Genomic DNA, 288358 nt, shown 5'->3' with positions numbered 1-288358 from the left:
ATACACATTTCTATATGCCTTCCCTAACCCTACTCTGTAAGAATAGAATTCCACCCCACAAGGAGCAAACATTATTTCCGTTCACCACCAGCTCCATTTTATGACTTCAAATCATGAGACAGCCCCTAAGTTACAGGTTCATGGGGACCTCCAATAGGGGCAGAAACTGCATCACTTACTTGAGTTCACTGGCATATTTGAGTTCAATGGCACATCTGTCCTTTAGGAAGTGGGTGAATCGCTCACAGAAATCAATGCCCTTCTGTGTATGAGAGGCTATGGTGTCATACTGATCCTGTAAAGTCAGGGGATATAAGTTATTATAGTTAACTAACTTCAGGTATGAATTATTTGTTTAATACTGTAGTACATATACTGTAATATACATGAACATTATGTCATTTTACTGTAAAACTCATTTTCATGGAGGAATTGATTTGGAATCATTAGAATTAATGGTGGCTCAATTTTTGCACAATTTTGCCCCACATCCACAAATTTTATGTAAGGGGGCATAAAAATGTAGAAAGATAAGAAAAGAACAGATTCAGAACCATATAACATGCACAGATTTAAGTACTTCAGTACACTACACTGAACTATTCTGATGCTGGTGTCTAGCTGAAACATGATCTCATTGACACAATTCCCACCAAAATGTCACCACACAAGACTTTAAAAGATGCATATAGGGAAGTAAGTAATCAATTTGTCGCCAGATGCACGACAGAGGGACCATTTCTTTCCCTTCCTCTCTTTAAATAGATCCTGCCCATCCTTTATAAAATTAAGATGCAAGCAAGAGGCTTATGTTAATTTTGTATGAACAAATTGAAGAGTCCAGGAACTTATTAGTACCAGACACATGAGGAGACTTAATTTAGTCAAGTACCCCAGCAATTACCGTACATATACATTATGGTGCACACCATCACAGTCCAACTATTACACTGTACAAGTATAAATGTTGTAACCAAATCTCTTGAAACCAAGTCTCATCATTCAAAATACAGTACTATAATATGTGATATAAGTGATTCCTGTCTACACTGAAAGCTATGTTTATTTTCATACAGTGTAGTATGGGTAAATACTATCTTTTATGTATGTAAAAGTAAATCCCCTTCTCATGAAACTGGCTAAATACAACTATGACCAGGAAATAACTAAATCAGAAGATAATTTCATTATATAGTGTCTTCCTTCCCTGTAGGATAAGTAAGGATAGATTTCATATTCTTGACAAATTTACAGTAATATAATACATGACCTATATGGGCAGTCTACACAAATTTAAACCAAATATTTCCGTACAACGCATTTGTAGAGTTGTGTTATACATTGAAATATATATATGTTTTTCAGTATACATGATATGAGACACTACAGGACTATATTTCCAACTTTTTGTCCCACCCCCATCTACATGTAATATGTAGATGCATATTTCTTTCTGCACTGTTAATCATGAATGAACTAAAAATGCCCTGGACTAATCAATGCACTATCAATTTTATCTTCAATCTGACAAAAGATTGAGATTGAATCAAATGGTGTGTTTGTTATTCAAGCCACCAGTCAAATGTTGTGATAGAAAAGTATCACAAACATATTAATTTTTAAATAAATTAATGCAAACTTTAGCATATCCTTATGCATAAAATTAAGATAAAGCTCATCAGGTACAGTTTCCCTGTATCTAGTTTCATACAACTAACAGAAAGACTTTAAACTTTGTTGGTTGATATAAATGGAGTTCCATGCATTACCAGAATAGATCTGTGACATGACTTTTTTTTTTATGAGTTGTGATTTTCTCTACAAGGAAAAGAACTGATAGAGTTCCTGTAACAGCTAGCAGATTCCCTTTCAGAAAAATGAGTGGGATTAAATTCTAATCAAGAGTACCAAGTCCTGTTTGGAAATATATCAAAATGGTCCTTATTCTAATAAACGTCTGACTTGCCAAGTCTTTCTAAAGAAATAAACTCCTTGGTTTCTTATCTATGCATCGGACACTCATTGTAACACCATGTACACAGATACACAAACATTGGTTTACCCAGAGCTTTCTCCTGGAGGACAGATAATGTAAACAATCAAATACTCCAGAGGTATTTGTAACAGTTACATGTGAAATATGGGGGCCCTTTGATAAGCCTGCATGGTTACAGCTGACCATTCTGAGCGCAGACAACCAGATGCTAGACATCTGATAGGGTTGATGAAGAGATGTGCACAGATGGCAGTCAGCAAGGGAGAAATTCACTTCCAGGTTACATACACACTAGTACAAATTCTAGATTCTAGATAATAGAAATAGACCCGATACTGAAAACTGACATAAACACAGTCACCTTTCTTGCCTATGATAACTAAATTTTCAGCAACATTATAATCTAAATCATCAAGGCATAAAACAACAAGACATATCAGACTATACTTTCATTATTGGTTTCTTGCTTTATAACCAAACTTGACTTTTGAAGAAAAAATTTTGTTTATTTTTGTTGCCAAATTTTGGCACAACTTTACTGAGAAGAAAAAGGCCTTCCTATGAACATCAAGAAAGGGACCAGAAATAGCTTTTTCATAAGGATGAGGCAACTGTCTGTTTTCTGAACACAAACAGAATAGTGTGTGACGTACATACAAAGGAGCTCTCTGGTTTCATTATCTCATTGTTCTATGTAAGTTTTGAGCTTTTAAGAGAGCTGTTGCATCTTTATAGATGATCTGGAGTTTCTGGACCCTCTTACCCTCTTTGTCAGTCTACAGCACTTGTCTACAAGCCAAAATTCTATCTACATTGGCAGTGGATTGAATTTGTAAATTGACGTTTATCTTCCCATGATAAAAAAAAAAAGCTCCATATTTTTTGTCTTCCTCACTCCTGATGCAAAAATAAATTTGCCAGTACATATTTTTGAAACAAGGATATACATGTAACCACAGAGTTTTCATTTTTTGACCACCTCTCTAAGTGTTTCTCACATGCAACCATCGTTCATTTCCGTATGTCGGTCTGTCAACTCTTTCACTAACTTAATTAGGTCTTCAAAGCCCTGTACGAGTGCAGAAAAATAGGTTTGACCTTGAAAAGCCTAAGGACATATCTTAATTGATACAACCACTACATAACGACCCTGCAATCCCGAGGTAATCATGTCACATGTTAACCCAAGCTTCTGGTACAACATGTGTTTTATGTGTACATAATATATAAATAAAATGACACCAGTGTCGTATAAACCATCATTTCTGCCAGTCACTGAAATCTACAACATAAATACATACAGAGTTGCCGTCTCTATAGTAACCTGGTTTATAAGATATGTAACAAAACACCATTTACTGGTGTACAGTTTGCTCAGCATAAATTATTCATAAAATCGTCTATTACACAGTTGGTTTCGTGCCCTTTGAAACAAGTAATTATGCCAACAAATATAAACATTTGGTTTCATTTACGCTGCGGGCCAAGAAGTTCTACTTGTTCTAACAGACTTCTCTTATCAAATGAAGAAAAATATTAGAGTTAATCAACCTGATCCTTATCATCCACTCGCCTCTCAAAAACACATGCATTCTGGAATTTTTACAACATTTTGATTTTAGAGTGATTCAGAAAACATGAAGAAAATTCTGTTCTTTTGGTTTGATTCTACAAGTATACTGTTCCAATAAAACAAGCATCATGTCTTGCATTCCACAAATTTCTAAGCACGTTTAAGAAGTACTTATGCCTTTCTGCAATATGAGACAGAAGTCAAGAATTAATCTAACAGAGCAAGAAAACCTTATTTTACAGCCATGAAACTCAAATCAACTTTTGGGACATATAATAGTGCTTGCATCAAGATTTTAAATGCTTTGATTTTATTCCCATAAGCTGATCATGTCTGTGAATAATTCATACATAAAATGCCGTCTGGGAAGGCATATATTTGCCCTCATAGTAATACATTCATGTGTAACACTAGTATCTCATTGTTTTGTTATCTGTACGTTGCTTCATCTACCATCACAAGTTTACACCTGTCCGGTCCGCCATTCCTCTGTGACAGAGCCAGCACCCCCAGACAGGAATGTCTGGTGTGGTGGGGACCAGGATCTCTCTGTGGCCAGGTGAAATGTTGACCCTTCGCTGTCAATGAGACTGTTTAGCTCTAACCAGCTTATCAGATGCAATGTTTACAATCCCTCGTAGCTCTGGCCCTGGTCGGTTCGGAATGTCAACACTTTACAGCTCTGTCTTCCCTCACAGGGACAAAAGTCAGAAACAATTACAAATCTCATATAACCAGTCAACTATAGTCATCAGAAACTTATACTGACTTCGATTCACTATTTCAAGTGATACATGCATAGCTATATTATTTTTTTTTCCAGACACTCTTACTATAAGAATATAACAATATTGCATGTCAACACACGATATGTTTAACACAACCCATAAATGGCTCACAATAGAGACACAATGTTTAGAAAAGTGATAGCTGTGACTTCAGATGACAAATGAGGGAAGAAGATTAAGTCATGCAATTTCTCTGTACACTTGGGATTGTATTTAAATGAGATTATCCACCTGTAAAGCCATCCCACACCTATACTGAGGTATCAATAAACCTGAGCATCAAAGTGTCATTATGATTATGGGCTGAACCTCTATACGACAAGGGTCACACTCCATTTCCTGCTTTGGGTGGAATGCAAATATAAACAGCCTTAGCCATAGTGAAACCCCTCTAGATGTCTCATTTATCTTCACTTTTCTTTTCCCTTTTTTTGTATTCATATCTTCAAGATAAATAGTGACTGAAAACAAAATCGATGAACACGCAACACTATCACACCTTGGTCAAACTGGCAAGCAGAAAGAAAATGGATGAAAAAAAGAGACAGGTTCTTTGTTGTTTAATACAGCCATTTCTCCAGTCATTAAAATCATGTCTGGGTCAATATAACCAATGAACATCCAAACACTGGGGGTTTAATTCTGCTTCAGTGATTCAGACTGGTGTATGTGATCATCATTTGAAGCTATTGTTGTGTAGGTCTGTTTATAGAGGGACATGATCAATACACAGAGTGTGGGATAACACTGACAAGCCTAGTAGTGGAGACTGGAACCATATGGGCTAGCTGTGGTTTATTAAAAAAATAATTCTCAATTTTCACATTCACACTGTGACATATGCCACTACCCACACGCATGTTTCATGCATGCTGGCATGCAACTTTTCAAAGAACCAGGAGGAGAAAACACAAAATCAAAAAACCCCTTGGATGAGATTCTACTGTTATACTGAAATGCCAAAATGATTAAATAATATATAAATATACAAGAAAACTGTAAATCTGGGGAAAATTTTCCATGATAAGATTGAAATAGATGTTCTCCAAATGAAAAGTCTGACATGGCAGCTGTATTGGTTCTGAGATTTGATAGGATTCACTCAGATGACTGAACATTGCAGACTGTGATTCTGCTGCTGCTGCAGGGAAAGAACAGACAGAAAGAGAGATGAGTCAGCTGATTAACCCAAGAAGTCAAAGGTTAAAGGTCACAGTCTGAAGATAGTGTAAACATGAATGGAGGCAAACAATGGACAAGTTTTGATGTGTGATTCATAACCGCAACACGAATAGGCATAACAAAAGTTGATGTGCACCTCAAGATGTTTTACAAGATTCTGCAGAATGGAAATATCATTCATGACAATGATTGTTTGCAATATGGCTTGTACACTGTACATGCTATAGAAGATTCCCCAAAACAAATCCCTTAATAAGGAAAAAAAAAATTTATCATCACAAAAAAAACCCTTCAAACTTAAACTAAAGGGTCTTCCAATTTAAATAATAGAAAATACATTTCCTGTGTGAAATGTACTTAATATCAAATGTATATTTCATGTTACTATTACAGAACATATATATATATATATATATATATAGATAAAAATTGAAAAGATGGAATATATACATGCATTATTTCCTGTCACATCATGTGGTATTGTGCATTCGTACAAATACAAATGTAACACAATATTCACACAGAGGTAAACAGAGGAAAAAATGCTTATACAGTCCCTGTGTACCATCATTCCCATTCTAAAATCATTATCTAAATTGAAATAAAACACAGAAGTCCAAGGTATATTAGTGTATTACTAATTTAGTGGAAAATTAGCGATCAGATGAACTATTGCGACAGTAAATGCTTTCCTTAAATGTTTGAAAGGTAACTTCCTGGTTTAATAAAATCCAATCTGTATCATTCATTAATTTGATTTATGTCTGATCCTCGTTTAGGATGTACACAGAGGAAAAATCAAACCTCTCATGTTTACCAAAAAATCACTCATTTTATGATTGGGTTATCACTTAACATTGATTTAATTTAAGTCAAAAATAAGGGGGAAATGCAAAATGAAGGACCTTTTTCAGGAAAAAAATTTCGTGTTTAACTGAAATTAATTTCATTTTAAAAATCTGATGACCAAGGTGTTTGATGTTGATGTTTTGAAATTATTTGCGTATTCATAACAAGCTAAAAATTCAATCAATTCAACAAAAGACTTTATCCAACCCCCCCCCCCCCCCCCCCAAACAAAAGGGGTTCTCTTCTATAATACTCTATGCATTTGAAAGAGTCAGTGAAATTTAAGAATATTTACATGGGAAACACTCTTTAAATAATCAGACACTATATACTTGTACTATATTGCTCCAAATCAATGGCAATAAGTGTTGTACATTTCTCTAAGTATATCACAGGGCAGTGGAGGAGTCTATCTTTATATTCCACCTCTGTCATCACAATTTTTTCATAAAATTGTGACAGACTGGCACAGCATTGATAAAATTGTCATATTCAGACCAAGTTTATCACATATTAGTCAAATCAGAACCTAACCTCATTTGGGACTGGAGTGATGCCAACTGAGTGCAAACGTAAACAATACACAATGAAACAGAGAGTCGCCAGCATTTACTCAACCAAAACCTAGAAACTACAAACTGACCCTTACTATGACAGTAATCAAGTACTGAAAATTTTCAGTCAATTTAAGTGTGTACTTTTTTGTAAACTGTACTCCTCTTGTCTTGATTTACAGATTACGACATGAAATTTGGGCTTGACTGACTGCATCTCTTCCTCATCACAAAAACTCCGTCATCAAAAAATTAAATTATGCAAAAGTAAAGCGCTCATCTACTTACCCACAACTCTATTCCCCAACTCATATCTGCATTTAATGTCCTATTATTTTGAAAACATGAATAATCTAAGTTATTGTAGATAATCTCATGAACCCAGCCTTTCTATTACAAATCCAATATGGCGTCTAAGTTATTAGGGCCTATAGCAGTTCCGCGGTAAATAAAATTGACCTGCTTTTTGAAAAGTAGGTCAGCCGATAGCTAAATAAAACGTTTGAAGAAATAATTTCGATCTGTAGACTCTAATTTATTAGTCCACAAAACTCCGTTTTTCTCTTAACTTTTACTTCGTCTTGTTTTAATATGATTGCAATCAAAGAAAGATAACTGTTGCTTGTGGAATATCAATGCACGATTATCTTTCCTAGCACCCCCCCCCCCCAAACAAAATAAAAAAAAATAAAAAATAAAAGTAAGAAATCATGCGACACCTCCATATTATGACGTACTTTTTTTGACTTAGGCCCTTATCTGTAAACCACGAGTTTGAAACCAATTGGGCGTTTGCAATTTTTACTTTTTATAATGAATATTATTTTATGTGTACAATTATAAAATTTCTGAACGGAGTGACATTTTATTTATAGTATTTAAAATCAAAATTGAAAGAATCTTGAAAGCAGTGAAACCAAACGAAGAATTAATACCACACAGAAATCATGTATAGAGTAGGTAAAAAATAGAGAAAAAAAGTTGAACTGATTCTTCAAAAAATTGTGTATTAAGCAGACTTTATTCAAAATGTATTTTGATTTTATCTATCCATACTTGATTATAAGATTAAAGTCGAACGAAAAAACCAACGTCAAAGCACGAAAATACGGAATAAAGATACTTTGATTTGGTTCATGCGTGGATAAAAAGGGGAGGGTTAAGGGGGGGGGCATCACCCTGGAAATCAAAATTTCGCACTAAATTTCTAGAAAATAGGCCTAGGACCCCTAACTACACCCCTGGAAAACAAAATCACCAATCGGACCCCTCTTGAATTAATTTTTCTGGATTCACGGCGGTAGTTTTATTTTTTAACATTTTGAGCCTGTCTTATTATAGAATGTACTTGGGCAAGGTTCCGTAACTTTTATCGCCATTTCCATACAATTCATGAATGACTAACAGATTATAAACATAAATGCAAAACTTATACATACAATAAAAAAAGTTTCTAATCATATTAGTAAAGATATACGTAAATGTTCTCAGCAAAGTTTAGCCTGTTATCAAAATCATTTCGAATTTAAAAAGGTGAACAAACAAGGGAAAAAAGTGCACATTTACTTTGTCATTAAATTAACACCACCCTCCCTCAAAACAAGACATGTATGTGATTGACGATATTGGTAAAGCTCATTTCTGGCGAGACTATATTTGGTACAAGAGTAAAAAATACTGATGGTCTCCGATATACACCAAACTGTATAAAGTGATGCACCGCTTTACGGGCGGTTAGTTTTATTGATTGTTAAAAAAAAAAAAAACACACCTGCAGTCATCGTTATAGAAATAAAACAAATATCTCAAATGGAAATCAATTCTTTTTGTAACATTAAATGCATGCAGTGATTATACAGCTAGGCAAAAAATAAATAAATCCGTTTGGTTTCATTATTAACTGAAAACTTTAAAACACTTTTCTTATTCTCTGTGCCTCCCCTCAGTTCGTGTTAATCGATTATTTTTATAAACCACGAATATGGAACAAACGCTGACATTTAAACTACTAGGCATGCAAACCCAACCGTATAATATGGAATGTGCGCAGAACTATTCACCCGGAACTTAAAATTCTCTGGGTCATCGGCAAGGTAAATCGAATTTCGTGGCCACTCTTCTCAAGAAATACGTAGGAACAGACGAACCTAAAGAGAATGGAGACGTCTTGAAATGTGAATGTACAAGTAATCATGCCTCACCCACCGGATTAGGCAAATGGACTCTAGATGGTGTATCTAGGTACGTGTTTTCAGTACTTTATGTATCGAAAGTATTTAAATATTTGTGTATTTTTATTTAAAAGTGAGAGGGAGTGGGGAGGGGGTTGGTTATCTGTTTCTTTGACAGATAAAAATGGGACGAAGATCGGGAGTATGTATTAAGAGAAATTAAGCAAACTATTTCTAATACCGTGTATTGCTAAATATACATCTAAATGTAATTGTGAGGTGCGAACGTGTTGCTAAATAAAAGAAGCACATTTAAATCTACAATGGGTGAACCACACTAACGTGTTTTTGAGTCATATTAGGCTTTTTATGTTCTAAATAGAAAAACGTTAAAATAATGTAAAATTCAGCATATATCCAGGACATGTGTGTTTGTGTGCTCCTAGAGTTGAGAGAGAGAGAGAGAGAGAGAAAGAGAGAGAGAGATACATTTAACAAACAGGGCACGCTTATTTATCATGCGTTTCGCATTAATTCTCAATTTAGAACAATGGCATCTTATTCAAAGACAATTCAGGAAGAGATACACAAGTTCTTTGGAAATTTAAAGTTCACATGTCCTGGGTAAATAGCGACAGAGGGTATTGATTACATGCGGGTTCAAAATTGGAGCTCGCGCAATGTAGGTTTAAATCGTGACACTCGAAATAATAGCTCTAAGTCTCAAAAAAGTGTCAATGTCATTCATATAAGAGTATATTGAAAATGCAATCATGATCCACATATTACTTTTACATAAGAAGGCCGTTTGTTTGGGTTGCAAAATTATGTAATAAAACTTGAGGCCATGATTTACGTTTTCAAAAGAAATCTACAAGAGAAGAAGTTTCGCTTTATTTGAATACTCAAAATCATGTCTTAGGTTAGTTCTAATAGGTCGAATACTTGGTCCAAAAACATGAAATCGTATCCTGTGTAATGATAAGTATAATTTGAAAGTTAGATTCAATGTTCAAAAGAATAAATTAAATACATATCACGTTACAACTCATCTCAAATATTTTTGGAGAAGACGAAAATGAAAAAAAGAAGAAGAAAACCCTTTTTGTTTAAGAAAGTTTCGTACGACAGCGTTTATTTTCTAAAGTTATTTAACATTGAATTTTTTGTGGAAAAAAAGATAGATCTAATTCCCCTTGAACCACGTGAAATAATGGTGTTTCCAACACAACTATGTAGATTATAAAATTTTTATTTCATTTTTTATCAATCACTCTGAAGTTATGACGCTAATAACATTTACAACGATGTCATGAACCTTTTTTTTTGGAATCAAGTTGCAATGATTATTTAAGAATAAAGTAGTTATTTAGATCATGCGAAAAGAAATTATCAAGGATGTGTATGTGTAATAAACATCAGGATTTTGCTATTCTCTCTGGAATCTGAATTTTTTTTTCTTTTTTGAAAATACATGTATAATAACATAAAAATTTAAACTATATACGTATAAGTTTTAAATGTAAATGACATTATCCTAATAGTTTTTATTGATTTATTCCGTTATCTATCGGTATTAAGAAATGTTCCACAAAATCGTAGAACAGAAAACCAGTTATATTTTGCAATATATTCATATCCAGAGAAAAAAAACAAACTTCCGTTTGCTTTTTTATTTGCCAATGCCAACCCAAATGATGAAGGCTCAAGTAGACAAGGAGAAAAGTAATCATTGCAATTTAATATATTTTACTTCATTGTCCACTAAAATTGCATTACAATGATTTCTATAGTCTCAGTATTTGATTTGACGGTCTATTCATATCCGAACACGATTCATCAAATTCTCGCTTGACTGGGCCAAGTTCTGGTGCATTATTTTTTTCTCATGCATGGTTGCTGAATTTCGCAAGACATTAAAATCAAAACTGTCTTGAAAAATTTGTATGTTAACTGGACAATAATTAAAACAAACAAATAAATTCAGACGTCCAGTGAAAAGAGAACGTTCTTTGAACTTCAAGGCAGAAAAAACCCTTATCGAGTCCAAACCCGGTCGTTGACATAACAAAACCGAGTGCATGGTGGAAAACTCGATTCACAATACACACGATAAAAATCAAATAATCGCACCTTCTCTGTCTTTTCCGACAAAACTTAGAAGTCCCCCCCCCCCCCCCTTGTCGGTAAAGGCCTAGTGTCGCCAGCCAAGACTCCTCTCTATTTGAAGAAAAGAGAAACCGGCGGATCGTAAACCTTTGGCTGGAGAATGAGAAAAGAAGCGGACCACAAAGACGTACATTCTTGGCTAGCAAACGTGGAAAACCAAGAGAAGTTGGGATTCGATAAAAAGTGGTGATATCTCAAAAAGGATGTTGATCTGGGTATATATAGACAAAAAAGAACACCCCCTCCCCCCCCCCCCCCCAAAAAAAAAAAAAAAAACCACAACCAAACTTATCTCCCCACCAAAAACAACAAAACACATCCCCCCAACCCCCCCCCCCCCCCCAAAAAAAAAAAAAAACAAAAAAAAAAAAAACCAAAAAAACACACACATACAAAATCAAAAACCAAACAAACAGAAAAACTTGCATAAGACTGATTGAAATCCACTATGGCGTGAAAGGCACTCTCATTGCCTCACCCAGTTTCCTATCACAGTTGTATATTTGATGCTGATCTCTTTTGTAGACGTGTTATGGCCAATGGATGCCCAAGTATAAGACGATACTTGGTTGTTGCTGTATGTTTTTTATTGGTGGCTGAATTAAAAATAGGTAAGATAAAGAGATTTCTTCTTTTCTATTACTTCTGCAAAATTGAATATATATATACTTTATCGCAACAGACACTATTATAATTATTTTCTTTAATAACATGAATATAAGAAAAGGAATTATTTGCTCCTCGTTTGCAGAAAAGGAAATTTGTTTTTAATTCTCATCAAAATCTTTCTTTCACTAAAATTTGCACAATTAAAAAATATTACATTGAAAATAAAAATAAATAATAGATTAATTAACAACCACTTTCTTAGGTTATCATTAATAAATGTTGTAGTTGGATAATATTGAATAAAGTACTTAAATAGTTATTTTGTCCTAAAAATTAGCTACAAAAAATATATTATTGATTGATTTTATTTTTTTTTCTAAAAAGCTTTTGGACAACACTGTTCAACCGCCGCTACAGTTACCCTGAATGCTGAGATTTATCCGAAATATTCCATCACCCCTAATTTCCCACATAAATATCCACGGTAAGCAATCTTTGTAATTCTTAATTTAAGTTACTGTAAAACAAATTTTATTTCTGACGTCTTCATTTCGCGTTTTGCCGGAGATAAACCAATTTTCGCGCGCGAGATGTAGATTATGTGGAAAATAATAAAAACACCAGAAATATTTGAGGACTGGTTCGCGGCGACAAATATTCGTATCCACAAGGCCCTCGCAAACCTGGCGAAAATTTTCACACGCAAATAAAAGTTGGTTTTTAGTAATGACAGAACCATTTTAACAAGAGAGTGGTCATTCGGTAGGATGTAATTTTCTTATTCTTGCATCGAAACAAGTGATAAATGACACTGGTTTCAAGTGAATAAACACAGATTGCGTAGTTTTAGCTCAAAAGCCAGACAAATCTTGTCGATTTCAAAGAGCCGTGGCTGAGTGGCCAGCAATGAAATGGAAAGGCTTACGTCACATTGCTGTTTGACACAACTAGACAAAGTCCAAGTCTATTTTGTAATTTATCTAAGACAAATGCGTTTTACAAAACAACCTTAACGATCTCCAATCCTAAGCAATGTTCGATAACTTTAATTTTTTTTATTCGTACGATAAATTTGCTTTTTATGTGCTATAGATATTTATTTTGTATGTCTGAACAAATTTTCGTGGATTGTAAATCTTTAAGGGGTTGGCTAGAGTGTTTTGTATCCTCGCTTCCATGTTAATGAATATAGCTTGTTATTCACAATCCGTTGTGTAGCTTCTTTCGTGTGTAAAAGGTACCAACGAAAACGACAAGAATGGAGTCTCAACGAATATTAATAATTTCAATCATTTACATAGTATGGATTACAATATAGTATAATTTATAAGTGATGTGTTTTTTTCTGATACAGAAATGCTTGCTGCCACTGGGAAATAATTGCACCTGTTGGATTCAAAATTAAGTTCGAAGTGGAGGAGTCTTTCATAGAGGCCCAGCCTTCTCCCAGGTGTAATGGGGACTACGCGGAAGTCTTTGACCATAGTAAGCTTTGCATAAACCTTACAGTACCATTGGAAAAAATACAAGTATTCGACATATAGCAGAGAAACCACGGGCAAGTCCAATCATGTATTTCCGACCAAGTTCCTCGCTTGTTTTGGATCATACAGTAGAGGAACTTCAGAAAAGCCCCCCCCCCCCCCCGCCCCAATAATTATTAATAAAAACATATATAGCAACTATAGCAAAATATTTGCTATGAATTGTTTATTCAAACAATAAAATGCTTTCTTTGGTGATATTCACGCGGGATTTGAAGATGGCGACATTGCAGAAAATATACAATACCCGCGTTTTCTGCAATGATCGCTTCCTGCATAACCTGAATGGATCCTCAAAGAAAGCATTTTATCGTTTATATTCTTATCTTTCTTTTACCAAATTAATTAATTTAATTGATTGTAAAAAGTAAGTAAAATTAACTAAATTACTGTTAATGTACATCAGTACGTTAGCTAAAAGAAACAGCCGAATCATCTCGGATGGAAATCTGATTCTGACATCATATCATGATTATTTCGTGCAGTCCGTGATTTTTCTGAGGTTGCTGTACAGGTTTCGACCAATCAATAAACGGGACGTGTAGATTTCAGTCCTGTCATTTTTCTATAGAATCATGAATTAACAATAGGTTTATGTAAGAAATAGAGGGAATCATACTTGGTTGATGTAAATATATATTGTCAGATAAACATAACAAAATTAATGGATAACTTTTCCTACCAAATCTCTTCTTCCGATTTCGTTTAATAATACTGACTCCACAGAAAATCTATACAAAATATCTAATTACAGGAAATTCAAGCTTGAAGAAGTTTTGTGGGTCCAATGAGCCGGTAGTTATCAGTCCCTCTAACGTTCTGCACGTGATCTTCGTGTCCGATAGTGTAGTGGAAACCAAGGGGATGAAATTCTCCTACGTCGCAGGTACGTGTGTACATCAGTTTGAAACACAAAAAAACCCCTTGTAATTAAAACCTTTAGAACAGGTTGGGACCAATCTCCCAAATTGGATATAATAGCCCGTTTGGGATAGAATAGCCCAAAAGGGATATACATTTAAAGTGCAAAAAATAAAAATTTTTGATTTTGATTTTTTTAATATAAATCCCCATTAGAATAGATGAAATACAACTTTGGGTAACCAACTTTTTTGTAGCTGTACTATTACAGAGATTGATCCCTCAGTATATCCAAAACTTCTTTAGGGATCAATCTTACAAACTATTGACATATAGAAAAACTTCTTAACCGAACGTTGTTGCATTTGATTTACATTAATGCGGATTTATATCAAAAACTTTAAAATAATTTTTTTAAAATATTTTTTGCACTTTAAATTTATATTCCATTAGGGCTATTATATCCCAAACGGGCGCTTATCCCATTTGGGAGATTGGTCTTAACCTAGCTGTAGAAGTATGACTGTTTTTGTTTGTATTTGAATGCAATTAACTCTTTTCACATGTTCATACTTACAGATACAAGTTTTGTCATGCGACCTTCGACGACAACAACAGACGCTCCAAAAAAGAAAGACAAAGAGACAAACAAAGTTGCCCTGTTCGCGGCCATGGGAGGGGCAGTGTTATGCTCTGTACTCTTTGTGACAGTTCTCTGTGTCTGCTTACACACTAAACGATGCGGCTGTCCATGTGGATCCAGAAACACTGCGCAGGTCGTAGAACCATTCGACAGCACCTCTCGCAGAGAGCACCGGAACGTCAGCCGGACAGGTTCGATCTTTACGTCTCACCTCAGCAGAAGTGTCGGTTCTTTACCCAACGACGAAGTACTATCCTTTCGCATTTTGTCCCCGCCTCCGTACAGCTCTGGACCCCCGCCCTCCATAGACAGTCCAAGCGACTCTTCACCCCCACCGCCATACTCTTTTAATGATCCGCACCCGGATGTTGTGGTTCAGTCGGATAGTTTACCGAGTTATCCAGGGGAAGTAAGTCGGTATTGACGCAACAATCAATTCGTCACTGTGTTCAAAGTGCTTTTTTTTTTTTTTTTTTTTTTATAAATCTCCGTCCACTTGATGCATATATTCTGTGCCAAATGAAATATAATGTGAACACATTGTGAACCTATTGTAATTCCGTGCAGGAATATCAGTGTATTGAAGACATTCTTCAACTATTTAATATATACTTGTTTCCTGTGGAATCATTTTAATTTGTAGAGGCTCAGGTTTGTTTTGGATTTCCTGGATACCCCTCAACCGGGACTAATAATTTTTTAAAAAACATCAACCGTAAAATTTTATTATACGTACGTACAAGCGAATCCACAAAGAAATTGACAGTCCACGAAAACTGGCTCCATGCACAAATTTTAATAATTCCACAGTAGTTTGTACAACGAGTGTTGACATTCTTAACTCTTTTCACTAAAATTAGATATACTTCTTTATATTACCTTTTTACATACACTGGTCATTATCTTTAAGTTTTGTTCATTGTATTATGATTTACACATCGCATATTTCTGATTTGATTTAATTATAATTGAATTGATCACACTTTAGATTATTTTTTTTTTAAATAAAATATTTAGCACCCAAAGAACCTATCGTTGTAATCGGATTGTCAATTAAGCAATTATGTTAAAATAATACAGATATTATAATATTATCATGCTCTTCATGTATATATTGTAATTTCAAAATCTTCAAAATGTTTTCTGCTAGAAATGAATAACCGTGTCAACATGTGGGATAACAGTTCATATCAGGATGAATCATTTGCTGGCGTTTTATTCTGAGCAAACACTAGTATTCTACAATTGTAGTTCAATAAAATGGAGTTGATTTTAGCACGTGTATTTATACGTATTATTGCCTTCAAACAGTGACTCTGCAGTGCAGACATCTTAAAGTTATTGCAGTTGCAATATATGACTTATAATTATTAATGCCATTAAATCTGTGTTTACGTTGTTTGTTTTTATCGTTTTGTTTGTCTAAAACAAGAGTTGAAGTACCCGGAGTGATAAAAAAAAATGGATAAGTTAATTGCAACAGCGTTCGATACAAGTTAAATTTTAATTAATTAAAATGCACCGTTGCTAATTAAAGTGTCAAATTGACATTATACCGGACATTCATTCATACTTCATTTCCTCCCTCAGGAGATATTGAAGTAATATACAAATTATAATTTTTTCTCCCACTTTCTCATAAAAAATACAAAAAGACGTATAAAATATTTATGGGCACACACCCTTCGTTGAACAACAAATGTTTCAGAAATGATATTTTAACGATCCATAAAATAAAAATTGTCGAAAGCTTTCGTAATGTCAGAAATAATATTACAGTAAAATTCCCTGAAAGAACTTCAATAATCAGGACATGGTTCATTCATTCTATCTTTATTTCCTCCCATAGGAGATTGCATGAAGAATAACATTTTAACACAAATTATAGATACAGCACATGAGCGACAAAGTTAATAGAAGTTTTAGTGAAAAAAGGAATAAGCTTATAATAAAATATGTACATTGCAATTGCTGGCGAGAACATATTTCTCCCGATTTACTGGAATGGTAAGTTTACTGAGTAAACTTCAAGTGTCTGTATTACCATGCAGTCGCATCCCTTAGGAAACGGAAATTAAGGATGTGCAGGCTGCGCTGGTTGTGATATGAGACGGTGACGGAGAGAAGTCTTGATCCTAGTAAGAATAGACAGAGGCCTTGTGGACAAAGGTCGCAAAGTTCGGCGCTAAGTGAAATGTCAAAGTCCTCAATCACTGTGTTCCTCCAAGCGTATCGGAGAGCAACGGTTCCTAGGCAGACGGTCGAGATGTGCTGAAACACATTGACGAAGCAACTGCCACACACAGTATACATACTCCCGGAGGTAAGGTTGGAAAACTCCATAGCTTGACAACGAATTCTAACAGCGTTCTATTTCGTGTATGTTGGATGAAAATTTCCATATGGTGTTAAATAAGATGAAGTTGGGGTCAGAGAGCATGCGATGACGCCTGGAGTCGATGTGGAGGTTGGTTACAGCTGCCTTGACAGTTTTATTCCAGATATCTTTGGGGGGGGGGGGGGGGGGGTAACCAACTTGCAGATAAATCAAGAGATGTTGAGATTGTATCTAGCCAAAATGTTGATAACGTAGTGAATGTATCCAAATTGTTTGCGCTCAGGTGAGTTGATGTAAGAAAAGAGTCGGTGAAGAAAAATCTTCTTAGTAAGAGTTTGGATGTCAAGATTGCATAGGCGGCCGAAGAATGGAAGTTTCCTTTTTTCAATTTCAGATGTTATTGGGAGAAGCCCATGGATTGGTTCGCATATATCGGATCTGGTACTCTTTGGTTTGGCTAACTCGCTCAGAATTTGCTCTTTTGTTGATAACATGCTAGCGCTGAACGACTATAATTTAATCATTGCAACCATTGGTCGTTTTTGCTTAATTTTTATTTGGAATACATTGCCCCCCCCCCCCAAAAAAAAATAATTAAAAACTATCTAAAGCATTACAAATAATAAAAACATAACTAGAGCAAAGCTCGTTGCAAAGCAACGAGTTGGTCTTCCGTTAATGTCGGAAGTAAAGCTGGAAGTTCCTGTAAGAAGCAGACCTCTTAAACCAATAACAAGAGTAACTAAAATAAAAAAGATGAAAAAATCGAGTTATTCCTGGTACGACCTAACAAAACCCGAATTATTTTAAGTACGATTTAACAAAAACCTTATTGATTTCAAGAACGACTTAACAAAAAAATCCGAATGTGTTTTAGTACGACTTAACAATTATTTTTGGTACGAGTTAATTTAACTATAAACATTACGCTATTTTTTAAACCAAGGACGCGGAAAGAAAATTTCCGGAAAAATCAACTTTTAAACTCCGATATCTCTGTAATGCATCGTCTGATTTTAAAACGGATTTCAGTTTTTAATTAAGCTTAATAAAAGCTGCTTTGTTGCATTATAATAAATATCAAATTATTGTTCAGAAAAGAGTTATCATAAAAAGACTTATTAGCCCTTGTACACCCTAATTTGTGGGGCCAGCCCCTTTTTCTTGATATCAAATAAAAGGTCTCGCTAATATAAACATATTTTGTTCTACAAGTGTTCATGAATTGTAAACCGTTCTCTAGATATCTGTACAAAGTGTTTTAGGGGCCGACCCTCTTACCCCTTACCGGGGCCACTAACAACAAAACTTTTGGTTTAATATTGTTCAGAACATTATTTTGAACAACTTTTGTTGTACATTGTTTTTTAAAATATTTCTCCTTTTTCAGATATAAATGATCATAGTTTTGAGTTCTGGCCCCTTGAAACCCCTAATTTCGTAATATATGACTTCGGTATGGTACTGTATAGATGAACAGCTGTACAATGAACATTTTTGCTTCTATAATTAATAACAAAATATTGTTCAGTAAAGAGTTATTGTTAAAAGACTTTAGAGCCCCTTTGGCCCCTAATTTGAGAGGCCCGCCCCTTTTTCTTGATATCAAATTTAAGGTTTTGCAAATTTAAACATATTTTGTTCAACAAGTGTTCATGAAATGTTAACCGTTCTTGAGATATCTGTACGAATGTGTTTTAGGGGCCGACCCTTTAACTCCTAAATGGGGTCATAAACAAAAGCATTTAAGGTAGCATATTGACAAGAACACCATTTTAAGCAACTTTTGTTCTACAATGCTTTTAAAAATATTTCTCCTTTTTCAGATATTAATGATCAAAATTTTGAACTTCTGGCCCCTTGAAACCCCTAATTACGTAACATATGACTTAAGTATGATACTGTATAGATAAACAGCTGTACAATGAACATTTTTGCTTATATAATTAATAACAAATTATTGTTCAGTAAAGAGTTATTGTAAGAAGACTTTAGAGCCCCTTTGGCCCCTAATTTGAGGGGTCAGCCCCTTTTTCTTGATATCAAAGGCAAGCTCGTTATAATTGAAACAACTTTTGCATTACATGTTTTAACAAATTATGTTCACATCGAAAGGTATTACAGAAAATGTGCAAAAATTTCGTGGATAAATTTTGTGCTAATTTTCAGATTCAGGCGAGCTTCGAGGCCTTGAGCAATTTTCATAATTGGAAGCATGTGGGTACATCTACAGACATTCATCTACAACCCCTGAAAATTTCAAGCTTCTATCTTATTTAGTTTCGGAGGAGATGCGTGGACAAAATGACCCTTAAAAATTTACAAAATCATCTATATCTGAAACCGGAAGTGACGTCATCATGCAAAAATTTAATAATATGTAGCGACGATGATGTTCTATCACTTCTAAAAATTTCGTGCAAATCAGTTGGGTAGTTTTTGAGAAATAACGCTCCAAAAAAGTCAGAAAAAGAAAAAAAAGAATAATAAGAACTAGAGCAAAGCTCGTTGCAAAGCAACGAGTGGGTCTTCCGTTAATGGCGGAAGTAAAGCTGGAAGTTCCTGTAAGAAGCAGAGCTCTTGAACCAATAACAAGAGTAACTAAAATAAAAAGATGAAAAATCGAATTATTCCTGGTACGACTAAACAAAATCCGAATGATTTTAAGTACGACTTAACAAAACCCTTCTTGATTTCAAGAGCGACTTAACAAAAAAAAATCCGAATGTGTTCAAGTACGACTTAACAATTATTTTTGGTACGAGTTAACTTTACTTTGAACATTACACTATTTTTTAAACCAAGGACGCGGAAACAAAATTTCCGGAAAAATCAATTTTTAAACCCCGATATCTCTTTAATGCATTGTCCGATTTTAAAATGGATTTCAGTGTTAGATTCAGCTTGATAAGCTCTATAAAACACATATTCATTTTTGATTTGATCAGAAAATTCATTTTTTCGAAAAATTTGTTTCACTTCCGGTTTCGAGCGGAAGTGACGGATTTTTATTTCCAGCCTTATTGCACATGTAAATTGCCAAATTCATAACCACAGAAAATTTCAGGACTCTATCTTAAAGCGTTTTTGAGAAATGTCGCGGACAAAATGACTTTTTTTAAAGTTTAAAAATGACGTAACGTCAAAACGGAAGTGACGTTGTTATGGAAACTTTAACATCTTTGAGGCATTATAATTGCACATAATCCCTTAAAGTTTCCTCTAAATAAGTTGAAAACTTTTTGAGTTATGAAGCCGAAAAGGAGTCAGAAAAAAAAGAAAAAGAAAAAAAATAATAATAACTAGAGCAAAGCTCGTTGCAAAGCAACGAGTGGGTTTTCCTTTAATGTCGAAAGTAAAGCTAGAAGTACCTCTAAGAAGCAGAGTTCTTAATCTAGTAACAAAAGTAACTTAAGTACAAACAGATAAAAAAAATCGAATGATTCTTGGTACGACTTAACAAAAACCCGAATGGTATTAAGTATAAATTAACAAAAAACTTAACCATTTCAAGAACGACTTAACAAAAAATCCGAATATGTTTAAGTACGACTAAACAAATTGATATAAACTACATTTAAGGTACAAGTTAACTTTACCTTGAACTAATATCTATTTTCTTAACCCAGAATGCAAAATTAAAAATTCTGTAAAAATCAATTTTTTAATGCTGATATCCCGCATTCAATCGTCCGAATAAGAAATGGATTTCAGTTTTAAATTGAGGTTGATAAGCTCTTTCAGCATTTATGATTAATGACAAAATATTGCTCCGGAAAAAGTTAAGCTTTTGAGCCTTCCTAGCCCCTAACTTGAGAGACCAGTCATATTTTTGATATCAAATAAAAGGTCTCGTAAATATAAACATATTTTGTTCAACAATTGTTCAAGAATTGTTGACCGTTCAAGTGATATCTGAAACACTGTGTTTTAGGGGCCGAACCCTTAAACTCCTTAACAGGGCCACCAACCAAAAAATTTTGTTTAAAACATTATTCTGAGCAACTTTTCCTCTTCATTGCTTTTCAAAGGGTTGACCTTTCATACTGTGTGCTTGTTGCATCATCAATTGTCAGAAACTTATTGATATATAGTTTTTCTTTATTATACCTCTGTGAATATTTTCTATGTAAAATTACATTGAACCAGACAACATTGAAATGGTGAACATTTCAAAGGGCCCGCTGATGTTATTTAAGAGAATTTTGTTTTGACCTTGACCTAAAATTGAAATTTTTCCAGCTGGCATAGAACTTCTAGATCAATTTCATTCCCCCTAACATACAGGCATTTTGTGCAATCTGACCAAGATTAAGCATATCTTGGAAATAATCTACAGTCTAAAACTAATTTTAAAAAGATCTGCTATGACCTTCACATTGACTTGGTTCAAGGTCATTGTACGCCATTAACCAATAAGCTCTGTTTAGGTAAAATATTAGCCAAATAGGGGCTTAAAGGAGAGTATATGTATGCTCTTAAAATATATGGATTTTTGTGTGATCTGATATGACCTTGACACTTGATCTACAAATATCATTCGAGGTCATTGCAAATCCTTTGATCAGAGGCATCATGTGGGTGAAGTATGAGCCTGATTGGAGCAAAGGGAGAGAAGATATACTCCGGACAAGGATTTTTTAAATATAATTCTGCTATGACCTTCACAGTTTACCTTGAAAATAGGTTCAAGGTCACTACACACCCTTTACTCAAAAGCTCTGCTTATGTGAAGTCTTAGCCAAATAGGGGTTAGTGGAAAGTATATAAGCTCTGAAAAAAGGATTTTTGCATGATCCGATATGATCTTCACCATTTACCTAGAAATTTCATTCAAGGTCACTGCACATCATTTAACCATAGAGACACTGTGAGGATTAGCCAGATTGGACCAAGGGGAGAGAAGACAGGATTTTATATATATAATTCTGCTATGACCTTAACCTTATACCTAAGAACATGGTTCAAGGTCACTGCACATCCTTTACACAAAGGAACCCTGTGGATGAGGTATGAGCCAGATTGGGCCAAGGGGAGAGAAGCTATGCTCCGGTCAAGCAATCTCGGATGGACAGACGGACATCAACTGATAACTAGAAGGCGCCCACATAAACATGCTTTTTTATCTAATTTGAAATATTATCCATGCTATATGCCCATGGTGAATAGTCATCAAAACCATTCATAAGCAGAATTCGATTTCCCTCCTTTTTAAACTAGGAACACCTCTGACCTAATCAGATCGCTGCATTAAATACAAAGTTTGATAATCATCAAGAAATTCTGTATCGCTGACAAATAAATTAAGTTTTCTTTGGTATAACAAAATACAAATTAACTGACTATTCGGACAATAGCAAGTTTATTGTCCCACTCCACAGCAACTATTTCCCTTGGCTTTGCCTCATGAAATAGTTGCTGTCTTGGGGGACAATAAACTTGCTATTGTCCTCATACCCAGTATTATAAATAGGTATATAATATCCCATCCGCCTACATTTCATGTTATATAACCTGTGTTTGTAACCTTCAATTTCACTGTGTAAAGTCAACACAACAGTCATAGCCGCAAGTTTCACAATTTATTTATTTACTGCTTCTCATGTACTTAAAATTAGGGGCCTTGATATTGCTTACCAATTCCAAAAAGAGGGCCTTAATATTGCTTACTAATTTCAACAAGAGACATCCCTCTAACTAATGATAATCATTAAAATTCATTTCATGAATCTACGCAACACTGATAAACCTTCAAGTACAGTCACTCTCAATTTTACAAAAATATTGACGGTACTTTATCCGAAACTGTTCCTTGTTAGGGCTGGGACGATACTGTACTGAGCCGATTCGGTACATATCACGATACATGAGATGCGATACGATACATATCACGATACATTGCAATTAAATGAAAACATGAATAAAAGTTTAAAATTTATTCAACCTGCCGATGTATTACCGCATGTCCAAAGTTATTTTGTTATATTCATAATGAGCGTTGCACAATTTACAAATTACTTTAGTCTCGTGTACACTAGTTTTTCATAAACAAGTACTCCAAAAGTTTTCCACACTCCATATTTAGCTTCCTAACAGTTTTGACAACTTTACAAGGTTTTCCGCCATCTTTCTACTTTCATATTAGGCGCGCGGACTAAAAATAGCCGATATATGAAGCTCGGATATTTTTGAAAAATAAAAAAAGTTCGGTAAGGTATCGTTGTATTAATGGTAAATGTATCGATCCAAATATCGTCAAAATAAATACCGCGATGCACCGGTGCATCGGTGGATCGTCCCATCCCTATTCCTTGTACCTTTAACTTAATACACTAACATTTTATGAAAAGATGGTTTGTCTTAGAATAAGAAAGCTAATGCAATTCTGAGAAAAAGAATACCACATATTGCCAATTCCATTGAGGTTTAATAAAAATATGGCCATTTAAGTGAACCCCCCATTTCCAATTTCCTTTAGTAAACACAGATTTATAGGGTTCTCCATAGTAAAACATCTTTACCTGACCTTTCAGAGGTCAATTGTTGTTCAACCACCTTTAAAAAGAAACCTTATTCAATACAACATACATCTACATGATATAATCATGATAAAAAGCTTCACATCACTTAGAAATGCCCTTACATGTATACCCCCCCCCCCCCCCATCTTTTGATTTTCACAAAAAGTAATGGTTTGAAATGTTTTACCTAATTTTATAAACTTGTGGCAATTTCCTTGAGTCATTTCTCACACATATTTGAAAACAATCATCAATGATTCTAAAATTTGATCTTTATTTGTTTATTGTATGATTTGTACCATTTTAATTAACAAATAGACAGCTGTCCTGCTTGTGATTTCTTGTTTACATGAAAAAAGTAAGTTAACAATCATATTTAGTGAATATCTAATCTATTCTGATTTCTAGTCTCCTTCTAACCATGCTAAAACAGTAAGTTACAACCTACAAGTTAGACATCTGCCTTAAATTAAAATTAAATTCAAACACACCCAGGTAGCTGGAGACGGATCGAGTTGATTTCCATGAAAAATGTTCAAATTTGACATGTTTTTTACTTTTTTTATGCATATATACCTTAGAGAGAAAGGTAGAAATAGGTTGTTTCTTGTTAATTTCAAAAGTAAAAAAGTAATTATCATAGCAGATGTTATTTCAAAGTCAAATGTACATTTACATATCCTACATGTAATCTTAATGCAGACAATTGGATGGGGGGGGGGGGGGGGAGGGGGGGGTTGATTTTTCAAATATGTAAACACATCTTAATATCTTTATGAAATAAAAAATAAAGGAAACATAATTGCATACTTTTATTGAAAAACAAATATGAATTTCTTTAAACAGCCTTAATTTTGTTTTTCATAATTTCTTATCAAACACAAACCACAACATTGCATGATGCTTTCTTAAAGTTCCATTATTGTTCTTGGATTATCCGATTTAATTTGAATTACCAGTAAATAGTCTGTAGAACACAAGGAATATGCATGTGGGTAGAGGTGACAGGTTAACCTCAAGAGCTGACCCACTATAATCAATAGGTTCCAGTAAAAGCCATGTGGTGCCATGTGGTAACAAGAGTCCGTTTTGAGCTGAAATAAAAAAAAAAAATTAGTTGTGTTTACATACATGTACTAATAATAGCTGTGTTTACATTAACATATGCATAGTATTTCTGGAAAAAATACACTGACCATGCAGTGTAATGAGTATGACATATCCCAATACATGACATAACATTTAGGCAATATTAAAAATTTTTCTTAGGTATAGACACTTATCAAGTTGAGAGAGAGATTGAGAGAGAGAGAGAGTTTATTACTTGTAGTGCAACAGTCAATATCTCAATTCGTAAATTACAAAGGAATATTACCCATCCGAACAGCGTCAAAGTACATGTATTAGCTTCTGGTATACCATATGTTTTATCAATTCTACTGGTTTGTTTTTTTTGCAAATAAATTTAGCAAGGGTTTTGTTTCTTTTCTTATAAATTACATGTTTTAAAATATACTATGTGTACTAAGCATAAAACATGTATGAGTAAACTTTATAAAGAATTTTTAATAGATTATATTTCACAGAATGTGGTACATTACATGTAGGTCAATCTTTATAAAACTAGCATATATTTCGTGCGCCATAAATTGCAAGTTTTTTGTAAATATCATTTAGCTTGCATGATAGGTATACATGGTCTAACCCAAATTTTCTTCATAAAGCTACAGCTGTATGTACCACATATAAGTTTTGTCACAAGTATGTAAATTGTAAAAAAAATACCCGAATTCCAACAGTTGAAAGTAACTCGATGAATTTTTCATTCTCTGATAAGTTCATTGTGTTTTGTCTGTGCATATATTATTAGTCTGCTGCAACAGCAGACAATCAGTGGTAACCTAAATCCACTAATAAGAAAGTTTGTGGTTTAGGAGCGGGTAAATTGTTTATGCATAATGTAGCTGACACTGACTTGAATGCGACGCTGTCAAGAAAACCACACCAAATAATATCAAGAAACATAAATATTCACTTAAAGTTGTAAAGTTAACGTTTTTAACACTTATTGCATCTTGCAAAACATGTGATGACTCTTAAGATCATCTGTTATACATGTAAATCTGATATATATGTACAAGATGGGAGAAATAATGATGGAACAGACTGGGATTCGAACCTGGGCCCCCTGAATCTCTAGTCAGGTGCTCTAGCTACCAACTGAGCTCTCTGGCACTGGTATTCAAACCAGTCTGACTGTCACATATATAAAGAATTATTTAAACAATGGTGTTGAATAAAATATAACACTTGCAACCTTCAGTTTTTGTCTGTAATTAATCAATATTGGCGTGCGATCAGTTCTTGCCGAGTACCATTTCTCACCAGTGCATTGTTACGTCATTTTATCAACACATAAAATTATATATGAAAATATGATGTAACAATGCACCAGCAAGAAATGGTCCTCGGCGAGAACTGCTCGCTCGCCAGTACTGCCAGTAGTCAGATTAAAAAAGAGAATATAAAAATTACATTTAAAACATTAACAAGGACAATTTAAGTACACATCATAATTGCTATAAACAAGAAAAATTATGTGAACAGGTACGCATAGTTCTAACTTGTAACCTACATGTACAAGTACATGTACCGGGTACCCGTTGGTCTGCTAAACCTCTCTTAATGATACAATGATCGGCATCATAAAAATATTAAAGTCATGTTTTAACTCTGAAGTATACAATTTATTTACTTGATGTCATGTCTACAGGGTATTCATGTCTACATTTAAAGTCTTCCGCACAAGAATATATCATGTGTTTCTAATTAGACCCTGCTTTGAATTTTGAGTTGAAAATTCACAAACTGTTGTTTTTTTAAATAGATAAATTTGGTCATCCTTTCCAGTCTCCCATGAACCTCGAGCGAGAAATATTTGTAACTTCATACGTGATGCACATAACATAAGAAAATCTATGTACTAACTATATTTGTATACTGTATGTATGACTTTCGCCACATGTGGATTTTGTCAATAAATTGAATTGTAATTCAAACCAAATTCTGGTAAAAAGTAAAGGAAAAAAAAAGTAAAAGGTAAACATTTGGGATTCAACTCTGTTAAAAGGATTTATATTGTCTGAACTAACAAAATAACATACATCAGTGACAGTGTGAACGTACTTACATGTACACATCTATAGACTAAATGTTAACTAGTTTACATGCTGACATTTTAACCAAGTGTGCTAAAGACAAGAAAGTTCAAACTTTAAAATGAGTAAAAAGACTTACCTTCTTCAGTAACATCCACATAAATCACACTTTTAAATGTCCATCTTTTTTCTGTTATTACTCGTAACTCTTATCAGCTTATAAACAGCTGATCAATGTAAACGTAAACATCTGCCGACAGTAGGCCTACTGTGACTGTCAGAATTTCCTCGTAAACGATTCAAACGGTTCAAACAAGTATGAAGAATATATCCCTCCTTAATATACAAATACGAAGTAGTGTTCCCGGTACATGTTTATGTGCTTCACTGTGGATTGAAAGTGCACGTGAACGTACAACATGTACGGCGAAAAAATACACAACTTCTCTTCTGCGTTTCGGCATCCATGGCTCTGTCTTTCCCATAATGCCGTTCGTCGCTGTTTATATTTGGGGTTACAGGCAGGGGCGCCAACAGAGATTTGTTCTGCGCGGACACATAGCACGTTTAAATAAGTAGTTGTGTATGTTCATTGCATTTATAAATGATTTAGATAAACAGAATAAAACCGTGAAATTTAATCAGAACAATAACAAATGCTACGCCCGGAAGCGGCATTGTTCGCTTGTGTGTCTATGTAGACAATTAACTCGTTCATGTACGATTCTCGCATATATTTGTTTTATGAAATTACAAATAAATATAGCACAGAGCTTGTTTAATTTCATACCAAATGACAAAATTTAATTTATTAAAAGTAATCTAGTTATTTTTTTTTCATAAAATGATAATGTTTTTAGCTATCAGAAAAAAACGTTTATGGACTGCTGACCCCTAATTATAAGGGCCAGCCCTTTTTTCTTAATTTTAAATGAAAGCTCTTGTTATTCTAAACAACTTTTGTTCTATGTGTTTTTACAAAATATTTTTAGTTTAAAAGTTATAATACAAAAAGCAACAAAATTTCAGCCCCGAAAAAATCTTAAACTTTGGCGACAAATAGCTCAAAAACTAACAAAGAAATTACCAAAATTTTCATGCCAGCAAAACTATAAAATTTTACCGACAATTTCGCCAAATTTCATGCATCTATCATCTGTAGTTCCCGAGATCAACTCCGGACAAAAGACCCCCCAATTTTCAATTAAAGGGCAATAACTCATAACCGGAAGTGAATTTTAAAAATTTGAAAAAAAACGTCCCTAGACCTTTACATTGTCTACATACCCTGAAAGTTTCATAACAATCAGACAACAAATGTACGAGAAATGGCCTACACAAAATTTGCGGATAAAAAAAAAAAATAATAATAAGAAACAGTAGAATAACAGAAGGGTTTTCCGTTGAAAAACGGAAAACCCTAAAAAGAAACCGAAGAATAACAAGAGGGTCTTCCGTTGGAAACGGAAGACCCTAATAAAGAAAAAGAAACCGTAGAATAACAAGAGGGTCTTCCGTTGGAAACGGAAGACCCTAAAAATAGAATTTGACCAAAATCGTGACCATGCCCCTTTAAAATCAATTATTTAGAGAACCGTTTTTTTTTCTAAACAAAATATGAAAATGTCAAAGAACTTCTAACAAAATACCAGTACTAGTAATTAGAGATGTGCGTGGTTTTATTAGAGAGCTTACTACATTCAATCATATCTTTATCTGAAATAATGTGCAATAGCGGGCGTTTTAAAATTTATAAATGTTATTTATCATTCAATTAATATTTATAAATATGTAACATTTACAGAGGCTATACAACTTACAACTCTTGTTGCTGAAAAGACTCCAAAACAGTTCCACTGTCACTCCTATTATACGACACAAAACTACCCAAAGTAAGAATTCATTGTTGTATAATGCTGTCGCCTTTCCTTCGGTGATGTAAAAAATGTATTTGTAAAACACTAAAGGAAGCTAGTTTGACCTTTGGCCTTTATCATTAAAATTGGTATTTACTAATCTCAATCAATGACGCTTCACTTCAATCTATGAACTTTTCAAAGTACCAAATGACCAATTCTTTCAGAATGGAAAGATATAATATATAAGCAAATTTTTTTCTTCTTTATGTAAAAGCCCCCCTCACGGATTTATCGTGCCAGTACCTCATTTTCTAACAGAAAATAACCTCCCCCCACCCCCCCCCCAAAAAAAAACCCTAATTACGTGTACACAAAATTTTAAACATGCTAATCATGATATTTTTTTAATGGAGAACTTGCATGTACAATTGTACTTGAAAATACCAGAAATTAAAGGTCGACTACAAAAAGATCGACAGCAAATTGTAGTGGAATCCGTAAATCGTACTTTAAAGAACATACAGAAATCGAATATGTTGCGTGAGCCTTGGTTGACAATTACTTTAATAAGAGGAACACACAACAGTTGAATTTTTACATAGATCCTACACCAAGTATTTTCTTCATTATTTCTAAAGAAAACTGCATGATTATCCATTGAACCTTTTTATAATTGTCTCTCAACGTTTTGAACTTAAAAGGAGTGTTCAGTTCATATACTCAATTAAGTGACAAAAGTACCACTTGCTTTTTTAATGCTTTAAAATACGGAAAATGTAAGAATGAACATCATAATACAAAATATTTGGCTAACTTACACAGACTTTGCTCTTTTGTTGATAACATGCTGAACGACGATAATTTAAGCATTGCCACCATTGGTCGTTTTTGCTTAATTTTTATTTGGAATACATTGCCCCCCCCCCCCCAATTTTTTTTTAAAACACATCTTACATGAATTAATGACTTGCATATTCTGATAAAGGATTAATAAACAAACAAATTAATAATTCGATCCAAATTTTGATGGGCTGTGTCGTGTTTTCTGTGTTTCAGTAAAAGTAACATGATATTTTGTAATTATCGAAATTGCCCTCTTACCTATACTGAGCATTGCTGCTATCATAATGGAATTATAAAATGCAACAAAAGTTTTAAAATTGATGAAAACTTCATTCTGTGTCCTATATATAATATTTATTGCCTCAGTGCGACCGTGAATTTGGGTAATCATCTAATAAAGAAATGACTAAATACCCAATTCCATTAACATTTTCATAATGAAGCAAGGTTAATTTTGCGACACCCAGAAATGTCACACTTGCTTTGGTTTGTTTCCATGGAACCAGGGTTGATTGACACGGCATATAAGTATCGTCTTCTAGGCATATTGGTCATTTTCAATATAAAGCCATTTAAGAGATGAATATTTCATCACTGTTTGGGCTGCATTTATCAGCCATTTACCAAGGATGAGATGCGATAGCGTCAAGAATGGTGCATTATCGTAATCAGATATTATTTCTTCTCCTTATTTTGAATTTCATTTATGGTGAGTCTTTTCATCTTTTTAAAATCATTTATTTAGAGAACAGGTTTTTTTTAAAACAAAATATGAATCTGTCAAAGAACTTCTAACAAAATACTAGTACTAGTAATTGGAGTTGTGCATGGTTTTAATAAAGAGCTTATATTATTACATTAAATCATATCTTTATCTGAAATGTACAAAAGCGGTCGTTTTAAAATTCATAATTTAAATGTTATTTATTATGAAATTAATATCTATAAATAACATTAACCTTTACAGAGGCTATACAACTTACAACTCTCATTGCTGAAAAGACTCCAAAACAGTTCCACTCTCACTTCAATTATACGACACAAAACTACCCAAAGTAAGAATTCATTGTTTTATAATGATGTTGTCTTTCTTTTGGTGATGTAAAAAATATAATTGTAAAACACTAAAGGAATCTAGTTTAACCTTTGGCCTTTATCATTAACATTGGTATTTACTAACCTCAACTATTGACGCTTCACTTCAAGCTATTCACTTTTTCAAATAACTTGTCCATTTTTTTACAGAATGCAAAGATAAATGAGAAATTAGTTCTACTAAGAAATCAAAATAACAATACATATGCATTGATAATTTGATGAAAGAGTACACTGGTTAAAAAAAATATCATTGGGCGACCTGCTTCGTACTAAGGTCAAAATGATGATTGTTACGTACGACTAACCCGATTATTTGTTCAATGAATTATTGTTATCTTTTAAAAAAATCTAAAGATACAAAATACTTACAAGTTCCTGTTGTTTTAAATGTTGTAGTAACTACACAGGAGAATGGCTGATCAGAACCAATGGGGACAACCACACCATACAAGCCAATTTGGCGGAATGTGACATCGAGTCTGTCACCAGAAAGAGCAAAACCATGTGTAGTTGGGATTGGGATATTTTGGCATTCTACAATGGTACTTTTCATCTTTTAAAAAAAAAAAGAATAATGAGCTGTTATCAAATCCAGTAAAATTTATCAGGTTTTTAGTATTTTAAAAGAAGTATGAAAAAAGAGAATGACGATACATGTTAAAGTTTGTGGGAAATTAATTGGTGTGCATTTATTTGTGCACTGCACTTTATCTTAGTAGCTAGTAAAGTTGTTTTTTTCTGTGACAGTGTTTGACATTGTTGCTTCGGGAAAATCGTGGCCAATCTTGTAGAATAACAGTCATTTGGAGTGTCTATCGAATTTAATTTGTCACAAAATGTTTTTCACTTTCCTGTTATGCTAAGTAATGAAATTATGCTTTTCATGATCTATTTTGCAAAACACTGAACCCAATGTTTTCTTAAGTGAACACCACAGGTAATGCCACAGAATACATATACATTAAGTCTACGTGCTGCAATGGTACGCTTGGACACATCCATAGCTCCGGATCTGAACTGTACGTGAAATTCACAACGGATAGCAGTACATCAAAGAAAGGATTTACAATCTCTTACCAGGATTTCGAACCCGCGGAAAACCACACAGAAAGTTCTAAATCAAGCCAGTCAACTGCAGGTATCAGACTGTTCATTAGAATAATCAATTGCTCCAAATCACTATACTTTCCTGTTTTTTTCTCTGTATATCTCTGATTCATTCTTTGTTGGGCGTGTTTAAAGGTTCTGTATCTCTTTTAGCTTGACAACAAACGTTCTCTGTGTGATTCTTTTAGCTTATATTGCATGGTTTCGAACAAATTGTTATCTGATGTAATAAATGTTGGTAACTCTCTAAAGCGTTTGGGCCGTATTCTAGGAAGTTTGTTTGGCCAAGATTGTACGCTCCTAGTTTCATACACCGGGGGCAAAGTTTACGTTTCCTTTATATCTAACGTTGAACACATTTTTCAGATAGGTTTGCTTATGGCTTTTTCTCTTGCTAAGTCTTAACATTGCATAAGTACATATACATGTATATTATTTTTATGTGTAAATACAGGTTAAACATCATTTTGTTTTTGTTGTTGAATTGTTTTTATGACACTATGCATTTAAGAGAGAGAGAGAGAGAGAGAGAGAGAGAGAGAGAGAGAGAGAGAGAGAGAGAGAGAGATGCCTCTTCGGTTGATTGTATGTTGTTCTGTCTCGTCAGTTGATTAAATGTTGTATTTTACAGAGTCGGGTTCGTCTACTGCAGCCACTGTTGGTGCCGTGATTGGAGTGTTGCTAGGAGCAGTCGCTGTGTTACTGACCATTTTTGTCATCAGGGCTGTGTTTCTTAAAAAGAAAAATCTCTCTAGGATCAATTCCAAAGACTAATGACTTTGTACAACCTGGTCATGTACTGAATTTTTATGTCCCGATTTTCCCCCCAGTTTCTTTTTATGAATAAAATTTAAAACATAATCATTCACTCTTTCTGAATATGTTTTTGCTTACTATGTTATTGTACATGTATATAAAAGCGCCTAATGATTAATTTTTAAACTGAATATTATCTAGCAAAGCTATAGCTGTGCAGCCATTCTTGGCGTCGTTGTGCCATTTTCGGCTGTCATCAAGTGGACCAAAAAAAATCAACATCCGATTAAGTACTGTCCACCATGTAGTCTCGTTCAACCAAACGGTTGGCTGTCTTCGTAGATTTACGGAGACAGCCGACCGTCTGGATGAACGAAACTGAAACTATCCGCCATGCTCTCGTAACTTCTCGGGCCTTTCCGGCATGCTCGGAAAAACACCTCGAATGTATTACCTAAGCGTCCATGACAACCCCCCTTTTTATGAAACTTGATATAAATACAACACATTTTACGATCTGTTGAAATGTGAGCTATACTTCATTAAAGTAAACGATATACCCTAAAATATAACACAGAAGCGACAAATAAGACTGTCTAGCCGATACTTAATTATTTTAATGGGAAGCGACTCCATTTTTTATAAAATTCTAACATCCGGTAATGTTAATACATTCGGGGTGTTTTTCCGAGCCTGTCGGAAAGGCCCGCGAAGTTGCGATTGTCCGCCATGTTGCATCGTATTCTAACGGTATTCGGGTTCTGTCGCGTGATTCTGTATCCTGGTCGTAATTTTATATGTTGTTAGTTTAGAAGCGGTAAACGGTTTGCATTGGTTGTGAATATATTGATCACACATGTATATCAAACTACATGTATTTAAATGGTTTTGTTCCGACTCATACATGTAGCTGTAATGTAACACCGATTACAAATATGAATTTTTGACTAGCTTCATTATTAAGATTGTCGCGACAATTAAAATCAAGAACTGAAACATAAGCTGATAGGTTATCATATCATGGCCTGTCAAACGTTGCAAGGTTCGATCTTTTCCCTTTGCATTGTATAGATTTTATTGTATTCAATAACTTTCATTTGAATTCTGTAATATTCCATTTGCATTGCATAATTTTAAAACGTTTTCTATAAATTTTCATTTGCATTATATGAATTTTATTTGTATTGTGTAATTTTTCATTTTGTTATATGAATTATATTTCTATAGAATATTTCATTTACATGTATTGTAAACTTATTCATTGATTTGATTTGATTTGAACATATTTTATTGAATAGATATAACATACATATACAAATGGTTAGGACACAGGTTCTAACAACTTCTGTGGTCTTCATCATTAAAATAGAAAAATTGTTTAAAACTTACAACGGTTATAACGGTTATAACATGATAAAAATCTGTAATAATAAAATAGCAAAATATGTGATATCTGCGATTATATGAGACATGCACATAAAGTATATTAAACGAATCTACCAGTTTCGTTGATATGAATAATTGCGTGTTATATCAATGAATAATGACTTATCGACCCATGATAAAAGATGAGCATTAATTAACTGAATGAAAATAGTCTAGTTGTCGCAGATTAAGAAAAAATTATATTTTTAGCGATAGTATAATTTTTGCATTTGAAGAAAAAATGTTGCGCATATTCGGATGATCCCCATCGACAATTACCGCTTTCTACAATATTTATTTTGTGTAAATCATAATTGAGTATGCAATGGTGCATGTCTTAGCTTGGTATAAAATAAAAAAAATTGTCAATACAAACTTAAATGAAAATTATACAATACTAATGGAATTGAAAAAGGAATAGCGCCTTTTCCATTATTTCGCCTACACCGGTACCTATAGCTGTCGCAATATGATTTTCGAAACCTTGATACACTATACTGATTTTATAAATAGTGTCTGTAACAACCGATTTGTCATAAATTCGGGAAATTCTGTGTATAACAGTAGTTGATATTCTGAACCGTGATATGTTCAAGCAAAGTGCAATGGATCTAAGTGTAAATAGAGTACATGTATGTAGTGTTAATGAACAGAACTGTTTTAACTTTATATTGGGTGTACTCATACTCAGGCTGAATTAAACAAGATAATTTGAAAAAAACAACCCAGAAGATTAGACACGTTTAACATAATCTCTCTATTCTGTTCATGTTGCAATTTAAGTGAAAAAAATTACTATTTAGTGGATTCGATCCAGCGACCACAAAATCAGAAAGACCTCCCCGCTACCACTTGGTCACGCATCTAACCTTTAAGACGGCGCATTTTCAATATACATAGGCCTATATGACTATAAACCATGTAAATATTAGAAAAGACACTAATTGAAATATTGTCTAATTTTCAGTACGAAGACCGCGTTAAACCAAAACTAATTCAATGTAAACGTGTACTACAATACCTGGCTGTAGAACATAATTTTAATCGGATGTCTTTGGTTTAGAGTGGTTCAAATAGTCAAATATCCAATTTTTTATCGTATACTAACTAAGGTGAAGGTCAACAGGTGGGACAGGTTGTGTTTTTTTCTCCATGGGTGGAAATATCCGAATAAAACAATATAAGTGACTATATAGTGCCGTTAACCAGTACATGTAGTGTGTGAAAGATTGGAGCAGATGCCGCATTCAAGAGAGAAGAAGAAACGTAGACGGAATAAAAGCTGCCAAGACTTTATCGAAGGTAACATAAATAAAAAACAACGCGCTGACAAAATGGCGAACCGGTCAAGCGAGTCACCCAGGTTTGAATCCATACATGAACCGGGACAGGCTTTTGCATATGGACCGAGCCCACAAATGTTATATACATATCCAAGTCCGGGAAACAAATACCCGATATCACCAGTTGGTTACAATATGCCAAATTTAATGCAAATGCCGGGTATCCCTTTCCTGAATAGTTCCCCCGTTAACAGTGCTATAAATAGAACCGACCAAAGAAGTAGGCCAAACAGTAGTCTGGTACCCGCCCCCGCCACTGCGTTTTCACTTCGTTTTGGGGTCAGGTAAAGGCCGACGCCATTTTCAAAATGGCGACCTCCACGTCTGGAAAGAGGTAGGAATTTACCACCGAAGAAAAAATCGGGAATATCTTCTTATGACTATGAAAATTCATTCAACCAACCATTACCGAGTGTAAACAAGAATCAGTTGTATCGAAAAATGTAGTTTTTTGAATATGTCAGAGCCCTTTTATTTATTTATCCCAGTTTTTTGCAATGTTTACATACCCCCCGAATTAAATATTGATCTATAATTATTTAACCAAGGATGGCTTAACTTTCTAAATCAGTTGTTAAGTTTACCTAAGCTATACACTAAAAGAAATCACCGAAAAATCGACAAGGCCACGCTTGCATGACTGGAAATGCATGTGCTATAACTCGAATTTCCTCTATTTCAATCATTTAACATTATTTATAAGGTATAGCTTGGAATAAATGAACAAAAATGTTTTTGCATAGTTTGATAAGGACATACATGATGGTATGAATTATTTATCGATAGTTATTGATACAGAAAACCATCACAATGAAATCTTTTCTGACCAGCTACCCTTATTAATATTAAACATGTTAAAAACCACACCAGTCTTGAGTGGAATTGTAACTTTATCTGTAAGACTGAGAATTTCATCAATACATGGTCATAACTCTGTGCAAGATTGAGGCATATAATTTTGTACAGAAGCCACTGTCATTTCAGCTAGTTTCATTCCTAGATGAATTTCCTAGCTTTGACAATTGTCTCATACTATTGTAAGCTACAGTGACTAGTGTGGGTATGGCACAATAGACTCCTTGGTACATCTTAGATGATCAACCACCTTGAGAAGCACACAAATTTTGCCAATGCTAGTTCAGTACCATCCTTAACAACCTCCAGAGGTAAGTAAAATAATGTCCCAATTCTTCATTAGATCTAAAACAATAGTTCTGTGAATATTCTTGGTTTTCAAAAGGGAGCCCTTGGCTGTTGAATTGGGAAAAATCGTCAAACTTTTAATCAGTTGGGAATAACTAATGTCATTGTCTTTGTTGATAAGCTATGTTCTAATTCCATCTTTTGTGCATTGGATTACATATATTATTAATCTTTCCTTTTACTCTTTAAACTTTAGAATTCACTGCATAAATATTTACAATGGGAAAGGGCTGATATTCGAACCAAAATGAGCTGTAGAAAAAAATTATATAAGATACAGATGCATTATGAAACTCTTCAATTTCATTTTAAAATAACCTGGATAGCTTAATGGAAAAGCACTTGTTTGACACAAGGGATTTAGGTTCAAATCCTAATCTGGGTAAAATTTGAAGTTGATGAGTATTTGATAATACAGCGTATTGGAATATCAAATCAAGCAGTATATGTACAGTAGCAAGTCAAGTCAAATTTAAAACTTTGTTTGTTTGCCGTATATCCCTACCAACTAAGGCATATGTACCTGACTCAAGATATTTGTATTGATTAATATTTTTTTATACATTGAAATCCAGTTGTTTACAGCATGTTTTTGCTATTCAATTTTGTGCGACTTTGAAAAGAAGAAATGTTGTTTTACTACCAAATAACTTTAAACACTGGGGAGAGGACAATTAATAATTAATGACACAAGACAAGTGATGAACACATTATAAATTTAATTAGTGACACCTTTGAGCATGCAAGTCCAGTAGAAAAATTTACTTAGTATTTTAAACAACATGACAAAAAGCTGTGTCAATCTTTGCAATTTGAAATTTCGTATTATCCATGTAAAGTTGTTATTATATTTACACTGCATGAACTGACAATGGGATTCACAGATCTACTAATAAAATTTAACATGGTGAAACTATACATTTTACTTGTTCCATCTTAGTTTTTCCTTGAGGAGGCTCGATAATCAACAAATTAATCATCAGATAGATGTACCAAAAACTTTCAGATATGATTTGTGTATCTATAAAATTTTATTTCGTAAAGTAAAAATCCATAAATTTTACATTTTGGGGTGTGCTTCTACAATACTATAATAGAAGATTAGAATGATCACTGTATAAATTCTCAACAAAAATGCAGCAAAAATGGACAACACCACCATACCAATGAAATGCAGCCGCATTTGTCATACATTTCAAGAGACATGGAAATATTGCTCTAATGTCAGGAACTGTTAAAGGAAAAGGAAAACATAAAGGGTTACACCTGTAAAACAGAAGTAAATAAATGAAATTGCAGGAATTGGCATTGTAGTTGAGGATCAGCTGAAGGCCTCTCGGCAGATGTAATTTCACAAGATATCTAATATAGTGGGTTTTTTTTTAAAACAAATAAAAGGCACTGCAAAATATAAATAAATACAGAGAGAATCCATTGATTCCATGTGCCAGTATCTTGGCAAATACCAATACATATAGCTTGTATGCTTCAGCACTCCAGTTTATAAAATTGAATTATTTTATCATCTTGTAAAAAAAATAACCTGGTTAACATACCTTTTTTGTAGACATGCTTCACCATTATAACAACTCAGTTTTCTGGAGCCTGGCCACGCCGTCACGCAACTTTCCTCAAGTCAATAATCAGCCTTAATTCTGATTTTTTACCTCAAATTCATGCACAAAAACTAATACAGAGGAAATTCGAGTTATAGCACATGCATTTCCTGTCATGCAAGCGTGTCCTTGTCGATTTTTCGGTGATTTCTTTTAGTGTATAGCTTAGGTAAACTTAACAACTGATTTAGAAAGTTAAGCCATCCTTGGTTAAATAATTATAGATCAATATTTAATTCGGGGGGTATGTAAACATTGCAAAAAAACTGGGATAAATAAATAAAAGGGCTCTGACATATTCAAAAAACTACATTTTTCGATACAACTGATTCTTGTTATACTCGGTAATGGTTGGTTGAATGAATTTTCATAGTCATAAGAAGATATTCCCGATTTTTTCTTCGGTGGTAAATTCCTACCTCTTTCCAGACGTGGAGGTCGCCATTTTGAAAATGGCGTCGGCCTTTACCTGACCCCAAAACGAAGTGAAAACGCAGTGGCGGGGGCGGGTACCAGACTAGCCAAACAGTATAAATAGTCCTAGGGAAGAGGTCCTCGAGGGGATTCTTGAAAAATTAAACGAAGTAGACGAAAAATTAGAAAAATTAAATCTGGTTGATGAAAAATTAGAAACACTGCAAGAAATTAAAGCACAAATTGCAAGTTTTGAAACAAAATTGAATTTTTTGGACATAGAAGTGAAGTCAGTTAAAGGAACAGTCGCGGTCTTAGAATCAAGTGTTAATGGAAGAACGTGGAATGGATGAAAGTAGCGCAGATGTGTATTCAGAAATGAAAGAAATTGAAAAATCGAGCAAGGATCTCCACGAAGAAATGTTATATGTACAAAGTCAGCTAATGAAAAACAATTTAATTCTATTTGGAATTAATGAAGTCCCACTAGGAAGAACAGAGGATTGCATTGAAACGGTCAAGTCATTTTGTGCGGATAATTTAGAAGTCCAAAATGTTAAAATTGAAAACGCTTACAGAACAAGAAAGAGAGGAGTGGGGAAAAAGAGACCAATAATTGCTATATTTCAATCCCAAAAGGAAAAAGATACGGTGCAAAAAAGCAGTTTTAAGCTAAAGGGCACTTCATACGGAATAGCGCAACAGTACCCCAAGGAAATAGTCGACAGGAGAAAGAGACTTGTACCCGTAATGACTCGAGCTAAACAGGAGGATAAAACGGCGTTTATGAGGTATGACAAACTTATCATCGACGGAGAGGAATACAAACCTCCGGTAAACAAAAAACATACAAAGCAGAAGACAAATCATAGAGACACTGGTGATGACTAGGGGTACGCCGGGGACAGTATCAAAATTATGTAATGGAACATTCAAGGTCTGACACAACAAAAAATGGAAAATAAAGAATTTAGTGAATTTTTGGTATCAAATAATATTGACATACTATGTCTACAGGAAACCTGGACAAATAATGACAGCAAAATTGAAATGAACAATTACGTAATGTACCATAAACCCAGACCGTTTAAACATAAAAAGGCCAAACGGAATAGTGGTGGAATAGTTGTATTCATGAAAAGATGCACTCCATAAAGGCATTCAATTAGTGTTATCAGACTCTGACGGAATTATGTGGTTCAAGCTTGACAAGGAGTTCTTCTCATTCGAAGACGACCTATACTTATGCTGTGCGTACTTACCCCCTGAGAAATCCCAAGTCTACAACGTAATTTCAAACAATGAACACATTTTTGATAAATTAACTCAAAATATAACAACATTCCAAATACTAGGGAAAGTTATTATAATGGGTGACCTAAATGCCCGAACAGCTGTAGCACCGGACTACATTATGGACGATTTCATAGCACCAGAGAACGACAATAAACTTTATATATGTGATAAAGAATTAAAGCGTTATTCCGAGGATAAAGTTAAAAATTCATTCGGAACAATGCTGTTGGATATGTGCAAGTCACTGAAACTTAGAATCGTAAATGGACGACTCCACTCAGACGCGAAGACTGACAAATTCACATGTGAAACGGAGTTGGGAAGCAGCGTAATTGACTACATGTTAACAGGCGAGGAATACTTTCAAAACGTGTCGGACTTTTGTATTGGAAAACATACACCATTTTCAGACCATAACCCACTTATAAGTATCATTAAATCTGGATATAACATAAATCACAGAGAAGAAGGGAAATATGTAAGCACAGAAAAGTGGAAGTGGAACGAAGCGACCCGCAATGAATACATTCAGAACTTAAGAACAAACATTCACAGGTTCGAAAACATAGTAAATAACAGGAACCACACAACCCAAGAAGCTGTAAACGATGTAATACACCAATTCTCAGATACACTGCTAAATATTGCGGAACCTTTCTGCAAATCAGTAACAGGTATACGACAGGGAGGAACCGGATTCAGATGCAAACGATGCAAAGACGCACCGTGGTTTGATACAGAGTGCAAAACGGCGAAAAGGATGTGGACCAATGCTATCTACCGGTACAATAATGAAAGGTCAATAAACAACCGAATTGAAATGTTTACGGCCAAGAAGTGTTACAAATCATCTATTATCCGAAAGAAAATTGCAAGCTACAAACTAAACTAAAGAGGTAAATTAAAGCAACTAAAGACCAAGAATCCCAAAGAATTCTGGAAAATATTGAGTCCAAAGGAGAAGGCGCAGCAAGTGAAAATACCACCTGACGATTTCTTCAGCTATTTTCAGGATTTGTGTTCGCGAAATGAAAGGGATGAATATGTCACCACGCAGGAAACCCAAGAAACGGACCCGATCGCAATCGCCTTCCCAGAGCTAGACGAAACAATAACCAGCAAAGAGATCGTCGATGCGGTCAAATCTCTAAAAAATGAAAAATCGAGCGGCTATGACAACATTATCAACGAGATGCTCAGTGCAGATGTGTCAACCCTTGAACCAGTGTTAAATGTGTTATTTAATTCGATATTTGATAGTGGTTATTATCCTTCAAGTTGGAAATTGGGTATTATTGTGCCGATTTTCAAAAAAGGAGATAAAATGGATCCACAGAACTACCGGGGCATAACCCTACTAAGCTGCTTGGCGAAGCTTTTCTCTCGTATCCTAAATAATAGATTACAAAGATAGGCAGAAGAAAATAGTGTGATATCTGATGCGCAATATGGGTTTAAGAAAGGCTGTAGTACTATTGATGCATTATATGTTTTAAAAAGTATCGTTGACTTTAAAATTGCAAATGGCAGTAAGCTTTTTTGTACATTTGTAGATTTTAGGAGAGCGTTTGACACGGTTGATAGAAATGCATTGTATTATAAAATGTTTAAGTTAGGTATAGAAGGTAAAATGTTACGCATAATCAAATCTATGTATGATGATGTGAAAAGTTGTGTACGAGTTATAATGGTAATCTTACAGATTTTTTTTTAAAACAAAATAGGTGTGTTGCAGGGGGACATATTGTCACCTATGCTTTTTTCTCTATTCCTGGAAGACCTGGAAACACACTTGCACGAGAACTTGTCAGCGGGCATAGACATTGATCAAATAAACATTTTTCTGCTTCTATTTGCAGACGATTTAGCTATAATAAGCGAAACGCCAAATGGTCTACAAAAACACCTAAACACGCTTCATACATATTGTGAAAGATGGGGCCTCACAGTCAATATCGATAAAACCAAGGTGATGATTTTCCAAAAGGGTCGAACAAGAAAGGGATACAAATTTTGTTATAATAACAAAAATCTGGAAATTGTGGACAGTTTTGCATACCTTGGAACGATTCTATCCCCAAATGGCCTCTTCAATAAACATGTGAAAATAACTGCGGAAAAAACACTACAATTATATAATACGTTTATGTACAAAACTCAAAAATTGTCTCTTGATTGCAAGACAATGATGGAACTATTTGACGTGGCCTGTTCCTCGAAAATGAACTACGGAGCAGAAGTGTGGGGATATACAAATGCGAAAGACCTTGAACGTGTTCATTTAAAATTCTGTTAAAGACTGCTCGGGGTGAAAACTTCTACATGTACCCCTGCAGTATATTGTGAACTAGGAAGAAAACCATTGTTATTAACTAGAACATTACGCATAATTAAGTATTGGTTTAAAGTTTTACGCTCCCAAAATTGTCTTATGAAATCAATTTATGATTATGATCGGAAAAACATGTTATCAAGCTGGATTATTTTTGTCAAGAACACCCTATTGTCAAATGGTTTCGGTGATGTGTGGTATAAACCTAAGTCGGTAAATGAAAAAATGTTTTATGTATATTTTGAGCAAAGATTGTCAGATTGTTTTTACCAAAATTTAAGGGTAGAAATTGAAAATGCTCACCCTTTACGTCTATATAAATATCTAAACTTGCCTGTACACCAGGCAGAGTATCTAAATCACATATTATATGATAGACATAGGAAAGCCTTAAGTAGACTTAGATTATCTTCACATCGTCTACGAATCGAATCTGGTAGATATGATAAAAAATGTCCTATTAATGAAAGGAAATGTATATATTGTAAATCAAACGATGTCGAAGATGAATACCATTTTGTTTTGGTGTGTGACTTTTACACGGAGTTAAGGAAATTATATATTAAGAAATACTTCTATGTACGACCAAGTACGGCAAAATTTATTGATTTACTTAATTCTGATTCTATATTTATGTTAAAAAAACTGGGTAAATATGTGTACGAATCTTTTAATAAGAGGGACAACTTTACCATCAGACGTGAATAAGCGTAAATCAAGTTTATATATAACTACTGCTTTGTTGATCTGGTTGATAGTTTTTCATCCACTTTATACCTTTTATATATATTTATATAACCTGCCTTCCACCTGTACCCACAATTATTGTAAAGTACTGTTAAATTGTATGCTATGGCAATGTATGTAATGTATACGCCAAAAAACTACTACTACTACTAACTACTTACCTATATATATATCCCTAACAAAGCCTGAATATTTTAATGATGTCGTGTAAGATAACTAAGACTCTTAGAGCATTTACCTCTTTATAGAATACAAAAGAAAATTTATACAATACGAATGGAAGATTATAGCCTACAAGAAAAATGAAAAATTATGCAAAATCGCATGTCCACTGTGTTCTGTTTAGTTATTTTAGACCTAATGGCTGTCGCACTGGCCTTTGATGGCTTAAAACATCGGGATCGACATTTAAATTTCTAGAGAATATAAACATAAACAAAAGCCAAGGGGATCTGTCAGCTGACAAGGAGACAAGGTGATTTGATGCTTTTGGTTAATTTTATTACTTTTTAAAAAGATATGAAATTAAACTGTCTCGTGTTCCACACACATCTTTAGTAGGCCTAATATCTTGGAATGTATGCTTGCTCTAGTGATATGAACTACAAAATTAGGCGAAGCGTTGTTCCATAACATAGTGCACTAGGTTAGACTTTGACCTTTCAATCTATTCATTTTGGGAGCTGCGTAAATATATGTAGGCTTGTTCATTATATTAATAATAAAGAAATGAGGTGATAAAAATGATTATTTTGATGTTTCTGCAACATTCGTATGATAATATTAACTGAGAATTGAATTATTTATTATTTTACATGTTATAAAGAATGCACAAGGAGTTTAAGGATACACATTCATGTACTTGATATCAGTCTTGAAGTAAACAAATGAGTAAACGATAAATTAAATGATAATGTTTTAATTGAATATTAAAAGAACTATGATACTATAGCATAAAGTATCTAGAACATTATGAAAAATGTATATGTTTCATCATTTATTGTATAGTTTGTATGTAAAATCATTTTAACGTTTAAACTTTTTAAATTTAAACAGAACTAAAATGCATTCAGTTGATACTGCCCCAGTTGAAATTCCTAAGGACCGAAGAAGGTGGACCCAGATTGTTGATTCCATAAAGAAGGCCATATTTATACTGGGAACAACATGTGTTTTTATCATTGCAGCCAGCAACTCTATAACCTGGTAAGAAAATTAAAACATATCAAAGTTAGAATCTTCCACACCCCCTTCCCCCCAACCACTTTCCCTGACCCAGAAAATTCATGATTATTAAAATAAACATTGCAAAGTTACCAAATATTGGCTTGCATACCCTCCACTCCCCCAAAACTAAATTCTCCCTTGGACCCACCTTGGGAAAAAATTCTTGATTGTTCAGGCATCAGTGATGAGTCATATTGAGATGGTCTAGATTTATTTATTTTACTCTTATTATTTTCTTCACAGATGCATCTTATGATAGATGTGTGCTACATCATATGCATTCACAACAATGGAGTCTTTAATTGCTCATTATCTAAGAAAAAGCAAAAATGTTTGAAATCTGGGCAACAAGTATTTTTTGTTGAGAACAAGAAAAATGAATATAATATGAAGATTTAATTCACATTTAACTGTAATACCATAACTGCATTTTGGTTGTAAAAAAAAAAAAAGCAAAATGTACATCATGTAGTGTACTAAGCAAAAGTGTACATATCAATCATAGTTCTTTACAACATTCTCTATTCAGCAACATAAACATGTATTGCCTCAAGGGCTCATTCCAGAATATCATTTCCATACATAATAAACATCAAAACACATGCTAGCTAGTATCTAATCCAAAAACATTTTTGGGAGAGTAAAGAGAGATTGATCATTGTATATTTACAGTCTGAAATGTCTTACAATTATCTAAAAATCCTGGGCGGATTGCTTTATTTGGAATATGTATGTAAACGGTTATTTGGGGTTCATATCAAACTGGTTCTCCATTTAACACAGAAATTTTCGGGTTTTAGGCATTTACAAAGAATCTGGGGTGCCTCGGGGAATCTGTGGCAGAACACATGGAACCGAATTTATCTGGCTTTTGGAGAAAATGATCTTTTAATTGGTCTATTTGGTGAGTAAATGATTTGTTCTTTTCTGAATTATTAGAATTTGAAATAATTATGTATTGCTATGAATACATGTATAATAGATAAAAAATGCAAGAGTATTTCCAATAATATGTTGTTTTTTTTCTGGTCATAGGAACTTATGCTCTCTCCATGAGTGTGTTCTGGATTGCCAACTTCTTTCTTCTGATCATTGAAATTACTAAATGGCCACAGTTTTTGACCAAGTACAAAATACAAGAAGACCCTATCACAGAGGCAAGTGAAATAACTGAGGAATGAAAAAGTATAGATTCTTTAAATATATACAGTTAAACATTTGTAAGTAAAAACATGACAATAACATTTTGGATAAGAAATAAAATTAATTTGTATAAAGTATTTTGCATGATAAAATCATTTTTTTTAACATAAATGATATTAGATAAAAGATTTTAGTTAGATATTTAATGAGATTTTTTCCTTCATAAATGCTTTGCTTTAGATCATAAACATTGTTACATTTGTGCCCTATACTTACATATACTGTATATAAAGGATATACAAAGGAGATGGAATCATGAATTTGTCAAAAAAATATGAATACTGTCCTCAACAGAAACACAAACCCATGCTGAAGAAAACACTACAGGTGGTAGTATTTAACCAGACTGTGATTGGCATACCATTCATGGTCCTGACCTACTATCTCTTTGAATGGCGGGGCTGTGCATTTCATGGGGAGCTACCCACATTCCACTGGTTTCTATTGGAACTCACAGTATTCTCCCTTGTAGAGGAGCTGGGGTTTTATTACTCACACAGGTACTTTAATAGCATTATTATTCAATTATTTTCTTATGAAAATTATACTGAACTCACTATGTTGATGATAAAGATAATTTATTCAATATACAGTCAAACATCGTTATCTCTAACTAGATGGGACGGTTTTTAAACTTCGAGATATCCAAGTATTCGAAATATCCAGGGTAAAATAATTAAAAAATAAGTGTTGGTACTTACAAATCACTTCTACATATCAATTGTATGAGATATCCGTGTTCGAGATATCGAAGTTCAACTGTGTATAAAAAAAGCAATAAATTAAATAATTATTGGTATATGTAAGATTGAATTTTATTTCAAATTGAAAGAAAATTTCTCAAGAACAAACTTATTTGTTTTCAGGATGATGCACCACAGAAATTTGTACTCCTACATACATAAACGCCACCACGAATGGACTGCTCCTATAGGCATAATCTCCCTGTATGCCCACCCTATTGAGCACATCATCAGTAACCTGCTACCCCCTATCCTGGGCCCCTTGTTGATGAAGTCTCACCTGTGCTCTATCTGGGTGTGGTTCACCATTGCCCTGCTGTCTACCACCATCTCTCACTGTGGCTACCACTTCCCTCTTTTACCATCACCAGAGGCCCATGACTACCACCATAAGATGTAAGTTGTTGTGAAATTTGAATGCCAATATTTCAATTTGTTTTAACTAACTTTCATTCTCTCTGTTAAAGGTTTTGTAATATTTTACATGGCAGAAAGATAGTCAATTTACTGGTAAATGTCATGATAATGACATAACATTTTCTTTGGAACTGACCTAAGATTTATTCTAAAGGAAAATACCCATGATTAACCTTTAGAATAAGTCAATTTAAAGATCTTGCTCTTCAGTGACATACACCAAGAGCAAATGAAGAAGGAGGGGCACAAAAACAACCATGTTCAAATTAAACAGTTTTTAATTGACCTGGTAAGCTTGACGTACAAAAAGAATTTGTTTAAATAACTTTTTTAACAGGATAAATAATTCTTGACAGGTTTATTAACAACTTTGGCGTTCTTGGAATCCTGGATCGGCTACATGGAACAGATCTGAACTTCAGGGCCAGTAAAGCTTACCAGAGGCACGTTCTGCTACTTGGACTGACCCCTCTCTCCCAGCAAATCCCAGACTCCCCTTCCAAAAAGTCTGAATAAGTGAAGGTCTATGCTCTTTTACTGAAAAGACTTGTGCTTTTAAAAGAGCTTGCTTTTTAGCTCCCTAGAGCAAGTAAGCTTTTCTGATCAAAATATGTTTGCATCTTTCTCTGTTGGCATCTGTTTTAACATTTCCCATTTTTATCTTTCTCTCTAGAACCATCGAGACAATTTCAGTCCAACTGTTCACAAAATATGTTTAGGTGTGAAAGTGGATTCAAGATAATTCAAAGTTTTCAGTTAATTATAGTGTAACGACTGGGGCTTGTTTAGAAGATATGTTGCTTGCAAGTTTTTATGCATCTTTGCTAGCCAAGGATTTTTGGTCTACTCTGCTCCCCAACCCTTGGCTAGCGAAGATTATCTGTTTGAAGAAAATTAATGCAGATAGATATTTGATGAACATAAGTCTGCTCTATTGAACAAGGGTCTAGGGTCAAACATCGGCCACTGTTGTCTGAGTTGGGATTATTTTTCTGTAATTGATCCAAGCTACTGGTAGTAAATGAACAGTACTTGAGTTTGACATGCCGTAGTTACTTAAGTGAGTGATGTGATCCATTGATGTTTGGTTTGAAATATGTGTGTTTCTAATTGCTTATTTATGAATCAAGATTACCGGTATTCTTTTGTGATATGTTTTCTACTTAATCAGATATTTTTGCTAAAAAAATTGTACACAAATTGAACAGATGGAATCTCTCTATACATTTACATGTAAATACTACCACCAAAAAAAAAAAGGGAAAAGAAATGCAATTGCATGTTTGTTTGGTTTTTTTTTTTGATATAAGACACATTTTCAATTTGCATTTTTTGAAAATATTTTAAATTTTGCAATTGGTCTTGAACTTGGGTAGCATAAGTTTTCAAAGAATCTCAATGATCTGATCAAAATGAAACATTAAACAAGAGTTGATATCTTATAAACTATTGAAGTTTTTAATAAAATATGTAATATTTTTATATCACGTATGTTGTTTAATTTTGAATTAAGAAGTATTGATAATACTCTAGTCTGCAATGTCTGCATTTACGTATTTGTTTATTGTTATTTATTTGATATTTTCAGCTTGATTGTGATAAAAGACTAACATTGTTTACAAAATTTGTACTATGAATGTTTTATTGTGTAATATTTGTGTAAGTTATTATAAGAATCATAAATATGGTGTGTCTTGTGTTTAAAGCATTTTGTCTCTAATAAAAGGACCACAAACAAAAATAATAATTCATATATATACAATTTTTGGTTAATTTGATTTTGTAAAATTGCAATTTGATCAATTAGAGGTTGATTGGTTAGAAATATGTAGAATCTTATATGATGGTCACTTAGTAAAGGATGATCACTTTTAACAAAGCAAATAATACAAAATGTTCATACATCATAATGTAAAATGTATGGGTCATCTATCATACAGTGTACATATCTCTGATGCATCATTCAGCGTGTTTTTATTTAAAAACAGACAGGCAGATGGCATCCACATCCTACAAACGGAATACGCGAAATTGTGGATCGAGGGGATTACGATGCCTATTTTTGGTAATTTTACGACGTGAATTCCTTAATCCACGGGGAGGGGGGCCGGGCCTACCTGATCACTTCTAAATCAGCGGATGCGTATCACTCCTGTGGCCTTATATAGTCTTTCTCAATTTTTGCTTGGTTATTCCATAAACAATAGTCCTTTGAATCCTTGAAAGCAATGTACAAATAGTGTTCTTTGACGAACCATTTAAAAAACTATACAAGTTGTGTATTAAAATAAAGCAAACCCAAGACTCGTGTGGATCCAGGATTTTTATCCAGGGTGTCATACGGATGTTTTTGTTTGCTTGTGGGTGGAAGCGGATCTAAGCCTATTAAATTCTTGTCGAGTTTACTGTTTTAATTTTATAATGATTTTGAAGGCAGTATTCTACATGAATGCTGTACGGTAGTTCGGTTTATGGAATTAATTTCTAATTACCTTGGACCAATTTCAAATCAACCTTTAGAATAGCTATCATTGGGTGTATATAAAAAAGTTCGAATTTGTTCACCTAAAATATCATAATATTTTAATAGAAGAAGTGATTTTAAATACAAAATTGTGTTTGATAAAGCCGTGCACTTTTCTGTCATGTCGTAAATTTTGAATTAACCAAGTAAAGTACAAAATTTACAACATGACAAATTGTTGTCAATTTTTATTTGCTGCCACCCGGTAAATTCAAATTTTACCACATGACATTACCATGTCTTTGTCAGGAAACTAAACTCAATGCATTCTACTACAATGCCTCTAAAGTTTGTTTATTTGTGATATGATCTGCTGTCATGATGAATTGATGATCGTGTTGATCTGTCAAAAATAACAATACAATGGCTGACTCTAGCACTAATGTGTGAACCTCCTAAGAGACCTCATTGATATGTTAGCATTTCACTTTTAAAATAATTTCCACTCTTCAAAAATTGTTTTTTGGAAAGTTTTTACCTATCTGGGTATATATTTCTAATGCAAAAATAAAATAAAATACTGTGTCTATAACAAAACGGAAAATTTGGATAAGGGGGGGGGGGGGGGAGTTTGGGTTTGGAAAGAACCCCAATTCTCGCGGGAACATATTCCCCGTAAGTCATATGACGGAGAGGATTTTTCATTTGTTCAAGGAAGAAAGTGAGAGTATGTACTAGTATGAATTTTCCTTGTCGCGTAACCCCAGACTTAAGAGGAACAACTACCTACGTTGTTTGTCTGATCCGAAATCTGTAGGTAAGGTACTCGTTGTTGGGTATATCAGTCCGCGAAAGATTGGAAAATCTTTATGGTTATCTATAAAGGGTTATCAGGCGTCTGGGAACCCATAATTGCCATTCTGGAACCTGTATGATATATTACAAACTTGCGAGGTAATTAACTTAAGAACATATTTGTAACAAAGCTTTCATTTGATCGCAAAGCAATCAGCAATAATAATTGCAATCGTGAACTTCAAGGTTAGTACAAGATATTTCAAAGGTAGAAAATAGACAGGAGACTGCATAGTCATTGGATGAATGACATTTTGTCTGAGACCATTGCGTCTTTTTTTTTAACGAATTTTAAATCATCAGATCAAACTAAATACTACACATCTTTATGAATAAAAAGTAAGTCTTCATAATCAACTGCTTTCAGAGAGATAAAATTGCGTATTACAAAAAAAACCCACTTTACTCACGATGATCAGAAATGGGGGAAATGTAGTTCAGTTTATTGTAATTCAATCAACTAATGTCTCGGATCAGTCGATATGATCATACACGTACAATATACTTGTACTACTTGCACCCTAATCATAATACTTTTACAAGGATAGGAATATTGACAATACAGTAGACGACAGTTAATTAGTGTATTTTACATCTCTAAATACTGTGTTTTTAGTATGCCTGCTAAATGCGCAGAAAAATTGAAAATTTTCTGAAAGGCGGAAATGTGAAATTATTTTTGAAAATGCTTCATTGTTGTTTAGGTTTATTAATTACATTTATGCATTCGAATGGTGCTTATACTTGAATAAGCAAGGAGTCGTTAAGCATCACCTTTTATGAGCCCCCGTTCTCTATTAATAATGCAAAAAGTTGTCGCATTTGTCATAAGGTCCTTTTTTTTAGTTTTGTTTGTAGTTCCTAAAACTTATATAGCATTACTAGTATATACATGTAGGTAAAAAATCATTCTAGTGGCGTGGCTGATCTAGAGGGGGTTAGGGTGTGGGTTTGGGGGTTTGGACCCGTCCTAGAAATTTCAAACTTATTTAAATTAGGTCTCGGACCACCTCACTCTTATAAACACAATTACCTCTGACCCCCCCCCCCCCCCCATGGTACAGATTTTCTACTGCCATTCTAGCGTAATAGAATACCAATTCTTTCTTTTATACGAATAGCAGACATGACATCAAACATATAAATATATGTATTAGAAAAAGAATAAACAACATATTGTGAAAATATGCAAATCTTGATAACAAAGCATTGAAAGACCGACTTTTGATTTAAAAGATGAGTCATTTTAAATCATTGCATTGATAATATATATAAGGTTGATATGCAATCAACCTTACCTCTTATCTAGCCGGGAAATGTTATCTTTAGACTGCTTAAAATTTCGCTGCCTACATTCATTCATTACATTTTCATCATGGCCGTAGATCATTGCAAATCACCCAGCAGTCTGGATGAACTGTGGGCAAAGACATTAAGTTTAGTTTCCGGACAAAAACGTAGCATAAGAGTGAAATGCTTTATAAGGAGTACAAAAAAGAAAGAAAAAGAGATTTATGAAGAATCAATGGTGATGGATGGTGCCTCAATTCATTTCCCTAAATCAAGTTTACTGGCTGGAAATGAAATAAACGGTGTCTGGACATCCATTTTGCTGGATGGTCAAAAGAAACCCAGAATGCTTCCGTACGGCACACAGTGTTGTGAATTACCTGCCGATGAAATAATCGGTTATTTGAGAAATAAACCAGATTATTTAAAAGTAACATTTGACAGTGTAGAAAATGCTATCAAAGATCAAGTAATTAAAGAAAAAAGGAAAGCAAACGCAGACGAGATATCGGTGCAAAAGTACAAAGAAATCAATGGGAAAAGTGAACATTCTTTGTGTGAAGGTAAGCTACAGTCAACCCCCAAATATGAAGTTCTGGAAAAATCTTGCAGTGGAAAGAAGAATAGCAAAAAGGAAACCATAAAACCAACACCTTTTCGTACGTCGAAAGGAAAAGTTTGGAAACGGGAAGATTTTTTAAAAGACAAGCAGAAATCATCAAAAAATGAGATGCCAATTGAGAAGTATTTTTGTTGCTCTATAGAGTCAAGTAACAATATGAGGGATCCTTTTTTGTTCTTTGAAAATGCTTATTATTTCAATAAAGGAACGCAGTATATACGAATGATATTGATATCGGCTTGGGATCGCCATCTACAGTGGTGCAGGCAAAATTTGTATGAGGTTCCTCTGTCACGTAACTGTATTCTTCAATGGAAAAAAGGAATACTTACTACTACAATCAGGAATGTACGTCCAAAAATTGTTGTTGATGTTCTAGTTGTTGGGGATGTCGATCTGCGAAAGATTGAAAATGTTTCGTGGTTTACCACCAAAAAGGGCTATCGAGCATCCAGAGAACCCAGAATTGATGTTTTGGAACCCAAAGAGTATTTTGTAAAGCAAAGGTTGTAGACGACATGAATTGAGCATAAACCTATCTTTTTGCCAAGCGATACGTTCAACTTGTTGATTTTTACCAAACACGAAAGTTCAATGATATTTTGAAAACACGTGTCTTATTTGTTATGTTGAAAGAATTACTGGTATTCAGTGATTCGGCAAGAAAATGGGATATCTAATTGCTTCAGTTAAGACAACAGAATTTTAGTTGTAATACAGCAAAATGTAGATTTGAATTGAATCAGTAGTTCGCATTCAAAGTCTTATTTTGATTGCTGTACAGCATATGAGCATAAACAAGAAAAATACAATAAACGGACTTTTCGTGGAATATGCAAATAATTATGGTATATGACTTGTGACTCCTTGTGCATAAAAATAAACCTTTAAAAAGCACCTTTAGAAAATTAATATGATGTGAAAGTATGACGTTCTCTTCTTGATTAGCCTATCTTTGTTTAAACTTTGAAATAAATATTTGCATCGATATTGTTTTTATTTTTGTATCGGAATGCAATTTATAGCTATGCATGACCGAAAGCGAACATTAACCGTATGCAGGCAAATCGCCAATGTTACTTTGAATATCACAGCTGCGAAAACCGAACAACGTCAAAGTAGAAGTTTTTTTTTCATGTTAAAATCAATTCCTGATAGTATACTGAGCGCCGGGTTCTTTTGATGTGTAATTGCACTTATTATGTTCAAATACTAGTAAGACTTGCAAACAGAAAAGTTTGCAGAAAAGAAACCATTGTCATGACCTTTTTGAGTTAATGATTTGCAAAGTCGTCTTTGGTACCATTTGAGCGAAAGGCGTAATTAGTGTTTGATATCTTTGTTATTCTGCAGCACATGTATATCACAGCAAGTTCAAGTAAGACTTGAACGCTAATGTTGATAAAATATCTAGAAAAATCTTCCATGCAAATTTCTTTTTCCCAGAATGTTGAAATAAAATCCATTGATCTAATGCTTTCTTATATGATTTATTAGTACCTATCCCTAAAAAGGGGGCACAACCACAAAGGAAGTTAAGAGTTTTATAAGAAAACATAAAATGCTTATTGATGTAATCTGAGAGCTGTTACTTAGAATTGACAACAATGGGACGTCCGCATAGTGTCGAATAGTTTCATATATCAACGATGTCATTTTACAATTTTCCTAAGATATTTTCTTTTATAATATTTCTAAGGATACGTTGGAGGTAAAGATATGCTAGCAAGCCTTTTGTTAGTATATTGTTGTCAGAAAAAAGTTTAGTTAGGAACCATATCGTAAATACATTTTCTTTTATTTATTTATTTAGATTTGATGATAAGAATTCATCTATAATTGGTAACTGCGTACTGTTCTAATGGTTTTAGTTAGTATAATTTCTAAATGTCATACGTTGTTTTTTAAGCTTCCGAGTATATCCCAGATACCAAGGCATGTATTGATTTATTAAATGTAAGCGTTTGACTGTTTTAAACTTTACGTCCAGGATAGCTTTCTTTTTTTCAGATAAATAGAAAATGGTATTGAAAAATAATGCAGCTTGTTACACCATGCCCTTGGCAAGTATTTTTGAAGGAAAATATTTTATTGAAAGACATAACACCAACTTAAAGTAGCAAATGTAATAATTGACAAATCAGATATGTTATAGTAATAATAATTAGACCGGAAAGTTTTATTTTTAGACAGCTCAAAACATACATGACGTGTATTCTTTTAATATACAATCAAAATGGCTGCAGATCATCCCAGTTTGAAGTCACTGTGGTTAGATATTATGCGGTTAGTTTCTAAACAAAGACAAGACACACTTGTAAATAATTTTATGAGGAATACAAAAAAGAGTGAAAAACAAGAATATGAAGAAAACATGTTGATGGAAGGTGCTGTGATTCATTTCCCCAGGAATTGCTTACTGGCTGGACAGGAGATAAACGGTGTTTGGCTGTCACTTTCTCTTGATGGCCAAGAGAGACCCAAACGGCTGCCTTACGGCACACAATGTTGTGAAATACCCGTCGATGAAATCTTCAATTTCTTAAAACATAAACCAAATAATGTGGAATTAAATGGATCTACCAATAATTTAGAGGAAGGTGAAGCAAAGAGAGAAACGTTTGAAAAAAACAAAAGGGAAAAAAAGCCATTTATTTGAAGATGAGGGGAAAACTTTGTATATACGCGACCCAGAGTCAAACTCTAGCAATGAAAATCCGAAAGGATGCAGCAAAAGAAAGAAGAACCAAAAAAGAAACAAAATAAAAACAGAGTATTTGTTTTCAGCAAACCGCAAAACATGGAAAAGAGAAGATTTTTTGAAAGACCCTGATTCACACGAGAAGAAATCATTTGAAATAAAAACAGAAAAGTCAGTGGAGAAAAGTGAAAATATGAAAGATCCTTTATTGTTTTTTGAAACTGCTTATTTTTTTCAACAATGTACTCAGTATATTCGAATGGTGCTGATATCGGCATGGGATCACCACGTTCAGTGGTGCAAGGAAAATCTGTATGAAGTTCCTTTGTCGCTAAACCCCATTTTTCAGTGGAAAAACGAAAAACTCACTTCAGTAAGTGATGTTCATCCTAACCTTATCGTTGAGGTTCTAGTAGTTGGTGATATCGATTTGCGAATGATAAAAAGATCTTGGTATACCGTTAGAAAGAGCAGCCGTGCACGTACGGAGCCTACTATAGGCGTTCTAGAACCCATTAAGTATTTTTTGAAAACCCGTTTGTAAACAGGTACGTTGTAATTGTATGCTATCAAGTTAGCAATCAAACCAAGGCAGTCAGCCAAATTCAGTAAATTTTCGGAAATGCATTTTCCAAGGAAGTAAAAAGAAAGTAGAGATATTGAATAGGTGGTGTTTTTTATCGTAGACGTAGCGACGACATTAAATGAATGCCAATATTTCATTTATCAGATAACCTTATGTTTACTATCTATAAATCATCAATTGATTACCAAAATAGATGCATGTTTATAAACACGTGCATATTGAATGTTTTGAAAACACTAAAGACCCGTGTAAGATGGAGAATTAATCAAACTTGAATACGCATTTGTTGGTTAGATTAATCCAGTATTGAGCAGACAAAAATATTCTAAGGTAGTTTAGTAAGTCCTAGTTATTTCATTTGAATAATTAGTATTCTTTGTATACATGTTAACAAAAAAAAAATTAAGAGTAAAATTTATGCACAGTCATGGTAGATTGAAAATATTTTCCGTTGTTCTTATGAAATTACGAATGTAAATTAAGAATACTTGTTTGTTCAAAATAAAAGAAAATTATATAAGTGCATTGTTTGATTTGAATTTTTAGGTCAGACCTATTGCTATCTGTTTTCGTCCGTCGTCGTGCGTGCGTGGTTCTTAAAAACTACAAAGCTGATTGTTACTATTTCTAGTGTGAGGCATCTCTATAGTAAGAGGAATCTATATTCTAAAATTCATGGCTCTACCACCCCGGGCGCCACAAGTGGGGCCAAATATGAAAAAAGGCCAAATTTTCAAAAATCTTCTTCTCTACTCTCACACGTGAGGAAAAAACTGGTTGCATAGTTATGATGTCCATGAAGTCCTCTACCAAAATTGTGAAATTCATGGCCCCTGGGTCAGGGGTTCTGGCTCTAGGGTGGGGCCAATATGGTATAAATATACAATATAGTAAAAATGTATTTAATCTTAGAAAATCTCTTCTTTACTATACCATATATATTTGTTAAAAACTAAATGCATGGACATGGCCATAAAGTAAAAATGTATTGAATCTTAGAAAATCTTCTTCTCTACTCCCATATATATATTTGTTAAACACTAAATGCATGATTATGATGTCCATGAGGCCTTCTACTAAAATTGTGAAATTCATGACCCCTGTGTCAGGGGTTCAGGCTCTAGGTTGGGACCAATATGGCCATATAGTAAACATGTATTAAATCTTAAAAAATCTTCTTCTCTACTCCCATACATATTTGTTTAAAACTAAATGCCTGGTTATAATGTCCATGAAGCCCTCTACCAAAATTGTGAAATTCATGACCCCTTTGTTATGGATTCGGCTCTAGGGTGGGTCCAATATGGCCATATAGTAAAAATGTTTTAAATATTTAAAAGTCCTCTTCTCTACTCCAACACAAGTGGACAAAAAACTGAATACATGGTTATGATGTACACTAACTCCTCTACCTAAATTGTGAAATTCATGGCCCCTGGAGCAGAGGTTTAGGACATGAGGGTGGGGGGGGGGGGATATAGTGTTAATGCATATAATGTTTAAAAGTTTTCTTCTCTATTCTCACACATCTGTATAAAAACTGACTTATAATTATGTTTACCAGGAAGTCCTCTACTGAAATTTTAATTTTCATGTCCTCTGGAGTATGGGTTTTGACTCTAGGGCAGGGCCAAAATGGATGTATAGGTGTTAATGCATATAATGGTAAAAAATTATCTCCTTTACTCCCACACACCTGAAAGGAAAAGTGAATTCGTGATTTTGTAGACCAGATCTTTTAAGTTTTTCGCCAAAATTATAGGTTTCACAGTTCTTTTTGAAAGATTTCAGGCAGGGTGGTCGTCATTACAAATTTAAAATTTTTCTACTCCAGAATGAAACCTAATTAATTAAATGCATATATGAGACTCCTCGACAAGTTGTATGGGTTATATGCTACTCAGGTGACCATTAAGGCCAATTGGCCTCTTGTTGATTTTAGTTTCAGGTCATTTTCAAAATGATACAACTTATGTCACTTGGTTACAGACAATCTGCTATCTGAGGTCTTTCATAATGAGATAAAGTGGTGAATATATTCATATTGTCGTCCAATATGCAACTTGCAAATTATAATTATGGATAAACAAAACGATTGTGCTCGTTTTTGGTATACAATGCTCTCTTTTTATTTCTTTTGAGTTTTAAAGAAGAATCAACAACATAATGTACTGTATGAATTCTGGCGATGACGAACAGTATTCCAAAATCCAAAGTCAAGAGGAAAAATATAAAACAGGAGCAGAGCAAACACGGACCTCCACAAAAATCAGAGGCAGGACAAGGCGCCCTGGAGGAGTGAGCATCCTCCGCTGACCGGTCACATCTGCCATGTGCTCTTTATGCAATCGGGAAAACGGAAAAATCCCTGGACAATGTACTCTGAAGATGTTTGCGTTTCTGATTGACAACATCTACATGTATGTAGCTTTTGAAAATCAGATCGTCCGACAATCTGTTAGAATTCCCATGGGTACCAATTGCACTCCATTGTTGGCAGACCTATTTATATTTTCATATGAAGCAGAATTTATTCAAAGACTTGTATGTGAAAAAGAAAATTCCTCGTTGTGGCCTTCAACTCAACATTTAGGTATATTAACGAAGTATTGATATTTTAGTAAGGAGTAAAGAAAGAGGTTTGGTAGAACATTCACCACCGCTATGTGCCTTTGTTTCTTAGGGTTTTTATTAAGTTAAGGTATGTAATATAAGTAAGGTTATTCAAATTCATTTTGAAAATATTTAAAACTGACGTATGATTTTGAAGAATTTCCTCCTTAGAAAACGAACTATGAGTATAGTTATAGTTATAGGTGTTAAAATATGCTAATATTACATTATTCTATTTATTAAAAAATCCCAATAAAACTGTAAAGAGAAAGAGAAATGATAGATGGATAGATGGGTGGATAGATGGATAGAGAGATATAGATGTCTCTTGGTGTGCAAGAATAAAATTAACTGTATCAAGAAGATTTTTGACCCACCGAGATTTTGATTTTAACAAACGTAAGTCTACACTTCATCTGAGAATGCTTCCACACAGGTCTTGGCTTTCTGGCCAAATAGGTTTTGAGAAGAAAATTTAGATAAAACTTGTTCGCTATTTGTTCCTACGTAAAATTCCCAGTGTGGCCCTCACTTTACCATGCATATGGGGACCATGATTTGAACAAAATTAAATCTACACTAGCTAGAATGCTTCTACACAAGCTTTGGCGAAATGGTTTAAAGAATGTTTCCTATAGATTTTTTAAATATATATATGCATATGAAAGAATTTGAACCCTCAATTGTGGTCCCTACCCTGCCCACAAAATATCTTGCTTGAATATTCTTGAATCTACACTACATAAGGATGTTCCATACAAGTTACAGCTTTTCTGCCAAATGATTTTGAGAAGATTATTTAAAAATGTCAACAAATTTTCAATTATTCTAAATGACTCCTCTCCCAATAAAAGAGAAAGTTTTCCTTCATTTCAACAAACTTGAATCAAATTCACCTTGGAATGCTTTGGGCAAAGTTTGATTAAAACTGACGCAGTGGGTCTAGGGAAGAATTCGATAATGTGATCAGTTTACAGACGGTGGGACAGACAGACAGACGGACAGACTGACGGAAAGACGAACAAATAGACGGACAGAAAGATGGACATCAGATATAAAGTGACCAGAAAAGCCCACTTATGCTTTCAGATCAGGTGAACAAACAGATGTGTTTTTTAAATAGAATTACTCCTGTGAATATAAAATAAATGCATTAATATTTTGTTAAAAAAAGACAAAAAAAATAAATAAATCCATCATCCAGTTTATTTACTACTTAGTGACAGGTCTCTTTTTGTGTCTATGAACACTTGAATCTTGCATTGATACATCTCCTGAGAATACATCGTACGCGCGTTCGCCCTGGTTGAAGTCCACAACACGTGCGACAGATCACTTCCCTCAGAAGCATGTAATATGGCACGTAGTTCCAAGGCTTTCCTTAATTTAAACAAATTCAAAAGTCATTAGATAAGGTTTAATATTTAGAAACAATTTTAATTTTAGTGTTCAATACATAAATACTTCAAGAGCAAGAGCAGCACGTTTCACATAATAGCTATATCACCCGACACATCCCATAAGGGAGTGATATTAAAATGCACAACCTCGAAAGTTAAAAAAAACCGATCATTGTCAATTTTTAGATTAATATTTTGATTTAAAAGGTCACCGAGACATATCATTCTAATTGTTTTAAGCGATCTAGTAGATAAAATGACCTACGTTTCATAAGATTACTTTCAAGGCAAAAAAATTACTCTAACGGTATTGTAGAAAATTGTAATCATAAAATGTTTATTCCCTTTTTTATTAATTGATTTATACTCATTTAAAAAGTTAGAGGGAAATTGTTAAAAAAAGTAAGTGTATATTCAAACAAGGACAAAACTATCTAACTCAATGGATAGTGATTAGTTATATTTGGTCAATAACTATATAAAGGGGGGGGGATTAGAAAGTACTCAGAAGATGTAAAGATGTACATTACTTAAGCACCACTTTCAATGTTTGGGACTTAAAATACGTTCGTATTAATAAAAAAAAAAATAATATGAAAAATATTTGTTTTACGATATATTTTCTCTAAATAAGATTTGTAATCATTTCAAACCGTGTGCTTAATACATTTATATAATTGTTTTCAAATTAAATCTGACCTTATACAAATTGTTGTAATCATTTTTTTCAAAATATTTTTTAAAGATCGATGTTACCATTTACTGCTAATAAAAAAAAATAAATGGAACAAAGACATTATAGTACATTGCATGCTAAGACTTAAATATTTTCACATGTAAATTGACTTTCATTGTGATGTACTTCATGTCAAAGAAAGTCATGTTTCAAGGTCACCGTTTTAACACTTAATTCAACTTTCTTTTTTTTAACATAAAGACTCACCACCTAAACAAGCCTTAGCGAACGGAAAGGTAAGACAAGGAGTTAAAAATAACGCATGATTAACATACTTTGTTTATAATTACAGTTGACAATCTTTTTTTTTTGAATTTGTGTTAGACAAGATGTAACTGGCAAACAAAAAAAGTTTTTCTCAAAATAGGTGGCATGAAGAAAAAAATGCTTATTAACTTCGGCTCATTACGGCAAGACATGCATGGGACTATCATAATACATTGAAAAACAGGACGGAAGGTTTTGAGTGTCACAACCTTATTTTGAAAAAAAGGAAAATGCATTGAAACGTTAACTTAAATAGGAATAAGATTTATATGTTGAAGTGGACCGTAAGTTAAATGTCAATCAAAAAAATATTAACGCTAACTGTTGGTTAAATTGATGAAAATGTTATTGGATTAAAACATACATGTAATACAATTTTGTGATTAAATAGGAATTTTTATCTCAATACTCTTTGTTTTCTTTAATGAATAATTATATAATGTATTGTTGATAGTATGTCTATTCTAGTTGATTCTACTGAATTTTTTCATCTTTTATTATGCTGAGATGACAACTGATACCGATGATTTGGCATTTTCTAAATTGCAACATGATAGTTTTGAATAATGTGCATGTCAAACAAGAAAAATATATATCCTAACATTACTCATACCATCTAAGACACTTAATCTTATCGTCTTGTCGGTCAACTCCAATGTTAAGATATATATTACATTGTATCTAGTGTTAATCAAAATTTGTTTTAGTGAAACATTAATTTTATGTCTTTTGAACATCGAAAAAAATGCAATTAGCTCATACAACGCGACTGATGTTCCTTTGATAATGTATCATGATTCACAACAAACGACACGAGTTTAAAAAAATCCTATATATTATGATAAAATTACTCACTGCTCATCAGTTCCCGGCATTCTTCCTCATCATGAGCAACGATTGACCCCAGAGCGACGAAAAATAAAATCCACTTGAGATATTCCATTTCTTTCGTAATCTTAAAATACTGTAACCAGCCTGGTAACAATTCCTAATGACACATGGCGACCTCTTTTCGCCAAAAGCTTGTCCGCTTGCTGGCTGTTTATAAGTATCGCCGTACCTTAATATACAGAATACACAGCCTGATATGTATACAAATTACATTTCTATAAACGCAAAAGTAATGTCCTAGTCGGAAGCATTTTCCGCTGTCATTAATTTTCATACTAAATTGCCCTCTGTTTTAAGCCTTCGGGAAACTACTAAGTATATTATTAAAAATGAAATGAACGGAAAGTCGAATTTAATGAACTAATTTTGTATAGAAAAATAGAAATCACTGACGTTTTGTGAGGCAATATGAACTGATTTTTTAATTATTATGCTTAGATTAAGTGCATGCATACTCCTGTGTATTTTTTTCTTGTTAAAAAGAAATGTACATAATCATCGTAGAGACGTACAGATTTAAATTAAATAAATGATTTGTCTAAATGTGTTGATTTTTGGAATTCGAAACAAAACTTTTTATTTTCGATTAATTAAATGATTATTAACATATTATTAAATACAAACATAGGCGTACATGCATCGATATCTGAAAATTATGTAAGTTCGAAAACAAATAAGAATATCTGCAGTTGTTCATTTTGGTTAGCTTTATTACTGTCAATTTGTACGTAGACACTGTGACATAGCAATAAAAATATCATGTTTTTAAAATATGTATCTTCTCATCCGGTTTATAAAGATATCAAAGAATAATTATTTAAATAATAACATTTAAAATAAGCACAAATGACGTTTCATATATCAATAAAGCATTTAGTTTAAGTTTTTAAATAATTGATCAGGAAGCAAAGTCTTAATAGAACGACCAATATATTTATGGCTATAATCCGGATGCCAACCATTTTGCTCATAATAGTTGTTGTAGAAAATGTAAATTGTTGTTAAAGTTAAGATTAATTAAGTAGTTATAAAACTTCATGGTGTTTTTCTTTTCCCCAAGTGACCTTAAATCATTTATTAAATGCGTTTTTTGGCATTAAGGTAAGAATATTCTTATCAAAAATGACATATTCATTGCTCTGAATTTTTAAATTTTATTTTAATCTTAATAAAACAACATAATGAAAAAAAAAATGAAATATTGAGTTAAAATTTGCGCATGAGAAATCTCTTGTACATGACTTTTCTCAATAGTCTGTCTATTCGGCCAATTTCTGTATCTTCCAGTGGTCGCTCACTTTTCATATAACTTTTCAATAGCTGTTTGTGTTTCTGTTGGGCTGCCATTAATTCACTGAAAAGTGAGAAAAAACCCCAAATTCTTGATATTTTGCACCCAATAATTATTCATGTTAATATTTCAAAACGAAGAAAAAACAAATTAATATGATATTACCTGAAGTCAATTTCACCATCTCCATCCACGTCCATCATATCTATGAGTCGATTTAAAGAACGTCGGTTCATGGGAATATTTACTTGCTGAAACGAAAAACAATCCAAATGTAAATGTACGATTCCAAATTTGTATGAACACTACCTATTGAACAGCAAGGTTGTCTTTAATGTAACAATAAACAGAAAATAAAGTGATCAATATAAAAGAAGATAGAATTTAAGGGAAATTAAAAATATTTCTTTCTAAAACAGTTGACAATTTATTATGTTAAAACGGAAATAAATTTTAAAGCAAATGCAATGGCTACAACAATTTTCTTTGTAGAATTCGTATTAACGCACTGCTAATCCTCTTGAGAACTCTTGTCTGTCCAGAGATCCGCTATTATCCGTATCCAGCTGTTTAAACATGTCCACCAACCGGAAGTTCTGCAGCCGCGCATACTCGAACAAGACTAGGAGCGGATCTTCGTTGAGGAGATCCTCCTCTTCCGGTTCCTGGTCGGCGCTGGCCAGAGATTGGCGATCCGTGGCCCACACCATGCCGTAGATCACTTTAAAGGGATTCCGAATTTCCTGTAGCTTTTTATACAACTTTTCAAATGTGTCCATTACAGGCGTGTCCTAGACAATGAAAAACTCTACATTATTCGAGTAAAAAATATATATTCTATATTTTTGAAGTCATTAAGAATTCACCTAAAATCATTGAATTGTAGATATTACATCTCCCTGGTGAAATGATTTGAACAAGTTTATGGTGAGGTTACGTAGTGTACCTACCCCCAAGTCAAGGAGTTCTAGTGCTATGGATGGCGTATTTTCAATACTTTCCAGAATTTTGAAAGCTCCCGGTGGATAAATTTGATTTTGCGCAATCTGTGATAATGTTGTACAAGAAAAAAAAAGAATTTTGAATCATTCTTCAGAGAACATCGAAAACTTGCAAAGAAAGACGAAAATATAACAAAAGCAGTGCACATTAAATATATCATATAATCACGAAGCTACTAGTATGATAGAAATAAATCCTGTTGAATTCAATTGATAATGCCTCAAAATTACAAAGGGGTATCAAATAATTTTAAATAGCAAAACACATATTTGTGCGTCCGTTCTTTCTACTTAGACATGTATACTATAAGATTTACTTACCCTAAGGACTTTTAAGTTAGAATTTTTCTTCAAGCCGTTCACCAGAATTTGGATGCATCCGTCCGAGAGCCTGTTACAACTTAGGTTAAGTTCTAGTAGCGTGGTGTTAATTTCTAGCGCTCTGGAAATCGTGAGGGCGCCTCGAATATGAAAACCATTCCAGGAAATATCAAGTTTTTCTAAATGTCGATTCACCTTTGATATCAAATTAGAAACATTATGATAGACTACCTCAACAACAACGACATCGTCAAATAATTTTGTGGTCAAGAGCCGATGCCAAATACATTGTTTATTTATAAATAAAAGGATCTTGATGTAACAAAAAACAGATGTGACTTACCTGTAATGCAGAACCTATTGCCATTGCACCACGCATGCGTAAATGATTCCAACTAAGATCAAGTACTCTTAGAAAATCGTTGTTTGCTGAGAAAGGAAGAAATGATAAAGATAATATTGGACAAATTCTTGTAGAGAATTGTTGTTAGTCTACCTATATATAATCATAACCAAAAGTAAGTGACTTTTTAACAGAATAACAATTTGAATATTATGTATTCCTAATGATATGGCTAACCAATTTATCAAACTAGCTCTAACACTTACCGAGACCATCGGCAAATATTTCTCCACCAAGCTCTTGAAATTTATTATGACTAAGATATAGTTCTCGTAATGCATGGTTCTCCTGAAACACAACAAAACAATTGTTCACTTTTGTCATGTGTCCTAAGTCTTTTAGGTATATGAATTCAGATGAGAGAAAGTTTTGAAATGAAAAAAGATGAATCTTACATCAAGCATATCTTTGAAGTATTTAGCGTCTTCCTCGTGAAATCCATTTCCTGAATATGAACAGAAATTTTAAAAGGAAAATAGGTTGTTCGATTGAATATATTACACTGCCATGGACTTTGGATTAAGGATAAAGGGTGTTACATTCGTTACCTTTTAGATCAAGGCGTCGGACATAGTTATTCTTACGTAGTGCATCACAGATCACCCGAGCACCCTCTGTCCCAATATTATTTTCAACTATTCTCTGTAAAAGAAATTACATTTCTCGAATTGGCTTATGTACCGAACAACTTCATTGATATTAATAAAAATGAAAGAAAAATATATATTAAACAAGATGGGTGAATAAGGCGTGTAAACTGCCCATATGAGGATAAATAAGATACTATCAAATTAAAATATGAACAAATCTCATAGTTTCTTTCTCAATTATTGAAAACAATGTATATTTACCATACCATCGATTTAAAACCTTCAAATATTTTAAATATATAGAATAGGTTGATATAAACTGTCGTATGCGTGTCAAAACCTCCAAATAGTGTCATTTTTAGAACTTCAATGCCTTTTCTTTTATAGAGTGGGTCTGGGCTCCATATTTTTGTCATAGTCTAAATGAGGTTTAAAAAAAATCAAACCAATTTCAATCAACAAAAACATGGAGAGATGGCCCACTATACCTTAAAAATGTCATTTTGTATCCCAACAATTGATCGTTTTAGAGAAATACTACAAGTCCGTAAATTTTTGGTTGAAGTTGCATTTAGTATTTAACAATGAAGTTTGTTGTGACTGAAATGGCTCAGTGGTTAGAGCACCAGACATTAGGTAACACTATAGAGCTTGATCTTGTTCCCCCATCTTCTTTAGCATCAACTTTATTTTGCACAGTTTATGTTAGAACAGACACTTGTAATGGAACAAGTGAGGGCCTCCTCAGAGACCACATCTTCGCTAGCCAAGGGTGACATCTCTATTCATCTTAGTCAGATTTAGTAGCTTTCGAAACAAAATTCCATGCCATCCAATCAAATCGGGCCTTACAAATAGCGAGAATAGGGAAGCATCGTGGATCGTCGCCCATCGCTTGCAAAGATGCAGACACCACTATTTACCAGTATTTCCTACCTAATGTATTTTAAGGTACATAAGATACAATGTATAACGTCAGGTGCATGTGGTGGTAACTTACGATTTCCGTCAGATATTCATTTCTAGTGATTGCATCAGCAATACATTTAGCACCATATCCGCCTAGTTCATTGCTTTCCAGAATAAGTGTTTCGACTATTGAATTTCGCTGGAAATAAAAAAAAAAACACATTCAAGACTCTAACATTTATCTTCCCTCCTCAGTCACTAAATAAAACTTGGTAATTTATTCAATTTTAACAAAATAAGTTAAAGCAGGAATTTGAAAACTTTAAAATCGAAGTAATTCACATTAATTCAGTTAAAGACAATGACCAATAAAGAAACTAATCCTTTTTCTTAGCGATTCAATACATTTTTTATTACTTGAAAAAGTTAAGACAAATACGCTATTCAGTACCACAAGTCCTATTGCACAAGCTTTGGATTCATTCTTTTTCAAAATGACGCCCACCACTGCCAGTCTGTCCGTCCCCAGCGCTTTATACAGGGCTTTGATGGGCGTTATGTGTAGATCCTTACAGGCCTCCATATACATTCTCTGACTGATCTCCTCGCCCAGTGATTCAGTGTCGGACAAATCGCTGTCATCTACATCACATAAAAAAAATTTATTTATCGTTAATGTATCTGCTAGTATTTACTGAAATATTCTGAAATACTGAGTATGAAAGTAGAAGGACCATTTGCTTTTTTTTTTTTTATCTTTCTTAAAATTAATATAGATATATAAAAAGATGGAAAGGTAAGGTCGTGCATCTCTGTTGCTACTTGGCGATTTAAATATAATATTCAAGAATAATTACTGTGCTGTATAGCGATAAGCTTAATTAACTATCAATGACTGTCAAATCACATAAACAGGTCATCAACATTTTAACAATTATGATTGTTAACGTAATTAGAAACTGCATGTTACTGTGTGAGGTAATAAACTATCAAATGATTAATTTAGAGCACTGCATGATAATAAAAAATGTTTGAAGCCTTTAAAAAGAAAATGGATTAAAATTTGTCAATTGTTAATTTGCAATGGGCGGACATTGAAATATAAAATAATCACCCATTTCCATTTACATAGATTATTCTACGTGTGTTTACCATCAAGGTCGTAGTCCTCAAAATCTTCAATTTTGATTTTTTGTTTTTCTTTTAGCATTAGTTCTTCTCCTCTTTTCCGCTCTTCTTCCTCCATCCGAATTTGTTCCATCTCCCTCTGGAGTTGCAGATCGATTTCAGATTTTCTCACTCTGTTGACCTTATTCGGGGCTGGTTTGGCGGGAACCGTGGACGTAGAAGATGCGTTGGAGGACACAGACGAATTAGTAGAGAGACGATACTTAGCTGCCATCCCGAGGGAGGTGGACTTCAGGGATCGGCGTGCCTCCCTTTTTGCTGGGGGTGTAACCATCTGTAGGAAGAGCAATCAATTCAATTACATTGTTAAATGTTATTGAGAAATTTCTATTTGGATTAATGATTAATCTTTTTTGTGATAATTATTGATTGGGTTTTGTGTAAGAATTTTAAATTAAGGACACATCTTCTTTGTGTGTAATTTCAATCAATATGCTAGACAAATGCCACCGGACTTAAATGAACTGTGTATCGAGTTTATCCTTTTAAACGATGAAAACAAAAGTGCTCGTCAACATGTGTACAAGTCTAGTAGAAATTTTGAGACTTTAATAAAAATTACATAAGACCAAGAAAAGATTGGTTGTAAACGAGCAAGATTATGATTTGAACTTTAAAGATTAGTCTCATGATCTCTATTACAAACACAGTTATTTTAAGCCACCACATTTGCAGTACTTAAAAGATGCATGCTGTATAGACTCAATCAGACAAGGCAAAATGTTCAGTTCATGTACTTAAATAAGTCGATTACTTTAGATACTAGTAGCTGATGCTAAACGAAATCAAGGATATGATGATCATATTAAAAAAATGACCCTTCCGTTGTTAATTTAATTAGTAACACTCTAATTAAAATAAAAACTAGTCTACAACGTAGAGTAATGATTGATGTTTTCAATGGTAGCTAATTTTTTGCGTCGTGGGTTGAAATTCCAAAGTCGGGATTTATTACCGGTCAATAAAAGCAAGAAGTCAAGTTTCATGTAATGTAAAGGTGTCAACACAGTGATGATTTATTTTCCCATTTCCCATTCGCAGTATATCCATAATTCCCGAATTGTGGGAGTTAAAGTAACCCGAAAGACCTATCCCCCCGCCCCCCCCCCCCCAAAAAAAAAAACCCAACACCTAACCAACAAACAAAAAACTACAACTGCATATTACACTTGAATTTTAACTATTTATTAGGATGTTTAATACAATTATTGCACTTTCTACACTGTACACTTTATAATATACTGGTATATTTTCTTTGAAAACATCAAAATAAATGTTAGCGAGACATTTTGTGTAAACTTTAATCGTCATTTTTTTTTTTAGCAATTTTAAAAGCAATGCTGATTTGACGGGTGTTAAGCCTGATATCAATTCTGTTTTAACAATGAAATGAGATGTTAGAGTTAAAGTAAAAGTTGTCAAAACTACTCGGCCAGTTCAAAAGTCCCACTTTCCATCTCCAAACTACAAATAAAACGTCATTGAGGCATACCCAAATTTGGTGTCGTTTATAAATTCTCCAATGGTATGAATATTTTCGGATTATTATCATTAAAGCAGTCTATAATACTAAAAGATACTGTTACAGCATTATATTAACATCTACCGAGTATTTTCTCCACTGTTTCTAAAAAGAAAACCCGATTGTGATTCATAGTTCTATTGTATCTAACAGGACTGAGATCTACAAGATCTAGTTCTAACCAGTTGATTGATCGACCGAAACATTCAGCAACCCAACAGAATACACGGACTGCACGAAATAATCATGATGACTCAAATTCAAGACGAAAAAAAAAGTTAACGAATCCAACCCACCCTCAACACACATATACAAGAAACTGACACAAATTGTCGAATTTACTTAATACTTTATAATCACTATATACCGTTTTTTCTATTTTAGTTAACTTGCAAGGTATATATTGCAATGAAATTTGATAATTCAACTCACCCTGAAGATTTTCTCCCCCATACTTGGACTCTCGCCTCGTTTTACATCCATTGCTGAGGCCTGATTTGACGTTAGAAAAATAAATCACGGAAAACAGGAAAATCACACATGTTTTTCTTTTCTTTTACAAATACCATTAACAAATGCTTTTTTTTTTTACATTGCCGTTAACCAATATAAAACTTAAGGTGTTTCGACAACAGAGTGCATGATATTTACGGATCCAACCCTTATCGGATTATCCCCAATTGAAATCGTGTTCAGATTATGAGATTAATAAGGCCTCATACGACATTTCGTGTACTGGTACGCACATAAGTAATGAGAATGGGTGTAAAAATCTGATAGTTTTAATCCAAAAAGAAAAAGCTGTTACCTCTGATCAATTTGCTTAGATTTACAAATGTGCGTGACGCCCAGAAGGCTAGGTTTGGTGTTATACAAGGGTAAATGTTAAAAAATGGATCTACTTAATAAAACAAAGAAGATGCTTCGTGTCTGAATATGGAAAGAATAGCATTAGTGCAAAAAGTAGAGAGCAAATTGGAATGTTTTATGGACAAGTAGATTGATTATAAAAAGTATCGTGTTTTTTTTATATCAACGAAAGTTAAATGTAACCGCAAACAACAAACCTATCGTAGAAAATATTGAATGGACACAAAATATCGCACAACTAAATGTCATTTAACTTATTAATACAATAAGCACAAAAATAGTTCATTGCAATACATATCTTACACTAAAGTAAAGGCCATACAATGCCTTTTAAATTTTTAGTTACAACTGACCAATACTTCTTCTCTAAGGCGATCTTTAAAAATAAATGTAAAGATTTAAAGTAATCACTGTATAATGGGAATTAACTTTTATTCTATGCCCTATTTATTGAATAAATGATCAATTGTTAATTATTTCAATTGCACTTTAGGTACTCTTTCCATACTGAAAAAGAATTCTGTTATATTTTTAGATGGTGTTTCGCTTGTATTTTAAGGATTGATATTTGTTGTGGTTTTCATAAAATGATTTTTGGGAGTTGATTTTAATCAACACTATGACAAACCGAAAGTGAAACAGTGTTTGTACCTCAGCACAAATCATTGCTGCTCTTGAAAATAATTGATAAATTGATAAATTCGATGTAATATATGCTAAAGCATTGTTTTTCAAGGAAATTTATAAATACATTGAAAATAGTCAGATTTTAAATGGTACGAACAATTTAAATATTTTTTGTAGTCGTATGTATTCCTACGCCAGAGTTCTATATAGTATCGTTCAACTCGACGCTCGGCTGTTTCCGTAAATTCTTGTCGGAGATTTTCGGTGTCAACCGAGCGTTTGGTTGAACGAGACTAGTGTTCAATATTACTGGGATCCATACAATTTTCGAGAAATATTTCTATTACTGAAACATAGTTTGATTGAATTAATTTTATCTTTAAATATTATTTAACATGATTCATATGGGGGTTTCTCGACATTCTTGTCGAAAAAGTCCAAAAATTCATATTATAGAAATGTGCGTAATTCAAATTAGAAACTACATGTACTTGTCATGCAAAATAACATATCATTGATTTTAAAATAAATGAACATCGACAAAATCAACTCCCGTCAGTTCTTCAGTACTTTGATTAGGATTAACGCTTGGTTGTACCTACTCAATTATTTCAGTAATCCAAAATACTATTTTTCTGTAACGGAAAGAGGAAATGTCCCCAATGTCTTGTAGCTACTTTAAGGGTTACACTTTGCTTGTATTGACGACGTTTTGAGCTTAAGTATGCACTTGATATATAAGGGGAAAATGTGTTCCAAAATCCTCTGATAAAATGCATAATTTTTTGTAAAATTGTTGTAAAAGCTTAAGTACTTACATGTAGTACATATATTGAGAATACTTTTTTATTTCATGATACGGTCATATAAGGTATCACAGTTTTGCGAATCATTATGATCTTGATAATGTTATGCTTGTTGGATAAAGACCCTGTTAAAGGAAGCTTAATGCACTTCTAAAGTACATTAAACAAATTTCAAATCCGTCTCAACGAAGATTTGCTTCCATTCACGTATTAAAATACATGTACTAGTATTTTATTACGATCAAAAGACTAGAACTCTAGTTATTCATTATTTAACAGTTAAAATGACATACTTTTTTATTGTTATAACTCATCATCCCTAGTCAAGGGTTTCTGATCCGCACTCTCCTATCTCTCTTATGGGGAAACAGAGTGGACCGAAAACGCTAGGCTAGCGAAGATAATTATAACTGGACTACTCCACTTCTAATACATCAAAATTTCTGGCTGGAGAACTGAACTACTGCAGTTTTCCAGCTAGAAACTTTGATGGGCACAAATGCATTATTGAATGACACTTTACCGGATAGAAATGCTCATGACGAGGTGGTGATTTTGCAATACTGCGGGAAGCATCATGTAAAAATACTTGTATGTCATTAATATCCATTTCCATGTCATTTTTCTTATTGATGAATTTCAAATAGTCACCGTTCAAAATATAAATGAAAAAACTAAATGGAAAATTATTACCTCGTACGAAGAATCGTTTCGTATAGAATATTTAAAATAAATCTTTCGATAAGACATTGTTGAAAATGATGAAACCTCTTAAAATTGGTCCATGTATGAAAGTGAATGAAAACACAAGATCTTTTTAAATGTTAATGTATTTTGAACACAATTTTTTCTTTATTTAGAATTTGTTTTACATGTCATCAATTTACTGTACCTCTTTCAGCAAAAACGATGATAGTTTGCCTTATCTTTTAAACCATACTAATTAAAATATGTAATTTTAAAAAGTCCTTCAATATTTACTTAGATAAGAAAACTATTAGTGACTAATATTCAATTAATAAGTAACTATTCTGTGAGTATTGTGAGGTGATTATTTTGGTCGGGACCTGATCAAATCCCAGAAAGTCCTGGAGGCCTAGGGCTTTATGATAGATTTGATAACGCCACACCATAAGTATCACCTCATAATATTCAAAGAAAGATTCCTATTTCTTGTAGTAATTGCACAACGAATATTAAATTGTTGAAATTTTACGTTATTTGCATTTCGTATAATTATGCAAACCCCGCATTGCACCCCAACAGTACGCCATTTGCGTTATTTTCATGTTATGTATTGAACTTTATGTTCCATTTGATTTGTAGTGTTATAAAAGACGAAGGCACTGGAAAATGTAAATATATGATCTGAATAATTATTCCCTATTTAGATTACGCGTCATGCTTGACGCATAAACTCTTGTATATCATATTCAGAAAATAGAATATTTGTTTGAAAGATACAAAAGAAACTCATAATCATTGACTACATATAAAGAAATATTTGTTTTATTCTTAAAAAAGTTCTTGTGTTCAATTTTGTTATGTTCGGTTCGATTTGGATTAACAAAACCAACTTATTACTTGTTCAAACAAACCTTCACAATAGACACTAAATATTATTTTAAATTCACATCCATTCATTTATGAATTTTTAGGGAAACATGTTCTAAAACGAATAATCCTCCAAAAAGCAATTCTTTGATCTACGATATTTTTACGTATAGAATGTTTATGAAATCATATTTGTTAACTGGTAAGATTAAGTCTTAACCAAAATGAGATGGATAAAGACACATCCATCAATACCCATTCCTTTTGATGAAACTATGTTGTATAAAAGTATTTTAGTCATGAATTTCATTCGAAGAATAAATATAACAGGTCAGTGTCTTTATTCTTGACTACTTGATCCAGATATCCAGATATCATGAAATTAGCTTTAACTACATACAATGTATGTACTACATAGTCGGCGAACTATCTAATTTCCAGAAATATACCCTAGTAAGCTTATAGATTTAAATGATACAAGAAAACAAACATTATGAATTTATTATGATTTCATAAGAAAAACGAACAATTCTTCTAGTATATTCAATTCTTCAAAAAGGAAAACAAAACGAAATTAACTTTCCGCAACTTTAAGTACAATAGTCCAGAACATAACAAAACAGATTGCGTATGCGTGTAAATTCTATAACATATATTCTAGTTTTCAGATGCTTGCAAAGTGGATAAAAAAGAGTAGTTCCAGTCTAGCAGCTCCTGGTGTATCACTCCAACCTCGCTGTTTATAAAGACCCGTTCTCCCTTGTCCATCAGCCGCTTTACCCGTAAATTGTGCTCTTTCTGAGCAATCATCAATTCCCTTCAAATATAAATAAGATTTAAAACATATTTCTCCTCTATTTTAAGGAAATTGAAAGAATTATCAGCCAAATACTTACGAAAAGTTGATTTCTCCATCCAAGTTGATGTCAATTCGTTTAATTATTGTGTCCAGGTCACGCATTCTAACAGGAATTTTGCTTACCTTACAAATTGAAAGCAAAAAATTCATGAACTTCTAGGTTTTTTCTTTGAGAAAAAGTGAAAGAAAATTGATTTGTTTACGTAGATTTGTATTCAGCATTGATCATAGAAATGTACTCAACCTTATGCAGATAATTACCTGTACACCCTCTTTAAATTCCTCCCACGTGACAGAATGACTACCATCCGTGTCGAAAGTGATAAAAAGATCCAAAACATCAACGGCTTTCATCCTTGTGAACTCGAACATAACAGTGACTGGGTCCCCTTTTATGTACATCGTTGAGTCTTCGTCTCCTGTGGCTGGTTTGAGACAAACCTTTCCATACGTGACGTGGATGTCGCGGGTCTTTTGACAGGTGATCAAGCTAGAGACGAAGTCCATGTCAACTGGTTGCAGCTTTTGATAAAGAAAGAAGTAATGAAATCCATTGTCTTTCAATTCGATAAAATGTAGCAGTAAAATTTTTTTTAATAAAAACCAACAAAAATTTGTTCAGTGAAGTTAATATTTCATTCAAGATCTTACATGTAGATCAATATATTTGATGTTTGGTATCGACTTTAGAGATTGCAGTATAAACATTGGTCCCTGGGCAGTGATAGGGTTGTTGCCTATCTGTTAAAAGAAAATTTAAACACATTTTTAGATTCAATTTATTAAAAGAATGAGATATTAATCCGTAATAAAAAAAAAAAAAAAATTGACAAACGCACCCTTAGAACTTCGAGGGTGGAGTTTCTTTTCATTCCTTCCACCAACTTGGAGAGGGCAGTTATACCAACCCTGTTGGAGCATAAATCTAAATCTACAAGTGTACTATTCTTCGACAATCCATGTGAAAGACCATGGCAACCAGCTACATCAAAACCGTTCCAGGATACATTCAGTATCCGTATTGATGCGTTTTTCTGCGAAAATAAAATTTAACATTTGTCTGCTAGGTTGACGTAGAGCTGCATGAATAATGGTCAACAAATAAACAATATTTATAAAAAAAATATCTGAGAAATATTCCACATGGTATTAAAATCGAATTAAAAAGACATACCTGGAGACCAAGACCAATTGCTTGTGCTCCTCTTCCTCTTATGTGATTCCAGCTCAAATTCAGATGTTTTATCGTCTCATTACAACCTGTCATGAATAAAAGGTTCACTCTTACAAAATGAACTCAATATTTAATAATTCTATCTTGTAATTTTCTCAAAATATGGCTTTTGCATACTCAGCAAACAAAATTTTATAGTCATTCGTACTGTCAAAATTCATAAGAATTACGAGAAATGGGTCAGACAGGTACGCTTTTCATTTTCAAAAATATTTTCTAAAAATTGAAGCATAAAACATATCATAAACAAATTTTAGTTGCTATGCGGTTTACTTTCTTAATAAGACCTATTGATTTTATTGTTGTGATTACGAACCAATCAAGTTAAAATACTTTTGAAATTTTCATCTTTGAGTTCATGTCTTATAAGAAAGTTTGGTCATTTGAAATTGAATGTATTACTTCTAAACCCCCTAAGAGTGTTCTTTTTGCTCTTTGGTAGCAAATTTGAATATCATATGCTACCAAATTAAGAAATGTGATAATCATGAGGCAAAAATGAGATATTACCTAAAGCGCTTCCTATGATCAAGCCGCCTTCTGCAGAGAAATTGTTGTGGCTTAGATTTAGTTCAGTCAAAATATTGTCTCCCTGTGTAAACAAGATGGTAACAAACCACGCTAAGCAATAGATTAACATAAAAAGCAAGAAGTTGATTAATATACTTAAACAAACATTTTATAGATAATACATACGTGCAATATATCCGATATATAGACGGCATCACTATCATCAAATTGGTTATCTAAAATTAAAAAAAATGATAAGATTTTCAAGGATTAAATTAATAGCCGGACTTGATTTATTCATAGAAAAGATAATACGCCAATAGTTTTTGTAAAATTATTACGTTATTGGGATATTCCTCTTCTCGTATGTTCATTCAGCGTAGTCTGAATATTGTATACGGCCTTTCATGACAAAGATTGTTCAGGTTTACGTTAAAGTTAATTTCTTATCTTAAAGATTACCTTACCAGCAGAACTGTAGCTCTTTTGGGAAATTTAGGTTGACGATTAAGTAACAAAGGCATAGTATTTAAGAGAAAAGAAAAATTAAATCGCTCTTTAGAGTCATATAAAATGGTCAGGAGAATTTGTTGTTGGCTTTTTAGATATTACCATGGGGATAATAATTGCAAGGTCGAATTTACGTTAACAGTTTGAACAATAGCTTGGCTTGGTCTAGTTAGAAATCGTGTTGCTTTCAACTTTTAGTCTTATACCACATAGTACATAAGATCTAGCACTGGGTATTTTTACTAATTATAAATGATGAACCAACACGGCCATATTATGCTACATCAATGAAACTGTCATTTCATCGACCATTATTTTGTTTATCGAAGGACTCTGTTGTGCATTCCAGGGACAACACAAATCCTTAGCGGAAACGGTTGCGCTTTTATGATATGTTATGTGATTTGGAACTAAATACATCAAATATAAACTAATGACATCTTTTTATGGAGAAAACAACTACAATTATTCTTGGTTTTAATGGAATGGTAGACATTTTGTGGTGACCGTAATTGATGCGGTTTCTAATCCAATGAAACAACATCCATTGATATAAAGAAACCATTTAAAGAAAACCATCCTTTAAAGATATTCAAGTTAATTTTTTTGTGTTTCTGTGGTATTTAACCAAATAAGTACATTCATTTTCTTTGTCTAAAGTATATGCTTGTTTTTCCCAAACAATTAACGTCATTGACACATCATTTTTCATGCAGTGTAGAATATGAATAACATGTACATGTACCATGTGGAGCAAAGCAATCGCTTGATGAACACGCCCATTTCAAGCCATGTGCCAATACCGTAACAATACATGTATATACTTGCTTTACCCCAAGTTATTTGTCAATTTCATTTGAACATCAGTATGGTAAATTTCGCTAATTCACAATTATCTCTGCATTCACTAAATGGCAGCGAGAGAGCGCGTCTGACTTCTTGATGGACGTTCTAAATGTGCGCATGTGGAACAAGAGTTCATGCATTTCAAAAGTACAAACTAAACTCAAATTTTGATGTAAACGTTAGACCTTATGCAAATAAACATTTAATTTGTGATGCTCAACAGAATACATAAACACAAAAGTAAAACAATTAGAACATTGTGTGTTTATTATGAACGTTTTGATTTGTCTCCATTTCATTCAAACGAGTAGTATTAGGACTAGTATTTACAAATAAAAGCAAATTTTCCACTGCAACCGCAGTCATGCCATGCTGTTGGTTTATGAAAGCATAAACAGTGTTCTTGATTATTTTGTGGTTGGCCTTTAGTCCAATTTGTAAAGGTCATGGGTAATCCCGACGACAGCCATTTCCATTCTCCATGTTCTGCAAGGTCAGACCCAGATGTCCAAATTTAAGGATCTTCCATTAGTTTTCTTATCCATTGTTCTTCATTTCCATCGCGTATATCTGTCAAAGATGACTGCTGTGTTCGGCAAAACATTTCGGCTTCAAAAAAGTTCATTTTAGTAGCTACGTACTTATAACAGCGGTTTTGATTGATCTTAAATCCTGTTTTGCATTTTGTTGTATGTTGAATATTGCTTAGTTTGTCAATTTTCATCACGATTGAATCCAATCTTGTTACAACGTGCGCATCGCAGGAAACTATTTTTCCATTCCTGCTAGTGTTAACCGTATTGTAGAAGCATCCACCATTAGAACAATGTGTCTCGAAAGTTGCACTTGATATTGCACTCGCTTCTCTTTGAATAGATTTGAAAAGCTTGAAATAATCTCTTTTTATGGAAGACATCATCACGGCAATGTCCTGTTTTTTAGCCTGTACCTTCCAGGTAGTAACGAGCAAGCAAACAAAACAGTAGAACTGCATATTACCCCTTCGGCGGTCGACAAGTAAACAAAAAAAACCCCTCTAAAGTCCTATATGGGTTGCGCATACAAGCTGTTCCAACGGCTATATTTTATGGTAATGTTGTATTTGCGTGATGAAATTCAATATGCGAATCACGTCATGTAAAAGATAAAGGAAATACGAAAAATAACATCGTTGAATTGCGTTTAAACGCTATTTAAGATTTTTAAGAGGAAATAGAACTCTTATTCAAGTATCTTATTCTATTGACAAGCTCAATGGGATTTGTCAACATGTACAGCATACATCAATCCTCTAATAAGTGCATTCTCTCTCTCTCTCTCTCTCTCTCTCTCTCTCTCTCTCTCTCTCTCTCTCTCTCTCTGCGTACACTGATAGAATTTAACAAACAAAAACATGGATACATTTTTACAACAAAGTCAATATTTCCTGTACAGCCGTGGTGTACTATAATATTAATTATCAAAATTTGGGGAGGTGGGAGTTGTTTTTTTAGTTTGAATCGCGTCGGTGTAAACAAAACCCTGCAATGGTACATTTTCCTCTTCAAATGCAGGGAATATCAGATGACAACGACATCGTGTTTATCACATTGTGTATCTATAAACCACATATCTTAAATGGACTGCACGCAATAGTACCATACTAGTGACCATTTGTATTTGTAAAAGTTTTTTTTTTTAAATTTGAATTACCTATGTTTATGAATATATGCATATAAAATCAAATAAAATATGAATATTTAGTCAAACAAAGAGATGTCACTGTGTATTTATGATTAAAATGTATTTATCAAAATCTGATTAGAAAAAAAATTATTAAACATAATTTTCACGTCCGCAGAAATGAAGCGTAAACGCGCAATTTTTTTTTCATTTCTAGCGACGACTTGGCCAGAAGTGAACGACTAGTTTTTATAAACAAACGCTACCAAAACGACTTCAAGAACGTATACAGCATGAAGTTTACTCTAGTTAATATAACTAACATACATTAAAAAAGACCAACTCTACTAGAATAACATACAAAAATTGTTCCCTAGTTTTGTTTGGGGCTGTTGTTGTTGTTACAGGTGGTGGTGGTGGTTAAAGCTGCTTGGTCGGATTTAATATCAAATTTTGAGTACGCTTTAAACGATGTTATGGCAAGTATGTGTATATAAAAGACATTACAGTAGTTTTCTCAGTCATTCAAGCCATACTTTGATGAGTAAATGATGTACAAAATTTGTTTACCATTGTGAAAGGGTACCGCGTTATTTCTCCTCATATGGAAAATCGCCCCCGGCGTCGAGGCGGGATTGATTGTATTACGACTTTGACATTGCTATAAGTAAATATATTTTGGTAAATCCAAGATAAACCTGTGTATTGTTTGTTCATTAAATTTTCTGAAAGTTGTTTTGTTTAAAATGCGGATCGAATAAACCCAATCATTTAATGGACGAAACCAAACAGTTTCTTTTTTAAACATCCCCATGGTGCTTTTTTTGTTCCCATAAAGATTTTTTTTACATTGAATATTTCTAACTTTGAAAGAAGACCAATTATGCTGGTGTAAATAGGCGAGTCTATAACTTTCGAAGACAATTGGTTTTTGTGAAAAATTATTTGATACTGTAATAGCCAAAAAAATGCAGCTTTAATGTATCTTACTGAATCATCATCCATTTACATAAATCAAAGTTTACATGATAATTGCATGTTTAGATTTATTTGCTCAACGTACCTGATAAATTAATGGACTTTATATGGTGGTTTGATTGCAGTAGTCGAACAATCCATTGTAATCCTTCCGTCCCAAGCTTATTGCTGCCGAGATTCTACGTAAGAGAGATAGTGAACATCTAGAGATTTCAAAATATAACAAAGTGGACTGGATGGTCATGACAACTGTTTGGCAATATTAATCGACTCTAGAAGAGGAGCTTTGTATACAGATATGTAAAAAAAATATGAATTTTAAAGCTAAACTACTAGTATTAGGAATATTCATTTACTAAGTAATAACTTATGGCGAAAAAAAAAATCATGTTTGAATTTAAAGTAGATTAAAGGGACTTGGACACGATTTTGGATCAAAAATGGTTTACTGGTGCATTTTAAATGATTGACCAAAATATTTAATCTTAAAGTCAAGTTATAAGCGAGATACAGAGGTAAAAATTGATTGTTATGTAAACAAAGCTCGAGTATTATAGTTGTTTACAAAAAATGTAATGTAGATAATTACCATTTTTTAGATAAAAATGACATGCAAAAAACAATTTAAACTAATTCAATATCTTCATAAATACTATTATCAACAAAAGAAAGATACATTTGATTGAAACTTACACCAATACAGCACATATGTAAGCAATGACAATATTCGAGCTTTGTTTACAAACCAAAGAATTATGAACTCTGTATCTTGCTTATAACTTGATATTTGACTTTCAAATTTTGATATAACATTATAAACTTCTATATTTATCAGTATAAACATTGAAAATGGAAAAATAAAATTTGAAAATTTTAAGTCAAATCGTGTCCAAGTCCATTTAAGGCCTATTTAATGATTTAAATTGGGAAATTAAATGCATTCGACGGCCTTTCTTTTCTTCTAATTGAGTGGAAGGAGATTTTTGAAGTAAAGAAAAAGAACCCGTCTTTGCGCAAAGTAGAAACTTTCGGTCCTTCACGTACAGCTGATATGCTAAAACTGTACTGATTCCAAGCAGGTTTTGCCCAGTGAAATGTAGACATAGTTTTGTATACATGTATACACATACATGTCATAGTATTTATCATTCATTCATCAATTTTAAGATGCATCTACACGACCGCTAGTGTCCCCATTTATCAAATAATTTAATTTAATTTTTTCTAACACACTAAGATTTTCTTTAAATGATATTGTTTTCATCAGTTTCATTACATTCCGATTTTATATCATTCGCCGCTTATTATTTGCTTGAAAAAAAAAAACAACAAATTTTAAAAGGGAAATAAAATTTTGGACGGAAAATCTTCTGGAAATTTCTTAATGTTACAATGTACATTTCCCAAGCGCGCGCCAATCATGGTAGACTTACAGGAAATAGGCCCATGCCTATTAGAGTAAGTTCCCCACACTTACTGGGAAATTTAGATATTGTGTCTCGTACTCCCCCCCCCTCCCCACCCCCACAGGCCAGGCACACCCTGCAATAAAAATATTCGGATCAGCGCAGGAAAGCGCATGAAAATAATAATTCTATCATTATATTGTTTAAATTATTTTAAGGCTAAAAATCTAAAGCAGAAATGTATAGGTATATAAAATCAGTTCATTTATGCTTATGTTCTTTTAAGAAGTGGTGATTAATTAACAGCCTACAAATTTACTGTTACGTTTATTAATGATGACGTTTACTCAGAATGAAAAAAAAATTCCACTGATGATAATGAAAAACCAACTATTGTGCTTTATAGACCTTACATGTTAGACAGTGTTATTCTTCACTTTCAAAAAAGTAGGTCAATGACCTACTTTTTGAGTTAATGGCAATTGAATATTTTTGGAAAATTTAAGAAAAATTCCTAAAAAATTTACACTGTGATTGAAATTTTCTTGATTTTGAAAATAACACAAATTGCTAAACTCTTTAACAAATGAAATATAATTTATGAATGGAAGTGGCATTAAAGCTATACACGCTATAGTTTGCGTCAATTTTGAATAAAGGGGAAACTGTATGTGTTTGATTACGAATAAAAGTTACCTTTATGCTGTTAATTATAATGCTCAATTCGATCACGTAACAAATATATCAAATATTAAACAATAAAAAATATTTATTTTCCTGCCAGGAAAGTAATGCCTCCTCGTGAATATCAATCTATCACGTGATATCGACAGCTAAATTTAGTCTATCATACCACAACTGGTGAAGAGTCAACATCTTCATAATTGTGATAGTTTCACAAAGGAAAGGGTATTTTCAGTAAAGCATACATTTCTCCGATATACGAGTACAAAAAAAAGAAAAAAATACAAGCCTGTGAGTAGATATGAATACTTCCTTTAAAAAAATGACGTACACCTGTGTTTTTCCCCTATGTGCTATTTATAGATCCTATAAGTGTTAATGCAGAAGTAAGGGTATCGTGAATGACAAACGTATTTTACTCATTATACATGTATGTATTTCAAACTAACAACTGTTAAGCATATTAAAAATCAAGTTGGATATTTAATTAGGCAAAAAATAACGACCACCTAGTTCTCCGCGGACATGCGTAATGAGGTCGGTTTCGCTCTTCCTTCATCAATATTCATGAAAAGGTATATTTTCCTAGCAGAAAAATAAACAATTAAAAATCTATATCTTTGTAACGAGATGGAATTCACCATTGTAATTTACAGATTAAGGATAACTTTTATAACTAGACAAACACATGCGTTTTCACTGTCATTCAAAATTGACGCAAATTATAGCGTGTATAGCTTTAAATCTATATAAAGTATTGAGTTTTCATTTACAATTTATAAATATTCAAGTCAGAATTCCTCTATCAGATTTCAAATCCTTACCCATTTTTCATTCAGTAAAACAAAAACTGAATGATGATAATGCTAAAATATTTATAGTATCAAACTAAGTATATCAATCCCCTCTGCTAGCATAAAATTTATATGAGGCCAATGATCAAAATTTTGAGTTATGGTGTCTTTTATCATTTTTAAGCATTTTTCAATATTTCTGTATTATGTGCCATACTATTATTTAAACGAAAAAGTGAGATAAAACCGTATGAAAATATGCAAAATTATGTTGACTTACAAATAAAATCTTAACTTTAAATATTAAAGTACAAGCAAAAAAAAATTTGTGGAAAACAAAATCTGAAAAATTTAGTCCGAATTTCCTCTGTTTTGCTAAAATTCAATATTATTTTGAGTCTAATTCCATAACTTAATAAAAATATCGAGTGTTATTGCAATAATAATTGATTTCATGAATGCTTTTTGTTCTTAGAACAAATTTTACTCATGACATTGAACTTTTAAACGATCGGGATTTGGGAACTCAAACCCTGAGAAAACAACGTCCTTAAGTAGGGATGTATAAAAGTTAAGATGATTTTTTAAAGGTATCGTAAGTTAAGACGCGTTCGAAAATCTATCGTAAGACTAATATAAATCCTAATACAAACCTGAGACAGATCATAGTCTTAAGATAGCTTCATGTGTGTAATAAAAGAATTGATGTTGCGTATACATAATTCATTATTCTAGTGGCTTACTATTTCTGTGATGTTTGTTCTCTTTTCCAGGACATCGAACATGTACTTGGCTCCTAATGGACGAATTTCACAACCCTCTAGGTCTAAAGACTGAAGTTTCGAATTACGCTGAAATACAGTTACATGATAATCACTACTCTTCCAAGTTAAGAGCACAAGCGAAAGTTTTATAAATACTCATAACATAAGGTCAAATTTAATAGAATCATATTTTTTCTATTCATATTGAATATAAAGATTAAAAATGAGAACATATAAAAATCCAAAGATACGCTTAAACAAAACAACCAAAACAAAAAATAAAATTAAAAAACATCAGATCAGCTGAAAAAGACTACGGCAGAATGGCTTATCATATTAAAGAAATCGTTGTTACCAGTAAAGCGATTGCACACGATTTGATGGCTTTCTGTGAGAGCAGTTGGAACCTCAGTGACATGGTTTTCTCCCCAAGCTGTCGAAGGAACACCGTTAAGGGGACGACCCCGCAGTGTTTACACGCTCTAATGTAGTCCTTTTGGCTTTCGTCTTTACTGTTCCTGTATCTTTGAAAAATTGGACTAAAACTGCAGGTCTCATAATCATCTGTAAATATATGTATAATGCACAAACAATTCTATATCAAAATCGAGACATTAATTATATTGTATGATTTTAAATAATCGTTTTTTTTTCTCAACATGCTTAAAAGCGTACCCTTTCTAAGTTTGTGTCAAGTTTTCGTAATTTCTAGAAGGATAACTTCAGGAAATATAACTCCAGGGTAAAGTATAAGAACCAATAGTATGTATACTCCGTCATGTTGTAAAATTTGAATTTATCAGGTGGCAGTAAATACAAAATTTACAACATGACAACATGTATTTATTGCCACCCGGGAAATTCAAAATTTACAACATGACATCTTCTTAAATATCGTCAACAAAATTATTTTAACAAGGACTTTTTTTTGTACAGTGAAGCTGAAAGTGCTTATTTCTTACGTTGCGTTTGGGAAAGGGGTATGTAGCAAAGTCTGGCAGAATATTTTGACAAAAAAGGACATAAAATTATCTAAGTAGCTTCACGAGGTTTTCATGAGTTTAATAAGCTTCTTGGTGACCATATATATATATATATATATATATATATATATATATATATATATATATATATATATATATATATATATATATATATATATATAATACAAATACAAATATTAGAATATGCATGAATACAGTTCTAACTCTGTTTCAACTCTCCTCTCTCCCATCCAAACTAAAAAAGTAATAAATATTCAAAAGATTAGGAAAAATCTTTTACCACATTTCTTATCTATGAACCCATATACATGTACCTTATTAAGTCAGAAATCGTTGGACATAGAAATGTCCTCTTAAAGCTATACATCAGTGCATTAATTCTCGGGGGTTTAAAAGATTAGCAGCATGCATTAGTCTTTTTAAGGTAAAAAAGCCCGGATTAATTAAGCATAATTAATTTTTCTTTTAAAATTCTTCTAAAATAATCGGATCAACGCATAACATTGGATGTGTTTATCAATCAGGGCTTTATCACAAACATCGGCCAAAAATCGGAATTTGATGGATTACTATTAAAGGTTTAAAACACTACAATACCTACATGTACAACATTAAACAAATTTAGCGTTAAATTTAAATAAACAAAAAAACCCCACCAAAAACAAAACAAAGCAAACATTGTTGCAACAAATTGATGTAAAATGTCTACAGCTGCAGTTTGGACTTAAAAGTAGAATTCAAATATGGTTAAAAAAAAGAAGTTTATGAAAAAAGTTTATTTTATCATCAGGCGGGTAGTTTTATTCAAAATGTTACTAATTATAAAGTGGTTTATATCCTACCTTCTGGCGTGCTCTCTCGGTCAAGCAGTTCTGTAATGAATGCTCTTTTTGAGGAATTCGACGTCATTAGGAACATTCAAAACAATAGGTGCTTCAATTAAAGGAATCTCCACAGTTTTCTAGATATACGGTCGTTTAACATATATGTTTTCAATTCAAATAACCAATGTCCTCGAGGTAACACAATAAATTGATGACAATTCAAATCATGGGTTTCACACAACATTTTCCACTACCGTAATGCCTAAAAATCCAACTTGCGCCACAATGCAGACGAAAATCTTCCAAAAAATCCTTCTAGTGGGGACTTAAGCATTGTTATTTTACCCCTTGTGACCAGGTGGGTGTTCGTCCGTAGATTTATCAATGTTGACATCTCAAAAAACTTGCAGATTAAGAAAGGATTAAAGTTCTAAAGTCTTTACTTATAATCCAGATTAACTTGTCTTGTGTCTTAGTGTATTAAACGCAACATTAAAAAAAATATAACCAAGTGTCTTATGCTTGATTTATAAAACTTTGGTTTCGTAATTTGATTTGACTCGAGTGATTAAAGCTTGGTGATCCAAGAACCACTTCTGATGCACTGCTTCAACGAAGTGGGCTCATTAAAGTAACAGGGGCTCTACTGTGCTCTCAGTCTCTCTTTTCCAGTACTAGTATATAAATCCCCGTTATATAATAACACGACTGAGACCAAAAGTGAACTTGTCTTAGTTGTATGACCCCGAGACCAGTTTCACAAATGACTTAGATCTTTCTTAAGGGTCCTCCACACCCCATGCATGACTTTATGCTTTTATACAACAGCACGTCACATTGCATAGGAAAATTGTTTATGTGGACATATTCTCGTTGGTCCAACTTTTCAGCGTGGTGGTATGGTATCCAACAAATAAGCAGCAGATCCCATGTTCGAAAATTTAATATACTGATTTACACGTACTCTAAGTTGACGTTCAAGGAACTTAGACACGAAATGAGCTCAAAATTTTATTTGTTTTCCCCTTGTAAACAAGCATACATTTATGACAAGCATTCATTTACATAACAATGAATTCTTACTTCGGTATCAGTCTTACAACTTGACTTCTAAAATTCAAATAGTGGTCAATCATTCAAAATGCGCAAATAAACCATTATATGCATAAAATTGAAGATAAATAAAAAAGAATTTGATCTAAAATCGTGCCCTTATTACTTATTATTTCAAAACACACACCTTAAGACAAAATACTTTCTCTTAATTTTAAAAAAAGTTTTCAGTGGAATAAAATGTATTAGTTTAAAGGAACTTTGACAAGGTCTTGGCTCACATTTTATTCATCTGAATCTGGTTTTAATGACAGGCATGCCAAATTTGTTTAAAGGACTGCGAACGATAGCATTGTCTAGCCGCCTAACTAAAAGTCATTTTTTGAAAGTTGTCTAATTAAAGTTAATTTTTTATAATAATGTAAACATTTATGTATATTTTCATTAAATATAAATGATTTGGTCAAACAAAGCGAGATAACTTTGTATTTTGGGTTAAAATAGCTGATTTCATAATAGAAAATAACGGAAAACGGAAATGTTTTTTAAAACATCTTTCCCCCCCGTGAAACAAAAATTCCTTTTGAGGGGTTTTAATTATTGTTATTTAGCATATTTTTACCAAAGGGTTTGTTGTTTCACGTGGGGGGGGGACATATGTCTACAGACCGAAATACATTCCAAAAAAAGAATTTTGCTTTGTAAATTTTCGAAAACTAATTAACAGATATGAATTAAAATGAAATTTTACTTTGATACATATCGTTAATATGTTTTTAGTAATTTTTTATGCACATATTGGCCGCTCATTAAAATTTTCCTCACTAATAGAGACCGATTTCAATGAAATTTTTTTAGACCCCGCGTTAGCAAAACTTTTGTTTAAAAATAAATAATTTTATTACAAATTTTGTTTTGATATAAATTGATTAGGATTTGATTATACTTTTTAGTAGAAAACTTACTTTTTGAATATCTGACAGAAACTCTGAAATATTTTGGTGTAAAATGTAGGCGGGAAACGGGCGTTAGCGTTCGCAGTTCTTTGGCATTTCCCATGCTTCATCAAAACTTGATTGTCATTAGTCGAGATAATTCAAACAAGATACAGAGTATAGAATTCTTTGTTTTGTAAACAAAACTTAAACCTTGACTTCCTACATTCAAATAATGATCAATCATTCAAATTGCCCATATTAATTATTCTATACATCAAAAACGGTAACATTATGAGCTAAAACTGTGTTCCTAAGATTGTCAGAAATCACACGTGAAAGCAGTTACATGTACTTGTACTTCGTCTAGATAATTCTTTTTATTTGATTAAATATTTTGGTCATGATGACAATGCCGTAAAACATTACATGTAATTCTGCACTCAAATACTAACATCACGTTACGGGGCGAATTAAATGTATATCTACGCAATTTTAGCAAATTTACATATTTCATTTCAATTACTTTTTTGCTAAAAACAATAAGAAACTTTTTTTTATTTTGAAAATAAGATATGATAAGATATAACCCCCCCCCCTCCTCCGTATTTTCTTCGTACATGTAATCACAAGAAAAGTGGTTTTAAAGATACGTGTTTTCTTTTTTGGTGTGATATTTGAGATGGGATACGTTTTGTATATGACTTTAAAGACATATTTAAGGAGAGAGTCAGTAGAACAGAGGATGGTTAAAGGTGTCCTGTCCTAAACACCACACCAGACGGAGAATGAAACCACTCAATTCTTTGTCCTTGAGTTTTTGAGTTCTGTCCAGAAGGGCTTATACCTGTAGTACCATGTATTAATACGTTAACAAAAAAAATGTATATTCTTTGAAACATTTCCAATATGATCGGCATTGAAATGAACAAAATGAACACATAATGTTGACTAAATCTTTATTCGTATTAACATGTAATAACAGGTATTAGCAATATTTCTCTTCACTTACGAATGCTACATTTGACATAAAATGGTGAGTAAAAACTGTTTATAAAGAAAACCAAATTTAATCTTTTTTATTTATTCTGTATCCAGAGCGGTCCTTCGTAGTAATACAGTATGCATCGTCCAGAACGTAGGAAGGGTCCTTGACAATGGCGTAGAGCTCCGTTTGAAAACCATAACGTACATACTTGTACGAAAAGTATCGCAAATCAATTTTTTGTGACGATGAATTGGTCATCATATACATCCAGGCGTCCCCGGGATTCAGATCATCTTCTATAATGGAGCACTGATAGAGACGGGAGGACTCGGAAGTGATGTCCTTGAAGAAGGTCTGGTCACGCAGATAGAAGATCGGGAAATTATTGGTGGTGCTATACCGCGGGGGAGTGTAGATCTGAACATTTCTGATGTAGTTCAAAGTTATGGGCTGGTAATAATAGGAATTACCTAAAGTGTAGGGTATAAAAAGTATATGTGACTGAAAAGATATAATGTATAGAACCAACGTACATGTATTTATAAAGACGACAGGAATCATCCTTAGTCTTGAAACTTCTTAAAAAGTTTAATACATGTAGAGTTATGTACCTTAACCTCTCTCATCGAAAGACAAATAGGACCACAAAATATCTCGTAATAACGAGAAAAGGATCTCGTAACTACGAGAAAAGGACCTCGTTTTAACGAGAAAAGATCTCGTTATTACGAGTTATTTACCTCGTTTTTACGTGAGGAGACGATGCCAATAGAAGAATTAATTCATTTATTTGTTAACTCATAACTATTAGAGGAAATAATTCATTTTTTGGTATTCCTCTACAAAATCGATGAACAGTTGATTGCACTGCCTTATCCCTGAGCTGGTATTATACATGTATGGTTCAACCTATGATTTTATCATGGCTTCTATATAGTCTCCAGCAAACACTAGGTCTTGAAGATGAACGACAAACGTTGGGCAAGATATCCAGACAGAACTGTCCCGAGTTACGATGAAAGTGTTAATCCCAATAACAAGCCGAGCTGATTTTCTACCAAAATAACTCCCTTCTTTAACAATACATGCAAGCGATATATATATATATATATATATATATATATATATATATATATATATATATATATATATATATATATATATATATATATATATATATAAGGAATCATTCTTTGGGTATTATGAGGTGATAATTTCGGTCGGGGCGTGATCAAATCCAATAAAGCCCGAAGGGCTTTATGATAGATTTGATCACGCCACGAGCGAAATTATCACCTCATAATATTCAAAGAAAGATTCCTTATTACTTATATTTATATAATTTTAAGCCATCGTCCGATTAAATATTTAAATATAAATAAGCAAACCCCGCTGGCGCCTCAATTTGGCGTCATTTGTATAATGAGTTATATAGTACAAAATCGAGATACAGGCAAAGACATTGGAAAATGTATATATATATATATATATATATATATATATATATATATATATATATATATATATATATATATATATATATATATATATATATATATATATATTATAATTTTGACTGTAATCTAAAGACAGTTTTAATAGAATTACCTTTGACATTTGCTGCGAAGTGGATTTGTCCATAAACGGACTTTTTATTCTTAACGGCGTAATAAGTCCATTCTGAGGTAGAATCCGATTTTATTGGAATTTTGCGTTTGAATGAAAAAGCTTTTTCAATCTTTCTTTCAAAAAATGGTACATCCATTACCTCCCTGAAAAATGAAGACAAAAGTTTTTAATATGAAAATCTGGTTTTTTTTTAAGAAGGAAAATCATCAATTTGCCAATTAGAAATGGCGTCAAACATATTTTATAAAAGTGAGCTTTGTTGATTTTAAAGATTATAATTATATTTAAAATAAGTTTTGAAAATGTTTTTTAATGTTGAGAAAATTGATTTGATGGCTTACTTTGGTTTGTGGTTGCGCATGTCCATTGTATTTAATTTGCAAGTATTTACATCTTCTAATAAATTGTTTTAATACTATTTATAAACTGGAGCCAACAAAATCAACACATATCGATAAAGATATTTGGATTTTTCAAAGAAAATTACAATACGATTATTTTTTCTTATAGGTGAACGTCATTTTGCATACATGACGTAATGATAAACTGAACTTTTCCAGTAGTAGATATTCGGTACATGTACACTAGAGTAAATGTAATCACACATGGTTAACATCAAAGAGTTTACAATTGTAGTTTACCCCACGTTAGAAAATAACGTTGTTTTTTTCATTGCCCGTATCAATAAATACATTTTATTTTGTACGTTTCGATCTCTTTTTTTATGAAAAGCGTGAAATAATGACGTAGGCGACAGAACCAGTCGAGGTTTGCCGAACATTATAATAGAAGTTTGACAATTTGGATGTCTAGTCCAAAAAAATCTGACATTTTCCTGGCTTTTTACATGATTTTGACATTTTACTTCCCAGGAAAACGTTCGAACCGGCGCCATTACGAAAACTGGAAATTCGCCGCCTCCAACTAGAGGCGGGATTTTCGGTTCAATTTTAATTCAATATATATTCAAACTCACCAATTTATCGATTAAAACTAAATTCTACTCAGTATTTTCATAATCTACTCTGATAAACAAATGTAGCAGACCCAATATATTAACTGCACGTAATCAAAACAACTCTCGACGGTTCGATAAAATGTGTTCAACAGTCAGTTTATAGGATATAAAAACCTATAAAAGTGATATTATTACTTATCAGATTTGTTACTGACTGTAACCGATCCCACAAATTTCTGCAGACAGTCAGTAACAAACCTAATAAATGTTTTGTTTTGTCGAGGACCTTAAGGTAGCTCGCGGGTTTACTGCTTGCGAGGAAACCTACCCTGAAAATTTGTCCGCGTGATCGATAGGTTTCAATGATTTATTTCTAAAATTTATTTGAGATTCGTCTGCGTAGTAATAATTTTATCGTGATTCAAACACAGTGTCGCTGATGAAATCAAGCAACGCCATTTCAATGAAATATATAGTAAAATGCACATCTTAGTCGAAAACCGCATTTCAAAACTATGCTTCAAACTTTTAAACGATCTAGACGAACTTAATTTTACTCAACACAATAACAGAAGAGATTATTATGAATCAATTCATAGAAAAAAATCAATATGTGTTCTCGGCCAATTTTTCGTAAAACAACTTTAAAGATTTAAAAGATTTCACAAAATCCTATATTCTTATCACGACGTTAGCCCGACGTTATCAATTTCTTTCGTCTGAGAACCAAATATGAAAATGCGCTGGTTGACAAGACTAGCTGATTTACACATATTAGAACATGCAAATCTAATTAACATTATTATGAATGTTTTCGAATGCATAAAGGAAATTAATGTAAGGTTGTGAAGGGAAGAAATATGGCTACTTATCTTTTCAATGAGTCAGTCATGCATTCAATGCAAAAATAATTACCATACACGTATTGACATATAAAAAAGTTTGTAATCGCATAATTACGATAACTAGCTAAAGCCAAAATGATTTTAATAGTTAGATCGGTATTTGAAAATACAGAATTCATAATTGTGAAACGAGCGAAGTTAATGCATACGGTTCAATTTATTTACAATGTACTTGTCTAAACAACAAATTAAAGAGTTCCAACGCACACTCATACCTTATAGAACTCAATGCGACAATGTATGTCATCTTTAAATTTTTAGCACTTGATAATTATAAATGTTTTCTATAAACTGCAATTTAGCTTTTTGAAATATTTCATTTTATGTTTCTAAAGATCATTTGTTATTTCTAAAAGAATTGTATGAGTTTGTTATGACGGTCAACTCTTTACGTCGAATCCTATTGTGACGTCAGCAAACCCGCGAGCTACGTTAAGTTTGATATATAAACAAACAAAAGATACATGTAACAATTGAATTCATCGCTTAACGTTAATTCTCTTATTTTTCTTCGTTCCTCGTAAATCGTCTGTGCAAACCTGGATACCATTGTGTGATCGTAATATTACGTCACGGGCAAAGGGAAGTCACTCTATTTTGGGGATTAAAAATCAAAGGTACGGCCGAACGTTTGTTTGAAAAATCAGTTAAAATAACGTTACGTCCACCATGTTGCCGTATAAATTTTGACGCTGACCGTTTAAAGAAAATTGTAAGGCAATTACGTTACGCGTTTCATCCAAGGACGCCGAGACATTCTAGTCCGAGGCAAAACAAAAGTGAATTGTAGTATCGTTGTTTAATTAATTAGTTGTGAATTAAACATTTGATTCGAATCGCAAATATTTAAAATCGAGCCGAGAATGCCGCCTCTACATGGAGTTAGAAGCGGCGAATTACCAGTTTTGTAATGGCGCCGGTTCTGACGTTTTGTTGGCAAGTAAAATATCAAAATCGTTTAAAGGAACCAAGAAAACGTCGGATATAACGGACTATTTGGAAGTCGTGCATCGATCCGTAAACGGTCGGTCACAACATTATCGTTAAATAGTAAACTTCAAAGTATTGTAGGGACCCTAGTTTACAGTGGAAACATTATTCTAAGTACATGTACATGTAGGCATTAGTAGCATTATACCCATTTACTGGCTATGGGACGATAGCAAGTTTATTGTCCCCAAGAGAGCAACTATTTTACGAGGCGAAGCCGATGGAAATATATAGTTGGTGTCGAGGGGGACAATGAACATTCTATCGTCCGAATAGTCGGTAAATATGTATTTTATTATTATATTAATACCGAAAAAAAATATGTATTAGCGATGCAGATTTTCATTATGGTATAAACCAGATTAGAGTTATCGGACACTGAATTGAACGTAGCGACTCTGATTACACCAGAGGAGTTCAGATTTTAACAACAGGTTCATGGCCCACATCGCTTATCTGAGGAACAATAGGTATGATAAAATCAGTTTAATGGAGGCATGATACAAACTATCTGGACAAAGTAGCACTATACATGCACATGTAGATCCTGTGTAAAGAAAAGTCCAATTTTTTTACCCTGGATAATCGTAAGTTTATAATCAAGTCCCTTTTTTCTAACATGATGATTTTATAGTCATATCTCCTGTTGAGCATTGCGATTCTAAAAGAGATCCTAAACAATTGTTGATATATTAAATGTAAACCTACACCAAACTCTGAACTCCTTGTGAGGCCCAAGAATCGTCCAGAGGACAAAGTCTAAACAATTTTAAAGAATCAGCAATGCTAGTATGTCAAACTGCTTGCATAAAAGTAAAACCATGTATTATGACATTTCAGATTTTGTAAATAAAATATTTTCCTTTAAAATATTTTCCTTTGTAAAACTGGATCCAAAATGTGGCCCCATCCTAGGCCTTCGCCTCAAGATTTTGACGTGAAAGAATTTATATCTACATTATCTGGGGTTGCAATCAGTAAAGTAACAGCTTTTAAAGGCTAGTGGTTTTTAGAAAAAGATTTTTTAAAGACTTTTTAATTTATATTCCTATGTAAATGTTTGCCCCCCCCCCTTTTTGTGACCCAATCCTATCCCCGGGGATCATAATTTGAACAAACTTGAATCGACACTACCTGTGGATGCTTCCACACAAGTTTCTTAAAAATTCGACCCCCATTGTGGTTCCACCCTACCCCCTGTGGATCATGATTTACACAACTTTGAATTTACTCTACCTGAGGATGCTTGAATACAAGATTCAGCTTTCCTGGCTAATTGGTTTCTTAGAGGAAGATTTTTAAAGATTTACTCTATACATTCCTATGTAAAAGTTCAACCCCCTTGTGGTCTCACTCTACCCCCGGGGGTCATGATTTTCACAACTTTGAATCTACACTACATTAAATGCTTTCACACAAGTTTCAGCTTTACTGGCTAAAGAAGTTTTTGAAAATTTCACCAAAATTTTCAATAATTCTCGATTATCTCTAATTGTAAAAAGACGTGGTCCTTAATTTTCACAACCTTTAATTCCCTTTGCCTAAGGATGCATTGTGCAAAGTTTTGTTGAAATTGGCCTAGTAGTTCTTGAAAAGTTGTTGAAAATGTGAAAAGTTTACTGACGGACAGACGGACGACAGACAAAATGTGATCAGAAAAGCTCACTTGAGCTTTCAGCTCAGGTGAGCTAAAAACAAGGGGAATTGAATGCCGCCCGCCGGTTAATAGTTTCGATGACTATAAACCATGGACAGATAGAACGGAATCTATTTCACGATTCAACAGAATAGCATGATTATTCTTTGTAATTTTACATAGAAAATATTCACACAAATTTGAAAACAAAGCGATTGAGAGCTGAGTTAGAGTAAACTTTGGCATTTTCAGAGGAAATTCTATCTCAGAGTCAGATTCAAGAGCATAATGATTATTCTCGGATATTATTGATGGAGGTAGGCGGTATATACTTTTAATCGAGACTTTTTATTAGAGTTAGAAATGAACTATGATTATTTTATTTACTTTTACAAATTGCGATTGTAATTTTTAAAAACGCTTTGTTACGATGTCGATTCATAAACATGATCTTACGAGAATCTTAAGCCATGATCATTTATCCCTCCAAAAATGTTAATGTATATATATATTGTAAAAAATTGAATGAATAAAACTTCGTATTATAATAACAATACAGATAACTTGTTTTCTTTATGTTTAACTTTCATTACGATAGTAGCGACTGTTTTAGTGTAAGTCGCACAGTTTGAGTACATAGAAAAAGTAGTGACTTAGATTATTCATGCGCTACTTTGACCTGTTGACCCAAGCTGGTGTTATTTAAGACATGAACTCAAAGTCTACCTAAGTTATACGAGTATACGAGTATAACCTGGGTTGAGGCAATTTACGCTTTTTAATTCGCGAAGCGGATTATAACAAAACGAAAAAAAAACCCCAAAACAAAAACAACGTATATTGCTGCAACCAAGGTTATACAAGAATAACTTTTGTAAATATTGAGTTCTTCCTTATAATTTAATTTTCTGTAATCAACTGTACAAATTGAGTCTGTTTTAATTTTTAAAATGATACTAAGCTGTTCAAAATTTATACGTAACGTCAAGCGGATAAATACATTTTTGACGTTGGTGCATTTTGACGTGTTTTGTGACGTGCAAACTAGGTAATTTTAAAGCTTTTATTATTTTTTTATTCAATGAAATTCCGCGATAAAACCGGAATAAAATTATACAGGAAAAATATATTAAGGGAAAACATTTGCTAATGTAAATATAGATCGCTTTGTGTCATTTAACTCTCCAATTTATCGAACAATTGCTTTTTTAGAATTTTTGACTGGTTGGATTAAAATCAAGACTGATTACCCATATCATTATTCACATATTGTTTCAAACCTACCATTGTAGACTTTTATCATTAATAGTCAATCCTTTCCCCTGGAGATCTGTATCAGTGGTATACACTAATCCATCTGTTAGAGGTATTGTAGAACGTTCCACATAAAGCAAGCGATCCCGTTCCGAAGAAACGCTGTACTTAAAGTTTCTCCGTGCACTGTCGCTTTTTCCAAAATCAACTGTTATCATACCATTCGGTGAGTATAGGTTGACTTTTATTGGTAATTTTTCTATGTCTTTTTTTTTAGAAATCTTTTTCAATGTCGATGTGGTCGAGGTATCTTCAGCAAACCAGTCAGAATCGTCCACTTAAGAAAAGAAATATCATTATAATTCACTTAGAACCTCGCATATTGTAGTATCATTATTCGAGGGCATCAATTTTTTTAGGATAAAAAAGTCAATATCACATTTTCAATGATACGTTAAAGAGGTTCGATCTCTCTTTTTGGCTAACTATTTTATGTCACATTTAATCTAAAAACTCTGCATCATATAATAATTCTATTTGTTTATTTATATTTAACAATGCCAAATTAGAGACTGGTTGTTAAACATAAGTTAGAAATTGATTTTTAGTTTTATATCATATCTAAACATATCTGCTATAATTGTTCAGTCAAGTCTATTTAAAAGAATTAGCCAAGTTTCCCATCTCTTATCGAAATCATCTAATCAGCAATTTCGGGTAGCTATATATCTTAGAGTTGATATATATATTTTAATATCTATAAGTAATTCATGAATTGTAAGTGCTTCATTAAGACATCTTTTTCTATAGATATAGGCTTCATAACCACGAAGATAGAATAAATGTCTGTAGAAATAGGGTCAGGGTGTATCCCGAATATAAAAATTAAGGGATCTCTTTGAATTGTAATTCTCTTTGTTTGACAGAATTCAAAGAATTGCTGAAAGAGTTCTTGAACATTATGACATTCCCATAGTACATGAAAATTTGTCTCATCGTGTAGTTTACAAAAGTAACATAATTTACTACATTCCTTTCTTATTTTAAATAGATATTTATTAGTTGTTAAAAGGTGGTGGTTAATTCTAAATTGCAGCCATTGTAATTTGGTATTTTTAGTGTTGACAAAAGGTAACTGGTATATGGTTTTCCACTGTAAATCTGACAACATAAAAAATAATCCCCATTTTGATTTAGTGAAGGATGTAACATTTTCCATGTTCAGAATATTATTCATCATCCTAGATCCTTTTCGAGGTGAGCAAAATAGTTCAATGTGGAAAGGTATAAAAAGCCTTGGTTATCATCTTTTTTTTGAGATTTCATGATAATGTAAACTAGTTAAAATAGATTTCTGTAGACCAAGATATGTAAGGAAGTTTGACTTGACATCAAACTAACACTGAAGGTTTTGTATACTTAAAAAGGACCCATTTTCATCCAGCAGATCATTGATATAAACAATATTCTTATTATACCATTCAATAAAGAAAATTGACCCCCCCCCCCATTGTAATGTTCTTATTATACCATATGGGTTGTGTAATAAATTCTTGCCATGTAAGTAATTTCATTCTATCTTGTATATTTTTTAAAGCAATAAATGTATCTTTCCAAAAGGAGTTTCTTTGTAAATTAGTTAATATACAGGATATGAATCTCTGACCCAGTCTTCAGAATTGTGTCCGAAGTAATTGATTTATTTGATAATATATTCCATATTGAATTTGGGCTATTTATCAATCTTTTGATCCATGATGACTTTAGTCTTTGGGTGTAATTATTTATTTCAATGATTTTAGACCACCATTTGAGGATTCTTGTGTAACTTGTTTTCTTTTTATTTTGTTCACCTTAAATTTCCAAAGAAAATTAAACAATATATCATTTAAGTCTTTAATAAATTTACTTGACGGTGTTGAAAGTGAAATAAACAAATGATTCATTTGTGATATGATAAAAGATTTGATCAAAGTAATCCTACCAATAGGAGTTGTATGTTTTTTGTGATGATTTCTTTAATTTTAACTAACTTTTATCATAATTGAGTTTTGGAATTTGTTAGATCTACGTCAAATTGGATGCCTAGTAATTTAAATTCCAAGGAAAGTTCATTTCATGACATAATTTTTTGTAGAGTATTTTTTGCTGCCTATCCAGACTAATTGTGTTATTGATAAATTAATCTTAAGCCCAGAGATTGTATTAAAATACTCAATTCATCAATAGTTGCTGGGGGATTTTTCTGAGCCATCTTAAATTAGTACAGTGTCATCGGCATATTGAGATATAAGATATTCAGTATCATCCATTACTATTCATTGTATGTTCTTATTTATTTACTTTTTATCTTATAGGCCAAAATTCTGCACACAGTAGGAATAAATAGGGGGAGATCGGGTCACCCTGGCGACATCCTCTGCTAGGTTTGAAAATGTTTGAAAATGTTTGAAAAGTATCCAGGTTGTGTGACCGATGATTCTATATTACATTGAAAAGTAGATATCGAAGATTGAATGGATACTCCAAAGTTTAAAAAATCTAAAGATTTGTGAATAAATTTCCAGGAAACAGTATCAAAGGCATTTTCAAAATCAATCATTAACAATACACCAGGAATGCCATTTTCCTCCGTATATTGCATAAGATTATCTAACAGTCTAGTATTTTCACTAATATATCTTCCTGGTATGAAACCTGTTTGATCCGGACTAATAAAAGTATCAAGCATATTTTTAATTCTGTGAGCAATACACCCAGAACCTATTTTATAAGCAACGTTTAGTAGTGTTATTGGTCTCCATTTTTAATTTTTTTTTAAATGTTTTCCTTTTTTTTTTGGATACAGGTAATAAATCCTTGTTTCTGTGTGACTGAGAGTTCCCGAACTTTGTACCCATAATTTAGAGATCGAACCACAAAATGTCTTATCTTGTTCAAAAGAACTTTATAGAATTTTGATGTAAATCCACCACTACCTGGACTCTTATTATTTGCCATATTTTTTACAACTGTTGTAGCTTTTTTTAAAGGAAGTTTCATCTTCTAAGGAGTCTCTTTGTTTATTATTAAAGGTATATTTTGCGTATTTGGAGTAAATTTTTGACATGAGTTTGAGTAAAAATAAACATCGTTCTTCTTATAATTAGACTTTTCACAAACTCTAGGCCCGTAAAACATGTTCTTTCTTTAGTTATTTGTCTCTAAATTTTGCTACACGTTTGATGAATATTAATGTGATACGCCATTTGTAACGCCACTGCGCATGAGTGCGGGAAAACCTAGCATTGAAAACACGATGGAAGAACAGTTTGTTTACAAATTAGAATCACGTTTTTCATGTCTTAAATTAGATAATTCTTAAATCAGATGATACCTGAAACATTATTATTCCGTTATTCATTAATGTTGAACGATATAAATTGCTAATTATGTGTAATAAAGATGAAATACGATTTTATCATCAACGACACGGTAAAATGAGTGAATACCCCCTCTCCCTGAGGGATGCATGTACTGAGAGTGTTTATTTATTCTTTATTTAAAAATTCCTCAAATTGTGGTTTATAACTTATAAAGTAAAGACATGGAACACATGGAGTACGTACGAACCTGACTAGCAAAACCCCTACAACTTCATGATAAACTTAAGTTAAATTCGACTTTATTTCCTATTCCATCATTCTACATGATCTCCACTGACAATCTTCCCTTTGTTCCTATCTTTGTCAGTCTGTCTCTTTTTTCGTTTTATGCCAAATCTGTGAAACTTCACGGTATATCTATCTTTCTTGTCGTCGCCAATGTTGTTGTGATAGACTGAGCGTGGTATCACGTGACCGATTTAAGGCAGGGTTTATTCAAGTGCTGGATTTACTATCGACTCCATAATAATTATAAACATTTTTTATTTATTTATCTTTTTAATCCGAATGAAAAAACTGCGTAATTTATTGTGAAGATATATCTTTATATAACTTATTTAAATAAATAAATCAATCAAATATTTCTTAGCATGAAAAAATACGCAACATATACCTTTAAGTGTTTTTATTTCAATGTTTGTTAAAATTTCATTTAGATTATAGTCAAAGTTTTCATCATTTTTATTATATAAATTCTCATAAAAACTTTCAATTTCATTCAGAGTTTCCCTTTTGTTTGTAATTTCTTTTAAATTCTCTTCCTCTATTGTTAGTTTCGGTATTTTTTTTTGTATAATGTCGATTTTTAAATTTTAAAAAATAATTTGTAGGTTTTTCTCATTCACCTGCTCATTTAGCTCTAGATCTCACCATACTGACTATAGGCATTTGATTTCTTCAAATTTCTAATTCCTTTTTTTCTCATTAATCAGACCTATATTTTGTTCACAGTTTTCTTCTAATATATTCATTTCTGTAACTATAATTTTTTTCTTTATCATTATTTCTTTTTTTTATATAAAGCTTGAATAAGATATGTTTTTGCCCCTAATTTCCATTAAAAGAGTTTCAAGGAAAAGCTGATCATCAATTGTAAATTGTATTTCAGAATCAGATATAGTGGAAAAACCATTTCCACTATATACGGGCAATGCATAATTTTCTTTGATTTGCATGATCATGGTAATGGAATCTGGATCATGTAACAAACAATTATTAAATTTCCATAGACCTTTTCTATGATTAAAGTTTCCAAGTTTGAGATCCTATCAATGCAATTTATGATTAGATATTGGACTTCAATGAACATTGAATTTAGTGGATCAACCTAACAACGAAATCAAAGAAAATCTTAATCAAACAATATCAGTGAAACTCCAGTGTTTGGTTGGCATTGATATCGTATGTTTTCGAGACCGATTTAAATGTACCACAATGTATCGTTAGTTTTATAATTATGAGAATTTTGACTCTGTTTGAGTAACGTTTTGTTTCTCTAACTTCTCGACGGTGGATAGATAAATTAATAAATATACATGTATTAGAGGAAAGGATGAATAATTCATTTATAACTTGAATCCATAATTATAGTTTGTTCGTTATCATCAAAAGGTATAGGAAAATGACTTACTTAGAATCGGAACTTCATTTACAAACCACAAGGACCTTATCTTGTCACTCCAAAGAGTTCTGATGTTTTTGAATTCAACCGAAAATTCCTCTCCGTTCTTTTTGATCGAAACTTCTTCCAAGATAATGTCGAAGTAACTTGCATTATATCCTCGCACAAATTGACCTGCCGACTTGGATATCTGAAATCAACAAAGTATTTTTGAGGTACTTCATTGAAAAAAAACCAGTCATGGAATTCGACAGTAAGTTTTCTGCCATTTCAGCAGAAGTTTTAGCTAGGTAATGAATTTGTATGTTTTATGACAATGCCATAGTTGCATGGAAATGACTCATCATTTTTACCTCATTTAGAGGATCTATTATATCTTTTTTCTAAGGCAATCAATTTATGGGAAAAAAAACTCTATGTAGTTTAAGGATTAAATAGCTTATTTTCATAATAATTATAAAAAAAATTTAAGGCAATTTTCTTTATTTCATTTTTGTATTCTGGTTTATCTAAATTAAACTTAAATTTGCAAACGCCACAACCCACCCTCTCCTTTTTACTTAAAAATCAGTTAAGTAACAAATAATCAAAAATACAGAAACAAAAGACAAACGAAAAAAAAACCCATCAAATACCAAATAAACAAAGAAACAAAACAAAAACCAGGCAAATAAAAGACTTCCATTTGTTCACATGAGGAAAAACTATCAATATCAGGATGAAAACTACATAAAAACGTCAACAAACTGAACGTTCAAAAACTATCGGTAGAGGAATCGAGAAGGAAATATTAAAAATAATTATAGATCAGATACATGTTGTTTTATCTTGCAAACTTTAATCGCAATAATATCAAAACACGTTATCATATGACCCGTTCAAATATATTAATTCAAAAAAGGGAAATTTTTTTTAAAGACAACTTTCCACGGGTTAATTTGAATTGAAATGAACATATCTTATTAACTATAAAGATATCAAAAAGATTGGACACAAGTTTTAAAACTTAAATAGTCCCCTCCTTGTTACATACATCATATTTTATATGTTACACAGCCAATTAATAAACATTTTGACAACTGTGGTACAAATTTAAAAGTTTATTTAATATACATGTCTACATGTACAGCTAGTGTATGCAGCACAGAAATTTAATTACTGATATTGTACACAGGAATAGCAAAAAACTAATAAATACTTAAGTTAAGTGCAGTAAACACAAACCTTATTTTCTTTAGAACTACATTATATGATATGATATTTACATTCCACATATTTTTTGCTTGTAAATTAAATTGAATGTTACGGCAGTTATTTAAGGAATGAATTCAATATTTATTTGTTTTATACGATATAAAATGGTTTGAGGCAGTTTACGCTTTATAAACCGCGAAGCTGTTTATAAAAAAGCGTAAACTGTTTCAAACCATTTTATATCGTATAAAACTAATAAATATTGAATTTATTGCTTATAATTTAATTTTTTTTCTCTTCATTGTAGATAAAATCGGTCATATGACCTTTAAAATGACGTAAAATTGTACAAAATTCAAACGTAACGTCAGGCGTATTGGTACGTTTTTGACGTAAGTTTTACTATGACGTAGGCAACATTCTTTATACGATATAATATAATATATAAGCCATTCAGAAAGCGCGTTACAACCAGAATTAAATTATAACACTGTAATACACACAGGGTACTCAAAGGTTAAAATGACGAGCTTAATTATCACGTCACAAACGTTGAACGCCGTAAAAAGCGACGTCACAAGAGAAAATCAAAACTCACGCTTATGGCTGTTGCAGTGGCCCTTCCATTAATATAAACTTACTTATCGGATAAGATAGAAATTTTTTGAAATTTTCAGACATAATAGAAGTTAAAAAATGTAAATATAAGCATTAAATCGTAATTTTTTATTAAAACTTCAGTATCATAACTGCAGCGGTGTGTGCATTCAAATTTTCATAACGCACTAACCCGCGTTACTCAATTTTTATGCAAACATCGCTGCAGTTATGAGACTTTATCTTTCAAAAAATCGTGATTCAATGCTATAATATTTACATTCCACATATTTTTTGCTTTTAAAGTGTGTTGAAAGCTACGGCTGTTATAACACTGTCATGCACACAGGGTACTCAAAGGTAAAAAAGACGAGTTTTATTATGACATCACAAACGTTGAACGCTGTAAACTGCAACGTCATAAGCGAAAATCAAAGTTCCCGCTTGTGGCTGTAACTGTAGCTCTTTCATGTAATGAACTTACCCTGAGGATAAGATTGGAATTTTAAAGTATAAATCACATTTGCAGACAAAGCATGAAGTTAAAATCAGAAAAAGAGTTATTTCCCCTTAGTATAGATAAAATGTATAAAAAATTGGAAATTTAGGATAAAATCAAGCTGCGAAAATTTCTTGAACTTAACAGTAATTGTAGAACTAGAATTACTCTTAAGTTCAAGAAAATTTCGCAGCTTAATTCTATCCTAAATTTCCTATTTTATATTTCAAAGTTTTACATTAAAGTATGACATCACAGAACACTGGATTTACTTAAAATCATGATTTTTTTACGCATACAGTCTCGTAACTGCAGCGATGTGTGCATACAAATTTTCATAAGGCACTAACGCCCGTTACTCAATTTGTATGCACACACCGCTGCAGTTATGAGACTAGTTACTTAAAAAAAATTCATGATTCAATGCTATACTACATACCAGCAGACTTGATACCAATACGATGAGAAGAGCAGTTCTTTCCATGTTCGCTTGATGAACGGAAGAGGAAGGCTGATATGGACAAATGTGGTTTCAAGCCTTTTAAGTAGTATTATCGGTAATTTTAGGCATGTAATTAAATGTCGAGCAATTTAGAGTTAAATGCCAGATGCTTAATAAGCAGACTTTTGTGAACTGAACTTTAAGGCCAATTTATTTATATAGATAATTGGACATGAGAGCATGGGGAAAACAAAAACTAGCTAGGGTGAACTACAAATTGAAAGTTTTTAACACAGAACGTGTCTCCATATCTAAAAACGAAAAATATGGATTACATAGTACCGGTAATTAATTCATTCTTTGATCGAATCTAGATGTTAAAGCTGTAACAAGAAATACTAATAAAACATTAAAGGGGCATGGTCACGATTTTGGTCATAAATTATTTTTCCGATTTTAATATTTACAATGCTTTAAGAAAGACGTTTTTAATAGGCGACCGAAATTTGATTGTCATTTGTTGAGTTATGAGCGAGTAACAGAGCTTGAAATTCTTTGGTATGTAAACAAAGCGTTGATTTACATTTTGAACAGTGAAGTAAAAATTTCAGTTTTAAACCTAAAAAGAATGTTTTAAACGTTAAGAACTTATTATCTATGCTTAAAATACATAAAAAGATAGGCAGATAAGCTGGAAAAAGATTTTTTACTGGTATATTGAACCTATGTAAACAAAAACAGGGCACGGGCCTTGTTTACATGACAAAGAATTGTGAGCTCTGTATCTTGCTTATAACTCTAGGAATGACTTTCAAATTTTATTTGATTATTAGAAATGTATTTCTAAAGTATTGTAAATAATAAAAACATAAAAATAGAATTTGACCAAAATCGTGACCATGCCCCTTCTAGAATCACATCTTAGATATCAATAGACGCGAATTATAGCAGACTTTTTAAACTTTTAAATATCTCATCATACGCTTCAAGTAAGTTTGTTCTTTGATAACGTATATGTATAAAAAGTAAAAAAAAGAAAAAAAGAAAATACAATTAACACACAAGGAAAACAGTCAGCTTATGTTCTTGCATTAAATATATTTTCTTTCGTTTGAACGTAGTGATTTAGATTGAAAATATTTTCTTTTGTGGTAATGATGAATATTCATGAGGTAGGTGATTCGAAGGTGATTACGGGTAGAGTATGTTCGAGTAGTATTCATTCTGACGATTCCGGACGGCACGAGAAAGTCGATTTTATTTAAGAATTAGATATTCAATCCAAAGATTTTGAACATGTTAGAATAGATGCTGCAAAGATGCATATATGATGCACAGTTTCTAGTGTTACTGACAATGTGCTTGTCATGTGTGTTATGGTATTTGAAATTGAAGGAATTTTTTTTTAATGAGCGACTGCTGTATCGGACGTCAATGCACAAAATAATAAATATTATAGAGAAATGGGATTTTAATGTTATGATTTATTCGAGATGGAAGTACATAAGAATATAGCGTAGTGCAGTGAAAAATGTTATTCGTAAAAATACGACGGAAGCTAAATATAGTCTTTTATGTTCTCTAGAACGTGTTTTAAACAATTTCACTGATGTTAGTGTTTTGCTTAAATGATTTAAATTTTTATTTGTCGATATTCTACAATGTGTATATATTTTATTAAAACAGATATGCCGAAATCAATAGTGATTTTCAACTGTTTCATTAGAGCTCTTCAGTGTTAGCACGTTATATAATTTTTTTCCTGCAATTACACTGTATGTCAAATATCATAACCCGCATGCATTTTTTTAATATTTACATCTACCAAGTATTATTCCCTCTATTTCTTACGGAAACTAATATTTAATTCATAGCTCTATAGAAACAACCAGACTGAAATCTACACGCCCCGTTTATCGATTGGTCGAAATCTACAGCGGCTGAAACTGACAAGAAAATGACAGGACAGATACCGACACGACCTGTTTATCGATTGGTCCAAAAATACATGTACAGCGACCTAGGAAAACTCACGGACTGCACGAAATAATAATGACGATGTCAGACTCAAAGTCTCACAGGAGACGATTTGGCTATTTCTTTTAGCTAACGTACTTACGTACACTAACAGTAGTTGAGTGAATTTTACTTACTTTTCATAATCAATTTATCAAATAGCTAAAAGAAAGATGCTATTATAAAGAATACAATGCTTTCTTTGATGATTCATGCGGGTTATGAAGGTAGCGATTATTGCAGAAAAAATGTACGTAACCCCTTAACGCGGGTTATGTATTTTTTCTGCAATGTCGCTACCTTCATATCCCGGATGAATCACCAAAGAAAGCATTTTATTGTTTAAATATTTCCATTTTTCACATTTTTCACTTTTATCAGATTAATGAATTGATCGTAAAAAGTAAGTAAAAGAAGCTAAATTAATGTTATTGAACATCAGTTCGTTAGATTAAAGAAATGAATTTGTGATCAACTGTCACTTCTTGAATAAACACGTAGGATCAGGAGGGGGAGGGGGAGCGGCAGCACGTTTTCACTCATCAAACATTTTTCTCAAGTTTACATATAGAAAATTAAAACAACATGGAGCTGCCCCCTCCCCCCTCCCCACACACACATTTTGGGAGCATCTAAAAGTTAAAGTTAAAAACAGGAAATTATCATTGAAATCGAAGTTATATATATTCGACCCCCTCTCCCAACAACACACACACACACACATTGATTGGGATTTTCACGATTTGCAAACCTCCCTTTTTGTTTGTCAAGACCTTTTAGAAAGCAAAAACGGTGCTACGTGCCTGCTGAATCTGTTTTGCCTTTTTCTATGATTTTGCTTGTTATTATATATAGTACATATGATTATTGAAATGTCATATTATTGATCATACACAAGGGTTTATTTTTACCTACGGGACCTTTTTGATTCATAGAATTGTTTAAACCCCACACAAGAATATAAAGAATCAAAATGTGCAGAAGTTCTAAAAAATTTCACCAGCGCTTGCACACGTATAGGGCAGGCCCAGAAGGCCAATTGCTGCCAACAATTTACCTGTATGTGTTTCCATACACTCAAGATTTATTCATCCAACTGGTATCAATTTCAGCAAAGGGTTTGTAACACTAACAGAAGGCGTTTATTATCCGTATCACTGACAAGTTGAAGAAGCCGCCTGTCTGTGAAAATGTCAGCAAACCATTGTGTAGGTCTCATTAATCATAAATTTAGTATGGATTGCAAATATGTCTTATTAATGTTAAATCTAACTAATTAGTAGCATATTATTTATAGATTTAAATTAAAAGTTCTTTCCAGCTTCATATTAAAAAATTACAAACCAGCAAGCACTTAAGAGATTGTATGAATGAGAAAAAAGGTCGTACTGAATTAAAAAAAAAATGTAGGCAAAGTGCAGAGGCAACTTTTACACCAAAATTGATAATTTCAGATATCAAATAGTATACAGTTACATATCAAATATGCCATCACTTTAGGAGGTGCTCGTACCCGGTATGACTAGGTCACATTTCAAATTAACAGCATTCTACCAATTTTTCTCGTAAAACCAAAATGTCCTATTAATTTTTAATGGGTTGCTTTTGAAACCGTGTTATCAAGAGTGTGTGAAATGCAAAATAGTTTACTACATCCAACTGGACTCAAAGAAACATTATGGTTTTCCATAAAATTTTGTTGTGCTTCTAGTGTACATATACATAGTTATATTTTTAATTTCTGTAAGTAAGTATGTTAACATTGCTTTTCACTAACAAAAAGAAAAGTATTGATGACGCAATTCAATACTAGTATATGAAATGTATTTGAATTTAACAGGTAGAGAAAATGAGCATTGCAAGTAAATGTAAAATGCTTTAAAAAGCTTGACGTTGTTAGCTATCTCGAGAAAAGAGAAACAGAGGAAACTGTCTTCTTTAAAGACTTGTATAAAGCTGATAAAAGAACACTTTCTACAGGGGAGAATAGTACATGTAAAAACATATATTTTTTAACAATTAATTAAAAAAAACCTGAGTTGAAACGGTTTACCAGGTTATTAAATATAGTGATTTTAAGGTCTTTATCTAGTTACATTTACCATTTTTTGATCTTTACATCGATGATATTTTTCAATAGATAAATATAATTGAAAATATAGAATAATATTTCGGATACTATTAATGAACATTTGTTATCTGATTAATTTGATTGGTTTACAGTATTAACGAAACTAAGCGCTCTGGGTGTTTTTCTGTTCTAAAAGGTTTATGAAAGAAAATCTATCAATTATTACTTGGTTTCAAAATAAAGATTCAAAACTGTTTTCTTCAATAACAAAATTAGATCTTTACAAAATGAGACTAGCTAAAAAAAAATTATAAAAAAGGGGGGATATACCTAGTTTTCTGCATATAGTTGAGATTCTGATAAAACAAAATAACTAGTAACGACATATTTTTTGGCTTTTTAAATACATTAAATGTCGGATGTTAAAGAGAAAAATTGCTAAATACGTTTGTTGTACATGCATATGTATGGGATTGGTATTTATCTATTTCTGTTTGTTGTATATGTATGGGATTGGTATTTATCTATCCATCTACGTTTGTTGTAGATGAATATGTATGGGATTAATACTCACTTCCTGAGTCTGTTTTGCCTTTTCCGCTATTTTGCTTTTTATAAAATTATATGTATGTGATTATTAAAATGCCATATACTATTGAACATATACAGGGGTTTATTATTCTAATTACGAAATCTTTCTGACCCATAGGATTGTTTTTTAAACCTACGCAACAATATTAAGAATCATAAATAGCAGAAGATTTCAATGATCTCTAACCAAGCGCATGAACACGAATGGAGAAGGCCCAGGGGCCAGTTTTACTAAAGGTCGTAACTCGAAACGTAGACCTAAACGTAGACGTAGACGTAACTTAGCCTGATTTTGCGTTTTACTAAAGGTCGTATCTTACGTTTTGGCATAGATTTACGTCAAAATCTACGGGTGACGTTCAGCAGACGTAGGAACGTACGTAGCGTAATAAAAATGGCGACATATTTATTTATGCAGCGTTCTCTGAGACAGCAGCGTGTTTTTCGAGATAGAACCCAACCACTGGACTTTTTTAATGACTCGGAGCTTATTTCAAGATATCGCTTTCCTCGAAGGGTAATTCTTGACATGATTGACGGGGTGGACGAGCAAATACGATCATATACTATAACAGGTCCCATGCCATCCCTACGCAGCTGCAGGTACTTTTTAGTAAACATTGAAAATGAAAGCATCTATTTGTTAAGTATAAGTGAGTCTTATTCTCACATGGATAAAATCATATATCAAATTTTTAAAAAAATGTAACAGATAAAAACCATTATTATATTATAATTACTCCATACCAATTCAATAAAACAAATACTCATAGAACATAGTATTTTACCGTTTTTCATCCGATTGAAATCAAATTCCGCAAAGTGTTTGTTACATGTATATCGAGAGAAGGTGCTTGCCTATGAAACTGTCAGCAAACCATTGTGTAGGTCTAAGTTTTTACGAATGTTGCATATGGATAGCAAATATCTTTTATTAATGTTAAATCTAACTATTTACTAGCAAATTTCTAGATTTAGATTTAGAATTATTTCTAACTTTAGATTTAAAAACTACATACCAGCAAACACTAAAGCGATTGCATGAATGAGTAAAAACTGGTCGTACAGAATAAAAAACATTACAAAAAAACCCAAAAATGTAGGCAAAGTGCAGAGGCAACTTCACACCAGAAGCTGATAATTTCAAATATCAAATAGGATACAGTTACATATCACAGTTACAATTGTCTTATAGTTAAGGGGGCTGCTTTTGCCCGGTATGACTAGGTCACATTTCAAATTAACAACATTTTATCAATTTTGCCCGAAAAACCAATATTGCCTATTAATTTGTAATGAGTTGCTTATAAATTGTGATATTAAAAGCGTGTAAAATGCAAAGAGATTACTACATCTAACAAAGAGACATGGCTGTCCACGCGCTCCTTGTTGTGATTACAATATATATGGTTATCTTTTTTATTTCTCTAGGTAAGTTGGTTACTTTGCTTTTTATAAAAAAAAAATAGAAAATGATTAATGATGCAATTCAACATATGCATCAGATGCATTTGAATTAACTTGACTAGTTAGAGAAAATGAGTATTGCAAGTATATGTAAAATGTTCGCAAATGTTGTTTGATCCCTCGAATAAGAGAAAGCCTCTTTTTAAAGTTTGGTATAAAGCTGATTAAAAACACCCTTTTTTACATTAAATTGAAAACAAAAACCAGGATTTGAATTGGTTTACTAGGACATTAGATATAGTGATATTAGGCGTCTTCTACTTCTACATTTCTGAAATTCTTTAATGGAAAAATCAAATTGAATATATAATTATACTTTTGATTCTTTTAATAAACATTTTAGGCTTAAAAATACACTAACAATCTCTGATTTGATTTGTTTGGTTTATAGTATTAACGAAACTAAGCAAGGGGTTATATATCTGGCTTATCTGCATATAATTGAAGATTGGAAAAATTACTGGTTAAGGTTGTTTTTGTTTTGTTTTTTGCTTGTTAAATACAACATTTGTCAAATTTTAAATTTAGGGGAGGAGTCTTGTCTAGATTTTGACCTGTCAAAATATCAAAAGTACATTTGAATTTTCATTAAAATAAGATGAGAGGATTAAAAGATCAATTTTTTCTTTCTTACTATTATACAATTGGGCGTAAAAAAATGTAATCAAATTTTAGAATCTAACAAGAACATTAGCTTTTGCAGAACACTGGAGTAGAAAAAATATCACGATTTTGTAATTCAAAATTACTGTACATTTATGAGCCTATTTGGCTCTTTTAAAACAGTAACATTTTATGCTGGATTTTTCAACTAATGTGAACTAATAATAAGATATTTTGGTTTCAGAATCTGTTTTTGAAATAATTTTTTCCTATCAAATTATATTTTATAAGTTTTTTAAGTGCTCGTTCTATAAATAGATTTGTGTAGAGAAAAGCCAATAAAACCGGATTTTCTCTCTTACTAAATGGTCAGTATATTCGCTTTTCTGTCAACTGATATCTTTATATACATGTTTCATAATATGTAAAGATCAGAAATATATCAATATTGGAAGCATAGAAAAATAATCAAATATCTTCAGAATTTAAGAAAATTTGAGGATATGCACGCTAAGCAATATCAATTTAAAATATATATTTGTTTCAATTAAGTTTTATAAACTGATAGACGTTGTGATATTTTATCATTTGAAGAATAGAAATTTCACATCTTAAACAGATAACTACAGATAACTACATGTACATCTATTTTATTATCCTGTATGTTGAGGAAAAAGATTGTGACCTTGACCTGACCTTCATGCGAAAACAAGATGGTCAAATTTGATTAAGATGAGACTATCATTTGGTAATATGGTCTGTTTGACTGCGAGAAAAAATTCATGAATTCCTCAAAATAACATGTAAGTCGGATATCGAGAAAACTCCTACTTTAAAGAGAAAAAAAAATCCCTTAACCAAAAAACAAAAAACAAAACGCCAAGTAGAGACCCACCTTAAGGTACTTCACTACACCGCGACTTATACTGTTTAAGACACTACGTCACAAGATAGCGATTTAGATGTTTTGTTAAACTGTTTGTATTAATCTATTCAGATGTATATCGTAATAGCTCAATGGTTAAAGTATCAGGCTTAAATTGTAAAGGATAAAAAAAAGGCATCGGGCTTGTGAACGGCAGGTCATGAGTTCGAATCCGCCTTGGGCTTTTGTTCATGTTTACTGAATGGAATTTTTTAAAATATCATTTTTTTTTTATCTAAATTGAACATTTTTTCGCCTATTTGACACATATACTTCTTATCCATCATGCTATCTATCATAATCAAGTAATTTTCTGTTGATTTGAGAAACTATTTCAAGGTGTAGTGAGGCACCTTAAGGAAGCATTTGATTTTCCCTTATTTCTTTATATTCATGGTATTCAATGAAACACCGGCAGGATGCGCATAACGGATAAAAAAAAATAACTACCTTTGTTTTTGATTTTTTGTTTACCTTACTAGACACTATGTGTATATTCATTATATTATACATGTGGTGCAATTTATAATTATACATGAATTTGAAATAGTGTTCATACGAAGGATACTTTAGGTCTAGCACTCGCATTGAAAGAAACAAATGGCTCTGAAACGCAGATGTCCATCTAAATACTCTACGTGTATTTAGCGCGTTTATGTGACCCTAAATTAGAATATTCAATCTTTTGCTACGTGCAATATCTTCATGATAACGATGAAATGTATTGGTTTTTTTTCTAAAACGTTTTCATTTGAATAAATTCTTTCGTCTTTTATTTTTCAGCCAAAACAAATACTAACTGCGACATGGCTTACGAATTACTATTCCAGGGCAGAGTTAATCTGGAAACTATTTACGTAATGAAAAACTTACTTTACTTTGAACCATGTAGATTTGCATTAATAAGTTCGAATAAATCAATGTAGTTTCGTTATAAATTGATAATTTCTTACCATCAATTTTGAGTTATAACCACAATGAGGTATTGATACTTTTCAATCTGATGTGTGTTTTTTTAAAGAGGGCTCGATGGCTGTGACCCTCTTTAGACTGTATTGATCTCCTTTAGAAGAAGAGTTCTGTATAAAAATATAGGAAAATATTCAACTTAGAGGGGCATGGTCACGATTTTGGTCAAAAATTATCTTCCCGATCTTAATGTTTATAATGCTTCACTAAGACATTTTTAATAGTTATTTCGAATTTGAATGCCATTCGATGAGTTATAAGCGAGTTACAGAGCTTGCATTATTTCTTTGCTATGTAAACACAGATTTTGTTTACATTTTGAATGTAGAAGTGAAAATTCCAGTTTTAGACCTAAAATGAATGTGTTAAACGTTAGGAACTGTTTATTTATCCTTAGAATGGATAAGTAGACAGACAAATCAACGTAAAAAAGATGTTTTACTGGTATAATGAACCTATGTAAACAAAAACAGGACACGAGCCTTGTTTACATGACAAGGAATTGTGAGCCCTGTATCTTGCTTATAACTCTACAACTGGCTCTCAAATTTCACTTCATAACTAGAAATGCATTCCTAAAGCATAATAAAATAATAAAAACAGAAACATAGAATCTGACCAAAATCGTGACCATGCCCCTTTAAGAAGTCAAAATTTGTGGAATTTCTAATGGTGTATAGGTAAAAAATTCATATCTTGAAATATTGTGTAGATCTGATGGTTAATTCGTTAACCACCGAGCCTTCTTAAAAAAATCTGTTTTTGAAATTTCTGTCTATGCTATAAACCGTGTTCAAATGACGAGGTAAGCAAATTTTTATTTCACAGGGAACTGTTGACATGGATGATATCAAAAGAGCCTTCCGCCGCTGTCCAGAATTCTGTTCCGATGACTATTAGTATCTGTTTTATACGTTTTTTTACTTCATTATTACATGATCAGCTGTATATTTCTCATTGTATAATTAATTTTATAATATCACGTTACGTATATTTTGCATAGAAAATAAAAAAAATTTGATGCAAAATTCTTTCTGCTGCCTTCATCAATCATGCAAGATGGAAATTGTGCCACGTGTAAATGCCCCCCCCCCCCCCTCGACCAAATTAAACTAGTTTTTTCAAAACTGATTAAGTACCTTTTCAATACAGGTGTTAGATTGGAATTGACACCTTTTGCTTTCAATGGTAAAATTACATATAAATGTATTCAATCATTGTTTCTTTATAAATATTTAGTATCATACATTTACCTCACAAATATATACATGTAACAATTCAAGCACAATTGTCATATAGGATTTTTTTTGATAAATGTACTAAATTTAAAATGTACATTATGACGACAGGTACTCAAAAACAAAGGGGCATGTTCTATGTATGTTTTTACATACTTAGATATATTGACATATATCAAGGGACAAACAGAGACAAAAATGCAACATGAAAAATTCGACAATTGATGAGTAAACGCTACAATTTACTTGATGTAATGTTGAAGAGTTGCTAGAAAAACCCTTAATTTTTTTTTTATATATTATAGAGAATCTATTTTATCAGAAGTGGCATGAAGCGCATCTTTAAGGCCATATTTACATGTACCTTGATAAAAATTATAAAACAATGTGTAGACAAATACTTGGGTTCACGAGACTGCGTTTTACTAAAATTTGGTAATTCCACAGTAAAAATATCATATAACGAAAATATCATACATTGAAAAGATAATAATACTAGTATCTCATACATCGATAGGGGTTCAGACGAGTGGTTCAACCTGTCTGGTATTGTTTTCTACATTATTGCTTGCGTGGTGGGAACAAACGGTATCGCAATGGAAGTCATCCTCATAACAGGTCAGGGATTTCGCTAATCATGTTCCTTGGGGTATAGACCCGCCTTTGAAACATGATTCATGATTGCACTTTTCGATGCGACTTTGAATTCGACTTTTATGAATGAAACGCCATTGTCTGGTCAAATGAATTATTCACATAGCTAATTGAATAAAGAATATATCACTTATTCTTTTTATGTTATAACTTTTTTTAGTATACCTCTGTGGATATTTTTTTATGTAAAATTAGAACGAATAAACATAATATTCTTTCTAACCGTGAAATTAATAGTTTCCGTATCATCTGCCCATGGTGAATAGTCGTCGAAACTATTCACTAGCGGCATTCGATTTCCCCCGTTTTTAAACTCGGACACCTCTAGTGTAACCCGAGTCGCTACGTTAAAATCAGCGTCCAATAACTTAATTTAATTTGTTCGCCTCGTGAAATAGTTGCTGTGTCGGGAAAAATAAAACTTTCTATCGTCTTCATAGCCAATAAATATAGGTAAATGATAATATCTATAAAGCCTTAATATTGTCATTGAAATTCTCTCTCTCTCTCTCTCTCTCTCTCTCTCTCTCTCTCTCTCTCTCTCTCTCTCTCTCTCTCTCTCTCTCTCTCTCTCTCTCTCTCTCTCTCTCTCTCAATAAAGACATACTTTACTTTTAATTTTTTTTTTTCAATAGTTCGGGTCATTTTTACTGAGTCAAGTAAAATGACTAACAAAGTGCTACATAATATTAGGTTAAAAAAAGCAAATCAAGCCCCGTCATCAAAATTTATAATTCTGTCATGTTGTAAATTTTGAATTTACCGGGTGGCAGTAAATAAAAAATTTACAACATGATAATTTACTGCCACCCGGTAAATTCAAAATTTACAACATGACAAATCCCTTATCTCAGTCCTCAGCTCAAATTCTTGATGTATTACATCTAACTTGAGGAAAGTTGGTGACAGTGGAGCCAGATTCCGTCCAACATACGTTATTTTCTTGAAATGTATAGAAAATAAAGCTACTAAATTGTACACGCACATGCACATATACTAAATAATTATATTAATTCATATAAACAATAAATTCCAGTGCCTGTGACTTGTGTGTTGATTTTCTTTGCAGTTCTATTGAGTTTCAGAAATTTTAATTTCCTTTCTGCTCTCCATCATTCCTTAATATGTTCTCAAACAATTTAAAAAGTATTAAAGTGATCACTAATCATATAGCTCTTTAGTGCTTTGTGAATTGGATGATTTTTTCGGATACCGACAAAAATAATTAAAACAAAGAATTCAAAATTTAGATTTTCAGCCCACTTGAAATTAAAAGAAAATCGACTTTTGAAAAATCTCAACCGTGTTCCCTATTTCCTTTCTTTGATAAACCATCGGGTTCGATGTGCGGAATTCATTACAACATGGCGCCCTCCATGAAGTCGAGAAGCTACTCAGCCTACTGCAAAGAGTTTCAATTTAGAATTATTCTTTGAAATTAGAACAGCAAGACATGGCATCAGAGATCAAAGTAACACCCTTAGGTAAAGAATAGCGTGAAAAGATAGAAAAAGAGAGGAAAGAATTCTTTTTTTGTTAATGTGTTGTGATTTTTTTTATAGAAACATGAAAATGTACTGAAAGCTGAATCATTCATTTTTTTTTTAGGGGCAGGACAGGGTAAGTACAGTTTGTTCAGACATTAGTTTGTATAACATTCTGTTATTATTGATATGATTCTGGTTACGACCGTTTGGGCGAGGGCAACATGATTCGATGTGATAAAAAGTTAAAAAAAACATTTTGTTTGTCCATTGGTTTTTTTTTTTTTTTTTAGAAAATACTATTTAATAACAGGATAACTTTAACGCGCCAGTATCTAAGTGCATTAAATTACCACAATGTTTTTATTAATGAGTAGAACTTTGTTAATAACATGTAATCATAGTTGCATCTCAAGTACGATTTAACGGTTTTGTTTACTTCAATGCAGATAGAGTTCTTATCCCTAATAAGACAGTGATTAGGTTGTCCGAGTTTACATTTCATATCAAGTTTATTGACATCTGGTTTTCTATTTGAAAACTTTCATGAGAATTAACAATGAGTAGCAGAATGTTTTATTTACTTTTTTAGTACATGAAGGTCTTGAAATTCATTTTTACCTGTTCTCGTAGGAACATGAAACTGGTAGCCATTTTTAATACACGCTAAATAATGGATACAATTCTGATAAGAAAGAAATTCAGTACATTAAAGGGAGCAATAGTTCAAATTTTCTCTTTGCCTAGGCTTTATTGTTAGAGCTCGCAGTGCTTGCCAGGCGGTGCTTCACGCTAGTGACCTGCACTCACTATTATCTCTCTTTAATTTTTCTTTCAATTTTTAATTCTCTTTACAAACAATACTGTACTACATGTATTGATTTAAACACCCTCATGATTAAATTCAGATGTTGGGAGAAGTTGTATTTTACTTACAATTGGAGGAAAAAACATCATGTTAGATTGTGGAATGCACATGGGCTACAATGATGAAGTAAGTAGAATTGATGAATATTTTTGTATTAAATGCATATCTGTTCCATCAATATTCATTATTTGATGTCATTATGCATACTGATATTTGCCACTATAGTTATTGGCTAAATCCAAAAAGTCATTTAATAAGATTATAAAGATAAAAGTGGACCTCTTTTGACTGTACTAATTATTATTCATTTTGAGAACCTGTATGCTTTGATTGAACAAAATTTTTATTCCATTATAATTCATTTACGATATACTGATGTGTCTAAATTATAGCGAAGATTTCCAGATTTTACTTACATCACTGATGAGGAAGGAGATAGATTGACAGATCATTTGGACTGTGTTATCATCAGGTAAGACGTTGTATTTCTTCTACACATGAAAACAAATGTCAAATAGTCATGGTATTGTATTTTTCAAAAGAACAACCTTAATAAACATTTTAAAGCATTATGAGCTGTATTTTTTAGAATTTTATTTTGCTGTAAAATTTGCCCTTGTTGTTAGTGGACGAATTTAGGACTGGCTGAATTCCAATGTTTCAAATCATCTCTCTTTAAATACAACTGTGTCTTGGCGAATTCAAGATGGGTGAATCTGTTTGCAAGTGTAGAATAGCGAAAATTACATTGGGCGAAAATAGCCATGTATACAGAACCCTCATCAGTTCTTTAAAACTATGTTTTGAACTCATCAAAAGGCTATAATTGTTTATGAAGATAAATTGTACATTCATGCAATTTTCTAGGTCATAACATTGAGCAAATATGTATCCTGTAAAGGCTGTCAAAGTTCATATGAACATTCATTTGACAATTTATAATTTCACTTTTTCCCTATTCATGCAGTCATGACTTCAAAATAACAACCCCATTTCTGCCCCCCTCTATGCTTTAGGTGAGCTAATAAGTGACAATACATGTATGTGTATGGTAAAAAGAACCAGCAGGTTCAGAATATTACAAAAATTAATACTCAAATTTTGTGAATTTTCATATCAAACTGTGATAATTATTTCAGTCATTTTCATCTTGATCACTGTGGAGCACTGCCGTACATGTCGGAAATGGTGGGTTATGATGGTCCCATCTACATGACTCACCCAACTAAAGCCATCTGTCCCATATTGCTGGTAATTAGGGGTGTTTAAGTAATTTTTCTGTAAATCAGTTCATATGATTTTGCCCAAGTAATGTTACAGTACTTTTACAGTTGAATTATTTTTTTTTCTCAAAATAGAACAAAGGTTCATAGTGCACAAATCACTAATGAAACTCGTGATAAAAAAACCAAACCTATCTTTTTCTAGGAAGACTACAGGAAAATAACAGTGGAACGGAAAGGAGAAGAGAATTTCTTCACATCTGAAATGATAAAAAACTGCATGAAAAAAGTGGTGGTGGTCAATCTGCATGAAACTAAACAGGTTTAGTATTCATTGTTCAGATCTAGAATTGGATAATGTGTGTAATTTTTTTTTTTATCAATATGGCTTGCTTTTTACAGGTTTGATCATTTATCTTTCTCACTTTGTCGAACAGTATGCAATCATGGATGATTTTTGAATTTCATTTTGAGACTCGCAGAGCAAAAAGTTAAAGTTGATTTTATGTGTGGACTCTGAACAGTCTTTCCTGTCTTTATTTGGATAGGTTGATGAAGAGCTGGAGATAAAAGCTTACTATGCAGGTCATGTTTTAGGGGCAGCCATGTTTCACATCAAAGTAGGCCAGCAATCAGTGGTGTATACGGTTAGTAGGAAAATTGCTATCAAAGTTTTCTGCCACATAGCTTGATATGTTGTACAATGAAGACATATTTATTTCAATTAATACAAAAGTTTTTAAAATTTATATTAACTTGTTTCCGTAAAAACTAAAATATACATACAGTACAATGTATATACAGTAGTTACATGTATATTCTAAGCTGTGCAAAGATTTTCTGTAATAGAGTCTATGTATAATCTATATATAAGAATATTAAAGGACTATGTCCGGTATGGTCAAATATCTGCCCCCGATTTCAACCAATTTTTAAACAGTATCGTATAAAAATGAAATCTACACAAATCATTGTAAAGAGGATGCCTATAACTTTAATATTGATTTTAGTCATCATTGCTCACTCTCTGTTTATCTATGACGTCACCTAAATGACCTAATTCCCGCAAATTTGCAAACAAATGAAGATATTCACATTTTTGCACTATATTTTGCATTCGGAAGTATAGAGCGCAGGTCTGCTCAAGTGCGATTTTAACATATCTTTTTCTTCAGATAGTTATACATATTATACTAAAAAATAGTACTTGAGCAAGCCTGCGCTCGATGTTTCCCAGTCGAATAACCATCGGAAAACACCCATATTTTGCTACAAAACATCAATTTATCAAAGTAATGTAATATTCATGACGTCATTTCTACATTATGACGTCACTGTGGTGATAACCTTTTACACCTTTATTTCCAATATGATTTTAAGTATCTTTCACCTTATTTTAAAGCTCTTTCTAAAACTTTGATTTTTGGGGGCAAAAATTGCATAAAACCGCACTTAGTCCTTTGTTATGATTTATTTTTGTTATTGAACTTACTGTTTATATGAATTGATGTAAACTTAAAAACCAAAATATTAAAGAGTTATCTCCTCTTAAACAATATTTTCACATATAAATATGGTGTTTATATTCTATACATATGTACATGTATCAATTAAAATCTGATAATAGGGGGATTATAACATGACTCCAGACAGACATTTAGGTGCAGCTTGGATTGATAAATGTCGGCCTGACCTGCTTATCACAGAATCTACCTATGCCACGACGATACGCGACTCCAAGCGATGCAGAGAGAGAGATTTCCTGAAAAAAGTTCATGACTGTGTGGAGAAAGGTGGAAAGGTATAGTGTAGGAAAAAAATTGCTCTGTGAATAAATACATGTATTTTCCTGGTATATTTTAAAGGGCAGTATATGTATTTCTTGAATGGACAACATGAAGCATTCTTTTTGGTGTTTTTTTTTTTATCTGATCTCTTTTTAAATTTTTTAAAGAAAATATGCCTACACTTGAACAAGAAAATATTAATTTTATAATTATACTGTAAATTCCTTATATTACACAAGTACTTAATTCCGCGATCCTGCTGATTGCGATAATATAAAATCGCAAACGTGGAACAATTATCCTTATTTCTTACAGTTCTCAACTCAGTAAATAATGGCGAGGTTTTAAAATCTGCGAGGGGGACTTCTTGCAATTTTACACGGATATAAATTCCTCGCGTTTAATAAGGAATTTACAGTAATAATGTAATATGAAAATAATAATATTAGATTATACCAGAAAAATACCAATGTCATACAGTGTATGTATTAAAGGTCAGTTTTAATCAATGTAGATAAATATATCTAGAATCATTTATCAAATTTGAAAACAAATTTTAGGTCCTGATTCCAGTGTTTGCTCTGGGCCGAGCACAAGAACTCTGTATTCTACTGGAGAGTTACTGGGACCGCATGAACATCAAAGTCCCCATCTACTTCTCTCTGGGTCTCACTGAAAAGGTGGGTAAAACAGTTTGGCATTGATTTCGCTGCAATAATGTAGCCCTCTGATTTAAAAAAGAAATTTTGGGAGGCTAACATTATTGCAGGTCCAGTAGACTTTGAATCCTTGGTATATTATATTGGAAATTATTGTTTACTAGTGTATAAAAGTTGTGATTGTGTTAACAGGCCAACCACTACTACAAGTTATTTATTACATGGACAAGTCAGAAGATTAAGAAAACCTTTGTACAGAGAAATATGTTTGAATTCAAGCATATCAAGGTAGGAAGCAAATATTTGAGCTAGTTTATATCAGTACATGTACTTCTGACCCTCTATGACATATACACGTTTCATTGATCATTTACAATATAATTTGTTATATATCTTGGTATAGCTTTCTGGAAGAGCACATTGGTATACTATGGCAAAGTTTTAGTTGGTAGATAATTTGATGAGGTAGATTAAACGACTGCCGCTACATCATATTTCACCAAACTATGTCAATTTGTCCTGCAATAGAGCAGTACTGCATGTACCATACTATAAAGAGGTCTTTTTGATGATTTCAAATAATGGGGTAAAAGCATAACTAAATGTTACCATTTTAATTATCAGATTATCACACTGGTTAGATTTTCTTTTTATGAAATTGAATGTTTTGGTGATATTTTTTAAACAATGCACATGCAATCCTGAACATTATTAAAAAAATATTTGCTGTCTATCATTCACTGTAATGGATCAAGAAATACCTTGTTACATTATACACAAAATGTTTTCATGTGATTATATGCTTGGTTTATCAGCCATTTGACAGAGCTTTTATAGACAATCCAGGACCAATGGTGGTCTTTGCTACCCCTGGAATGTTGCATGCTGGTCTGTCTCTACAAATCTTCAAGAAATGGGCCCCTAATGAACTCAACATGGTATGTTCATTGCTAATGTTCTAATATTGATACACTGGACTTTATAATATCGTGGGTATTAATCCATATCAATTCACAGGGCTTAGAGAATCTATCTTTGCTTGTAGATTTAATTTACACAGCTTTATTTCCACTATTATCATTAAGTGTATAAGCATATTTTTCTGTAGGTCATAATGCCTGGATACTGTGTAGCAGGAACTGTGGGACATAAAATTCTGAATGGAGCTCGGAAATTAGAATTAGAAAACAAACAAATCGTAAGTACATGTACTACAATGTAGTATCACACCACCTCTTTAAGAAAATAGAACTTGACTTTGATGACTTTGTAAGTAGCCTAGCTATAGAAATGCAGCCCTATAGGAAAATTTGGATGGACATACTTTAGAGCTACAGTTTTCTAAATGAAAAAAAAATTGATCAATTTATTTGCCTCAGAATGGTCTGTAATTTTTTGTTTTACATTATTTCCCTTATTTCTTGATAATCATGTGGTAATATTTGATAATGGTAGATTGTACATGGATTTCTGTATCAGATCCAAAATTACATGCATGTGAATTAATTAAGACTTTTTGTAACCTTTGAAAACTTTAAAAGAAAAATTCTTTGTAACATTTTTGATATGGATATTTCCCTAGTTTCCTAGAACAGCCAGTGGGAAATTATTTATCTAAGGCCAATAGGCCCTTTGTGATGAATGCTCTCTAGTTTGTGATGTATTGTATTGTATCAGCTGGATGTGAAGCTCTCTGTGCAGTACATGTCCTTCAGTGCCCATGCTGACGCTAAAGGAATCATGCAGCTGATCTCTCAGTGTGAGCCCAGGAACGTGATGCTGGTCCACGGAGAGGCGGCTAAGATGGACTTCCTAAAAAACAAAATCCAGCAGGAGTTTGGTAAAGTTTTGTTGATTCATTATTTTAAAAGAATTTGACAGGAGTTTTTCATTCTGCCATTGTAATATTTTGTACATGATTCAAATTACGAGAACATGGTATTTTAAGCATTTGATTTTTTGAAATAATTGCAATTATTACAAATAATGGTGAAAATTTAGAATCCATGAGGAAAGCTTCATACCGTTTTAGTGAAAATTAAGTGCTTATGTTTAATTAGGAATATACAGTATACAGTTTATTTGCAAATTTCTGGTAAATTATATAAAAGTAGTGCCAGTGACTTGTTAATTGTTAATTGAATATGAGTATACTTATGTATAATGTTAATTAATTATTGAATATCAGTTTTAACTTTAATATGTATAATATTTGTAGGCATTGATTGTTACAAACCAGCCAATGGAGAATCTGTTACAATAGAAACAACACACAATATCCATGTTGATATTCCACTTTCTTTGTTAAAGAGGGAAGCATCTAAAACAGGTTTGGATAAATTGAATATGGGTTGGAAATTTCTGTACATAACCTTTTATATTTAGTTTCATTGATGAAAGTTATATTGAATGATTGTATTTTCAGGATTACTTCCCCCTGATGCCAAAAGACCAAGAGTTTTACATGGAGCATTGGTTATGAGAGGAAATGTAAGTAGAAAAGTATGATTTAAAAGGACTATAAGGGAATAACAAAATGTTCAAATCATTTAGCCAAACACTTGTTAATATTGGTTTATGACACATTTTGCATTTAAAAATGAGGATGAAACTTTTTGTAAAGTATATTTTAAAAAATTTGTTAGTAGGAGAAGTGTAGTGCAATGTCCATGTTTCATTTAATAGCTATACTATAGGGGATTTATGTGGTGTTATATGTCTGTTTCTCCTGATACTTGTACCATGCAATGATTTATATTTGTTTCTTCACTCAGTCCTATATATCTCTGTTTCTACCGTAGTGCTGTATAACTCTTTATATTGTTACTTGGTACCAGCGTCTCCAGATCATTGACCCGAGCCAGGCACTGAAGGAGATGGGGGTCGAGGAGCACCACCTCAGGTTCACCTCCACCATTAGCATAGAGGAGGAGGGGCCCTCCAACAAAGTGGCCGAGAAAATCTACCAACTGGTCAAAAGGTACTCTTAATTGTGTGGATTAATTGACATTTAATGGAAATTTAGCTTGACAAACTTTAGTTATGAAGCCACCAAGAAGTTCCCTTACATATGGTAACTAGCTGTATAAATGTCTTTGATGGTTGCATAATTAAAAATGCTGTAACTTTGTAAAATACCTGGGTAGTGAAATTTATCTCTTTATCAATTAACATGTAGAGTATTAAGAATTTTTATCTCTAGGATGGAAATAAACTTTAAAATTTACCGGGCCAAGAATCTTAAAGCTTATGGAATCACATACAAATGCTTTGCTCTCAACTGTATTGACTTTACATTGTTTTTCCTTTGTCAGGAAGTTAAAGGACTTTTCTATCCACTACTCTTCTGATGGTTCCATATCCATCTCCGATTCTCTCCTGATCCAGGTGTCTGGAGATGAAGATGAGACTAAATCAGTCCTTGTGTCATGGTCACACCAGGTGAGTCAATATTCTTCCACCTTATAACTAGCATTTGAAATGTATATGTCGTTTATAGTAGCTGTAATTATAAGTAAGAATTCAAATTTTTCCAAACGCTATATGTAATATGTGACCAAATTTTTCATTTTTTAAAAGAAAATAAACCAATATTTATGTGCTATAAAACTGTCATGAAAAGTCCTGCAAGTACTAGCAAGATCGATACCTGTATGCAACAAAATATTTAGTGGTACTCCAAAGTAGTGGGGTTTTTACTTTTATAATATTTTTTTTAGGATGAAGACATAGGGAGTTTCCTTCTTCAGTTGTTGAGAGAGGACCCCTCACTTGTCCAGGCAGTTTGAACAAAGATTCCAAGGGTTTAACTTAGACCACATTATCTTTTACTCCAAGGCTGTTACAGGACAGTTACTGAAACAAGGACATGTTATATGCTGTAAACAATTGATGTGTCATCAAGTGTGCTATGGGTCAAGGAACTAGTTTGATGATGCTGTGCAAGTGAACCAGTTCATTGATGAGATTCAAGGCCATTCAAAGCAAGAGAAAAAAAACAATGAGTCATTTATTAATTTTCTCCGCAAAATGATCGTATTTTACTGATGTCATGACACTAGGGATTAAAGTGCTCATTATGTGCTATCACAAGCAATCAGTGTTTCATTATTTTCACTCATCTGAACTTTGAAAATATTTTCATCATTATCTCTGATCATTGTTATTATGAAAGTAAATCATGAAAGTATGTCGCCTATGTTCTTTGTTTTTTTGTCACAAGATATTTGTCACATAAAGATAGAATCTGAAGTTAGTATCTGATTCGTAAATCTGTATTGAATTGAAAAAAAAAACATGGTTATCATAGAGTTTATCTTTATTTTGCAGAGTACAGTATTCATTCATTTAGTGTTTGGTAGTGATTTTTTTATGAATCTGATGAAATATGAGATTAACATTCTAATGGATGAGTAAGTGCGGAAATAATCTTTGTCTTTGATGGATCAGAAAAATAAAATTATACTACGTTTATTTCTGACTTTGATTATGCCCATCAATGTAAGGTTGTGCGCTGTCAAACTGATTATAGTATCTGTTATTTATAACTTAAAACACAATCTCATAACAACAGCTGTATACATGTATTTCTAGTTAACTTGACAGTCTTCCACGAACTGCTTTCTTTACAGCTGCCATTTCCAGATAATAATGCGTCTATATACACACTGTTCATTAAAAAAACATTTTTTTTTCAAATCGTTACCCTTATAGGGTAGGGTGCGGTTAAAATGTGAATAAATTTTAATTCTCCCCTGGAATGCAAAGACATGATTAGCCGTATGTATACATGTATGGAGGCATCCCCAGGTAGTGTACATCGAAGTTTGTTCAACTCATGATCCCCAGGGGTTAGGCGCGTGATGGAGAACAAACTTTCACACGGAAATTTGAAAATCTTAAAAGTTCTTAAAAACAGCAAAGCCATGATTATTTATATAGATATGAAAGATTTTTTTCAATAATGACCTCGGAGGTAAAATATAAAATTAATTTACCAGTGGGACCCCCCCCCCCCAAAAAAAAAACCCCACATTCAAACGCATTATTGTATATTAAAAAATCTATAATAAATGATTGTATTCATACATGCATGGCAAGACAGAAATCGTTGCGATCCCGTGAAGTGACATAGCCCCCAACGTACGAATATACGCATTCTAAACTGCTTTTATAGATGCCTTGTTTAATTTTTAGATGACAATTTTAAATTTAATTAAAGTTGAATTAAATGAAATAATTTCTAAATAGTTCATTGATGTCCAGTTTGTACTATTTCGTAGAATATATTTATATCGATCGAAACTAATTTACATTAGGAGCACGAACTCCACGGAACTGCACTGAGTGAACTCAGCAAACTTTCAAGAAGCTGTAGTTACCATAGTGACCTTCACATATATGGGAAATTGGCTGTTCTTGATGTGTAACATTTTCTATCGACAATGTTTACTTGTGTGCTTTAACTCACTTTGTTTCGTTGATTGATTTAATAATTAAAAAAATTACATTTATAGAACTGTAAATGCATTCTTTGGTGCTTCTTTCAGGTTATGAGGGTAGCTATAGCGTTGTAGAACAATTTTTGTACATAACCAACTAAGACGGGCTATGTATAGAACGCATTTTTAATATAAAGTTTGTTTAAAGACTCAAGGTACAGAATACGTGTATTTATGTAACGAATAAAAATTAAAACACGTGAACACGTGTTTGAGTTTACTGGTGCATTCCTATCATAAGTGTTAAGAAGGATTGTCTAACAATAAAGGAAGTGCAAACACATTGATTCTGTATAAATCGATCAACTTGTAGATACACAGGTTTAGACGCACTTTCAATTTTTGGAAATTTAAGTAATCTGTTGAAATACATGTTTATAAATGTTGCCATTTTGGTGGTGTTTTTTTTTAATATCGTATTATTGTAGAAAATAGGCAACTTTTAGGTGGGTGATTAATTGATTTTTTGGCGTTCAAATTATCTCACAAATATATGGTGTGTGTGTGGGTGGGTCCCCTTTCTAAATCCGCATTCTGTAATATGCTTCTAAGACTTTTATCGTGCCAGTACCTAACATGCAAACACACCCACCGACTAGTATATCGAACAGCATAATAAGCATTGACCAGTGTGTATTTTATTTACAACAATGCCAGTACTTACCTCTAAACCTGAACGTTGTTTATTAAATACACAGCTTTATTGTCTTCGAGGTCTCGACCGAATACATAGTTATCTACATGAGCTCGCATTTTTAAGAAATTAACTAAATAATTATATTGTAGGTAAGACGATATTCTGATAATATATTGCTCAATGATTCTCATTTTATTTAATTCTTTTGAGTCTTGACACTTTAGTATTCTGGCTCTTTAAGAAATAACAATTTTATTATACTTAGTTATTTAATTTCTTACCGTCTTTGGACGCAAATCCTACGAAGTGCTGATATATATACTTTTGACGAAAACAATAAAAATATTGCGAAGCTGAAACCTCCGTGTTAGATTTAAATTGTTTTTATTTATAATAAATCAGTAATGATTATTTGAAATGTATTATATATATCCATTGTGTGCCATGTCTGAGATACATGTTGGCATACAACCTCTCAATTTCCCTAAAAAGTGTTTAATATGTGCAAAAATAATCTCACTAAATTTTATATTTTACATGTCGGCATACACCGGACATTCCCAAGAATGTACTGCAATGTTCGATGTGAAAAATCGACTTTCAGTTCAATGGTACACATTTCTGGACATTTCTTTCAAAAAGATTTACTGTCCTTGAAACCTTGTCTATACTCACATAAACTATGTAGCTCTGTAAATCTACCAAACAAAATGGATGGTACATGTATATCTATGCTATGTATATACTTAAACAATAAAATGCTTTCTTTGGTGATTCATTCGGGATATGAAGGTGGCGACATTGCAGAATTTTTTTCTGCAATGATCGTTACTTTCATAACCCGCATGATCGAATCATCAAAGAAAGCATTTTATTGTTTATATTAACATTTTTCTTTTAACTTATTAATAAACTGATTATGAAAAGTAAGTAAAATTCCGTTTCTATTTTTTACTACTGAAAAATATATCCCTTACTGATTATTATACATAAAAATATACCCCTTACCTAATGATATATTAGGGATGTATTTTCTCTTTACAACAAAATAGATAAAGTCAGACGCTTGTGCGATCAAACATAAACATGATAAACAAAAACAGCGCCGATTTTATTACATAGTTAAGTTACTGTGACAGTTGTAATCGGTATTTTTTTTTAATATTCACATTTTAACACGTATCTGCAGTGGAATTTTCATCAAATTATTTATCCAAGTTACGCTCTACACACATTTCATTATCTGAAATAGAAACAAAATGTGACAGATAAAATTCCTACAATCTGAATGATCTGCCGTTACAAGTTTATATGGTTTTTTTTTAAACCTACAATTAGAAAAGTATCTAAAGGTCTCGTATAATCTCGCTTCATGCCGAGATAGACTTTGATTAAGCGAGACTTTATGTGTGAAAATCTGACGAAACAAGGTGAGTTTTAAAATATATCCATTGAAACAGTTAATGATTATGTCTTCCATGTAAAAAATGATCATGCATTTGTACACAGATAGCTACATGTAGCTATTAAAAAAGCACTATATTGACACAAACTAACATTCAATTACATATATGATAATATTATATAGTATACAATAGATAAATGCAAACCAAAGGTAATTAAGCAAGATGATGAAACAAGATATCTGTGAGCCAATGCTCACTAGTGATACCCCCGCTCTGATGTGAATATGCAAAATAAGCAAAGTCGACATTTAACAGAAAGCTGGCATCCGATTGGTACAGAAATATATCCAACAATATGGCATGCCTAAACAAATAGTGTGTTAAAATTTCAAGCATCTGCGATAATTAGCTGCTGAGAAATCTTTGAGGAAAATTTGTTTGAAAATTTTGGCTAAAATAAACAAAGTACTCATTTAACAGGAAGATGACGTCCGATTGGTAAAAAAATATATCCCACAATATGGCATGCCTTAACAAACACTGTGTAAAAATTTCAAGCATCTCCGATAAGTAGCTGCTGAGAAATCTTTGACGAAAATTTGTTTGAATATTTTGGCTAAAAATAAACAAAGTCATTATTTAACAGGAAGTTGACATCTGATTGATACAAAAATATATCCCCCAATATGGCATGCCTAAACAAACACTGTGTACAAATTTCAAGCATCTCCAAAAATAGCTGCTGAGAAATCTTTGATGAAAATTTATTTGAAAATTTTGGCTAAAAAAAAACAAAGTCGTCATTTAACAGGAAGTTGACGTCCGATTGGTACAAAAATACATCCCATGATATAGCATGCCTATACAAATACTGTGTAAAAATTTCAAGCATCTGCGATAAACAGTTGCTGAGAATTCTTTGACAGAAATTTGTTTGAAAAGTTTTGCTAAAAATAAACAAAGTTGTCATTAAACAGGAAGTTGACGTCTGATTGGTACAAAAATATATCCCACGATATAGCATGCCTATACAAATACTGTGTAAAAATTTCAAGCATCTGCGGTAAACAGTTGCTGAGAATTCTTTGACGGAAATTTGTTTGAAAAGTTTTGCTAAAAATAAACAAAGTCGTCATTTAACAGGAAGTTGACGTCTGATTGGTACAAAAATATATCCCACGATATGGCATGCCTATACAAATACTGTGTAAAAATTTCAAGCATCTGCAATAAACAGTTGCTGAGAAATCTTTGACGAAAATTTGTTTGATAATTTTGGTTAAAAAATAAGCAAAATCGTCATTTAACAGGAAGTTGACGTCCGATTGGTACAAAATTATATCCCACGATATGGCATGCCTTAACAAACACTGTGTTAAAATTTCAAGCATCTGCGATAAATAGTTGCTGCGATAAATGCGACAGAAATTTTTGTTACGGACGGACAGACAGACGGACAGACAGACAGACAGACAGACAGACAGACAGACAGACAGACAGACGGACGGACAGACAGACACACAAGGGTAAAACAGTATACCCCCTCTCCTTCGGAGCGGGGGTATAAAAAATTTCGATTTCAGATGGCATTATCCAAAGCAGATGTTCCAAACACTGTTCCAGACATACCAGTGGTTGCTCAGCACTACTTGGTGTGTGATAATGAAGAATGTAACAAGAACTCCAATTTTACTGCAATCATTGTTTTCGAAAATTGTGTGAACAATGCAGAAATAAACATCAGGTGAGTCCAGATACCAAGAATCATGAAGTGGTCATTTACCAAAGACGCAAAATGCAACTACCTGCGGAGAAATGCAGAGACCATCCAAATAAGGATATAGACATTCTCTGTCAGGACTGTCAAGCTCCAATATGTTACAAATGTGCAATGGAACACCATGAAAATCACAAACTAAAAGATTTAGAGACAATATATTCAGAGAAATTCACTCTATGTCGTGAAAAAGTCAATGAAATACATCAGTATTTTATCCCAAATTCACAAGGTATGCAGAGAGATATACAAGAAAATATCAAAGATATAAAAGACATCATGGATGATATAAGAAGATTGATGAAGAATGAAACCGAGGCGCTAAAATGTGTGCTGGATACAGTGTTGTCAGATAATACAGGACAAGTTAACGAAATGGAACATTCAATAATTGAAAATCTTCAATGTCAAGACAAAACGTGTCAAGATTACATCTCCTATCTTGAAGACCGTGTCAAAGAGTTCAATGGCTACCTGTCATCTTCTAAACTTAACAATCCACTCATTTTCTCTCTTTCTGACCAGCTAAAAAGAATTTGCTGCTGGTAAATACAACAAGGAGGATGTCACCAACCTTTTTGGTAGAGTAACTGTTCCTGACACTACTACAAAGAACAGAAAAATGAAACCCACGGAGACTGCTTCAACAAAGCATTATAGTACAAGTAGACATTTATTTTATTTTTTATTTTTATCTATAATTTTTTTGTTTTTATTATCATCCTTGCCTGATTCAAATATAGAAAACCATACAAGCGAACAATTGAAAATCGATGAAGAAAAATTGGATGTGAAACCAATACACTCTCTGTCTTCCTCTGTCATCAAGGTCAGGGAGTACACAGTACCTGGTGTAGATCATGTATATCATATATCACTAGGTAAATCAGGTAGAATCTGGGTTAGTGATTTAACCGGTAACCTTGTCCAAACAGATCTACAAGGACATCAGCTACAGAAGATACAAACTAGTGGTAAATATGGCTACCACACAGTCACTCAAGACGGGGATCTGATCTATACAGACAAAGAAAACAAGGTCATTAATAAGGTAACACTTGATAATTCAGTTACTGAATTCATTAAAACAGGAGACTGGACACCAATCAGCATACACTCCTCCCACATCAACGGGGACATACTGGTGGGGATGAGAAAGGATGGTGGAGGGGCTAGAGTCACCAGGTACAACAAGAAAGGAGAAGAAATACAGAACATACAGAAGGACAACAAAGGACAGGAACTGTATGGTACAACACACTACATCACAGAAAACATCAACGGTGATACCTGTACATCAGATTATGACAACAAAACCGTAGTGGTGGTAAATAAATCAGGACAACGCAGATTCTCCTACACTGGTCAGAGGTCAAAGAGGTCAAAGATTCCCCCCTATGGTATACGTACTAATGTCATCGGTCACATTCTGGTCTCTGATTTTATGAGTGACTCTGTTCATATTCTAGATCAGAACGGTAAATATTTGTCAAAATTACTCACACCACAAGAGTTAGATTGTCCCATAAGTTTATTGGTGGATGATGAGAACGATATTCATGTTGGACAATGTAACACTAACAAAGTGACAGTGTACAAGTATTTACAAAGATATTTCGCATAAGAAAAGTATTGAATATACATAAATGTATGATCTTCATGTTATTTATATAGCTAATTAAAATAAACTATTTTCAACAAATTTAATCTTGTGTTTTGCAAAAGAGTAATATTTGGTTTCAATATTGCTTAACAAAGTTAAAATCGTATACGTATAGTACATTCCAAACGACTTAAATCTGGGTTTTGAAATATAAACATGTATGCATGTAATAATAATGTTTCATTTTTAAATCTTAGTGATTTTTAGGCCTTAAAGATCCTTATCTTGATCCTTATCTTGCTGAGAATAAAGAAAATATCGTATATAAGAAAAAATGTTATTGTTTAAATTAATTTTCTACAAGCGTGACATACACATGAAGTAGGTGCAACGGATTAAATTAATACAAACGAAAATAAAACACGCTTTCAATTTTTAGGTTAAGGTTAAAGCACATGTAAATTAATGTAGCTTTTTGCCCCCCCCCCCCCAATTTTAGGTGGTTGATTAATTAAAAAATTGATTTTTTGTTCAGATTATCTCATTATTACAGAAATGTCATCAGTTGGAATCCAAAAGATTTTTATCTTGCTAGTACCTAACATGTAAACATGCAACATACACGGAACGACATGATGAACATTGATCTGAACGTTATCAACATGCAGGCCACTCTTTTCACATGTGGAGTAATATGCAATAAAAAGTGTTTTTAAAAAATTAAAATAAAATAAAATTAACTCAAAATTAAGTTAGAGAATATGATGTTAATCGACATTCTTAAGGCATATTGCTCTACGTAGTTACTAAATATTCGCCGGAATTCTATAGATTCTGAGCAACTGATTTGCGCTCGTGCGCAGTAGCGTTGAAAACGCCATGCATCGTTCAAACGCAGACCACTGCATTATGTAATTTTTTCGTATGAAATATATACCCCTTACCCTATAAAATATAAAATTATTCCCTTTACCAAATAATAATATACACAAAAGTATTATTAGGTGTAGATATATTTTTTTTTTCATAAAAAAAATAACGCAAGGCACGTGTTGTGCGTTCTATATGTAACAACAATAACAATACTTTTTACTCTGTCGGTATGAGTTAAATTGCAGTTCTAATCCGAAATTCTTTTTTATTCCCAACAAATATCTGCACTCTAATTCATATCAAAATATTAGCCAAGCTACGCCGTTTACCCCTTTGATTATCTGTACTAGGTATAAAAATGTGACAGATAAAAATTTGTACGATCTAATTGATTTGCCTTTAATAGGCCATATGGCTATTTTAACATACAGATAGGAAGTGTCATAAGATCTCGCATAGTCTCGCATCACGCCAAGTTAAACTTTGATATTGCGAGACTTTATGTAAAGATTTGTCGGAACAAGGTGGGTCATAAAACTAATTACTTGTATATATCGATTGAAACAATTATTAATGTCAAAAATAGTCATACAATTGTACACACATAATTACCTAAATAGGCTTTCATTTGTACAAACAATCGATTTTATCTTACTGCAAAATCAAATGGACTCAGCAAAATTATGAAAAAATATCGATTTCAGATGGCATTGTCCAAGCCAGATGTTCCAAATACTGTTCCAGACCTACCAGTGGTTGCCCAGCACTACTTGGTGTGTGGTAATGAAGAATGTAAGAAGAACTGTCAGTTTTACTGCAATCCCTGTCACCGACCGATGTGTAAACACTGCAGGGATAAACATCAGAAGAGTCCGGAAACCAAGAACCATGAAGTGGTTCCTTACCGACAGCGAAAAATACGATTACCAGTGGAGAAGTGCAAAGATCATCCAAATTAAGATATAGAGGATATCTATATTGTGTGATTTTATATTTGCTTTATCCAACGAGTTGAAATGGTGTATATATTCGCGAGGCTTGCCGAGCGAATATAACCATTTCAACGAGTTGGATAAAGCGAATATAAAATCACACAATTATAGATGTTCTATTTATCTCATACAATTTGATTTATATTATGACGCCTTTGAGACAGTCCCTTATATGACCCGAATTTAAGTAATTGATTTTTTATCAAAGATTAAAAACGATGATGCAACGTTGTGTTATCCGGTTATTGTGACCTTGCGCAATACAATTTAGTACGTCATTTCTGAGTTAAATCTAACTGTTTTAATGTTAAGTATCACTGAAATAAACCTTGGAATGGTTTTTTAGCTCTAAATAATTTTTCTTAGAGCTTATTCATTTGATTAAATGGAAATACTGATCAGAAGACTTGAATTATCAAGTTTGTTGACATACACAAAGTTGCGAATGCACGTTAGTTTGAATTGACTCGAACAAGGAACAGTTGTTGATGTTTTATAACACAAACACCAGCCTAATGATTAGGGATTGAAAATAGTGAATAAGGATGCTTACTGGTGGTGGAATCAAAGTCTTATGAAACATTATTTCGGTAAGGTCTTGTATATAAACACAATTTGCACAACCAGTACGCTCTGTTTCCATCGCGTCGTCAGTATGAACTTGTTGATAGTTAACGTAATTTGCAGTTTTATAAACTACACAAAGCAAATTGAAAGTTTGAATGGGGCTAAACTTATCAAAAATCTTAACAAGAAAAAAAAGTCTTTTGGATACAGTTATGTATAACTTTGTAAAAAGAGTTGGGTGGGGGCCGGGGGGGGGGAGGGCTAAGCCCCCCCCCCCCCAATAGCCCGGGTTCAGACGCCTATGCTACGCAGTTATGTGTTTTCCTTCAGATTTGTAAGTAATTGAAGTCTTTGACAAAATCCATTTTATATCGCTACTTTTTGTAGTTGATATAGTTATGTTGAAAGTACTAACAAATCACTGAAGCGTTGAAGCGAGGGGCTGTGTCAAAAGTAGTTCCGACCGGAAGTATTTGATATAGCATCACCCGTGTGATATAGCAAAGGTTTATCACACGGGTAATATACACCACACGTATGAGATAAATAGACATTCTCTGTCAGGACTGTCAAGTTCCAGTATGTTCCAAATGTGCAATGCAAGATCACCAAAAACACAAGCTAAAAGATTTAGAAATAATCTATTCAGAAAAATTCATTCTTTGTCTTGAAAAAATCTGTGAAATACATCAGATTTTATTCCCAATTCACAAGACATGCAGAGAGATATAAAAGAAAATGCCAAACATATAAAAGAAATCATGGATGCTATAAGAAGATCAATGAAGACTGAAACTGAATCGTTAAAATGTCTGCTGGATATACTGTTGTCAGATTACATAGAACAATTTAACAAAATTGAAGAGTCAATCATTGAAAATTTTCAGAGTCAAGAAAAAACTTGTCAAGATTACATCTCCTATCTTGAGGTCCATGTCAAAGAACTCAATGGCTACCTGTCCTCTACTAAACTTTATAACAATATCATCATCTTCTCTCTTTCTGACAAGTTAAAAACTAAAGCGACACCAAAGACCATCAAACCAGCCCCTCCAGTATTTACTGCTGGTGTATACAGCAAGGAAGATGTCACCAAACTTTTGGGTAAAGTAACTGCCCCTGACACTAAACCAATGAGCAGAAAAATGATAACCATGAAGACTGCCTCTACACAGAATAATACAAGGAAACATTTATTTCATATATTCATGTTATTAGTAGTTTTATTACTATCATCAACTTTACTAGATTTAAATATTGACAACTATACAAAAGAAACGATTGGAAAATGTCAAAGAGAAATCTGATATTGACAAACATACTAAGGAACAATTGGAAAACGTCAAAGATACTTCTGATGTTGACAAACATACTAAGGAACAATTTGAAAAGGTCAATGATAGTTCTGAAATCTTATGTGAAATCAATGCTATCTCTGTCTACGTTTGTCACCAAGGTCAAGGAGTACACAGTTCCAGGTGTTGATCATGTAAATCATGTATCACTAGGTAAATCAGGCACCCTCTGGGTAAGTGATGATAAAGGTAACCTTATCCAAACAGATCTACAGGGGAATCAGCTACAGAAGATACAAACAAGTGGCAATGATACAGGATACCACACAGTCACACAGGACGGAGATCTGATCTATACAGACAGAGTCAACAAAGTTATCAACAGGTTAGCACTGGACAATACAGTTACTGAATTCATTAAAACAGGAAGCTGGACACCAATCAGCATACACTCCTCTCACATCAATGGGGACATACTGGTGGGGATGATAAAGGGTGGGTTTGAGGCTAAAGCCACCAGGTACAATAAGAAAGGAGAAGAAATACAGACCATACAGAGGGACAACGAAGGACAGGCACTGTATAGTAGTCCACGCTACATCACAGAAAACATTAATGGTGACATCTGTACATCAGACTTTTACGAACAAGCCGTAGTGGTGGTAGATAAATCAGGACAACACAGGTTCTCCTACAGAGGTCAGGAATCATTCTTTTTCCCAGTTAGTATACATACTGATGTCCTCGGTCACATCATGTTCTCTAATTTTATTAGTAACACAGTTCATATTCTGGATCAAGACGGTCAGTTTTTGTCTAAATTACCCATACCACAACAAATATTTTGTTCCCGTAGTGTGTGTGTGGATGACGAGAACAATATCCATGTGGGAAGATGTTTCACAGCCACAGTGACAGTGTACAAGTATCTACAGCGATCTTAAGAAAAGTATTTTATATACATGCATGTGGATCTATATATTATTCATATAACTAAAATCAAACTAATAACAGAATTATTGAACATATTTAAAATTAAATTAGTATATTCCAAACAACTTTAGAGTTTTAAAAATAAACTTGGATTTTATGCATAGTTTTCTTTCTTGCCTGTTGGTGATTACCGTGACTTGAAAGATCCTTTTCTTATTGAGAATAAAAAAAAATAAAGTACGAAGTTCAAGAACAACAAGACAGTAATAAATCAAACATTAAAAGAGAGTACTTATTAATTTTAAAAGTATTGAGACAACCTAAAAAACTTTTACGCGACCGCAAACTTCGCGAATTGCGGCTGGTTTTTATATAATTTTTCTCACTCTGTTCGTCCGAATATAAAATAATTATGTCTTTAACATATGTATTACCATAAATCGAAAAAAACTAACAACAGAAAACAAAGACATGGAATGATACTTAACCGTTTATTTAAAACACACATTCAATTATAATTTCAAACATATCAACAACAAAAATTATTATACCGAAAAAAAATACCGAAAAAACACACATTTATTATTCTATATTCATACTGTACTATTTATATACAATAATTTATAATTGATAAATACTGGTTTCTATTTTTCACTTAATATAGCTACGTTTCAACGAGCGGTAAAGGGACTTTAAAAAGCGCGCACTTACTATTTATACATGTACATGTATGACCATGTCACGTGACATAAAAACACACAGATCCACCCAACTGTCCTTATAACAAACAGATACCTACCCATAATAACGAAAATAGTAAATAAAGTATTATATGTTTAACAACTTTAAATTTGAGAAATACAATTACATACGTAAGATAATTGATATAATAAACATGTACTTGTTTTTCATATGATTGTAAATATTAAACTGGCAAAATATTTATAAATGAATGAAAATATTTATATTTATTTGTTAACCTAAATCACAGGGACAGAGATTCATCAGTTCGAACCGTGTGATTCACAGATATAGGGATTGAGTAGTTATAATAGAGAAAATAAAAATAAAAATATGGTGCATTGATTTCCATATGATAAAGTCACGTAATTAACACGGACATGTGTTGCTTTTAGTAGAAGATCTATCAAAGTTTAAACAACAAGAGCCAATGATAAGAAATGATCCATTATTATCCAAAAAGAATTCCAAGAGTGTTCGACTCAAGAGTCAAATCGTAAGCCAGCGGAAAATTCTTCGTTATCTTGAGCAGGAGATGACTGAATTTTGCAATCTATAAAGTGCTTGTCATGTATTACTGGTTTCTATTTTTCACTTAATATAGCTACGTTTCAACGAGCGGTAAAGGGACTTTAAAAAGCGCGCACTTACTATTTATACATGTACATGTATGACCATGTCACGTGACATAAAAACACACAGATCCACCCAACTGTCCTTATAACAAACAGATACCTACCCATAATAACGAAAATAGTAAATAAAGTATTATATGTTTAACAACTTTAAATTTGAGAAATACAATTACATACGTAAGATAATTGATATAATAAACATGTACTTGTTTTTCATATGATTGTAAATATTAAACTGGCAAAATATTTATAAATGAATGAAAATATTTATATTTATTTGTTAACCTAAATCACAGGGACAGAGATTCATCAGTTCGAACCGTGTGATTCACAGATATAGGGATTGAGTAGTTATAATAGAGAAAATAAAAATAAAAATATGGTGCATTGATTTCCATATGATAAAGTCACGTAATTAACACGGACATGTGTTGCTTTTAGTAGAAGATCTATCAAAGTTTAAACAACAAGAGCCAATGATAAGAAATGATCCATTTTTATCCAAAAAGAATTCCAAGAGTGTTCGACTCAAGAGTCAAATCGTAAGCCAGCGGAAAATTCTTCGTTATCTTGAGCAGGAGTTGACTGAATTTTGCAATCTATAAAGTGCTTGTCATGTATTACTCACATTTTTATGGATGATGAATTGAATAATTAATTAAAAGGCAGATTTATATAAACGGTAAACCGTTTTGTCGGTTCATTTAGACTATGAAGGTAGCTAGCAATGCAGATATTTTTTTACTTAACCTACTAATAAAAATTAATTTTCTACAAGCGTAACATATAAATGTAGTAGGCATAACGGAATACAATAGATACAAATTCAAATGAAACACTTGGATAAGTGTTTGACTTTACTAGTGCATTCATATCTAATTATAGTAAGTGTTACGAAAGATTGCATAATAACGAAGGAAGTGCAAGCATTTTGATTGTTTACAAAGCGATCAATTTGTAGCGATAATGTATATTAATGTAGCTTCTTTTAGCCCCCCCCCCTCCTCCCCCCAAATTTTAGGTGGTTGATTTTATGATAAATTGATTTTATGGCGTTCAAAATATTTCACTACTATAGAGATTTAAATAGCTGGAATCCAATAGACTTCAAAAACTTTTATCGTGTTATTACCCACCATGCAATCACAGAACAAACTCGGAGCTTTTTATAATTGGAATAACAAGATGACATTGATCAGTATACATGGTGAATTAAAACTATGTCAATAATGAACTTTAAAACAGCTTCCCATGCAGAGTAGTATACATTTATTAAACATTAGTGGATTTTGTTTAACGAAAGTAACTTAGAACTAAGATATTATTTTGATAATCAACATTTTTAAAGCATAATGCTCTATGTTGTTAAAAGTATTCTCCGGAATTCTATAGATTCTGAGCAAATGAACATCTAATTCACATAATTTTTATTTTTTTGACAAATCGATCCTGAAAGAGCTTTTTAAAACAATTTTTAAGATTTTGGTATAAATTTGAATTGTAAGAAAACTAATGTCAACACTTCGTTATTACAAATACATTTAGATTTACGCTACCAAAATAAGATGACATGTCTATGACATGTATAAATCTGCAGCTAATAAATTGTAATTCTTTTAAGTATTTATCATAGTGGCACGTATTTAGAGTGTAGTTGCCACTTAATATTATTATACTTTATGTTAAATACTGAAATCTGATTGGCTTAGACGCAGTTTATAATTCATTGTATTACCCTCAGCGTTAGCAACACACTTGGCAACGGTTTAACACAACGAATTGTTACATGCGTGTACATGTAAATCACGCGCGTAAGGTTTGCCGTAAAATTCACATCCTTCCTATATAAAAGCAGTAAAGTTTTCTTTAAATTAAGATATTTGGTATAATAAAATAATTAGTGCTTGTTTTGGAGGGTAACAGTTGAAACTGACCCCAATGTCAACGTCCGCCTCTCGGGGTGACAATTTCAACTGTTACCCTTCCAAACAGGAACTTTTCATATAATGTTGATTTACATAACATCTGGCTCACATGACCTATATATCATATTAAAGTATTCTATATTATACTCTCACAACTACAGGAGGTGTTAATATATATTTATGATTTTATAATAAAAGCGCTGCAAATGACGTATCTTTGCAACATTTCATAATATGTAATTTTTACTTTAAGTCGTCGTAATACAAAGAAAGTGTTGATTTAAAACAGAACGTTTTACAATAAGTGAAATGCGCCCAGATTCATTTATTTACACTGTTCTTTAGATCTCTGATAGGCGACGGTAAAGTTAAAGTAAACTTTCGTTTGAATGAAACAAGAACTACTCACTAACCCTTTCCATTACTTTTATTACCTTATTTTACATTTTGGTTAAAGGTATATTGCGTATTTTTCATATAGCTATGAAAAGAAGTGACATATTTTCGCCATAAATTGGTCACTTAATTTGCGCTAAATATCATTGAAAACGTTATGCATCGTTCAAACGCAGACAACTGCATTATGTAATGTATTTTCTGAATGAAAAATCTTCTCCTTACCTATTAATGCATAAAAATATACCCTTTACCAAATCATTTATAACACCTTGGTATTATTAGGTATGTATTTATTATTTTTTACGAGAAAATAAATAACGTCAGTCAGGTGTTATGAGTTCTACATGTAATTATAACAAGAACTGAACTCATTTTAATACGTCGGTATAAGTTAAATTGCAGTTCTTATCCGAAAAAAAATAATGTTCGCAACACGTATCTGCACTCAAATTCATTTAAACAATAAAATGCTTTTTTGGTGATTCATTCGGGATATGAAGGTAACGACATTGCAGGAAAAATACATAACCCGCTTACGCGGGTTATGTTAATTTTTCCTGCAATGATCGCTACCTTCATAACCCGCATGAATCATCAAAGAAAGCATTTAATGTTTATATTAACATCTTTCTTTAACTAATTAAAAATTTGATTATGAAAAGTTAGTAAAATTCACTAAATTACTGTTAATGTACATGTACATAAGTACGTAGGCTAAAAGAAACAGCCAAATCGTCTCTTGTGAGACTTTGAGTCTGGCATCATCATGATTATTTCGTGCAGTCCGTGAGTTTACTTAGGTCGCTGTAGATTCAGACCAATCGATAAACAGGGCGTGTCAATTTCAGTCCTGTCACTTTCAGCCGCTGTAGATTTCGACCAATCGATAAATGGGGCGTGTAAATTTCAGTTTGGCTGTTTCTATAGAGCTATGAATTGACTATATTTTTCCGTAAGATAAAGAGGTAATTATACATGGTTGATGTAAATATATCAAAATATTTAGCCAAGCTGCAACGTATACACCTTTGATTATCTGCAATAGGTATAAAATGTGACAAATAAAAATTCGTACGATCTGAATGATCTGCCGTTCAAAGGCCATATGTCTATTTCTACCTACAATTAGGAAGTATCTTAAGATCTTGGATCTCGTCTAGTTTCACTTTACGCCGAGTTCGACTTTGATTAAAAGAGACTTTATGTTAAAAGTTGTCGAAACAAGGTGAATCATAAAAGTAATATAACTTGTACTAGTATATCTTATTAAACAGTTATTCATGTCTTTCATGTCAAAATAGTCATACAATGGCATAATAAATTAGGTTTTCATATGTACTAACTTTTAATCATACATTACTGGTATAGACAATATCAAGGTGACTTATCAAAATGATAAAAAAAGATATCGATTTTAGATGGCACTGTCCAAGCCAGAAAAGTGAGACAGCTACATGGAAAATCAAACAATCACGACGTTAATGTTGCGACTGTTGAAAAGTCAAACATTATTAGAAATCAACGTATTTTGTGTAATCATATGTTGCTTGGTATAATAAAACGTTTATTGCATTAATGCTTTATTCCCCAGAAAAAAAAACATTTTTTTCGGGGGAAGCCCTCGGGAAATATGATATTTCTTGAGGAAATAAATCTTCATACATGTATTTCCCTCACCATCATGCAATAAATGTATACTGTAAATTTTTGTTCTTAAACAGAGAATATATGAAACAGCAGCGATTTATCTTACGATCTTTATAAATCGTGAAACACTCTTACGAGTACACAAAACGTTGTAAAAAGTTCGTACTAAGTAAATGTTCATGCGTTGCACTGCGATAATTTGGATCGCGTTCGGTCGTGTCTGAATAGTGTACATATCCACTATTCAGAGGAGACTTGATGCGACCAGTAAAACGTATGCAACGAACGTGAGAGCTCGTGTAACGTAAGCGAGGGCTCGTGCAACGTATGCGAGAGCTCGTGCTAAGCTAAAAAATGTCGATATTAAAGTGGTGTAAAGTAGTTTAGCGCCAATTGTGAAAGGGGCTTTACCGACACCGCAAAATACCACTACCTGTGGAAAAATGCAAAGATCATCCAAATAAAGATATAGACATATTTTGTCGGGACTGTCAAGTTCCAGTATGTTCCAAATGTGCAATGCCAGACCACGGAAATCACAAACTAAAAGATTTAAAGATAATCTATTCAGAGAAATTCAGAAAAAATCTATGAAATACATCAGCTTTTTATCGCAAACTCACAATATATGCGAAGAGATATAAAAGAAAATATCAACGATATCAAAAACATCATTGATGATATAAGAACATCAATGAAGACTGAAACCGAATCATTAAAATGTCTGCTGGATACAATGTTGTCAGATAATGTAGAAAAAGTTAACGAAATGGAACATTCGATTATTGAAATTGAAACAGGCTAGAAAGTACAAAGTACCAGGTGTAGATCGTGTATATCATATATCACTAGATAAATCAGGTAGACTTTGGGTTAGTGATTTAACCGGTAACCTTGTCAAAACAGATCTACAGGGAAATCTGCTGCAGAGGATACAAACCAGTGGTAAACATAGCTACCATACAGTCACACAAGACGGGGATCTGATGTATACATACATAAACAGCTATAATAATGTATTCAAATGATACAGAAATTGAATTCCTTAAAACAGGACAATGGACACCAATTGGCATACACTCCTCCCACGTCAACGGGGACATACTGGTCGGGATGGTAAATGGTAAAGAGGCTAAAGTCACCAGGTACAACAAGAAAGGAGAAGAAATACAGAACATACAAAGGGACAGCGAAGGACAGGAACTGTATAGTTATCCACGCTACATCACAGAAAACATCAATGGTGATATCTGTGTATCAGATATTAACTAACATGCTATAGTGGTGGTGAAAACGGACAATACAGGTTCTCTTACATAGGTCAGAAGCCAGAGATTAGCCCCTTGGGTATATTTACCGATGTCATCGGTCACATCTTGGTCTCTGATTTTATCAGTGACTCGGTTCATATTCTAGATTAAGACGGTCAGTACTTGTCTTAACTACTCACACCACAAGAGGTATATTGGCCTTTTAGTGTGTGGGTGGATGACGAGAACGATATTTCTGTGGGACAATGTTACACCAACAAAGTGAGAGTACTAGTATACAAGTATTTACAGTGATCGTAAGAAAGTGTTCTTTATAGATCAACATGTCATTTTTGTAGCTGAAATTAAACTAATTACAACAATTTAATCTTGTGTTGTGCAAAGGAGTAATATTTGGTATCAAGTCGAGAATATTTAATATACAAATGAACTTGAAATTGTAATAGTAAATTTCAAACTTACTTTTGTGTTTTAAAAAAATGTATCTTTTCTGGTTTTCGAATTGCCATTTGAAAAGTACATTTGATTAAGTGTTCATTAAATCAAGAGGAAATGAAATAAAAATATCATATTTTTCTTTCTTTTATACTAAGAAATTATTTTGTACTATCATACAATAGAAATAATCAAAGTTTAGAATCTAAAAAGAACTATAGTTTTGGCGGATCTTTGGCGTAGAAAAATATCACATGTTATTGCAATTCAAAATTGCTGTAGATCCATCAGTCTATTTAGCTTTTTTTTCAACAATAACATTAATGTTGGATTTTGTCAACTAATGTGATCTATTGATAAGATATTTGGGTTTCAGAATATGTTTTTAAAATATGATTTGCCTATCAAATAACATTTTCATTAGTTTTTTAAGCGCTCATTCTATTATAATAAGTAGATTTGTGTGAAAAAATCACTTTAATCGGATTTTCTCTCTTATCAAATGGTCAATATATTAGCGTTTCTGTCAATTTATACATCTATAAAAGATCTTCATAATATGTAAAAATCAGAAATATTCTAATATTGGTAGCATAAAACATAATAAAAATATCTTCAAAATTTAAGACAAAATGGAGGAAATGCAGGCTTACCTATATTAATTTTTGTTTAAATACATTCTTATTCCAATTAAGTAGTATTAGCTGATTCACATTATGATATTCTATCATTTCATGGAAGAATAGAAACGTCATATCTTAAACAGATGTCTACATAACTGCAAATACATTGTAACTACATTTTTTTAATACCTTTAAGTTGAGGAAAAAGGTAGTGACCTTGACCTGACCTTGATGCGATAACAAAATGGTCAAATTTGAATAAACTGATATAATCATTTAAGCACTGAATGCTTATTTTTGGATGTCGTTGGTCCTTTAACACACCAAGAGGTGCAGATAAATTGAATACCGCACGTTAGCGTGGTATGAAACAATTTGTCTGCAACGCTTGTTGTGTTACTGGACCAAAGACATCCAAAGATAAGCATTCAATGCTTATATTTATATTCATACTGATGTCTCTTTTTTTTTTTAAATATATGTGTATTGTCGCTTTAAAGCCATTATATACGCACTGAGCCAGGGATCTGAAACATACATGGAACAGCCATTTTACATATTATTTAGTTCGCTTCCGCGACTAAAAATACAGTGCCAGAAACTTTGTAGAGAAAAATATTTTTTAGTAAGGATTAGATATGATTTAATGATTATTTTTCAAAAGTATATATCAAATTGGTTATGTAAGATTGAACGGTTCATTTAATTTTACAAGAATAAATATAATCAAAACACGTGAAGACGTTTATATTTCTGCACATGCCGCATGAGTTATCAAAGTGTATTCATAGATTCATAACGTCGCAGATTTCCAATGCAAACATATGAGGAAATATACACTGAATGTAAATATTTGGTTATATGATCGGTTTGACTTTGTGAACATTTAGATACATTTCTTAATATTGTTGAGAATAAATCATTGAAGTATCGTGTTCATTGACAACAAAGCAGCAATAAACCGAACATTAAATGACAGTACTAATTCATTTTGAAATTATGTCTTCCTCAAAAACTTCAACGCGCGACCTCAAATTGTCACCCCCCCCCCCCCCCCCCCCCCACGCGAATTGATTGTTTTCAAGTATTATAACACTGTGAGAGAAAACCTTGCATATGTGTACTAGACTTTGTTAGCAAAATTAACTAACAAATTGAACCTACGAAAGCCAAGACGTAATTAACTAATCAACTAATCAAATCGTGGATCTAAAAACCTGTTTCTTAGCGACATCAAACTGTTCTAGATAAAATTATAACCTAATATTTATGATATCTATACGAAAAACATATGTAATTTGATCAATATAATAAACATTATTATTGTACTTCTGGTTTTCTCAAAGGATTGCAAACTGGCAAATTGTTTATGGACACTCGAATCGCACAGACCCAGATTCATCATAATGAATCGTGCAATTTACAGAGATGTGGATTGATCATTAAAAATAAAAGAAATTCGAAATTCATGTTACATTGATTTTCTTATGATAAAGTCACGTCAGTTAACGCGGACATGTGTTGTTTTAGTAGAAGATCTATCAAAGCTTAAACAACAAGAGGTAATGATTAGAAATGATCCATTATTATCCGAACAGAATTCCAAGTGTGTTCGGCTCAAGAGTCAAATTGTAAGCCAGCGGAAAATCCTTCATTATCTTGAGCATGAGTTGACTGAATTTTGCAATCAGGAAGAACAATCTAAAGTGCTTGTCATGTATTTCTTGGAAATTTGGTAAATCGTACAAAACAACTTAATTCTCGTCGATTTAAGATTTCGGTGTCCTGGAAACGTCACTAAATGCAGTGTAAAAGTAGCTATTAGTTGTTTATGTTTGCAAAACACAGCATTGTGAGCTCTGTATCTCGCTTCAAACTTGACAAATAACTTTCAAATTTTAACTGTTGTAATTCCTTAGTAAAGCATCTTTTTTTGAGGTGGGGGGATGCGCTTAGAAAGATTTAGGCTCAAATCGTGACCATGTTACTTCAGTGCGTGATACTTTGTTTTGGCCATTACATATATCAGTCAGGATCAACAACAAGAGGAATACATGTACATACAATGTAGCGGTGATATACTAGTATTCTTTGTTTTATATGGAATACGGAATACCGCGTAAAACTTGCATTAGAAAAAATACACAAAAACAATGAAACATATGTAATAAATTTATTTCTGATAAACATATCTAGGAAAAAAACAGAACACAAAAATAAACAACATATTAAGGGAACAAAATATATATTATGACGTTCATGTGCAAATAACAGGAAAAAATCTCTATGAACCTGAGTCATTGAAATGTTTTCATGGATATGAAACAAAAAGGCAAATTGACGACTTAAACGACCAAACGACAGTTCTCGGCACGGAGATGAAGAAAACTACAGGAGAAAAATAAGCATTTATTCTTTGCTTAATACTGATACTTTTCAAAATGTTTAATATTATAATGTGACGATCCGATGATTGAACAGGGTTGAACACTTTATTTTATTTGCTTGAACGTCCTATGTATTATGAACAATGAAAATGAAGTAGAGGAATCAATGGTCTTTAAAAATCAAAATATTTTTTTCTTTAAAATTCAAAAGGATAAAAAAAACAAGTGTATATGAAACTTTAAAAAATATTATCTAGAAAGATTTGAGAAGAAAAAGTGCTCAATTTTTAAGATAATGTCAAATCAATTTAAGGAAAGCTACATATCATCTGCTAGGTCATCCTTCAGTAAAATCCAATAAAATTTCTTAAAATGCTGAAAGCGCATTTATATATCGGTTTTAGAAAATCTCATTCATTTCGAGTATCCCTTCCCTTTCAATTAACTGAAAGCACAGTAAAAATCCACATAACAAACCATACCATTTGAAAAATTAATTATTTATATACCTACTATATTGCACCAACTTTTCAAGGAGAAAAAAACTCTCTCTTTTTCCAAGTACGATATCCAATGTTTGACTTGTCATACTGTAATATATACATAACGATGCTATCTACTTACAAGGCAAAGAAAAACGAGGTATTGAAAAAATCTATTCAAACACTATTCAATTCATTGCTCCCCTTCTCCAGATCCGTTCTTAATCACATCACATTTGTAGATATAGCACCATATTTCAAGAAAAAATTCAAATTTTTTTTTTAATAATAATTCAATGGAAAGAAAACAGAATGAAAATAATCTTTAACACTATACAGTTATCCGCTCTGAGGCCAGCAAAAATAACACAAATGCAACATCCTCATCTTAGTTAATTAATAACATTTATGATCAGGTGCCACCGGTGTATCAAATGAAAATAAGGAGCAACGTCATCGGAAACCTTCATTAGCTTTCTTTTAGACGCGTGGCCTTGTAATCTTCCGAATATTGTTTATCTGACGCCTCAGTACCAGTTAGCATCCACTGTCGTTGATTGAACATGGTTAAGGCACATGCACCTTCATAATATGAAAATGCGCTACGTAATATGTCTTGCTTGCACCACATATATACGCCATGACGTGCTAAACTAGGTCCGTTTCCTGCTGTGTAAAGTCCAGGGTACATATTGTCTGTTGATACGGGCTGTCAGGAGGTGAACTATTGTTCCCCGGTCTAAGAATGGAGATCCCTGAATCGGATCCCGACGAATCGTGTCTGTCACTAGCAGTCTTTTTAAAAAAAAAAAAACCACAAAAAGTAAAAATGATGAAATTCTCCAAGAATAAAACTTTAGACAGGACAATTAGCAGAATATTATTAACGACGATATTTGGTTATACTCACTGTCAAGAAATACAAGGAGAGACACTACAGCTGCTATACCTTTTCGCCACTTGGATGAATGCACTTGGTTCTCAACAGAGGGCTTCGGCGCTTGTTGCTAGGTGACCGATCGCCATTTTGAGCCACTGGGGCCAGAAGAGTAGACTGGTGAGGAGGCGTTGGATTCATGGGGGACTTGTCAGTTGTCGTCATTTGCCCGGCAAGGCACGAGAGAGGGATTTTGTAAATGTATTGGGGAGGGCGCAGGGTTTTGGCTAAACAAAACGAAAAGGTGTGTAAAACACATTGTTCCGATGTTAAAAACAAATTGGTAAGAAAAATTATTTCAAATTTAATTTGAGCCTACCAGATGGGGATGAAGGGGGTGTGTATCTCTGTTCTGTCGATTTCTCTTTTGGTGAGCCACCCGGACCAGCCAACGTGCAGAAGTAGATATCACACTATAGTGACAAAAATTAGCCATACCAGAATGTTGGTATCAGAACCAATAATTCAAATAAATCAATATCAAAATAGATAAAATACTATAATGATGATAGCCAGGTTGAAAAAAATAAACTAATGAACTATTTTCTGAAAATGTGATTAAAGGTCTGTGTCTGTGTGTGTGTGTGTGTGTGTGTGTGTGTGTGTGTGTGAGAGAGAGAGAGAGAGAGAGAGAGAGAGAGAGAGAGAGATGAATAAAGGTGAATGTGCATGATGCTTGGTTACCTTCGATGTAATCAGAGACAATCCAGGCTGAGACATGGCGTGTACAAGGTTGCCATTGATGATGAGGCGGATTTCTATGGAGTCGGCGGTAAAGGCCATTACATAAGGGAATGCGCAAACTGAAAGTAAAGCAAGGTTTTAAAAAACGGTATTACATGTACTATGTGCACATTTAAACACAATGTTTCAGTTTAATTGTCATTGACTGATGGCCACATTATATACTATAGTAATTCAGTCTTAGTTTTCTCTACCTATGTCACTTGGCTCCGAGTTCCAGTTGAAGTCAAAATCATGTGATGTTTCCTCTGAGAGCTTTTGGAAATGACTTACATCTGCAAAATAAGTTTAAGTCATAGCCAAACTTTTGGTAATTCTTAAAATATTTGTTTAAAAATTCCCAAAATGTTTTTAACCACAAAATCTACTCACGATTGTAACACAGAAGTAATTCTGACTCTTCATCTTCATATATATCCAAAGCTGCTACTAAGTTAACCTAGAAATTCGTTTTAAGTACATCTATAATCAAACATAGTAGCTTGCCTTAAGTTATAAAAAGAAGCTATGTTAATGAAAATCGCTTGGTATAATATGCTGTATTACAAGCTGGCTAAAGATTGCAATTTCTGCTCATATAACACATTAGGGGGGCACTACGGGTTAAACAAAAATGCCCCCAAGAGACTATTTATTAATGTTCCAAATATAGAAAAGGAAATAACTCTTTCTAGATAGGTATTTACAGATAATCTTTGGTTTCATTAGAATGTTTCAGTTCATCATGAGGCCTAAGATTGAATAAATAAACTATTAATAATTCTACTACTTAGTTAACTTCATTTGCTTTCTGACCACGTTAACGTTTTCACATTTCTTTCAGATACGTTTTATTTCTAGTTTTATAATATAAATGAAATGTTAGTGTCATTGCGGAAGAATATGCGCAAAAGAGTGAAGCATTTGTGTTGCAGCTAAGACTCTAACCTCCATTTTCCGTTTACGCAAGATCTGTTAACAAAATATTATTAATGTTGAAAACAACAAACTTGTCCAACATGTGGAAGTTTATAATTATACTTGTTCAACAGAAGTTTGTGCACATTTATGCTTCATTTATATGAAATGCCGATGGTTCCAAAAACCACCCATACATTCTAGGTAATATAAAACATATTCATTCATATTCAAATCACCCTTAGACTATTCATACTCATATTGACACTGTTGCTTTACAAAAATAATAAATGTACCATACTGGCACACGACCAATTCTTGCCAAGGACCACTTCTCGCCAGTGCACTGTTGCGTCATTATATCAATACATAAAATAATATACAAAAAATCGGTTAATCGGTCCTTGGCGAGAATTGATCGCATGTCAGTATGTTTTCAGCTATTTTCGCTGAAATTTAAGATAATGCTAAACACAGGAAACAATGAACGATTCCGAGAAAGAGGCGGAGCAGATGATTGTTTATCAACAGGCTGGTGCAAAAGATTTATATGTAAACTAACATACATATAAAATATGTATATAAGTAAAGGGAAAGGACAAAAATAGGCTATGCCTGCTGTCCGATCTTATTTCATTTTGAAATAAAATATTGTTTAAACAAAAAAAAATACATATGAGCCAATTTTCTACATGTATGAATACCAGAAAAATCATGATCTGTTTAACCCCCTTGCTTTCATATTGACATATTCACAATTTCAGTAGATTTTTTCAATAACAGTTTCAAATTGATTGACCTGAATGTCGAAGACTATGATGCTTAAATTATTGATCCTTTTATCATTCGGTCCACTTAAACCAAGCTATGATTGCAACTTAACTGTCCAGCTTTAATGAGGGGAAATGTCTTGGTATAAGACTTATCATACCCTTTTTGAACTTGATATAGCTTCTACGTCGTCTTCCAGGTGAAAGTGCGCATTTTCTTTTTAATATTAAAGATTGTAACGATTTGATATATCAACACGAATTCCGATATGAATACAAAAATAATGTTGCGTTTAAGGGCTTAGGAAAAATGGCATCTGAGGCTATCCTTATAATTGGCCATCATAAATATGCTAAATGTTTCTCGAGAATAGAAGAAATATAATATGTCAATGACATTCATTTATGGCAACAATGAATAATTGGGTTTACCTTATTTGCCTCCACCTGGTACAGTTGCAAAGTGTCTCCGTTTTTCTCATTAATTAGGTCAAACTGGTTCTTGTATCCAACACAGATCTGGTTGTCATCTCGAACGCCATCGATCAGCGTTATCAGTTGGGGCGAGTCAAAGGCCTGTAGTTCCTGTGTTAAAACACGCGATAGGCAATTTACAAGTAATCACACACACACTTCACTGAAGCATTCATAACACATCGGTGGAATGATTCAGATCAGCAAAATTTATAGTAAACAGTCATAAACTGAATAAAATTTTTTTTTTTTTATTTGGCCATCACACATGATTTAAAATTTACGAGGATAACTGCATACTCGAACAAAGTTGAAGCCATCCACGATTTCGAAGTCAACAGTTGGACACCACGTAGACCAAGCCACGGAATGCTTCCACGTAAACAACAGGAGACGTTTCTGAATCGCCACCACCATTCTTAGATGGCTGGCCCCTTGCCTGCTCAGGGCGTACAGATGGCAACCTGATTAAACATATTTTAAAGTACATTTGTGTGTGTACCTTTTGAGATGTGTGCTACATCCGCCTTTTTAGCGATATAAAACCACCCACCCTCCCCCTTTGAAAAATTTAATAACCACAAGCTGAAATCAACGAGAAAAAGAATCATGAATTTATTTTGTGTATGATATTAGATGTGTGTTATTAGCTTTATTTAAAAAAAAAGTGAAACTATGGTGCATTAAAGTTGAGAGTTGTTTTAGTTTGGAATGAATTATCTTCCGATACCCTTTGTTTTCTCGATTCTGTTTTCCCTGCATTCTGCCTTTCCCCTTGTAACTTTATCCAACACCTCTCCTTCGAAGTCATTCAATCTGTACACGTAGATCTTTCCCTCTTTACCTGTTTTGATGAGAGGACATTAATATTGAAAAAAAACCGCTGATCTTGTAAATCAATAGTTGAATATACTTAATATGCATTTGATAGATCTCCGTACCTTTGTCGCATCTAAAAATCAAAAGGTTGTGAGCTTCCACAACATCCAGCTGTTTAACAGGGACAGACTTATCAAATATTGATCGATGATTTAGACCCTCTGGAAAAAAAAAACCGAGTATGATAAGATGATGATTTAAAATTCTGTACGAATGAATTGAAATTGATTTTAACGAAATCATTTCTCATTTTTTTCTTTGACGTCGCGGCAACATTACCTTCCACGATAAACGTGCCATTTTCCGTTGATAATATTAATTTGTTGTCCCCTGAAAGAAAACAAAAATCAATAAGGACAATGATGTGTGGACCGAAAGTTTATTATCAGAAACGCATTAAGATATTTCATAAAAAATAATCTTCTTTTCAGATCTGCCATAAATAAAATTTTGTTGAGGCTGTTACCAACGTGTTACACGATAACACGTGCTATCGCATTTGTCTTCATTTTTTTTCACATCTCTCGAATAACAACTTGACTCCAAACACAAAAAACTCTTTCAAAACAAAGACCCTTGACAAATAACAAATTTAAGTCGCGTGTGATCGACGTACCCCAAGAATCGCCGCAAATAATTGGATGAGGGAAATCCATACAGAATGACTGCGGTTCCCATGGCTACAATACAAAGACAATGAACCAATCAAACACTCAAACACTTTTAAACACATGACAGGGAGACCTTGCTTTTTTGACAGCGATTTATATCTTGTAGAAGAAAAGGTTCAAAATAAGTTCACAAACTAGTTTGTAGAAGTTTTGTAATTTGCGTACTATATACACCATTCACCAGAGATAAAATTATTCACGTAAAGAATCTTATGAAATTTAAAAGCGAAAAAATAACATAGAGTATAAAATCAGTCGATGGGACTTGCCTCTCGTTTAAGAAGTCCTGTTGTGACTAAGCTTGTTGGAGCATCACCTTTCAAAATCGTTTTTACTTTTAAGGTCTGAAAGGAAGACTTGCGACCGTAATTAAATGTAGACACTTTAATTTCAGCCAAACAAATGCACACTGACTTTTGACATTAGTCTTCTTACCTGGCCCACTCTAAGATACTCGCTGCGTCTAGCTTCTTCTTTTCTGGAGATGTGGGCGTCTTGAATCACATCGCTAAAAGCTCTTCTGTACAGCTAATAAAAAAGACGGAGAAAAAAGTTTTGAACAAATGTATCTTTAGCTTATGGGGAAAAATTTTCATTCATTTTAAATTTAATTTCAAATTGATTTCATACACGTGCGTAGTAAAGGCTTTTATTACCGGCCTTTGCAATCTTTACGCTTTGTAAGGAGATAAAAACCCTTGTTCCAGTTTCATAGAAACTAATATTTTATCATTGATCAAATTATAAATCCAAATCTAATTTTCTTTTCAAACTGACGGTTTCCATGCTAACAGCAGATATGTTTTCGTTTCTTTTTATTATTTGCGTTGTGTATTTTGTCTGTTTGCAGCCAGAACGTGTGATGTTCTTTTTCATCAATAGAGAATATTGAGTGATATCTAACATAAAATAAGACTATATACGTTACCTTATTGGTTTCCATCATATATCCCTGGTGTATATTCTTTATCAGCATCTCTAGAGTTCTTTCTCGTTTCTGGGCAAACAAAGGATTGTTAACGGCGGCTTTCTCGCCATTTATCACTGAAACGATATCCCATGCACAAATAATATATCAAAACACTCGATTAACACTCGATATAAAATACATGAAACAAGTGAACATCTATGCAAAAGTATCATAAAATAGTTACATCTATTAGTGACCATATGTAGATTTACATGTATCACACATTCCAATAAATCAAGAAATACTTTGTGAAATGCTTCTTGGATGACGATTTGCATGCCAAGCAGAATAACACGTTATCTTTTGTTAATCCTTCATTTTAATTATTTTATAGCTAATACATGTATTTGAGAAGTGCTTACATTTGACGAGAAGAAATTCTCGGAACTCATCGGCGTCATGGAACACAGGGGGCGAGGGAAGAGGCGGTCCGAAAAGAGGGACCGACTCTTCGGAAAAGACGTTGAGTTTATAAGAGCGATCACATGTATTGTAACAAACAACAGCAAATATATCTAAAGTGCATTAAGGAATTAACCCATCAATCAAACAAAATACACACAAAATAACATAAAAAAAATACCAATGTATTTTAAAAACTGAATTTTATTTTGAGATATAAATTCTGTTCACCGTATTTTTTGTATTTTTTAAATAATTTTTATTCCATCTTTTCTATAAATGCACCAGCATCTGTCCTCTCTCTGTGATAGATCTGTTAGGGGAAAGCTAAGACAGGAAGTGCGTGGGACAGGAAGTGGCGCTAACTCTAGCCCTTAAGGTAGCCATCGATCAGCCTGATTAGTTCCGAATTAGCATCAGTATCCTTGTACTTAAAGATCTTGGAATAAATAATTTAATATGTTCATAAGGCAATCTGGGACCATAAAAATCGACGAAAGACTTTGAACCTGTTTTTTCTCTCCATTGACCAACAACGTTTTCTCTTCGAATATCTTTATTTTTGAAAGACAGTGAGAATTAAAAGCATTGTCAAAAACGTTTTGAAAAAAGAAAATTCGCTCACAAGGATATAAAAGTTGCGACACACAATGCACGAGACTTAATCAGATCGTAATCATAAAACCAAGTAATATCGTTATTTGTGTATATTGCAGATTCTCGATAGTCAAAATGTCTACAGATTCTTATCATCGAGAAATTAAATTTTTATTAAGGACTGTCTACACACAATCGGAATATTGAAGAAATGGAGGAAAATATCCCCAGTGGTTGTAATTTAAATATCGGTAGATAACTTTATTTTAAATGATTGTTTTTGTTTATTATCATCAACGATAAATGGGAAGCGCAGAACCAATCCTTTTATTCATAAGTCATAACCAGCTTATTTCTTCATTATAAATCTTTCCTGTAAACAAACATTGTTTAAATCCACGTGAAGAACATGGTGATTAAATTGTCAATAACATATTAGACGCACCAAGCGGGGTTCATATGATTTCTAATTCAAAATCCGTACGTATATACGTATATATAGCGTCGAGTGTGTCAAAATCGACGTGTTAAAATTAATAGCTAAATACAGTTTAGATCGAACAATTATTTTGTCTTATTCAACGCCTGTTTCTCCAATAATGTGGGTGCTTAGGCACTTCCTTGGCGAGTGAGCCCTTAACTCTGCCTGTCGCCTCATTGACGCTGCCTTATATTGACGAAGCTCTACAGAACGGATTGATTATTGAAACACAAAACAGAAGAAAAAGGATACGAGTAAATCGTGACCTCATCATGCAGGGCTTGAACTGAGGAAATGCTTGAGGGTCCGGACTGCTAGACTCGTAGAAGAGAATGTTTACTATGTCGTTTCCTATATGTCGCTTCCTTTCCACCTAAAAGAAATTTTTGAAAAGGAGGTTAATTTTTCTAATAAATCTTATAGTATTTTCATGTTTAATGCTGATTATCAGTGAGATGACCCCCCCCCCCCCAAAAAAAAAAATAAAAACTACATATTTTTTTTTAATAACAAAGAACTATGATTTTGGTGGAGAAAATATGATTATGTTTTTTTTTTTAGGATCAACCAATTACCTGTTGTTTATTCTCAAGAGAATGAGGAAGCAACGTAGATACATGAAACATAATCTCGTGGCCTTCGTAAACTGTATATATAGACTCAGTTCCAGTTGCATTTGCTGTAACCGAAATGAGATATGGTACACTATTTACATGATTGAGACACTTTTCATACGACACCGTTTTCAGAATATACCATAAGGATATTTTGAAAATGAGACGTCATAGTGTATTTTCGTGTTAAATTGCAAAAATATCAAAAGAAAATGATTAAAGAAAACCACACTTACATTTGACATCTAAACCACCTTTGAACTTTTCCCATCCTTTTAATTTGATTCTGTCTCCCAATAGGTCTGAAAAACTATTAAACGACTGCGAAGGGTCATCTGTAAAAGTGAAATTATAACGAGACACCAATTTTAGGGTTAATAACCTGAACAATATGAGATTTTAATGCAACAAAAACACCGTTCGTATAACTTTATGTATTATTTATACCGGTAATAAGGCGAAGGCAAACGTAGACAAGTTTTACAGCCTACTCCTTTTTTGTTTTTGAATTAAAAAAAATCCTCGAACGAATTCTTTTTAATATTGTTAAATTTGCTTGAGGGCTATTTCATTTCTGTTTCAAAGAGAAGAGAAGAAAATCAATATTTCAGTATTTCCAGTTTTATTCCTGTATCAAAATCGTTGCAGTGTTTTACTTTTGGCGTAATTCATTTTTTACCAAAATTTCAGAGCACTTATTGATCGAAAGTGAGCAGTGATTTCAAGAATGTATAAGCAGCTGACTGTCATCAATTTCCTTAATTGACCAGAATAAAACATGACGTCATCACATGGTATTAACACTGTCCACAATCGACAGCAAGCAATCATGCCATTCTAATGACGTCATACTGATATTTTTAGCAGCAATACGTACCGTTACTATAAAACTCCTCATCTGACACCTGGTTTTCTTTGGCGTAGACCACACCAAACTTGAAGTTGATCGAACCCTGAGTAAAGCACATAAGCAGCATGTTAATTATATAGAGAATAGATCATAAGATAAGTGGAAGGCGTTATTCACAGACTAATCAACTGCCTATAGATGGAGGGCACAGCTACCATGAACTTTTTGAGCAAAAAATTGAATCTGTATTACAATTTTATAAATATACGTCTTTTTTTTTATATACATTTTAGTGCTTCTGGCCAGGCCAAAAAAAAAAGGAAAGAAAAGTTCCACCCAGGCTTCTCCATAACGTCTGATATATCTGTCTGAATTTTCCCCAGGCAATCATAAATGATGTTTATTTAGTTTATTAATAAAGACAGAAGGATTTGCATAATCCTTTTAGTTACCTCTTGCTCCTCCAGTACCAGAATGTCTTTTTGGATATCTGGGTCAAATATCTCTTTGGGTCCTTTTTCGAATTTTTCCAGCTCAAAATGACTACAAGACATAAAATGTCTATTTTTTTAAAGAGATAATGTAATTTTTTTCATTGATTGAACGATTAACGTTCTGAATATTTTTTGTTTTTTATGGATTTTGATAAAATATATAGAGTGGGTTGTATGTTTGAAATTCTTTACCGTTAATTATTTATCTTACGAAAAGTGAAAGTGATGCCCATTATGTACACGTATATATACGTAACCTCGTTACAAGCAAAGGTCAGTGAAATCATTAAGCATTAGGGCTAATGTGTCCTTTTCGTTTTAAAACGATTAGTTTTATTGACTACATTGACAACACGATCAATCCGCCATTTAATCATTCAATTGGTTCAAATGTCTAGCTTTGTTAGACAGCCATTCATAGAGGAAGTAGTGTACAGATTAAGTTATCAGATGTCAACAGCTTCCCCTTTTACAGGCTTTTTGCAGTCGGACCTATTGAATAATGCAATGAATTGCACCCCTGTATTTTGATGATTAATGTTAAACGAGATCGCAAAAACAAGCACAAAGTTGTTGCAATGAGGAAACCTCCATCGGATAAAGCTCCGAGTTTCAACAAATTATCCAAAATGGAATTTCATTTTAACGGATAATCGTATCTTATTTGGGATTTAATGTCTGACACTGTAATTCATTTAAAGTGTCTATCAAAAGTTAAAATGAAGTTCATCAGCAATCGATATACTCAGTACATGTATGTCGAGTCTTAAAATAGCTAAAATGAGAAAGCTGAAGAACACAATGCTGAACATCAAAATCAACAAAAAAAAATCAATCAATCAATCAATCGAAAAATATTCAACAAATCAGCAATTAGTGTACCTTAAAATGCCCTTGACTGTCTGAGGTTTTTGTGGATTATATGGAAGGCAAACTCGCTTGGCTCCCTAGAATAAATTATCATAGACAAATAAAAGGTTAAATTTAAATCTAAAAATAAAGAAATACAATAAACTGTCTTAATATGATGTAATGATATGCTGTAATTTGCCCAGCACTACTTTTACTATATGTATATAAATTTTTCGTGTGTAAAACATTTGATTTAAAAAGTGAATGAAAATTCATTTCCTAGAGAAGTAGTTAACATTCTGGTAAAAACAAGTTATTTTTCAATGCGGATAAAAAAAATATTCTGAAAAACCGATAGGCGGGTGTTCAATATAAAAAGATAAGATTATTCGATATTAACCAGGAAAACTAAATCATATTTCATTGGTCGATTTCATAACGAAATGGCGCTGATTAAACTTCGGCAGTGTGGCCGGAAACGCAAGGTTAAGTCGACACTCTCTCGACAACGCGTTGCCTTGTGGTAAATGTGGTTACCTTTTGAATAATACACTTTGTAGCCAAATAAGTACATGTTTATTACACAAATACATGTATATACATGTAAAATTTGTTATGAATGAAAACTAAAGAGGAATTTCCATCTTTACCCAATACATCCTGTACGTAAAAACGAGGAACTAAAACAATAGAAGAATTGTTGTCTGCGCGTCGGCGTGACTCATGAAATGCATTGTTTTTGAAAAATGCTGGAGTATGAAACAATCACCCCTCTCCAAACGCTTCTTTACAGGAAGCAATACTTAACGTAATCGGTCTCAGGTGCGCTTCGCGTGCGCATAGCAAAGATTCAAAAAGTATTGGGGATATGGAAGCCCGGAATCGGTGTCGGATGGCGTTTGGTGTCATGCGTAACCCTAGAGGAAAGTATTCATAGGAAAATTACTGAACTTGGGCCCTCTGGCAAACTTAAATATCCCTCGGACCCCCCCCCCCCAATTCCCGCTGGATCCGCGCAAGTGCGGTGTTTCTGTGATATTACCAGAGTGATTTTGGGTGGGGAAGGAATGGGGCAAGGGGTTCTAATACGTACAAACTTTCTACGGCACGATATAGTTATAGTTAAAAAAATATACTGTTGCATAATTACTTATGCTCGGAAAAGTTGCAGACTGCAGACCGACGAAGACGATGGGCAAGTTTCAATAATGATTATCATATGATAAAGTGAGCACAATTTGACTTACGTTTTTTCGCCATAGCACAGCTCTGTACTGTGGAACATTGTGGTTGTTAGCGTCCGTCACTACCACAGACAATATAAACGGGTCTTTCTCTGTGTCTATTCCAACATAATTCTGGTGCACTAAAAACAGAGATACATTGTGATGATGCAATTTAGTTGTTGGTCATATTCTTCAAATAAAGGTATGAAAAGTTGTCTGAAAATGCTAAAATGTATAACGAGTGTAAGTATTGTTGATAATTTTATTAAAAAACCAACTAAAAAGGGAAACATTTTTTTTAACAGTACATGTATTGGCGCCCCCTCCCCCGAAAAAACACCCCCCCCCCCCTAAAAAAAACTACATAAATTGACCATGTCTAGATGTATATTACTATTACTAAACAATTCATCTTTATGAAACATGTATATATCATGTAAACAATACTAAAGAGCAAAAACTAGTAGGTTATTGCCTTACATTATCTCATTAAAGGGTTTCATAGACTATGAACAGCGTCGTAAATAAGTCGATGACTTAGAACTAAACGAAACGAAAGCATAGCATTTACACTGGCCTGCTTTTGGTTTGTACTTTTCAGATAACACAGATTCAGAGATCATTAGGCAAGGACCGATTGAATAGTCGGTATTGACTTTATATTAACAACTCGATTACCCATAATAACAGCGGATATTAAAAAGATCATATTTATGTACCTTGCTTCCTTTAAACTTAATCTCCATATAATTAAACACGACACGAGACCAATAGAATCGGTGTCCACTTGTTATTATGTTTAATCATTTTAGGTATAATACGTAACTTTATTTTTACGGATTGATGCAAAATCTGTGAAGATGTCACAAATAACTACTTTAAAAATAAACCAGGAAACCCAGAAGGTTAGAAATTCCTGGAAATGATATTAGACTCCAATATCGGGCACGGCTTTAAGGTACATGTAGATGGTCGATTTGACATGGATACAATTCTTGTATGGATAATGATGAGGTTGGGTTATAGGTTGTGTCGGAGACTTTGTTAGACTATTATCAAATCAATAAGGTTTTTTGCTATTTTCCATTTTAAAATAATTCTTAAGTCTTGTTACCATGGCTACATAAAAAAACTGATGAAAAAAAATTAATGCAGAAATGGGAGTTTCGAAACCCATTAGTGAATAAACTACCAAAAATTCTAAAGTACAAAACAGCACGAATTTAATCACGGCATTGCATTGTATACGTTTTGCAAGAGTGCATGACTGCTTTAAAATAGATCCCGAGAGGGTAACACAATGGGAGGGCATGCACTTCCGGTGATTGAGAGTGATTTGAACGTTATACCCTTCCTTTCGTTAAAGAGATCTACAGGGATTTTGGCATATACTTATGCCTTAAAGCCAGTGAAAATCGAACAAAGGTAGAGAATAAGGATTACATGTTAATGTTTAATCAAATGTGGAACCTTTAATAAAAATTTGCTTTCATTGTTTTCCTGACATATTTTCCTATCTGTGAATACCACGACATATAACTAAAGAATTCGAAAGAAACATGGTGATTAATCTCTTGTTTTTCCTATAGATAAAAGAGCCTAACTTAATTAGTTCTAGTGTCATCTGAAGACTACTCCTGCTGTTACATTTATTTACTAATACATCAAGGTTATTCATGTGAAGATTAAGACCACGTACCATTATGCTCCCTTTAGTGGCTCTGTGTTTGATTTCAAATTTTTTTTTGTAATGGAATTTCATAGAGAAAAATCACCTGACATTGATAGTTCAGAAACCCATTATGAGAGATGAAAATCTACTTACGTTTTCCAAGAAAGTATTTAAAATACCATCGGGTTTGAAATTCTGGGTTTTCAAGATGGACTGGACTCGCAACGGGACTTGAGACCTGAAAAAAACCCAATGCATTTACATGAATTTAATAAACAAGTAAAGTGCAAATTTAGTTGTATAAAAATGGTCGTCAAACTGTTTTATAATCCTTACCAAGCTTTAAAAAGTTATATTATAATACGCACTTTAATAAAGGATAAGCATATCACATTACAAATTTTAATGTTGTACAACTTTCAAAACAAAAAAAAAAACAAATCAACACTATCGTTTGAAATTATATCAACGAGGAATTGCTTATTACGTATGGTCTGTCATTTAATCGGTCCAATATGACTTAAAGAAAGAAATCTAATGTTAGAATCTTGGTAGCTTACTGCGGAGATATTTAGTTTCTGGGATAATTACGTTCCGTCATTGACCGATAGGTTGTTGAACGTTTAGAACAATAAAAAAAAGTACAACCAAATATTAATGATAACAAAAGATCTATCTGACGTGTGGTTTACAATCGCAACACTAGAATTCGTGGATACTTAATTTTCAAGGATAACGATGGTATATGTATCCCCGCCCACGGATATAATATCACCAACAAATTCTTTATTCCTTATAGGTACAAGCAATTTACGAAATCATTTTAAAAGATGTCAGCTCACGAAAATTTTTACTCCAAAAATTTAATATGGTTTGACAGTAGTAGAAAGGAAATTCACCTTATAGCGTCTACCTCGGTATTCAATTTCAAGATACTATATACTAACCCCCCCCCCCCCACCCTCACCCCCTTTTCCTTTATTTTTAATATACACGAGATTTCAATTTGGATTACAATGGGCTGTGTTTCTGTAACATGAACTAGTTTGATGAATTATTTCAAGGATTAACTTAAGTGATATTCACACAACATAATGTTTCTTCCAAGAAAGAAAAGCTATACTCATTGTTGTCCAAAGTCAAAAGGCAATGAAAATGGAAAACAAGTTGTTAGTTCGTTGGGTACAATTATTCTCGCTTATCTCGTTGTCCACACTGTTAAATGGTCAATTAGAGCTTATCCTGTCAGATCGCTGCATGGGAATGACAAGCTTATCAACATGGTCAGTCAGTTGTTTACATAAACAATACTCTAACAGTCCTATCATATACACAATATGCTATGTTCAATCAATTTTTATTTTAAGCATATCAGATACAGCAGAATAATGCAAATATACAAATGAAGATAAGCTTGAAATAAAATTTGTTGTTTGTAAACAAGAAAACAAGGAAATAAGAATGTACTAGAATTTCCCTCAGAATAAGGATCCTGAATTACGTAAAACGTCATGTGATTTTCTAAATTGCATCTAGAAACGTTCGCCCTTCTCCCAGTTTTGTCTAATTACTTCCACTTTCTTCTTTAACAAATACATTTTTGTCAATTTGACAAATTACTACACAAAGGTTTGACTTTAACTTAGTTTAAAACTGTAGCGTTTGTTAATGTTGTTTTGTTTTTAGAAATAAATAAAAATCAATGCACAATTTCACACTTGTGATCATTATCTCTATCACTTGCTGTAAGCTTTGTTCTTCCTAAGAAGTTACAATAGACCACCTAAATTGAATCATTACACTAAGTTAAAATAACTTCATATCCTTGTTACCTTAACTTCCTTGTATATTTGAACACTTTATACATGTAGTTTTGATTTTTTAACACGTGTAAAGAAAAAATTTAAAGGAGATTGGTCACGAATTCAGCTGAATGTTTTCAAATTTTAATTTTTCATTTCTACAGGTAGATGTAATGATAAACCAAATTGCAGAGTTATAAGCAAGATACAGAGCTCACAGTGCTTTGTTATGTACATAACGCTCGTGCCAATTTTTGCTTTTATTGGTTCAATAAAATGATTAATGGTCTGGTTTTTTTTCTATTTACTAGTTTGTTGCATACACAGATATAAAAGTACTACAGTATGTACTGTACACTACTTCTAATTCTGTTTTTAACCTTGTGTTTTCTATTTAGCTCTCAATATATAAACAAAAAGTTAACATAACCTGAGCTTTTTATCTTACATAATACATGTGTTACCAAATGATTGACACTAGTACTCAAGTTTTAGTTGACAATTTGAAATACCTTAGTGATACAATATATACATAAAAAATGCAAAAATAAAATTTGAGCATTTTCAGTTTAAATCGTGACCATGTCTCCTTAAAATTCTTCTAAGAGTCAAGAGGTGCATAGGGCCGGTGCTTATCCCTGGTTTTTGTAGTGTTTAGAGGATGAGAGTGATTGACTAGGGTGGAACACCAGTCCATCACAGTGTAATCCATCACGTAAGCCGGTACCCAATTGCAGCTGGGTGGACTGAGACTGTGTACATAAAGTGTCTGCAAGTTGTCTACAGACACAACACACAACACCAGTTGACCACAGCTGAGCTCGAACCGGCCTCCTTTTGGTTACTGGCTTAATACCTATAACCACTGAGCCATGTGCTGCATTTGTAACCTTATACTCTTGATTTCAACATGATCCATTCATATATTTCTGTGATATACTATCTTACAAATTAAAGTCATAAAATTTACCTATTTGTTCTCTTTGGCTCTATTTAATATTATTATGTCAAATCTGATCGATCAACCATTTGAAGTGTGTTTGTTTTGCACATTGTGATTACACAATTACGTACCTCATCGCTTCCTTCTAAATCTCCAGATTCTATTCGAAACCTGCCAGCGGAATGGCTCTTGCAATCATCGTCCATTAATGTTAGCTGAAAAGAGAATATATAATTAATTTAAATTTTTCTTTCTATTACAGTAACTCATTGTTAGTGAAATCACCTTCTAGAATTCAATGTACCTTTCTTATTCCGGAAACTTAGTACGGACTTCGCTATAACCGAGTTTTACTGTACAGTGATTCATAATTACTGCTAAAGTTTGAATTTGTAGGATCGTGCATAGGACCACGTTTTATTGTTTGTCCCCTCCTTACTTACTTCTTCGTCCAGAGATGTTAGTATATATATATATTTTATGATTCTGCATTGTGAGACTTTAACACGATACTTACAAAAATGTTGTTGGTAATTGCACATATGATTGATTACTCTAAGCTATGGCATCACATACATGTACGTTGCAAATGGCTGGTACTTGTTTTCATGTGAAGATCTGGGGTAAGTAGGGAATGTGAAATAAAGTAGTTCTATAGAACTTTTGTCCCTACTTTTCAAAAATTATCTCTAAATGTATTTGCTGCCAAACTGCACACGAAGCAAATTTACGGGATATGTGATTTCTTACAGAGAACGTTGCAAGCCAAACATATCAGTTATATATATATACTAGATAATACTAGTATTCAGATGATGTAACTACGTGTGTACCTCATAAATTGCAAGTAATCAAAGTTTTGGTGTTTATAAAACAGAATCATGGTAATCTTATTTCTTCCATTGTCACTCATTTGTAACAGAACCAAATAAATGGGGTTCATGTATTATTCATAGCAATCCATTGACGTTAGAATGTGATGGTTGAATTTTCAATGGGGATTTCAAATTACAACAATTTTATCCAGTTTAGACAGAAAACGATGCACTTGGATACCAGGATACTTTGGGTTTCGAATAAAACCTTGTATCGCGCGAAGCACTTGTAAAAATTTATCACAAGCAAGCTAATTGTAACACTAAACCGTATAAAAGCAAAGCACTCGTCCGGTATGAATTCCATCATACATGATTTAAGTTATGATCAATGGATGCAAGAAAAATAGAAATTGTGCTGAAATACAAGAATTCCAGTGAGAAAACTTTAACGGGAAATGGGGCGTTCTGTTATATAGAAAACCAAGCTGACTTGGACAAATGATTCCGTTGTCATTCAATAACACCTTCAACAGTTCGAACGACTCTTAATGAATTACCATTGGTAAAACTTAGTGAACGCTTGAAACAAAACATGTCAAAAGAGGAAAGAAGCATTGATTTAAAAGTGTGTGGGTGTGTGAGAGTGTGTGTGTGTGTGGGGGGGGGGGGGGGGGGGGGGATGTAGCTTATCAGAAATTTTTGTAAGCAACCCCCCCCCCCCAATAAACCTGCAGGAATAAATAATGAAAGGGGAGTAGTGTTGCACACCATATTAGAATATTCTTGTAAGTTTTCTGGGCGCAAAGCAATTGCTTATTTGTGACATTTTAAACATAACCGATTTACAAACATCTTTAATGTACCTACTACAAGATCAGTTAAATACTGTTCGTAATACATTAACATAATAGTATATTCTAATACGCTTCTTTAGAATGCCACTTGTCAAACATTCCAAAAAAGAGGGGCTGTCAAAATGAAAAGGTTCTCTTTTTTTATGAATAAGTGATAAAAAAATAAAAGTAGGAAGTTTATGTTCTACATGCCGCTCAAGCTAACAGCTGCAATAAATTTGTATCATTGATTTCTTACACACGCATGCATGGGATATGAACGAAATAATCTGCACATTTGTACAGCATAGGTTCAAAATCATTTGAGTGGGAGGATATGTGTAAGAAAAACGAGATAAGCAGATCCGACAAGGGTGAAGAGGTGTCACGGGGTCGATCGAGTAACTATTCTTGAACCCCCCCCCCCCCCCCCTTTTTTTGTTTGAAAATTCGTGTTTTGGTCAATGATCATTATTATTGTATTCTATTCAAATAAAATACACCAAGCGTTGTGGCTTTTTTTTTTTACGATTAATTAAACCTAGCATAAACCTAGGTCTCTATATAGGTATGTTTTGATATCCGACGTTAAGAATGTATAGTTGATAACAGTAAAGAAGGAAATATAAGGATGTTTCCTCTTGGGGGTCCGAGCGGCCAATAATTACGACGAAAGGTTTATACTAAAGATATACGATATCACGGTATTAGATAAAAGGCTTTTGGTGCTTTGCTCTGCTTCAATCTATATCTTTTATCATTAATACACTCCCGTGTTTAATCATTATCTTTAAGCATTACCATACCTTTAATCAGAATACATCGGAAACTTGTTCATATCAAAAAAGATGTATGGCGACGTTTATAATTCTTACTCGAAGCAAGGTCGATTTATGCTGATTGGGCTTGGGGTCAATTGCAGTTCATGGCAAAAAAGTATTATGATAATGTCTCATTTTTACTTATGAAATAAAACATTTGATTTTTATTACATTAAGATCGAACTGATATGACGTGCATCATTTTCAGGAAAACCATTACTGCTTTTCTAGTTTCAACAAAATCATGTAATAAGTAACTCTTCATATTTTCTGTCAAAATCAAATATCTTTCTCCGATGGAATACTTTCCTGCATCGAGGACCAGAACGTAAAACGTTCAGATTGTCAGAAGCGAAAATGCAGGCCAAAAAAAAAAAAAAATGAAAAAATAAAAAACGCAAGTAATACTGCTATCGTAAGCATTCGCTAAAGTTGTAATATTTTTGCATCAAGAGAAGGTCGAGAAAACAGCTATAGACAAATCGGAATTAATAGCAAGACAAAACATAGAGTTCCCAAGCGTTAATTACGAGCAATTCATCGAAAAATCATTGCGACTTCTCACATAACTTGTTACATCTAGGGTCGTGGTATCGAAAAGATATAAAAAGAGAATACAAAAAACTGACAACAATTTAAACTTTATATCTATTTTATGAGTAGGTGTGACTCCTTTTGCAATCATTTTGTCTCATTACTGCTGATACCAGGAGACCTAAACATCTAGTCTTACCGTTTCCACGGAGCCATATTGTCGTCTGCTGAAAGCATCTCGCCTAACAGTCAAATCGGTTGTAGGAGTGCTGAAAAGAATAAAGGGAAAATGATGATTAAAGAAAAATCGTTTAATTCATCTCCAGATAATTATCGCTGCAATTGATAATCTAATCGGATGAATTTACGACATTAGTCCAATTTACGACGATTACCCGAAGCAATCGCGCCCAACAGTTCCAAGCATGTTCCCCTCACGGGAATAACCAAAATAACTTATCGATATTTTGAAGAACCTTAAAACCTCTTTCAGATTGCACATGTTAGATTTGTGAATTTTGAATGTTATTTATTTTTATGAGCATTGCCTCCGTCTAAATTAGTTGTACGCTGTGATCGTAACACGTAGATATGGTGGATTATCAGCGAAGCCGAACTCGCCTACTGCTCGCTTCTTGAAAACTTTAGTAGGATGATCCTGCAAGTAAGCGACTGATTGGTATTGAATCGAGCTCTTCATTTTTAGTTTTTTGTTCTATAGAAAGGAAATTTGTCGTTAAGAACCACTCCAATGTACGGAAACATTTGTCCCTGTGACAGTCTTATCGACAAAACATCTGTTTTGCCCTCCCGATTTGATTTCCTCCTCCCCAAATCACGCAACAGGCAAACATAAATCGATTTTTTGTAAAATTGATTACCATGGAAGACATATTTTGTCTTCATTATCTATATTTTGATCATGCAAAAAAAAAGCACAAACAAAAAAAGCATTAATCCTTGCAAATAATGACAGAGACCTTGGAACTGCATGAAATCATCGATGAAATTGAACTGTGCTCTTGCAACCAATATCTAACCGGAACAAAACGTCTCTAAAAGTCAAAAGGACATTATTGGTCGCACGTTATTTCCGACGTCAGTATAATATTCAAACAGAATTCAATAAATCAGGCGAACTCATTATATTTGAAGCGACCACGGGCACCGGAAATCTGTGCAAGTCAATGTATCTGACTGATCCTGAGTTATTGCACACAGTTCTACATCACAGCAAGCAAGTGGTTATGAACGATCACGCTAGATGCATGACATTCCATGTCACTTCTTTTTCTATCTACTTAACGTATACTTATGAGATATATAAGTCTCATTTTTATTTTATGTTATACAAGTCCAAAAAACATTTATGTTATACAAATCAGGAAAAAAAAACCAACATTTATGTGTGATCGATTCACTGTGATATAAATATCTACATCTAGATCAAATATCTAAGCAAAATACTTCATGATCCAAACACCCATTGGAGCCTGAAGATCAAATGAGAGTGTTTTTTTTGTAATATGATGTTGCTATTTCACACACTAGTCGTATTTGTGCAATGAATAAAAATGGCGCAACTAATATAATTTTAGTTATAAACTATGCTACTTATTAAGTTAATAGAGCTAGTCTCAAATGGCCAAGGTCATTTTTTAAGACTCATGAATTTTGATTAATTGTCTGGAAATGAAGAACTGTGTAACTAAAACAAAGCACACATTTTTTTTTCTTAACTAAATAAAACACGTAGTTTATGGCAAGCAAAATTATACTATAATATTAAAGGGGCATGGTCACGATTTTGGCCAAATTATATTTTTCTGTTTTTACTATAAATAATGCATTTATAATGATCACATGAAATTTGAGAGTCAGTCGTAGAGTTATAAGCAAGATACAGAGCTCATAATTCCTTGTCATGTAAACAAGGCGCGTGTCCTATTTTTGTTTAATATACCAGTAAAAAATCTTTTTCAAGGTATTTGTCTAATATTTTCTTATTCTTTTAAGCATTGATAAACAGTTCCTAAACGTTTAACATAATCATTTTAGGGCTAAAACAGGAATGTTCACCTCAACATTTGTACACTAAAGCTTTGTTTACATAGCAAAGAATTGTAAGTGTAAGCTCTGTAATTTGCTTATAACTAATCGAATGACAATCAAATTTTGGTTGCCTATTGAAAATGCCTTACAAAAGCATTGTTAACGTCAAAATCAGAAAAATAATTTTTGACCGAAATCGTGACCATGCCCCTTAAATCTGTTGACCATCCAGCCTCTTAAATAAAAAGAATGGCTTTTTGGAGTCCCTGCTTGGTCAACAGGAAACATGTACATTGGCAGGCATATTAACAGTGCGTATGTACATGTAAATGTTACGTAAATGTTTGTATGACGTTAGCTTTTATCGTGAATCGCGAGAACATACAATTACATACCCCTCCCCTTTTCCACTTTATACAATGATGTCAAATGAACCTGATAATTATGGCTTCCTGTGATTATTCACGCACCGAATCAAGCCGTTTAAAATCATATTTATATTTATATCCTTCTTTATTTGATTTAAAACAGAATTTAAAACTGGAGAATGGTTTCCATATGTTATTCTGATAATGAAACCGTAAACAAAGATGCATAACATTGTAATGAGAAAATGGCACCCTTAATAAAAATCAGCTGAATAAAAATAATAAAAGCAATCCTATTTTGGCTTAAGAGATCGAATTAAACTTTGGAAAACTCTCGTAAAAATGCATGATATTCAGCATTATCACTTTAACTTTCACTTTATGCGAAAAAGGGATTGTCTGGTCTAAAGCTGAGGTCGCATTCACATTCGCCTTCCTCTTTAATAGCTTGTTAAATATAATTATTGATTAGCAATACATAATATTGCGATAGTACATGTACAGATGCACTTTATGACAATTTTGCTGGGGGGGGGGGGGGGGGGGGGGGAAAGCAAACAAATCTGTTAATACAACATCATGCAAACAAATCTGGTCTATTGAATGTGTGTTAGCAGATTTAATTGTTCCTGTTCCAAAGTTACAGAAATATTTCTTGCCAATACCATAGTTATGGGGTGGTATTTATTTGACAGATGGCACAAAAAGACAATTAAAAGATGTTTCAACCCTTATTTCTTTACATGATATTACAATAAGTACCATGTTTCCTACTCTATATAGCTATGAAATACATGTATGACATATTTTTGAACATGTAACTGTCCATAAACTTCATAACAGTTGCTCTTTCGACACCCTCGCGTATAATTATCTGAATTGCTTAAAAAATAGATGTACAGTGTAAAACAACTACATGTACATGTAAAACCCGTGTCATATTAAAATGTCTTATAACTAGTTTTAAAATAAAGTTAATTCATTCACTCACTCAATCACCCCCTCAATATAGATAAAGAATTATGACGCGAAGGAGAGGTCTGCTGAAATAACCATATGGCTGCATAAAGTCAATACTTATGACAAGTTGCTGTGACGTTAACAACTGCAAGAGAGCCATATTTTCAACGACGAGAGGCTCAACATGTTGTGCAAAGTAGAACTGTAAATCAGTCTGATGACTCTGCTCATAAACCCTTCCTACCATTGGTCAAAGCATGCAATGTAGTTACTACTCTATTAAGCCAAGTTCTGTGCTTCAGCGAATACACATGTAAACTATGTGCAAAAGCTAAGACGGAAACAAAAATTAGAATTCAAAATATATTTTTGTTTAATTCCGGCAATCATAGTATAATATAGCAAGGCCAAGTAAAGGAAGGAACATCACATACTTTTTTCTTTATCAAAAGGAAGCAATATAAATATCTCCATTACGTAACATGAAACTTCAAGACAAGATCTTTTTAATGAAATGGCAATACTAAAATTGTAGTGATTATCCTCCACATTAAAAGGGTTTCATAGATACTGCACAAGTATGTGCTTATTTCAGACGCCATGTCAGATGAAGTATATTCAACTTGGTTGAGTGTAAATATAGGAAAAACAATGAATAATACGTTGACTTCTGTTGTGTTTTTAACTGACGACTGGGACATCATTTGTTTATTTCTCGATCTAATTGACGCATGACTTCCACACTGGGATATGTACCAAACTAGGAATATAACCAGACATGAAAAACCAGTTCTGGTGAATATTTTTAAACCACCAAATATGTATGTCAAAAAATCATACAGTCGGTGGAAGTTATACTGAAGAACCCTTCTATTTAAAAATGAACCACCTTATACTAATGAAGGAAGAAATGAACCGTATTGTTTCCTTACAGGAAGTGAAATAAAAGCGTCTTTATTCCTCCCGGATGCTGTTAATTAACATTTTAAGCATGCTGATCATTACATCATCATGTTAAGGAACACTTATAATTGTTTTCCTTGTGTACTTTTTTTTTTTCATCATCACTTAAAAAAGGGAACTGTCAAATTTAAAAGGCGACAACAGCTTTCCCTGAATTTTTTTTCACTGACCGTTTTTCTTAGCATGCATGGTCATGTTCACGTCATAATTACTCGTGTACAGCAAGTTACATTTTAACTTGCCTTGCATATTATAATGTTTATATTGAAATATATTAAAATTCCGAGGGCAAAACTTCAGTGAAGCATTGCTGACTCTTCGTCATACAAATTAACAAAATGCAATTTAGATAAAATAGAAAAAATTCGTAGGTTTAATTACTCAGTCTAAAGAATACACACAGGCATGATAACTTTGTCAACTCTGATTTAAAAAACCCAAAACAAAACTTTTAAACTAGTCCTGATTTTTAATAAACATAAACGTCTCGCTAGAAATTTCTTCTTCTTCATATTCTATATTTTAAAAGAGTTTTTGCTTATTAAATTTGCTTTGCACAGTTTTGAGGAAAAAAAACTAAAGCAAAACTGAAAAAAAAAATATAGAAATTTCTGAAAATCGTTATATCGATTTGACGTATAGTAGCATCATTTTGCATTTTTAGGCAATTGGTCATTGCCAACTGATTTTCTTCATTGAACTAAAAATGACACATTGGATTCAAGAAAATACTTTTAAGAAAAATGCACATGATGGAAACAAGTTTTTAACCAAAGATGACAGCAATGCGGATATTTTGCAAAAAATTAAATTATGGATGACTTCAAACCCCTTAACACACACAGAGAGAGAGAGAGAGAGAGAGAGAGAGAGAGAGAGAGAGAGAGAGAGAGAGAGAGAGAGAGAGAGAGGCACCTGGAACATCGAGGCCTGAACTGATTCCCACTACCATCCTTCCAAGTCACCCGTTTCTGCTCTTTGATGGGACTTTGGCTACATCTCTTTTTTTGCGTTGAGACAGATTTCGAACGAAATCGGAACAAAAAGTCTTCCATTGCGCAAGGCATTAGATGCTAATAAACAGACGTTTTTTTAACATCAACAAATTACATCACAACAAAGCGCACGTAATTCAAAAGTTCTGCAAGGAAAGACGGATTTACACAAATCCATATACACCGTTTTTTCTCTCACAAGTTAGCAATTGAGCAATATCTGATAAAATACTAACAAATCAAATTAGCCTTGTCTATCCTCTCCCATCGTGAGCCGATTTCACTCTAAACACGTTGTTTTCTTCTGTCAAACATATAGGCATGCGGCGGCGGATGAATCTCAATCGATATGCTGTCTCCTTCCGCCACAAAAGGTCGACATTACAACAGCCTACCTTTTCCCATTCATAAACGGAGATGAAGGAGTGAGAAATAAGTCGATCAAAGGCCATCGTGTGAAATAATATCAGACATAGGTCAATAACGTCCCAAGTGTTATAAAAATTATGTCATTGGAGGAAATGAGATTGAACAGTTGTATATAGTTTTATGCTGAATCAAAAAATATGTCAAACACAGTAAAAAAAATTAATTTTAAAAATGTTTTCCTTGCTTGATTGCGGGTACATGGGAACGAATGAACGATATGATTTGTGATATGTATGCAGAAATAAAGGGGATTATGTTAATGTATGCAAATGATAAGAAAATTATGATAACAAATTTTTGGATTGATGCATGAAGCATATGAAAATCATGGTCTGAAAACTGTGAAAAGGTAGTGTTAGTACACACGCATTAAGTTAAAGCTCTGAATTATTAGTACATGCATCTGTGGTTCTCTAACTGTTATATGTATAACCTTTCTCTTTTATTGTTTTTCATTGTTTCAATGACGTACTTGCATTCCGTAGCTACATGTAATCATTAAACATGACCCACAATTTGCCCAGGACGGGAAGTATTTAGTATGGAGATAGGGCAACCAGTAACGCCTTTTGCTTTTCCTGGTATTTTAGAGCATGGAATATTTTTCAAAAAACAGACTCATAAACAATTACTTAATTCATTTATTAAAACGGATAAATTTGAGAGCGCACAACATTTTTTCAAGACAATGTTTAGGAAATAAAGACTTTTGTCAATGTCAAAAATATTTTAATGAAATAAACATTCTTCCTTGTTTCAAACACCGAAATCGATTTAATATTTCACAAAGAACATAGGATACAAACACACGGAAACAACGTGAACACCCCCCCTCCCCAATAATAATTTAATGATAAAAACAAAAGTAAAAAAACCCATAACAAAACACTGATCCTGTATAATTCAACCCAGGATAATTCATTTTCTATGCGATTTGATAAAATTCCATCCCGAGGGTAAAATTCAAAATCTCAATCAATTTCTGACAAATAGAAAATGGTTCTTGGGTCATGTGGGCTATACAACAGGTATTACTATTACAGGTAAAAACAGAAATAACATCACCGCGAGAAAACTCTCATAAATATCACTGATGTAAAAGGTTTTAGGAGTCATGTAACATCCATTTTGAGACCAAATGTTTATTTTTGTATGATTACTTCAGTATCGTCAACTTACAGTTTGGTTGTTGCCATGACTACCAAATTATTTTTTCCATAAAGTCGTTTTTAAGTTTTTGTATATCATGTTCAGATGTCAATGTAAGGATTTTAATTGAAACATTTAGTTTTTCTTTTAAAAAATGACAAAAAAAGATCAAAGAGTTTGTTTATTGATTCTTAAGAGGGGGGGGGGGGAGAGAAATTAAAGAATAACCAAGACCAACAAGAACAGCAAATAAAGGATTTTAATGGAACTGAAACAAACTGTAAATGTACGCTTGTGGGCAGAGTACATTAATCATGTTAAAGTACAAACTGTACATTACAAGAATATCATCATCAACGTCTTATTGTATCATCTCGTGATACATGATATCATGTGATAATGATTCAGAAAATGACACTTAATGAATCAATTCTGAAAACACAGGTACCGATCTGTGATATAAACTGACAATGAAACATGATAACTCATGAACTTCTAAGATAGTCAAATTTGATCAAAACAACAGATTGCAATATGTACATGTATGCTACTAAAAGTACATAATATACCAAATATGCCATGTGCTTAATATAACGATCTCTCTTAAAATTTTCAATGCATATCCTACATGTACTTGATGTACCGTAAGTTGAGTGTAAAACTATAAATCTCCAATACTTGAGGTACAGTTTTCTTTTTGGGAATTATATATGATAAATCGTGTAACTTTACCAGAAAACTAATAATCTAAGAACATACAAAACCATACGCAACTGTTCGTATTCTGTGCAATCATTAGAATTCGTGATGGCCCAATTTTCGTGGTATTCGTGGGTAGCCCTCTTCCGTGAATTTACATCCTCGAACAAAACAAATTTTGATAAAGTATTCGTTTTCTTACTAAAACTGAAAACCGGCACATCCACAAAATTGCATCCCCACGAATAAGCAAAAATCACATAATCAACAAAATTGCCCCCCCCCCCCCCACACGAATTTAGAACCATTTCAACAAGACCTTCGACTTGCGGTAGGATGTAACTGTCTATTTCTTGCATGAAAAGAAGTTGAAATTGACGCTGGTTTCAAGTGAAATATACACAACTTACATAGTCTTAGCTCAAAAGCCGGACAAATCTTGTTGGCTTCAAAGAGCCAAGGTTAAATGGTCAGCAATAAAATCGAAAAGCCTACGTCACAATGCTGTTTGACACAACTACCCAAAGTCCAAGCTCTTGTTAAAATGGCACTGCATTTAATACGGACGTTCCAATTTAATAAAATACATATGTATGACATCCAACCCAGTTATACATACTTACCTGTACATGAATGCATCAACGTATACAGTGCTGTTCAACATGGCAGCGTTGCACACAATACAAGTTTGGGGATGAGTAATCTATAATCGAGCACTTATGGTAGTTTTTTACTTCAAAGGGACAAGCAATCTAAGATACACGATAGATGTATCCCATATGATATTTAAATGGTATGCAGAGAAAACGCCCTATATTGAATTACGTGTAATGAATCAGGTGACAAAATTGTTTTAACTTTGAAATTGACAGATATATCAAGCTATCATATTAATTATTAACTACAATCAAATAATATAATTAATAATTAATGGATAACGCAGGACTACTTTTTTTCTTTTAAAAAGCATTGTTGTAAAGTGCACGTTCAGTGTGATAACCATAACGTTTTAATGAGACACACCACAGCAATTATTTACATCATATGTGGTAATAAACATACACGAATTATAATGTTCTATGCATGTCAGATGATGCAGCTAAATAATGAAACCAAATGCAAAGACTTTAAGATAATGTTGATAAATAATGATAAAATAATCCGTGAAATTATCTTTTGCTATGCTACAGCAAAACAACCCTGCAGGTAAAATACAGTACAGTAACAGAATTAAGCATCAAACTTCCAATAAATCCCACAGTATGATGTAAGCAATAAAATCATGTATAAACTGCCGTGATTACATATACAAGCTTGTCTCGCACATCGATTTCTATCGCAAACCACGAACACGAGGCTTTCTTGCATTATCACCTCTATTGTAACGACATTCCATATATACCTGAATATTTCATTTCAGTTGTTTTTTGATCGATATACGGTCAATGCCCATAAGTAATTTCGATAAGCTTTTTTGTTGTCTATGCGAAGGGGGCATTAGCACCTGAAAATAGTTTGATTATTTAAAAGTTAAAAAATAAAACCCAATATAATGTAGCAAAGAAAAGAAAACTCGTGCATTATTCAGTTAAACAGACGATCCTAAACTTCTAAAGTCGAAACTCCTTCAAGGTCCCGACACGTGTAACAATACAGAAGTTTTGTGAAAAGCCTCAGGTCTACATTTGGCAGATCTTTGTCGTCAATGTTTGAAAGGCAGATAACTCGAAATTGAAAATGAACTTAAACATACATACATCATACGTGCATTGTCATAAACGTAAGGGTTTAAGCTCTGTTATCGCAAAAAGTGTATTGAGGAACCAATATTCATTCGATTTTGTTTAAAGGTAGACGGTTTATGTTTACACACGTGTCAGCCACACGCCGAACAAACCATAACTATTCTTTTTATTAATAGAAGAAAATAGTTACACAAGACTTATTTTGACCGAATTGGGAAAATGAAGTACTAATTCTACTTGAATTAGTTAATCAGTGGGCGGTACACTGTGGCGGACTGCAGTTATCCTTATGTATAAACATCCTTCATTTCGTCCTACTCGCAACACGATTTCCTATATAATTGAATATTGCAGCAAAATTCGGTTATACCTTAAAACGAATTTCATGGATTACTATCTCGTCATGAATATTATAATTACGAATATTTTATAGAACAATTTTATAACTGCTATGATTGCATGTTTTTAACAACTTTTTTACGAACTAGATCAACTTAATTAGCTTGCTGCAAAGCAACGAGTAGGCGTCCAATTAATGGTGAAAGTTTTAAAATAAATTCTAAGATTAACAACTGTTGAATTCGAACATAAAAGTTGTCTTTTGTGCTAAGACATGAAACATAATTTTTTAAGGCAAAGTGAAACAGAAATTTGACCATATCATAAAAAGGCATAGTTTATTCAAAAATCAACAATTTTAAGAACTGAACCAAATTACGAATTATTGAAGAACGATGTAACAAAAATCTATTAACGATCCAACAAATAAACCGAATTATCAAACGAACGACCTTACAATATTTAAATCATTACATAATTTTTTCGAATTGTTTCCGATACGAGTTTTTACTATTATTATTACTATTTTTACTATTTTTACTATTCAAATTAACCGAACTTTCCAGAAAATTCAATTTTTAACAATTACATTTCTATAATACATGGTTTGATTTAAAACCGAATTATATGTTCATATTCAATATAATTATCATTTACCTTACAAATTACTAATATTCTATATATAATATAAATCAAAGTACTGAAGTACTGAAAGCCGGGCTCTTTTGCTGTGTCTTTATGCATATTGTGTAGTAAAGACTGAAAATCTCTCTCTCTCTCTCTCTCTCTCTCTCTCTCTCTCTCTCATGCTTTTAATGTCGGCAAAGCATCAGAGAACGACCAAATTTTGTAAGCGGCTATTAACAAAAAATATGTCTGTCTAGTAGAAGTTAAAAAGTTCAACAGTTGCTGCCTTGATTATTTTGCAACAAGCATTATATATTCAATCCCCATTTCTTCATCGCGCAGCAAAGTAGTTCATGGGAATTCATGCGCATTGTATGTGTCCAAAATGCATAGTAATGTTTTAAAAACACGTTATTAATAAGAAAACTAAAAAAGATAGACAATTCATTCGAACTTTAAAAATAAGAAACAAAATGCCAGCACTTTTGACAAAACGTGGCTCTTTGTGTAACTATTTGGTATAGCGGAAGCTTTACCTTGACGCTGTTTAGTTTTTTGTTTACTTGTGCTATTTATAGTAACATTGGCGATTTGCCTGCCTATAGCCAGGACTCTGCTTTCAGCAGAGCCCGGCTAAAAAATCAGAATTTTTGAACTTCAGAATCGCTTCTGGTGTAGACAGGACGTTGCGTTTGGTTAATTTCAGCGTTATACATGTATCTATACTAAGACCACAAATCAAAATATTCACAGAATATATCAAGTCTCCATCTGAACCTCTCACGAGAAACACTGTGGGGGAAAATAACCATAAAAAATTAAAACTAAACAGCAGCTGAACGGAGTTTACGATTTCATTATGTTATTTTAAAACTTTAAATGAGAATATTTCTCCTCAAGCAGACGTTTGTAATTGTGCGGAACTGAAGCGATTCTTTTCCCAGCTGTATTCAAACAGTTCGTTAACGTTGATGGCCGTTGGATTGGAGTTCGAACCGAAAACTACCGGTCGTAAAAAGAATACTAGTAACTGGTTAGAAAACCACTTCGTATCTATCTCTTGGTTAATTACTTGAACAATAAATTCTGTTAGTTTGCTGATGCTAGGAGGTCTTAACGCTTCAATTCACCCATTGCGACAATTAGCCTCCAACATTGACAGGGAAGACTTGCGTCATCATTATAACGTCATCAACAAACGGATTGCGTTTTGGTGTCCATTCTATCGGCTGGACGCCTATTGGTTCAAATCGCCGAGGTGTGATCGGATAAAGTCTATCAAGTTTGATTTTTTCCTATATTTTTAAACAGACCATTTCTTTTAAAGGAGATTTGAATGGTCTAAAAATTGCCGCAACCATTTAACTCTCTTAAGGATATATTTATCCTAAAACATGTTCAAAGTACAAATATAGTTGTTTAAGAATTCTTCCTTAGAAGCAATACAAATTAAGTTATATATTTTTGATGGGAATAATTATAATGATGCTGTTGTGTCCCAGTTTCTTTTTATTTATTCATTTGGGGGTAAGGGAGAAAAGTATTTGAACAAAAGTCAAGGTAATTATTTCAGTAAGCTGTTTAGGCATTTTATTGGCCTCTTGTTTTTTTCTGCAAACTCACCACTTGAATTAAGCAAGTTATTAACAGTATATATACTCACAATTATGAATAATTTCCGGAAGGTTTTTATAAAAGTTTCCTTTTAGAAACCTTTTTACTCTCTTTAAAACACTCATTATTTATAATCTACTTGACAGATGCAAAAAAGTAGGTCAAATAGACAAGATTGACAAAGATCATGTTCTCTTCTACTATAATCTTCTCCTTTTTAACTTAAGACCAATATCTTTTCCTTCCTTCTCGATATTTAGACATAACAGTTTCCGATGCTGCCAAAATATAGGTTCATTTTTTGGAAATATAATGAAAGCGTAGTACTACGTGCTTTTCATGAATACATATACATCCTCTGTTTAAAAAAAGGACAAAAGAAATAAGAAATGCGACATTCTTATGCATTATGATCAATTTCACCTCGACACTTCCTAATTCATTTATTTTGAAAAAAATGTAACCAAAATTGAAATATATTGTACCTTAAGTATAGCGTAAAGTTGTGAGAATGTTAAATGAAATAAGAAATAAGAAATGAAGAGACGCCTCATTTTCACGAGTCATAGAGACGCTAGAATGAATTTTTGTTCAATACATCATTTATTCAAGATTAAAAGACTGGCAAAAGTACAGTACCGATCAGACCCAACCTTACACCAGAGCAAACCCCAACTAAACCCCGGGTTTACTTTCTTGGTTTACTTTGGGTTTACTCCGGGTCTACTTTTTGAAAAATTTGTGTCCACTCGGGGTTTACTTTGGGTTTACTCGGGAATGTTTTTTTGGGTTAACTGTACGCATTGAAATGTGAAGCAGACATACCATCTAAATGCCTGTAATTACTGCCCCTTGTATATTCCGAATACACATGTAGCATCTGCTTTCAGGGGTATACTTCTGATCGGGGTATACTCTCTGTGCCCACTCTGGGTTTATTCTGGGTCCACTTTAGTAAAACCGGAGTAAACCCAGAGTAAAGCCACAAAGAAAACCCAGGGTTTAGTTTGGGTTTACTTTCTGTTTACTTTCTGTTAAGTTGGGTCTGATCGGTACTGTATATATATTATAATTATATTTTGGAAATGTTTTAGGGTATTGGAAGTTAATATTCAATTACCCAAATATTTCACAGGCGAAACGTTCAAGTCATTATGAATGTTAAAATGTGTATTTCAAGAACTTCTTTTCGTCCGTGTATCATGTAAAGACAAGTAAATTTAAACGTATTTTGGACAATATAATGGTATATTTACTATGTACATGCATGTACACTGTGATGCGATGCGATAAAGACCCTTTCCAATTTTAATTCATATGTCATTTCAATCTCCATTAAATAAAGGGTTATCATGGTTGAGTTAAACAGCCATCTTTCATTTTATTGCCTACAACAAAAACATTTTTAGAAAGCTGCATATATATCTAGACAAAGTGTATATTAAGAGTTCCTATAAGTCATTTTTAAGTACAACTAATACATCAACACTTATAAGTGAAGATGAATTTCATAAGCATCTGGTTCTTTTAAGAAGACTCCTTTTAAACATCTGGCCAAATGGGAAGCAGAAAATTAAGCATAAGATCGAAATAATGCCATGTCGCCAATTGGACTGTCAAAAAGCGTTTGCCATAGGATTATCAAATAAAAACTTGAACAAACAAATGCACACACTAACAGTTTTTATTTCTATTATATATTAAAAAATGTAAACATCCTTTTTTCAAGGAAGCACAATTACGACATTTTATAGTTTAAGATTTCCAGGAAAACGATATCACACTGTACACGCTTACAAAAGTGTTTGCATAATACACACTGAAATAAGAGTGCATAGTATTTCTAACTATGCTGACATTTTCTGTCCAATAAATGCAAGTTACTTCCATCTAGGAATATTTGTCATTTATAGGAGCAATAAGCTTTTACATGCAGAAAAAATACACCAAAACTGTTCATTTATCAGGTGACATCTCTCTGCAAACTTGCCAATGCAAGTTATTTATTACAGCTTATGACATATGTATTTTGTAAGATGTTTTGCCAATATGCGGCATAGATATACATGTCTAGAAATGCAACATGAATATGTTTACATGCAAAAATACGAAAATACAAACGTGCAATCAGATAGTAAGATTACATAAGAACTATTTTAACAAGACCTTGGACTTGCGGTAGGATGTAACTATCTTCTTCATGCGTCAAAACAAGTTAAAAATGACGCTGGTTTCAAGTGAAACATACACAGATTGAGTAGTCTTAGCTCAAAAGCCAGCAAAATCTTTTAGAGCTATGGTGTGGCTGAGTGTCTAACAATGAAATAGACAGGCCTACGTGACATTGCTGTTTGACACAACTACCCAAAATCCAAGCTCCTGTTAAAATGGTTCTAAATATCGAATGAAGTAAAAAAAAAAGTGAAATACGCCATGCAGATTATTCATGTCGATATCCAAATAATTCTTACATGTATATGTTTATTATACATGTATGTTGGCATACATCTTTTTATGTCAACATGAAACTTTTAAAATTGACACACAAGGGTTATTCACGCTCCCTTTTCCGATAAAAATTGTGTAAACTACATGGCAATACAAATATGATAGGATGCACATGTTGACATAAATAAGTTGCATATTGCATGCATGCGGGGCGTCACATAGGGACTGTAATCAATTAAGTAAATAGGTTTTATTCATTTTTATCAGACAACTTAAACGTGCATGTGTTATTAAACGTGCATGTGTTACATCATAATTTTAAAAATATCAATTTAAACTTTTAATGCAGCACATGTTAACATAATAAATTTCCATTTTCATGTTGACGAAATTATCTTCAACGTATCGGTGTTGACAACCTGTAGAGATATTAATTGCATGTAAAAAAGATAAGCCAATATTCATGACCAAATATATAATGAAAGTTTTAAAAATTCAACATTTCTGGGTTTTGATCACTGACATATTGTAAATTTTGAATACCGGATGGTAGTAAATACAAAATATCTGTCAAATTTACAAGAGTAATCCATTCATTTCTTCAAACTATTCGAATTTTTATCTGTGATCCACTTGATTTAGTCAATTTAAATGTGTATTGGATTTACGATTCACATATTAACTTTTTGAACTACTAAGAATCTCCATTGGTTATTGCCATTTCTTACGTGAATAGATTACTGGCAGCTTAATGAGTGACCATTGACCCTGTGTGGAATAATGCTTATCCCTTTTTGCCTAATAAACACAAGCTTTTTATCTTTTTCCATTACTGTACATTGCAAACTGAATGGAGTATAATTTGATATCAGACGAAACCGAACGCTTTACTCATTAAGATAAGAGACAGTGCTCTTTGCTGAATAAATATCAAATTTACATTAAAGCCACCTGAAAAGCGAAATAACTCGAGTTTACCACTTCTCTCATACAGGAATGCTTTCTATAGCCACAACCAAAGCCGCCAAGTATCGTACGTTCACTGTACCTGAATATTTCGGCATTTACCCCTTTTTAAGCAAATACTGCGCTACATTTTCTGAAAATCAGTTTTTTTTCTATTACTTCCTTAAAATTGCTTAATCGTTTAATAATTTTTTTTGAATATTTCTAAAAAATCAACATAAAATTAGAAAGATTTTTACAGAACATGTTTATATGAAGAAATTTTTTATAGTCCTAGCCTAGAGTGGGGACTTTTAAAATTTGTATTGCGAGTCTATTTCATTGGAAATGGAAGAAACGTGCAGTTTGGAGAATCAAACAGATTCTATGATTATGTATACATGTATTTCAAGAACTGATATAATATCGGTTATTTGTTTTAAAATTAAGTCAATATGCATCAATTGTTTTGTTTGTTATTTGTCTTCTTAAGAACTTCAGCTTTAATTAATTGCCAAAACAACTGTAACATTATTAAGAAACAGTAATCAAAAATGAATTTTTTTTAATAAAAGTTGTTGTTCCTTACGTGGAAGTTTAGAACCATTTTAACAAGAGCTTTGACTTTGGGTAGTTGTGTCAAACGGCAATGTGACGTAGACCTGTCTGTTTCATTGTAGGCCCCTCAGCCAAGGCTCTTTGAAATCAACAAGATTTGTCTGGCTTTTGAGCGAAGAATACGCAATCGATGTATATTTCGCTTGCAACCAGCGTCTTTTTAACTTTTTTTCACGCAAGAAATAGATAGTAACGTCCTGCTGAAAGTCCAAGGCCTTGTTAAAATGGTTCTAACAGACCATGTATTTTCAATTTCTACATAAAATGTCAGTTTCTTTGCTATATATGCTGGCCCACTATTCCCCACCTTAAGCGAATGTGACTACACTGCAAGTATTTACTTAAAGAACAAGTTCAAATACATGCAAGTACAGTTTGGTGTCCATTTTCAGAAAATGTAGCAAGTTATAGTATAACATTGCTTTAGTGTTAGTGTTAATGCACCATTTAAACACGCTCAAGATTGCACGGACTAATCCTGACCTCCTACATGTACAGTGTATGTCTACTGTACTTTATTTATACAATAACTCCCCCTTCCCCTCCCAACCAACAGTGTCCTCATTAAACGCTTGCATTCGGCGTCAGCTATATGTTTATATTTCAGGAAGTTCTTTTTATTGCCAGTGTATTGGTGAATAGCTAGATTCCTTTGCAAACTGTGTACGTATAATTATGATATTGTGGCTAAGGGCCCACTTAATTCATTAAGGAATTTTGGTTCGAAAAAGTGTTTATTTTTACAGTTTGGTTTCGGCAATTATTCTTAATTCATTAGTGCTAATATAAGAGAATAAATGTCAAAGTACAATGTACAATATAATTACGAATATTTCTCCTGATTTATGGGCTTGAGCACAAAAAATCGCATTCACAATCGATAAAATTAATAAATAGTGCCATAAATCATATTTATACTTCTTAAGCTATCTCTATCGCCATAGCATCCAAATAATTGCAATAAATTAGTTAAGAAATTTCAAAATTTTTATTATAAATGTAAATCTAATTACGAGTCGACAACAATATACATAAAATGCCTTGACATTTGGAGTATTCCTTGCAAAGAGAGACAACTTTCTTTAAATATATGTAAAATCCTGCAGGCATGTTCACGAAGCTATCTTAGGACTATGGCGTGTCCTAAGTACGTCTTAGGATACGTCTTAGTCTTAAGTCTGTTTCTCGAAGCTCTCCTAAATTTAGGAACCGCCATAACTTTGTCATAACTTTAAGACATCACCTACCTTGTCCTAAGACCATCCTAAAGCTATAAGATCACGTTTTAGGGATATTGGGATGTTGTGAAGCCTTTTCTTAAGACCGGTAGAATAAAGCAATATTTTCCACAGTTCCAACATTTTCGACAAACATCAAATTTCTAATCCGGGAGGGGGGGGGGGGGCATAGTCAATTATTCTATCATGTATGTTAATTTTAACAAAATGATGTGAAGGGGGACCCCGAACTCTCACCACTTCCCCGTTGCTACATGCTTGCCTTGGAGTTGACAAATTAAGATTTTTTTTCGCAAATACTATGTCTGTTTGACAAATGAAAGTTATTCACTTATTTTTTTATCTACATATTGTACACTAAATGAGTTACTATCATTGTTTTGATTATAATAATTTTTGATAACAATTATTCAAATGTCCTTTACTATATAAAGTAAATTTATATCGGGTTACATATACCATGAGTGATCATTCCTAATTTTGATCACTTTATTTAAAAAAAAAAAATCTTTAAAACTTTCGTGTATTCTATATATTGCAGATTAAAGGGAAATTGATTGTGTTTGTACGAGTACATGTGTTTCCTCATGTAACGTTTCAAATTCCATGAAAATCGCATGTGTATGTATTACATATACTTGAATGAAAAGATTCTCAAATGTTAATTATGAAATAACAATACACTCGTGTTGTTTACATAATTATCTGCTTGAAGCCAATTCTGTCCTAATACATATTTTCTTTGTTTAAAAAAGAACAGTTATTTGAATTGTTAGGGGCTTGTAATATTTTTTATTTCAATATTTGGGGGGGGGGGGGGGGGGGGGGGGTTCATTTAAAGAAAAACAAACTAAATTGTTATTGGTAACTGATATATATATATTTAGGTAAATGTAGAATTATTAAAATGTATACATTAAAATTACTGGTTTTAGGCCATTTGTGTTAACTACCGAGACGTACAATTTTCTCTGGCAAAATGTTTAATGATTTATCCCTACATAAGTCTCTCAAATTCGATCTGAATGAATAATTGTGAAAAATAAGAATGGTTGTAGAAGGTTAGGATATCCTAACTTAAGATGTTCCTAAGTAACCGTCGAGCTACATCTTAAGACGTGTCCTAAGTTGATCTTAGGATGTTCCTAACTTGTTTCCTAAGTCATATCTTAGGAACACACTTAGGTCATATCTTACGAAAGTTTCGTGAACATGCCTGCTGATCAGTACATATCCCAGCGGTCTAACGACGATTCCAGAAATTTTACAAGGCCTTTCTGTGAACACAACCTAGTGAGATGCCATGACGAACATTGCAGCGGATAAGACATCTCTATAGGGTTATAATAATGAACGAAAAAAGTGAGCAAGCTCACATACACTAAATAATTTAATAAAGGGCATAAGTCGCAAAAAAATCTTCCTGCAAATATCTGTGTCTTTAACAACTAAAACATTTTAATTTCATAAGGGCCGAAAAATAATGGAATGGGAATTTCCTGGTATTATGTACATCTACACATTGTGTCCTAAATGCCTACAAAGTTTCTATAATTTCCATGCAGCGGTTTAAGCGCAATTGCTCTTACAAACTGTTCATTAGTATATTCAATACAACATACAATGTATACAATATAATTCTAAGTTCAAAAGAGCCAAAATTCTTACAAAAATATAACAAACAGAATTTCCTGGTAATATGCACATATATACATATTGTGTCCTAAATGCCTACACAGTTTCACTGAATTCCATGCAGCGGGTAAAAAGAAGTTGCGCTTACAAACTGTTCAATGCTGTTTAACAAAGAGTCAAAATTCTATTGTTCAAAAAGGCCGAGATTACCAGAAAAATTAAGGAATCGGAATTTCCTGGTAATATGCATATCTGCACATTGTTTCCTAAATGCCTACAAAGTTTCACTAAATTACATACAGCGGTTTACGAGAAATTGTAAGTACAAAAAATACCCCCGGACTGACTGCTAACTGTTTGGCTGACGGGCGGACGGACTGAATGACTGACTGACGGACCAGTCAAAAACATTATACCCCTGGCCACTTCATTGTTTGGGGTATAATAAAAGCAAGAAGAATATTGAATTTCTAAAACCAAAGCACAAAATTTTTTTCAAGTCATTTTATCACACCATGAAAAGAGGCATTGGTTTACATTGAATATTACATTGTACTAAAGAAGTGAAAGTCCATTATCGAAGGTTGCTTTGTGACAAGTTTAGCTAAAACTGAGGTGCAGACTTTTGGAAGGAGACAACACCCCCAAACAAGAAAAGAGATTTAAAGACCTATCAAACAACATGCCTTCTATATTTGATCTAGGGATCACATAAAAAAGTTTTTGCAGCCAATACCCACCCGTAACATTTTATTATGAAATAAGAATATAAGGCACCACAAAACCCCAACAAAATAATCAAATTTAATATGAAAATTTAATCAGATTGACTCAATGCATAAACCAATTTCAAGATGTTTTCCGTAAAAGTATGCTTGTAACTGTGCATTAAATATTTCATGGACCAATCAATAAATTTTTGAATAACTTTGATAAGAGTTATCCTTCTTTACATATTCCCTTTGGCAACTGATGGCGACTATTTACACGGCCTTCAAAAGATGCTTCATAACAACAAATTTATCGATCTTGATACAATCAAATAAGAATAAACAAGTTTTCTATATAAAACGAGCGAACGTTTATGGCCAAAAATAATAATAATAATAAAAAAACAAAAACAAAAAACAACAACTATATGTTCTCATCATATATATCTATAACTTCTCCAAATTAAAGTTTATGACTTATAAAAAGATCAATGTTTATGAAAGACAAACAGTGATGTAAAAAAAAAGACAAGAACAAAAAAAACAAAAAAACAAAACTTCCCAAAATCATCGATCATGGCTAAAAATATCATTGCTGAACAATAATGTTAGAAACCTTTTCTTAATTATCACAATAAATTATTATCTCGAGAAAATTTTCATCAATCGATGTTTAATTTGTCCAAATATTGCTTTTCTCCGACTGCATCTGATGGAATGCGAATGCTATAAGTATCATACAGTGGCATCGTTATAAAGAGATAAAATCGGGATGAAATAAATGGTGAACGCAAACTCTTCAGGGAAAATGGATTTACGGCCTAGTTTTTCTTCTTCATAAACCTATATAAATACTCTGATACTCCTGCAGTGAAGATCGATTCAAGAACATCAGACGTTATACCAATCAAACAAAAAATAATGAATATTTCCTTAGATTCAGTTATCTAATGGTAAAAAAATAAAAGCAAAGGGGATAATAACAACTTAAGGTACCTCACTACACCTACACTTGTACTTTTTAAGACATTACGTCCCACGATGGCGGTTTTGTTAAACTGTTTATATCGTTCTATTATGATGCATATCGTCGTAGCTCAGTGGATTAAATACTGGGCTTCTGAACCGCAGATCATAAATTTGAAACCGTCTGGAGCTTTTTTTTTTGTTAAGTCATATAATTTTTGAAAATGTAATTTTTCATCAAAAATTGCACATTTATTTGCCTATTAGACTTAAATACTTCTTATCCATAATGATATCTATCATAATCAAGTAATTTTCTGCTGATTTGTGAAAATATTTCACAATGTAGCGAGCCACCTTAAGAAAATGAAGATAAAATCTGGTTAGAGAAAAACATACTAACATACTGCTTTTTTCATTGCTTTATTGATGTGTTAAAATGAAATAAAATCGGTACTAAAGAAATGTACATAGCAGATACGGAAAACCACAGGAGCATGGCTGGTGTTGTATGATAATATGAAGTGATCAATCCGATTACATTTTTGCTTAATCACATGTTCTTATAAAAACTATTCCTATGGCTTCTACTGCAATTCATTTGACTAGGGGTTTTAAAATGCCTGCATCTTCTATCGATTTTTCCATTTTTTTTTTCAAAAGACATTTAAAATGAAGGATGGCTAATTTTGCTTCGACATTTTATAATTTCCTCTCGGTACTCAAGTCCTTTATTTTTTTATATAACGCAGGAAACAAACTGAAATCCGACGTTAACAGTACATGAAGCAACACTTTGCATCGGATTATTTAACTGTGTTGACACTTTTAGCTGCAAAGATTTCCCTTCCAGCTATCAAAATATTGGACTGAAAAACCGAAATGGGGAATTTCACAATCACACATATAGAACAAGAGGCCAATTGGCCTTAACGGTCACCTGAGTAGCATATAACCCATACATTTGTCGAGGAGTCTCATATATGCATTTAATTAGTTTTCATTCTTGTGAAGAAAAATTAAAAATCCGTAATGAGGACCACCTCCCTGCCTGAAATCTTTCAAAAAGAACTATGAAACCTATAATTTTGGTGAAAAACTTAAAGATCTGGTCTACAAAATCATGAATTCAGTTCTCCTTTAAGGTGTGTGGGAGTAAAGAAGATAATTTTTAAACATTATATGCATTAACACCTATACATCCATTTTGGCTCTGCCCTAAAGTCAAAACCTATACCCCAGGGGACATGAAATATAAAATTTTAGTAGAGGACTTCCTTGTAAACATAATTATGAAGTCAGTTTTTCATACAGATGTGTGAGAACAGAGAGGAAGATTTTTAAACATTATATGCATTCACACTATACCCCCCCCCATGTCCTGAACCCCTGACCCAGGGGCCATGAATTTCACAATTTTGGTTGAGGAGTTAGTGGACATCGTAACCATATATGCAGTTTTTTTGCCCCCATGTGTGGGAGTAAAGCAGAAGATTTTTAAAGATTTAATACATTTTTACTATATGGCCATATTGGCCCCACCCTAGAGCCCGAACCCCTGACACAGGGGTCATGAATTTCACAATTTTGGTAGAAGGCTTCATGGACATTATACATGTAACAATGCATTTAGTTTTTAACAAATATATATGGGAGTAGAGAAGAAGATTTTCTAAGATTTAATACATTTTTACTATATGGCCATATTGGCCCCACCCTAGAGCCAGAACCCCTGACCCAGGGGCCATGAATTTCACAATTTTGGTAGAGGGCTTCATGGACATCATAACCATGCAAGCAGTTTTTTACTCCCATGTGTGGGAGTAGAGAAGAAGATTTTTGAAAATTTGGCTTTTTTTGCATATTTGGCTCCACCTGTGGTGCCCCTGGGGGTGTAGAGCCATGAATTTTACAATTTAAATTTCTCTTACCATAGAGATGCCTCACATCAAAAATGGTAACAATTGGACTTGTAGTTTTTAAGAAGAAGTTAAAAATGTTTAATTGTTAACGCACGACGGACGACGACGGACGAAAACGGTTAGCAATAGGTCACCTGAGTTTACTCAGGTGACCTAAAAAGACTTGAAAAAAAGGATAAATTTAAAGTCTATGACTATGTGTATCTGGATTTTTTTTCTCGAATTGTAATCCAGGATGCCCAGAAATGATGTTTTAGTATTGAGTTGGGAACAAAGATGGCCATGATGATGTAAAAATCGTACCAAATCCAGGACGCACAATTACCAGAAAAGGTACATTATTAAAGTATATATACTACATGTATATACTATTTTCTTCAACATTAGCAATATCAAAATGTCTCTGCAGCAATACAAGTTAATTGAAATGAGTTTGGTTGCGCAAACCCGCGTAACAGTTTACACTTCTAAGACGTTTTTAGAATGTGTGTACATTCATTGCTTACAAAAAAGTAAAAAGAACCTATCACATTTGAGAACCAAATATCTGAAATAGATACAATTATATGACCAAAACAGAATTCTTGCGCAGATTCTTCTAAGACAAGAAAATACCTAAATAACTCGATAAATCTGGACATAACCTCCCAATGATATTCAATAACGCCATCATTTAATGACATATAAAGTTTGTAAGCCTTCGTTTAATATGCATTGCGTCTAGTTTGATCATAATAAGCAACGTCTGGCCTCTGCGTACGAATTAAATTATTGGTACGTATGGAGTTCAGATAGTATATTAGAGGATAGCCAGTGGACAGTGATAGTTAATCCTGAGAAGGAACGTGACAATTTGGGCGGAGGGATGCGCTAGTTATAGCGGCGGCCATGACGGAATCGATCAATATGGAGGGGAATATAGCCACGATTTACTCACGGCGATTTACTCGCCTTTCTCACGTCAACGTCTCACGGATAAATAGCACTTTCACTTCTGATTTATATTAACCTTTCATCAGGATAGTCACTGTCTATGTAAACCGAGACAAAGATACGTAACTAGTGTGAAAGTTTATATCTGATTCATTGTATGACCGTTGTTCTGATAAAAACGCTGCAGTAATAATGCGTTTGATTTTTTTTCTTTTTGGGAGTGAATATTACTATATTAGTCGACAAAAAAACAAAACAAAAACACCCCCCCCCCCAAAAAAAAAACAAGAAAAGAAAAAAACAACCCCAAAAACAACAACAAAAAACCGGAGGAAGAATAGAAATGAGTAAGAAATCTGTTGGAATAACACACAAGTACATTTTATGTTCGGTGTTTAAGTTCAGAAAAAAAAAACCCATCAATTAAAGTACTTTCCTACATAAATTTTATAGTCTTCAATGACCTTACATTACTTTAACAGTTGATGACATTGAAACAAACATATCAGAGATTTAAGTAAACTATGCAATCTGTACCAGCTAAACTGCTATAAATTGTAAAACGTTCCATCGTCACTGAACAAGAACCCTACAATCAATGAACAATTTAAACGCTGCTTTCTTTTCGACCACATTCCGCAAACCCGTGAAAAAAGGATGCATTAATAAATAATCATATAGTTCAAACCACTTATGTTTCAATCGATCAATCCTAACTTAATAGCATTCTTGCACGTGACAAAGAAAGAAAATAACGCGGATGTTTTTTTCTTAAAGTTTCCAATTAACGATTAAAGTTTTGTAATAAAAATATAATATTCATATAAAAGCTCAAGCTTTGATACAAATTAATAGCACCTGTAACGTTAAGGGGAAAAAAAGAAAGTCAATATATGATAAAAGTTGAAGATCAAACGTTTATTTGTAACCGATCAAAGTACCGTTCTGATTTTTAAAGTCATACAAAATATTGTTCAGTGCATAAAAATACACGTAAATGCACTAATATTTTATTTTTAAAGGGAGTTTTATTGAATGGCGCCGAAGGGTGCCAGACAGGTAAAAAAATGTCCAAGAAACTGTCATCTCAGAGAGAGAGAGAGAGAGAGAGAGAGAGAGAGAGAGAGAGAGAGAGAGAGAATCTAAAAGGGTTAAGACGAGTTTGATTTATTCGAAATACATGTATATTACAAAGTAATAGCACCTGTAAATAGCTAGTCTCAATCATGAGTTTTACAGTTCTTGCAACAATCAAACAACTTAACTACAGACATTAAAGAATTGATTTTCAATTGACTTGCAATGCAAATAAAGAAACAAATCACAAAAACAACTAGAGCTCTGATACACGCACATTTACTGCATTAAATTTGATCAGATCCCAGTAATAACTCACTTTTATTATAAAAAAAAGAGACAGACACGCACTACATCATAGTTCAGATTGAAAACGTTTTGGACAGTTTTCCGTGTTTGACAACTTTAAAGCTCAGAAATGAATCCCTTCTGATGCTTTTCATTAGATCTACTTTGACTTGATTTTATGCAACCCGAAGAAATCCTGCGGTAAATGTTCATGTTCATTATAAAACGGAAATTGATATCAATCACAAGATGAGAACATTACTGGAGTAGCAAAACGCAACACTTCGGTCGCTTACTACGATTACTGGGTACCACGAAATGGTGCAATTAAGATATACCCAATGCAGTTATCTTTTATTAAGCGGTATATATTTGGCAGTCAACATTGATAACCTTTTTGTCAAAATGACAACCAAAATTTTACAAATCAAATGCATTCTTTTCGTCTTTTATTTCCCGATGGAGACCTCAGTTTTGGGGAATTGATACAAAGTGTAAATATTACGTGATATATAAAATTATCCTCATACATGATTCATTGTACAAAATGTATTTACAATAGTAAGTTACTTTTGGAAAGGGCAAGTGCTTTGGCGTTTGTTGTATTTAAATAAAATATGGAAATATTCTCTCTTAAAACTCGCGCAAAAGAGCATCAAATAAAAAACTTTGTATCCAGTGGACACTCTTACAGTTTTCCCAAACAGTAAATTATCATTTAAATGCTACTAAAATTTTGAAACTAATTTTAATTTTCGATTAGTGAATCTTAATTTCATCTAACTATATCAAAATTAATAGCTCGCCGATTATCAAATTACTGTTCAGGCGACGCTTCAATTGCAAGGAATATTAGATAAGGGCTGTGAAAATACGGGCAGATATTGCTATCACTGACTCTGGTTACATAAGGGAAGCAATTTTGACTGTCCTTGATTGTTTCAACGATAAAATTGGTTATGAGGGAAAAAATATCTGCATGCATTTTCTGATTTGAGGGGAGAAAAGAAATCTTTTCCCGATTAGTTTCTTTTAATGGTTTCGTGTATCAAATCATACAACCATATTCAAAGCCATCAAATCAGAAAACAATTAGGGACAAGGATATAAGTCAACCATTTGGATTAAAACTTGTATCTTGCGGAACATAAACTTACCCGTAATATGACAGGGGGTTTGATTTTGTAGCACTTAACGGTCGATGTCCGTGCGTCACCTGCGGTACTTTTAATGTCTCCTTTGCCGTAATGGTTGGCATCAGACTTTCTTTCTTTTTACGCCTCTTAATCGACGAGAAAGATCTTTTGAGCTTATCCTTAAAAGAGATATCCTCCTCGTCCTGAGTTCGAAGATTCTGAAGAGAGCTTGACAAGGCTTTGTCAAACGGAGTTAAAAGCATCGTCGCAGTATCGTCTGGCTGTATTTAAACGCTGAATAAATTCTCCCGACACTTGTTCAAGTTCAAAGGCAGATATTCCTTTGCTTTGTAATAACTATTGTATAAACAGTATTTTATCGCTCTCGTGTAACAGTTTTTTCCGCAGATGTTTCCGCTGAACATCGGATATTACAATGCGTCACCGTGGACAACATCAGTCTTTATATTACTGACAGACTCCGAACGTTCTTTCTTTTACAATAAAAAGCATTGGTTATTCCGTGTAGAAGCTCACTTATATGCCACTGTCTACGAGAATTCCACATATAAAGGATCAGTATACACCAGGTAATGTATTGATCCGTTCTCTTGCAACCAAGTGGCTCTCTTCAGAAACATAAGTACGATGGGGAAGGGTGAGCTTATCTAAAGATCGCTCGGATTTTCACATTTGAATTAATTCTTTTAAAGAAACCACACATGTACACTTAGTCAACATACCCAGGTCGTAGTAATTATATATCTCCATTTCCTTGTTACATTTTAATCAATACGAAAGCGCAAAGCGATACCCCTTGGACATAAGGAAGTTCTCTCAATAGATTTGAAGTTTTAAAAATGTTTACACACTGATTCAATTCAAAATTTAAAATAAAAAGACTAGCTAACCTTCTGACACAGTATTAAATAGGTTTCCTGGGTAAGAACATCAATTTTAGGTCGAAATAATGAAAAAAAAAAGATGACACAGTATCAAATATCACAGCCAGAGACTTAATCAAATAACACCATTGATCAAATCCTTCTTTCGCTTATAAATATATGGACATCTTTCTTCAAATGAAACATGCCCACATTGCACAGAACTCCCTGTTCAGATCTGACGGCATGCGTAAATATTGTTCAATATTAGTGGTGACTTGTATCACAATCCACTCCAAAACATCAAATCCTATTAAATTATTAATGAAGAATGAATCTTCATCAATAATAACTGTTGTGCATTGTCTAGCTGAGCCTACACTGACGAATTGATGGGAGACGTGGATCAGATAATGGTGGAGTCGATTTGTTTGGGCTTAATTCGACAATAGCTAACCATATCCGGAAAGAAAAATGTATCCCAAGTTAAACTTTGTAAATGATTAAATTAATATTCATTAAGTTTTGAAAAAAATGTGATTTCAAGGCATTTTTGAGGAGATTTGTATGATTTTTACAGTGGCCCGGAAGTGCATCTTTTTGAAATATATGCAACCTAACACAACCAGTGAGTATTGATGAATTTGATGTGGAGGGTTTTTTTTCAATATGGATTCGTGCGCTAATTGTTGATCTAGTTGGTAACCTTTTGACAGTATGCCATTGATAATGTTCTATTCACAACTTCTTGGCAATTAGCCTGTACGGAAAACAAATATTCGATTAGTACATCTGACGCCTACAGGTATTTATATCCACATCGAAAACTTAATCAAAATATCTCAAAAAAATCTGTCTTGAATAATAATGTAAGTATTAAATGTAAAATGAGAAGTGTTACATTATACACTGTAACATTATAATAGCATTCAAGATTAATTGAATCACGAACTACAAGAAATGATACTAGTAGAAGCAAAGGGTCAAAATGTTGCTGTGGGCCGTTTCCGCGCCAAAATGTCTAACGTCATGTCATTATTGGGATAGTCCCTACCATGAGGAAACACACTAAGTCGTGGCTGTAGTAATTCATATACACATCTGCAAGTCGCATGAGATTTGATCCAGGGGAGGGGGTCCAAATCAGAAGATATTCATGTATTATGTAAAAGCACACGCCTGTTACTTAAAAGTGTACATATTGTATGAATGACTGGCTGTATATCTAGATTTTATCATTAATGTTGAGGAATAGGATATTGACGTCGATCTGACCTTGCTTCGAGAAAAATGGTCGCAATTTGTTTGCTTGATTCAACAGCTGTACTTAATATTGTTTTATATGATTTCGTAAACATTTCGTTGAAAATTTGCATTAAAAATGAAAATAAATCGATGTATTATTCCATGTATCTACACGCAAATTTTCTGTAGATTATATTATGTAAATTTGCAACATTTTGTTGACATGCAACGGAATTGTCAACATTCTATATAAAACATTAATTTCTTTAGATAGGAATAGATAGCTTTTTCTACAAAATTGATTTTTGCTTTATATGTCATCAAGCATTCAACTACGATTACTTACAACTTCATCGACATACAACTAAGTTACGTGTGACTTGCAAATAACTGGACACACAGCCTTATTTTAAGGAAAAGCAACTTATTCATAAAAATTATTTATATTTAAGTCCTGAATGCTTATTTTTAGATGTCGCTGGTCCTATAAAACAGATGCGGACAAATGGAATACCGACGGGTGCGTTTGTTTGTCTGCACAGCCTTAGGGCACAGTGTGTTATTGGTCCAACTACATCCAAAAATAAGCATTCCATGCTTATATTTATGCACATATTCATATAGATAGAATGCTCTATCGTTAAAATGACTGATGTCCTATGGACCCGATTTAACGATAGAATTCGTGCCATATACTCGCTTCGTAGCAAATAAAAAAAAATCTATCGAGCCTAAATTTTCATATGATAGGTACCAAATACCTACAATGTTGCTCTATTATAATCCCATTTTTCCACACTACTGTTTTTGCAACGTAGTCACTGCCACTTTTCACATCACGTTTGGAAATTCGCTGTTTACGGTCGCCATGTCAATGATAAAATCCGAGTGTGATTACCGACAAAATGGTAGGCAAATTCAAACGTGTATATTAAAAAATGCCTTGGTATGACTCATTAAATGGATTTTTTTTAAATTTAACTATATATGCATGTTCAAAAAGGTTTGTAGTGTACATGTATAAAATGTGTTTCCCCCTGCAGATTATTTTTAACAGACTGAAAATCGACGCGAAGCAGATCCGCTTCGCGGTTGCTACATTGCAAGTACAATGTATGTGGGACGAATTCTTACTGTGACCTGAGCGCAGCCTGGTCACGGTAAGATTATTCTTTCTAATATTCAAAGTGATGTTCATTTGTATAAAGTATTAGTGTATCTTCGCTTTTAAGCCTTTTATATACGCTCTTAGTCAGGGATATACAATTTAGATGTACATGGAACAGCTATATTAACATGTTATTTAGTTCGCTTCCGCGACTAAAATTACAGTGTCAGAAACTTTATAGTGGAAAATCTTGTTTATAATTGAGTAGATTTAATGATTATTGTTATAGTACATATCAAATTGGTTATGAAAGTTTGAACGTTTCATTTAATCTTTAACTAATAAATATACTCAAAACGCGTGATGACGTTTATATTAGCGTTCATGGCACATGAATAGGCTAAGTGTATTCAAATTGAACGTGGCAGATTTTCCAATGCTAAGAAAAGGGAAAATATACACTGAATGTAAATATATATGTATGAACATACAGGTATTTTTATGTGAAATACAATATAAATAATGTTGACATGCTACCAAATAACTGCATATTTAACTAATGAATAAGTTGCATGTTACAAAATAAATGTAAATAATTCTAAATTTGGACAAAAAAAGCTTAGCTGCAAGTCACATTTTGTCGATATATGGTTTATTATGAATATATATTTCCTTATTCTAGACTGATTACAATTTTATTGCATCCCAACATATGTTGCATTTTACAGAGCTGCAGATGTATCAATAACACATGTCGCAAAATATGAGAGACAGCTTTCAAATTAGGGTATAAAATCGTATTTTTTTCTTAATGTTTACTTAAAAAAAGAAATATATTCCCCATTTTAAAAAGTCAGCTGCTTCCAAACAGGAATTATTTTTCGGTAAAATTGTTTCTCAACCTAATATGTATTTTAAGTTTGTAAACCAACAAAAAAATACCGAAATGTTAAATCAAGCGCAAGTCTATTAGTGTGTTTTCTTAGAGGAGCAATGACATCCTGGATTTTATTTCCAAAACGAGAAAAGGAATATTTAATTTGATTTCCGTATGATCTTTAAGATTCATGTATGAAGATGTATGATATGTATATCTTTAATGACCCTTATTTCTATCATACATGTAGTTAACCTTTAAATTGGGAGATTTTATCTTCATTTAACACACTTATTTTATAACGAATTTCTTTATTGAGTTTCGTCCTTTGACTAGTAGTATCTGCTCAGATATGCGCTGTGCTATCTCAACCAGATAAGAATATAAAGAAACCTGTCATATCGTTGGAGCTTTATATCTCGAACGTCATTGACTGTGATATTTTTAACCGTTTCATTGAGATGAGGAGCAAAAGATATCGGAAATTGTATGAAAACATATTCTGTCATTACTTTATCAAAATCATTAGCTCTTAGAAGACCCTTATTGAGAGTTGGAGCGTATGAATATTAGAATCAATAAAAACTTTTTTGCCGATAAGACGACATGTATTTAAGAGGAACATTATTTCTGCTAAAATGGCATTCCTTTTTCAGTTGGAATGTTCAATATATATATTATACAACATTAAGGTAAGTCAAATAGAGTGACACCCTTGCAACATGAAGTGCATATGCTCGGTCGTCATGAAATTTGATCAGAGATCTAGAGTGATGTATATCCCAAAGTATACTTTACAAGACTATAAGAGGTTAGAACCTTACAAAACTGCAAGTGAAATGGAAAACATTTCAAATTTTATTTATACTTCACCTCTCTTAAGGAGGTTGGCTCCTGAAATAAAAGTCGGGATTTTTTAATGATGAAGGTTGGCACCTGAAATAATAGTAATGTCAATCATCCGAAAACCACTTGTATATAAAGATGAGAACCTTAAATGTTCATTTATTTTATTTTTGACCCGTGTCACATGCCATATTTTGGAAATATAGGGCCCCAAACAGAATTGATAATTTCCCCGAAATTTTTGCTAAAATTGGACATTGAAATTGATAATTTGAAGAAATCAAACAAATATTTATGATTTTAATACAGTATGAAGTTGAACACTTGTAGTGATTATAAAAGTAAAATCGAAGTCACAGTTTATAACTTCTTGCTTTACTAGTGGCTTCAAAGGCTAATATATAATGAATCCAACAACAGATGTTACAAAATTTTGGAGAAATCAAATTATAACGCAAATTAAAAAAATATAGAAATGTCATCCTTCCAAAACTTTACATACAAATAGACATACTTTAATGTCTCATTTAAAAGTAAAACAAATAGGGCTCACATCTCAAAAATTTGAGATATAGCATGAAATAAGATGATTTTAGGCCAAAATTGAAGTAATTTTTCCTTAACTTCTATGAAATATAAGCTAAATATGCCAAAATGTATTGATAGAAATATCCACATATTGTTTAAATAGCTTTTTAGAACATCATAAATATATCGTAACACACAAACTATCTAGAAGTTTTGTCTGCGCTGAAAATTAGGAAGCTAAAGTAACAGTACTCTAAATCTAGTGAGGTATGAAAATTGTTCATTTCATTCTTGAAAACCTTCCGCCACAAAATATAGTCCCTTACTAAACTCTGTAAAAATGTAATTTTTGAAAACAATTTTATTCAATATAGTTTATTTGGCATTGTGAAATATAAATATACTACTAGAATTAATATGTGATGCAGAATTTTCAGACAAGAGGTGACCCAAAATGGCAACCAAAACCCTAAGGAGCAAACCTCTTTAATATTGGTCATTAAAAAAATTATATGTAATAACCCAATAGCTGAAACAAACACCTTGCTCAATACAGTTCTTTTGGTGCAAAATTCCACTTATCATTATAATTCATTTTCTTAAACATGACAAAATATAACGTAGAATTTTAAGGAGAAATGCTAAAACATAGTAATGATATACGTTCATGACTAAATATTAATCAAAATTCTTTGGAACTCTCAAACCGAGTTATCAAGAGACGATGACCTTCAACGCATTTGACGTAACAATAGTTCAAAACTATACAAAGAATCTGATTCAACAAGATAAACATCTATTTGAAACGTTGTCACACTCTACGTCGTATTACGTTTTAATCTGGTAAACCTAAACTATCTTGCAAAACAACGCGATGCAATATTTGCTTTGTCATTACTTGATGATACACATTTCCATCTAATATCTGTGTAAATGTGATATTTTGGAATCGTTCGTAGAATTACAGTGTTACAGAAACGTCTAAGCAACGCAAAACATTAACATTAGTAAATGTCGCTTGACGCTTTTGTTTCTGGCTATCTCTTTTCAGAAAAGCTTTTAACTTTGTATGCGTTGAACAGCAGATCTTCTAATCATTCAATGAGAAAAACTAAAAAAAAATAATCAGATTTTCTCTTAATAATATCAGCTAATTGAACACTTTATATTTTTTTTAAAACTCCAGTAAGATTACATATAACTGACACTCCTCTTTTTGGGAAAGTCTTAAAAACATTGAGATCTACGTACAATCGGAAATATGATTTTTCTTTCCATAAACGACTGTTCAATAAAAATAAATTACGCAAAAGACAAATGTTACATTGAAAACAACCAGCTTTTCAACATTTCCTTATGTTTCTGTACCAAGGTCTTATTTTCTAGTTTTGTCTAAAAGTTGGAAAAAATACGTTCAACTTGGCCATTCAATTTGCTTTTAGTATAAATATATTTTGTACAGGTCATTATTTACATTATAACAAGCAGAATAAAACGGTAATCGTTTAAATGCATCAGACTCACATACCTGTATCTTTGTATGTAACTATTATACATATTTATATGCACATGTATATATCACATTCATACTAGATTTAACACCATTATGCAAGTACAATGTAAATGTTTAAGAGTACAAAACAATTTCACAATTTTAAAATAGTGCAAAACGTTTTCATAAAATTCACCGAGGATTCTTTCAATGACATTAAACAGTATGAATGATTCTTCAATTTATAATCTTATGAACTTGGCATTGTATGAAATATGATAAAATTCTACTAAACACAGAATTAAGAATTGGTTTGTGATACAGATAAACACATGCAAAACATTACTCCTATCATACTTGCTTTGTAGCTTCTGTTAAATTGTAATTTTCACGAAACTCGTCTTTTAATATTGTTTGCCATACGAATGGACTTCTCGATTAAACGTTTTCTTTATGTTCTTTTTGTCTATTAATCAGTAAGATGAGCTTTGAAAACAGAGACATCAAACAAACACAACTAGAAATTGTAGAACATATATTATAGCCATTGGCAAGTGTTAAAATCTATTCAAAGAAGCTATGTTTGTGGATTTCAAGTAGATTGCTTTCATCAGAGGTAGAAGAGCCTTTTTTTGCTATTTTAAAAATAAATATTGTCTTTTGAGTAATGATCAAGACGGGGTATGATTGTTAATCATTTCTGTTAAGCGTTTCTGAACAAGGTTCAATCAACAAAGGTTGATGAAATATATGTTAGACACAACACTATTTTCTATTCTATTATGTAAAATGCTTTAGAATTGTTATCAGTATCATGTATAATTGACCATACTCATTGCATGCGTACAATGCCAAACTGGCAATGAAAAGACCTTTGATTTTCAGTATGCTGCTAGTGATTTTTACTCTTCAATCTCTATGAATCAAAGCACCATTCTGTTGCTGACGTTGCAACAAGAATACATTAAATATAAGTTTAATAAAAAAAAAAAGAGTTACAGGGGCAGTATACAGGAACTTTAATTATATAATCATCCGCTTGAGAGCATTTGAACATACAAATTCCTCGAAAGAACTACCCATCTTTGGTCATTGAGGACTTTGGAAATGGTTCAGCTGAAATGGTTCAGCCGCCTTTCACCATACATGCCATTGTGTCAAAGCGTTAAATTCACTGTATCATATTGGTATTGATTTGTTAGAGCCTACATTTCAATGTCTAATTATTCCCAACACTTGTGGTCACTGTATCAAAGATTGACATTAATTGCCGGTCTTACACTTTATTCGCATGATCTGATCCTTCTTGATGAAACACCGGTACCGACTACAAGTTTGAGGTTCCAAAGACAATAAAACGAGCTCAGGCGATCGTTAAGGAGGAATATCTGTCAAGATCTGTAGGTCTTCGTCATGTCCATTAATTAATGAAAAGAACATTAATTTAATAATGTAACGTGTTCTGTTTTTCAATTTTATTATCATGCAACTTTGTTTTGTACATTGAGAGGTACCGTAGAGTACTAATGTATATGTGCTGTTTTTATTTTACTTTCAAAAGTAAGTAATCATTAACTTAAGATGAAATTTATGGTATGTATTACATATTATTCAGTTTTCAAATACCTACATGTAGTATTGTAGATCAGATTTCTCTTCTGCCTTTTGTCATAAAAAGAAGGAAACATGTGCATATAGATGTTCTAATTAGTACACAAATCAATGAACAGGGTTTTGTTTTTATAGTATCTTCTTGTCCTGCTAGGGTATAATATCAGAATGTAACTTGATTAATTTACGTGAATAAAGTCTATTTGCGTTTGGCACAAATGAAAACTCCCAAAGCTACCATAATTAGTGCACTGAAGGCGCCACCATACATCTGCTGAACGGGGTTTTGGCGGACATAAAAGGAATACAAATTTTGGCAACAAGCAATGCTTTTCTTTTAAAGTACATATGATACACGAAGCTTCTTTAATTTGTTTCCATTAGTAAATGCTTCCATTTGAAATTGTATCAAGAAAACACGTATATAACTACATGCAAGAAAAAGTACAACGTATTTACAAGCTACAAAAGGTCTGTATACGCAAATAAAGCTATAAGTAGGCTTTAGGACCTTAAACTGGTATAATACACAAAACAATTACCCCTTCTCTCCTAAAAACCCATTAAGAATAAGCCAGAATAGTCAGTCACTAAAGTTTGTACATGCATGTCATTGAATTATTCAAATTATATTGAACCCTTGTTCGATACAAAAGAATAGACATGTATTTTCTGACCCAAAAGCTGATATATCTTTTTTAATTTGAAAAAAATACGTCTGCGTTTTTGACGTGAAATTTATTTAAAAAAAACATACTTTTGATATAATTATACCAACAAATGGAGTCTATTTGTTGAAAACCAAGCCTTATGCAATTTTAATTGATATGCACACGGAAATATACAGAAAAGTTTCGTGTTTAACGCAATGATTAACATAAAAAGTACAGCATTTCTTGTTACATCCCATCACCGTAATAATATTATTGACAAATGCCTTAGATATATTGTGAAATGTACCTTCCTACTCGCAATATTGCATGCATTTTAAGTCCTCCGGGACAAACATCTACAATTTCAATTGAAAATTTGTCTGGTCATTCAAATTATCAACTTTAAAAAGTCTAGACTTAGCAGATTCATGTTTTTAAAAAGATTAATAACTTGAGGATATCTTTCATATTGACTAATTGACTTCACCAGGAGAAAACCATATTGAAACCATTCTAAACCATATTGAAACCGCCTGGAAATAATGTTGTCAAACACTGAACACATTTCAGAGTACTGTACTCGTGGTCTAAGGATCTTCAGTACAAATAAACCTACTCTTTGAATGTACCAAAAATATTAGTGATAGGTCTTTCAGTGTTTGAACTTTCTCATTAAAAATGAAAACAATGCTCTAAAAGACATATGAAGTTCTTAATATATATATAAAGAAATTATTTGTCAAAGAAACTAGTAAAACAAGAGATGTTTATAAAACACTTATGTCCCCTCCCTTGGAAACATCCGTGAAGCAAAATGAACTGAAACTACAAATAATTGAATTTTTTCTAAGTCAAGTAAACTTGACCTAGATATCATTATGATAAACTTGTATACTAAATTTTATTTCAATATGTGCATCCTGTGCCAAGAAAATGAACGGTAACTGCAAATAATTGGAATTTTTCTACGTCCAAGGGGCACAACTCTGTCGAAAATTGCTCTATCGCACCCAAAATCGAACTTGACATAGATATAATTATGATAAATCTGTATATTAAATTTCATTTCAATATGTGCATCCTTTGCGAAGAAAATGAACGGAAACTGCAAATAATTGGAATGTAAAAAAATTGCTCGGTCGCACCCAAAATAAAACTTGACCTAGATATTATAATGATAAACCTGAATAAAAAATTTAATTTCAATATGTGCATCCTTTGCGAAGAAAATGAATGGAAACTGTTGGTGGACCGACCGACCGACAGACCGACCGACCGACAGACAGACAGATAGCAGCGAAGCAATATGCCCTCCCTTCTTTGAAAGGGGGCATAAAAATGATCGTATTTTAGCTGATTGTGAAATAGCATACCTGATTTCTACCTGATATTGTCTATACATAAAGTTTGTCTGCTTGTTTCGCATAAATTTTTGACCTGGTGTCCTTTAAAAAAAAATAGATTCTTTCAAATAAAGTTTTGACTTGACATATAATCATGTACATGTTTAATTTGAAAGAATATAAATTTTTATAAAGAATTTTTGCATAAAGTATTAAAATGAAATGAAATGAAATTTGGCGTTTACAAAAATTTTTGGTCCTGAATTTCTTTATATCATATGTACGCTTACATTAAACACGAAGTTTCAAAGTAAACAAAAGTATTCGTAGATATTTTAGGATGGCCATTTTTTAAGGGGCCACGCCAAGTTTGAGATTGAAAGTGAAGCTAGGTTAATGTCAATGTACTAGTTTCGGAATATGCCATTTGCAATGGAAGTTGACGTGTTCAAAATCGTCTTCTAAACGATTTGCAGTGAGAACATTATCAACATGGATTGTCAGTTACATGCAGTGTGAATAACCTGGAGAAGTACCATCCTATTAGGTTATTGGCAATCGATGGAAGAAATAGACATAGTGTGCGTAGGGCGAACATTGACAGGGATATTCACAGGTATAATCTCATATAAGGATTAATTATTTGCATCCATGTCTAATATACACCTACACAGGTCTAATAATCCATGTTATAAAATGCGATATACCTGCAGTATTTGGCTCGGTTATGAACGAGTCTACATGTATTTGGTTAAGGATAAGGAACAGAATCATAAGTGTTTAAATGATAAATATCTATCTATCTATATCCATGAAAAGAATGATTATGTATAATGTAATATATATGTATAGAACGATTAGAAAATCAAAAACTGTCCATAGATTACTTTGAACATATTGTGTGTTTATTGCTTATAAACATTTTTTACGACCGTTCGGCTTTATTTCATTTACGATTTACCTTAACATAATTACATGTAATCTAGGATGTTAACAATTAGGCCAAGACAGATCATTTTGCATTTGTTTGTAAATATTTAAGAGCGATATCAATTAAATAAAGGTATGTTCAAATACATGTACACAAAACTTTCTTTTTTGCATTGATCATATCAGTCAAATTGCATCATGAAATAAGCATGCACAATTAAAATTAAGTATGGCTCGAAACCCCACAGATCCGTCATTTTTGTATGACCGTAGGATTAAAAGATTTAGATTCAAAATTTGATCATTTAGGTTTAAAACTTGTAATAATGATTTAGTCTGGAAAAGACTTATCTTCTAGGGTATCAACTACAATAAAAAAAACTGTGTTGAAAGTTGAATATATATAAAATTTTACTACATATATAATTCATATCCTATGCAAATGAATATATGTATTTTCTATACTAATCGGGTTGACCTTTTTACATGTATTACATATAAAGCCTAGTATGTGTGCTTTTTCTACCTCCACGTATGAATACAGCCTTTGGAAGATAAAACGTACATTGAAGCCGACACTAAAAATAAGGGCAAGTAATACAATTAGTGGTCCAACTGAGGCAAATTATAAGTTCCAAATGCGTGTTCAGTAACAATGAAGAACATGTACCTACCAAAAAAATTAATTTAACCCCGAAGAGCAAAACTTAATTTTTTGCGTTAACAAAACGTAATTAAGGTTCTACGGTTCCATCCTTATGTGTGATTGACCCCCAATGATTTAATCAGTGGAAAACGGTACTGATAAAGGCAAGAATAGGGCGATAAAAATCGAAGAAGGAAGAAGAAAACAAGACAAAGTGATCCTTTCTAGATGTTGTGCTTTACCACAGAAATCGATACAAAGAGACCGTAATTTCCCAAGAATGCCACGAACAATGAAAGTGTATACCACATGACTGCAGGGGAGATTTAATTGGAAGCGACAAAGTGTGTGACGGCCTCCAATTTCACTTTCTATCGAGTCATGATGTATGAAATGACGAAATTGTTTATTTGTTAAGTGAATAAAGTCAGTTTTGAAAATAAAATTTTAATTGTACAGAGAACATTCTTTCACAAATCTGAAAAGAGGAAAAAGCTGATTTCTTTCAAACGACGGGTGTCATCCCCCCCCCCCCCCCCAAAAAAAAAGAACAAAAAAACGCCTATAAACTAAATGTAGTTTCAGTTTAAAACTTGAGTGTAGAATGTTTCAGAACAATCATTAGTTTAATGTGGCTTAGGACTCCGGATTCAAATTAAAATGTAAATTCACATTGTATTAGAGTGATGTTTCTGTCGATTTTTCAAATATACTTCTATATCCATTTAAAAGGTAAATATTAAAACATCGTCTTCACATGTATCTCGCTAAGTAACGGACACGCCTACAAAAGTTCTACGGGAAAACTGCATAGCAAACATAAAAATACCTGTATGAAAAAATGTTTTCAGACTGTGTAAAATCCATTAGAAAATTGTTTTTTTCTGTTAATTTTTTCGGGTAAAGAAAGGGGACCTTATGAAGAATCTCGATTTTAAAAAATATAATGTGTGATTTTAATTGGTCTCTATTTTTATTAACTCGTCTAAAATTAAATGAAAAGACAACTAAAAAAAGTAACGAACCCCCCCCCCCCCAAAATAAAACCTTTCACAGTTTTTAGAGGTGGTGACGATTATATTAATTGACTGAAAAAATTAATTTCTGAACATTGAAATTCATAATTTCGCATTTGCATAATAAAATATAAACGCATCGAAACGCGTACGTATCCCCTATGAGAACTTTAAATTTCCATATCAATTGATACTTTTGAAATTCCTCAAAATTCCTCAAAATAATCAGTTTTCAAAATTTTCTTTTCATTGAAAGCTGGTGTGTTTTTTTAATTTGTCAATAGCATATTCAAGATTCAAGATTCTGTATATTCTACAGAAACATTTGTGTGATGCATCTTAGCTCTAACTTGTAAACTACGTTTGAGTAACATAGACAAAGGTATTATACTCAAACATTTCTTTGGCAAAACAGAGTTCTCTTTCTTACTCTTTATGCATACAGAATAAAGATCGATTAAAAAACTCGAAAAATGTGCGCAACTATTCACGTAAAAGTTATCTTTCTTGCTCTTACATATTTCATAAATTCAAGATCTACTAAAAGCGTTAAAAAAATATCGTTACATTATCAAATAAACAAATGCATAAGATACGACTAACGTTACAGCATATAATAACGACAAAAAACCTTGAAGATATATTACATTTTGGTGATAATTATACTGATATCTTAGCAAGCGCCGCGAGGTAACGACAACGCCTGAGGAAGAGAAAATCCAAACTACTGCTCCCTTTGACGTACTGAATTTTCTGTCGTCAGAATCGTACCAACAATTCCGTTAAAATTGCATATGACTACCAATTTCATGTTCACGGGAGAAGAGGTAGAATGAAAGTAAGAACTTCTTGCATTATAAAAGTAATTAAATAACACTTCTACTGCTCGTAGTTAATTCTCAGGAGCGTTTTAATGATATAATAATAATACTGACAACAATAATCCTGAAATTAACCCTGACGTCACAATCGCTTTCTAATATTACGAAAGAACTATGTATTAAGGAAGGAGTCTTATCGTTATCAAACATAATTCTTATATTAGAAATTCATGAAATTTTGACACAGTCAAACGGATCATATTACCAAATGATTCTACCAGTTTAATTAAATTTGACTTTTTTGTTTTCGCATAAGGTCAGGCCAATTAAGGGCACTACCTTTTTTTCTCAACGTAAAGGATGATAAAAATAAGTGTAGCTCTTTGTTTATTCTGTAGACATTTGTTGAAGATTTGAAGATTCTATTCTTTGATGAAATGATAGAATATCAGAACGTCTATCAGCTTACACTACTAAATTGGAATAAATATTTATACAAAAATTGATTTTGCTTAGCCCGCATTTTGTAATTGTGTTACATGTAGCTAAATGACAAATGAAATCAGTCTCTGTACTTCTGTGTATTTTGGAGGTATTAGTCAAACCTTTTGACCCAATTACAACCATTATGTAGAGGATCATTTCAATTTTTAAGATAACTGTAGGCAGACGGTTTTCTGATTATTTTAGCATTAATTTGGTAGAGTTTTTAACTAATTACAAATTACCAACTAATTATATCAACACTAAAAGTAATAAACATCGGTTGTAATTTTCAATGCAGAGTAGGCTACATGTTGCATCACTCTTATTTATACCCATAAAAGATAAGACAATCGATTAATCACAAAAGTCACTGTGGTTAACTGAGGCTGTGGAAACGTTATTGAATTAAATTAATGATTATCATTTTAATGTCTCTGGGATTAATTTACACGATGGTGACTAAGAGCACATTCTCTTTCGGAGGAGATTCCGGCGAAGTTATAGTCTCGTTCAACCAGACGCTCGGCTGTCTCCGTATATCTCCGAGATATACGGAAACAGCCAAGCGTCTGGTTGAACGAGACTAGCGCAGTTACCGATCATAAAGCGAGTATTTCGCCAATGTTAATGATCGAGGCTTTCAAAATGATTGTCAAACGAAAAAGGTGTGGGTCCTCTAAAAACGATTTCAGGTAAAAATTAGGTTTCTTTATAAAAAAAAAAATGTATTTTCAATGTGGTGAAAAAACCCAATTCAGTCGGCGGGATTTAATTGGGTCGGTCGCGTTAGGGGAAACATAAATATTTTTAATTTTGGCCTTTATGTTATTGTTTTTAAAATGCTAAAACAGACTCATTAATCTGCAGCAATTCTGAATTGCAAAACGTGATTTTTTCCTATGCCAATATTGCGCCAAAAATATAGTCCTTGTTAGATTCTAAACATTGATTAATTTTTCTATGCCAAGTTGTATGATAGTTAAAAAAGAAAGAAAAATATTCTATTTTAATTTCCTTTCATTTTGATTCAATGAACAATTAATCAAATTTCGGTTTGACTAGTCGAAAACCAGAAAAGACTCTTTCTTTAAAATAAACAAACTCGAAATAAATCATACCTGATATACAACCAATTGATCAATGGAGGAAAATGAGGTAATGCTTTTAAACTGGAGCGTAAAAATTACGATTCAATATTTTAAAAGACACAGACGAAAAAAAAAAATCATTTTTTTAATTCATTTCTTTTCACGTTCTAATTTTAATAACCATATTGATACACATCCTCACAATGTCAGGGGTCCTGAGTCCACTCGTGTCCGTGGGACCCCTGACAAACTTAATTGAAATTTTGCGGGCCAAATTTGATTGGTGCTTCTCTCGTAGAGAAGCACCAATCAAATTGCGGCTTTCATAGATGTAAACAAATATGGCGTAGAAGCATGGATCATGGATGAATGTATATTGTGTTTGGAGAAACTGCCAAAGAAGAACCGCAGAAATATCTACAGTGATACTTTCAATGTAAAAAAGCAGCTATACGAAGTCCTCAGTTTTATTCCAGAGCAGCAATTATCACCGCAATACACTTGCTATCGATGTTTTAACAAGCTTAACAGGTTGAGCAAAATTGACTTTGATTTAGAAAACAAGTTATCGGCACTTAAGAGGGAAAAAGATGAGATCATTAACCAACTCAGACCTCAGCGAAATGTGTTGTTACCTGCTAGGCCTAGTGTCACATCAGAAAATTCAGAAAATGTTGGGGGTGCGTGTAGTTCTACATGCACTCCACGCAAGTCAAATAAACGTCTTATAATAAGAACTCCGACACCTCGCAAAACTAAGAAAGTCCTAGTACAACACACTGCCCAACCAAAAGTTAGGAAAAGACTTTCAGAAGATCAACTGACACCAAGCAAAGTCAAGGTACGTTTATTCTATTGCTGTGCTAATATGGTTCCCCAATTTTTTTGTGTTTGTTTATATAATTTGTCTTCAAATATATGTAGGCTCTAGCCTACAGATCAAGGAGCATACATACATGTGTATACAGTTATTTTGTGAATTTAAAACTGTTAATTTTTATTTGCATTATTCAATTCATCCTAATAATGTCAGAGGTCCTGAGTCAGGACTCCTGAGGTTGTGAGGATGTATTCAATTGAATATTAACTTTACTCAAATAGAGTTATAGAATTAAGTAAATAGATGAATAAAACGAATACAACTGTAGAATTTTTTTATTGTAGGTGCATTTTCGAGGTAGAAATGATTCTAAAGTAAGAACACGCTTTATCAAAGACAGTCCCTGGGTGGCTGTATTAAAATCCCTGGTGAGAGGCTGTAAAGCAGAGACAATCTCCAAAAAAATTTTCAAAATAGAGATGCTGAAAAAAGAACTGGTTAAGTTGATGCTGTCTGATCTAAACAGCCAATGCCAAATTTTATGCAAGACATCAAAACCTTCAGTATTGCGTGGTCAAGATGAAATTCACTTTAAGTTTGAGAGCGTCTGTAGTGAGCTGAAAGAGAGAGCACCAATGTTGTACGATGTACTCCAAACAGTTACCAGAAAGAGAAATATTTCCAGATTAGCTGTAGCTGCATCAGTTCTGCTTTGGAACAGAAACATACATATGTCACAAGTACATCAAATCATCGGACAAATTCTAGACCATGGAGGTGCAACAGATGAGGTATTTTTGTTATCATTTTTAAAAAAAATTAATTCAACAATAATGCAGTTTAGAAATTTACTGTTCTAAAAAATATAAAACTTTCTTCTGAAATTTTAAAAATATCGCTATGATTTCAGACTATTCAAACTCTCGCTGAAATGGGATTATCCATCGGGCCACAGTCAGTGTCAAAGAAACGAGGAAAACTTGTCCTACAAAATACAGAAAAGCTGAATGACAATTTCCAGAAGCAGATTCGCCAAACTGTGTTGAACCATTCAATATCGATGAGCAAGAGAGCAGAGAGGTCAGTCATGGAGTATGAACCACCATCAGCAGACAAAACAGAATCAGGTACAACTGATGTTCATTTCTTTGATATGGTGAATTCATTTAAAACTCCACAGGCAAATAAGTATTTTACATGTCCATCTGACCATTCTTGCCTGACAGTATCAAGCAATGATTATGTAACAAGAAAAGAATTTTGTACTGATGTACCCAAGTCAGAACCAGTACATGTATTATGTAATCCAACTACAGAGTTGAAATCACTGACTTTAAACACCAAACTTGGTAGCATAGAATTTCCAAGTTTACCGTCAAGGCACCTGAATCATTTTCAGTTAAATGAATCAGTAGATGTAGTTGCCAATAGTGAAAGGAGCAGAGTGATTTTGAAAGACTTTATTACAAGAAATGCTGATCAGATTTCACCCACTATTCCAAGGTTTGAAATCATTGGAGACAATTTAGACCACACCATATCACCAACAAATATGACAAAAGATAAACAGAGAAAAAGTCTTCATTGGTTTTTAAATGTGGCAGTACAAAGGAGAGTGTTGGCAGATGATTTACCGTGTGATAAGCCCAAAGCAGACATTATGAAGGTAGCTAACAGCAACTTCTTGCCTAGTAGGGAAGATTGTGAAAGTTTTCATATCAATATGATCCATCATATTGCGCAAGTCATTACCAAGTACATTGACTGTCTGCAGCCATATTCACAATGCATTCCTAAGTACATTGACCACCCTTATGTAAAAGAACTATCAGAAAAATCAAAATACAGCATTGTTGACCTACTCGACAAGAGTGAGAATAAATCCGATGACATGATTTCAATTCTTGAACATGTGCATAGAAAATATGTTCCCCATGCAGGTGAAGATGTTGTGGAAAAAATTGTATTTGGTGGGGATGTCCTAACCAATGAACGTGCATATTCCAGCCAGCTGGCTATGATGAACAATGAAAGTGAACTAAACCGCCTTGCAGGAGTTGTGCATAGACCTGAGGGTCTCCATCGAATCATGAATTTACTCTTGGTATCCTAAAAAAACATGTTTCCTGTTCAAGATGTTATTGTTGATGTTAGCAGTTTTTTTAATTCTTTTGGATGGCTTATATTAGTAAGTTTCTTGAATGGTTCTGAATGTTTTTTTACATTCATTGTGAAGATAAACCCACCTTCCTGAATTTTCCATTTAATATTGATTATATTTTCACTAGCTTGTAATTTTATGCAGTTAATACTAACTTAGTTAAGTTATTGATTATATTAGTACTAATCTAATTATGCAAATGATTATATTTATACTAATTTTATTGAATTCACAAACTGCAGGGTTGTCTCTAAGACCCGGGGAGCGGGGAATTCCCCTGCCTATAATACCTTAATTACCCGGCTATTATTGCATTTCAAATGGAATGTACCTATAAGCAAGACTCCCTGACCCCGTTCTACTTTTTCATTTCTTCCTTCTATTTCAATTTTTAGAGACAACCCTGCAACCTAATGCTTTAACTGATTTTATCCTTGAGCAGATTAGGTGGGGGATGTCAAAGCCTGTTTGTCATTTTACTATGGGAATTTATTCAGTATAAATTTAAAGTCAGAACCCCCCCCCCTTTCTGCGCAGTTTATTATGTTATTTATTTGTTCCATTGCATTTCTTAACCATTAATACCAAATCACAGTAAATACCATAAGAATAATAAGATAATGTAAAATTTAGGCCTGTGTTTGATATGATAAGATTAAAAATGTTTAAATTTTCTTATATACATTTTATTTTAGATATTAATATGAAATTTTTTTGTTGATGAAAAAGGCTTAATAAGAAATTATATGTAAATGAATCTTTATTAATCCAATTTCAGAACATTTATCAGCAATTCTACAAGCCCTCATCAGCTGCAGATCAAGGGACTTTGTTTCAGTTGCGAAATGTCCTGCAGAGACGAGACGTTAGTGGCCCAGATGGCGTCACTGAGAAGTTCAGGTAAATCTATTAGTAATAAACAGCTTGGTCAGAGGTGCTTTTCCTGCATTTAAAAAAAACTTGCAGAAAATCCAATTCTAATTTTCATTGATCTTTAAGCAAAAAGTATGCGAGATATTAAACTAAAAATTAACTTTAATATGTTCTATATGAAGTGATTTTTACTGAAAATATTTGACTTTGTATGATGAGGATGCATGATACAATGAATTGCAATTTTACATTCTTATAGGTCTCATATGACATTCATCAGGGACTGTTTAGATGCATTTCTTCTCACAGCGTGTATGGAAGTATTAGACATCAAAAGCCTTGATGAAAAACCTAAAAGGACCATTCTCCCTGATTTGTTACATCTTCAAAGTGAAGAAGAACAGCATGATTGGATAAAAGAACTATGTTTCCAGATTTTAGACTCCTTTATCTACATTGAAGAAGGTATGTACCAGGTTACTGGTCAGTATAGTTACAATAATTTTATACTGGATAATTTTTCTATCGAGCTTAATCAAATGTGCTGTGGTGTCATTATCTGTCTGTTTGGTAAGGTGTGATATATTTTGTTTGTGAGTTGAAAAAGAATTGAAATTTTATTTGCAGATAATTTGCCAACTGTCACAGCACAAGCTGCTGAGATGGACAACCAGGAGCTGTTGATCAGTGAAATGTATGAAGTTGAATCGAAGCAGTACACATGTACATGTGATCGAAAGTACAAGACAAAAGGTCACTTTAAGAGACATTTGCAAAATGAACATAACTGGGTGTTTCATACAGCAACTGAGGAATCATCTGAATCACCATCATCTAAACAAGACCGCATAGCACTATGGCGCTCTTCATTTATGAAACTTGCGTTATTACTGAGGGACACAGAAGATGCTTACAAGTTTGGTGATGGCACACGTATATTCAGAAATGCTAAGTTTGAAATGATGTGTGCTGATGTTGCTAACCATTCCAAATATAAACTGTGGCTGTGGAGACTCTTAGCATATGAATGTGCTCTTCTGTCACCACGTGAGGCATTTGAGTACAAGTGGAATTGTTCCTCAAATATTCATGGAGGGTTGGGGAAAAATATCCCTAATGACAATCTCGTTGAAATATGTGTACATGTGATCAAGAAAAAAATGCGGGAACAAGGTGCTAATCTTACTTATGAAAGTGCTAAGAAGATTGCCTCGTGTGTGCAAATGCAGGAAGAAATAAGGATCAGTGTTCAGCAGCAACTTGGCATGAAAACTTCAGGTCAAACCAAACCAAGTGTGGACAAGAAAAAAGATCTTCAACTTATTATCAACGAACTTAGAGCTAATGACATATTTAGCTACATTCCTGGGAGAAAATTTAATGCATTTAAAGATTTTAAGGACACTTTTTCACGCATTAATTTGGTTAATCTCCATAAATGGATAACAAGCCAAAAAGAACGAGCTAGTTTTGAACAGCAACAGTAGATTTCACTTGTTTAGATGTGTTTTGTCTTGTGCCATTTATCTTATTACTTATTAAAACAATATTGATTAAACTCATCATTTGTTTATTGATCAGTTATGTGGAGGGTAACACTCCCCCCAAATTTTTTTTTATAATAAACTGTTTGTTTAAGGTTTGATAAGAAGAAACCAGATAGGATTTAAGAAATTTATATATATATATTTTTAAAATTGATTACCAAATTTAAAACAATTTTTTTTCTATATAGAAAGGCATTTTCCAATAATCTTGAAACCCTTAAACAAACATTTTTTATTGTTCATACTTCATTGGACTACTGTGGTTTCATAAATATTCATTGAATATTAATTTTCATGGATTTCATCGTAAATTGATCAAGGAAATTAAATGTTCCTTTATATATAAAGTGCAATATCTAACTATGTTGTATTGAAAAAATCATTGGCCATGATATTACAAAATATGTAAAACTGTCATTTGCAGCAACATTTAATTCATGAAAATAAATGCCCTTGAAAATTCATGAAAGCACAGTTAAGTAATTGAACTTAAATATCAGTTACTATAATCATGATAATAACAGTCAGATTTATGCTTGTCAGGATATTTATTAATCAGAATCAATCTCTTCCAATGCATACATTTCATTGTCGTTGAATATTTCTGTAATTATTTGGACAATGCTGCTGGCTAAAGCTAAAGAATCAACACTTGTTTTATCAAGTACGTCATTTACAGTAAATAAACAGGGCAACTTTGCAATAATTTCATCAACAAAAAACCCACAAACAATATCACTGTGAATAAAAGATTTGGTTCCTTCTAATATACTGTCTTTCAATGAGTGAAGTCTTTGTTGAACAATGGCTTTCTCTTCTTCTCCTACCTCTCTTTGCATTTCTAGTTCATTCTCTTCGTCTCTAAAACTCAATATAACATCTTTTGCAGAATGAGTTGATGGACAACTGTCACTTTCACATTCACACACTAATTCACAAATGTCACAACAGAAATGATCACTAGCTCTTGCATGTTTCTGAATATAAGCTTCATTGATAATTTTCCGTCTACAGCTAACAGTGCTTTTAAGAAGCTTAATTACATCATCATCCACCTTTTTAAGTTGATTTGCTTTGTAGATAATGAGTTCATTTGATTGTGTTCCATCTCTGCCAGCACGGCCCATCTGTTGCACCAAATTGTCCAAATCTCTTGGTGGACCATAGTGAACAATATTATTGACATTTTGAAAATTAACACCCATTCCTGCTGCATTTGTACAGATTAACACTCTTATTTTACCATTAGCTTCAAGCATGTCTTTACGAATTTTTTCTTTAGTGGCATCACTTGTTTTACTGTGATACATATTGAAATTACATGTATATTTAGATCCACATATTTTTAAAAAAAGCATATAAATTGATGCACAGTCCTTAATAGAGTTACAAAATATTAAATGTCTCTGCAAATATTCTCTTTTCTCAACTAAAGCAGTTGTTAACCAATGGAACACATTTTCTAAATCTACATTATTTTTAACTTTCAATACATTTAATTTTATATTTGGCCTATCAGGGCTGTCTAAAATTACACAAGAATGATCACGAAAACACAGATTCTTCATAATCTGGCGTCTGTGTGTGGGGCTAGCTGTAGCTGTCAGTGCCAGTAATGGTACCCCGATGCATAAAGATCGCATCTCTCCTATGTGCGCAAACCACTCTCTAAATGGCCCTTCTTGATCATGTTCTAGCCCCCTAAAAATATACACCAAGGCAACTTTTACTTTAAATTTGAAGAATACACATACATACTGTTTTTGAAAAGTGTCATTAAACATAAATGTTTATTTTGTAAACAAAGTATTTTCAAGACGCATACTCGTTTTATATTGATTGGATTGCTTAATTTATATTTAATTACCATTGGATGACGGTGTGGGCCTCATCGACCACTATCAAATTGTGTTTTGGTGTGAATATATTACTTCTCAAGACATCTCTCCATTTGTCATCACCGACGAGATATTCAGGACTCCCAAATACAAACTGAAAATAGCCGTTCGTTACAGCCTCCCTATCGGTGTCATTTGATATCTGCACAGCTCTGTACCCAAGCTTGTCCAGTCTCTCTATTTGTTCAGACATAATACTGTTAAGTGGAGCAATCACAGTCGTAACACCATTCTCTCCGAGAACAACTGGAGAGCTTTCGTACACTAGAGATTTCCCACTCCCCGTCTTTGTTCCTAAAAATGTGTCTCTTCCTCTCTTGAGCGCATCGATTGCCGAAATTTGCTGTTCCGTCAACGATTTTACATTGAATTTTCTACAAACTCGGTTCACAACATCTAATTCCGCCATCTTGTCTGTATCGCCAAAAGGTTAGTTGTAAGGCTTAATGTGATTGGTTGGAGGATATTGAGATGTGTAATAATCCCCGTACGATGTCGCTGCAGTCAGCCCGCAAAATTTCAATTAAGTTTGTCAGGGGTCCCACGGACACGAGTGGACTCAGGACCCCTGACATTGTGAGGATGATTGATACATTGATTCCTGGATGCGTTTAATTTTGTACTGCGCTTGCATCAACTGTCGCAACCGTAAATCTCACATATACATTTTATAATTTTTCTGGACTTAGAGTTAAATTGACATCATCAACGACAGTAACACATTTTGTATTAAATTAATTTGACTTTTTTCAATAATACAGGAGAAATAATCACCAAATAAATTGGAAGGGGAGGGGGCGCTTTTTTAGGAAATTCAGTTTTCACCTAATTGAACCCACTCTCTATTTTTGCCTCAGTTTTGCATTAACATTTCATATAGCATGAAAAGCGATCCTAGCACTAAAGTGTCATCGATAATTCGGACACGTGCTTCACTATCGATCACGTGAATGCTTTACATATAGTTACGTATATATTCTTTTATATACTTCTAGTATATGTATCGTTGCACGAAGTGTATTTATCGAACGGTAATAACCTTCAAAGAGTATTTTTTTAAATGTAAAGCTGTTTATAACACCAAAAAGGGATTATAAGAAAATATAAAACTATTAAAAATGTAAGTATATATTGCTCCAGTATCGTATTAATTGAGCACAGCCTTATGAACTAGGACGGATCGTAACATGATCATTATCCTATTCATTTATAAATATGATTTTTTTTTTAATTAATAAAATATTTAAAGTTTTATTTTATTTCATGTTAATTAAATCAAATAATGTTAGCATCTGCTAATATGAATGTTTCTTTGAATTATTTTAGGTTGAATCAAAACTATAATGGAATGCCAAGGTGTCAGTCGTGGTAAGTAATGATGTTTGAATTTTTTGCGTTAAGGAGGCTGTATGGTCAACAATCGGACCTTCCGAAATTTTTTAGATATGATTTGTTTAGCTAAAACTAATTTTTTTTTGCCTTTCTCTTTTTTTTTCTTTTCTTCTTTTTTTCTCTTTTAGGGTTGTCTTTCTTTTGAATAGACTAAAACTACTTGAATATAGGGGCTCGATAGTCCTTGTCATTTTAAAACTATTTTAATGTAATTCAGATGAAGAGATCTTTATTAGGACTCAGGAAAATTATCAAATTTGAAAGCTTAAATATTGGGGATATTTACATACAAAAGGTTAGTTATGGCCAAACAATAATTGCTTAGTAAAAACAATATCTTAATATTTTACCTTTAAAATTTCGGAATTTTCCCTACATATTTATATAAAACTCTTCTTCTGAAAGAGACCAATACAGCTTTAAACTGTCCAAGGCCATTGCGCCCTCTTAAAATAAAACTATTAGTACAGTATTTAATTACTCTGAAGTTTGTACAAAGATAGTATGTCGGAAAAATGAATTGTGTAACTAAACCAAATAATTTGTTTCCAATTGTACTGCACACAAATTTTTGTGTAACCAAATTAACATAAAAACTTTAAACATTCTATTAATTTTTTTGAACATATAGGGCCAAACATTACTTATCCTTAATTATGAACAATAGCTAAATTTACAGCAGCAAGAATCGTATAGAAAGAACTGGTGTGTAATTACGTGATAGACCGATGTGTTGAGACGCTTTTATTTGCAGAGGATTTGAAGCAACTATAATCTTTTATATGGGCGTCTTTTCTGAGTATATGTAGCCAGAGTACTGATCTTATATTTATACATGAAATATCATTGTATCACACAAGGTATACATATATAAATCAGACCACCACCACCCCCCCCCCCCCCCCCTCCACACACACACACATGGTAATATTTAAAACCCTTTTAGAATTTTTAGACATTTCTAAAACGAGCTCTGTTCACTATTACCATAGGTACTTCTATACTACTAGGATAATGTACTCAAGTTTCTGTGCTTTGTCACCAGTAAAAAAGCTGAGAAATATCAATCGTTTAAAATATCATAAACATTGTACCATAATTTATTGTATAAGCATTATTTATAATCAAGTTTCAGCAAAAGCAAGTTTTATAAATCGGAAATTTAAACCGGAATAAAGAATTTTGTTTAAATAAATTGCAAAAGTTCTTCAAATGATCATGCTGTCCATCAATGTATAAAGAAAAAAATTATACACATTTAGAACGCATTATGAAAACTAGGAAAATAACCGTAACAAAAATTTCTTTAAATTCACAGATAAGCTTTCGATTCGCGGGCGGGTTGGGATGAGTTTAGTTAAAAAGCCATAACATTAAATGGAACATTTTTTTCGTGGAATTTGAAAGAATAAGTGAGGAAAAAACATTCCAAACATAAAAACTAATCTCTTCACATCCAATTCATTCTTCCTAAAATATCTTTTGCAGTGATGAACATATATTGGCACACAAATGAAAAGTGTTTGGTTTGAAAAAATGGTGTCTATAGCTGTGACAAAAAACTGTAGAATAAGGAGAAAATATCCTATATACTCACAAAAATTACTGTTTTTAAGCTATGAAAAGAAAATCCGATTGCGCGGAGGGAAACTCTCTTCCATTATCTTCACCTTTTAAGAGGTGGGTTTAGTAAGAGTTATATTATGGAACTTTTTTTTTCGCAAATTGATAACAAATAGGGAAAATTTAATATAAAAAACAAAAAATATATTTATGAACATAAAACATTTATGGATACTGATTCATATTTACCGCCATTAACTGTATATAAACTGTCAGAGTTTACTATTGCGCATGCGCAGCTTTTAAGCGTCATTCGCCATTTTTTCTAGTCAATGTTTACATTTAGCTCGCAAAGTTTTTGAAAGTTTTTCCCTTAATTTGATGTTTTCACCGAGCGGAAGATATCCCATCTTTGACACTTTTTTGTAAATAGAAATTGCCATGTTTTATTGTCTTATGTTCTCTGTTTATTCTAGTCACAATACTGTGTTATTTATCTATGTTTTATATATGCAAGATTGCTTCTTTGATTTACAGTATTGTGTTTTTGTAGTTTACATTGTGGCATCTTTATGTTATATTTTGTACTTTGTCATTTATTATATTATTTAATAAATGACCATTCTTATTACTTAATCAATGTCTTGAGTTGTATTGTGTCAAACCGAGCACCACCATATCAGTTATCCATAAAAGTCTTTCTATTCACACCTGAATATTTTAAAAAAATAATATTTTCAGTGACATAGTCACACCCTTGAAAAGTGTTTTGATTACACTTTAGATTGAAAACTGCTGTCAAACTGTGACGGAAAGGGATCGAAAAAGGAGAAACTATCCTACATACTCACAATTACTATTTCAAAGCTTATCAAAAAATATTGAAATGTGTGAAAGGAGAGGGGAAACCACCATCCAACACAGGGATGGACACTTTCTTCTATTATCTTCGCCTTCTAAGTAAAATGGAATAATTTTTTTTTTTTTAAGATTCGAATGGGTGGTAGGAAGGACATTAAAATCCCCCCTTTTTAAATTCTGGACATCTTGCTGGACCAAACTGTTTTGCATGTTACATGTATATTAAATCTATCATGAAAAAATAAGTACAGTTAGGGACCTTTCTGTTTTATATAATGCTTAGCAGGCATGGGGACGATTTCTCAAAAATGTAATCGATTACATAGGGGAATTTTGTGTAATCGATTATTAATCGATTACACTCATTTTTGTCCAGTAATCGATTACTTTATAGCAAGAAATCGATTAATTATCGATTAATTACTTTAAAAAAAATGCATTAAAATAGGCATTGTACCACTTCAGAACATATCATATAAACTCTTCAAGTTAATTTGGTTTTAGAGTAAAATATGTATTTTCATTATCATAGTGAATGATATGAAAATTTGAGACTTCATATTTCAATCCTAATAAGATACATTTTATAATTTCTACTGCTTATTCAAATCATAAGCAATTATATTAAGAGCTTTGTCATTAAAATTATGTAAACAAAATTGTTTTCTTGGAAGCGAACGACTTTGTATGAATTCTTGACCCTGCACCATTAACATCATAATTATTATGTTATTGATAGTTCTCCACAATTAGAATTTGATTAAAATTTTATAATTTTAAAAATATCATCGGCAATATGCAAAGAACTTTGAGGGAACCTTGCTTCATGAGTTGAATGAATTGCGTTTGGAGCTTGTAATTGTTCTGATTTTAATCAATAGACCTTTATTGGGGCTATTTTAATTCTTATTTAAACATGAATAGGGTGGTCACACCTCATTAACTGCTTTGTGGATTCCTTACCTGACAAGGACAAACACACTTAGTGACACTTACACACCATTTTGTTTCTTTCTCTGGCAAAAAACCCCAGTAAGTATAACACCTGTCTCTCTCCATTTTAATAATGGTCAGTAGCTTAGTGCCTTTTCTAAGCCACACTAGGTTTAATAATCAAAAAATTCTGCAAGGAAGTGTGAAACACAGAGCGAACTGATTATTTGATGATATACCGGTAATCAATGTCAATTGAACCAATAGTTATATTTTCAATGAAAATGGAAAATCATAAAAAATGAATATAAACAATTTCATTTTATAAATTGTATTATAAACAACACTTGAAGAGCATTTTTTCATACAATATGTACATCACAATATGTTAAGAGTAATAGCAAGTAATCGAAAAAGTAATTATAATTACGATGAACTTTTTGGCTGTAATCGATTAAATTACGATTACAAGTAATCGAAAATCTCTTCGATTACAGATTACTGTCGATTACTTGAAAAAGAGTTATCATTACAATCGATTACGATTACTCGATTCAATTACCCCATGCCCGTTGTTTAGGAAATAAGAGGTTCATGCCACATTCTTTCAATAAGATAGACGTGCAATTTTGTCTTTCATAGCAAAAGGTTTTGTCTAGTTTTTCAATAAAATACAAAACCACATAAAAGAGATTTGCATTGTGCTTAAACGTAATATATAAAAGCAATAAACAGTAATGTTAGTAATCGATCTTTCATGCGGTAGAACACTTAGTCTACCATATTGAGGCTGCAACTAATCAGTGCTTGTTTGAAATAGCTGCATGTTTTATATAATAAACACTCTTTTCCTACATGTCCTCTACTTAATGTTTATCAAACCGTACTTTTCGATATCAGCTGGCTGACTCACGACCAAATCACTCTTGTTGGACAAACATGCCTAACAAATATCAGATAATTAATGGAACTATAGCAACACACCTACTATCATTAAAAGATACATCAAAACATCAATGACTTTATGCTGTATTATAGCGAGACGCAACTTATGCGTAATTTGTTCTACAGTGAATATTGACCCAATCTTTTACCTATATGACAAACTATACCAATCATTCGTAAACTTTGAATTGTGATTGATAAACCTAAAGTTTGTTTTACTGCTGTTTAATTGCGTTCATCCTTTGCTTTTAGGAAAATGTAGCAGATATACATTAGATTTTAAAAAAAAACCCAAGTAGAATTGATTGGGGGTTTTCATCAAAACAAACCCTACTCATAGGAAAGATCAAACAAGACAATTTCCCCAATAACAAGGAAAACGGGTGAAAAGGGTTGAAACATGTTCATGGTCATTTTCCTGAAAATAACAATGTGGACAAGGAAACGGGATTGCGTCTGAAGCAAAATATAACTTACGGGTAAAATAAAATCGTTAACCACAACGAGGTTGCAATTAAGCAATTAAAATAATCCTCTACAACATTTGTTTGTGTTTGCTGGTTCCTACTGCTAAAATAGTTATTGACAAACTCACCTCGTATTGATTGTATAACTCCGTTTGGATAATTTGCCTCTCCTCACCGCGAAAGTTCCGTCCATGCTTTGCACACTATCAGATATGTGCTTCGTTATATTGCATACCAAAGGTACTTCCATGTACAGTAAGCCAATATTCTATTTTCAGATCCCTTACAGAATCACAAAATCCGATCAGATTCCTGGGTAATTAAATTTTTCAGGGAGATTATATTACTTAATTACAGTCGAGCTTATTTGTTTTAATTAGCTTTATATCTTCATATGTGAATAATTGATGACGATCGGTATCATTGCATAGATCCATAACAGTGCAAAGTTTAAAATGAAAATCAGTCATAAAACGGGGTTAATATATGTGTAATTATTTTATTGTTCTCCTGCAAAATACACGTTATACATAATATACATTTAAGAAATGTTCGAGACGGGTTATTTCGGGAATAAAACGCAAAACCGTTCAGCTTTATTAAAATGTTTTCAATAAAGGAAAAAAATAATCATTGCTTTTATAAACTCATAAACGTCAAGATCATCTACTTTTTTTCTTCCAATTTATAACAATTACATAGAACTTTAATGGTATAGCAATGAACTTCTCTGTTGTACTATGACACAGAAAATATCCGTAAGTTATTCTAGTCATTTTCTCCATAGTTTATTTGTGACTCGTTTTTGTGTTTATCTACTGAATATTCTATATTCAATTCTATCTTAGAGACAACATGCAACAAGCTGTGGTATGAATCTTTATTCATCCCAGAAAACTGTCAAGAAATGGTCACAACCTGTTCTTAAAACTTGTTATATCTCTGAAGACATTTCCATTATAGGATTTGTCGATTTTGTGACGGCCCAAAGCTTTGAACTCTATTATGGTTTGCATAGCTCAGCTCTATCCTCTTTTTTTAATCATATCTATGGGTTTTTTGTTAGTGATTGACAGCAAAAGTAGCGTGATTTTAACCATGCCAAAAGATAATATGGCATCATTCTTCACACATCAACCTCGTTTAAAGTAGTACCCAAATGTCTTTTCAACGCTGAAAATATTAAATCCAAAGTGATGTAGGCTATGCATCACCAGATAATAATTATAGTGTTGCTTTGAGACTTATGGCTTTTGACAGTATGTCTCTGTTTGCAATATCTTCAAACTCTTGAATAATATGTTTAAATAAAATTGATGAAAATTGGCATTTACATATGCAAATTTAAGGAAGCTTTTAATCATATCATGAAGAATTTGTGAATTGCTTTATTCGGTTATCTTGATGCATTCTTTAAGCGAAATCTAATTGTTTGGTTTTAATTGGAATGCTAAGCACTGCAGAGATTTGCGTTAAAAGCAAATCAATAACGCAAGTCTAATGCACTGTAGTTTCAGCAAGTGAACCTTGGATTCAATAAAATATGACACCTTGTATGGTACTGTCTAGATCGGTTTAGTTCAGACGACGGGATGTATTACAAATCAATCTATATTTACCACAAAGAAAAAACTAGATTTTCAATCACAAAGCTAGAACTACGATGTAGGTCAATAAAGATAAACAGAGATCAGAAATCTGTGTCAGAAAAAAAACCCCGCAAGTAATAAACTAAGAATGGAGGCCATAAGGCACTTCTATCTTACTTCCGCTCTTGAAAGGTCTTCACAAAGTGTCGTCTACAGAACCCGAGCTCCTTATTTATTATAAAGTCACGAGAAAGTCAATAATATGTCACTCATTAGTTTGTGTAATATATAATAAAGGATCAACATTACTCAGATTTCATGTGATTGATAACCATTTGCAACGTCCTTATAATTATAATTCTTTGTTTTTTATTCAGCAACTTATGGTAACTTTTCATATTTAGAATAGCTTTCAAAATAAAACGACTTTTAAGACCGAAAGGAGAAATATAGCAAAAAATAATATTTATAAAAACCCCAAAAGTATAGAATAAAACAAAAACTGAGGAATCAAAGCCATGGGAAAAAAGAATATCTCGTTAATATGATTTGATAAATTTGTATTTATAACTATAATTTACGTCATTTGATTATTGATAGAAAATATACCTTAAATGCTCGGAACGTTTACATTAGAGCTGAATACAACACTATATAGCGTTCAGGGGTTAGACATAAAATCGTACCTACATATAGCAGCTTTAAACAATAGTGCAATTGCTCCTCTTTACCTTGTGTTGATTAGAAGAAATCAACATTAATCTATCAAACCGCATAACTGGTTTTGTAAGAAGACATACATGATACATGTAGTTTTGCGAGTGGATTTTCAAATGTACACGAATTTAGGGAGAGGGAGAAAAGATCAATTAGGCACACTAAAAGCATACCCATGCAAATATCGGTGATGAGAAAAGAAAACTAATATGGCAATTGCATATTCATAAGGTGTGATAAGCATTATACTAATAACATTTTTTGAGATATTCATCTAGGAATACACAAATCATCATTTTGCTAGGAGTATTACATTGCTCAGAGTAAGTTCTTGATATTTTACCATACTCAAATGCAAAAACCATATAAAATTTCAAGCCGTGAAAGTGAATTATGGATTTTCCTCGCACAAAGACTAGCCATAATACTCAAACATGACTGTGAAATGAACGAGTGATATCTTGAGACACACACGACGGCATGATCAATTGAAAAACAGTGCAAGTCTTTAAAGCTGATGTGGGTTGGGTAGGAGGAAGGAATGGACATTACTAAACTCGAATTGATTTCATCATTGCAATTGTTTTTTGTCCATTATATACTGAGTAATAGTTATCTAATGAAATATTCAAAGTAGATTTTTGTTGCATTTTTCTAGATACAAATATGTTCTATTGACAAAAATCATGTGAATGTAAATATATCAGAAATGGATAACATTTATATGCAATTTTTTAAATACTTCCAGAGCGAATGATTTCGATTTCTGCAATAAAAATCTTTTTGTTGCATTATCTATATTGCAAATATAATTTTTAACTAGATACGACCTCGTTACGAGTAACGAGTAGGTCTTCCGTCCGATTTTTTTTTTTTTTAGATAAAATGATACCATGAGATATCGATACAATATCAAAATTACCCCCCACCCCCCCCCCCCCCTCAAAAAAAATTTGAAGATAAAGAATAAAAACCCTAATTACGTCAGGCATGGGCCTAACGATGACTCTTTCAAACCGATAATGTAGAGATCAACAACTTTGATTTTTATAATGCATAACAAAATATTTATCGTTTTCAAGTTATTCGTAATAGAATTTACGAGTCTCTTGGTCCCTAATTAAAGGGACCAGCCCCTTTTTCTTGATTTTATTGGATATAACTTTTGATTCTCTACTACTTTTGTTCTATATGTCTTGTCAAAATATCAACTGATAAAAAGATACTGATCAAAACATATGGAAATTTTGATTCGAAATCTGAACCCCATTTTTGTGCCTAAGCGAGCTCCAAGGAATAGCGCCACTGGTGCAAAACAACTAAATAGTGCACAACTTCAAACCATGCTCTACCTATCCTGAAAATTTCAAAGTCATATCTCTTATAGTTTCTGAGATCAACTCTGCACAAAATTGGTCGTAAAAAATTACAAAATCGACCGTAAATCCGGACCGGAAGTGACGACGACAAAAAATTCAAAAACATATAAAATTCAGATAATTTCCCATCATCTGTGAAAAAATTGTTCAGATCGGTTGAGTAGTTTTCGAGAAATCGCGTGCACAAAATTTGGAAAAAAAAATAATAATAAACAGTACGAAAACAATAAGGTCTTCCGTTGGAAACGGAAGACCTTAATAAAAGTAAATGCATGTAAGGAAGTAAATGAAACAATAAACGTTAACCTTCCAAATACTACTTTTATTGAAATCAGATGAGTATCAAATTTTTCATTTATTTAAAGATTGTGTTTTAAGTGTGTTTATGGACTGAATTACATTATTTACATATACATGTGTTTTTAACAGAATATATAAATTTAAAATACATATTTACTAGATTGTATTGTAATGACATAAGCGTCAGAACCGGAGGGGGGGGGGGGGCTAGGGGGGGGGGGGGGGCTTAGCTTAGCCCCCCCCCCCCCCCACTTTTTTTGCTAAGTTAGACCTAACCATTAGGCACATAGGAGAATGGAGGGTCCCCCCCCCCCCCACTTTTTTTTTCGCAGGAAACATAATTGTTCCGTAATGTATGTTTGAAAGATTGAGAAGTTGGAGTCAAAGGAGAAAAGAAGAAAATTAAGTAGGTAAGATTTTTGTTATTGGAACTATAGGTATCTCCCCCCCCCCCCCCCCCCCTGTAGGATTTTCATGATTTGTGGGGGGAAAATGCTATTGCCGGAAAAAATTTTTGTTTTGGAAGTAAAGGATTACTCCCCCCCCCCCCCCCCCCCCCAATGGATTAGGATTTCATGATTTTGGGAATTAGGTTTTTTTTTCTCAATATTTCTGAGGATCAGTCTAGCCCCCCCCCCCCCCACTTTCAATTTGCTTCCGACGCCAGTGAATGAAATATGATAAAGTGAGCATATTTCCGTGGTTTTGACGAGGATACATTACAAGCAATTCTACAAAAGAACATGTATAAACATTTTAACTAAATACCTAATTATGCTTAGTACTTTTTAAAAACCACGATCAGTTAAAGGCTATGTAAAATTGGCAAAAAAGTGAGATTCTTCTATTCCTTATCTCAGATGTGTCTTCCTATGCTAACTTTATTTATCATATTAAAAACAATAAAACGTATAATTCATAAATAATTTTTTTCCCACAATTGCCATCAAATAGCGAAGCGTAGTGGCCTTGGGTTAGAGGATTCACTACAGTTCTGTAAGTCATGAGTTCGAATCTCGCTGACGATTGGAGCTTTTAAAATTTTTAACACTTTTTTGGGGGTAAAATATTAAAATTTATTATATTATTTAAAAATTCTAAACCAGTCATGAGTTTTATTTATAATGTACTCTTATCCACATTAATATCGACAGATATCTCATACCACCTTATGTGTTATGAATGTAATAGATGAAAGGATTTTAAAATGATCTATTATGAATAGATTCCCAAACATAAAATATTCCCAAAGATGAAGGCGTAAATAAGTATTTTGAATTTGTTGATATTCTTAATAATAAGGATATCAACCATATTTTACATTATCCCGATGATTACAAAATGTCTTACGAAAAGGATGTACATGTATTTACTTGCATGATTCATTATAATGGGAGGAAAATAGACATGAACGAAATAAGCAATCTAATAGATGATGGACGTAATTTTTAAATATAGCTTTCTACTTCATAACCAAAGCATTCATTACAAAGGTGATAAACGATGACTGTGGTTAAAAACCTGTATACAACAAATATCACGTACAAGTTAATAACATTAGTTCTCGGACTTTTGCTAACAACACAATTATGAATAGTTTGTTTGCAACTTATGAGAAAGGAAATTAATTGTACATTGGTTGGAAATGAGATACACAGATTCCGGTGTCAGTGTATGTTTTATGTTTTGCTCGCACGTCAATTTACATTTTGATCAGTGAGCGGATTTACATTTCTATCAAGAGATACTTTATAATTATCTGGCAAATAAAGTGATGCTGTATCATACTTGCTTCATTTCACCCCAATAATCAATGCGCGAAGACCATATACACAATACAAATTACATATAAAGTGATATTCATAAATTCATAATATGAACTTGGTCGCCCATTATGAATTACAAATGTTGCAAATCATGCTTATAAGATTTCAGTTTACATAGAGAGAGAGAGTTCATTTTCATATTGATGGAAATAACTGCAAAACATTTTACATAATTGAATTATTAACTGTTTATTTCACATACATATACAATACTTCTGAGCAAAAAGAGATACAGCGAGAATAATTATATGGAGGTGAAAATGGCTTTGATTTTCAGCTAGGAAGGCAATATTATGTCAATGGCTACCGCCAACATGTAAATGACAAATTGAACGAGCGATCGCCTAGAACACTGGTGATGACGCAAGAAATGGTTGTCATAGAATGTCGGCCGGAATAATTTAGGCAGCCGGAATATGATGGTGTTTGGTGAGTTGTTATTTAGACGTGGAGGTAGTTTACGCTAGCCACATCAGTAGAAAATACAGCGACTCTCGTGTGCAATGTTACAATCATGTACAATTTATTTTCATATTGGCAGTTTATACATGGACGTAGAAATACTCCCTAAACAACTCCTTTACTACGGAGTTTCAGTTCCTTTTTTCGCTCAAATCACAAATACATGTTTAAGTGAAATTCTTTTTAAAGTGGTTTACATGCATATACTCTTAAACTAAGTGCATGGAAACCCTAGAAAGTTAATATTCTTAAAATGATAATGAATAGAAAATTTACGCACATTTACTTATACTGTAATAAATTAAAAGTAATAATGATCTACTATATTTTGTGATTCAAAGCCTGTAACTAAATCCATCCGATACTGCTTCATTTGAAGTACATTAAAACGGATGTTACTTACCGCATGAGCAAGCTGGACGAGGAATGTTGGCGGGGAATGCCGTCAAAACTTGAACTTTTGATTTCGTGGCGTACCTTTGGGCGATTCATGCTTGCAATGATTGCACTACTCATGGAAACAAATTATTCAAAGTACGAAATGTTACCCGGTTAGACTTGGAAACCTCCAACGTATAAGCAATCGCACTATATCCCTATCGAATACATTTAACTGAATACTTTCCCAAAAATGTTCAACTATTAAAATCAGGATCTTTTGTAAAAATGACCTCCTCCTGGAAAAGAACAGACCGGTGAATTCATTCCGTATTTATAACTGAGCCGCACATGTGTTGCGTAGGGAAAATAAATTCAATATCATGAACCACGTGGAATACAACGGTCCACACAGAGCCTTCAGATGGGCAATACTCGGCGGCGTGTCGATATTTCTACAAAGGCATTGTAACAGGTTCAGTCGTTAATGATTCTCTGATAAAATACCCTGATTGTGGCTTATTTAGAGACTGTCACCGAGAGAAACGGTATCTATGTGCAAAATGTGTAACAATTTACGCTATTTTTATGGAATACTTCCTCGATGTGGTTCCCGTTAAGAGAAGACAATCAGCAATTAAATGAATGGACTTTATTTTCCCTTAATCTCCAACTCACAAGTAATGAAATTGCTTCAGATTGACTACTTTATATTCATTTGATTTTAATAATAAAACTTTGTTCTTATTCGCATTGAATTGTTGATAGTTGTTGGTTTGCTATCGATAATTATCTCTTGTTTATCGTAACTGAACATATGTTATCATTCTGGCAATATATTGTTCACCACAAATCACTTGGTATTTCAGCTTTACCAGCTCTGTTAATAGAGCATATGAGGTTTATTCTGTTTCTTAATGTTTTCTCTGAACTTCACAAAATGTATCCTTCTGGGTTTTCCCTTTAATTTCGGACACAAAACCATCTAATTTTAAGATTCATTTGAAATAACTGTCTTTGTCTTTTTCGCGTCGGGCAATATTTCGTATTTCGTCCCTCGGGGGCTAATATAATTAAAAAATGAAGATAATAATTTTTCTATTGATCGACGTATCAAAGAAAAAATTGACCGGAAAACTTAGCGCATTGATGAAAAAGTTTTCCGGTCAATTTTTTCTTTGATACGTCGATCAATAGAAAAATTATTATCTTCATTTCTTATCATTTAATTATACATTTTCAAATAAAAAAATGTGAAGTGTCATTGATCAGAAATGTAAATAATGTAAATGAAGCGGCGCGTATGAATACAACACAACAACAGCAACAATATTCAAAATGGATGCGCCTTTAGCTGATGCAGAGCTATTGTGCTGAATTTAATGGATCTAACACAAATAGTGAGTTAAAATCTGAACCGGCTAAATTGAAAACGAAAGGAAAATACATGCGATAGCTTGTGATATTATTCACTGTGCAGAAAAACTCGGTATAAAACTAGTTTTCATGTGAGATCGCTGAAATATGCAACTGGACATAACCATCCAAGGAAAGGCGATCGTGGACGAAAATAGCTGATATATCGACTTTTGTAAACGTTGTGGTAACTAGATAGCCAGTGATGTACTTAAATGGTATATCTGCCGCTTGGAATGCACCGAAGGAGTTGATGCATTAGTTACTGAGTACTCATAGTTTTTCTTTACGACGCTTATTCTGATGACCGATCATCTACGTGTGTAAATTAAAAAAATTATCGTTACCAAATTTGAACAGCAGTGTTACCGTGAAAGTTTATAGGCCTATTTGTTCGTTATAATATTCCTGGAAAAGAAACAGCCAGCCTCGCTGTATATGTTGATTGATCTCAAGCAGACGAAATCGTGAGAAGACGCTTAATTTTCTATTTCGTGAATCAAACAATGTGTTTTGTTTAATTTTGAAGGTTAAACTTTCAAGTTTTTATATTTACAAGGTTGCATTTTGTTTGCTGACAATAAAACAGACACAACTTTACATTTTGTTGACAGTGTTTATCTTGGAAATTCCCATTCTATAAATAGTGTTAAATCAGAACAGTTGAGAAAAGTAGATCCGGCAAAAATTTTATTGATGCAGGTATCAAAGAAATTTTTCAACCAATCAGAAGCGCCGATATCTCATCAAACGAATAAATATTAAATGATTCAATGTTGTCCTAAATATATATATATATATATATATATATATATATATATATATATATATATATATATATATATATATACATGTTATATTCAGTATATTCTCACTATATAACTCTATATAGACGAAGTCAATAATTGTAATATTAAAAAAAATAAATATTGACTGGTCAATATTTTTTTTATATTGACCGGCTTAGAATAATATCTAGAGAACATTCCCTGTATTTCAAATAATCGCCTCTGATTTGTTGATTCGTAAAGGATGACGTAAATAACTCTTCGCGACTCCAAAACAAGGTGACGTCATAATAGACAGTCAGTCAAGGAAAGTAAACGCAATGCGACGGTTTGCTATGATAACGGATATAAGGATTTGCGAATTACTGTGAAGTAAAATCAATTAGAACATCTGTATGTTAATTCTTACGGTCAGCGGAATATCACCAGTGACCGTTTGATGCTGACGAAAGTTTGGAAATGAACTTTTGAATTGAATTCGTGAATTCTTTGTTGAGCATTCGGGGGCTAATATAATCAATGTTGCCCTCAAACCCAGTCAATATTTGTATAATATATATATATATATATATATATATATATATATATATATATATATATATATATATTTCGTTAGTATTGTAACTTTTGAACAAACAAAATATAATAAATAAAAATAATCGTTTATGAAAATACTAACCGGCAATTTTCATTAAAGCCGACATAAATTACTAAAGGAATGTTTATATTACTTTTCGCTCCTCGTAATCAACTGCCATTGGTGTACATGTTTATAAACCCGTTGTTAGAGTTACGGTTAGTTGCTTTCCGATCTAGACAGCATGAACTATAGTTTGTATAAATAAGTTTAAAAATTCAAAGGTAAAACAAGAAAATAAAATCTTAAGTAATTAAATGGGTATTTGTTTTCTAAAAATAACTGCTAATGCACTGGAATTTTGTTTACAGGTGCTGCCTTTATTTGCATGCACATCGAACACCTGTGTCGCTCATACAGATTGTACAATGTCTGCACCATATTGTAGACCTCAGAAGTGAATCTAACATAGGAAAAAACGATGATAAATCCATGATAGTAACATCTTGTTGTTTCTAGTTTAATCAGTTTCTAAAAATAAACAGACCCTTTTCTGAAGGTCAATGCATAATCTTTTACTGTGTATGGTTTGCGCATGTGTGGTGATATAACAGTAATAGTAGGACACAATGAAACGTTGGACAATGATCGAAACGTTCTGGAATATTGTGCCTTGACTCCAGGTCGTTTAGTCTTCCATCCAATAATCCTTACCAGTGCAGTGGTAGTCATGTTTTCTTCATAACGCGTTTCTACAATTTTTTGCGTCTTATCTAACATGGAACTAGAGGTACTGTGAGCAAATTCACGAATAATACTCCCGCTATAAGAAAATATAATAACTCAAGTGTTTCTCTATTTGAAACATATTTTAAGGTCACGGACAACCTTTGTCAAGTTTTCGCTTCTAATCATTTTCCTTTACAAAACCGGACCTAGACAGGAACTACGCTTTTTTTTAAATCTTAGATCTTGCACAAATGACTTGGATCGAACCATGACACACCCTCAGGTTATCAGCATTCTTAATATTGTGTGAAGTAGGAACTTCCATTGTGTTCCCATATGAGAATGTTATAGACCAAACACGAATTATGCATTTTTTCCTTCCAACGACCTTGAACTTGCTCAAATGACCTTGGGTCAAAATCCTGACCCACTGTCAGGTAATAAACAATCTTTCTTTGAAGTACAAGGAACTTTCAATGTTTCTCCATAAGAAAGATATGGACCGGACAAGATTGTAGACATACAGACGGACAAAGTGATTCTTATTTTATTTGCATGGGGATATAAATATCTTACTGCGCTGAAACATGTGCTTACCCTTCTATACATTATATCGAATGTGTTTAGCTATACGCCTATTTGAGGAATTCCTTATTTACTATGGAGGTGGTTGGAAATGAAAGGAGAATTATGTGTCAAACTGTTCTATGAATTCACATCAGTTTCAACTAAATTCACATATCAAGTGAAAATTTAACGCACATAAATATTGGGCAAGTAAGTTAATTTCTTCATTTATTTCTAGACAGGAACAATATTCTCATTTTATAACATATGTTTGAAAATGTTTCAGTGAAGTATCCTCTCCCCTGATTATAAAAAAAAGTTAGTTGTGGCAACGAAAATCTAAAGGCTTGTGTATAGTTCTTGATTGTAATGAGCTTAAAATGCACTAAAGTCTTAAACCTACTCAAATTGGAATAAACGAAAGTAGCTATCGAAATACTAACATTTTCTGTCAGTTATCCAATTTCAATTATCATTGTTTCATATTTGAAATTGATTAGTGCTCGTGAAAATCAACGTAGGAGCAAGGCTATCGATACATGTTTTTTCTTTTACAGAACTCTCCTAGTTGTCATTCGAACCACAGGGGCGATTAAACAAAAACCCTTGAAACTTTTTTTCTTCAAAAGTGAATGCGTAGTGTAATGTTCACTAACCCAATAAATCAGGATCTTTTATTAGAACCAGGGATATCCAAATGCGTCAACGCTTCCTACAAGCTTACTTGTTATCAATGTTTCCTGAGCAGTAGTTGTCCCGAGAGAGGAAAAATGTCAAAAAGCTTGGCCAAGTGACGTAATTGTAAAGGTGGAATTTAGTAAAAATCGTTGAAATAACTACTAACTGTGGGTGAAATGGCTACTCAGCAGCATTAATTGAGTCAGAGAGAATATTGCTCTTACAATTAAGCTTAATTATTCAAGTTGTCACACCTTCTTTCACTATAGGCGTTTTCTTCACTGTAAAATGTATCATTACATATAACCCTTGTTTTTTATTCCATTGTTAAGCTAAAAGTTTAAGCAAACATTTTTTTCTGCTGGAAGTGTAATTTTTCTTATTTAGTTTTAATCCTAAAGATGTTTAACCTTATCAGTTATTATTCATTAATTTAATGCACGAAATCTTTACTGAATACAATGAACTTTGTAAGACAATTACATGAAACATTCATTTATTTATTCCTTTCAAAAAACATGATTTCGATAGGACCTCGCTGTGCGGGTGCCAAGTAATAATCAGTATGTCCATCCGTCTCTCTGTCAATATATAGGATTTGTCTGGAGCATTTCTACTTTGCCTTTGACGAAGGTGAAATCACTCTTCACCTATATTTGTCTGTGGGGAAAGGGTGTTCAGTGGCCAGCGATCAGTTTTCTGGATCAAAGGCGAAGTTCGATAATTTTGTGTAAAATCCTTGTTTGAAATATATTTATACCCCCGCTCCGAAGGAGAGGGGGTATACTGTTTTACCCTTGTGTGTCTGTCTGTCTGTCTGTCCGTAACAAAAATTTCTGTCGCATTTATCTCAGCAACTATTTATTGCAGATGCTTGAAATTTTAACACGGTGTTTGTTAAGTCATGCCATATCGTGGGATATATTTCTGTACCAATCGGGTGTCAACTTTCTGTTAAATGACGACTTTGTTTATTTTTTGCCAAAATTTGCAAACAAATTTCCGTCAAAGAATTCTCTGCAACTATTTATCGCAGATGCTTGAAATTTTTACACAGTATTTGTTTAGGCATGCCATATTGTGGGATGTATTTTTGTACCAATCAGACGTCAACTTCCTGTTAAATGACGAGTTTGTTTATTTTTTGCCAAAATTTTCAAACAAATTTCCGTCAAAGAATTCTCAGCAACTATTTATCGCAGATGCTTGAAATTTTCACACACTATTTGTTTAGGCATGCCATATTGTGGGATATATTTTTGTATCAATCGGACGTCAACTTTCTGTTAAATGACGACTTTGTTTATTTTTTGCCAAAATTTTCGAACAAATTTCTGTCAAAGAATTCTCAGCAACTATTTATCGCAGATGCTTGAAAATTTAACACACTATTTGTTTAGGCATGCCATATTGTGGGATATATTTTTGTATCAATCGGACGTCAACTTCCTGTTAAATGACGACTTTGCTTATTTTTTAACCAAAATTTTCAAACAAATTTTCGTCAAAGATTTCTCAGCAACTATTTATCGCAGATGCTTGAAATTTTCACACATTATTTGTATAGGCCTGCCATATCGTGGGATATATTTCTGTACCAATCGGGTGTCAACTTCCTGTTAAATGACGACTTTGTTTATTTTTAGCCAAAGTTTTCAAACAAATTTTCGTCAAAGATTTCTCAGCAGCTATTCATCGCAGATGCTTGAAATTTTAACACACTATTTGTTTTGGCATGCCATATTGTGGGATATATTTTTGTATCAATCAGACGTCAACTTCCTGTTAAATAATGACTTTGTTTATTTTTTGCCAAAATTTTCAAACAAATTTCTGTCAAAGATTTCTCAGCAACTTTTTATTGGAGATGCTTGAAATTTTTACACAGTGTTTGTTAAAGCATGCCATATTGTGAGATATATTTTTGTACCAATCGGACGTCATCTTCCTGTTAAATGAGTACTTTGTTTACTTTAGCCAAAATTTTCACACAAATTTTCCTCAAAGATTTCTCAGCAGCTATTTATCGCAGATGCTTGAAATTTTAACACATTATTTGTTTAGGCATGCCATATTGTGGGATATATTTCTGTACCAATCGGATGCCAGCTTTCTGTTAAATGTCGACTTTGCTTATTTTGCATATTCACATCAGAGCGGGGGTATCACTAGTGAGCATTGGCTCACAGATATCTTGTTTCTATTCATTTTACCATGTCCAGTTGAAACATTCTAAATGGAGTGCTGCCAATGAAATGAAAGTACTGATATTGAACCAATCTCTGAATTAAAGGTCAGGATGAAAAATCTTATTTGTAAAATTCATTTTATTGTCATATGGTGACTCTAATTTTGACATAGTACATATATGATTCTTTTGTAACTACCTTTAAGTAACATCTCAATGTCCTATGCATCTCATCTCAAAATATTTGAAAACCCACAATTTTGCTATATATTTGGAGTATTACAATGTAGATTGGTAAAATTGATTCATTTAAAAATTAAGAAAACCCCTCCCAAGGATAGCGTTATTCTGTGTATAGATGTTGAAAGGCGTACGATTTTTACTTTTTCTTTTATGTTATTTCTTAAAACGCACTCCTACATGTACAAAGCTTCATTTTAACTGGCAACTCTCACCTACCGTACAACAAAAAAACGTTTAAAAATTAAATTTTCTTTAAAAAAGATTAATATTTTTTCTTTATTTTATTTGTGTCCAATCTTATAAATAATATTAAAGAATTTTCATTAAAAGTATGAATAAACTGCATTTTACTAAAATGCGCAAAATTATGCGCAATGAAAAATAAACTCGGCCTCCTTAACACACTTGTAAATTTTAGCGCATTAAGTCAAGGACACTTTTAGTATACTTAATTCGTGGACAGTTGTCCTATTAGTGCAATGTTATTAAAGATAACGTACTGCAATAATTAATCAAGGATCGACTTAACAACCGCAATACCAAAATATATAGCCAACAAACACTAAAAAATAATTAGTTAATGCTAGACAAGTGTTATCTATTACTAGAATATAAAAATATATCAAAAGTTGAAAATTTATTTTATTTTTACACATTTGGCTAAAACGAAGCATGATCTATGCCCCGATTTAAATAAGATATTAGGGGACATAGGTTTTTCCTACATTAATTCTTCAGCCTTGCCAAAATTTTATCTCTTTTTATATTGCTTATTCTTTTCTGTAAAAGTTATCTTGAATGCGATATGAGAACGCCTTTCCGCAGACAAGGACTATTTCCTACTTAAATATCCCCGATATCTAATATCTAAATAGCCAAAAGCCTAATTTTTTCAGCATTCAGAATTTTATCGCATTCTTCAAAGGACTCAACATATCTCTTTGAAGTCGCAACAGGACATTTCACCTTCAGTGAAACTCACTTTGGAATACAATGCGCCAACAGACTAGTAAGACAGGAAACTATGTAAATTATCAATGCTTGCCTTCGTGTCTATCATCAGAGATCCCCAATCAATAGAGAAAGCCCCCAGAACTAAACTGTTTCTATGTAGGTCATCTTTCGATAATAAACATCCCAAAACATCCTTTCATCAACTTGGAAGACTAAATTGAAGGCAATCACAAGTGATCCAGTCCTGTGTAACCTCTAACGGCTTTCTTAATGGGTTTTTCTGTAATTTTCCTTGATTTATAGGATTTTGACATCAACAAGTACTTGACTGATTTTCAAATATTTTAAAACTGACACACTCTACACCAGGCGCTTTCATTTAAAACTACAAGTTTGCATCTTGTAAAGACCCTGTCAAATTTCAAAGTTTTATGGTAAATCATTGGGTTTTTTTTAAATTTGATTTATCCTATCCTACATGTTGCAAAGTATGATATTCCTTTGTGTATGTGTAGAGTTGTTAATTTCCTGTCATATACGAGGTCCAAAACCTCCTCGACACGTCCCCCCCCCCAAAAAAAAACAAACAAACAAACCAAAAAAATCAAAAAATTCCCAACACACAAAACAGAAACACCCCCTCCCCCCAAAAAAACTCCAAATGTAATTTAGTACCGAGTAGTTTCCATTCGCCTTCATTCAGTTAGAAATTTGATATTAAAAGCTCTTGAACTGTTGAAGTCTTCGAAACGCGTACTTACAGCATGCTGTGTGAAGACACTTTAAATTTTCAGATAACCTGAGTCACTCAGGTGACCTATTAATTGTTATGTCTTCGTCCGTCGTCGTTTCGTCCGTCGTCGTGCGTCGTCTGTCAACAATTTTGCATTTTAAACTTCTTGAAAATCATCGAGCCATTTAAGACCATTTTTGGTTTGAAGCATTTCTATAATAAGAGATAATTCATGACTTCATCAACCCTGTGTCCACATTGGCAGGGCCAAATATGCAAAAGAAAAGGCTAATTGTCAAAAATCTTCTCTACTCCCACTTTTGTGGTAAAAAAAACCTAAATCTTGGTTATAAAATCCATTAAGCCCTCTAAGAAAATTGTTAATATATTCATAGCCCCTGGGTCAGGGGGTTCAACCTGGGGTTAGCGAAAATATATTAAATCTTAAAAAATAATCTTGTTATTATACCCAGAAAGCCCTCTATCTAAATTTTGTAACTCCTAGGTCAGGAGTTTAGGCTGTTTGGGTAGGGCAAATATGGCAACATAGTTGAAATTATTAATATTTTCATTAATTTTTCTTCACTTTCATTGTTTTTGGAGATAATCTAATAAGTTGTTATTAATTCCATTCCGTTCTCTTTTTAAGTATTGAAAATCACTGCCCCTGGGGCAAGGGTTAAAGCTTAATATTAAGGGGACAAATATGAAGAATTTTGTTTTGTCGAAAGAAACAAAATTATTAGCTAATAAAATTAACAATGGTATCTTTTCACCATATTTTATTTCCATCATTTATCGATTCTTCAGGTGAAACAGTCCTTTTTTTGTATCACGATGTATTGCTATCAACGATTCAACAATAAACGCACAAGCCACAAAAATATCAGATTATGTCATTTATCGATTTTGCGGCTTTAGAGAAAATATAGTGTCATTATTTTATTTCAGATACCCTGTGTCTCCAGAGCTTTTCTCTCACTCTGATTTATTTCATTGTTAAAGATTACTGGTTAAAGCGCCAGGCAATCTGAGCGGTCTTCCAGAATTTGTGTTGAGGCAGTTTGCAAGACATTATTTGTTGAGCTTCCGTGGTAGGGAAGCAATCATACTGTCGCTAGGTCAGTTTGCCTGGTCGATAATAGTATTTGCAGTGTCATTTATTAAGGTTGTTTGCTTTGCTTTATTTTTGTCGCTCTGTGTTATGGAGAAATGAAAACAATACTGAATACATAATAATTATAATAACAAGTACGTTTCTAATTATATCACGAGTAAATGATAATTTTTGTATTAATGTAGATTTCTGAACACGGTTGTCGTATTATAGAAAACAGAACATTTTGTTGACATTTAATTTGAATTCACACGATGAGTAATTCGGATACCTATCTTCCATTTAAGATCATTGTTTAGAGAAGTACATATTAAATGCCATTTTTACAAAAACTGCTGCAATTCTAAATATGTTTCAATCCGCAGACACTGGAAAAAACTCCCAAGTTTTGCAATTGCAAGTTACTAAGTTCAAATTTAAGGTGGTCCACTATACCTTGAAATAGTTTCCCAATTCAACATATAATTACTTGATTATAATAGATAGCATGATGCAAACATTTTGTAAGAATTTTATACTAGTATTCAAACAGGCGCAAAAATGTTATTTCGGATTTCAAAAATATAATTTTCGAACATCTTATTCACTTATTAATGAACAACAGATATCTGTTTAACACTTATGCCCCCCTCCCTTGGAAACATCTGCGAAAAAAATGATCGAAAACTTCAAAAATTGAAGTTTTTCTAGGTCCAAGGCACATAACTTTGTCAAAAATGCTTGATTGTACCCAACATTAATATTGACCTAGATATTAATAAGAATAATCTGTATAACAAATCTTTTTTCAGTAAGTACAACCTCTGCGAAGAAAATGAACGGAAACTGCAAATAATTGGAATTTTTCTAAGTCCAAGGGGCATAACTATGTCAAATATTTCTCGATCGTACCCAAAATAGAACTTGACCTAGATATTATAATGATTAACATATATACCAAATTTCATTTCATTATGTGCATCCTTTGCGAAGAAAATGAACGGAAACTGCAAATAATTTGGAATTTTTCTAAGTCTAATGGGCATACATGTAACTGTCAAAAATTGCTCGGTCTTACCCAAAATCGAACTTGACCTCGATATTATTATGACAAATTTATATACTAAATTTCAATGCAATATGTACATTCTCAGAGAAAAAAAATGACCGGAAACTTTTGGGGACCGACTGACAAATAGCCGCAAAGCAATATGCCTTCCCTTCTTTGAAGAGGGGCGTATAACAAAAGGACCAGGCAGATTCGAACTCGTGAAAAGCGGTTCACAATTACGATACTATAACCATAGAGCGATGATGATATTCAATAAAATCGATTGATAGAAATAATTTAACAAAACGTTTAAATTGCCCTCTTCTAACGTAGTGTCCTATAAATTATGAGTCGTGTTGTAATGACCTTTTTTAATTGAAAATGACGGTAAAAACACTATTTCCCACTATTTCTAACTTCTGAACAATTTTATCTCGGTTACCTTGGAATCATTCCTATTCGTGGGGATCAATGTTCGTGGGTAGACAAAATTTTCATGGTTCGTGGGGATGTAATTTCGTTGCCGTTGGAAGCAGGTTCGCTCTTTTCATTTATTATATCGTGACCTCTACATTAAAATTAGTATAACGATGAACTAATTTGAGTTGAAGTTATTTGTAATATCAATTATCATGTTTTGCCTATTTTGTTATCAACCATTAAAAACTTTTATAAAAAAAAATTGTCTACTTCAAGATCTTTTATAACTTCATAATCACAGAATTTTACAATGATGAATTATTAAATGTGAATATGCAAAGTAATATAACTCCATTAACTGTTACATCCCCAACCCTAACTCATGCCAAAAGGATTCATGGTATCTGAAATTTTCATAGACAGCTTCAAGTAAGTTCTCATATCTTTTATGAAAATACAAGAGATGTATAAAGTAAGTAAACTGTTTAACATAATATTAAGCCTAACCACACCAATTATATAGATTAATTTAACATTATGACTATTTTGGCCCCAACCTTGATTCAAAATCCCTTCCCAAGGAACATGGAATTTTACAATTTGGTAGAGGGCTTCCTTCTCTACATAATTATGAATTTAGTTTTTCTTATAGATGAATGGGAGTGGATAAGAAATTTTTTGAAAGTAAAATAGATTTTCTAAAATAGAACACATATCAATTCAATATTGCCATGTGACAATTTACCATGCAGTGTTCTAAATTAAGTTAAAATTTTTAATGGATTACAAACGGCAGTGATCCTAGATACAAACACATGTTTAATATATGGTCATAGTTACACCCTCGCTTCAACTTCTGCCCCATGGCCTGACGATCATGAATTTTATCCAATATGAACTTAATAACATTGCATGCCTTTATCTCCCAAAACTGTTATAGTACAGAAGAAAATATTTAATCAACACGATTTCACAGGGGCCATATTGGCCCCTCCCTAGGGCCAAATCCCCTGAACAGGAAGACCATGAATTTCACACTTTTGGTAAAAGGCTTCTTCGACATCCTAACCATGCATTTAGTTTTTCTCGAATGTATATCGGGGAAGAGAATATTTCATGATTTTTTACTATATGGCAATATAAGCCCCACCCTAGGCCCTGGACCCCTGACCCAGGGCCACGAATTTCACAATTTTCGTAGAGAGCTTGCGCGGGACATCTAGTGTATTCAACAAAAACAAAAGAACAAATAAGAACAGAGCAAACATATACATATTTGCTTTCAAATGATGTGAAAGTTATGTTATGCCATTTATTTAAAACACTAAAAAACATGTCGATAGAATATAGATACCAACTAATACGTACTAAATGAAATTTTTTCATGGAAAGAAAGCTACTTTATCAGCAGATGGTGAAATATCTTTTTTATTTCAAAAATAAATACCACTCCTTTAGACAATTGAGGAGGTGTCTACACTACGTTAATCATTTATTTAATAATATACAAAACTAACAGACGTGCAAAGTCAAATCAGTTGAGAAAAGATATTGACAATTGAATCAATATTCGGGATGCAGTAATAACTTTATTACGCTAGGATAATAGCTGATGAATCAGGTATTTTATTACCCTTTCAAGAAGAATAGTACTTGTTTAAAGGCTATCATACCTTTTAAACCCTAAATAAAACATTTCTTATTGTTTTCTTTTCTGTTATCAATGTCATTTATCTACTGTTTACGCAAGGAGCCCCGTCTTTAATGATCACAACCATTCATTATCTAATAGCACCTGATTTTGTGGGAATCAATGAATAATCACCTAATGACGTCACTAGTCACTGAACATTAACGTTTTTCAATATTGTTGGACAATCCCTAACAGAGTGTGGTATTACCCTGTCCGATCTTTAAACCTTAAATGGCAGGAAAGCTGTGTTGGTTAGAAATTTCTGAACTCAATCCTTCCTTTTATGCTTTGATTATGCATTATTTATAGGACATCGTCCAATTTCTTGTTTTATATTCATTAAGTTAATGTTCAATACTCTTCTGAGGTAGTTAAACAACTGCCTTTAATTAACAAAAACAACGTCGTTGAAAAATTTCAGAGATAAACCACCGAGCATTTTATATCCTGACTGTTTAAATTAATAAAAAATAAAAACAATAAATATTTGAAGTCTTCATTACAACTAAAATTCCAGTAAAAGATTGCAGTACCATCTAAACTATATATATATGAGCCCTTGTTAATATAAAAACACAAGCGGCCCATGGGCAACATTGCATACATGAGGAACAATAGGTATAATAAAATCAGGTTAATGGAGTCAAAATACAGACTATCTGGACAATGTATAATACACGTAGATCCTGTATAAATAAAAATCCATTTCCCCATGGATATTATTATGTTTATTATCAAGTCCTTTTTCTAACATGATGATTTAATAGTCATATCACATGTTGAGCATTGCAGTTCTCAAAAAGATCCTAAACAAATTGTTTAAAACATGGGATATAAACCAACATCAAACTCTGAACTCCATCTGATGCCAAAGAATCATCCAAGGACCAAAGTCTAAACAATTTTAAAGAATCACCTGCCTGATTAGTTTCTAAGAAGATTTTGACAGGTTTACTCTATATATTCATATGTAAAAATTTGAGCGCCCATTGCTGACCCTCCATTTTTTCGGGGGTAATGAATTCTACGCCACCGGAAGATGCTTTCACACAAGTTTCATTTTTCCTGGCTGATAAGTTTCTGAGAAAAGGATTTTTAAAGATTTACTCTATTTGTTCCTAGTTAATAAAATTTCGACCCCTCATTGGGACCAAACACCACCCCGTGGGTTATGATTTTTCACAATTTTAAATTTAAACTACATGAGAATGCTTCCACACATAGTTTAGCTTTCCTTGCGATATAGTTTTTAAGAATAAGATTTTTTAAAAGTTCTTAATTGTTTTCAAATATTTCCTTTTAATTTCCCCTTGAGAAAAGCCGTGGTCCTTGATTTTTTTCAATTTTGAACCTCGTTGCCTAAGGGTACTTTGTGCCAAGTTTAGTTGAAATTGGCCCAGTAGTTCCTGAAAAGATGTTGAAAATGTGAAAAGTTTACGGGCAGACACACGACAGGCAAAATGTGATCAGAGAAGCTTACTTGAGCTTTCAGCTTAGGTGAGCTAAAAATGAGTATTATTTTAAACGCATTGAGAAACATTAAACTTCAATAACATTATGTACATCATAGTATAGAAAGCCAGTGCTTGCTCTGAATTTCATCAATACTGTTGAGCTTTTGTCTCTCAGCAGGACGTGACCATCCTCTAGACATCGGAAGTTTACTTCCCCTGAGGCCTTTGTAGTTAGTTCTAGTCATAATCGATTATGTAATTAAGTAATTAAAGGATTAATAACCTCTTCCTGGAACGTCTTTACTTGTGCATTATTACAAAACACATCATTTTATTTACACGATCAAAAGTTGGAAAAATCTGAAATATAAATGTTTACTACTTAAATTCAAATCACGTTTGCTCAGCGTGAGGATCCAGATTAGAACGACTGCTAAATTAAATGACTTATCACTGAGAACTGTAGTATCCGGATCCAATTTTCATTAATCATATATAGAGTTAATTGAAGTATAGAAAATCAGAAAAAATTAAAATTGTGAAATTTAAGGTATTCAGTGTATAATATATAGCGATGAACCTTTTTATTTTATCATTTATTGCGTAAAAACATTGAAAGTAAAATGAACCAAATGCTCAAGACTGACGAAATATAAGAAGCCAACCATTTTGCCCCTAAACATTTTTTAGAGTTATCTTCCTGTGATGAAAAGAAGAAATTTTAATATGCTATTTTCTTAGGTTGCGTTTTTTCTATGGTGACACGTTAAAAATGATACAAGGATTTAAAATATCGGACGAGTCATTTTTAATTAAGGTCCAAAATAAGATCGTACATTAAATACCTTTTATGAGAATAAAGACTACATAAAATGAAAGAAGTGTTTGCTTTGTATAGTTAAATGCTTTTTTTTTAAAAAAATTAATAGAACTTATTGATTCGTTTATGTTTGTTTACACAATTAACAATATACGTTGTCAATTTAAGTCAGTTTAATGTTTATGTGGGCATTATATTAATGATTAAAACGACACTGAAGAGATATTGCATATGCTGTTGAATTAGGCATGAGCCTTGTTGATGCAAACAGTCAAATAAACGGGTATTATGAGTTACCTGTAATATATGTGTTATACTTCTGGGCCCTGTATGCTTGTTTCTGGTTTATTTCTCTAATCTGTTCTGTCAGATATATTTTGGATATTATCAAATAATTTTCCATACAATCTAAGTAATAGATTTCACCTATTTACATCAGCAGAAATGCTAGAATCAGGCTTCTTTCAAAGAAAAAAAATATTCGAATTATATATAAAGTAAATTCTCTATTAGAACACGCATAGAAAAAAGCTTACACATCATGGTTGTATTTTGAAAAGGGAACCGTATGGTTTCATCCACGATTGCTTTGGTTTATTCATGCCGCATTTTATTCATCGATTATAAACCATTTCCAAAACATTTTAAAATCGAATCTCCATTATTTTAAGCGAATGCCAAAGTCGTAATACAATCTAACCCGCCTTGCAGTCGGAGGTATATCTTAATATGAGGCGAAATAACGCAATACCCTTCTATGTAACGTTGATTTTATAAACAAACATGTACAATTTTTACTTGGAAAATAACTTACCAAGTAATTAACTAAGTATTGCATTTTCCTTTACATACATGTATTGATCATATTATCATGAAATTTTACTGCAAGCTTTTGATGAAAATGAATCTATTGCTCATGCACTAAAAAGTCAATTTAAGTTTATCCGATTATATTTTGGTTATAATTTCATTGAATTTTAATACGCATTAATAGTTTAAGATATAAACAGAAAAAGAATCGTTACTGTTTATGTTTGACAAACGGAGACAAAAACATTCAACTCCTTAAAGTTATTGAGTCGTTAAAGCAATAACATGTTTAGCGGGCTGGATAGTTGTGGTCATTTTTATAATAATTTAATTCTGGTTGTAACGCGGCATTTGATTGGATAGAAAAATTTAGTTAAATTTGTATAACCTGGTTTGCACGACACAAGACACGTCACAATGCACCAACGTACTAATTCACTTGACGTTACGTTTGAATTTTGAACAGATTTATATCATTTTTAAAAGTAAAACGGACTCAATTTGTACAGCAAATTCCAGAAAATCAAATTATAAGGAATGAACTCAATATCTACCCAAGTTATACTCGTATAACCTGGGTTGGAGGAATTTACGCTTTTTTATAATCCGCGAATATACTCGTATAACCTGGGTTGGAGGAATTTACGCTTTTTTATAATCCGCTTCGCGGATTATAAAAAAGCGTAAATTCCTCCAACCCAGGTTATACGAGTATAACTTGGGTAGACATTGAGTTCATTTCTTAATTAATTAACTATATTTATCTCCCTCAGAAGAGGAGCTATGTATTAAGAATAAAAAAAAAATCTAATTTCAAAGCTTTAACGTTTGAAATCTTTCTTTATGAAATACTAGTTTATGTCTAAAGAAAACATTCTGTAAAACTTTTAAAATAGATTGGATTGGTTATTTGCTGACCACCCAGCCTCATTAACAAATGACGTCATCATGAAGGTGACAAAAAAATAAAACTGACCATATGAAGTTTTTTTTTAACAATTTTTTTTCTCATAATATTCTAATTTATAAAACATGATTATAATTAAATTAGTCTATGTCGTAGTTATCATATTTTAAAATTATACTGAGACTAGCTTTTTCGGTTTTGTTTTCCCTCGAACTGAATTGTCACATTTTCACTGACACGTGACAGCCGGATATATAATGTCCGTCTAGTGAAAACTAATATTCGGCAGTGCTTCACTTACTCATATAAACAATTCATGAATTTATTTAAAAAAAATAAATAAATAAAAAAAACACCTTCCGTAAGTTCTGAAAATATTTGGAGTTGTTGCCCTTTGAAAATTCTTTTTAATTACAATAGTTAGCCTTTGAATTCTTGTCACATTATTGTGTCTGAAGTAGCGTCGATATTTTGTAAACCTAGGCGGAGGAAATTAAGAAAACTTTTAAAATGAAATAGCAACAAAACATTGTAACTGAAGAAAAGTACAGCGAAGATTTTCAAAGACTATTTGACAGATGAGAATTTTGAAGAGTTTGACTGTTAAACTAGACTAGATATAAGGACACTTTTAAATGGAATTTTGAAGATCATCTGTATTTAATGTTTCATTTGATAGTCTTTGGGAAAACCATTTATTAGGTTTGTTACTAAATAATTAGATAAGGAATAATTCGGCGCCATTGATGGTGAACTAACATGTTTCCTTTTAATCGTGAATAATTTAATCGTGGTTGTTTTGAGGTAAAGTGATGCGGTCACAGGGACTTCTAATTAACAAAATTATACATTTCTATCAACATTTTTTGGTAAAAATTGGGTTGTGGGATTGAGTGCTGCACGACGATTGTAAAAAAAATATGTATATTTTCTTTCAAATCCATTTTCTAATACAGAGTATTCCAAACGTATTTAGAAATAATATTGAGTGGAAAGAAAGACTTGGCGCCATACAGCCTATCTTTGAACACATAATTTAGTTATCTACGCCCAATGCAATCGCAGTGCTTCTGTGAAGTTGTTGAAACGGAATTAATAGCATTTTTACCCACTGGATAAGGCACATCTCTTGGTTATGAACTTTACCGTTTTACTGTACATTTGTCAAAAACTTATCTTGTACTGTGATTGCATCTGTGTCATTGCATTTTACTGTACAACAAGATGTTGAAAACTTAGGAGATAAAATTTTCCATGTCAAGCAGGATATCACTTGGCTACTCCAAAACCCTTTCACTTTAGACACCAAGATGATATTTTAAATATTTTTCAAGCCCTCAAATATGAATTAGAAGAAGCATTCATAATTGTGAAGGAAGCCAATGTGTGCTTTAACAAGGGAATGACTTCCGTCCTGAGTTTTGAATTTGATTTATTGCGGAGCTTCGCACATATTTTGAGAAAGTAGAAATTTCTAGAACTAACATCAATAGCTACCGAAGATGCACAGCGTACCAAAAGTAGTCATACAGAAATGGAAAACTTTATTTCTGTTAAATGCTCTCCTGCCTTTAACTCAAAATATTTCTATCTTGATCTGCAAAAGAACCCAACCTACTGGTTGAGACGAAAAAAGGGCATACATTTTTATTTCGGACACACGTTTACAGCCCATTCACCCTTAAAAAAGGGTTCCCTTTTACTTTAGTCTTCATTAAGCTACTGTGATTTGGATACGTGTGGAGTTGGCTAGCCCTTTGGGTCGTCTTATGATCTTAAACGAAACAGCGATCTTCCCTCAGTTGTGCAATATTATACTGAACAACCATAATCATATCATAAATCATCAGTCCCTTTTTGCACCACTAAAAATATGTCATGTTCAGGCCCTTGCCTGAAACCGTTGAGTGGTAAATGTAAGTTCTAGGTAGGTTTTTAACATTTTTCTTTTCTAGAATGAGTAACGTTCACGTAGCACTCATATATTATAGATTATTATTTCAAAATTAAAAATTGTGATCACGAATGATTTCTCTTACGTATATAAAGTTGAGGGAGGAAAAAAATTATAATAGGTAGCTTAAAGTATTTATTTTTCATGTAAATGAAATCTGAAGAATTTCGTTTTTGTATATTTTTTTTATGCAATATCATTTATTTATGTTTCCTACTCAGCAATCACACAAATGTCTGGCACATACCCCTATTGTTAGTAGTGATTAGCAGCTGAGTGCCGAGAGAGTCTCAACCAAAATAGATTTTCAGACATCTACATTAGGTAGACGCCATCTAAAGCTAGAATACAAGAACACTGTCTTTCTAAGGATTAGGCCCCCGTAACACTTCAATAACTTGACGACATCCATTGTTGCATGATGATAAGGCGATACCTGCCTAGTTTGTCTTGAATCAGAGCTAGTTAGATAGATCAATACTTTTATAGTCAATGGTTAAAGTAATATGAGCTGTATTTTTATAATTCTATTTTGCTGCAAAAACCTGCTAGTATGATAAGTCTGCCTGTAACTTAAACTTTTTATTATACGTAAATAAGATTTAAAAAAATCATTAAATTTTGTCAGGAGAAAGATTTCCCTTATAAGGAATATATAGCAGATCAATTTTTGTACAGGACGACAATAATTCAATTTTGCTCCAATTAAGGCTTCTTAATGGCTTTTCCCACAAAAACAGTGCTAACAGAAATTTTAAAACCATTATATTTTTTGTCATTTCAGTACAAAGTAACATTTGCTTCAAAAAAATTTTCAACATGAAAATTGCAGCTCATATTAAAACAAAGCCAGTTATATGGTTAGATATTATAACAACAAACTTTAAATAAGTTAAATATTTCAAAGCTTAAAGTAAATGAACAATGCACAGTTGGTTTAAGGATTCGTAAAGCAAATTTTACTTGTATATCGGTCTGCCTTTCAACTTAAATCGCATCTTTCGGTTAAGATGTAGTTCTTTAGCTCAACGAAATCTCAAGAACATCTGTTCCTAGGTCGAAATTTTTTTCTTCAGAAATTTTAATGATTGTTTATCGCAATAAATATTATGTACAAAATACTTGGTAGTTTATTTTATAAAATTTATTGTAAATAAACACCACGATCCATGGACTTTTACTAATACCAAATGACTAAATAAAGAACCCGTCAGTTACACCTTTGAACTTAAGCCATAACCCCTACTATTTCTAAAAAAATCCAAATATTTTAGATTAGAAATTTGAATTTTTGTATCTTTATACAGAGTTTGGAGTCTCAAGAAAATCGATAGTCTAAAAATTCCCTCTAACCCTCTCAAAATTTCTACCGGCAGATGGCACGCGTGTAGGGGTGTGCAGTGACCAAAGATAACTTATTATAAATCTTAGTCATTTATAATGTAAGAAAATAGAAAAAATTACATACATTATTTTTTCTTATTCCTAAACATAACTGAACTTCTAAATATTCCTTTTCAAAATTAGCCCTTTAAAACCAAGTCACATCATAACGTCCTTCTTACAGCGGGGCCATTTGAGATTATCACCATCCTTACTGTGTTGATTTAGTCATCATGACAATGAATGGTTTTGATTTTTAAAAAGTGATTTACAAAATACTTTTCTTTGCATTGCTGATCTGGCCAGTCAGAGTCCTGGCAGTTTATTATGCGTGTAGTCGATGGAAAATTCCAGATGTAAACGGATTGTCAGGGAGTCTTTAATGTTTCTGTATGGGCATAAGTATTAGGAACGCCTCTTCGAACGGTAATGAAGAGAACTCTGTATAATAAGACAAATAACAAGATGGTTTTAATAAGTTTGAGAAAGCTTACATTGCCTCTTCTACTTGCAAACTTTAAAAGATTTGAATATCTTTAATTGTTATTGGGGCTGGTTGTCTTAAATTTGTAACTTCCTCAAAATAACTGTAACAAAGATTACGGGCACATAAATAATTTTAATCGTCCATATTATGAGTTATGAGTAATCTCCCGTGATATGCACTCTCTAGATTATTACTGCAAAAAAGTGGCCGAGATTTTTCGCCTATAATTAAAATGTAAGTAATGAAGCGGTACCATTCTTCGCCAACAGGTACGCTTATTCTATTGTTCTATAGCAAAGAATGATGTAAAAGTGGTAAAATTACCATACTCAGATGGTTAATTTTACATTTGTTCATTGTTTATATGCATAAGACTTAGTGTTATTCAGTATCATTAAAGAATACAGAAATACTTTTCTTCCATAATTTGCTTTATGAACATGTGATCTTTTCCCATGAGATAAAAACGCTTTTTAGAAAAGGTCTTCCTTTATCTAAATTTCTTTAATTTTTTTTACAAAACTAAGAGCAAATGTGAAGAAAGACAAACCAAGGGTTACAATCCAATGTTCCAATATCTTAAAATAAGTTGTTTTTTACAGTTACCTTAGTTTTATTTGGCGTATAAGATAAATATGAGACCAACAGGCCTTGGGGGTCACCTGTTTGCACTTTAAGCTTTATTTGGAAGTCTAAACCCAAATATGAGAGTCTTCTGACCATTAACCCTGCTTTCATTATTTGATGTTTGAGAACATTTATTCATAAAAATGGGGATGGGGTGAAGAGTGGAGTGAAGGAATCTCATATTTCCTCAACCCTTGCATAAACATACCTTTGGTAAAAGAGAACTGCAGGCCTTTTGACGGTCAATCTTTTTTCAATACTCACTTATAATTAACAAAACATGCAAACAACTTGCATGCACAGGAAATTACAGTAGACAGCCATATTTGTGACCAAACTCCCAAAATAAAAAGTAAATCTTTTGCCCCATGGGCAGTGAATTTTACAATTTAAAACAGGGCATTATAAGCGAAATAGCAACAGTGCAATTAGTTTATTTCCCATGACTGTGATAGTACATAAGAAATTATTAATACATGTTCACTATGTGGCGATATGAGACCCGCCCTAGGGGCCTGACCATTGCCACGAATCTCACAATTTAGGTAGAGGGCTTCACGAACATTATAACCATTTACCTCCAAATTGAAAAATGGAAAGTAAGATTTTCTAAGGATTAATATATTTTTACTCTATTAGAATTAAGCATTTAATTTTCACAATTGTATGTGGGAGTAAAGAAGAATATAATATAAGTCTTCATACATTTTCGGTTGTGAGTTTACTGGACATTAGAACCATGCAATCAATTTTTCTCGAATATATATGGAAGAAAAAAAAATTCCTGATAGAAGGAGTACTAGAATAAGAGGGATAACTCATTGTTCGTATATGAATTCGCCTTTATAATAAAGAAGAAATCCTCTACAAGTTTCTACAGTTTTTTTTAATTATCTATCTCATTACCTATTAAAGAAACCCATCTAATTCTAGCAGACACAATCAAAATTCTTGCAGAAATATGCATTATATTGAGTCAGGACAAATACCAATATTGTAATATCAAGAGGACTCGACTGTCGGAGCCATTTTTTGACTAATTATGAATCTCCTTGAAAAGAAAAACTTTATAAAAATTAATATGAAAGCATTCGAATTTTGAAGCTGAAATATATTTTTACTTTGATAATTGACAATTTTTGGCTAAAATATCATGTCCAAAACTTTTTGAAAGATCTAAGGGTCAATTTGTTGACCATTCTGCCTTCTTTAAAAATTTATACCTATATGTATTTATATTCTACATATATGTTAATTATTAGCTAAATACATAGACTTCAAAGCAAATGTTAGTCTTTATTCTGGTAGAGTTTATGACAATTTACCGTCTTTAAATCCATTTTCGCGAATAAAGTAATAATAATTTTTTCAATTTTTAAAGTCACACACTTAAAACCTCACTTAGTTTAATATTAAGAGGGCCCGATGGTTGGGGCCATTTTAAGATTGTATTGATCTCCTACAGAAGATAAGCTCTGAATAAAAATATAGTAAAAAAAACCCAAATTTAACAGTTCAATATTTGGACTTTTTCTTTTCCAAAATAAATAGTCGATTGCTAAACAAATCACATCGTAAAATATTAGGGAAATCTAATGGTAAATTTGTTGACAATCAAGCCTCCGTAATAACATTCAAACCATAAAACTTTTCTCATATGTTAAGTACTTTTAAAAGTATCTATTTTTTTAAACCTTCACACAAGCAAAAATTAATAATAAATCATTTTGATACATGCACTCAAAACATTTCTAATTACACTATACCTATAAATTTCCTCTTTATTTTTTTACGGTTTTTTTTAATACAAATCTTAATCCTTCTTTGATTTCCTGCTTAAAGATTCTAATTACTCTTATTCGCATTACATTCTCGTATCTCAAATTTTGATTTCCTGAAATCTTTTTATTGCTTTTCTGAGGCATTATTTTCAATTTTACTTTTATCAATCCTGTCGACATGAGGTATGGAGGTTAACGGTATATTGATGTTGCCACGCGGGGTTTTCTCTTTTATTGAAACATTCACAAGTCAACGACATAAAGATTACATCGACCTGTTCAAAATACAAATCGTATTACGAGAACTGGAGTGCGATCTTGCTGTGAAGTATAATATATTTTTTTGAAAACTGAATACAGCCTACTGTAATTCTACATCAAAACCTTCATCTTTTTTATTTTCATTTGCAATAAATAAATGTAAAAACACATCCAGCCAAGGTGAGGGACACTCTCCCATGACACTGGATGAAATATCTGGTTTCAGCACTGCGGAAACCCTTTGGAAACTCTGCGGAAACTTAAGGTTACTTTAAGTTTCCGACAGGTTTCAGCACGGAAACTTCAAGTTTCATTAAGTTTCCGCAGTGCTGAAACTTAGGCTGTCCATGAATCCAAATGGTTTCCGCAACGGAAACTGACTGAAACTTGAAGTTTCTGCATAGTTTCAATCTCCATATACGTTTGGGATACATATTGTTTACAAATGGTTTCCGCGATGGAAACTTACTGAAACTTGAAGTTTCTGCATAGTTTCAACCTCCAAATACAATTGGGAAACATATTGTTTACAAAGGGTTTCCGCAACTGAAACTTACTGAAACTTTTTATATTTTTGCTTTCACAAAAGCTGAGCAAGGTTTCTACTTTATGTAAAAACAAAACAATTTCAAACAGTTCCAAATTTATTTTGTTCAAAAATCTGAAATTGTTTCCAATAATAAATAAAATACAGCCAAGATACAATAATGGAGAAACATCCATATGGCAATTCCCTTATTAGGGACTTTTATTTAAAAAATGATAAAATTGTACAAGAAAAAAAAACTCCCATAGAAATCTTTACATTTGTATTTTTTTTCATCTCGATTAAATGCCTATCAAATCTCCCTTTAAAAATGCAACAAAGATCTTACTTTTTTTAAAATATGAATGCAATTTACAAAATAACTGCACGTACATGAATAAACAAAGAAAACTTCACTGTTACATGAACATGATACACTTGTCTCAATTTGTTTTGAACTACAATGAATATGTACACCATAAAATATTTTTGAAAAGTCTAAAGTATCCATCTTTAAAAAAAAATACACTACAAGATAGTAGTTGACTATAGAGGTATGACCCAGATTTGATTTGAATATGTCAATAAATTCCAAAATGAGGTCAAAGTGACCCACTTACAAGTTGGGATAAACCTTTTCTTTGTTAGTAATATAATCTAATGTTTTACAATAGAACAGGATTTGATATCATTTTTTTGATAATCCATTAAGTCCAAAGTGAACTTTTCATTTCCACCTTTGATGTACCAACTGATCAGATTTTAATATCATAAGCCTGTCAGTATTTAATAGATGACCCAGAGGGAGATATGAAAAGCTTGTTGGCCAATAAAAAGCTAACAATGGAGCAGTCTGTCAAATCATGTGCAAAAATATGATGTACAAATTTAATTAATTATGCTGATTGCAACACACTTGTTTTCATTCCTGATGAATATTCTTCTTTACACACGGTTTACCTTCCTACATTTCACAACTTTACCTACATTAATATTTTTAAATCCAAGACATGAAGTAAAATATACATTGTTAATATGACAAGTATTACTACATGTACATGTACTTGCTTTTTGTAGCATGAATGTATAAAATACAAAGTATCACACTGATCATTCAACTTACAATTCTCATCAATACCAGCATTTTACTTATGATATAAAAGCTAATTCCAATTATATATTAGTTACATAACACAGATTAAAATAAAACCCACATGGAAACAACTTTCCATCCAAGTAATTTTGTTATATAAAAATTGTAATACATGGGGTATATGTTGTCTTTATATTATATATTTTCATATAGTATTACGACATAATTGAATATTGTTTAGTGTATTTTATCATTTCTATGACCCATGCATTCATCTCCTTATGCAGTGTTTTTACATTTAAGATTGGTTTCATAATTTTTCATATATTGCTGCAAATAAAAACTAAGTTATCAATAAATGTTTAAACAAAGAAAATGGAAAAAAAAGTAGTTAACACTTATCAATTTCGAGGTGTGAGGATATATGTTACATGGAGTCTAATATTTTATGCAATATTTGCAAATATAACAAATTATTTAAGAAAATGAAAGTTAATATCTGCAAGGTCTAATCAATCATTTAATAAGTCAAAACCATGTGATATTCTAAGATTCTAGCTTACAGACAGACATTGTAATATACTGGTATTTGATCATATAAAAAAAGTACTTTTATAGTTTATAGGTTTTTTGAAATGAGAATACTTTACAGTTAAAAAGTCTTGTTCTGCAGAGGTTTAGTTGGGTCGTAGAGATGTGTCCATTCGAATCAATAAGGAGTGTCCTTGGCTGTTGTTGATGTAACCCGAGTCGTAGTTTATGGAAATATGCCTTTTTGAGTGACTTTCGAGCATTGTCCAGACCGGTGAAGCACTCATATGATCACATCATGGCTACAGCAGACTTTAGTTAGTAGTTCTGGACAGTGGTAGCATTAAAATTCTTCTTCTTGTGATGAACTTGTTCCTTTCACTGGGCTGTACTTTATGTCTGTTCTATTTATCTTAAACATGAATAATAAAGTTTCATTTAGATTTTTAAACAATAAACATAAGTCATTCAGCCTAACATGTAATAAAAGCATTCTGAATAAAATATTTCTGAATACAGAAGCTACTATGCAGTTGCCAGTTGCTGTTTAAACTATGTCATATAATGACTACAGTAGTATCTGGTCTAAAATGTTTCATTTTATGTTTGAAGCTATGTATTGTTATTTTCATTTTGATTCAATTATTGTTTGTTGAACAATGGAAAAACTTATCAACAATAAGTGTGCCCCCCCCCCCCCAATCAACCTCCTTTTCAAGAACTTAGACCTGGATTTCCCAAAAATTACTACAGTAAATTATAAACATCCAACACATGTATAAGTTAATGGTGAAAATAATCAATGTCAAAGCAATACCTTGCGTTCACATCGTCCAGCTGGTCAAAAACATTCACCCGAATCACCGAACACTGAAGGAACAGAGGATGCAACTAATCACCGGAAACATTTACTTTGTATGCTGTCAATGCAGAAAAAGAAAAACGTGAAAGATTTCATTTTCCGGATTTAATTAATAAATTTTTTTCGTTACATTTAGAGTTTGTAAATTGTATAATGTGCGAAAGATTCATTGTTCGTCTTGTTTACCAACCAAGCATTCATATATTAGGGACGTTTATATAATTATATATGTGTATACCCTGGATAATCTTGATTATCATGCATATAAAATTGGTTAATGGTTAACTTGGTCAAAACGTATATTTAAAAGAGATACGGTAATAAAAATTAAAACGCCGAACCAAGTTTGAAAAAATGACGCCATCTTGATTTGATGGCGCGAGATCTCGTTTACAAATGAGAGATAAATTAGAGCCTTGAAAATGTTGTTGGGAGTATCTATATTGTGAATTAAGTTACCTTGACATGAGTTCTTCGTTCCTTCATTATCTCCTTGTTGTAGAGGCTATTAATGCTTCTCAATTCTCCATTTTACAACAGCACCTTCTTGTCCATTTTAACCTTCGCTCGGAATCATAAAGTGCGCCAATACTGACCAATCAGAACCCGCTAAATCTTGGAAAAGTGCATCTTGGGATAATTTAAAATGAATAATGTTTAATCAAAATTATCATTTTTTACCGAATAGTATACTTTTTACACGTATATTCATTTTAAATAAGAACTGTCGGAGTCAGTATTTCCTGGTTAAATACGACAAAGTATTGGCGTGTGTTTGTTACAATTGTATTTGTAACACGTGATTAACCAAAAAAAAATGGCCGACCGTTTGTTTACAAATGTTTAATGCAATTAAACAAGTTTTAATGAGACATATTTATCAGATTTTGTCTTTAGCTATATTTTATTTACATGTACTGATGATTTTGCCAAACTAAATATGATAGAGCCATATTATATAGTTTACTGACAAGTTAGTCTTGACTTGTCCAATTTTCACAGCGATTCTAAGCACGGTCATATTCTTATTCAAAATATAGAGGTGTGAAAATATTATGTTCATCACAGAGCAGGTTCTGTATGAACACACAGAAATCACAAATATAATTAGATGCCGATCAATTAACGGGGTCCGGTTAACAGCGTTCACCCGTACGGTCAATTTACAACTACGATGAATTGATGGCAATTATTTTACAGTTACACATGTGCACTGATATTGGTCATGCGATGAACAGTACGTTAAGATTACTTATGAAATTAAAATACAAACGCGTTAAACAAGCCGGGAAGTAAGACGTACACGTCAGACTGATATATAAACAAAATATAATTTTAATTATTTGGTATACTTTCTACATCAAATGTATACGAATGTATAATCAAATTTTATAAATGGGATTAAAATCACGTGCACCACATGGCTAGTGCCGGATTTTAAACTGATTTTGTAATATAACGTATAACTTCAGTAAAATTATAAATAATGCTTATTATATCTTATAACAGAAACATGTGCACAAACAAAGTATAGAAATGCACGGATCACAAAGGCGTCGAACCGGGGGGGGGGGGGCTCAATGCAAAGTTAGACTTAACCATTAGGCACATAGCCCCCCCCCCCCCCCCCCCCCCACTTTTTCTCGCCGGAAATGTAATTGTTCCTAAATTTACCTTGAAAGATTGAGAAGTTGGAGTAATAGGCATACTAGCCCCCCCCCCCCCCCCCCCCCCGACACGGATTAGGAATTTCATGATTTTGGGAATTAGGTTTTTTTTAGGGTTTTTCCTCAATATTTCTGAGGATTAGTCTAGCCCCTCCCCCCTCCCCCCCCCCCCACTTTCAATTTGCTTCCGACGCCAGTGAATCATGATACAGTAATACATGCAGTAAAGTCTGAAATGCATGTAAATAATTAAACAATTATTATATAAGACTCAAACTCCAAGTGGGTTTTACTTGTAATTATCAACTGTAGAATTTTAAAAAAAAAAATTCCTGTGTACATGTGTTGGCGTGGTATTAAAAAAGAAATGAATTAGCTCTAAACTTCAGGTTGTACGAATATTTGGTACGATTTGTAAAAATTTACAACGACTTTACCTTAATTTGTTTGCTTAATTAGTTACTGTACCTCAAGGTTCATTCAAATGATAACTAAATGATTTAAGAAGGAGTCTTACAAAATAGGTATATTAATTAATTTAATTAATTAATTGTAATTTACTTATCAGTTTTACTGACTCAGGTACACAAAAATTGAAAAAAAATTCCTGCCGGGCTCCAATTATAAACTCACGCTTCGCACTGTGTATATGTTATGTAACAGTCTTTTGTTCACTCCTGACAGAAAAAACCCTGCAATCCACACAGAATATACAGGAAAATCACAGAGGAGGTCACCTGGACAAAGAATGTATACACATGTATACACGTGCCCGAGTACCTAAGATTAATGATTTCATCATATGCATTAAACAAGATCAGACATCAGTTTTTCTTTTCAAATTCAATTAATTACTAAGTAAGGTTCTTAATCGCCTTATTTGCCACATTTGAAGATAGTTACATGTATACATATAGTTTCAGTCACGCTGAAACCTTACTATACATTTTAGTATGTACGGATTTATTATCATTAGGCTAGAATTAAACTTAAACCTGTTGAAAATAAATGCTATCACTATTAAACTCAAATCAATTTTAGTAATAGTTTCAGCAATGCGTAAACCATTTGGAATCTTAACTCAAAGTTTCAGCATACTGAAACCTAGCGGAAATGTTCTGAAACTGATTGATATTTCCATAATAATTTACACAACTTTTCACATGATTCAAATTTAGTTTCCGCATTGCGGAAACCATCAGGAATCTTAACTTAAAGTTTCAGCATACTGAAACCTAGCGGAAATGTTCTGAAACTGATTGATATTTCCATACTAATTTACACAACTATTCACACGATTCAAATTTAGTTTCCGCATTGCGGAAACCATCAGGAATCTTAGACTAAAGTTTCTGCTGACTGAAACCCAACGGATACTTGCTGAATCGATATAATGGTTTCCGCATTGCGGAAACTATACATGAAACTTCAACTTCAAGTTTCAGCAAGGTTTCCATATAGTTTCAGTTTTGCTGAAACTTGAATTTTCATCCAGTGTGAACTCCGCCTGTCAACTAATGGAAAGTTTTTAAAGATAAAGGGTGATAGAAGAAGGCATGACTGTAGCAATACTTCAATTATTTACTTCAATCTTCAAATTCTCTTAATTTACTTTATCAACGTGTGCATGATCAGGTTTCATTCTAGTGTACTACATCTAGATTTCTTTGAATTGTTTCTCTCTTTGACAAGATAAGCTTTTAAAAATATCTGTCTAGAAAAGCAAACGGTAAGTTTAGAAACATCATAAAGGTAAACGTGTAATAAAGATGCACGGGAAATATTACAATAAGGTAAAGAGACATCTGAGTTTTAGCAAAAAGTTGATGAGATATCACTTTAAGGTAAAGATACATCGGTCTCATTTAAGAGAATATGGATCAAATGTAGAAATATCATTAGGGAATATGGATCTAAGGTATAGATATTTCTCTCTAAAGTAAAGAGGCATATCAAGCTGGTGTATTAAAGTGATATAAAGCTCTAAAATGAAGACATATATTTAAGAGAGAGAGAGAGAGAGGATAAATGGACATTAGGATAAAGAGAGTGCTAAAAATTATAGACTCCTTTCTGTTCTCCAAAGACTGTAGCATACCCTCCATATTTTCTACCTGCTTTCGGCACAACAATAATAGAGATACATTACTCTATAAGCCAAAGAAGTATTGGAGACATTGCTTTAAGATTAGCTTAAAAAAGAAAGAATTCCGTTTTTCGGTTTTTATTTTTAGTTAATTGTTTCTATTGCGGCATCGTATTTCTAACCAACAAATTTGTTGACGGCACGATGATTGTAGCAAGTCATTTAGTGTTTTTGACTCTAAAATGGGGTTCAAATCAAATTATTCAGATCCTGCATTATTATGCAGTACCGACTTCTTTTTCCCTTCCTCTAGTACCGCATGCTCCAAGATTGATCATAAACCCCCATGACGCGCGTAGATCCGTGATCTATAAATTTCTCACCATGGTCACAAAGAACATGTTTACGCGGCGTGAATGCGGACGCAAGAGTTTAGAAAAAGCCTTGACTGTAAGTAAAACTTTTTTAAAAGGTTTTTCACGTTTAACCTGAAGTAATTATAATTGTGAAATCAGAAGGGCTGTTATAGGTTACTGCTCTAGCCGAGTCCATAAACTCAACCAGATCACAAAATCCAAAGCAACAGTTGGACGACGCCCGTTACCTATGGCTAACGAATTTGTCGGCTCATCATACAGTTATTAATGACGACATGCGCTTCATTACTTGGGTCGCCTTCGCCACTAACGCAACAGGAACAACGAATACCCCAATGAAACAGAAACAACTAATACCAACCCATTTTTCATCACTTAAGTTCAGCGTCCAAAATGTCTTGGAAAGACTACAACCTTGAGACTTAGGTCCACTTCAAAAATTGGTTGAAAGATGCGATTGACAAAAAAAAAGTGATTCTACTGACGGACAAGCTAATCGCACCCAACGAGATCTACAGCTGAGGAACGCCACTCTCTACTTTCTTTCATCTAACACAACGGCCTACACTCAACAATTGGATGAAGTAATCATCAAAACATCTTATCATGGCTTTTCAGGACCATTATTGAAAACAACTGGCTCAGCATTACATCGAACGAGTAGAAAAAACCCAAAAGCATTAATTCCAATATATTTCAAATTTCACATTCTGTACAAGCTCATCTCAGAGCTACTTTTCAAATATCAAATAAAATCGCTGCCGTAAAAATCTTAGTTGGTAGTTCGGATATGTTTCTCTATCACTGATGAACCGAAAAACCCGAAGTGCCTTATGTTCATGTAGTGAACAAAGTCATCGTCCATATGTGAATACTAAATTAGTGTTAGTATTGTTTGCAGGATTCATAGAAGAATAGGAAATCGGACCGATGTTATACACAGTTTTGGGGAAACTGAAAGCTCCTCTTAAATAGGCACCGCCACACAGGCATATAAACCCTTCGATTTTATTTCATCCGATTGTACACCTGACACTTGCGGCCGACGTGTAGTATTATTTGAGTTTTATGCATTTATTTTTCTGTGTGCAAATTCTGTTTGTAAATAGTGCATTGTTTATTCTCAGGTCTTGAAAAACTGCGTAAAATTTGATGACTTCATCCCGACGGAGTAACACAACGAGACAAGATGTACACCCACATAGGTGAAACTTCTAAAGCAAAATACTTTAAACTGTTAAGAGGTCTGCGGCTTATGCAGGAGTTGAAGGGTTAATGAAAGAGAAACAAGACTAACATTGCCTATTTACGAGCAGTGTTCAACTATAAGTTAGCATGAAAAAGACAAACGAGCATTTGATTTGTAAGAAATAACGCTATCAAACTATATAAGACCTGTTTATTGAAGCATGAGTCTGATTAACGTATACGAAGAAGAGCGGCTTATTTTAACTAGTGTGCATCAAGCCCCGAGAGACTTTTCTCATGGTAAACAGGGTTGGACAGTGTAAATTGTGAACGATTGTTAACTGCTATAGACGTGTGTAGATCCTTCCCCTTTTAGATGAGTCCGAGGAAGATGATATGCCCTTTCTCGCCTCGAATGCGGTAGAGACTGAGATTAAGACATTATCCTATTTGTGGAACGTCAGCGAAAAAACTGAATGCATGATTAGTACATGTGTGTCCATAAAACCCTCTTCTAAAATTGTTATAGTCATGGCTTCTGGGTAAGGGCTTCAGGCCGTTAGGCGGGGTCAATATGGCTATAATGTATTTAATTATATAATTAAAATGTATTCTATCGATCGTAGAAAATCTTTTTTATTCCCACTGGAATTAAACTTAAACTGAAGCTTGGTTATGATTTCCGTAAAGTCTTCTTCGTAAATTTTGAAATTTATCATTCTGGCTTAGGGTAAGGCTAATATGGCCACATAGTGAAAATGTATTAACATTTATAATATGTTCCTCTGTTTATTTTTTTTACAGCCATTGAAGATAAACTAAATACATTGTTATGAAGTCCTCAATGTCCTCTTCTTAAATGATGAATTTCACTGCCCATGATGCATGGGTTCAAGCTTTCTTGGGAAAGGAGGTGGGGGGTGACAACACGTATTTTTGAAGTCATTTGAGTCACTCAAGTAGCACATTGCCTTTGGTAAACATCAAATAACAAAAGCGGGAGTTACATTAAAAGGTGTGAGTCTTAAGTTAAGCCTTTAAGACTCTAAAACGAAGCTACAAAATGCAGTTGTGAAACTCCCTGACAGGTCCATCTGCGGGTGATGGTACTGAGGCCTTTGGGCCTCTTCATGCTATAGAGTAGAGTAGAAAATTGTAAACAGCTCTATACATTTTGTTTATACATTACCTTATATCCATAGAATACTGTTAACATTCAAAATCACGTTATGCAAATAACAGGAGAAAAGTTGACAGCACACCAGGTTTTCTTATGTGTGAACAGTATTCATATTCCATTTGGCAACCCTGAATTGATAAACAATATCTATCCAGGAAAATGGGGACAGGAATGGGGCAATTGAAAGAAGTATTTGTGATTGAGTGTAATTAATTACATTGTTCAAAGCAATTGGAAGTTATTTGTATTTGAGTCTCCCTTCAATTACAAGTAATTGAATGTATTTAAATACATCCCCCAAAATATCATGTATTTTCCATTACATTTCAATTACTTTTTTTCAAGTTAAAAGTTTAAAAAGGTGTCATATTCAGTTCAGTTCTTCATTAACTTTAAGCTTTAAGCAGTACTTTTTATCAGTACAAGTAAATGTAAACAATTATATGCATGTACAGCTATATAAAGTTAACAGGAGAATTAGAGACAGAAATTTAATAATGATGTTTAGGTTGTATACCTGTTTTAAATGGGCTTTGTGTTTTACACTATTAAGTTTCTCATTATGTTCGATGTGTTTATACAACATGATACTCTAGAAAAGGTCTAATTTGTTCAGGCCTGAAGCCCTCTCATACCAAAGAAAAAGTTTATTGAATAAAAATTTAGCATAACAAATCTTGTTAAGAAACAAAAATGAAGCCAATGACACTGGATTTAGTACCCATTATAATGTTTATATAAATTTCAAAGCAAAATCTATCAATAATCATTAAAATGAATGCAAACCTATAAAGACATTACCATAAAAGAGTTTTGTGTGTCTCAATGCTGTTTACGAATGTATTTATTCTTAAGATATTAAAAGTAATTGAAATGTATTTAATTACATTATTTTGTCAAAGTAATTGAAAGTAATTAATTACATTTGAAAAAATCAATATATTTGTAATTGCAAGTAATTGACAAAATTAATGATGTACTGTGGTTTCATCAATATTCGTTGAATACTAATTTTCGTGGATTTCGTTATTAAGTTTATCCATGAAATTGAATATACATTGAAGTGCAATTTCTACTAATAATTTGTATTGTTAGGGTAATTGACCACGAATTTACGTATCCTTGAAACTGTAATTTTCACTTTATCCACGAAAATTGAAACCCTTGAATATTAATGAGATCACAGTATTTGAAAGTAATTAATTACATTTCAAAGTAATTGACCCAAACCCTGAATGGGGGTACTGTATGTGCATAATATTGGCAATAACATTACTAAGTTAACAGCTGGTAATTATTTTAATAAATTATCAAAAATCAATATCTAAGTAAAATGCACATCTCTGATATATATATACAAATGTTCTGCAAAACGACAACTTCCTGTCATGAAAACTGTAGAATGATTATTCGTACAAAAGGGGGTAATCTATTTTCAGCATCTTGCGACAAAATGACTTAATTTCAACGCTGTTTTTTTCCACAAATTATCAAAAAATCAAAAAAATCAAAATTTAAGTAATATGCACATTTCTGATATATGTACAGTTAAATTACGAAACAACAACGTCATATCTTAAAAACTGTAGGAGGGGTTATCAGTACTATAGGGATACTCTAAAGCGTTCAGTAGTCGATTTTTTTCCTATGGAAAACCCGGTTAATAAGCTCTAATAAGTGTTTGGATTCCGTAAAATGGGTTTAAAAAGCTGTAACGTATCTTTAAGGGCTTATGGATGTTCATCAAAGTAAAATCAACAAGCATTCTGAGAGTATTGCAAAGCAATACACGTCCCCTTCCGGTTTGTGGAAATTGTGAAAACAATGCATATCGAACCCGAACATTGAAAAATTGGAATATAAAAAATTAATTTTCTCGAAAATATGTCAACCAGACGCTACAAAAGTGTAAACCTGATCTGTAGTTTGACATTTTGAAGCTGTTCAGCAAATTTCATATATAATATATATAAAATATAATATTTATATTTAAATTTCATATTCATTTTATTCCTCAAACGCATTAAGAAAAAAAGTGTGGAGAACTAAAGTGAGACAGACAGAAGGACCGACGGACGCAGAGGAAAGCTATAGTCCCCTCCGGTGAAAACCGGTAGGGGACTTATAAGGTAAGGTGCAATATTTTGGAATAAGATGTTATTGCAGTTGTCAAGAAACTGCTTTCATAACATAATGTGCTTTTAGTGACTATACACTTAAAGCTCATTGTACATTTTATCTTGTGTTATTAGTCCCCTACCGGTTTTCACCGGAGGGGACTGTAGCTTTCCTCTGTGTCCGTCAGTCCGTCTGTCTGTCTGTCCCACTTCAGTTTTCCACACTTTTTTTCTATATGCGTTTAAGGCTTAAATAATATGAAATTTGCTGAACAGCTTCAAAATGTCAAACTAGAACAAGTTTACACTTTTGTAGCGTCTGGTTGACATATTTTCGAGAAAATTAATTTTTTATATTCCAATTTTTTAATGTTCGGGTTCGATATTCTGCATAACATTGCATTGTTTTCACAATTTCCACAAACCGGTAGGGGACCTGTATTGCTTATGCAATACTCTCAGAATGCTTGTTTAAATTTTTATAACGAACTTGCAAAAGAGCAAATAAAAATGTATCTACATAAATGTATATTAAGTGTAGTACAGTAAAATGTAAATTATGCATATCATTTTAATTAATATCTTTTGCAAGTCACCTTGTATGAATACTTTGTTTTGTTTATTTTGATAGTTGTGATAATAATTCCCTTGGAAAAGTTCTACTCCTAAATAGTTTTATATAGGAATGGTGCAAAACTTATAGATCAATATATTTCGTGAGGCTCTACACGCATACGACGTTTAAGAGAACATCGATACTTTCATTCATTGGTGATACGCTTTCTTCATATTCCCTCGTAATGTATATTTTTGTTAAAGAGTTTCATCGCCACTGACAACCGTGGTCAAAATGATATGATTTGTTTATTTCCACTGATGAAACCACCCAATGTATATAAAACATTCATATAATTTGTTACATATCAAAAGAAATTACTCTTTTTTAATTTCACGGATCTTAGCGTTTCAATTTTGGCGGTAATTCAGGAGTGAAAAGATATCATCCTGATAATCCTATCTGCTCAGTTCCTTTTAACAAGAAAATCGAAGGATGTTTTTCTATTTGTCTTAATATCTAGGATGTCAGATTTTCGTATATGAACGCTATAAACAAGATTATATTTTACTTCTGTCATATTAAAAACTAGATGAAAAAAATTAGAAGCAGCCCATGAAAAAAGAATAAGATAAATTATAAAGAGTAACAATCAAGTAAAAATATTCCTTGTATGTTAGACAATTTAAGAAATGTAAAACTGAATTAAAACAGCTTTGCCATCTTTCGCCATTTGGAAAATTATAAATTGCATTACGTGATGAACATCAATTTCTGTTCGACTTCCAATAAGAAGTGTTGACAGAACGTCGAAATCTGAAAATCCAAGTGAGGCGAAGTGTCCCCGAGGTTAGCTTATTATCGGAATTGATTTAGATTCTAGACACAAGAGACCAAACAGATGAAATGCTAGAACAATCCTGATGTTGAGGGCAAATGTCTATGAAAGAGGAAAGAGATGAGAACACATCCATACAGTGTTTTCGTCAATGGGCAGTGTTATAAAAACTGTTTTCAATGGAAGGTCTATTGATTTGGAAGTCAAACGCTGATATACCCAACTGCTTTAAATGTGTATAAATCTGTGACCAATGTATGAACTAACAGTGTATGCATTATTGTCCTCGCATATGTATTTACATTAAAAGGGTCAAACAGTCAGATAGTTAAAATCTATATTGTAGTCATATAATATACATGGCTTTGGGGATGACATTCAAGAATATTTGCCCCTAGGTGACAGGGAAGCCCTGGAGTGTTATGTCGCCCGAGGCCGTTATTTATTTGATCGACAGTCAAGCCATGACGTCATAGAAATATATCGTTTTCATCACAAAGTTTCTTGCATACAGAAATATATACATTTGATTATTTCAACACAGTGATTTTCTTCGTGATTGTTAAGAATGTCTCGGAAGTTGATTTACAACCTCCTTACCTCCTTATCTACAATATCTGCAAAGTGTAGAAGACCATCCCTGCACTATATAATCACCACTTACAGGGTCCTTTATTGCTAATATCTGCTACTTCATCCCAATATTCTTGTAAGATTGGTAAATGGTTTCGCGAAAGCCTAATTTGGTTAACTGGTAACATGAAAAAAACATTTCTTTTTGTAAGATTCAGAGATTGTTACCATTCACCTTCTGTAGGTCTCCCTCCATGGTATGCAAACTCAATTATTGACGGACGACCAGTATCCCTTAAAGTAAATCTAATCACTATATCATAATATAGTGATTTCGCAGTGGCAGGCATTTTACTGAATTCATGCAATTGTTTCTTTTTTTCCTTCTTTTACTAATCTTATACCATTTTATAAGATTGCGGCGGAACATTTAAAGGCACTTGAACACGATATGAGCTCAATTTTTTCAAAAATATTTATTATCTATAATGGATAATATGGATGTTTTTAATGATGAGTCAAAATTTGAAAGTCAAATATAGAGTTACAAACAAGTTACATAGGTCTTTGTTTTGTAAACCAAACTCGAGTCTTGTTATTGTTTACATATGCATTGCATTGGTATGAGTTTCACTCTAACGTTGCTTCTTGTTGTTGAAAAAGTATTTGTACGAACATCAAGATATCTGTGAGCCAATGCTCACTAGTGATACCCCACTCTGATGTGAATATGCAAAATAAGCAAAGTCGACATTTAACAGATAGCTGGCATCCGATTGGTACAGAAATATATCCCACAATATGGCATGCCTAAACAAATAGTGTGTTAAAATTTCAAGCATCTGCGATAAATAGTTGCTGAGAAATCTTTGACGGAAATTTGTTTGAAAATTTTGGCTAAAAATAAACAAAGTACTCATTTAACAGGAAGTTAGCGTCCGATTGGTACAAAAATGTATCCCACGATATAGCATGCCTATACAAATACTGTGTAAAAATTTCAAGCATCTGCGATAAACAGTTGCTGAGAATTCTTTGACAAAAATTTGTATGACAATTTTTGCTTTAGATAAACAAAGTCGTCATTTAACAGGAAGTTGACGTCTGATTGGTACAAAAATATATCCCACGATATGGCATGCCTATACAAATATTGTGTAAAAATTTCAAGCATCTGCGATAAATAGTTGCTGAGAAATCTTTGACGAAAATTTGTTTGAAAATTTTGGTTAAAAAATAAGTAAAGTCGTCATTCAACAGGAAGTTGACGTCCGATTGAAACAAAAATATATCCCACGATATGGCATGCCTTAACAAACACTGTGGAAAAATTTCAAGCATCTGCGATAAATAGTTGCTGAGATAAATGCGACAGAAATTTTTGTTACGGACGGACAGACAGACACACAAGGGTAAAACAGTATACCCCCTCTACTTCGGAGCGGGGGTATAAAAAAAATCAGTTAATCTTGTTGCCACAAGTTACTTTGTTAAAGAAATGATAATTTTTTTTACATTATATGTAAACAAATATAAGACTCGAGCTTTGTTTACATAACACTGACTTCTTTCCACAATATCTCGCTTGTAACTTGATTTTCAGCTTTGAAATTTTTGTGAATCATTCAAAATATACAAATAAATCATTTGATTCCAAAAAATTAAATATAATTTTTTTCATCTCTAATAGTGTCTAGGTCCCTTTTACTTCCAAGAATTAAACATACAGTGTATGTGCATGTTATTCTTATCCGTCATAGACTAAAACATTTGAAGTCTGCCAGTCAAGTTCAAATAATATCTGAACTTAACTGAAAGACTTTAAATGTTAGGGTCAAACGACACGTTCATCAATTTTATATAACTTTTTCCAGGAATTTGTTAATGGTTTACTACTACTAATATTTCCTATATAATCTTGAAAATAAACTTGAATTGCTGATATTAAAATAAAGAAATATACAGCACAGCGAAATTCACTTTATTGGAACTCTATCTCGGCCGATGCCGGGCTTTGAACTCACGACCTCTAGAACCTACACTCCTGACAGTAAGTGACCACGGCCCTAACCACTCAGTCATCTAAGCATATGTCCATATACAAATAAATTTTAATCACTTATATATATATATATATATATATATATATATATATATATATATATAGATAAAAATTAAATAAGAAAACACGAAAAACGTTCAATATAGCTTAAGCGCTTTCATTTTAAAATCTTCAGAAGCTATATAATGGTAACACAGTAACGTGACGTCAAAAAACAAGCAATCCACTTCGGGCCCGTGTGCGTGTACACAAACAACACATAAACACCCCGGGATATCGACAGATACCGTTAAGTGAGCATTTGGACACTTGCGGCAATAAACAGTTTAAAATATTTCCATTTTACAAACTGTTGAGTGACAGTAATGTACAAAGAAGAGAAAAAGAAAAACATTTCATCCGTATTTTTAAATCCAAATTGAACTGTTTGTAATAATAATGTATTGAATTGTATGTTATCTACTATGTTGCAAATTATATTTTTTCCCGCTAAATCTAGCTATGACGTCATAATAGACATTGCCGTTCAACGTTCAAGTTTTTTGACGTCACGTTACTATGTTACCATTATATAGCTTCTGAAGATTTTAAAATGAAAGCGCTTGAGCTATATTGAACGTTTTTCGTGTTTTCTTATTTAATTTTTATCTATAACTCGCCGACCACTGTGGATTTTATTGTGTTTCAATATATATATATATATATATATATATATATATATATATATATATATATATATATATATATATATATATATTAATTTTTTTGGAACTCTTTATTACGAAGAGATACAAAAACAATGCCCGAGGAACGTGTCGTCTGACCGTAAGGAATATTTTCTGAAGTTATTGTTAGGAATGCTGGACAACTCGCCCCCACATTTGGACATCTCGCCCCAGATCATGACAACTCGCCCCCGATGAAAAAAGATACATTTTATACATATTTAATCGACATATAGTGTGAATTTTTCAATGGTTTTTGAAAATATTTATAGGAAGCCAAATATTAAACTAAATTTAGTTGTTAAGTACATCGAAAGGCCCAGAGATTGCATACATTAATAAGTCGTAACTTTGAAGAGTCAAAAGTATACGCGTACGTGTACATGTCACTCTAATTATTTACAGCTTGTTTTTCATCATAATTTTAACTAATTATCATTATCACATGAATAATATATAACGCGATTGTTTGATTGCTGATTTCATAATTACGTTGGTCATAATTTTAAAACTTAAAACAATGTGCTCAATTTAAATTGCTCCGGTTTCTAAAATCATAGTTTTTTAAAGTACATTTACATGTATTTGCCTCAGTTTATATCGGGGAAGGGAATTTATAAATAATGAAAAACATAATTTTTATCAGAATGCATACATTTGCTGATTATAAATGCGTTTGAATAAAACTGTTACATGTAAAGTAACACTGATTGAAAGTTTTGAAAGTCTATTCAATTTCAAATTAATATCTATCAAAGGGATGCATTATAAAATACTTACTCATAGTCTTCATCTTCATCATCACCGACCATTGTGGCACTTTGTCGAAACAACCTTTTCTTGGCTTCACTTGAATTATCCTCTGAAAAACTTGCGGCTGGCCAAGCTAGATACATGGAATCCCTCAAAATTGCAGAAAGTCTTCGAACATCCGGAGATCGAGGATTATTTCCCTTGGGAACATGTAGTTTTTCCTTTATTTTTTCCATGGTAGAATTTTTTTTTCCAATTTCAAATGAATCACACTCTGCACTATGGGTTTTCATTAGCGGATGATTTTTGCTGTTTTCTCCATCTTTTATATTTCACTAAGTCATCGCCGAAGAGCATTGAAAACGCGTAACCTTCAAAGGGCATTCAATAAGCGCTACACATAATCAAGAACTCATTTTGAAAGTTAGTCGTCTCTGTGAATGCGATAGATAGTTTTGCTTGCGGCTTCCAAAGTTTCCAGTCCTGTCTTCCTATTTACTGTCAAATCAGTTTGCCGTACAATAGTACGAGAGAAAATTGATTTTTTATTACCAAGTTCTTCGATGTATACAAGCATGTCAGTCAAAATAAATCTGATGGAGAAACGGACTTTTCATAATCGAAGAAATCTTTTTTCCACAAGATGGCTATCAGTTGGTATTCTTGGAGACATTCTTTAATTATGATTCTTCAACATTGTATTGGTGTTGATTACAGGCCATCACAATTTCTTGACGACCAGTTTTCAAATTTACTGTCTGAAATCAAAGATTCAAGATCATTTTCTAAGATATCATTATGAAAGTAATACTAAGTGTTTAGATTACTGTCATAATGTGATATTATCACTTACATACCAATACCCATTTGAAAAACTTTAATATTTTTTATCAATATGAGGTGTCACGTTCTTTATACCCACGAGTTTTGAATATTTATAGGAAAGATATATTTCAATGATGGTGTAACATATGAAAAGTATGTTATAGCATAAGTTCATCTTTTAATAATCTACCTACAGAAATCATTAATAATTTTTAAAAAAAAAATATAGCCTTGACTAAGGTGAATATAAGAAATGAAAGCAATACTCCCATCCTCTTGTATTTTAGGAGGTTTTTTTTTATAATACCTTCGCTCATCTACACTTAACCAAAGTCCTAAGTGTTCACCAAGTAAACATCATTTACTATATGAGATAAACACATTTATTTGTTTTTTCCGTGACTAATTTCCGCTTAACTTCCAAGTAGTTATGAACTATGCATTGATCTTGACCTGAGATTGCGATCCAAGACCTTGGCATTTGCTAAATATCACAAACCTTTCCGGTTTGGTTGAATTTCACTCATTGCTTTTAGATTGCTCTAGGTTGCTAATTTAAATGACGTTACACTTATAGAAGAGAAAAATTATATGAGAATAAGGTTTCCTTCTTATTGCTCAGTATTAGCAACAATGTCGAGGACAAAACAAACGGCAAAATTAGAGTGAGTACAATTTGTCTTCGAAACGATGCCGAAACCAATATTTCAATGGCTCTAGTTGCTTTTTCAATTATCATTTTGAGTGTTCATCTTTTGAGACATATATTAAAGATTAATATCAATCACAAAAAGTTGCCAATTACATTAAGTATGCGTAAAAAAATAGCAATTTTATGTTTGACGTTTCGTTACGGTAATTAATTTTAATCACTGTTGTCTTATTTTATATATCTTTTGGTGAGAAGACATAATAGCTGCAAAATGTTTTCCCCAGAATTTTGAACTACTAGCATTATATTTTTCAGGTGAAAATGTAGAAGTTTTGTTTAGTGTGTATAGTTTTAATAGAATTCCATTCGTTATGTCTGTTGTGTAAGTCTTTGTTTCCCTGGATCCGCTATATAACTTATGTACATTATTGTATAATTTCTTGTCACACCTTTTTTTTTACAATAAGGTTAGTGTTAAACTTGACATTTTATGGTGCAAAAAATTCTTTTCACATACGATTTTACTGTCCCTTTTTATTCTAGTTTGTTCATCTTATCTTTCAACAAACATGAATTTTTAAAGAAAGATGATATCGTGTTAAACGGAACAGCTTTATTTCGAATTCCGAAGCTTTGCAAAGAAATCTCTCAGTAGGATTGTACAATTACATTTCAGGACTACTCTGAAATCGTGGGAATTATCCGATGTTATTGATATTTCATAGCTATAACAGGGAAAGGTTAAGATTGGTATATTGGATTGAATTTAAAAAAAAAATAACTAATAATATGTCTGCATCTCAATGCACTTTAAAATCTTTCAAGCGTACTGTTACTGATCTCTTCTATCACGCTAAAAGTACAGTTTGTTTTTTATTACTTAAGTGATAGTTATAGATTTTTTTTAGTTCCAAAATTTTTTTCAATTGCCATTTATGTTATTTTTATTTTTTGTAATTCTGCAAGTCCGCTTGCGCACCACTATACATCATTGATTATATGTATTGAACTAAGCGTTAAAATTTTGACTCGTAGTACTATGACAGACAAAGGGGCGGAAAAATGCGCGCCGGCGAGAGAAGCGAGCTCTAAGAACCAGTGTGCGCGGGAAAAAGAACGAGCTAAACCTACAGTTCATCAAACAAAATTTTTTGTCTACGTTCCATAATGCTCTCTAATGTTTCCACCCGTGGTGCTATGCCAAAAATGGCCGACTTTTAACTCATAATTTACGGTGTCTTAAAGTTTGAAGACATGTTTTGAGTACCGCATATACTTTGGCGAGACTCAAAAGATGTGTTACATGCTTCCATACCTTCGCATTGAGTAAACAAACGTAAACAAAGATGAACAAAGTCATGGATGACGTCACAGTGCTCTCGCGCTATATTTCCCGCGATAAATTTAGAGGTGGATCAAACATTTGTAATGAGTGTATTTGAGTTAGCTATTTCAGTATAGACTGCGATACCTGCCTCATTGACATATGATTTGTTTTTAATTTTATTTTATATAGAGATTATATAAATATACACTAGCATGTGCCATACTTTACTGTCATATCGATCCATTTGTAAGATAATTGTGCATGCTTGTACAGTAAGTTTATGAGTAGGGAGGAAATAAACAATAGGACATTTTGAACTTAATAAAAAGGAATAAAATGAAAAAGTAAATAGTTAAAAAGTTTATGTAGGTATTGCATATAGTCAGACCATTTAATTTAAATCTAAGTGGGAAATTACACACCTATAAACAGGGACCGGGTGTTCTCTCTCTCTCTTTCTCTCTCTCTCTCTCTCTCTCGGTAGGGGGTTGCGCTCTATGTATCTTAATCATTAAAATTAGCTTGAATGATGTTTGTACGTCAAGTGTGGAGGTCATATCACAGACCACGAAAATAATCCTTTCTTGAGAGCGTATATACTCTCCACCTAGCCCTTTTTGACTAATACTTTACAGAGGTGTCATGATGTGCAGTGACCTTGAACAAATTTGAAGGTCATGGTGGATCGCTTTTTAATCAGTTTTAGACCATATATTATTTCCCCATTGGCTTAATCTTGCTCAGATTGAACAAAAATACCTGTATGTAAGGGGTAATGAGATTGAATTAGAAGTTCTGTACCAGCTGGAAATTTATACACCAATGTCAAACCAAATTGTATAGAAATCTTTTTGATCTTGTTGTCAATATTTAATCGGGGCCCTTCGAGATGGTCACCATCTCAATGTTGTCTAGTTTATGTGTGGTTTTCAAACTTTCAGATTCTTATTTGTTTACCTTATTATTTGGGTTGGGCTACATATTAGAATATTTACGTTCACTAAGTACTTTTCCTCTACTTCTTTATATTCTATTTTCAGCTTACGTGTGTTATGTATTTTTTCTGCAATACTAGCTATCGTCATAATATACCTGCATGAAGCACCGAAGAAGTCAGTTTTGTGAGCGTGTCAGAGGCAGAAAGATCCGTTAGAACGCTCTCTATACGACTCTTATTATCAGATCTGTAATGAAATTTCCCGGGAGACGCAAACAAACCCAGACTGTCAAATGTGTTATTGTAATAACCTTGTGGCATGCAATAAGACCAATTGTTATTATTGACGAAAAGCACGCCATGTGATATCAAAGATTATATATATATATATATATATATATATATATATATATATATATATATATATATATATATATATATATATATATATATATATATATTAATTATACGCTCAAAGCAAAAAATGAACATAATGCATGTAAATCGGACATTTATATGGCAAATGTTGCCTTCAAAAGAAATAATTATAAAGGGAAACACCATTTAAAACATTGATATTTGATTTATATTATTTTCTTAACATTTCCAAATTTTATATTCATCTCAATAGGCCAATTCCCATAAAGTTCATTCCAATTAATCAAGATTATATCAGTCTGTCTCGAAATTATGCTGTATGTTCATAAATTTGTGTAATAAAAATATCTCGAAATATAAATCATCTTTTGTCTATAAGGCTTAAATAAAAGAAGACTTACTAATATAACAAACGACACTCTATTATTTCTAATCACTATTGACTTTGAAAAGGCCTATATTATAAGTTAATCTATGTTTTCTTGTTTCATTGCGTACCTCAGAAAACGTAGTCATAATATATTTTCTGCATTTGTCATAGCCTGTTGTAAGGTTCTTCACCAATAGGTTGGTATCTCCCCTGTGCTTGTTTGGTTGGCCTTTTTTTTAAAATTTTGTCCAAATATATTTGCAGTTGAGGAGGATTCGGACACCGTTATTATCGAAATACACAGTGAATAGGTGTAGTTTAATTTCGATTCACAAATATAATGTCTAACAGCATAGCGCAATGGGTTGGAGTATCAGATTTGCAATTTCGAACCCAGAGTCTAACGATGTTGTTACTTTAATAAACTACTTATGTAAAATTAATTGCATTTTATGTTTAACATAGGGAATTCTAACGGAATAATGATGTTTTTTTGTCATCCATGTTAATATATCATGTTACAATGCTCTATACAACCTTCAAAACCATCAGTTCTTTGTTGTTTGGCAGAGGTGCTATTTGTTTTTCTCATAGATGTCAAAGAAATATATTTTGATAGTTGTTAAGTTTCATTTGTCATCCCATCTTCATTGCAGTAGTGGACAGAAATTCGTCGATATTAACCTCGGAGATAAAAAACTGATATATGGAGTATTAAAAGAATTTCAATATATGATGTTTTGAAAGAGCCTTTAGTTTCTGCGAGAAAGGAAACCTGATCACCCCTTTCTATTACTAAATAACAAAGTCTTTCAAAGATATTTTCAAATAAATAACGATTTGCTGTAGAGTATTATATTAAATTAAGTGTAATGAAGGTGAATAATTGAATCTCTTTCAACAAAAAACACATTTTCCAAACCTAAAATATGCGTTATCCAAACTTAAAGTTGAGGTATCTGGGTGTCTTTATCTATCGATCTAATATTCTAATTGTAATATTGTTTAATCGAGAAAGTTACAATTTAGCAACCTGTATTCAAAAAAACGTTATTTATTGTCCATTTGAGTTTGAATGCAATCGATATCCATCCTATTAAAACCTCGGCGTTGCCATGAGCTTCTTAAGGTAATGGTAACAAGATATCTGTGAGCCAATGCTTACTAGTATTTATTAACCCCCGCCTTGATGTGAATATGCAAATTAAGCAAAGTCGTCATTTAACAGGAAGTTGACAAAAATATATCCCACAATATGGCATGCTTAAACAAATAATATTATAATGTGTTAAAATTTCAAGCATCTGCAATAAATAGTTACTGAGAAATTTTTGACGAAAATTTGTTTGAAAATTTAGGCTAAAAATAAACAAAGTCGTCATTTTTTAAACAAGAAGTTGACTTCCGATTGGTACAAAAGTGAATCCCACGATATGACATGCCTAAACAAATAATGTGTTAAATTTTCAAGCTTCTGCGATTAGTAGTTACTGAGAAAAATGCGACAGAAATTGTTGTTCCGGGCGGACGGACAGACAGACACACAAGGGTAAAACAGTATACCACCTTCTCCATCGGAGAGGGGATATAATAAGTCTAATGGGTTTTTTTTTTAAGAAGTATAGTAGTGTGTTTATTAGTGTGTCTTTTTTTCTCATAGTCTATTTAATGAGAGAGAGAGAGAGATCCAAGATTTTGTTCTGTTTTTACTTTATAGATAAAAAATCTTTAAAATGGTATTTGTATATTGTTTGTGTTACATTAACCTACATGTACTCGTTTGTTTTGCTTTTATGTTTCTATCAATTAAACACTTTCTCTAATTATTTCCCTTTTTTTGAAATACGTGAATCAAATGTTAAGCTTTTGAAAAGGCGATATATGCTAACCACAATATATTATGAATAGCGTTTTGAAACATTTGAATCGTTTACTGAAATCAGCATTATTGGTACGTAGCAATTGTTGTTTTTTTTTTTCAAAGAAACGATATATTGACAAAAAAGAGGCAATTATTACAACTGTAGTTTTATTTTAGATGTTTTGAGAATTGATACCAAAAAACCATAAATGAGATAATTTGTAAGTTAATTGACCTTTTGAGAATTATTCCTATATTTATGATCAGTTACATGTAAATATACTCGCTCTTGCTATTCCGTTTTAAGTGAACATATTTCTGCATATCCAATCAGATCGTTGCAACATAATGATCCATTGTTCTTTTATATGTACATATAAAATCACCAAGTAGACGATGATATTTTCCAAAGGAATATTATTTTTTCATTTCACACGGTTGTGCATATGTATTAGAATATGATCTATTATAGCACTGTAATCAAACCAAAGAACACCATTTCCTAATGTACACTGAGCATGCAAATATAACCCACAGTCGAAAAATTATGGATGTGTCTGTTTGCAACAGACGCTGTTCGATTAGTTTTAAATTTCGGATGGCGATAAAATTTCTTTGGAGCCGTGACAAAAATGCGAAAGAACCATCAATTTTCAAGTGCCACTAGCGCCCACGTAACACCACCTCAAAGTGCTATGGCTATATCGTATAAGCAATTGATAATTTCACTTGCGAAAAGAGCAATTTTTGCATGCTAGCAGAAGCCAGAAAAAGGAGGAGGAACAGTTACAATGTTGCAATTCTTTAAAGTATTTGTTTTAATTTTCAAAACATGTATACCACACAGTTAACATAACTTACATAGACATTTCAAGCTTAATAATATGTGATAGGTATTTTGTTCATGCATTCTTCGTTGCCAACATATTCTCTTCTTAATAATTTAAGGTACATGAGACTGTCTCATTTGATCTGAAGTATCGCAAGACACGCAACATATTGCACATCAACACATGATATTTTTATGACAAGAACGGAAAAAAAAGAAATTGAACTAACATGTATAGTGATTACTGTAAAGTCGTTAGCAATTTTGCAGCCCTCCGATTTTGTTTTTTGTTAAGAACAGACATTTTTCATTAATTAAAATATAGAAAATCTTTTTGAATGAACTACCACCCTATCACCACATTTATCGGAACAAGTAAAAAATTACAGGTGGAAATAAGCAAAAAATACTCACTACCCCTGACCCCTTAACACACACAAACGGATATTGATTTTAAAGATTGGCGTAATTATAATAAATCGTTTATATATGGATTGATCTTTTTTTAAATGGCGCCTTTTTGCGATCACGGTAGTTAATGTGTGAATGATAATAATTTTATCGCTTAAAACAAGTCACTGACTCAACTATTATATAATCTACGTTTGACATGCTGGAAACGTCATATTTCATTTTTAAATTGAATATTTTTAAATTTTAATGTAGAATTCGATTTAATATTTGCATGTCTCAAATTGTAATTGTTTATATTAAGGCAACAATAATCTCGCTAAAATATAAATATATTCCATACAAGAGGCCAATAGGCCTTAACGGTTACCTGATTACTATAGCCCATACACAAAATTGTGGAGGAGTCTCATAAATGCATTTAATTGAGTTTCCTCCTTCAGTGCCTGAATTCTTTTGGAAAGGACTCTTAATCATATAGTTTAGCACAAGACCTATCGCTCGTATCAGAGTGTATGACCTACTACTAAAAAGGAGCACATCTTCCATACAAAGTATTTTTTCCCAGGTATGTTAATTTTCAAAATAGGTTTTATTTTTAAATGTTTTCATAGATAAACTAAAACAAAGCGGCTAGTATACTACTTATTACTTTACTATTAACAAGTCTACTTGTTTACTTTAAGAAATTTAAAACTGTTTTTGTTTCAAATGATAAAATATTTGCATAACTATTTTGATCATTTAGCTTCTTAATTACATTATATTTAATGATTAATTACTAAATATGAACAAGCGAAGGAGGATAACTCCATTTTGAAGAAGCAAGGGAAGATAACTCCATTAGCTGTCATAATCCCCTTCCCTGAACTCCTTTCAAATGCTTTCACAATATCATATCGATAACTTTGATTGACAGTTTCATTATTTTTCTTTTCTAAACATTGGAATTAACTCATTTCTTTCATTGAAATTCCCGAGCAGAATAAAGTAAGACAAATACATACCCCCCTTCCCAGCCATAACCCTTGTCTTACCTGCAGGTGACAAGAAATATCATTAAAGATGACAGGATATTTTTTTTTCTAAATATGCAGTTAGTTTTTATTCCGTGTTCTGCGTCTGTAGAGAAGATTTTTATACACTGTATGCATTATCACTATATGGCCATTTTTCCCCCGCCCCCTCTACGACCTGATCATGAACCCTTGACCCAGGGGCCATAAATTTCACAATTTAGGAAGAGTTTTTGGACATCATAACTGCATTCAGTTTTTTCCCACATGTGTGGGAGTAAAGATTTTCTAAGATTTAATACATTTTCACTACAATCACGTCAAGCATATATTTACAACATACACCATAGCATAGCCTAGCATTGATATCTCATAGCATAGCATTGGAATCTCGTGACATAGCATTGGAATATCATACCATACAGTAGCATACAATCTTATTCGTTATAGGATACCATAGCATAGCATACAGCATGATTTTAACTCGGTTTTAAATGTTTTTATTTGGAAGAATAAAAGCTCACATTGCAGATAAGTAGTAAACTTTGGCTTCTTATCATTTTACTTCGAAATATGTGGAACTCTTCTTTGTATGGAGGCGTTTTTGTTCGAATCTCATAGAATAGCAAAGCATAGCATGCATAATCATTAGGCTCTTCATTTCAATTCCTCATAACATAGCATACAAATCTCATAGCATTGCATTGAAATTTTATAGAATATCATTAAAATCGCATAGCATGAAATTGTAAAAGATATGCATGTAATGACTGTATATGGCTAAATTGGCCCCGCCCCAGGGCCTTAAGCCCTGTCACAGGGGTCACAAAATTCAAAATTTAGATAGAGGAGTCTGTGGACATCATAAACATGCACTCATTTTTATTCAAATATATATGGGAGGAGAGAAGAATATTTTTTAAGATTTAATTCATTTTAAATATATGGCCAAAGAGGCCCCACCCGATAGTCTGAACCCCTGACCCCAGGGCCATGAATTTCACATTTGGTAGAGGTTTTCATGGACATCATAACCATGCATTCAGTTTTTCCTTACATATGTGGGAGAAGAGAAATCAATTTTTGAATATTTGGGTGGTTTTTTGTGTGTGCAAATTTTGGCCCGCCTGTGCCCCCCCTCCCCCCCCCCCCGGGGGGAAGTAGAGCCAAGAATTTCACAATTTAGATTCCTCTTATCACAGAGATGCTTCATAGTAAAAATGGTACATTTTGTAACAATTGACCTTGTAATTTTCAAGAAGAAATGGAAAATTGTTAACGCACAACGACGGACGAAGACCAATTGCAATAGGTCATCTGAGTGACTCAGGTGACCAAAAAAGCATATAATTTTAAAAGATATTATTTAAAGAAGTTAATGATACTCATTAAATTGGTACTTTGTCTCTCAATTTAATTTTTTCCATGATTTTTATCATGCCCTTAAATTTTTTTCTTTCGTGTTACCTTATCAAAAATGAGCGCAGTAAATATAATTTAACCCTTCGTGCATCTTATACAATTGTTATCTGAATACGTCATATCAGGAATATGAAAAGTTTCAGCCAGCGAAGACTTGAAAGTTGAAAGGAAAGAATATTACAACAAAAAGGTGTGTCACTGCACTTCCGTATTTTTGAAAGTTGTCCTAAGTGTTACTAACATAATCATGTTAATGAATATATTGTCCGATTTCTAAAACTAGTTATTTGGATGTTTAAGCGACACATTTATTTTGAAGCACAACCAGGTGTCCTTGACAGCCGCCATTTTGTCTTTTTGTCATATCACGTAACGTATGTCTGTGATGTTACTGTCCATCGTGTTACCACTAAAAACCTTACACCAGAGACATAAAAAGTAACACCAGAGACATTACATAAAGGGTATTTTGTTTATCAACTCAAGAGTAATTTTGAAATGAAAACATTTTTTTAATCTGAACGAATTAATATTTGTTTTGTGTAAGTTTAGTATATAGAATACATTTAACAGATATATAACTGAAAGATCTGTTGGTTGTAAATACACAACTGAATGTGTATGATAGGCTTATATGTTGTCAACTATAAAAAATAAATAAACCATATGCATAATGATGCAAAACCAGGTACATGTTGTACCATGTATGTACAAACAAACACACTAATGAGTGTGACCATTAATTATAGAAGACCACATATATGCCCCTGATAAAAGAATAAAATGTAAATACACAAATGAATGTGTATGATAGGCTTATATGCTGTCAACTATAATTATACCATAGCTGTCGGTGTATACACCACGTTTTCTTTGTTTAAAAACGTGGTGTATATATGGCAAACCTACAGTTCTCTAAAGCGGGTATATACACCTATAAGAGAGCTTGAAGCTCCGCCCTCTTATAGTCTAGGGAAAAAAAACCACAATCATGAATAATTACTCTTTATTACTGTACAGAAATAAGAATAACTGAGAATTAATAAAGTTGAATAAATAATTCAATATATACTCTCTCTCTCAACCGTTTTTTTGGCACAAGAACAAAACTCAAAATTAATTATATTTCCCCCTCCCTCTCTCTCTCTCTCTCTCTCTCTCTCTCTCTCTCTAAGTATAACAAATCGTTCACAATGTAATTATTACGAACACATATTACTTGAATAACCATCATCTTAAAATCCACCGAAGTTAAATGTGCAGTTGGTGAATATTGGTCCAGTGGCTGAGTTGTCAACATCCATGGAGCGTGGTGAATCAAGGGAAGTTCTAGTAATCGTAGAGGTAGGCTCATCACTTTTCCTGAAGCGCTTAGGTTCTAACACGGCGGACACTTCCTTCATCATGTCGTCTGACGCCCTTTTGTATTGGCGAACAGATTCGATGGAACGGTGACCCGTGCGGGCCATAATCTCATGCTCCTCTACCCCCGCCTGATACCAAATAATAACCACCCGAACACGTGTCTTTTTGTGCGATACCTCATGCCAGTTTAATCGTGCGTGACAAATCGATTGGCAACTGTAAACATCGGCTTCTTTGTCTTATTTGTTATATAGGTCAGAAAAATACTAGTAACTAATGTGAATGTCTTGAGAAAATTAAAAAAGAAATTGATTGTATTTATAATTGTTACGCAAAATAATAAAATCTCTCTCTCTCTCTCTCTCTCTCTGACCCGCTATATTTAATAACAACATTTTGGCGTAGCTATGGTACAAGCAAGTTACCGATATACTTTTCTATTGGTTTGCTTTAGATACCCGATGACATTTTGAAACGCCCACTCGGGGCGTTGCCCCTTGTGGGCGTTTCAAAATTGTCATCGGGTATCTAAAGCAAACCAATAGAAAAGTATACGGTAACTATAACATAAACTATATGCATAATGATGCAAAACCATGTAAATACAAACACACTAATGAGTGTGACCATTAAGTATAGAAGACCACATATATGCCCCTGATAAAAGAATGAAATGTAAATACACTATTGAATGTGTATGATAGGCTTATATGTTGTCAACTATAAATAAACCCTATGTATAATGATGCAAAACCAGGTACATGTTGTACCATGTATGTACATACAAACACACAAATTAGTGTGACCATTAAATATATAAGACCACTTATACGCCCCTGATAAAAGAATAAAAATGTAATACATTGAATGTGTACGATAGGCTTATATGCTCTCAACTATACTAAAACCATTTGCATAATGATGCAAAACCAGGTACATGTTGTACCGTGTATGATGATATATAAACACACTATAATGAGTGTGACCATTAAGTATAGATGACAACACATATGCCCCTACTAAAATGAATAGCAGAATAAAAATGTAAAAGCACAACCGTCGTGTATGATAGGATCTTATGTTGTCATTCAACCATAAATAAACCATGTGCATAATGATGCAAACAAATGTACAGATGTATCATGGTCAGATACATGATACAAGTAAAACCATGAACAATATGATTCAGACAGTGTCATGATTGATTGTAACCAAAAATATTTGTTGCTCTGTATTTAAACATGAGGCTTACCAACTATATAACTAATAATGGACTACCGTACGAAACACATAGTAACTGAACATCTTGATGAAACATGATTGAAGCATGAAAACGATACAACACTCTAACCCGAATGTGTTCTACCTTCTTTTGAACGAACCGACTGCTGCACGAATACTTTTCGCGTATATCCGCATACCATCATCATTAAGATGAACTTTATCCGTTAACAAGGACTCAGTGTTTTTCCATAATCCTCGATGCTTTCAGAAGGAAATATTGTCTCTATCTTTTAGAACAATGTTGTCAATTGTTTAACTTCAATGACCTTGACGTTGTAACGAGGATTAATCCCATCGGAATACCTCGGCAGTAACTGACCAACTATAACATGAGAAACATTATGCGCAACTAGTAAGAATTCTGCAAACGATCTTATATCACGCGCTAATTTTTCCGCATTTTCTTCTCGACACAAATCATTTCCACCACTGAATTTGGTTGATAAGAATGAAAAACCTGCATAAATAGTTCCGATTGAATGGATTTTGGACCCGGGCGCAAAGTTCCCCCACCTAAACCCGCAATTTGAACCTGAATTTCTGTACCATCGAAGCCTCAATTGTATATCACGTTCGTAGATTGTGTATAGTGGAGATCACAAAGAATAGGATTAAACAAAGTTTATGAAAATTTCTTGCGTCCAGCAGCCAGAACAGAGAAAATAGTAATGAGATAATATTCACATCTGACATGATATATTACGACAATAATTACATAAAGATATTCTATGCTAGACGTGTTAATTGAACAATGGTGAAAACATACTTGACACCTAACACTCGGTGACCTAGTCCGAAATATCTGACGTTTTTCTGGCTTTTTTAACGATTTTGATATTTACGAAATATCAAAATCGTTAAAAAAGCCAGAAAAACGTCAGATATTTCGGACTATCGGTGACCCTGTTGAGCGCAAATGCAAATTACAGACTATCAAACAACCTAGGTAACTTGACCATGGGGTGTTAATGGATATACCCCCTGCATGCGTACATCTGCTTTTTATACATTTATAATGCCAGCTTGATTTACAAAGAGATATAAAGTTGACACATACATCCCATGAATAATTACAAAATTTGTTCCCAAAAATGTTTTTATTTACAATAAAATTAGTTACTCATGATTGTTTTGACTTGACAGTGTATAAAACAAACATTTCTTTAAAAGAGTGCACTCATTTATAAGAAAAAAGGATATATATATTCATAAACACCTTTGAAATACACATGGATAACTGCTAAAAAAAACCCCATATTTTTTGGTAACAGGATGGACTTTAAAGGTTAAATTTAAAGTGTTTAGAGTTTAAGTTTGATATGAAACAAATATTTAATATTAAAGTGCTCTGATACTTAACGATAACTTCAGTATAAACAACACAAAACGACTTGTGGCCCCGCAAATTGTACAGAGTAGATACTGAACTATTGTATATTTCTGAACATTTATTGCAATTCATCAATCGGAATACATTGGCAATATTTGGTCAACCACTACGTGTACTTTTATATTTGTATCATACCTTTACTGTGAAAAGAATAAAATATAACTCAACATTTTTTTTTACAGAGTCATTGCTTTGTCGTCCGGTGAAAAACAGAGACGATATCGTCAGAGAAGAGATATGGATCCCGAAAAACGACAATAGTATCTCCTAAAGAAGAGGCAGAAATATCAACATGAATGACATCTGTTATCAAGGTAACTTTGACAAATAATAAAGAAAAAAACAAAGGAGAGTTATGCTCAACAGCATAAGAAAACTCTACCAGAAATTTGTTGTAGAAAATCCCGACATCAATATAAGCCATACTAGCTTTTTGCGATGCAAACCATTTTGGGTTACCCGTCCTAGAGATTCCGACAGAGAGACATGCGTTTGCAAGCAACATGACAACCTTCAATACATTGTTGACACTATGCACAAATAAAAAAGATTGCAAAAACAGCCAACTTGCAGGAAATTATAGAGTTGTACACGTGTGACACAGAAAACATTGTCTGCATGTATGGGTGTTGTCAAAAATGTGTTGATATCAGGGTACAATTGGAAGGAATGGAAAGGACAGAAGCAGTGTCTTGGTTTAAATGGCAGAACATAAAAGAAAAAGAATAATAAGAGATGTTGAGTAGGAACTCGCAATAACAGCAAAAAAAAAGGAGGAAAATGAAACTGTTGATGAACTATTAGACAGGTTCACTATGGAGATGTCCAGATTTAAACAGCACGTCTTTAACATAGAAAACCAAAGCCAACACTACCACGAACTTAAAACACATAGTTCTTCAAACGAGGTCCTCAGAAATGCTGATTTTTCGGCAAACTACGAATGTAAATTGGCTCGAGAAATAGTAGGGTTGAACTGATATATCGAGATCTCGATGTAAATTGGCTCGAGAAATAGTAGGGTTGAACCGATATATCGAGATCTCGATACGTACCGATTCTTTCCTATTATGGTAAGTTTCGAATATCGGTATACAACCTTCGATACGCATGACGAAATGAAACCGGGGGTTTTAGCGTACTTTTGATCGGGTTTGACCTCGCAACAATTAGTAACTAGTAATGGCGTCCAAAAGATCAAAATGCTTGAACTATTTCAGCAAAGAAAAAAAAAGCCAAGTGCATTCTTTGTTCATTTGAAGTGGCAACGTCAGGAGGGACTTTGTTACTCCATTTTGAATAGACATCACAATATTTCATTGAGCAGTACACCTACTCCTTTCATGACAATGCGGGAGATGTCGGTATGTACTATGTAGATCATCGTAACCGAAACATTAAATAAAAATATAATAGCTTACGAAAAAAAACAACAACTTTGTTTTTATTAACTTTTATAAAAAACAATTTTTACAAATATTATTTTAGCCCTACAACCTAAGTTTGAAAATAATATATCCGGCCCTTCACCACCACAACGAAATAGCAACGCTGAACGGCTATTTTAAACTACATCATTCATGATCTGCGCCCCTTTTCTATAATTTAAGATTGTTTTTAGGTAAGAATATTTTAAATGCTATAAAATTGTGAAAGAAAATATTTTTTATTTCCTATTTTAATAACAATTTGTCAATTTCCTATTAAGGAAAACGATCTCAACACTTGAGCCCTGTTATCAACCCCCAAATCGTTCCAGACTAATTGAGTAATTGATTCCTGCGTTGTATGAAAATGAAAAAGCAAACTATTCTGAATTAGTATGCCTTCTGTCAGTTTGTCGCTATATGTTCAATACTTATCTATTTTCGCATAGTTACTACAATGGGTTGATAAAGCGTAAGCATATTCTGCTGAAAAAGAGCACGGCAAATGTTTACAACGAAAACTTTGCTAGCGCCGACAGCGGGTTTCGAACTCTTGCCACTAAAAGCATTACGTCTTGATGCCCAACGCGTTACCTTTACGCTACTGCAGCCAATAATGTGTTTGTTTGTAATTATATATATATATATATATATATATATATATATATATATATATATATATAACGTAGAAAGATACGATTGACATCAAGCAATTAAAATTATTAATCTTTCTAAAATCACCTCATTATTGACGATAATTCTATGCTATTCTAAGTTAAAGTTTTGATAAACTTTTGAACAAATGGATTAAACAATTTCAAAAGAAATTCTACACGAGAATCACAAAAACACTTTTTTAAATGACGCTTGATAAAGAATGTACAAGAACAAAATTCAATGAGATTTCGTCTGCTAAACATTTCGAGTTTCCTCGGTAAGGTGAAACATCTCTCGTTTCTTGAAAAGAACATAAACCTTTGTTGATTTTTAAATGATTAAGGTAGCTCGCGGGTTTACCTGCTTGTGAGAAAACCTACCTTGAAAATTTGTCCACGTGATCCATAGGTTTTATAGTTTTATTTCTAAAATTTATTTAAGATTCGTCTGCGCGGTAATAATGTTATCGTGTTTCAAATACAGTGTCATTAATAAAATCAAGCCACGCCATTTCAATGAAATATATAGTAAAATGCACATTTTAACCAAGAAACGCATTACAAAACTATGCGCCAAACTTTTAAACGATTCAGACGAAATTAATCATACTCAACACAAAAACAGAGGAGATAATTATGAATCAATTCATAAAAAAATATCAATATGTGTTCTCGGCCAATTTTTGGCAAAAAAACTTTAATGATTTAAAAGATTTTTCAAAACCTTATATATTTTCATTACGACGTTAGCCTGACGTCATCATTTCCTTACTTCTTAGAACACCAAAATTGAAATGCATTTATTGACAAGACTAGCTGTTTAACACATTTTTGAACATGTAAATGCTTATTAGACATTATTGTGAATGTTATCAAATGCAATTAATGTAAAGCTGTAAAGATACAGAAAATTGCTATTTTTGTTTCTTATGAAACTCTGAGTCAATCCATGCATAAATAAAATGCCAGGCAACTACTGGCATTATAAGTAAGTAATTGAATAAAACAGTTATCTCAAGCCAAAAAAAATTTAAGAATTTAATCGGTAGTACAGATTACGGAAGTTATAATTGTAAAAAAAAGCGAAGTTAATGCGTACATTCTATTTTAAAACATGACTTTAAATGGAAGAGTTCTAACGCACACTCATTCTTTATCTTTATAGAACAAAATGTGACAATGTATGTGACATCTTTAAATTTTCAGCACTTTGTATAATCAGTCATAAACCGCATGTAAGCTTTTTAAAATATTTTCTTTTATACTTCTAAATATCTCATTTGTCATTTTAAAAAAAAATTATGAGTTTACTATGACGGTCAACTCTTTACGTCGATTCCTATTGTGACGTCAGCAAACCCGCGAGCTACGTTAATTTGAAAGAACAAACGCTAGCTTTTCCGGTGATTATTTTTTGGGACAAGACAACACTCAAACGTCACAGCTACTAATAGCAAAGCACGTCAGTATATACAACACTCGGCATAATAATAACAATAGTGTTGTGTTGTGCATGTACTATGCCTAAATAGTATATGCACAGAGTTGAAGTGATTACAGTGGATAATGCAAGTTACATGACAGTTACAGTTGAAGTCTCAGGTGCTAATTTGAAACTCGGTTGTTTTGCACATACCCTGAACTTGGCCTCTAACAAGGCTCTTGGTATGCCTTCTCTCGACAAACTTCTTGACAGAGTGCGTTCAGTTGTTCCCTAATTTCCCAAAAGCAATATTGCTACAGAACTTTCAAAGAAAAAGCTGGTGGCCCTTCAATTGCCGAAACACAAGCTGATCACGGACTGCAAAGACCTGCAATTTTAGCCATTCTTCTAGATGACAGGGTGAAGAAAGCAGACAAGAGTAGGATTGTTAGTGGATTACAGCTGTTCCACTCCTGAACAAGCTAACAGACCACTTTAAAGCAAAGGAAGATGATCCAACATTTGTGAAGTCTTTAATAAATGCTATAGGTTCTAATTTGCTTACAAGATACACACATCTGAACTTGGAAAATATTTCTTGAAGAAGCCAGTGCGTAAGATCCACGCACAAAGAATAAAGCATGTATCAGTGAGAAACATGGGACAGGATTGAGGAAAAATGCCTTTTCTTGATGTTAGGGAAGTTACAGTAAAATCTGAGATAACTCATAGTGATTGAATCCCTCAAATTTCTGCTGCTTCTCCTGTTTTGCCTGTGATGTTGAATGAGAGTAAGAAAAAGGCAGATGGGGACAAGGAAGATGCAGCTGAGGAGGTGAGACTCTGAGATACATCCATCAGATTGATTCATTAAAAATTGATCGTAAATTTGAGTTTTGAGAATAATAACAAACAAGAGGCCAATTGGCCTTAACGGTCACCTGAGTAGCATATATCCCATACACAAACTTGTCATGGAGTCTCATATATGCATCTAATAAATTGGGTTACATACTGGAGAAGAAAAATTATGAATTTGTAATGACGACCACATTTAATTCAAAAAGAACTGTAAAACCTATAATTTTGGTGAAAAACTAAAAGATCTGGTCTACAAAATCATGAATTCAGTTTTCCTTTCAGGTGTGTGGGAGTGAAGAAGATAATATTTTAACGTTATATATGCATTAACATCTATACATCCATTTTGGCCCTGCCCTAGAGTCAAAACCCATATCCCAGGGGACATGAAAATTAAAAGGACTATATATGATAAGGGCCTAAAATGGCCCCCTAAAATGAACATCATCATTTTACTATCATTCTTTATTTTCTTAGTACAAATGTGTATGTGATGTGTTTACATAATATTCATTTTGGTTCAAGTGCCCACAATTTAGAATTATGACATTGTAAAGACAACCTTTTCCCGCCATTTTTGCATTTTTAGCGTAAAACAGCTTGTTTTCAAGCAGTTTTTCCTTCCGAAAACATAGAGCGCATTCTTGAACAAATAAAATATTTTAATCAGAGATGTATCTAGCCAAGACTAATAAGTGACAAAAAAATTTTCCTTGTTCAAGCATGCGCTCTATATTTCCCATTCGTAAATAGATAAGAAAAATGTCGATTTTTGGCTGATTTTGATTGAATTATAGAAATGGCGTCACTTCTGACGTCATATACTGCCAGTGAGTGCAAAGAAATCAAATAAATAGATTAAAAATATATTTTATATCAACTCTTCTAAAAAATTAGTTAACATTTTATTGTACCCGAAACACTTAAAAGATGGAGAATTATGGGGGCCAAATTTAACTCTTATCATATATAGTTCTTTCATAATGATGGAATTTTACAGAAATAATTGCAAGATAATTATTTGTAATTGCATCCAGGGGACATGAAAATTAAAATTTCAGTAGAGGACTTCCTGGTTAACATAATTATTAGTCGTTTTTTTTATACAGATGTGTGAGAATAGAGAAGAAGATTTTTAAACATTATATGCATTAACACTTTATTGCCATATTGCCCCCCCCCCCCCCCCCTCATGACCTGAACCCCTGACCCAGGGGCCATGAATTTCACAATTTAGGTAAAGGAGATTGTGGATATCATAACTATGTATTCAGTTTTTTGCCCACATGCGTGGGAGTAGAGAAGAAAATTTTTTAAGATTTAAAATATTTTTACTATATGGCCATATTGGCCCAACCCTAGAGCCTGAACACCTAACAAAGGGGTCTTGAATTTCACAATTTTGGTAGAGGGCCTCATGGACATCATGACCATGCATTTAGTTTTAACAAATATATATGGGAGTAGAGAAGAAGATTTTCTAAGATTTGATACATTTTTACTATTTGGCCATATTGGCCCAACCCTAAAGCCTGAACCCCTGACCCAGGGGTCATGAATTTCACAATTATGGTAGAGGGCCTCATGGACATCATAACCATGCATTTAGTTTTTAACAAATATATATGGGAGAAGAGAAGAAGATTTTCAAAGATTTAATACATTTTTACTATTTGGCCATATTGGCCCCCACCCTAGAGCCTGAACCCCTCATGAATTTCACAATTAAGGTTGAGGGCATCATTGACATCATTATCATGCATTTAGTTTTAAACAAATATATATGATAGTACAGAAGATTTTATAAAATTTAATACATTTTTACTATTTGGCCATATTGGCCCTACCCTAGAGCCTGAACCACTGACCGAGGGGTCATGAATTTCACAATTTAGGTAGAGGGCTTCATGGACATCATAATCATGCCTTTAGTTTTTAAAAAATATATATGGTAGTAGAGAAGCATCTTCGCTGGCCAAGGGTTTTCGGTCCACTTTGCTCCCCATAAACCCTTGGCGGATTTCATTACGAAAACTCGGTGATGTGGTGGCGCTATCTAGCGAGCAACTTTAGTTGCGCCCCTTGCATATTTACATTTTAATCGCATTAAACAACAGGTTATATACACACTACGGCATTAATACAACTTGAAAACATGTTGACTACCGAATATCGGAACATAATTAACGATGCTATTAAATACGAATTAAGTAATAACCTAGGGAAAGCACGGATTGTTTTATTCATAGTGTTTTGTAAGGACCTGTACCGGGAGTGAAAAAGTCGCCGATTTATATGAAAGCGTTCATGCCATAAAATCAGGTATCGTTGTCGTGAATATTGCCGACCAAAGAAATTAAATAAAACAGAGCTCACTGAACCTTTAAAAGCAATAACCATAAGCAAGAACGTATATACTAACGGGATAGGCAACTTCTACATTCGCCATGTTTACTTCCCGTGCTATCACGCGAGCCTTGACAAGTTTGTAGAACTATGGTCAATCCCAGTTAAATATATAGGTTTTTAAAGCGATCTGGTTAGACCATCGTTGGGGAGGCACTGTACTCGAGAACTTGTGTCTCAACTTGTTAAAAGCACCGAATGTTTTACCAAAGATCACACATGTGTTTTCTTTTAAAGTTTATATTTACAAGCACTGCGATTGGATCAGTTACTCGCAGCTGCAGCCAATCATAAAACGGAGCTTGTCACCGAGTTTTCGTAATGAAATCCGCCAAGGGTTTATGGGGAGCAAAGTGGACCGAAAACCCTGGGCTAGCGAAGATGGTAGAGAAGAAGATTTTCTAAGATATAAAACATTTTTACTATATGGCCATATTGGCCCCACCCTAGAGCCAGAACCCCTGACCCAGGGGCCATGAATTTCACAATTTTTGTAGAGAGAGAGCCTCATGGACATCAAAACCATGCAACCAGTTTTTTCCTCACATGCGTGGGAGTAGAGAAGAATTTTGAAAATTTGGCTTTTTTGCATATTTGGCCCCGCCCGTGGCACCCCAGGGGTGGTAGAGCCATAAATTTCACAATTTAGATTCTTCTTACCATAGAGATGCTTCACACCAAAAATGGTAACGATTTGCCTGGTAGTTTTCAAGAAGAAGTTAAAACTGTAAAATTGTTAACGCACGACGACGGACGAAGACCAATTGCAATAGGTCACCTGAGTGACTCAGGTGACCTAAAAACATTTTTTAAATGTATGTGTATGCATTTATAATGTAGAATTTCTAATGTTTTTCCTTCAGATTTGCAAGCCTCCACCTGCAAATAACAGCCCTAGAATCTCTGTCTGATGAAAACATCACTATTGCAGGACAGGATCCTACACTCTCTGCAAGGGAAAACAGCAA

The 288358-nt window shown here is 32.9% G+C and overlaps 13 protein-coding genes and 3 long non-coding RNA genes across 39 annotated transcripts in view; 8 read left to right on the top strand and 8 right to left on the bottom strand.

The window, feature by feature from the left end:
• LOC105324940 (formin-binding protein 1-like) overlaps positions 1-7389 on the bottom strand; it is a 25141-nt gene extending 17752 nt beyond the window's left edge. For all 12 annotated transcript variants that reach the window (XM_066075985.1, XM_066075992.1, XM_066075994.1 and 9 more), the window contains exons 1-2: positions 7231-7389; positions 180-295 (exon numbers count right to left, since the gene is read on the bottom strand). In XM_066075985.1, coding sequence (XP_065932057.1) covers positions 180-295; positions 7231-7254 — 140 coding nt within the window. In that variant the 5' untranslated portion in view covers positions 7255-7389. The remainder of the gene's footprint in view (positions 1-179; positions 296-7230) is intronic.
• Positions 7390-8986: 1597 nt separating this feature from the next.
• LOC105324942 (uncharacterized) lies at positions 8987-16214 on the top strand. The gene is made up of 6 exons (XM_011424218.4): positions 8987-9183; positions 11808-11893; positions 12276-12375; positions 13246-13376; positions 14190-14321; positions 14876-16214. The coding sequence occupies exons 2-6, from the start codon at positions 11815-11817 to the stop codon at positions 15361-15363; spliced, it is 930 nt and encodes a 309-aa protein (XP_011422520.3). The 5' UTR covers positions 8987-9183; positions 11808-11814; the 3' UTR covers positions 15364-16214.
• An 8540-nt stretch (positions 16215-24754) lies between these two features.
• Positions 24755-28501, bottom strand: LOC136272905 (uncharacterized). The gene is made up of 2 exons (XR_010710963.1): positions 27096-28501; positions 24755-24892 (listed from the first exon to the last, which is right to left on the bottom strand). It is a non-coding gene; the product is annotated as an uncharacterized lncRNA (long non-coding RNA).
• A 706-nt stretch (positions 28502-29207) lies between these two features.
• LOC105324943 (tolloid-like protein 1) lies at positions 29208-32708 on the top strand. Of its 2 annotated transcripts, none has more exons than XM_011424220.4 (5): positions 29208-30367; positions 30626-30713; positions 31153-31298; positions 31694-31894; positions 32495-32708. In XM_011424220.4, exons 1-5 carry the CDS (start codon positions 30310-30312, stop codon positions 32635-32637), a joined length of 636 nt encoding a protein of 211 aa, XP_011422522.3. In that variant the 5' UTR covers positions 29208-30309; the 3' UTR covers positions 32638-32708. The 2 variants fall into 2 exon arrangements, with proteins under 2 accessions (XP_011422522.3, XP_011422521.3); XM_011424219.4 differs by having other exon boundaries at positions 29212-30367; positions 31682-31894; positions 32495-32707.
• Positions 32709-38950: 6242 nt separating this feature from the next.
• Positions 38951-39511, top strand: LOC136271462 (protein unc-13 homolog C-like). The gene has a single exon (XM_066071532.1). It carries the CDS (start codon positions 38951-38953, stop codon positions 39509-39511), a length of 561 nt encoding a protein of 186 aa, XP_065927604.1.
• A 3803-nt stretch (positions 39512-43314) lies between these two features.
• LOC105324944 (fatty acid hydroxylase domain-containing protein 2) lies at positions 43315-48336 on the top strand. 3 transcript variants are annotated; one of them, XM_011424221.4, is made up of 7 exons: positions 43315-43470; positions 44052-44201; positions 45023-45126; positions 45258-45379; positions 45720-45925; positions 46292-46564; positions 46942-48336. In XM_011424221.4, the coding sequence occupies exons 2-7, from the start codon at positions 44059-44061 to the stop codon at positions 47099-47101; spliced, it is 1008 nt and encodes a 335-aa protein (XP_011422523.2). In that variant the 5' UTR covers positions 43315-43470; positions 44052-44058; the 3' UTR covers positions 47102-48336. The 3 variants fall into 3 exon arrangements, with proteins under 3 accessions (XP_011422523.2, XP_011422524.2, XP_011422526.2); XM_011424222.4 differs by lacking the exon at positions 43315-43470 and adding an exon at positions 43501-43641; XM_011424224.4 differs by lacking the exon at positions 43315-43470 and adding an exon at positions 43544-43692.
• Positions 48337-58904: 10568 nt separating this feature from the next.
• On the bottom strand, positions 58905-61393 carry LOC109618317 (uncharacterized). The gene is made up of 2 exons (XR_002199245.3): positions 60975-61393; positions 58905-59096 (listed from the first exon to the last, which is right to left on the bottom strand). It is a non-coding gene; the product is annotated as an uncharacterized lncRNA (long non-coding RNA).
• Positions 61394-61947: 554 nt separating this feature from the next.
• LOC105324960 (leucine-rich repeat-containing protein 74B) lies at positions 61948-68941 on the bottom strand. The gene is made up of 13 exons (XM_020065753.3): positions 68668-68941; positions 66678-66987; positions 65977-66167; positions 65617-65724; positions 64575-64668; positions 64422-64471; positions 64233-64314; positions 63967-64052; positions 63624-63818; positions 63252-63347; positions 62811-63092; positions 62467-62552; positions 61948-62364 (listed from the first exon to the last, which is right to left on the bottom strand). Exons 1-13 carry the CDS (start codon positions 68716-68718, stop codon positions 62217-62219), a joined length of 1779 nt encoding a protein of 592 aa, XP_019921312.3. The 5' UTR covers positions 68719-68941; the 3' UTR covers positions 61948-62216.
• Positions 68942-72749: 3808 nt separating this feature from the next.
• On the bottom strand, positions 72750-84603 carry LOC105318286 (leucine-rich repeat-containing protein 74B). The gene is made up of 12 exons (XM_034448297.2): positions 84186-84603; positions 82695-82903; positions 82319-82426; positions 78777-78870; positions 74882-74931; positions 74696-74777; positions 74126-74211; positions 73791-73985; positions 73603-73692; positions 73213-73473; positions 72989-73074; positions 72750-72909 (listed from the first exon to the last, which is right to left on the bottom strand). The coding sequence occupies exons 1-12, from the start codon at positions 84259-84261 to the stop codon at positions 72750-72752; spliced, it is 1497 nt and encodes a 498-aa protein (XP_034304188.2). The 5' UTR covers positions 84262-84603.
• A 2497-nt stretch (positions 84604-87100) lies between these two features.
• Positions 87101-102376, bottom strand: LOC105324945 (uncharacterized). Its single transcript, XM_011424225.4, has 5 exons — positions 102291-102376; positions 99571-99751; positions 94546-94852; positions 88752-88915; positions 87101-87613 (listed from the first exon to the last, which is right to left on the bottom strand). The coding sequence occupies exons 1-5, from the start codon at positions 102333-102335 to the stop codon at positions 87225-87227; spliced, it is 1086 nt and encodes a 361-aa protein (XP_011422527.3). The 5' UTR covers positions 102336-102376; the 3' UTR covers positions 87101-87224.
• Positions 102377-107151: 4775 nt separating this feature from the next.
• On the top strand, positions 107152-111928 carry LOC136272258 (uncharacterized). The gene is made up of 3 exons (XR_010710214.1): positions 107152-107574; positions 110750-110823; positions 111764-111928. It is a non-coding gene; the product is annotated as an uncharacterized lncRNA (long non-coding RNA).
• Positions 111929-114176: 2248 nt separating this feature from the next.
• LOC105317734 (integrator complex subunit 11) lies at positions 114177-123041 on the top strand. Its single transcript, XM_011414465.4, has 18 exons — positions 114177-114311; positions 114436-114447; positions 115220-115305; positions 115572-115651; positions 116319-116430; positions 116608-116724; positions 116951-117049; positions 118030-118203; positions 118750-118869; positions 119041-119136; positions 119664-119786; positions 119957-120046; positions 120526-120688; positions 121067-121177; positions 121274-121338; positions 121686-121828; positions 122163-122289; positions 122568-123041. The coding sequence occupies exons 1-18, from the start codon at positions 114281-114283 to the stop codon at positions 122634-122636; spliced, it is 1818 nt and encodes a 605-aa protein (XP_011412767.3). The 5' UTR covers positions 114177-114280; the 3' UTR covers positions 122637-123041.
• A 5665-nt stretch (positions 123042-128706) lies between these two features.
• On the top strand, positions 128707-129837 carry LOC136272256 (tripartite motif-containing protein 2-like). Its single transcript, XM_066073535.1, has 2 exons — positions 128707-128834; positions 129261-129837. The coding sequence occupies exons 1-2, from the start codon at positions 128792-128794 to the stop codon at positions 129791-129793; spliced, it is 576 nt and encodes a 191-aa protein (XP_065929607.1). The 5' UTR covers positions 128707-128791; the 3' UTR covers positions 129794-129837.
• Positions 129838-144266: 14429 nt separating this feature from the next.
• Positions 144267-267245, bottom strand: LOC105326741 (GTPase-activating Rap/Ran-GAP domain-like protein 3). Of its 8 annotated transcripts, none has more exons than XM_066075971.1 (27): positions 266578-267240; positions 164458-164527; positions 161384-161467; positions 158661-158745; positions 156857-156975; positions 155640-155704; positions 154716-154806; positions 154291-154366; positions 153650-153748; positions 153375-153478; positions 153052-153172; positions 151682-151834; positions 151278-151393; positions 150785-150877; positions 150619-150693; positions 150295-150358; positions 149958-150008; positions 149741-149839; positions 149530-149643; positions 149100-149263; positions 148758-148910; positions 147031-147097; positions 146853-146933; positions 146599-146717; positions 146234-146327; positions 145927-146141; positions 144267-145772 (listed from the first exon to the last, which is right to left on the bottom strand). In XM_066075971.1, the coding sequence occupies exons 1-27, from the start codon at positions 266841-266843 to the stop codon at positions 145626-145628; spliced, it is 2985 nt and encodes a 994-aa protein (XP_065932043.1). In that variant the 5' UTR covers positions 266844-267240; the 3' UTR covers positions 144267-145625. The 8 variants fall into 8 exon arrangements, with proteins under 8 accessions (XP_065932043.1, XP_065932049.1, XP_065932048.1 ...); XM_066075977.1 differs by lacking the exon at positions 266578-267240 and adding an exon at positions 225825-226398; XM_066075976.1 differs by lacking the exon at positions 266578-267240 and adding an exon at positions 219277-219356.
• LOC136272902 (uncharacterized) lies at positions 205907-211062 on the top strand. Of its 3 annotated transcripts, XR_010710962.1 has the most exons (6): positions 205926-206529; positions 206853-207299; positions 207419-207635; positions 209448-209569; positions 209802-210007; positions 210170-211062. XR_010710962.1 is itself a non-coding variant. In XM_066075981.1 (4 exons), exons 1-4 carry the CDS (start codon positions 207603-207605, stop codon positions 211027-211029), a joined length of 1221 nt encoding a protein of 406 aa, XP_065932053.1. In that variant the 5' UTR covers positions 207498-207602; the 3' UTR covers positions 211030-211060. The 3 variants fall into 3 exon arrangements, 2 of the variants coding, with proteins under 2 accessions (XP_065932052.1, XP_065932053.1); XM_066075981.1 differs by lacking the exons at positions 205926-206529; positions 206853-207299 and having other exon boundaries at positions 207498-207635; positions 210170-211060; XM_066075980.1 differs by lacking the exons at positions 209448-209569; positions 209802-210007; positions 210170-211062 and having other exon boundaries at positions 205907-206529; positions 207419-208696.
• LOC136272903 (ATP-dependent helicase wrn-1-like) lies at positions 211536-213570 on the bottom strand. The gene is made up of 2 exons (XM_066075982.1): positions 212957-213570; positions 211536-212790 (listed from the first exon to the last, which is right to left on the bottom strand). The coding sequence occupies exons 1-2, from the start codon at positions 213394-213396 to the stop codon at positions 211641-211643; spliced, it is 1590 nt and encodes a 529-aa protein (XP_065932054.1). The 5' UTR covers positions 213397-213570; the 3' UTR covers positions 211536-211640.
• Positions 267246-288358: the final 21113 nt, after the last annotated feature.

Source organism: Magallana gigas, chromosome 2 (genome assembly GCF_963853765.1).
Source record: "Magallana gigas chromosome 2, xbMagGiga1.1, whole genome shotgun sequence".
Taxonomy (NCBI): Eukaryota; Metazoa; Mollusca; class Bivalvia; order Ostreida; family Ostreidae; genus Magallana; species Magallana gigas.
Note: the sequence above shows the minus strand (reverse complement) of the source record. Positions and strands in the feature narration are given on the sequence as shown.

Coding starts and splice junctions, on each gene's coding strand:
- LOC105324942 (XM_011424218.4), top strand. CDS start 11,815: ATGGCCAATGGATGCCCAAGTATAAGACGATACTTGGTTGTTGCTGTA. Junction 12,376..13,245: donor TTCCCACATAAATATCCACG/GTAAGCAATCTT, acceptor TTTCTGATACAG/AAATGCTTGCTGCCACTGGG. Junction 13,377..14,189: donor CGCGGAAGTCTTTGACCATA/GTAAGCTTTGCA, acceptor ATCTAATTACAG/GAAATTCAAGCTTGAAGAAG.
- LOC105324943 (XM_011424219.4), top strand. CDS start 30,310: ATGGTGCATTATCGTAATCAGATATTATTTCTTCTCCTTATTTTGAAT. Junction 30,368..30,625: donor TATTTTGAATTTCATTTATG/GTGAGTCTTTTC, acceptor TAACCTTTACAG/AGGCTATACAACTTACAACT. Junction 30,714..31,152: donor ACGACACAAAACTACCCAAA/GTAAGAATTCAT, acceptor TAAATGTTGTAG/TAACTACACAGGAGAATGGC.
- LOC136271462 (XM_066071532.1), top strand. CDS start 38,951: ATGGAAGAACGTGGAATGGATGAAAGTAGCGCAGATGTGTATTCAGAA.
- LOC105324944 (XM_011424221.4), top strand. CDS start 44,059: ATGCATTCAGTTGATACTGCCCCAGTTGAAATTCCTAAGGACCGAAGA. Junction 45,380..45,719: donor AAGAAGACCCTATCACAGAG/GCAAGTGAAATA, acceptor TGTCCTCAACAG/AAACACAAACCCATGCTGAA. Junction 45,926..46,291: donor GGGTTTTATTACTCACACAG/GTACTTTAATAG, acceptor ATTTGTTTTCAG/GATGATGCACCACAGAAATT.
- LOC105324960 (XM_020065753.3), bottom strand. CDS start 68,718: ATGGATGTAAAACGAGGCGAGAGTCCAAGTATGGGGGAGAAAATCTTC. Junction 63,348..63,623: donor CTAACTTAAAAGTCCTTAGG/GTAAGTAAATCT, acceptor ACATTATCACAG/ATTGCGCAAAATCAAATTTA. Junction 62,553..62,810: donor AGTTCTCAAGAGGATTAGCA/GTGCGTTAATAC, acceptor TTTTCGTTTCAG/CAAGTAAATATTCCCATGAA.
- LOC105318286 (XM_034448297.2), bottom strand. CDS start 84,261: ATGTTCCTAATGACGTCGAATTCCTCAAAAAGAGCATTCATTACAGAA. Junction 78,871..82,318: donor GAACAAACATCACAGAAATA/GTAAGCCACTAG, acceptor TCTCTTACGTAG/AATCTCGGCAGCAATAAGCT. Junction 73,075..73,212: donor AATTTAAAGAGGGTGTACAG/GTAATTATCTGC, acceptor TCAATTTGTAAG/GTAAGCAAAATTCCTGTTAG.
- LOC105324945 (XM_011424225.4), bottom strand. CDS start 102,335: ATGGAAAGAACTGCTCTTCTCATCGTATTGGTATCAAGTCTGCTG. Junction 88,916..94,545: donor AATGATAAAAGTCTACAATG/GTAGGTTTGAAA, acceptor TTCATTTTTCAG/GGAGGTAATGGATGTACCAT. Junction 87,614..88,751: donor CTTCGCAGCAAATGTCAAAG/GTAATTCTATTA, acceptor CCTACACTTTAG/GTAATTCCTATTATTACCAG.
- LOC105317734 (XM_011414465.4), top strand. CDS start 114,281: ATGGCATCAGAGATCAAAGTAACACCCTTAG. Junction 116,431..116,607: donor CCATCTGTCCCATATTGCTG/GTAATTAGGGGT, acceptor ATCTTTTTCTAG/GAAGACTACAGGAAAATAAC. Junction 122,290..122,567: donor TTGTGTCATGGTCACACCAG/GTGAGTCAATAT, acceptor TATTTTTTTTAG/GATGAAGACATAGGGAGTTT.
- LOC136272256 (XM_066073535.1), top strand. CDS start 128,792: ATGAAACCCACGGAGACTGCTTCAACAAAGCATTATAGTACAA. Junction 128,835..129,260: donor AACAAAGCATTATAGTACAA/GTAGACATTTAT, acceptor TCATTAAAACAG/GAGACTGGACACCAATCAGC.
- LOC136272902 (XM_066075980.1), top strand. CDS start 206,050: ATGGATGAATGTATATTGTGTTTGGAGAAACTGCCAAAGAAGAACCGC. Junction 206,530..206,852: donor TGACACCAAGCAAAGTCAAG/GTACGTTTATTC, acceptor TTTTTATTGTAG/GTGCATTTTCGAGGTAGAAA. Junction 207,300..207,418: donor ATGGAGGTGCAACAGATGAG/GTATTTTTGTTA, acceptor CTATGATTTCAG/ACTATTCAAACTCTCGCTGA.
- LOC136272903 (XM_066075982.1), bottom strand. CDS start 213,396: ATGGCGGAATTAGATGTTGTGAACCGAGTTTGTAGAAAATTCAATGTA. Junction 212,791..212,956: donor GCCCACACCGTCATCCAATG/GTAATTAAATAT, acceptor GTATATTTTTAG/GGGGCTAGAACATGATCAAG.
- LOC105326741 (XM_066075971.1), bottom strand. CDS start 266,843: ATGAAAACCCATAGTGCAGAGTGTGATTCATTTGAAATTGGAAAAAAA. Junction 155,705..156,856: donor CTGTGCTATGGCGAAAAAAC/GTAAGTCAAATT, acceptor AATTTATTCTAG/GGAGCCAAGCGAGTTTGCCT. Junction 148,911..149,099: donor ATGGCTTCAACTTTGTTCGA/GTATGCAGTTAT, acceptor GTTTTAACACAG/GAACTACAGGCCTTTGACTC.